This window comes from Lygodium microphyllum, chromosome 27 (genome assembly GCF_053477565.2).
Source record: "Lygodium microphyllum isolate KBCC chromosome 27, Lygodium_microphyllum_v1.1.10, whole genome shotgun sequence".
In the NCBI taxonomy this organism is placed as follows: domain Eukaryota; kingdom Viridiplantae; phylum Streptophyta; class Polypodiopsida; order Schizaeales; family Lygodiaceae; genus Lygodium; species Lygodium microphyllum.
The window spans coordinates 78,793,658-79,082,015 of NC_141161.1; the positions used below are offsets into that span (position 1 = coordinate 78,793,658).

At 42.1% G+C, this 288,358-nt stretch overlaps 2 protein-coding genes and 2 pseudogenes across 2 annotated transcripts; 2 read left to right on the top strand and 2 right to left on the bottom strand.

Annotated features, from left to right (window-relative positions):
• The first annotated feature begins 43,256 nt into the window (after positions 1-43,256).
• LOC148012499 (coiled-coil protein) lies at positions 43,257-227,635 on the top strand. The gene is made up of 27 exons (XM_087669604.1): positions 43,257-43,517; positions 43,834-44,509; positions 44,732-44,899; positions 82,318-82,392; positions 83,667-83,745; positions 103,888-103,952; positions 121,987-122,076; positions 154,472-154,561; positions 154,683-154,769; positions 154,952-155,035; positions 156,027-156,143; positions 168,474-168,508; positions 170,283-170,415; positions 170,815-171,447; positions 172,444-172,717; positions 172,805-173,003; positions 173,849-173,912; positions 174,420-174,522; positions 188,281-188,483; positions 193,037-193,162; positions 193,458-193,528; positions 193,770-193,832; positions 210,322-210,394; positions 226,594-226,713; positions 226,797-226,874; positions 227,220-227,270; positions 227,355-227,635. The coding sequence occupies exons 2-27, from the start codon at positions 44,417-44,419 to the stop codon at positions 227,466-227,468; spliced, it is 3,288 nt and encodes a 1,095-aa protein (XP_087525730.1). The 5' UTR covers positions 43,257-43,517; positions 43,834-44,416; the 3' UTR covers positions 227,469-227,635.
• Positions 92,055-94,243, top strand: LOC148012500 (uncharacterized; annotated as a pseudogene).
• On the bottom strand, positions 219,455-221,318 carry LOC148012501 (uncharacterized; annotated as a pseudogene).
• Positions 227,636-284,524: 56,889 nt separating the features above from the next.
• LOC148012502 (uncharacterized) lies at positions 284,525-286,901 on the bottom strand. The gene is made up of 3 exons (XM_087669441.1): positions 286,233-286,901; positions 285,762-285,846; positions 284,525-285,605 (listed from the first exon to the last, which is right to left on the bottom strand). The coding sequence occupies exons 1-3, from the start codon at positions 286,557-286,559 to the stop codon at positions 285,034-285,036; spliced, it is 984 nt and encodes a 327-aa protein (XP_087525567.1). The 5' UTR covers positions 286,560-286,901; the 3' UTR covers positions 284,525-285,033.
• Positions 286,902-288,358: the final 1,457 nt, after the last annotated feature.

The window sequence follows — 288,358 nt, forward strand, 5'->3', positions numbered from 1 at the left end:
GCTTATTGTCTCCTAAATTTATGTTCTCAACCCTGTTCTCATCCGTGATCAATGCCCAATTATACATTAGGTTCGAGTCATGCACTTTGGTCCACAGCTACTTTAGCTCATCCATGAGATCCTTGAGGGGTTTGAGATTGGCAATTGGGTTACCTACTTGCTCTCTTGTCAAGTATTCAAGGATCCCTTGGAGCTCGAGTTTGTTAGACAAAATGTGGAAATGAACAGGTGTTGGCTATCTACTAGAGCTCCTAACCATCATGCAAAGTGGTACTGATGGGGCTGGGTCTTACCCTTTTGGTAGCTAAGATATTGTGGCTTTATGGGACGCATTGGTATCCTTGCAATCTGCTTATAATCCTCTTTCTCATCTGAGAATGGCAGGTTGATGGTGGCTTGCACATGCATCCAATCCCACTCATCCTCAAGGCAAGGGATATACTTTGTTAATGGCCCATAAGAATTCCTAACCTATGAGTCTCCTTTCAAGATAGCGGAGATGGCATCTAGGTCAATTGGCATGGTCTTCCAGGTATCCATCTCAACTCTTACAGCCTCTGATCTATTGCATGAGAATATGAGACTGTAGCGTTGCCCCAATTTTTTATCAATCGTGTGTTTCGCATCTAGGGTCGGCCTAGCAAGATGTGATACTCCACTCCCTTCATGACTACAAAGTTCATTGAGAAATCAACTCCCGCTATCTTCAAGGGATAGTCTTTCAGTACCCCAAATGGCCTAACTTTCATTCCATTGGCCAGCATGACATTAAACCTTGTAGTCTCCACAAGTGGGTTACCCCAAGCCTGTAGGGCTGCATGGATAAGTATATTGATTCCTACTCATGTGTCCACAATGCCTTTTCTTGTGATGTCCCCTAATGATGTGACAGGTAGAAGTGCATGCACTTCCATGCCTTCCTAGAAAGCATTCATGTGTAAGTACTCCAACATTGAGTTGAGGGTCAAGCTAGGTATCTGAATGGCTATATCATCATGGTTGGGCAAGTCGGTCCCTCCTAGCTCATTTGATCTTTCTACCCACTACTTTAGCACTTGCCATAAGGTTGGATTCTGCCTAAGCATCTCTCCCAAATGCAGAGTCACACGGGCCGATATCAACATCATGAGCAAGTTGCCAACCCCCTACTTTTCATTAAACTCTACACTCTTTTGCCAATGATCTTGGGAAGTCTACCTACCTGTGGCATCTAGGCTCTGTCTATGCGGTGCTATGTGGGGTGCAAATACATCTCTTGATCTTAATCGAGTAGGCAAGACTCATGTACTCACGCTAGTGACATTCAATGGAATTGGTGTGGCTTCATCATCAAGTGTCTCAACTTCGAACAGCCCCAATGGTGTGGATGGTACAATAATTGAACTAGTGGAAGGTTTTCGCATAGGGCACTTGGTGTACAAGTAGGTGATCCCACACTCTAGGCATCTCAGGTCAGTCTTGTCCCGATTGGCTTGCTTTCTTTCTGGGCATCGAGATGAGATATGCCCTGGATGACCGCAAGTCCAGGGTTCTTGGTCCTGTCCTCCTAGACCTCTACCTCTTCCCCTGCCAACGCCATCACTTGCACTGGTTTGAAATCCATCAAGATGAGATTACTCTCTTTGTCATATGAGACGTAAGGGTTCACGTATGCTTCCTCCTCGTTTCGCTCCTCTATGTAATGTTTCGAAGCATTGCTTGGTGGATGGGTCATGATGGGTCCGGGTGGTCTAGGTATCCTTGTGGGGTTGATATCCATCCTAGGGACAACTAGTATTGAATTGTTGGGTGGTGGGAGAGCTAGTGGAGCTCCCCTTTCAAAATGTAGCAGTCTATTCCCTACGCAGTAAGGTTGATTGTATGGCTATGAGTATGGGAATCGCCTCAGTAATCAACAATGCATTGCATCATGGCCAAACCAACCATGATTGGCACAGGGTCTGGATCAAGGATCCATGTGCTCGACCAAGAGCTGGTTTCCTTTGCAATGCACACATTCCATGTGAGGTCATGCGGGCCTTCTCGTCATCTCTTGAAGCCTAGTCAACTCTAGTTTTACATTCGCAAACTCTTGCACTCTTTCCCTTGTCTTGGGTGCTCTCGCTAGATCTTCCACTAATGGTCATAGCTCTTTCTAAGTGACATAGTCTCAGATATCCTCCTTGTCTTTTTGACTAACATTCATTAGCATGATGATGAGGTTGTCAGAGTATCCCACCTTAGAGAATCTCTTCATAAAGAGACTCTTGAGGTTATTGAAGTTATTGCATTTGGCATTGTCTAGACTAGCATACCACGTCCATTCTTTGACTCCTAGGCAAAGTCCGAAAGCTTGCCCGCATTGAGCATTGTCCGTGAGGCATTTCACCTCACATACTTGCCCAAATTTCTCCACAAAGCTGTATGGGTCATTATTGGGCTAATACTTGTCGAGTTGCTTAGTAACCATAGGTATCTTGATCTGGCTCTTAGAATTTAAGGTAATTCCTAATCAAGTAGCAATGAAGTTGCCAGGGCTGCTCAACTTTGCTCTACAATCACTCTGCCATAGAGTCGCTTCATGAGCGGCTCGCTCAGCACAAGATTAGCCTCTAGTGCTCTCTCCCTCTTAACATTTAGTCCTGTCATATTTTGGTTGCCGAGCACTAAGACGCATTGGACTTTGTGCATTTCTATGTCTTACCTCAGTTTTTGAGCTCACTCCTCTTAGTTGTAGGTAGCTATACCTTGCAACGCTTTCCTTCCCAACCTCCGTGCTTCCTTGAGATTGACTATGATGTCCTTGGCTAGTCTACTAGGATGCTCCATTTTAGTTTGCACGTCATATAGGTTATCATTTGCTAGATGTCAACTGGTAATTCTTCCAAGTCAAGCTCCTCATTTTAAAGGTTGGTGTTGGCTCCTAACATGTTGTTGGTCTCTTGAACAACTAGGGTGTTGATCAGATTGATCAAGTTGGGTAGAGATACATCCCTAATCATGCCAATCATTGTTGCTCTCTAAGCAACTCGATGATTCAAGTCTCTGAGTATTCGATGATTGGTGTACTTGGCCACTATTCGATGTCTGGGGGTCTCCTCCTACTAGTGGGTTTGTTTAGTTTATATTATCTTGTGTGAATTCCTTGTTATTTGAAACAATCCTCAATGTTATGGGCACTCAAATGCTAATGGGATGCTCCTCAAAGTGAGTTGTGTGAAATCAGGCTTTTAGCCTTTCTGGTGCACATTAAATGTTTAATTGATGTAGTGTCCAAATTCAATAAAAACAATACAGTGCAACACACACTTTCCTAATCCTTTCGTGTAGGTGATGGCTACTCTAGCTACTTCATTCTGGTTTCTACGGCATTCTAGACATGTCATTTGAGGGGTAGCAAGTTCAGTTGGTTAGTCAGGGTCTCTATTGGAACACACAGTTGAGAGTCAGTGACTGCAATCATTTTCTGAACCATTAGTCGCGATTCGTGAATCTAGTGGTCCTATAGCCTGTTCTACATTTTTGGAGGTCTACGAGGGTATCTCTAGTTTGGGCTTAGGCTTTGCCTCCCTTGGGTGGGTCAAATTTGCCAAAGTCTGGTTGCTAGAGGCTGGATTCTACACAATTTGTATGAGTGATAGTGTCCGAATGTCTGACTCGCACCAACGATCCGAGTGAATGGGCGGTCAGCCATTCAAGGCCAAATGTTTGCATGTCCGAGTGGACTGTTTTCGGAGTTTGAATTTTAGTCGTCTGCCGAGGCCAATGTCAAGTGTCCAAGGCTGAGTATCTTGTCTGAGTCCGAGCCTATGACTTGGATTGGTATGGTTTGTCTGAGTGGATTGGGCACTCAAATTGTCCAAGAGCATTAGTCAGACTCGGACAATTGTGACTCTGTTCAAGTGCAGTGCCAAAAGTTCTAGAATGGTCAAAATTGTGCCAAATCCCACACACGCCTTGATCAACCTCTCAACTATAGTCATGGGAGCAATCATTCAAGATGAAGGCACACTCAGAGCTTACCTGCGGGGCTTGAAGGCACGGTGGTGAAGATTGCCAAGCACGAAATGGTTTCCAATCCTCTCTCTCTCTCTCTCTCTCTCTCTCTCTCTCTCTCTCTCTCTCTCTCTCTCTCTCTCTCTCTCTCTCTCTCTCTCTCTCTCTCTCTCTCTCTCTCTCTCTCTCTCTCTCTCTCTCTCTCTCTCTCTCTCTCTCTCTCTCAACTTAGAAATGGCAAATGAGTTCTCCCCCTGCCCTCTTGGCTTCTTAAACCCTCTTTGCTTAGTCTTTTACCTCTCCCTTCTCTCTCTTTGTTGCCTTAATTCCTTGAAGCTCTCTTTTCCCTCTTTTTTCTCTATTTTGGACCTGTTGTTAAAGAGAAACCTTATTGTGTGTTTCTTTGTTTCCCTTGGTTTTTCCTTACCTAAATGTATCCAAATCACAAGCAACCACTTACACTAATCCAACCTAGTTACCTAAATCCAAATAACCAAAAAACTTACTTGCAAAGAATATCAAATACCTCTCCAAGTCCCTTGCTTCCTATCTATCTCAAGCACAGGTTCGGGGCAAACCCTACTTCAATGCTCGATTTGGAGCACACAAGCACTCAAAGCTTGAATCCATTGGACTTGCTCAACTGCCAAGTCCTACGGACCGCTTATTACTTCAAGAGTTTCAAGCCAAGTGCAATGGCTATCTCTCACATAGCCATGTGCACTCTTAGACCCAGAAGTGTAGTGAGCCTACCTCCATGCTCGATTGAGTTGCCTTCTCCCTCAAGCATTCTGGTAGCTCCACAATCCAAGGTGCAAGCCCAAGCAAGCTCGATCCTCGAGCTCCAAGTTCCATTGCTGCCGCTCGTGAGACAAAGGAAGAGAAGAGAAGAGAAGGAGAAGAAGATGGAGAGCTTCTCGACCACAGTCCCTCACCCTCACACACTCACTCCTTCACTCTCCCTCTCTCAAGCACAAGCATAAGCAAGAAAAGGGACAAGAAGAGATAAGAGAGCTACTTTTGGTCACACACAAGAATCAGCTTCTTCATTTACTTTTTGCCTTTTATACAAGCCCTAATTCCGTATGGGCACCCATCCCCTTTTTTATATGACCGGCCATTTTAGCCTAGATCCTCTTTTCCTATTCTGTTCCTATTTACATTGTGCCTTCACCCATGCCCATCTACATTTACAAATTTCATAAGATGGAGCCTAGCACTCTCTTACAAAAATTTAGGGTGTGCCTTTGTATTCAAAATACGCCTTTCCTCTTTTGCACTTGCCTTAAACTTTTAAGGTTGTCCTTGCACTTTTGGCCTTTTTTCCTCCAATTTCTTCAATCAGGCTGCCTTTTTCCACTTTCCTTTGCATCTTTTTAATTTTCTTTACTCTAGGTTTAACACATCTCCATGCATCACCCACACACTCCTTTATGTCCATTTTTTATGTTAGTAATATACATGTGTACACACCCTTTTAAAAATATTAACCTCCCACTCTCTTTTCATAATCTACCAACTTGACGTCGAGACCATTGGACACACTCTTATTGTTTCAAGAGTTTTAACACATGAATCTCATGTGACTAGCTTAAGGAGACAAAGAGAGGAAGGAGGCTTCTCATTTCATGTCATGCACCCTTTTGCACTTTCAACTCACGCTCTCACTCTTGAAGTCACTCACAATAGAGTAAGGATGGGCAAGAGGAAGATTAGATGCAATGAGCTAAACATGGCCTTGTCCCTCACTCCACACATTCTCTCACACTCACTCCCAAGGCACAAAGTTTGCACCCAAGAAATCAAAAGAGCAAATTTAGCACACACATGAATAGCTAGTATATTGTACGTAAGGAAAGTTACCTTTTGAAATTTCTTTCTTCATTAACTGTAAAATCAAATGCTACTATAGGACTAGATTCATGATTCTCTTGGTATCTTTGCATAGTCTCCTCTTGACTCTGTTCCTCTTCCTACAGTAGGAGCTCAAGGGAAATTTGATAGCTTTTATGACTTCCCTATGTCAAATTCTAGTAGCTCTGGCATGTCACTAGGAGGCATCGTGATTGTGGGTGGCTCTAAAGTGATAGGAGAGGTTGAAAATGGTGTGTCAAGTTATAGGAAACCTATAGCCTTCAATTCATGCTCCTTATATTCCTTCTTCCTTATATGGTGGGGAGTAGGTCTTCCTTAGTTAGTTCCTCATTTTTTAGATTGATCTCATTCATCTACTTCATGCTCTTGAAGGTACTTGAGATCAATCCTAGTTGAGCTTTGAATTCCTCAAGATCATTTGTATGTGCGGTATGTGGCAACAATACCGCTTCTCTAAATAGCTCCTAGTGCTTGGCCATTATGCAAATGCACCTTATGTTGGTTCTCACTATACAATGCTTCATCTATGTCATTGGATAGCTTCATCAAGGCTATTTCACATAATCTTTGTGTTTCACTTTCCACTTGGCCAATAGCTCCTCTCGAGCTAGTAGTGATGCTTTCTTGAAATCTTGCGTATGTAGCTTTCCACATGCATTGAACCAACTAGGTGATTATCTCTTGTTTGATTTTCATTTAAGGTTGTTTTGGCTTTTTCTTGAGATAACTTTAAGGAAATCTCTATCAACTTTTGGTTCATATCAAGCAACTACTTGCACAACCTTTTCGCATCTTCCTTCTTGACCTTGAATACTTCATCTTTCTCTTGGAATGCAAAGCCTTTTTCCTCAAGCTTTGAGTTCTTTCCCTTAATCTTAGTTTGAAGTTCCTATACGTAAGCTTCAGACACAACCAAAAACCTAATGTATGCTTTTTAAGTTTCATCCAATCTTCTCTGAAGATCATTCCTTATGATTATGGCTTCAACTTTATCTCTCCTAAGATCCTCACATAACCACTCTAGAGCTCCTACTCTACTTGTTGCACTCTAGCCTCCTATAGGTCGTTTATGGGTGCTCTTGAATGATTCTTTGAGATGTGGCCTTTTTTCCTAACTCACTATTGTAGTTTCTCTTTCTGGGAGCTCTCGCTCAACCGCCAAGACCCACAGACCGCTTATTGTTTCAAGCGTTTCAAGCGAGCTCTAATGGCTACCTCTCACATAGCCGACGCACCATCCATGTCTACGGGTTTAATGAGCTTACCTCCATGCCGTTTGAGTTACCTCCTCTCCCGCGCACTCCAGTAGCTCCACGATCTAAGTGCAGCTTCAAGAGAGCTCCATCCTCAAGCTCCACACTCCAAGCTCCATCACCGTGAGCAAGAGAAGAGAAGAGAGGAGAAGAGAAGAAGAGAGGAGAAGAGAACAGAGGAGAAGAGAGGAAGAGAGGAGAAGATGGAGAGCTTCTCCACCCCACGGTCCCTCGCCCTCACACACTCACTCCCTCACACTCTCACACTCCCTCTCTCACACACGAAAATGAGCTTCTCATTCACTTTTCAACTTTATATACAAAAACCCTAAATCCCTTTTGGGTGGTCATCCCCTTTTCCCTTTTCTTACATGCCGGCCGTAGCCTAGGCCCTTTTTCCCATTGTCCTTCTCTCTCCCTAGCTTCCTTTCCACTGCCCGTCTACATTTACAAATTGCACGGGTGAGAGCCCGGTGCTCCTTGAATTAAACCATGATGCGCTTGCGCTATTTTACAATAGTTTTGACTTGTGCTTTTCCTTGTGCGCCTTTGTCTTCCGTTTCTCTTTGCCTTGGCCTTTGTCTTTGTCTTCTATTTTAGCTTTCCAGATTTTCCACTGCTTGGCACTCTTTTACAAGATTTCAGGATGTGCCTTTGTATTTTAAAATGCACCTTTCCCCTTTTGCATTTGCCTTGGACTTTTTAAGGTTGCCCTTGCGCTTTTGACCTTTTTTCCTCTTCTTTCTTTAGTCGGCTACCTTTTTTCCACCTTTGCCCTGCGTCTTTTTTATTTCCTTTTGCTTTCTTCATGTTGGGGTTAACGTTACCCCCCTCTTAGACAAGTGCCAGTCCCATGGCGCTCATCATCGTAGGTAGCAGGCATTAGCATGCACCGAAGACGTGGGTGGCAAGGACGTTGGTTGTTGCCATGGTGGAGTGTTGGTAGTGATGGGGAGGTAGGTTGTTGGGGGCATGTTGGTGGGTTAAGTGGTGGTAGGTGGTAGGGCAACGGGAGTTGGTGGTAGGGCTGTTCTTTGGAGGGGTTGTACTGATGGAGTACAAGTGGCGGTTTGGTGAGGATTCTGTACATGATGATTCGTGGCAGACTTACCGAGTGATAAGGATAGGAATTCAGAGTTGAGTGTGGATGAAGAGCGAACGACACCTTCATTGGATCTTCAATACCTCCAATTGAAAAACCTCTCATGTGGTCTCTCCCTAAGGGGTAGTGCTAGTCTTCTTTATCGTGCACAAGACATATTTTGATTAGTTTGGGAGACATGTCGAACTCTAAGAACTCTAAGCAATCCTGGAGTATTGTCCTACACTTGAGGACCCAAACTGTGTGTATACTTAGGTGTAGAGATTAGGTGAGTGCCCCTACATACTTAGATATTACGTAGGTAGAAGACCACAGGCGGGTTTCTCGAATGACATGTGGAGTAAGCAAGGTCATTTTGGATGGAAAGAAGTACATGTGGAGACGTATGCGACATTTTGTACATTGTGATTGCACGATTACAATTGATTGCACTGAAATTAAGGCAGAGTGCCAGGGGGAATTGTGGGAGTGGGTCAAGGTGACAGGTCTAGCCATAGGTGAGACAGGCTCCCTAGGTATGTCCTGCCCTTGAGGTGCCCTGAACGATTGTGGGGGGTGCTAGGGGGCTAGGGAACTAGGGGCGGAGCCAGCCGACCAAGGGCACTGGACACACCTGATTTGAGGGCCCCTAGGTGCGGTGTTGTGATCGAGGTTTTTTTTTTCTTGCCACAATACAACTTTTGCAACCTGCGGAGGCTATGAGCCTTTCAATGTGTCGGGACATGTCTAGCCTCGGAGGCTCAGGAAATGGATATGACCGTGATGATTTTACCCTAGCCTCATTGTTTAAGGGAGCCATTGTTGCGATATTGGTGTGATTGCAGTGACACCCATCGTGAGCATAGAGTGTGACCCAAGAAAGCCCCTAACTACGTGTGGGTTCATGCGATGTGTGCACTTGCGAGGGTGATAGTTCGCGTTCAGCCGCATGACTTTGTTGTGGTTTTGCAGTGATCCTAGCGCTGAACATGTTTGCACGAAGACCTGTGTTATCCTGCATTCACTTGTCACGTTGTGAGAGCACATGCTTGATTCCGTTAAGTAATTCAACAAATGCAGTTGAGTTAAAACATGACTTTTCGAACTACTATAATGTTAATTGCATCGCATGGGTGATCGCTTGTTAAAGGTTTGGCATACATTAGCTATGGGCAGCAGAAGTGGTATGAGTGGGGAGTTTCCCTTTCACCCATCAAAAAGACAAAACATGTCAAGCTGCTCCTACATCGCAAGGCTTAGTCAATTTCTATTAGGCGGGGCAAGTCCGATTGATTGGGCGACTGGGTTGGTGCTGGTGCGGGATTGTCGTGAGGTCAAGTGGGGCACATGTCGGCCGGGACGTGGATGGTATAGTCCCGAGCCACTGCCAGCTCTAGAATGCTTTTAACCAACTCGGTGAATTCTTCCCTGTCCCTGGCTACCTTTTCTACTCTCGGGCATCTGGTGCCTAAGTGCTTGTGGGGGATTTGTGCAATCGGTGTTGCCACGGGTTGTACGCTTAGACGAGCTTTGACTTTCCTGGCCCGAGGATCTTTAGGCCTTTGTCCGAGGCAGTGCCGTTTAGGTCCGCGCTTCTTTGCGTATCTCTTGAGTGTGGGCAAATAGCACTCCGGTGGAGGGGCAAGTGCCGCATGCTCCCGGTGTGTGCGAAGAGCGTCCTTGCATGCCAGCTGACTGTGGTTCTCCATGTTTTTCTTCTGGAAACCTGCAAAATGCAATCCAAGAGTTAGGCTTTGATACGGGATAAGAGCGTTCCCATAGGAGGGACTTGGTGTGGGTTCTCAAACGTATGCGATTAGAAGAGGAGGTGCGGAACATGCTGGACTCTTGTAATGGTGTCCCTCTGGCCGCTAACTATGAGCAAGTCTTGACTCACGCCGAGTTGGATCGGTTGGTGATTCTGCGTTTGGAAGGCTCCTCCTTGGAAGGATAGGTCGGGGAGGGGATTGTGGACAGAGAGAGAGAGACTGCGCCCTGCTTACGTCCTTTGGACAGAGTTACCATGGTGGTAATGCGGAGCACATGCTCTTTGCCCGAAGGCAGGCATGATCTGGTGAACGTGGAACTGGCCTAGCATAGCTTGGCAACCCCGATCACTTGACTTGTTATGGCTTGTGTGTGTTGATAATGTCCATACACGATGATGCGAAAATCATTGTATATATATGTGTGCATACATTTTTCCAAACCGCTTCACTAGGATAGAAACCAATGGTAGAACTCCGAATTGTACTGAAGCGTGGCACACGCATCTAGCACACATGGTAGCTTACTCAATACTGATAAATATTTCACCACATCGAGTAGCATGGAACCTTGTCCGAGTCTACTGGCGACATGTAACTCCTCAACAAGAACTTTATCAAACAGAGGGTTTTCTTGGCTTGGTTCGGCCAAGTCCTTGCCCCGAATGGCAGTCAGCACACTCGAAAGGAAGTTGGTGCCACATAGGTTGGGTCTCTTTGGGATCGCCATTTGGCCAATCGCTCCTCAGAGACTCTCATGATCTGAGCCCCTAGTTCGGCCATTGCAACGCGGCCTTCACACCAACGCTGCTCAAATCGACTCTGGCCTGCTGACAGTCGCTTTAGTTGCTCTACGTCTACGAGATTCGGTTGGCAGAGCACTTCATTGAACGTGACGGTTAAGAACAATTCGTCAGCTTCCTCGCCCGAGATGAATCACAAGTGTTTGTATAGGAGCCTGCTATAGTGCTCATCAAGGTGTTCCTGCTCTTCCCAAGATAAAGGGAAGGGCAAGTAATCTCCAAGCTGCTCCTTGGGGAATGTGCCCATGTCTGCAAGGACGTAAACTCGTGTGAACACCTTGAGCTTAGCATCCAACTCAATTAAGCATTCTGCGACACTTCTATGTTCAACGAGGGCTTGCTCGGTTGCTATCTCATGCAAAGTTCTAGGAGTTGGCCTAGGTATTAGCATAGCTGGGGTTCAGGCCTAGATGAGCAAGATTGGTCAATGCTAGGATTGCTCGTGCTCTTGGGGTTTCCATGTTTCCCTTGAGGCTTCGTTGTTGCGTCATGGTTTTCCTTGGACGTGACTGGTATTGTATCCACTCTTGATTTGTCAATGCGAGTTCTATTGTCAAGGGATAGAGTGTTACAGGCAGCCATTGATGGTAACGACTGCTTTGATTTGTCAGAGTACGCGAATATGTTTGAGGTTTCACCGCTACTAGAAGAGGCGTCAGTGGGCTCATTGGTGGATCGACTCGGTGCTTTATTCATAAGCTCGCCAACCCTCTTCGTCCCAATGCTCTTGGGGTTCACAACCACCTGCAATTGTTGTTGTTTTCGTTGTTTTCTCCTCGCTTTCTTGGCCAGTGCAGGTGCATCTAACGTCTCAAGACCCTAGGCTATATCGACCATTGATGTGCTTGGTTGGGCCTCAGCATTTCCCTTCTCTAGTGGGTCCTCATGGGACCTAGTCGTGGCCTGCGGAGTAGCCTTCCCAGGTTGCATGGGCACAACTGTCTCCCTTTTGGGAGAGTCTAGCTCTTCAACCCATTTCCCTGTGCTTAACTCTTCCAACTCAGGTCGTAGGCTCTTTGGAAGTGCTGGAATTGTTAAGGAGCTCCTTTACAAATAAACCACTACGGACACGTTCCGCAAGGGGCATTGTCACGGCCAAGGGCTGTGATGGCTGTGAACCCTGATTTGAAGTACTAGCAGCTAGTTCGGTGGACTTGTTACTATTGGTGGATTGCAGTATCCGGTCCTTAGGGCGATCGGAGGTGGTCACGTCTTTTGTTGCCCTTTGAGCATTCATCTGTGCAGATCGAGCATGAGTTGATCTGGTCACATTGGGTTGCATAGGCATATCCTTGGGCCGAGAGATACGGCTAGTATCTTATCCCCCTTCTTGGATATTTGGAGGCTTTGATGGAGATGGAGATTGGGAGCGAGCAGCCGCCATTGACGACTACTATTGTGCTTCCTGTGTCTATTTGGGAAGAGAGGACGAAGGGGGCCCAGGACTCCTAGGCAGACCTGGCCCTGGCTGTGGATCTAGTATTTGATGGGTCATTGTTGGCTTCTTGATTTCACCCGTGAGGGGCGCTGTCAGTCCAATTTTTTGGTCCGAGGCTCGGGTTCTCATTTAGAGATCTTCCCATGCCTTGTTTCTGTTGACCTAAATTGGGCTCCTGGTCGAAATGGTTTAGCAGGGGGTTTCAGCACCCAAACCCATCGGTTGCCTGCATAATACCCTTGAGCACGAAGCAGTGCCTTGGGTATCCATCATGGCGTCGTGTGTGCTCTCCCTGGATGCCTTCGTCTATAAGGCTTGGGTTTCTTTCGTGGTCTTCTACGATATTTGTAAGTCCAAGCCCTATCCTTGGTCTTGTCTCCTGACCTTCTTGTTTCAGGCATGGCCTCACTCACTGGTTCTCGTCATTTGACCTGTGCTTGTATTAATTCTTCCAACAAGTCCTTGCCCTCGTTAGCAGGCTTGATTGTTATGTCAACACCTTGCTTGCCTTTCCCTCAAGGTTCGATGAGGTCACCCTTGCTAAAGGTCATGACTATCCTTATACCCGGTAGTGTCAGGTGTATCCTCTGTGCTACATAGTCGGCCTCACACTTGGTTGCCTTCTTGAAGGGCCTTCCTAGGAGGATTTCCTTTCCATACTTCCCGCTATTTGAAGGAACATAGAACAGGACTGGCAAGCTCTTTGTTTCAATGGTAACCAGGATTCTGCACTTCCCTAGAAGTGCCAGTGGGCTTTCCCTGTGAGGCTTAAGAGTTGCATCAGTCGATTGGAGCTCTGGTTGACCTAGTAGGGTCCATGCTCCGTGAGTCAAGATATTGAAATCTGCTCCTTCATCAATGAGAGCATCAACTCTATGCTCTCTTTTTGCAGTGAGTTTGACCCTAAGATAAGCAGGTGGTACTATGCCTTCATCGTCCGGGTCTTGATTTACAGCTTCAAGCCTTCTGATACATGCCCTTGAGTCCTTAGCTGCACAATCAGGCACGGATGCTCCACGAAAATCTTGGGTGGTCAGTGCAACGCTGCTCAGGGTACATCTATCGTTAGGACTGTCATGTCTAGTCACCTCTGCATTGGTAGCTTGACGATGTTGCATTCCGCTTTGACTAAACGTAGTTTGAACACAATGCACATGTGTCCTTGTAGTGTGGCCTTTTTGCCCTTGATGGCTAGATCGGCCCGTTAAGGTTCTAGGGTCTCTGTTTGCCTCTATTCGAGTGCAGGCTTCTGGTTGCTCCTTTGCAAGGGAGCCTCCATGCTCGCATAGGGCCATTACTGCCCGAGGGTCTAAGTTGGAGGGCCTGTCACAACGCGCGTTCTCTCTCCAACCTACTTGGGGTGGAAAAGGAGGGGATAGGGCCCCCTTTGCGGGGGTCCTGGAGGCGGTCCCCTCCTCGAACCGTAGGGTCGTTATGCTAGGCACCATGCATAGCTTGGAGGATCATTCTGCCAAATCTTGAACCACTTACTTGAGGGTTTGGCCAGTGCGCCTTTTGTTCTATGTAGCCTGTGGGGTCAATTTCGGGGCTCGGCGCTCTTTTTCCATGTCGTTGCCTTGTTCGTTTTTGGGTCTAATTAGGCTTTCCCCCTCGGCGGATTGCGCCTAAGTCCCTAGCCTTGTAACTGCTTGCCTCTAGCTCCTAGGCAATTGCACCCTACGATTTTGCCTATTCCGTGAGCCAGAATAGCGTTCTGAGTATCCTCCGGGCTTCCGACAGTTCGCGCTGCTACGTTTCAGCCAGGTCAGGTCAAATTTCTGAAAATTTGATAAAAAATTTCACTCAAACCAATTGGTCCGAATTACAGGGTCCGAGTAGGTCACTCGGACGGGCCGAGGCACAGGGCCAAGGCCCGAATTTCAGGGTTTGACTTGGACAGTTTTGATTCGGATGGCCGAATGGCAAATTTGGACAAGGTGATTCAGACGGGCCAAGGCACTTGGGACGAGGGCCGAATGTGGGACATGGCCGAGGGCCGAATTTGAGGCTCGGAAGGGTCATTTGGACGGGTCGAGGCCGAATGTGCCACATGGCAAAAAGTTTTGACTCGGACGGCCGAATGGGTTGACTCGGACGGTTTGCCTCGGATGGGGTCCGAGGACCGACTAGGGTTTTGGCCGAGTGGGCCGAGTGGTCCGAGGGCCGAGTCTAGGCCTCGAACCAGAGTCGACGTGACTCAAACGCGCCGAACGCCGCGTGTGTTTTTGCCAAAGCTCGCAAAATTCATCGTGCAGGGCGCTAGAGGCCTTCCCCCTTGTCGAGCACCTCCAGATTGGTCTTGCTACTGTAGGGGAAGGTGTAGAATTACCTACGCTAGCCGAAGATCTCTCTGATGCCAAGATTGAAGCATATTTCCTCACCAAGCTTTCCTCTTCTCTCCTGCTCTCCTGAAACCCTGCAATGCGCAATGTGGCCTTTCTTGCCACTTTTGGCCCTTATACCCTCTTTCGGGTATAGTATTGGCACCCCCAATAACTCACTTACCGACCTTAGGCATCACAATTAAGTTTTTTACCACTTTTGCACGATTCTTGCCATGTTTCTGCCATGTTTTGCAACAGTAACCCTAATGCTTATTTTCTTTGTTTTCTCCTACTCTAATGCATACAATTCACAAAGTAAATACCTACTCTGCTCCATCTCACTACATAACTCTCAAAAAGCAAAAAACCTACTTCCCAAGGAGATCGAATACCATCTTCAACCCCCTCACTACCTACCTATCTCAAGCATCGGTTCAGGGAAACCCTTACTTTGATGCTCCATTCGAAGCGCGCAAGCACTCAAGGCTTGAATCCATTGGTCCTGGCAAACGGAACCAAAATGTGGGAGCTCTCGCTCAACTGCCAAGACCCACAGACCACTTATTGTTTCAAGCATTTCAAGCGAGCTCTAATGGCTACCTCTCACATAGCCGACACGCCATCCATGTCTATGGGTGTAGTGAGCTTACCTCCATGCCATTCGAGTTACCTCCTCTCCTGCGCACTCCAGTAGCTCTACGATCCAAGTGCAAGCTTCAAGCAAGCTCCATCCTCAAGCTCCACACTCCAAGCTCCATCACCGTGAGCAAGAGAAGAGAAGAGAGGAGAAGATGGAGAGCTTCTCCACCCCACGGTCCCTCACCCTCACACACTCACTCCCTCACACTCTCACACTCCCTCTCTCAAGCACAAGCTCAAGCAAGCAACAAGAAGAAGAAGAAGAAGAAGAAGATGAGAGCTACTTTTTGCCACACACGAGAATGAGCTTCTCAGTCACTTTTCAACTTTATATACAAAAGCCCTAAATCCCTTTTGGGCGGTCATCCCCTTTTCCCTTTTCTTACATGGCCGGCCGTAGCCTAGGCCCTTTTTTCCATTGTCCTACTCTCTCCCTAGCTTCCTTTCCACCGCCCGTCTACATTTACAAATTGCACGGGTGAGAACCCAGCACTCCTTGAATTAAACCATGATGCGCTTGCGCTATTTTACAATAGTTTTGACTTGTGCTTTTCCTTGTGTGCCTTTGTCTTCCGTTTCTCTTTGCCTTGGCCTTTGTCTTTGTCTTCTGTTTTAGCTTTCCGTATTTTCCACCGCCTGGCACTCTTTTACAAGATTTCAGGGTGTGCCTTTGTATTTTAAAATGCACGTTTTCCCTTTTACATTTGCCTTGGACTTTTTAAGGTTGCCCTTGTGCTTTTGACCTTTTCTCCTCTTCTTTCTTCAGTCGGCTACCTTTTTTCCGCCTTTGCCCTGCATCTTTTTTATTTCCTTTTGCTTTCTTCGTGTTGGGGTTAACACTCTTACCTTTGTGAGATCATTGATTTATGCCTTTACACTTCCTAATATTCATTAACTCACAAAGGGTTGTTTATGTAAGACTTGTTGGGAGATTGACTAATTCTTTTTATGTAAGACCTCCTTAATGGAAGCCCTAATTGCTTTCTCATGTTCTTCTTGACTCTACTTCATTCGAGCATCTAGTTTTTCTTCACTCTCTTTTTAGTAGCTCTGATGATCATATGTTGCTCTCCATCTTGCCTCATCAAACTCTTCTAATGATGATGAGCTTACCTCAACCTCTTCTATTTGCTTCTCTTTTCACTTTTTTGGCTCTACAATAGGGTTCGGGTTTTCAGCTTCTTCCCTTCACCTCTTCTCCTTCTCTAGGGTGCTATGTTTTTTTGTATGCTCCTTTAGAGGCTATTGTTGGGCTACAAGCATTGATGGCATGATGTCTTGCAAAGGCATACCGATACTAATTGTTACGACTTGGGTCAATGCATTTCCATAATTGACAATGTTGTTGCATGCCTCTAGGAAATTTAACTTTGAATTTGGGTCCTTCAAGAGAGCTATTGATAAATATTTTGTCACATCTTCTAGCCAAAGGGCATTCAAATCCTAATTGATGATGTTCCCTATTATGATATCTTTGAATAGCCATTTTGGAACTTTGGTTGGGATGGTGGTGGCCTTATGACTTAAAGCTCTTTATCAATAATGGCTATAAGTAGTATTCCTTTATTGTTTATCACATGTCACCCCATCTTTGTGCAACCTTAGGTGTTTTATGTGCTCTGTTGTATTTACATGTTCAAGCTTTTATTCCAATGGTTTCTCCTATCAGCTATGGTTTGATCACCATCCTCTAAACAAACCAATCAAGCTATTTTATGGCATAGGAGAATTTGTTGAAACTGGTGCTTGGGTGGTAATTTTTCATGAAAGTTGAATATGCCATGAAGTGAACATTAATCATTGTGCTTGGACATGGTTAGCTAAGCCACATTTGGCTATCAACTCTCTCATGGTCTAATATGTATTTCACCAAGCCTTTTAGATTGTTTAGGAGCTAGAATTTTAGCAGTCCTACTCCCCACATGCTTGCATGCAAATCAAAATCTAGCCTTTGTTACATAGTGAATATGAGGTTGTCCTCATTGAGGGGCTCTCTAATTAGTGTCAAGTGCGGGGAATGGGTAACTTAGAAGAGATGGGGCTACCATTTACAAAGAAGAATTAGTGCTCATTAGAATTATTTGTATAGGAAAGAATAAAGTCTAATTCATGTACTATTTTTACCACAAAAAGAGATCGTGGGTAAGTTAAGGTCTCCTTAATGATAAGTCCCTTGCAAGGAGTTGAACACAAGAGAATAACTTGAAGCTCTCCCCCCTTGTAGAAAATAATACAAGATTTTCAATATGTGAATTTGAGTTCAGTGTGTGTAGAATTTTTTAGTTGTTTTAAGCAAAGGCCACCATTTTATTACTATTTACATCAAGAATGATTTTATTTATTTATGATAGGAGTTTTATGGATCCACCTATCTTGTAAAAATTTAGGTTATATGCAAGCTTGATCAGGGTGTTCAAGTTAGTCTATTGAACCATAACAATACACAAATAGGACATAATGTCATTGAGCAAGCAGGGTCCATTAAAGCAATTGGCAATGTGATGCTCCTCTTTGGTTAAGGTCTTGTCCACTAGTGGGTGATGGAGCAACTCATTGGGCGTGTCAAGTTTGCGGGCCTCAACGACAAATAATAAGGATTCTGAATCACAATATGTGGGGTCATTACTCAGTAAATAGGTTGTCAATGTTTCTCAATCAAGGTGAAAAGATAGCTACCTTTAGTGGTCATTTCAAGGTGCTATTGGTACCAACTTATGCAAAGCAACTAGGGGAGCTACATGATCATTTAAGGTCTTCTACCATGGTGGGGTTTCAAAGCCTTCTAGTCATCCCTTGGATGGGAAGAATGCAAAACCGTTGGAGTTGGTGTTCAGGTAGTTCATGAGAGAGTTGCTCTTAGACAATGACGCTCTTACGATATAAGTGCTCCTGCTTTTCCCATGTGGGGTGCCATTGGGTTCTGAGCATGGTGATATCAGCATCAACTAGACCGAGATCTATCATGGCAAAAAGCTTTGTGAAGGTATCAAAGGTAGACTCTAGCTATAAGAAGCATTTGGTGGGGTGCATTTGATTTTCTAGACCAATATTCTCACCATTTCATAGATGCAGTGACAGTGCCAACACTTTAGATGGCACGGGGGAAGTGGTTACTGATTGTAAAGGGAGGCATTTTGTGCATGGCAGGTAGAATAGTTGGGGGCGGTGAGTTAGTCCAATGTACTTTATGAGTCATTCAGTTGTAGTCTAGACTTATGGTTCCTAATTCTTAGTTATCAATAGTGGTGGATGGTTTATGGTGCAATGGGCTATACAACCTGGATGATAAGATGGGTTTGGTGGGATCAATCTGTAACCCTTCATGAGGTGGAGTAGTGGCATGAGGCTACTACTACTATGGCTACTAACTCTTCTGAGTGATTGTGCCAGTCATTGTAGGGAAAGGAAATGGCTCTTGATAATACATGTGCATTAGCATGGTTCACTTAGAAAGCCTAAGGTATACATGGAGTAGTGGCATGGGGCTACTACTACTATGGCTACTAACTCTTCTAAGTGATTGTGCCAATCATTGTAGGGAAAGGAAATGGCTCTTGATAATATATGTGCATTAGCATGGTTCACTTAGGAAGCCTAAGGTATACAGTCTTGATAATACCCTTGACTGTGTTGAAGGGTCTTAGGAACCCATCAAGGTGTCATTGGTGGCTTGCAATGGTTAAGATGGCACTTACTATGTGACTGTCTAGAACTAGCAGTGGTCTTGGAAGATTTGGGTCATCATGAGAAGTGGATCGAGGCATTTGGTGCATGCGAGGTTGCTGAGCATTGGTGCTCACAAGTCATTGGTTTTGAGTTTGCATGGTTAGCAGCTACAAAAGAAGGGATGTGTCGATCATGGGAGTAGTTTGTTGGGGCAATGTGGTAGAAAAACTAATTTGAATGGACCATAGAGTTAGAGCCCCAAGGCTAAAGGCTAAGATGACCCTTATGCTAGGGAATTTTAAATGAATGTTTTTGTCAACGTAATTGACATAGTAGGTTGTGGGAGCTTCTCGCTCAACCGCCAAGACCGACGGATCACTTATTGCTTCAAGCATTTCAAGCCAAGTGTAATGGCTACCTCTCACAAAGCTGTATGCGCTCTCACACCTACAAGTGTAGTGAGCTTACCTCCATGCTTGATCAAGTCACCTCCTCCATCAAGCACTTTGGTAGCTCCACGATCCAATGTGCAAGCTCAAGCAAGCTCGATCCTCAAGCTCCAAGCTCAATGCTCCATTTCCACGTGCGAGACAATAGAAGAGAAGAGAAGAAGAAGAAGAGAGGAGAAGATGGAGAGCTTCTCTGCCACACTTCCTCACCCTCACACACTCACTCCGTCACACTCCCTCTCTCAAGCACAAGCTCAAGCAAGCAAGAACAAGAACGAGAAGAGAAGAAGAGAGCTAGTTTTGGGCACACACAAGAATGAACTTCTTCATTTACTTTTTGCCTTTTATACAAAACCTTGATCCTCTTTGGGCACCTATCCCCTTTTTACATGCATGGCCATTTTAGCCTAGATCCTTCTTTCCTATTCCCTTCCTATTTGCATTTTGCCTTCACATATGCCCATCTACATTTACAAATTGCACAAGACGGAACCTAGCACTTTTTTACAAGGATTTAGAGAGTGCATTTATATTTAAAATGTGCATTTCCTCTTTTTTGCTTGCCCTAAACTTCTAAGGTTGTCCTTGCGCTTTTGGCATTTTTTCCTCCTATTTCTTCAATAGGGCCACCTTTTTCTGCTTTGCCCTGCGCCTTTTTAATTTTCTTTTTACTTTCTTTGCACTGGGGTTAACATAGGCTTTGGTGAATTTCAACAAGTTTGGTTTTACCTTACCTTTCGCTGTGTAGCCCAATAGAATTTTGATTCCAACCCCTTCTCTACTTGTTGAATTTACCTTACCTTCTTATACTTAGCCCAACAGGAGTTTGATTCTAGCCCCTTCTCTGCTTGTTAGAACATAGACGAGATTGGGATGGTTTCAATTTCTCTTATCAATTGTACTTTATACTTGCCTGGCAATATATAAGGTTGGCCTCCATAGGATTGTAGTTTTGGATCAATGAGCTACAGTATTGATTGACCTAATTCCTACCAATAATAGCAATGAAAGGAATTGTAGTCAATACATTCATTGATAAGAGCATCAATGGTGACATTCTTGGTGGCAAACAACTAGATGTGGAGGTAATCAGGTGAAATTATAATGTCATCCTCTGATCCTAAGTTATTGATAGTGGCAGCATTAGTGTTGAAGTTCCTTGGGAGAAGACTAAGTGAGGATTGATGAGCAAGTTCTGTGCATTGCTCCATTTATTCACCAAGTTTGCTCAGTTCACCATGATAGATCGCACAAGAATATTGGGATCCTTCATGGGTGACACATGTAACTAGTGCCTTGGAGGATAGTAGTGTTTAATACAAGTCCCCATTAAAGTGAACAATAATTTCTCATCCAAGGTTTCTAACTCTATGTTTCATACCTTGTTGATGACATGGACATGACAGGGTCTGAGCCCTCAAAACTTAAGTTTTTTTGTGGCCTTTGATTGAGTATAGTAGCACAAGAATACCTTTCTCAAAGGATTACTACATAATGTGTTTCTCAAACCAAACCTTTCATCGAGCTTTCTCGACAAGCAAGGCATGAGTTGTGAGTATCCATATTTTAGTCAAGCATTCAAGTTCTATAAGGCATTCGGTCCAAGCTCTTGTACCTTCCTAGCATTCTTGTATTGTGATATGGAGGGTCCCAATAAGGAACTCAACATGCATAACCATGACGATCCCATAATTTAGTGTGAAGGGTGAATTGAGATAGTTTTTGTTAGGAAATTGACTAGGATTTTATTAGATGCTTCCGATTGGCCATTTGCTTATGGGACAGTAGGAACTAGACTAGTAGTGTAAGACCAAGAATCTAGACAAAAGGTGTTTAATAATGTCAAAAGCATGAGATGACCTACTCCCAAAAGCATTTAGTCATTATTATTGCATCATTCTTTCTTATGGCCCTAGTCTCTACCCACTTGATCATGTAATTGGATACAATAATATAGCCTGCTTATGAGTACTGGGTAGTAGGGTTGATGGGTCCCATAAAGCGTATCCTCACTTTTGGAAGGGTTGGCATGTGCTAATAGGGAAAACCTCCATTTTTTCCTTTCTAAGATTCTCCTTTTGAATGGATCTTTTTAGCAATCCATTTTTCAATATATGAATGATGTCATCTTTTATTGTTGAATGCAAAACAAATGGGTATCGTGAAGATTGTCATCATCGTCAACCCAATTGCTTCTTTTTTGCTAGTATTATGAGACATGTGATTGACAATAAAATGCTGCTTTTCTTTATGTACAACCATGAAAAAATCAAACGTTAGTAGAAGTAGAGGCCATGTAGCAATGCGACTCTAGCATAGGGCTTGTTGACTAAGTAGACAAATGTCTGATGGTCTACAAAAAACATAAATGGGGTGGCCAACAAGTAGTAACAAACCTTCTTGATGGTGTATACCATTGCTAACCTTCCCACTTTGTCATAGAGAGTAGTTCATTTCTGCTTTGGTGAGTTGTCTACTAGCAAAGCTCACTAGGAAGTCCATATCATGCTCAACAATTTGGCACAACATAACTTCAATTGGGATTTTCAATGCATCAATATACACATGGAATGTGACGAACCAATTCTATATTCCCAAGCAAGTAGCATCTTATAAAATGAATGTTATGGAAGTGTAGCTCAACACAAAGGGGCAGTAGTAGCTGGTATATTTGAGGAAACATTGGATATATTTGTGTGGTTGGTGGTAATGCAAGATCCATTATCACTTTGGTCTTAGCTATGTTCCTTGCAATGCCATTTTGAGATACCATATGGCCCAATATGATGCCGTATTTAACCTTGAATTGGCACTTCAAGGGATTCAAAGACAGGTGGTACTACTGACATTTCTTGAAGCTTGTTGAGATTATGTTCCTTCTAGCTAAAATGGACATAGAGGTCATCCACAGGTACCTCAAGTCATCATCTCACCATATCCTTGAAAATAGTATACATAAGTATTCAAAAAGTAGTAGATGCATTCATCAAACCAAAAGGCATGGTAATGTGGGTAAACACCCCTCTTTCAATGGTGAAGGTAACCATGGTCGGTCATTTGGATGCCTTTGCACCAGGTTATAGCCTAAAAACCATCCAAGAAGCTGTAACCTTCCTTTTTTGCAATGGCTTCAATCATATAATCTGTGTATGATAGTGGATAATGGTTACATTGAGGTGCAATATTTAATTTCTTGTAATTAATGCATACTCAAATCTTTCCATTTTTCTCAAGTACAATGACAATAGGTGATGCTTGGTTTATATGCTCAATCTTGCAAATAAATCCCACTTTGTTTAGTCTCTCTAGCTCTTCTCACATGTAGCAAGGATTCATAGGGCATGGTCATTGCTTAATAGGCTTGGTGTTTGATTTCAAAGGAATAGTATTTGTCAGCAATTGAGGTGGAATTCCCTTGAGGTTCAAATAATTCCAAGCAAGTACATCATGATACTCCTTGAGTAGATCGACAAATCGTCATTCATCTTCCACATTGAGATGACCTTTAAACTCGCTACTCAAGTATAACACCTAAAGTACATAGATTGGCTTAGGGGTTTCCCCTAGTTTAGCTTAGCTGAAGGGGGAAGAGGTAGAGGTGGGACATTAATACTTGTGAAGGAGGGTGTGCAACCTCAACTACTATGGAAAGAGATAGATGGATCAATGATTGGGATTAAAATCAATGCTAGGGGGGGCACAATCCATGTATAGTCTGTCTATGCCAAATGCATCAAACAATAGAGCAAGGCTATGGGAAGCACTATGCCTAGAGCTAAGGCAGGAAGCAACAACCATGATGTTGTGTTTATGAAGGTGGATGAGGCATTATGGGATACATGTGGCAAGGATGTGACTAGGTTTGCAAATGCATGCATGCTGAAAGAAGTCATTCCAAAAATTTTCGATCAAGGGAGATTCAAGCTATTACCCAAGGGGTTGACAAGGATTAAGCCCGCACAATGAAAGCCACTAACTATCATGAACATTATATACAAGATTATGCCCAAAGAAATGGTTTTGAGGATTAAGTCTGGATAAAATCCTTCATAAATGCCAATATGGATTTGTCTTTGGTATGAAGATACAAGATGCCATGTTGAACCTAGACATAGCTACAAAACATGCAATTGCAAAGGTCAGTGAGGCAGGGATGTCGTGTTGCCCACTCCTATTTGCAGTAGCAAACAGATCCCCTACTCAACATAGTCCAGTAGAGGGTGGAAAAAGTTGTTCTAAAGGGAATACCCCTCCCTAATGGGGCATAAATGTGCACACAGCTCTTTGTTGATAACATTTTCAGTATAGTGCAAGACGATGAGCATAATTTCCAAAGATTACTTGACATGCATGATGAATACACTCAAATTTGAAGATCAATGAAATAAATGGAAAATAGAGATGTTATTTCTAGGTCCCATTGAGATGGGTGTGACCATAAGCAAAAGATGGATTGGCTCCTTTAGAGAATTGAGCAAAATATTTGAAATATTTAAATATGACTGTATCCTTTGCTGGCAAACTACTAGTGTGATAGACAAGATGCTAGTCCCAACCATCATGTGGTTGTGGTTATGCCTTTAGCTAAGGCATAACCACAACCACATGATGGAAAGCACCCAAAATGGAGGATTGGGTGCTTTCCATCATGTGATAGTGGAAAGCATCCAAAATGGAGGATTGAGACTTAAAAGGCTAGGGGAGAAAATCAGGAGATATTCCTTCAGATTGCTATGGAGGATAAAAAGTGATGAACCATGGGTAGTTATTGCAAGAGCTACTCTAAATAATGGTATGAGGAAGGGAGGTAGATAGGACATCATGGCATGGAAAAACAAACTATGGGCATCATACGCTAAGGTGGTGATGAAGGGATGTGAGACAATGCATAGGCTTGTTAACAACTGGAAAGCAATGATAAAGGAGTTAAAGTGGAGGGAAGATAAACCGAGGAGAGGAGATGGGGCATTGCTACAATGCATACAGACATTCCCTCAAGCTTGCTCCAATAATGCTATACCAAGTAGCAAGGAATTGAAGATTGCAAGAAAAATAGCTAGCAAGGGTATCATGAGGGAAGAAGGCATATGGGATAATGCCAAGGGCAAAGTACATCGGAACTTTCGTAAGCTTGACTATCATACTTGATAGAACACTTATTGTTTCAAGCACTTCATTTTATTTGGAAATGACTACCTCTCACATTACCTATGCATCCTTTGAACTTGTCTAAATATTCATTCTTCTATCAAATCATGTAAAAGCAAGAACAAACAAATTAACAAGGGTGTAGTGAACTCATCGTTTTATTTTCTCCTCAAGGCCATGAAGCAAAGGCTTGATGGCTTCGTGAGCCATGTGATTATACTTGAGATCCACAACCTCTACTCCATAGCTCCCAATCCAATCCCCGAGCACCCAATCCATGAGAGAAAATGCGAAGAAGAAGAAAGACCACCCAATCCCTTCTCCAATCTAACTCTCACCCAAGAAGGGAAAGAGGAGAAGAGCACACACAAAGAAGGAGCTTCACCTCTCAAGTCCCTCACTCTCACATTCTCACTCTCCCTCACTCATATGATGGAGCATAAATAAGTTGCATGCAAAGGAGAGAGCTAATGTAATCCAATAAGACATTTAACTATTGATTTTCTCCAACAACTAGTTAAGCATCTGATTGTCTGTATTATCACTAATAAATTCACAAAGAGCAAGAATAAAATAGATGAAATGACCCAACCTCCCCAATGACAGAAGCCATGGTTTGCCATCCTATATTATGGAATGTTGATTACATAGCTATTTACATTCATGACATATGTCTAACTACAACGAAAATACAAATATCAATCAAACTACAAAGTGTTATGAATTAAGAGTTTTCTTTAGCTTGCTATAGTTGATGTAGGAAATTCTGTGCACCGAATCATGACATTTTGATATCACCATTGTTTCGAGAACATGCCAAAATCCCTTAAATGACTTCAACAACTTTGAATTCTAACTCTAGACGAGGGAAAAACAACAAAACTAAATTTTTACTTTGTTCTCCTATTTTATGTACAATCCTATTGCTTTTGCAAAGTAAGCTAGGAAAGCTTGAACTATATAAGGAAAATAATGAAGCATTCCATAAAGAAAACTTATTTTAATAAAAGTATATCTTAAATATATTATTTTAATATTATATACGAAAGATGTTAAAATAAATAATTTAATAATAAATACCAATGATTCATTTGAATTTATGATTAAAGACGCTTAAACTTGTAATTTATAAATAAAGTAATAACATTAATATTATATAATATCATGTGAATATTTTTTATAATATATGATACTTACTACATAGATTCATCTAAAGTTTATTTATATAATTATCTACTCATCATATCCCATTAGTATCCTTCCATCTATCTACCAAGCATAATGCGACCAATATTGCACGTGCGTCTTGTACCATAAATCATAGATCATGTGGCAAAGAAATGAATTCTACAACAAATAAAATCAACTTATTTTCATGGCGAGTTCTAGTAAATAACGTGATAAATATAATTCTATCATACTTTTTGGGGATTAAAAAGCATCCATAGTTGATAACACAAAGAAAAATGTAAGGACCATCAACCTCATGCTAGTGCTACCTCATGTGGCAAATCTGCACCCTCCTATGGAATAAGGTTTCATGGATTTTACACAAAATACTACCTCCTCCAGTGAATCTGTGCACGTGGGATGTTTAATGTGGTAGATAGTATTAGTTAATAATATTAATGGGGTTCAATTTTTAATGAAGCTAAGATCAAACTTGAACATATTGAACTAAATAATAGACACATAATATAGATGAAATATAGAGAGATTAAATAAATAATAGTTACTTAATATACATGTATAAATCTTAATTTATTTTGGCTAGTGAAGTAAAAATTGACTTATGTGAAAGGTGAAGCGGAAGTGGAAGCACAAGGAGAAGCAACAAAAGAGAAAGAGCTACGGAGGTTCAAGCAAGAAGAGATAGACTAGTGTGTGGAAACTCCAATTATCACAATACATGACATGTCTTTGCTTATTCTATTGCCACTAAAAGAATAAAAGAAAAGTGATAGTGATGGGCAGCCACCACCTGTAGTGTATAGGTGTGCAAGCACTATATAAAAGTGAATATAGACGACTAGGCATAGGTAGCCTGCAACCCCCAACATCATCACACTTAAAGGAAAATGTGCCTGATTGTGGAGAAAACAAGAAAAATTTGATAAAGTACAAAGTGTACATAGAAGTAAAATAGGATGAGGAAAGATGTCATCTCATCCTATGCCCATCATCTTCCTAAGGAATGTGTATCGTTCCACTGGGAGACTCTTGATAAGCATATCTACAAGATTCGTAATCATGGGAATCTTGACAAGCTCAATGGACTTGTCCTCTATTACCTATCCGATGAAGTGATAATGCACCTCAATGTGCTTTGTCTTTGCATGGAAGACTAGATTGGGAGCCAAATGAATGGCACTCATCAAATCCAATGCAGCGTAGAAGTCAATAGTCATACCAAGATTTGCAAACAAACATCCCAATCATAGGGCCTCCTTGTAAGCCTTAGTGGCTGCAGTGTACTTAGCCTCGGTAATAGATAAGGTTGTGTATTTTTACACCCTAGACTTCCAATAAATAGCACCTCCAACAAAGATAAATACATACCCATAGGTGGACTTCCTACTATGTGCATGTCTTACATAATTTGAGTAAGTGTAACTCAAGACTCTTGCATCCTAACTACCATAGCAAATGCATATATCTACAGTGCCTTTAAGGTATCTCACAATACCCCTCATGGTGTCCCAATGTCACCTGCCAAGTGTAGCCATATAATGTGCCAAAACTTCCAATGCAAAACGTATATTAGGTCGAGTGGCTATAATGGCATACATCAAACTATCCACTATAGATGCACTCTAGATGCATATGAAACTCTAGCCATCTCGACCCTCTCATCATTTGATTGGGCACAATTACCTAACTAACCTTTACATAAGAAGATAGTGGATAGACAATAGGCTTACCATCCTATATATGGAATCACTCAAGTACTCTATGAATGTACTCCTTCTGGGATAAGTAGAGAAGACCCTTAGAGTGATTGCACGTAATGTGCATACCAAGTATATGTGAGGTCTACCCCATGTCCTTCATATAAGAGCCCTTCTTGAGCAGAGTCTTTACAGCATCTAGCTCAACATGAGCACTCTTAGAAATAAGCATATGATCAACATAAAGCACCAATATATTAAGGCTATCATCACATGCTTTCTTCCTATATAAACATGGACCCATATCACTATAAGAATGTCCCTGTGAATGCAGAGAAAGCATCAAACTTATGGTACCATTCTCTAGGTACCTACTTAAGCCCATAAAGACTATTCTTTAATTTGCACAATAGGTGGTCCCTGCCTTTTTCCACAAAGCCCTTTAGTTGCTGCATATAAATATCCTAATGCAAGTTGCCATATAAGAAAGATATCTTAATATCCATCTGATAAAGATCCAAATCCAACTGAGCAACTAAGGCCAAGACAAAGTGTAGGGTAGTCATCTTGACCATAAGAGAGAATATCTCATAAAAATTAACTCCCTTTTCCTACTTAAATCCCTTAGCAACAACCAATCTAGTCTTATATGCTAGCTTAGGGTGACTAGGGGTACTCTTCAACTTATACAACCACTTACATGGTAATGCACACTTTCCACATCAAGCAAGGAAACAAAGTCTTGTCTATGGTTCTTCAATAGAAAATAAAACGTAGATTGTATAGCCCTCTCCCAAGAATGAGAATCACCTCTATACATAGCCTCCTCATAGGTAATTGGCTCAACTGAGTCTGTCACCATGGCATAATCCATAGAGGGCTCATAGTGATCGAGAGGACATGAAACTCTAGCAAAGCATTTCAAAACTCGTTGTGGGGCTTGTATGACATCCTCTCTGTCTCCAACATCATGATATTGTACAACTTTGGATTTGATGAACTTTCGAATTAACTTATTGCGCCTATCTTTGGGAACATGGTAGAAAGCCTCACATCCAAAGACTTCCAAGTGTATATACTAGGGAGGTTTACCAAACCTTATATAACTCCTTTGTAACTCTACCACCAAGAGTAGTGAATGGGGATCTATTAATGAGATGCACAGTAGTAGTAACTAACTTAGCCCAAAAATATTGTGGTAAGCTTGCCTAACTAAGCATATTACGGGCTCTTTCCGAAATAGTCCTATTCATGCACTCAGCAACATCATTTTGAGGTGGGGTATATGGGGTAGTCAATCATTGTAATGTGCCCGCTCCTCAATTCGCGGGACACGTCTTAGTAGTCCATCAAGAGATATATCTAGAAGACGCCGCCCGGCACTCCCAAGGAATGACATGGGGTTTGCCAACTAAGGTCTCTCGAGTCTGCCCCGCAACGGAACTTATCCACTCGTTCCCACTAGGATTGACCTGAAGTCCAACTTTTCCTAACGTTTCTCGTTAACATTTCCTTTGAGAAAAGCTTTCGGCTAACCGAGACCACCCTTCCGTAGGATAGGCCCATTGGTCACGTCCACCAAGCTTCCCTCGAGGGTTGTTTTAGTTATCTAATTACCTACCACATTATGTTGACACATAAAAGCAGCTTCCTTAATTATCCCGTTAATCACAGGTTCCTTCACGTAATTTAGGGCACTGACACGAAGACAAGATAAAATAAGATCAAACACTTCCTTAACTTATCTTCAAAATAATGTTTGTCTCCTGCCCATACATGAGAATTAAGTGTTCCTTGCTGCCTCCGCAGAAAAATCATTTCGTCTCCCAGCAATAAAACCCGAAGGTTTATCCTACCAAGATTCCGCCTTGTAACTAGTATCAAGGCCTCGAGATCCCATCTCGAGTCACGTAGAACACTTGTGTAGGGCTCGGAGGCATTAGGATTTACGGCCAAAGCCCCACTTGCACCCGTGTCCTCCTACCCCAAGTGATTTCCATGGAGAGACCTCTCACGGCGGGTTCGGTCCACATTCCCGGCACGGATTCATAACCCCCTTGGTTAGGGTTTGGCGGCTCGCGGGGGGTAGCTAGCGCCATCCTTCCTTAATTATTCCTTTAGGAAATCAACCATAGCTGAAGCAACTAGCTTAATAATAATCACTAGGGAAAACATCCCTTTCGTTTCCATGGCAATCAGTCATCTCAGACCCGGCCATGAAATCATCAAACACTCCCCACTTGTGTTAACATACAAAACCACATTAACAAACAGTTGAATGCACAACTTCTTGCTTCAAGGCATCGCAATCCCATTGCATGCACAATCAGAATTTTAACTCGATGTATCAAAACACTTGCTTAAGGGATTTACAACCTTTTCAAACCGCCAAGCATAACTTGGGTCAACAATCCATTTAGGGTTAGGTCACCAGTTTCAATTAAGCTAGGAGCGTATCCATTTGTGATAGTCTATGGCAAGACCGATAAAACAATTCGCATGCAATTATACTTATTCCTAATGCACCGGATCTCATGAAGGTCTAGGTCTCTATCCATCGGAAACTATCATTTCATGTGTTTTTTTAAATCATGTTTGCAAAACATGAATTCTAAATGACTATTCATGCACTGAACTCGGTTAAAAGCTATTATTTTGTGTGAAATAATACAAAGGCCTTATCATTTTATGTGTGTAAAAGCTATCATTTCATGCATATAATCTTATGCGAATTCCATACTCTACCGTTTCACACATGCAACTTAGTGCTTAGAGTAAACAAAAACCCTAAAACTCGTTCTTGTTCCATGCACATCACCAACCCTTTCATCTCTTCCACGAGAAATAATACCTAATTAATTTTAAAACTTAGAACCTGGGTATGATTCATATTTGTTGCATTGGTCGCTCCGCTCGCCTCCCCAGCATTACCGGTAGCTCTGGCACCTATGCTTCTCGCGACTTTCTTCTTGGGAGCCATATTTGCCTTGCATAGATTGGATAGTCCGGACCTTAACGGTTTTCGGGATGACAGGTTCGGATAGGAAAGATTGCTGGATGGGGTCCTTCGCCGAGGGGGGGGTAGTTTGGGTGTGGCTCCTTGAAGTTACCCACCAACTCTCACTCCCTCTCCTTCTCTCTCTCTCTCTCTCTCTCTCTCTCTCTCTCTCTCTCTCTCTCTCTCTCTCCCTCTTCTTTTCTCTTATCCTCCTACTCTTTCTCTCTCTCCTCCACTTCTTATTCTTTACTCTTATTCTCCTACTCTCTCTCTCTCCCTCCCTCTCTTCTTCTTCTTTTCTCCCCCTCCCACTTCTTTTCTCCTTCTTCTCCTTCCCTCTCTCCTCTTTTCCTTCTCTCTCTCCTTCCCTCTTTCTCTCCCTCTTCTCTTCCCCGTCTACCTATTTTTCTCCTCTTCTCCTTCTTCTCTTCCTCTCCTCTTCCTCTTCTTCTTCTTTTCTCTTATTCTCCTACTCTCTCTCTCTCTCTCTCTCTCTCTCTCTCTCTCTCTCTCTCTCTCTCTCTCTCTCCTTCTTCTTTTCTCCCTCTCCCACTTCTTTTCCCCTTCTTCTCCTTCCCTCTCTTTCTCTTATTCTTCTCTTCTTCTCTCCTTCTACCTCTTCTTCTTCTTCTTCTTCTTCTACTTATCTCCTCTCTCCTTCTACCTCTTCTTCTTCTTCTACCTCTCTCCTTCTCCTTCTTCTTCACCTCTCCTCTCTTCTACCCCTCTTTTTTCCCCTTCTTCTACCTCTCTCCTTCTCCTTCTTCTTCACCTCTCCTCTCTTCTACCCCTCTTTTTTCCCCTTCTTCCACTTCTCTCTCTCCTTCTCTTCCCTCCTCCTTATACCCCTTCTTCCTCTTCTACTTCTCTCTCTCCTTCCCTCTCTCTCCCTCTTTCTTCCCTTCTCTCTTTCACTCCTTCTCTTCTTCCCTCTCTCTCCCTCCTTCCCCTTCTCTCCTTCTCCTTCTCTCCCTCTCTCTCCCTCCTTCCCCTTCTCTCCTTCTCCTTCTCTCCCTCTTCTTCACTTATTCTCTTCTCCTTCTTCCTTCTTCACATTGTTCACAAGGGGAAAGGGCACAGCTGTCAACGAATTGGGGGGGGGGGGGGGGGGGGACTGTGCCTTACAGCCAACAGGGGGAGGGGCTTTATAATGTGTGGGAGGGGGGGAGAAAGTGGCTGTTCGCCGCCAACTGGGGGGCTACATGCCCCCCATCTCCAGCTCACTCACTCACTCACTCACACACACTCTCTCTCTCTCTCCCCACCATGCTCACAGCAGGGGGAGAGAGAGGGAGGGAATTTTTTTTTAATAAAAATTTAGAAAAATCAAAAAGGGGGGGGTGAGTTCCTATGGGGGAAGGCACGGGGTCATGAGGGGGGCGGGGGGATGCTACATCCTCTCCCCCTTAGAGGAATCGAGATGTCCTCTCGAGAGAGAAACTGGGGGAGACGAGCACAATTGGGGCTTACCTAGGCCCACCACGCTTCCGCTGCGCTACTTTGATTACTCAAATTCTCAACTTAAAATAACAACTTTCCACAACTCATGGGATTCAATAGGATTTATTCCAAGTACAAGACTTATTACCTCAAGAAGATCTTCCTAGGATATCTAGTCATCCTCAAAGGTTACAACAGGCTCCAGGCCTTCATCATCATGTGATTCATAATATGAGCCAAAAGTACAGTTTAGACGGCTTCGTTTGACCGCACGTTTCTGATTCTCAGGGTCCAACTCAGGACAATCTATTTGAATGTGTCCTAGTTCATTGCAGCGGAAACATCGGCGGTTGGGGCATCTCTTACGGATGTGTCCTATCTCTCCGCACTTGTGGCACCTCTTGTCTTGATCTCGTGAGTCATCTTCATCATAGTTGCGTGATTTAAGTTCTTGGATGATTGGATTCGCTCGGAGTAATGCATCTTGCAAGTCCGTTGGGCGCATTGATTCCAATCGAGTGTTTATGGGTGGATTCAACCCACCACAGAACTTTGACACCTGTTGTGTCATATCCATTGGGGGCTCATACTTTAGGAGTGAAACGAACTTTGAATAATATGCTTCAAGGGATAATCCTAGCGGCTTCAAGCCATAGAATTCATTCATCTTTTGTGTGAGGTAGGCAAGTAAAGATACCTCCCTCACACAGCTTCCTTAAGCTTATTCTAAGTGACTGTCCCCTCCGAGATCGCTTGGTCTCTGCACCATTGTTTCCACCAAAGTCTCGCTTCGCCTGTAAGCTTAAGTTTGGCAAGCATGGATTGGTTAGCAGCAGTTCCTGCTGCTTGAAAATAGTCCTCCATGGACTCAATCCAGATCTCGGCGTCAAATTGAATAGTCCTTCCCTTGCCATTAAACTCAGATGGCTTAAATTGCTTGATAATGAACTTCTTCTCTTGCATGTTAGCATTCATGGGTGTAGAAGGTGCCTGACAATCAAGCCATACCACTTAGATTATTTATGTTTAGGATATGTCTATGAACCGAACATTAATCAATCATGTATTATTAATAAGTTTTTTGCTCTGATACCAACTGTAACGTGCCCGCTCCTCAATTCATGAGACACGTCTTAGCAGTCTATCGAGAGATATATTTAGAAGACACCGCCCGACACTCCCAAGGAATGACACGGGGTTTGCCAACTAGGGTCTCTCGATTCTGCCCTGCAAGGGAACTTATCCGACCGTTCCCACTAGGATCGGACCTGAAGTTCGACTTTTCCTAACGTTTCTCATTAAAATTTCCTTTTAGGAAAGCTCTCAGCTAATCGAGACTACCTTTCCGTAGGATAGACCCGTTGGTCACATCCACCACGCTTCCCTCGGGGGTTGTTTTAGTTATCTAATTATCTACCACATTATGTTGACACATAAAAGTAACTTCCTTAATTATCGCGTTAATCAGAGGTTCCTTTACGTAATTTAGAGCACTGACACGAAGACAATATAAAACAAGATCAAACACATCCTTAACTTATCTTCAGAATAATATTTGTCTCTTGCCCATACATGAGAATTAAGTATTCGTTTCTACCTCCGCAGAAAAATCCTTCTGTCTCCCGGCAATAAAACCCGAAGGTTTATCCTACCAAGATTTCGCCTTGTAACTAGTATCAAGGCCTCGAGATCCCATCTTGAGTCACGTAGAATACTTATGTAGGGCCCGAAGGCATTGGGATTTACGGCCAGAGCCCCCACTGGCATCCAAGTGTCCTCCTACGCCAAGTGATTTCCACGGAGAGACCTCTTGCGACGGGTTTGGTCCACATTCACCGCGTGGATTCATAACCCCCTTGGTTAGGGTTTGGCAGCACGCGGGGGGTAGCTAGCGCCATCCTTCCTTAATTATCCCTTTAGGAAATCAACCATAGCTGAATCAACCAGCTTAATAACAATCGCTAGGGAAAACATCCCTTGCGTTTCCATGGCAATCAGTCATCTCAGAGTCGGCCATGAAATCATCAAATACTCCCCACTTGGGTTAACATCCAAAACCACATTAACGAACAGTTGAATGCACAACCTCTTGCTTCAAGGCATCACAATCCCATTGCATGCACAATCAGAATTTTAACTCGATGTATCAAAACACTTGCTTAAGGGATTTACAACCTTTTCAAACCGCCAAGCATAACTTGGATCAACAATCCATTTAGGGTTAGGTCACCAGCTTCAATTAAGCTAGGAGCATATCCATTTATGATAGTCTATGGCAAGACTAATAAAACAATTCGCATGTAATTATACTTATTCCTAATGCACCAGATCTCATGAAGGTCTTGGTCTCTATCCATCGGAAACTATCATTTCATGTGTTTCTTTAAATCATGTTTACGAAACATGAATTCTAAATGACTATTCATGCACTGAACTGGGTTAAAAGCTATTATTTTATGTGAAATAATGGGAAGGCCTTATCATTTTATGTGCGTAAAAGCTATCATTTCATGCATATAATCTTATGCGAATTCCATACTCTACCGTTTCACGCATGCAGCTTAGTGCTTAGAGTAAACAAAAACCCTAAGACTCGTTCTTGTTCCATGCACGTCATCAACCCTTTCATCTCTTCCACGAGAAATAATACCTAATTAATTTTAAAACTTAGAACTTGGGTATGATTCGTGTTTGTTACGTTGGTCGCTCCGCTCACCTCCCCAGCATTACCAGTAGCTCTGGCACCTACGCTTCTCGTGACTTTCTTCTTGGGAGCCATTCGCCTCGCGGAGATTGGACAGTCCGGACATTTATGGTTTTCGGGACGACATGTTCGGGTAGGAAAGATCGTTGGATGGGGTCCTTCACTGAGGGGGGTTTTTTGGGTGTGGCTCCTTGAAGTTACTCACCAACTCTCGCTCTCTCTCTCTCTCTCTCTCTCTCTCTCTCTCTCTTCCTCTTCTTTTCTCTTATCCTCCTACTCTTTCTCTCTCCTCCACTTCTTCTTCTTTACTCTTATTCTCCTACTCTCTCTCTCTCTCTCTCCCTCTCTTCTTCTTCTTTTCTCCCCCTCCCACTTCTTTTCTCCTTCTTCTCCTTCCCTCTCTCCTCTTTCCCTTCTCTCTCTCCTTCCCTTTTTCTCTCCCTCTTCTCTTCCCCGTCTACCTATTTTTCTCCTCTCCTCCTTCTTCTCTTCCTCTCCTCTTCCTCTTCTTCTTCTTTTCTCTTATTCTCCTACTCTCTCTCTCTCCTTCTCTTATTCTTCTTTTCTCCCTCTCCCACTTCTTTTCCCCTTCTTCTCCTTCCCTCTCTTTCTCTTCTTCTTCTCTTCTTCTCTCCTTCTACCTCTTCTTCTTCTTCTTCTACTACTACTTCTCTCCTCTCTCCTTCTACCTCTTCTTCTTCTTCTACTACTACTACTACTTCTCTCCTCTCTCCTTCTACCTCTTCTTCTTCTTCTTCTACCTCTCTCCTTCTCCTTCTTCTTCACCTCTCCTCTCTTCTACCCCTCTTTTTTCCCCTTCTTCCACTTCTCTCTCTCCTTCTCTTCCCTCCTTCTCCTTCTCCCGCTCTTCTTCTCTTCTCTCTCCCACTCCTTTTCTTCTCTTCTTCTCCCACTCTCTCTCCTCATCTTCTTCTTCCTCTCTTCCTCTTCACCTACTCTCTCTCTCTCTCCTCTTCTTTTCTCCCTCTCCTCTTCCTCTTCTTCTTTTCTCTTTTTCTCCTACTCTCTCTCTCTCTCTTCTTCTCTTCTCCTCCTCTTACAACCTCTTCTTCTTCTTCTTCTTCCACTACTTCTCTCTTCTCTCCTTCTACCCCTTCTTCTTCCTCTTCTACTTCTCTCTCTCCTTCCCTCTCTCTCCCTCTTTCTTCCCTTCTCTCTTTCTCCTTCTCTCTCTCATTCCCTCTCTCTCCCTCTTTCTCTCGTTCTCTTCTTCCCTCTCTCTCCCTCCTTCCCCTTCTCTCCTTCTCCTTCTCTCCATCTTTTTCACTTCTTCTCTTCTCCTTCTTCCTTCTCCACACTGTCCATGGGGGGAAAGGGTGCAGTTGTCAACGAATGGAGGGGGGGGACTCTTTCCGATGGAAGCCCAAGGGGACCATGATCACCAGGGCGGATGGAGGGCGCCTGTCTCTGACCGGGGGGGGGGGGGGGGGGGGGGCGCTGTGCCAGCAGGGGGAGGGGCTTTATAATGTGTGGGAGGGGGGGAGGAAGCGGCTGTTCACCGCCAACTGGGGGGCTGCATGCCCCCCATCTCCAGCTCACTCCCTCCCTCTCTCTCTCTCTCTCTCTCTCTCTCTCTCCCCGCCATGCTTACGGCAGGGGGAGAGGGGGAGGGAATTTTTTTTTTGAAATTTTTAGAAAAATCAAAAAGGGGGGGTGAGTTCCTATGGGGGAAGGCACAAGGTCACCGGGGGGGGATGTTACAATCATCATGAGAATTGACTCTCATAGCACTATGAAATGTATCCCATGACTCCAATAGTGTGATAACTAAGAACAAAGACTTTATGCTATCCTCAAACTCGATGAACTCATTCAAATGAGTAGACATAGGGGTGCCCTCCTTCATGCAAAGGTCGATAAGCTTATTTAACCAATATAACAAACATACATGACTCTGCTTATCATAAAGGTAAATCTTTTTCCATAAATCATATGCACCACCACTAGTAGAGATAACATTGAAATACACCTGGTTAGATAAAGAAAATATGATAGTATACTTGTGTACCTCATCCAATTCATCCCAATCTTCTCTATCCCAATTTTTTGGCTTTATACCCTTGGTCCTCAATGGCCTAATTAGCTTCAATTGCACCAATACATGAAATATTTGTATCTTCCAATATGGGAAGTTATTACTATCAATCTCTTAAAGTTGTTACCATATTTGCATCTTTGAATATCGAAAGTTGTTATTATCAAGCTTTATTGACTGATGCATTGGAAGTATCTACCATCATGTCTACAAGTGACTACAAAGTACAAGAGTATGGGCCATTGTAATTATAGCAAAACAACCCCAAAATTAGGGCAGAAGGATGGGCAAGAGACGGGGAACAAAAGGATATATAACTATCTACAAATAATAGATAGTAGAGTGCTCAAATAAAGCATCAACACTTAAAGAAATTGCTTATAAATAGTATTCAACATTGTTATCCATAAAATTGTAGTAAATGATTATACATCAATAGACAAATGACAAACAAAGCAAGCTCCCACTACTAAGAATATCTAACTAGCAATCCGAGATATATAGGATGCAACTATTAGTATAGCAACCAAGTACCAAGAATTATTAGCACATACATAGTGGATACATAGATGCATACAACCAATGCATATCAAGCATCCACCATTGACAACCCATTGACAATGATAGGTGCAAGGTATCTAAATGCTTAGAAGCAAGTTGATCTACAAGACTTAGTATTTGCAAGAATAGTGTGTGCATTTATCAATTGAGCACGTAGATAAGCAAGAGACTCCCACTGTCTCTAAAGAACCAAACTTTGCAAAGTAAATATAAGTGTCTCCCACCACCACTAGAAGCAAAGGTGTCATGATGCTCCAAAACTTCCAGTGTAAGCTCTCGTATGTTCAATGACAAAGTTCAGCCTATAATTTTAGATCTGTAAAGTATTCTAGAAGTTAATTCTTAGCCCCTTTTAATCATGCCAATTGCACAAAGTCCAAGGCATATACATTGTCAAACATATCACGTACTTGTTTGTGCCCAACACAAGCATTTCTAGGCTAAATACTCCCCACAATTCTAGCCGTGTACAAGCACAATTTCAGCCTGTTTACAATGGTTTCCAGGTTCAAATCGGGGCTGCTCCTACTGTGATTAGTGTTGTCAATAATGCTTGCTTTGATTAGCTTCTAACTATTGCAAAGCAAACCACATGGTAAGTCTAGCATCCCAAATATTAAATAAAGACAACATTATGAAACTTAAAAGAATTGAATAAGTTAACAAACTCATAAAGAGCAAGCGAAAAGCATATGATAGGACCCACCCTCCCCCATGATAAAAGCCATGGTTTGCTATCTTGTATTATGGAACGTTCATTATATAGCTATTCATATCCATATCATATGTCTAAGTATAACGAAAATACAAATATCAATCAAACTATAAAGTGTTATGAATTAGGAAGTTTCCTGTACTTATTATAGTTAATGAAAAAAAATTTGTGTGCCGAATCATTACATTTTAACATCACCAGCACATAATCCCCCAACAAAACTAAGTTTTTACCTTGTTCCCTTATTTTGCACATAATCTTGTTGCTATTGCAAAGAAAGCTATGAGAGATTGAAGCATATCAAGAAAATAGGAAAGCATTCCATAATAAAATTGTATTTTAATGAAAGCATATTTTAAATTTACTATTCTTATATTATTTATATTAAAATATTAAATCAAATAATTTAGTGGTAAAGATCATTTGTTCATTTAAAATTATCCCTAAAGAAGCTTAAACTTGTAATTTATAAATAAAGTAATAATTTTAATAATATGCTTGCCACATTATAAAGCACATTAGTATCCTTCCATCTATCGTGTAGGTATAATATGAACAGTATCATATGCGCACGTGGTAAGTTACAGATCATGCAATAAATAAATAAATTACATAATAAATAAAATAAACTTATTTCCATAGTAAATATCACGATTAATATAATTCCATAAAACAGAGGAGAAGTGGGACAAGATCAACCCATCGAGCATGGATAACAAGTTAAAGAATGAGAAAGAGAATACCCCCCTTGAATGCAAAAGCTAATGGTGGTAAGAAGAAAAAAATGTCACTTAAGAAATTGGCCAAGAAAGCAATAGTGGATAGGAATGTCTTCGCAGTTCTTTGACGAGGATCAAGAACTTGAGGAGGAGGAAGTCCTCTATGAATATAGCCATGAAAAGACTCATGATGCTAACATGGAATGTCCAAGGGCTAGGCAATGCAACCAATATAGATGCTTGTTAGTTCCTATTGAAGACAAGGAAACTTGATGTTTTGGCTCTCTATGAGATTAAGTTGGGGTGTGAGGAAGTATGGGTGATTAGTGAGAGGAATGATGCTACTCATTAAGTAGTCTCTTAACCCCACTTAGTGCTAGACTGCAAGGAAAGGGGGGGGGGTATAAAGATGAGAGAGAGATAGGGGCAATAGAGAGCAGATAGCTCTCAATGTTCTTCTTCATTATTCATCACACTTTTTCTAACTGAGTATCACAAGGTACAATAATGTACTACAACCTAAGTCAATAGTGTAAAGAGACTTAGTCTAACTATACTAATTAAGTCTGACCGACTTTATTACACACACATATCATCCAACTAATCTACTGTTGATGGATAGAGTCGGCATGTAGGAGTAGGTAGATTGAGCTTGCTTTGATTAGCTTCTAACAGAGTTCTTTAAGCTTGATGACCTCAAGCATATAGTTCATGAATACTCAAGTCAAACATGGTTGCATTCTCTCAAAGTGTGATAGCCCAAAAATAGACACATTTTACCCTGTTCACGTTTTTTGACCTGTTCCCCTTTCTGATGTCGGTGCTCATCAACACGAGCTCATTTATATGGCAAGAAACCCCTGGGAAAGCCTCAATAGGGTCTGGTCGACTCAAACACAAGATACATACCAATGAACAAAGCTATGGTTGACATTTCTGCAGGACATTCTAGGACAACTCTCTTTTTTCATGTAGACCACTTCAGATCTCTTCATTCTAGCTCTTGACTTCAAGCTCCAGCCCACGCAATGCCGATGCTGAGCTCCCAGGCTTCTCAGGCTTCACGGAGTCATGGGGGTTCATGGCTCTGATACCATGTTAGAAAGATATGAGAGAGATAGGGGTAATAGAGAGCAAACATCTCTCAATGTTCTTCTTCTTCATTATTCATCACACTTCCTCTAATTGAGCAACACAAAGTACAATGTACTACAATCTAAACCAAGAACTGTAAAGAGACTTAGTCTAATTGTACTAGCTGAGTATGATTGACTTTATTACACACACATGTCATCTATCTAACTTACTGCTGCATAGAGTCAGCAAGTAGTAGGTAGATTGAGCTTGCATATCTCAACACCTTATTGTCTCTTTTGTTGTATATGGGTCCAACTCGTCACAACAAACAATGTTGAATTACGGAATTACTTGATTGGAGTCTCTTTAGGTGACATCATAGCATTTCTCGGGACCAAAACATGACATTGCTTAGTAAGGATGGCTCACATGAGATAGAAAGGATATTGGTGATTAAACAAAAGACTAGGCATTATTTAAAAACCCCACATAAACTACTAATAGATCTAGATGTAACGTTTGGGTGCAATATGGCTTCTTTCTACATGTGGCATAACAAGGAGTGTGGTTCTTCATGGAGAGTGGCTATATTTGACATAATCTACCCTAATAATGGTGCTTGGTGGTGTGGGTAGTACTAAGTGTTAGATTAAGGATGCTCATTGAGCTTGTAGTATCATACCATATGCCTCTTGTTTGTATAATTAGGGTGGTTATGGAATGATATGATCAACAAGCCCTCCCCCCCATTTAGTTTCAATACATTCTTTTTAAGTTAGGAGGCCTTCTCTTAGTAGCTCAGAGACACTTGGAAGGCTTATAGTAATGCACAAATCCATCCTACTAAATTTTGGCTAAATTGCATAGTAGCTAATATGTAACAATTTGTTGCCTACTTAGTAGTCCAAATATTATTTTATTGGAGTGGCTGACTAATTATCATCCAAAGCTTGAGTCCCCTCTACAAGTTGGAGGGGGACTCATTAGACTTGAAGAAGTTACTTTATTGAGATGGTCATTTTGTGTAGATGAACTCAAAATTGTGATGGGCACAATAAGAGAAAGGCCAAGTAATGACAGCTTGCCAATGGGGTTGTTTCAAGCCCTATGGTCAGAATGTTCGCAATGGCTTTGCAGAATACTCAATAGAATTAGGATTGATGGTGCTATCCCAAAATAAATTATAATAAAGGCTTAATTGAGCTTATCCCCAAGTCCCTAGATTGGATCAAGCTAGGGGTTTGGAGATCCCTCACAATGCTCAATGTGGGGTAAATATCATACACAAAGCTATGCCTTACTGTAGTAAATTCTTATGAAGCATTTGTAACAGCATGTTTTTGTCTAAGGGAGGAGAATTCATGATCCTATTGTCAACTTGATATTCTCCATGTATTATAGTTTTTCCTTGGCCTTGGATTTTGTCATGATTAACATGGACTTTGATAAGGCTTTTGACAAGGTAAGCTAGGCTTTCATTGTGAATGTGATGTAGATGATGGAGTTATGACAAGGTAAGTTGAGCTTTCATTCTAAATGTGATCCAAATGATGGGCCTATGACAAAGATAAGCCTAGCTTTCATTCTGAATTGATGCAAGTGATGGGGTTTGGTGATGGCTTCTCGAGGATGGTATAGGCATTATTTGTCAATGCCACAGTTGTTCTTTAGGTGAAGGGATTACCTCTTTGTTGTTTGAGATTAAAAGGTCAATGAAGCAAGGTTGCCCCATTGCTTTTTCTTGTCAAAATGGATCATCTGTTATGCATTTTGGAGCTTAAGGTGCAAAAAGAACCTTGAGGGGTCTCCATTGCTTGGATTTTATGATTTTGTGGCTAAAATTTTTTTAGGGTGATAATCCTATTGTGGTCTATGTTGGGCAAAACTTAGTTAATGCTTATGATAGGTTTTTGAGCTATTGGGATCAATGTCAATGTGTGTAAAATTAAGCTAATTTATTTGGGCTTTGGAGGGGTGGAATAGAAAGTCAAGCTAAAAGTGAACACATGGAAAAATAGACCATTGATCTTTCAAAGGTGGCTAGTGGTGAGAGATGATATTAACCTTTGTGACTTTTCTATTAATGGTTCTTATTTGCAACAAGCTAGTATGGAGGAGAATAGAGAAACTCTTCTCTAGTTTCTTATCGCATTAGGCCGAAGTTAAGCATGGATGGAGATCCATCTCATGGGCCCTTATAACATGGCTCGAGATTGAGGGAAGGCTTGGCATCCCTAACCTTTCTCAAAAGGCATATGCACAATTATTTAATATATTTAAAAGAAAGGATGTTTGTCAAGCTCAGACTATTATTATGAAGCATTATCTTCAAGAGGCTAATCTCAAGGCACTTAGAGTGCCGAAACATAGACCCATAACACATGGCTTTAGGCAAAAAATTGAGTCTTTATAGGTTGCACATGGTCTAGTGGATGTATGGCATGATGTGCCAGACAAAGCAAAGTGGGTTGGTGCTTAGGACATATGTGATGCCCCTACTTTAAAATAGGTAATTTGGACCTTTAAACTAGCTTATGACCTCCCATGTAGACTAGGTTGGGAGGAGCCACAATTTGCAAGGTCACTATTTGGAAAAGGAGTTAACAATGGCTTGGAGGATGCATGTGATCGGTGGAGCTTATGTCTTTGAATTTGATTGCAAAACGATTTCAGCTTTTCGAGTCAAAGACAATATTTATGCAAAGGATATTTGGGGAAGATTGACCCCAACTAGCCCACCTCTAGGGAAACTTGAGCATATTTCTAACAACACCAAGGGGTATGTTGCTTTAGAGGTGTAAAAGGGCTAAGGGCTAAAAGGGTGAAACATCCATTATGTCATTCATGTGGCTAAGTATCTTAGGAGATGGCATGCTTGAGCCAAGAAGAGAACTTGGCATAAAAGGATCAGAAAAGATTGGTTTGCCACTTCATCTAAGAAGCTTAATTTCTTCCTTTGGAAAGTAATAATGAATAAGTTATCCACTAAGGAGAGTATGGACCGCATGTAGAGGATCAAAAATGAAGTATTGGTGGCTTTAAAGGGATTTAGGTCAGTTTATAATGCCTATAGAGTTTTCTATTAAGGTCTGGCTAAGGCTTAAGGTTTCAAACTTGAAAATTGCCTATATGACATTGTAAATATTTTATTGTTTCTTTGATAGTATTAAGAAACTGCATTATTCAAGATAAACACGCTCCATGATAGTTAAACATTTGCATGTGTGCATACACACTTCTTTTGTTCCTTGAACTATTCATGCACACACCTACATAACTACTAGATGTAGACACTTGAACATTACATGAACCCTTTGTGCGGACACACTAATAGTCACACATCAACAAAATTACCTACACAGAAAGGCATTTGCATCTAAATCATACCATTGTGTATTTATATGTAACACATGTATGTAGATCCTTAGACACACACATAGCAAGGTTGCACTCGAGTATTTTAAACCAAAGGGTGGAATGCACCCATAGAGTTGTTGTAAGTTACACACATGTAGCGCACATATGTAGATCCTCAAACACGCACATAGCAAGGTTACACTCACGAGAATTTCAAACTAGAGGTGATATTCACCCATAGAGTTGTTGTAAGTTAGCGTGTGACTCCAACGGCTGCCCGATTCAAGAGGCACACAAGTTATTCTTTTGAGCTCCAAGGAATTGAAGGGGAAATCCTTTTTCCCATTGATGAGCCTTGCACAGAAAAACAAAACCATCAACCATGCACTACGATAGGCGACACGCAAAATGCTCTTCATGTTCAACAGCATTACTCCGTCATTTCGCCTCGTTTCTTTTGCAGCATTGTGATCTCGTACTAGGATAAAAGAACAGGAGAAGAAAGAAAGGAGGAACGAACACAGGTAGAGGCAAGACGCTGGCGAGAGATCGGACGTGCTTAGGGTTTGATCCACTGCATCACAGGTATGGCCTTTGATCTTCCTGATAGAATCTTCTGCATAATTCTCTCTGTCACTTCTTCTTCATCCTTCTCCTGCTCCTCCACCCGGTCTGCCTCTTCCTTCGCCTCTTCGTTACCTTATTCGTTTCGTCTCCTTGGTCTTCATCTCACATGTCTGGAAACGCGCGACATGTGAAAACCCGCGTAAATCCTCGCGCATTGCTCTCAAGAAGCACCATATAAACATTAACATGACTTCTTTCCACTTCTTTTGATGCCAAAGGCACATAAAAAAACCAGGCAGCTATGTTTCTCGTCCCTCATTCTTCGTTCCTGCAGATCCAGTGGACAAAGTCACAGTATTGCTGCGGCGAGTGCGGATTGCTTTATAGATACCCGTCTTTACAGCAACAGTTGTTGATTCACTCTTGTAACAACTGGCCGATTAGACCAAAGCAACACGATAAATAAAGTCAGTCCTTATTCTTGGAGTGTCCTTCAATCGAGATTGGTTAATATATACATCAGCAGCTGCAAACAGTCTTTAACATCTGGGTATTCTCGACGTCACAATATTGTTTAGAATGAACCGGCAGTTGGAATGTACTTTTTGAGACTGGATCATTTCTTGTTCAGTTTGATTTTGGAGCTGTTTACCACCTCAATCTTGAGCTGAAATCGAAGAATCTGAATTGTGATAAATTGATCAGATGATATCTATTTCAGCGCACAGTGCCAGTAGTTATCTGTATTCGAGCGGGCAGTGCAACGTCTATGTACATTTTCAAACATCAAGCTGGTTGATGTGCATTTGTAGATGCTGCATTATTCAAAGCATACATGTTATGGAAGAATAATGGCATCTTTTGTAGTATATTTTCTCTCTGTGGAAGTCTTTGAAAGTCCAGGCTGACAACTAGACATGGATCTCGTTAACCTTGGTGGGAAATTTTTGCAATCTGTGAGATCAGGAAGGGCTCTCAGCATTACTGCATCTCCATCAGACAAACCCGAGGTTGGTTTGTTTACCTAAGGCTGCAAGTTGCTGTGCATTTTGGGTCTTAGGTTGAATCATCATGTGATGTTTTGGAACAATTTTAACATCAGACGTAACTTCATATTCCTGCAACTTTTCATCCATCTGTTAGTAGAGAATTCTTCTGTTGGTTATTGCTGTATTTGTTTGCATGTTGTTGAATAAAGGTTTATTTTCGCTGAATACTCCCAAATCTTTTAGGTGCCAGCTCGTGCCGCAGCAGCAGCAGCTGTAGCTCGAACTATTGCAGGGCTTCCACCTCATCAACGTCTGAAGCTGCCATCAACTTTGGGAGGTGCTGCATCTTTTTATGGAAGTTCCTCTCATGGAGAAAAGCCTGAGGAACTGGATAGCCAATTTCATGAGCAGGTTGAACAACTTTGATCTTTTGGGTTTGGATAGCCAGTTTTAATGATGCTCATTATGAACAACCCGTCTCCCTTTCTTTTGCTTCTTGTCACAATGTGAACTTGTAGAGATGAAGTTAAATGATTTATGGAACATTTCTTTGTCCCCCTTAAGTGCATCAAAGGTTGTGTTGGAGTTCATTCTTTATCTTTCTTTATACTAAACATTCTTCCCTTTCTTTTACCTATTAAGAAGACCAAGATGTGGAAGGGTTCATCTTTTGCGGAGAAAGGGAAGGGTATGGTTGCACCTCTCTCTATTGCTTTCTAGTGCTGGTGATGCGATCATCCCTCATGACTCTCCAGTGCTAGAGGGGAGTGTGAGAGGGTGGTGAAGTGGGATAGTTGGGCCTCATCTATACATGTATACAGGTGCAACGGACCAAAGAGGGGCTTCCCTTTTTCATCGACCGAAGTTTGATAGGTTTTAAAATTCTAGACTTGGGATTGATATCTAGGTTCATGATGGGCTGTTTCTTGATAGAGAGTGGGCTTTTGGAAGGGTTCATCTTTTGCAGAGAAGGGGAAGGACATGGCCGCATCGCTCTGTGTTGCTTTCTAGTGTTGGTGATGCGGTCATCCCTCATGACTCTCTAGTGTCAAAGGGGAGTGTGAAAGGGTGGTGAGGTGGAATAGTTGGGCTTCATCTAAACATGTATATAGGTGCAAAGGACGCAAAGAAGAGCTTCCCTTTTACATCAACTGAAGTTTGGTAGGTTTTAAAATCCTGGAGTTGGGATTGATATCTAGGTTCATGATGGGTTGTTTCTTGATAGAGAGTGGGCTTTGCTTCTAGTTCAAGGTCACACGAGGAACACTTTGGAAAATTTGGCCGAAGTTGGGGAATCCATGGCCATGTATGCTAGAGAGATATTGTTTACAAACATAGAGGGTTTCTATGGATCCTTTTTGTTTTCAAGAGAGTTGGTATGATTGACATCAACATCAAGTTCTTTTTGAGATACCTTGGTGGTGGCTTGCACACCCATTGCTTGCATATCCATGGTCCTATCTCAGTGTCATTGTTGTATGTACCATGATGAGTCGTAATCATTGTCTCTTGTAATGTACTAGATCACCCATGATTTGAGAGAGGGTGTTAGCAAATTAAACAGTTCATGTGCGAGTCTATGCATGAATTGTGGGTTGGGCACATGTTTCTACGAGTTGAGATTTAATAGTGCTTGATTTTTGGGCTTGGGCTAATTGGGCACTTATTTTGTTGATCAACTTCATTTATGGTATGCTCTTGATATTGGCCAGCTTTTTTAGACCGATGGCCTATTTATAGGTTGGACTTTCTTCTTCTTAGTTGTAATCGTCAATATACTTAAGACATGTGTGAGCCTTACTGGAGAGAGAAAGAGCCAATGCCAGTACTTATACAACCGGTGATTTTCTATTATCTTGTACAGTTTTTTTTCTTGGTTTATGGATTTCATTTCTTCAACGTTCTTTTGAGTCTTCTACGGACTCGAGGATACACTAGGTCAAAGGCAAAAGTTGTGATAAGTTATGCCAGCTGGGCTTTGGGGGTCAGTTGGTGTTAGTTTTGACCCTAGGACAATTGTTGGGCCAAGAAATATCAATGGTGACACTAGGGATCATCATTAATTAAATAATTAATGCCAGTCTAAGGTTGCTTAGCCAATTTAATTATGGATGGGCACATTTAATTTTGGGTAGGGTTAGAAGGGCAAAAATTAATTTTCAGGGTTAAACTAACTAAATGGCTGGATAATCTGGAAAAATGGGTTTAGAAGGTTGCCACTTGGCAAAAATGCCCACGCAAATTGAGAAAACGTTTTTGGGGGCTGGATCTCAACCATTTAGTTAGTTTACAACTTGGAGAAGAGAGAGAGAGAGAGAGAGAGAGAGAGAGAGAGAGAGAGAGCTATTGGTCTATTTTCTAATCAGAGATCAGCAATTTGTTGCAGAAGACAGCCATTTGGGGATCTTAGCAGGCAGGGGATAGTGAGGAGATACCTTCTAGGGGTTGGCAACAGCATTGCTGATTAGGTGACAACATTTTGGAGGTGCCTAGTAGTAGGTGATTGCATTAAATGCAGGCTGGATCAGCTAGCATGCAGATTAAGGGTTTTTTCATGAAGAAAATCAGATTTCTTTCTCATCTTGATTTTCTCTTACCTTCTTCAGTAATTTCTTAAAAGATCTCAGCATTTCTCAGCCATTTGGAGTAGATCTCAGCTATATTTGGTGGATAGCAAGAGGATTTCTGTTGTAAATCTTAAATTTCTATAGAAATTAGGATTTGACAGCCACCTTGGGATTCGTGCCAATAGGAGAAGGCATCATACATTGAATTCAGCACCTGAAATTTGTGTAATTATCGGGGAATTCAAAAGCTAGTCCATTTATTATAAATTGGGGCAGCATTCAACCAGTTTGTGATTCCAATTGTGCAATTCTTGGATAAAAAGACAAGAGACAAATAACCTGAACTGCTTGCTAATTGTTTTTATAGTAAGGGACTTTTGGAATAGCAAAGAAGATTGTGGAATTTTAGCTTGTACTCATTCCACTAGCAATCAAAGTTAAAGAAATACCGAAAGGGGTGCCAATTTTGGGGCTAACAGGGTGTTCAATGTCTAAGATTATTAAGATAAATTGTGCATTTCAATTTATGTTTATTTGTTGATTGTTGTAATTGCATACTTAATTAGGGAATTACCAACCTCTTCAAGAAGGAAGGTTGGTTTCATAATGCCTCAAGAGAGCCTCTGTAGGAGTAGCTTGAGAAAGCACCAAAGGATCCTATGAAGGAGTTGTTTGAGCCATCATGAATTAGCATGTGATAGTATGTATAATCAAGAACAAACCAATCAATAAATGATAGCCTCAGGTAACCCTTTAGAAGAGCCTCGGCTTTGATACTATGTAGAGATATAGTAGGGTTTGCTAGAGATAACATAGAGTATATAACCATAACTGAAACACAATGAATCCAAATACAAACACAAAAATGCAAAAATGCAAAATGGCGATAACTGAATAATGAATGAATAAATGAGCGAAAAGTACTTATAATGAATGAATGTGTACAGAATGCCCAAGGATAGAGCTATCCAATAGTTGTCGGTTTTCGTGAGAGCGGTTTGAGGGAGGTGTCGATGTTTGTCTTTCATCGAAGATGGATTGCAAGTGTAGTAACTACTAGTGGGAGGAGAGATTGATGAAAAAAAGTGTTGAGAACACAAAAACAATCTACTACAAATGATGATGACATGAGCAAACTTGGGCAAAACATAGCTCATAGGAGTTTCCAAGCTGAAGGGTGATAGAGCTGGAGATGACCATGTCAATAAGCTGAATGGAGAGGACATGAACCGGGGAAAAACATAGCCTCAAGAAGTCACTAGGATGAAGATGATAGATGTGGATGGCCATTGCAGGAGTTGGAGATGGTGGCAGTAGCAAACTAAGATGAAATGCAAGCTGGAAGAGTCGGTAGGCCGATGGGCAGTGACTGAGAATCACCTAGCAATAACTGGATGACGTGTGTGATGGATGGAGGTAGGGAATATATGGGGTAACTTGTAAACAAGGAATGAGGCAAGTGGCTAGGTAGTCTCCTATTTATAGATGTGGATCCTCCCAAAGTTTGGGTGTTTGTGACGGGACTCAAAAACTTTGGTAATTTTTGAGTTTTTGGGCCGTATTAATAGCAAACTAAGATGAAATGCAAGCTAGAAGAGTTGGTAGGCCGATGGGCAGTGACTGAGAATCACCTAGCACAGCTGGATGACGTGTGTGATGGATGGAGGTAGGGAATATCTAGGGTAACTTGTAAACAAGGAATGAGGCAAGTGGCTAGGTAGTCTCCTATTTATAGATGTGGATTCTCCCAAAGTTTGGGTGTTTGTTGACGGGACTCAAAAAAACTTTGGTAATTTTTGAGTTTTGGGGCTGTATTAATAAGCTAGGTAAGGTTTAATGAGAAATGCTCCCTTAGCTTAATGATTTGTGTGGTAGGAGCAAAAGTGTCATCAAATTCTACACTTGGCCTTTGAGAAAAACATTCCAAGTGAGCCTTGTGTCTGTCGAATGAGGTGTTATTGAGATACTTAGTCTTAAAGACCTAGTTTACTCCGATCACTTTGTGATGAGCAGGCCTAGGCACAAAATGCGACATGCTTTTCCACTCTATAGCCTCCATTTTCTACTCCATGGTCTTCCACCAATGATCATACTTCAATGCCTCTCAAATTGATGTAGGGTCTTGATTCTACATGGCACGTGCCATCAACTTGTAATTGGTGTATAATAGCTCCCTTATAAATGCTGGTTTCATCAAGACCGTTGTAGTCTATCTTGTGGCCCCAACTCCTCGAGAGGACCCTATATCCCTGCATCATGGAGTGTCTCTCGAATAAAGCGGGAGGAGGCTAATACTCTTGCCGCTTTGCATTTGCTGAAGTCTAAGGAATATCCATCGGAGGGGATTTTTCAATGAGAGAGTCTCCTCCTTTGGAACCTTAGACTATATTGGCTCCACATGAATTGGCTCTGATGACCGACTGTCACCCAGATCTCCAAGAATGGGGTGCTCGAGTCCTCACCCACTTTTGCAGTTGGAAGCTTGATGAATCTAACATCAGACTATATTGGCTCCACATGAATTGGCTCCGATGACCAACTGTCACCCAGATCTCCAAGAATGGGGTGCTCGAGTCCTCACCCACTTTTGTAGTTGGAAGCTTGATGAATCTAACATCATGGTTGGTGTAGATATCTCGGGAAGCAAGATCATAAAGTTGATATTCCACTTAGATTGAGAGTTATAGCTAACAAACACTTGCTTTTTGCGGCTCAAACATATCATGCTTCTTGCATGAGATGAAGACACGTGCATCATATTTGAACACCTTGAAGTAAGAAACATCAAGCTTCTAACCAAAGCACACCTCCTTTGGAGTCATGTGCGGAATAGTGGATATGGGCGATTTGTTAAGGATATGGATAGCTGTGGCTATTGCTTTTGCCCATAAGAATTGGGGTACTTCTCGATGCTCCAGCATACTCCTTGCCATCTCAATCATAGTCTTGTTCTTTCGTTTCAAGTCACTGTTGTCCTACAGAGTGTTGGATTTCTAAACACCTTGTCGTTTAGTTATTGCATTTTCGTCAGTTCGTGAACTCCTGATGATTCCCTTACTTTGCATAGAACTGAGGCATTTTGTTGGAGGTGAATTGCCCACCTTTATCAGCTCTAATCGTCTTTAACTTTCTTTCATATTGATTTTTCTCGAAGATGAGCTAGTCTCTAAATGCAACTTGTGGTTTTTCTTGCATATCATTTAGCTAAAATCATCAACAATCAGGATGAAATAAATACTTCCCTTGAGGGTCTTTGTTCACATTGGTCCATACAAATTTATAGATGCAAGCTCAACGGGGCCCGTGGCTTGATGACAAGCTTTGTTCGGAATAACATCACATTGTTGTTTACCTGGGATGTAGGATATACACAAGGGTATGGTTGTTAGCAAGTTTGTCAGCTTATGTGAGTCTGTGCATGCGTATTAGGGCTAGGCACATTGCCTTTTATTTAGGCGTTATTTTAGTGATTTTTGTGTGGCATTTGTGCCATTTTATGCCATTTGGTTAGCATTAAATGTTGGCCGACCAACTGCCATCTTAGGCCTATTTTATGCCTATTTATTCCATTGCTCCTCCCATTTATTCATCATCATTCTTCAGGTGATCTTGTTGGAGAGAGGAGCCAATGCCGGTGCCCACGCCCACGTAGCCAATGACTCAGCGTTGTATGTGTCATTCTCGTGTTTGGTATATGGATTCCATTTCCCGAGCACATCTCTGAGTTCTTCTCTTTTGCAGTGTTCTTTTGTTTTCTTTCTCTTTTGTCTTGTGTTCAGCAGTTTATTTCAGCACTTGTTTATGCTTCCATTGCTGCACCACTTCTGACATGATATCAGATTGTAGGATCTAGGTTTCTGCTGTAAATTTTTTGGTGATTATAGGTCTTTCTTCCCTTTGTTGATCAGGCGACCTACTGCTGGTGGTTTTCAGCTTGTGTGTACTCAGCTATTGTGTGCATTTTCAGATCAGCAACCTGCATTTTCAGCCTGCACCTGGATTCCAGCTTGCAATTGTTAGTTTGCTGCATTAAATGCTCAACCAGCTTGTGTTTTTTTGGTTTTCTGCCCCTAATTGTGGCTGGGCGATTGTTTGTACAGGCCGTTTTTGCTGTTTCTGGCAGTTATTGTCTGGATTTTCTCCATTTGCAGCCGTTATTTTTACTTCTGATCATATTTTTGGTTCCACTGCATGTGAACTCTCATTTTGTGAAGTTTTTGCTGTTGGTTTTTGGCTCTATTTTCTCTCCATATACCCTCTATCCTCTATCTTCTTCTCCTCTCTCGATGGCTCCTCTATGCGCTTCTACAGATGATAAGTTACATGGACTTGACTATCTTACATGGAGTGCTATGATGAAAGCTTCTTCTACAGATGAAAAGTTACATGGACTTGACTATCTTACATGGAGTGCTGTGATGAAAGCTTGGTTTGTGCAGAAGCAGATTTGGTACATTGTATGTGGAGCTATTCCTTGGCCTCATTGTCCTTTTCCTCTTCCCAAAGATTTTGATGAGGATAGCCGTGAGGAAGTTGTGCTTGCATGGCATTTGGATGATGCATGTGCGTATTCTGCCCTGCTTCGGTGCATTTCTGAAGAAGTCCTACTGGCAGTTACCTCTGCAGGGCATCTCACGAAGTATGGTTGGAGCTTTAGATGTCATATGAGGCACCTTCCATCATGTGTGTCATGATCCTTTATGGCCAATTTTAACAGATGAAGTTTGAGCTGAAGGACACCATTCGGTTCTTTTTGCTCCGTGTTACACATGTACAAGACCAACTTCGACACATGCAGTTTGCCCTTCCAGAGGCACATCTAGTGGGAATGGTGCTCTACAAGCTCCCTCGAAGTTTGATGGAGTGGCCAATGTTTTGTGGGTGCAAACATCGTCTTCACCTGTGAGCTTTACACGTCCTCGATATTGCTTGAGTATGCGGCATCTTTGCATTTACAAGGGAGGCTTTTGCCTTGGTATGAAGATTCTAGTGAGGCATTTATAGCTTTAGAGAGGGGTGATAGGAAGAAGAAGTCGAAAGCCCAGTGATAATGAGGTTCTAGTGAGGCCTTTACAACTTGAGAGAGGGTTGATAGGAAGAAGTCGAAGGCCCAAAGTTATCACTGCGGTAAGAAGGGAGACTTGCGGAAGGACTACAAGGAGTTAGCAACCTCATGGTAGAAGGAGAAGAGGGATGTGGACTCCTCTGACACGTCATTCTCTTCCTCAGATTCCAATTCTGATCCTTTGGCGAAGGAGAAGTCCAAGGCACGAAAAGGATCTGCTTCCTTAGATTGAGAAAAGGGCTTGACCGCCCCTTCCTCTGTTGCTTTCTAGTCTAGGTGATGCGGTCATCCCTCACGACTCTCCAGTGCCAAAGAGGGAGTGTGAGAGGGTGGTGAGATGGGGAAGCTGCACCTCATTTGTACAAGTATACAAGTGCACAGGTTCTACATAGGGACGTCCCTAACACATCAACCGAAGTTTGGCAAGTTTAAATCTTGGTGCTGGGATTGACATCAAGGTTCATGATGGGTTGTTATTTGACAAAGAGCGGGATTGGCTCCTAGTCCGAGCTCACATGAGGGGACACTTTGGCAGTCTTGGCCAAAGGATCCATGATGACACATGTTCAGAGGCATTTTTGGCAGGATTCTCTTGTATGCTTCTACAAGACATTGTTGATGGACATAGAGATTTGTTATGACTCTTCTTTATTTTCGGGAGTTGGTATGATCGAGGAAGGCACTAGGTTCTCTCCAAGACACCTTGGTGGTGGCTTGATCACCTACTACTTGTGTATCCATGGTTCTACTCTGGTGATTTTTTGTTGTATGGACTATGATTAGTCTTTATCATTGTATTGTCTCAGCTCCCCCATGATCTAAGATATTAGGGCTGGGTACATTGGCTTTTATTTAGGCAGTATTTTAGTGGCTTTTGTGTGGCATTTTTGCCAGTCTATTGGCCAGTTAGTTGCATCTTAGGCCTATTTTATGCCTATTTATTTTGTGGCTCCTCCTCCCATTCAGTCATCATCATTCTTCAGATGCTTTTCTTGTTGGAGAGAGGAGCTAGTGGCGATGCCCATGCAGCTAGTGACCTACTGTAATATGTGTCATTCTCGTATTTGGTATATGGATTTCATTTTCCGAGCACATCGTTGAGTTCTCTTCGTTTACAGTGTCCTGTTTTATGCTTCCATTGCTACACCACTTTTGACAATGGTCTACCTTACCATTTGGTAAGCCACAAACCGATCACTCACGAGTAGCCTTTTGAAGGTACTTGTAGTTAAGGTGATAGAATTGAGCATACCATAGCTTGTTTTGTGACTAAAAAGAAAGGAGACAGGAAGTAAGAGCTTTTGCACTCCGAAGCTTGTAGACACCATTGTCCTTCTTCCCTTGACACACCACCTATCAAGTTCATCCATCTAGAATATTGAAGAATGAAGCATGAAATTCCACAAGAAGGCCAAGTTTACATATCTTGCACATCAAGAGTATGTGGTAACCAAGATTGGGAACATATAAAACCTCCAATGAATGAACACCACCTTGGCCATTTGGAATAATGTGCATCTCACCAATGCCTTGTATCAGGAGAGAAGAACGGTCTTCAATAAGAAAATACGCTTGCATGGGATGCAAGTGGACAATAGCTTCCTTGGATGGAGTCGTGTGGCGGAAAGCACAACTATCAATGATCCATTCATGAGCTAGTGGGGCCATCTATGTTATTAGAGATGTAGAAGGTGTATTGATCACTTCTCGATGAGCAAATGTTGATGAAGATGGAGCAGTGGCTTCTCCTAATGACTCGGAGTCCTTGTTCTTTCCCCTCTTGCTTTCCTTCTTGTCCTTCAATTCCCTCCTCCAATGCTCAGACTTGCCTCATATATGGCAAAAAGTGTCTTTCTCCTTCTTGGATTATGTGGCAAGCAATGTCTTTCTCCTTCTTAAACTTACTGTTGTTGTTGTTGCTTTTCTTTTGTATTTGGAACTTTGATATTTAAGAGTCTCTAATTTTTGAGGATGGTGGGACTTGAATGCTCCTTGTGGTCCAAAACCATAGGAATTGTATAGATTGAAGAGATTAATGTCATATAGACTGATTCTGATGATGATTTCATACTTGTAGCTTCTTCTCTTGATACTTTATAGCTGACTGATGCCTTGTCAGAATATACTCAGTGTTGGTTGGTAGATTTAGGGGCTTCCTTTCATGTGAGCCCTCATAGAGAGTGGTTTCACTCCTACTGCAATATGACTATATCTGTGTGTTTGTGTAATGACTTAGCATTAGAGATAGTTGCTATTGGTGATGTCCACAGATGTAGTTTGGTTCAAGTAGCGCATTCACTCTTTATCATGTATATCATATACTAGCTCTCACGAAGAGCCTTATCTCTACTGGCACTTTGGATGATATAGGTTATGTTGTCTCTTTTGGTGATTTCTCATGGAAGTTTACCCATGGGAATCTTGTTATCAACCATGAAACTACGTCCTTGGACATCCAGATGGGTACTAGAAGCATTGGCCATAGTGGTCATGAAGTGACGCAGTATGAACGCACTAAGGACACTTTGGGGTTAGGGCAGCGGAGTCCTATTTATAGGACTGTAAGGCCCTATTGTGCACATTCATTGTGCGATCACCACTCTTGGACTCTTGGCCCGTTGGCCGATGCATTTGTACACCGGGATGGTGTGGGCTGGTGGTATGGGATCATGGATGCGAACCCTTGGGATGTGGTTGTGACCTGGAGTGCTACCATCTCCCAGGCTCGAGGGTGAGATGTTTGGCTCTCCAACTGGGAGGTGAGTTTGATGTCCAATCCCTTTGTGAGTTTGGCTTGCGTCGAGTCTCGTGTATGTGAGAGTGCGCAAAGGAAGAAGAAACACGGAGAGAGAGAGAGAGAGAGAGAGAGAGAGAGAGAGAGAGAGAGAGCAGAAAATGAAGGAAGAAATACTGCATTGACTGAAATTAATGATGAATACAAAGCTGTGGACTAATCAGTCCCGGCACGCAGTTGGAGCATCAGTGAGGGCACCCGATCAGGCTGATGATGTCGGCAACACTGAAGACGAAGGAAGATGATGGTGTCGGAGTGTGCACCTGCCAAGGAAGGAGGGAAGATGATAATACAACTGATTGTCAAGTGAGAAATGGCTATAAATAGCCAAAAAACCCAAAAATTGGCCGACCTGAAATTTGAGGCAAAAAATATGTCCGAACAGCATTTAATGCTAGTAAAGATGCCAGGAATGCTCAGAAAAATCCCGGCAAGGGTGGACAATGTCCGGTTGGTGAGGCAGGCTGAAGAATGCATAAATTGCCCTAGGAAATGCACATTAAATCCCAACTAGAGGAGAAAATGCACTGAAATGCGATAAACTGAGTGCTCTAGAATGAGCTACCTTCTCCATCAAAACAAGTGATAGACAAGTCAAAGCTCCTAAAGTCCTAGTCTGACTCAGACTGAGGCTCACATGTAGGAGATGACAAGGTATGACAAACATGACTGCTAATACCGCCTTTCAGATCCTGGATGTGGTGGAAGGCCAAGGGAGAAACGGATCCTGGGGTGGCAAGAGGAATGCCAATGTTGATGAAGTCCGTCGATGAAGATTACCAATGAAGAAGCACCTCACGATCCTGGAAAACCCCTCTGAAGCACTAGGAGCCAGGAAATCCACAGCCGCATCACCGAGATCCTCCCCCTCTGAAAGGGATGGGGGGTATGAGAAAACCATCGAAGGAGAGAGTGGGGGATGGGAAGGAACCTGTGGAAAAGAGGGTGCACAAGTGGGAATGGGTGCAGCAATAGACAATTGCCTCTAAGGACCATGCATAAGAGAAGGGGAATGGAGCTTGGACAGCCCGCTCTCTTGCCAACCTGTCGCTATAACAGCCCCTATAGAAGAATCCTCAATACAAATGGCCTGCTCGATGAATACAACTCGGGTATGAAGCCTAGTAAGGCCATAGACTGAGAGGAGTGGAAAGTCCAAGTTTGAAACATAAAGAGCTTGGGAAAGGGAGCTCGACGTGCGGTTGGGAAATAAAGGCAAAGTGCCAATACCACAAATAGGCACCGCTCCAACGTTGAGAAAGGCTGACTATTCACATGGAAAGCCTATTATTATTACTGTTGATACAAGCCCAATCGGGATTGGATGGGCAATAGGGCAAGATGATGAGGAAGGGCAAAGATATGCAATACGCTTTGGTGCAAAAGTATTGACTGAACGACAGAGAAGATATCCACAGGTAAAAAGAGAATGATGGGGAATTGTGACAGCTCTTAAATGTGATAAGGAGTATTTTATGGGTGCTCATGTAGTCATTGAGACTGATTGTTTGTGGGTATTGGGTATGATTACTAGTTGTGAAGAAGGCTCCTCCAAGTCAACAATATGAAGGAACATTGACTCATGGGTAACCGTTGGAGTAGAGGTAGAAGGCTCGGATGTTTTAGCTCCATCCTTGGCTCTCGGACAAAGGTGAGGATACTTCTTCCAACATTTGTCCTCTGGATGTATCTCCTTCCCACAGTATGGGCATTTAGGCTTCTTTGACTCGGAGTTAGAACCTAAAGAACTCTCCTGTCTTTTAGCCTGTGACTTCCCTTTCTTCTGTGTCTCCCCTCTCGAACTTGCAACAAAAGCTTTGATGGAGGTGGATCCATTGGCTACCTCTTTGGTGCTTTCATCATACTCCAAAACAAGCGGGGCAAGCTCTTCCCATAGAAGCTTCTCACGGGTCCTCGATGTAAGAAGGCTGGTGTAGAAGACATCAAAACGGGGAGATAGCAGCTGAGTCAAAAGAATCATGGCCATATCCTTAGAAGAGATCATCCTGCCAAGGGACATAGCTCATCCCTCATGTCCTCTAACGTGTTGATATGATCCTTCATGGAAGAAGAATCATCAACAGCGAGCATCTATAATTTCTTCTCAGGAGTAATAAGATGGGCAAATGTCTTCTGATGGTACAAAGAAGCAAGCTTTGTCCACACTTCCACTACTTTCTGCAACTTGCGCACATGCACTAGGACAGAATCCTGTAAGCTCATAAAGAGGAAAGATCGAGCTCTTGAGTTGAGCCGATCCCACAAGGCTGCACGATCCATCAATGATCCAACGGTGGGATCCTCCATTGGATGGGGAATAGGGTGGGTATCAAACTCCCAAAGATTGAAGGTATCAAGGATACACTCCACCTTACACGACCAAAGTGAGTGGTTGGAACCATCAAGCCGATCTTCTTTGGGCAAAGAAGGGAGTACGGACACTTGTATAGAGGGTGCCATGGAAGGCATATGAAGGCCAACACAACAAGCCTTTTGTGAAACATGAAGAGAATGGGGAATACAGGCATCTCATACAAATGGGCTAGGTGACCTCCGGTCGTCGCGTGAACTAGCACGAAAGTCTCTCCGTCTCTCAGAAGAAGGAATAGAGACATTCTCCTCTGAATCAACAAAGAATTGGTGATAAGACATCTTCATATATATTTGCAATCATCAAACAATCTGCAACCAACAAAGAGTCAAGATGGAGTCGCCTATGTTAGAAAAGACCCAGAAGATGCTGTTGCCTGCAAGAGGAGAGAGAAAATGCTGCCGCCTGGAGAGAAAAACTGCTGCCTATCCTCCAGATGATGATGCCTCCTCCTTTGCTAATGTGGATAACCTCTTGTTGGCTGCGTTTGATGCAAACATAGGCTCCAAAAACCTAGAAAACTGTCGTCTACTCCTCTTGATGCTGCAAAACAGCAAAAGGCAGGTATGGAAGGCTGCGTTTCAGCCTAGACAGCAACGCCAGGGGCTGGAAAGGAAGGAAGAAGGGCTGCACTTGATGGTGTCCTCTTGTGCAATGGAAGCTCTCCTTCGTGCTCTCAGGTAGGCTCTCATACCATGTGAGAGTGTGCAACGGAAGGAGCACGAACATATATATATATATATATATATATATAGAGAGAGAGAGAGAGAGAGAGAGAGAGAGAGAGAGAGAGAGAGAGAGAGAGAGAGAGAGAGAGAGAGATGACGCCACCTGCGTGCCCTGCCTTGCCGTCGACTGGTTGACCGTCGCGGCCCTGTTCGCCATCGCCTTCGCCAGCGGGACCTGCTCGTCGCGGCCCTGTTCGCCATCGCCATCGCCATCGCCAGCGGGACCTGGTCGTCGCGGCCCTGTTCGCCATCGCCAGTCCGCCACTTGATGCCTGACGCCTGTTCGTCAGCATACCCGTCACCGTTGCCAGCATCTGGCGCCCGTTGGCTGCGTGCCCCGCCCTGCCGTCGTCCGTCTGACCTGCGAGCTCTGCTCCTGGTCAACGTGCGGCTGCGCTGCGTGTCAGAGCTCCTCCTGTCGCCATCGGACCTGGGCCCGCTGGACTGTCGCCTGACCCCTGCTTCGCAGCAAGTCTGCTGCTGACGGTTCAGCCCTGCCGTCGCCTGCCAGCCTTCCTCCTCAGCGTTCTGGCCTTTGTCACTGCCCGTTGGCCCTGTGTTTCGCCCTCTTGCATCGGCTCCGTTAGGGTTGCGCCCTAACCCACGCGCTATCTACACCCCCTCGGGATAGGCCACGGCTGAGGCCGACAAGTCTGCGGGACTTGCAGAGAGAGAGAGAGAGAGAGAGAGAGAGAGAGAGAGAGAGAGAGAGAGAGAGAGAGAGAGAGAGAGAGAGAGAGAGAGAGAGAGAGAGAGAGAGAGAGAGAGAGAGAGGTCGCGAGTGCGAAGACAGCAGTATGGCTGGCCTGGATATGGATTTTCTTGACCGGACGGTGGCAGCCCTTGGCCCTGATTCCGATGCAGGGGAGCCGGAAGATATGGTGCTATGCACGGAGGAGTTGCCGCCGGGTTCTGAACTGCCGCCTGCCGGCAAACGCTCCAAGCATACTTCTGATGAGCCAATGAGTCCTCCGGAACGCTCCTATGCGCAAGTGGCCTCTGATCCTGTGGATTCGCAGGAAATTGACTGGGAGCATTTGCTGGACTTTGCCAATACTCTGCTTGGCGATTATGTCCAGCATAATAATGAATCTTTTTCTGATGCGGGAACGGATGATGTGCTGGAAGCTACGGTGGACCCCAAATCAGTCTTGCGATCCTTCTCGGTGTTTTATGACCGTGCAGTTATACTTTTCTTCACTGGCAGGATCCCAGTGCTTCCGCATATTCGCCAGTGGTTGCACCATTTATTGCAAGGGGAGTCTGTTGAGGAGATCTTCCTTGGACCTCGCGGCTTTTATGAGGTGCTGTTGAAATCGGAAATGCATCGAGCTGAGCTCCTGTCCAAGTTGCCACTATTCTTTGATTGCCGCTTGGTCCATGTTGTGCCATGGCGCCCCATGGCCGACTTCCAGCGTCTGCTTCAACGAGAATGCCCGGTGTGGGTGGAGGTGGAAAATTGTCCGGCGGTCTATTGGCCCATGTTGAAGGATGCGATGGCGGTTGTGGGAACAGTGCTGGTTCCCCCAAGCCTCAGGGCGATGAACCGAAACCATTTATGCATGCTATGGGACACGGCCAGGAAAAGGCCCGCGTGGCTTCGCCTCAATTGTTCAGGCATGCATCCTTTGTATTTTCGCTTGAAATGGGGCAACTTTGCGGGACACTGCTTTTCATGTGGTAAATTGGGGCATTTCATGGCCGAATGCCCTGAAAGGCAACCGTCTTCGGAGGATGCGCAGGCTGTGCTGCCCAAGGATGACATGGTGCTTGATGCCACGCCCCAGGAAGCCCTTCAGTCTCCTTATGTCATGGATAAAGGCAAACAACAGGTCCTGAGTGTGGATTCCCGTCGCATTGACTGGATTGAGGCACGTCCCAAAAAAGGTAAAAAGTTGGATGCAGGCCTGGCGGATCTTGGGCCTACTGCTTCCCAGGATTCCGTGCGCATGTATACGCGCAGGAAAGAAATGGCCACTTCACAGCAGGCTGCGCGTCCTATGGCCCTGTCTGCCCCCCGTAATCAGTCTCCAAGGAGAGTCTATACCGACGGCCCCAAAGGCCCACCTGCTAAGCTGGCGTTTGATGCCAAAGGTAATGTTATTACACCCTGGGATCGGCGTTATCCCCGCCCCTCTCCCAAGGCAGTGGATTTCCCTTCTACCTCTAAAGCAGGTCGCCAGAATTCGTTTGCAGTATTGGCTGATTTTTTGGATGAGGGTGTCCTGGATGCTCTCGCGGAAAAGGTGAAATCGAGGCAGCAGGCGCTTCGTTCCTGACTTCCTTCTTTAAGGATACATGAAGATAGCCACCTGGAATGTGCGAGGCATTTGCTCTCGCCACAAGCAACATGCCATGTGGACCGTCTTGCATGAGAACCAGTGGGATGTATTGTGTGCAGTTGAGCACAAAAGTCACGGAGAAGCAGGAAAAGTGATGGATTGTCATGGATTCCGTCTGTTTTATGCAGGGACCCATGCTACGCACTATTCGGGCGTGCTGATGATTGTCCATGAGAAATATCAGCCTGTCCTTGTTAAAAATGATATACTGGGCCGCTTTCTGGTGATCGAAGTCTTATTTGAAGGAGAGATTTTATGGCTGTTGGGCCTCTATGCTCCGAATGATCCCGCATCCCGACGGGATCTTTGGTCCACTTTGCAGGGCTCCATGTCACTCGGCCGAAGGGGGTTTTTGATGGGAGATTTCAATATGTGTGTTGACTCTTCTCAGTCCACTTCAGGGTATTCGGTAATGGATACGCCGGAAAGCCGGGTGTGGAGTTCCTTTGCTTTGCACGTACTCAAGCAAGATCTTTGGTCGTGGCTTCACCCTTCTTTTTCAGGGTTTACTTTTCATTCCGCACAATATGCAACCACCTGGTCGCGATTGGACAGAATGTATATCATGCAGGGGGATGATTTTCTTCCCAAGATGCTGGAAATGAAGGTCTTGCAGCAATATGCGTTGTCGGACCATTTCCCCCTCCAGCTTGAGATGCGGGCACAATCTATTGCGCTTTTTGTGCAATTGCTGGATAGGCTCCCTTTACGTTTCAACTCCTCTTATTTGAAGCATTCAATTTTCCAGGGCTATATGCACAGTTGATTGAGAGGTTCTTATTGGACTTCGCCTCTGAGGGCCTGCCTTCATTTGCACGGCTGCTCTCTAATGTGCAGCGGGTTGCTCGGCAGTATGGGATCCATCATGCCTTGCTTTGTCGCCGACATCGACATGCAGCAGAAGACTTACTGGCTTTGGTCCGTTCCTTGCTTCTGGATTCCCTAGATGATGATTTTCTGCTGTCACTGGAGAGGCGTTTGGCCCATCTTATTCAAGTGTTTCAGTTGAAATCTTATCAACAGGCCAAGCTGCACAACTTGACTGACACATTGCAAGATAGTGCCTGCCTGTCTCATAAGTTCTTTCGCGCCTTGCATGCGTCTCCGGCTCGCGAAAATATGACCAGACTCCAGGATTCGGAAGGTCGCATGGTCACTGATCCGCAGACCATTGTCACTATGTGCAGAAATTATTTTATGGAACTTCTTGGTTCTTCTTCCTCGCCTTCTAGCCAGGTTACACATGCCCGCTCGGTCTTCTATCATTTGGTCCGCCAGCAGGTTCCAGTTGATATGCAAGCCACTTTGGAGGCGGATATTTGCGAGGAGGAGGTTATGGATGTTTTGTTGCACCTGCCGAAGGATAAAAGTCCTGGCTGGGATGGTCTCGCTAATGAATTCTTTCAGACCTCGGCCACGCAGTTGGTGAAGCCATTGGTGGTCATGGTTTAGCAGGTTTGGGAAACAGGGGTCATGCCCTCCTCATGGAAAGAAGGCCTTATCAAACTAATTCCAAAGGTCCCTTCGCCGTCAAAGCTGCACCACTGGCGACCAATCTCTTTGATGGGCTCCATGTATAAAATCTACTCCAAAGTGCTGGCAAATCGGCTTCACAAGCACCTTCCAGCTATTGTGCATCCTCTCCAATATGGTTTCATTAAGGGCCGCAACATTCTGCATAATATCTTAAATGTGCAAATGGCTATTGACTATGCGCGGCACTCCGGTCAGGAAGTGGTATTGATTCAATTGGACTTGGAAAAGGCGTTTGATTATGTGGACTGGTCTTTCATTGCAGATCTCATGTCTGCTATGGGCTTTGGTACCCGGATGTCCCGATTGATCTACACCATTAGTGCTGCGGCTTCCTCCAGAGTTATGCTCAATGGTGGGGTTACAGAGCCATTTCTCCTTGCACGCTCGGTCAGATAGGGTTGTCCTTTGAGCCCTCTCTTCTTTGCCCTGGCGACTCACCCGGTCCTTTCAATGTTATCCTCCATGGCAGCCTCTGCTCAGCTGGCCGGGCTGTCTCTTCCGTTGGGTCAGCACTTCGTTAGCCAATCTTTGGCTGATGACACCTTTATGATTTTGCAGGCGGACAGGGACAACATTCGAAGGGCATTAGATGTTTGGACACTCTTTGGTCAGGCCTCTGGGCTTCGCATCAATGCCTTTAAGTCAGCCATTCTCAGTTGTACGGAGCCTGATTTACAGTCATTAGGCTGGCAAGGCCAGGTGGTTTCCCGTGGCTCCATTGTCAGGCGTCTGGGATACCCATTGGGGGTGGATGTACGGCCAAAAGACCTGCTAGAGTGGATTTCACAAAAACTGGCGGCGAAGTTTATGTATTGGAAGTCGCAAGCGTGGCCATTCCATGTCCTCCTCAAAGTGGCCCAGACAATCATGCTACCAATGCTAACGTATTTCCTGCCTTTGTTGCCATGGACGCCTACTACTTTGAAGGCTCTCACTCATCCCATCCGTTTCATGCTATGGAAGAAGAATTCACTGCAGGCAGGCATTTCGTGGATTTCATGGTCACATGCATGTACCCCTAAGCGCATGGGTGGTGGAGCTATTTTGGATGCAGAAACTCATATGCTAGCTCTCCGTTGGTCCCTTTTTCATGCCATGTGTGTGGATCATCACCCGTGGACCATCATAGCCCGTTATTTTCTTGAGGACAGCGGGCTCCGCCATGGTAACACACGGCTTCGGGCCTCCTGGTGGCATGTCCTTAATGCTGACTCTCGTTTTTCCAGTCCCTCTTCCTCTTTGTTACTGCACTTGGTCGGCTCTTGGAAAGTGGTGCTCCAAAAGGCCCGTTGGTACCCAGCAGGGGACCGCTTGCAGACTAACTGCTTTCAGCTGGAATTGTTGGCAGTATTGAGACTCCTTTCATGGGAAGATAACATCAGCTCAAACCAAGATTTAACCGCATGGCCCGTTTAGGTGTGACGTCGGTTGCGGATGCTACCCTTGCCACTCGCAATGTCCTCGTATCATTTCGGACTGCTAGGCGACTCTTCAAGATCCCGCGTGGATACCGTGATTTATGGGAAAAGCTTTCGTCGGAGCTTCAGGGTAGGCAACCCTTTCCTGCCCTGGCTGTGGATCGCCCTTGGCAGGACTGGGACCTTGCAGGTCGGCTGAGTCTGGAAAAGGCCTCTACTAATCAGGTGTATCATCTTCTCATTCAAGATCACCAATGGCTGGGTGAGAAAGCTAATACTGTTTGGGGACTGCGGAAATCGCTGTCATGGTGGCAGACAACACTGATGGAGGGCTGGCTGAATAAGACACCTTTCAAATGCAAGGTCTTTCTTTGGGGGGTGATGATTGGTGGTCTTCCTCTGGCCTTGGCCCTTGCCAAGCGTCGCATCTCGAATGGCAACTGTTTCTTCTGTACCACACCGGCGGAATCGGCCCGACATCGTTTTCTCTCTTGCCCGCTCGCCAAGAATATCTGGTCACTCTTGTCGCACATTTGGCGCGCGGTGGTGGGGTCCTCGCTAACTCCTTTCGACTGGGTTTTTGTGCGCCCGAAGTATCCCACACCGCCACAGTTGCATGTGAAGATCTTATTTCACTTTTTCAGATACTGGGGATGCTGGCACATTTGGACCACGCGCAATGCTTTTCTCTTTGATTCGGCCTCTAATGTACCGCGACATATTGCCAGGCTTAAAGGGCTCTTGCATTGGCAGCTAGATCTCATCCGACACTCCGACTTGCTCCCTCGGGAGGATTTGCATCCGTGGCATATGGCAATTGCCTCTGGGTCGTTGCCATGATTGGTGTAACCTTTTTGGTGCATTACTACGGGGATTCCCCACACGTTGGCCTAGGGCCCTCGTGTCTCTTGTAATCAGAAAAAAAAGAGAGAGAAAGAGAGAGAGAACCGCTTCACATGATGGCTTTGTGTCATCATGTATCTTGTAATCAAGTAATCTTGTATTTTTTTCGTAATTAATACAATTACCTTTTACGAAAAAAGAGAGAGAGAGAGAGAGAGAGAGAGAGAGAGAGAGAGGAAGTAGAAAATGAAGGAAGAAATACTGCACTGATTGAAATGAATGCTGAATACAAAGCCGTGGACTGATCAATCCCTGCTTGGAGCGTCAGTGAGGGCACCAGATCAGGCTGATGATGTCAGCAACACCAAAGATGGAGGAAGGTGATGGAGTCGGAGTGTGCACCTGCCAAGGAAGGAGGGAAGATGATAATACAATTGATTGCCAAGTGGGAAATGTTGAAAAAACCCAAAAACTGGCCGACCTGAAATTTGAGGCAAGAAATTTGAGGCTCAGAAAAATCCCGGAAAGGGTGGACAACTTCCGACAAGGCAGGTTGAAGAATGCAGAAACTACCTGGGAAATGCACATAAAATCCCGACTAGAGGAGAAAATGCACTGAAATGCAATAAATTGAGTGCTCTAGAATGAGCTACCTCCTCTGTCAAAACAAGTGATAGACAAGTCAGAGCTCCTAATGTCCTCATCTGACTTAGATTGAGGCTCATAGGCAGGAGATGACAATGCATGACAAACATGATTGCTAACAGTGTACAAGTTGGATCCTCGGTTGACCTTAAACTTTTCACAAAGTTTTTGGGAGGTTTGGTTTGTTTTTAACCCTCTAGGCTCTAATGCTCCATGGCATCATGCTATGTATAACAGTTCTGAAATCCATCATGCTGTGCACATAAATTCATGAGCTGCATTTCTCAATAGAAAATCTCCATATATCAGATGTTAGACTAATTTAGAAGATATAAGATAGTAAATATAAGAGTTGCATTTGAAAGTCTATTTTGAAAAATAGCTGTGTGTGTGTGTGTGTGTTTCACATTTCAACTTTGCATATGTTTTGTTCTCATGAATGCTATTTATATGTGTGTGTGTGTACCCTCTTCAACATTTAGAACAAAGATGATTATGCCTTTGGAGGAGAGTGACTGCGCGATATGCCTTTCGGCAACTGCTGAGTGACTCCAAAGAGAGGGAGAAACTAAATAGCAGTCCAGCGTGGACTTTGGGCAGATGTGAGGAGAGTGGCTGCACGATATGCCTTTTGGCAACTGCTGAGTGACTCCAAAGAGAGGGAGAAACTAAATAGCAGTCCAGCGTGGACTTTGGGCAGAAGGTCTGTTTGGTAGACAGGACATCTCTGGCAAACAGGATCAACGCCTCATAGTACCTAGCATGATGGGATGGAGGGCTGTCGTCAAGATGGGAAGGCTGACTTATTGCCTTGTGGGCTGGGGACATCGACTCCAACATTAAATGTGGAAGGTAGAGCGTTTTAGAGTCAGAATGTGGAAAGCAGAATGTGAAAGAAAAGAAAAGAAAGACTGAACAGATTTGCATCAAGTGCAAACTGTTTATAGTCCTGCATTCTATTCTGCCCTATCTCTCAATCAAAATTGATCAGCATACGTTCTTGCATAGTCTCTCCATTTTCTTAATTCCTCTGTCTTATCATCATTACCTCCCATGGTGTATCTCCTTTTGATGCGTATGTTCCCATAAAACCTTAACACAAGGACGATGCGTGTCTGACTTCTCTTGAGCCCGAACACATGCGCGGTTGACTTCTCTTGAACCCGAACACATGCACGGGTAGCATCCCGAAGCCTCCTCTTCTTTCAAATTTGATGGAGATTTGTCTCTCCTAGCAATTCTCCAAGCTCGAGTCAAAGAAATATGGCGGGAGTTGGCTGGGTTGTGCACTCCCCATTTTCCATTAGTGCCCGTAGCCATGAGGACGTTGTATAGCAAAACACAACTCAATCCAAGTGTTAAGGACCCATGTCAACAACCCAATCAACTGCATGTAGTGGGTAACATCCGCCATTAGTGAATTTGCATCCACCGTAGCCTTCCTGTTCGTATCCATAAGAGTAAAAATAGCCTTATACCACTCCATTTCAAACATAGTCAAGAGCTCTTGCACATACCATTGTTGGGAGATGAAAATCCCCTGGGGAGTGTGCCAAATCCCATGACCTGGGAAGAAGTGGATGATGACCGGGAAATCAGTGCAAATAAAGGCACAAAAATGTGCTCAACATAGAAACATCCTTTGCAAATTAACACTTTGCTTTTGTACTCTCTTGTGAAAAATCAAATATGAAGCAATGTAAAATGTGTAGTCCAAAAGAGACACACTATAAAATATTCCTAGGAAAAGGAAAGGTCAAAATCCTTTTGTCTCATGCTAAAAATTGAAGGGTTTTTTAGACCTTAGCCAATGTATGCAAATTTGAATTTTATAATTCAAGAAAGGAAAAGGAGGTGGTTGCAGTCGTGGGATTTGGGGAGGTGGGAGGTTGAGGTGGTTATACCCTCTCTCTTCCTTTATCTTCTTCTCTCACGGTTCATTTCTCCCTCTCTCATTTTGGCACAACTCTCATCTTTCTTGTTCTTGCTTTCCTCTCTTGTGCTTCATGCTCATTTCTAATGGAGAGTGAGGAAGAGGAAGAGGGTGAGGATGGAAGAATTGTCCACTTTCTTGTGTGCCTTCCTCTTGTGTGTTTGGAGAGCATGGTTCTTGGTGAGAAGGAGAGTTTTCTTGCAGGTTTTTGTGGCCAGCAAATGTATTTGCAGCCTCTCTTGGCCGGTTCGTGGTTCTCATGGTGCCGTGGCAGGGTGCTCTTCAGTGGAGAAGGTCCATATCTGTCATTTTGAACATGTCGTTTAGTGCCTTATTTGTCTGCTTGACCTTCTAAGCATGGTCAATTGTCAATATGAGATTATCCACATAAAACATGAACAATGCGCGCCCTCCAACTGAGGTGTGGACATACAATTGAGGATCGAAAGAGGAATGCCTATATCCTAACTTCCCTTGGAGAAACAAGTCTATCTTCTTGTTAGAAGCACATGGAGCTTGTTTGAGACTGTAAAGGGCCTTCTTCAACTTGTACACCTTGCCATTGGGGATGAGGAAAAGCTAGGAGGTTGTTAAGCTTAGATCTCCTTGTTTAAATCTCCATTAAGGAAAGCAAACTTGACATCAAGTTGATAAACGAGCCATCTTCTATTGTTAGGTAAGGCAAGAACAATTCTAATGGTAGCCATTTGAGTTGTAGGTCCAAAAGTGTCATGGAAATCCACCCCTAGCCGTTATGTGAATCCCTTGGCAACAAGCTGCGCCTTGTGATCAGAAAATGGATCAGGAGCTCTCTCTTTCTCATTCTTCCAAGCTGTAAACTAACTGAATGGCTGAGACCCAGCCCGCAAAAACGTTTTCTCGGTTTGCATGGGTATCTTTGCCAAATGGCAGCCTTCTGAACCCATGTTTCAGCATTATCTAGCTGTTTAATTAATTTTAGCCCTTGTGACCCTACCTAAATTTAAATATACCCATCCGTAATTAAATTGGCTAGGCTATTTGCAACCTGGAGTGGTCCCCAATCTGTGTTTACCTTTGGGCTAGTATTAATTAATTAATACTAGTCCCTAGTGTCACCACTGACACTTATTGGCCAAATAACTATCCTAGGGTCAAAATTGACACCAATTGATTCACACACTCCAAACAACACACGAAAAGTGAAAACTCAGACTTGAAACTGTGGAAAACAGCAGCAACAACAATGAGCCTGCAATCTGATACCATGTCAGAAGTGGATGCAGTGATGGAAGCGTGGAAAACTATTGTAATAGATTGCTGCAAACACAAGAGATAAAATAAAAGAGAAACACTACAAAAGAAAATAATATTGCACAAAGAACTCAAAAGCAAAGAGATGCTCGGGAAATGAAATCCACATACCAAGATATGAGATAATACAAAATCAATGTGAGTCACTGGTGGCATTGTATATTTGCCAATGTGGAGGTAATTTCAGCCGATCTACCACATGGCTTATCTTCTTCAACACTTGAAAGGGCCCATAGTATCTTATTCTCAACTTCGGATACAATCTTTCTCTTCCTTTCATTTTTTTTCAGCCTTGTCTTTTCAAAATGCAGCAATACATAAACGCCCTTTGTAAACTGCAAAGCACGTCTATGATGATCAGCTACCCTCTTTTGCTTTTCTTGTGATCTCTAAAGTGCATACTTTATCTTTGCACAGGATGCATCCAAATTTTCCACATAATGGTCAGCCTCAAAGATGTTATCCTTAGTTTGCAAAATAGGTGGTACTTTCTTGCCACTCTCAAGCACCTCAAATGGAGCTTTGCTCGTGGAACTATGCATTGTTTTGTTGTAAGAAAATTCAACCCAAGGGCAAATACTTCTCCTACTGTGTCTTGTGGTCTGAAACATATCACTTCAAAAGATCTAACATTGTGGAATTTGCTTCCTCAGACTGACCATTTGTTTGCAGATGAAAGAATGATGAGAATTTCAGTGTGGTACCTATATTCTCAAAGAATCCCTTCTGAAATAAACTAGTAATCTGAGGGTCTCGATCACTAACGATCGACTCTGGCATACCATGATACTTGAAGGTGTGTTGCAAAAATAATCGTGCCATATGATTAGTCTTTATTTTCTTCCTCACCGAAATGAAATGGGCTTGTTTGCTAAACTTGCAAATTATCGTCCATATTGCATCATTCCTTGTAGGTGTCCTAGGAAGCTAAAAAATAAAGTCCATAGAAATGCTTTGCCAAGGCCTATTTGGAATAGGCAAGGGTTGCAATAAACTCAATATCTTTTGTCTATCATGCTTTACCTTCTGTCATACGATATATGTCCAGACAAGCTGTTCGATATCATGCCTCAAAGTTGGCCAATAAAAGAAATCCTCTACTACCTTGATCGTGGCATCAATACCTTTGTGCCTTGCATATGGAGGAGTATGACTTTTAGTGATAACTCTGGGACTTAATTGCTTTGTGACACAACCGTCCATGCATAATTAGAAATCCATCTCTTAGCACGAAGCGTTCATGCCTCTAGCCATTGCAAAGTTGATCATAAACATTCGCAAAGTCCGAATCAACAACATATTGCTCTTTCATGGTATCCAACTCAATATGATAAATCATGGTGACGGCTGAAATTTGTGGCTTATGTGTCAAGTGCATCAGTCACAACATTCTTTTTACCATCCATATGTACAATCTGAAAATGAAACACAGAGAGAAAATTTGCCCATCTCATATACTTCTTTGACAACTTTGTTTGAATCAGAAAGTACCTCAAAGTTTGATGGTTTGTCTACATTGTAAAATCAGTCCCCAACAAATAGTGTTTCCATGTAGAGAGTGCATGAATTACAGCCAAGAGCTCTTTCTCATAGATTTGCAAAATTTTTTTTGCACTGTGGAGAGTTCGGCTCTCATAAGCCGCAACTCGGCCATCTTGTGTAAGAACGATGCCAATGCTATTACCACATGCATCACAATGAACTGGAATGACTTTTTTAGATTAGGCAATACAAGCACAAGATCTGAAGTCATCGTTTTCTTCAACTTTTCCAATGTTGAAATTTTCACTACTGTCCATCCAAATGGCACATCCTTCTTGTGTAAAGCATGCAATGGAGATGTAATTTCAGTAAACCCACGTATATACTTTATGTAGTGAGAACATAAACACAAGAAGTTGTGGATCTCATGCACATTTCTCAAAGGTGGCTATGATTGTATTGTCTCAATCTTTGTAGGGTCCATACGAATACCATCGACTGATACAATATGCCCCAAAAGGTGGATTTCATGCAAGAAGAATTCACTTTTCTTATCATTGATAACCAGCCTATGCTCAGACAGTTCATTGAATACAATGTCCAAGTGCCTTCTATGCTCTGCCTTGTTCTTTGAATAGATAATCATGTCATCAAAGAAAGTATCCACAAATCCTCTATGTGGCTTAACGATGCAATCCATCATCTGATTAAAAGTGGCAGGAGCATTCATAAGTCCAACAGGCATAACAAAAAATTCATACAACCCAAAAGATGTCTTAAAAGCTGTCTTAGGACATCTTGCAGTATAATGCATATTTGATGATACCCACTTTTTAAATCTACACGGTTGAATATGACTGCCCCTTGTAATCTATCCATAACATCATTGATTTGAGGAATTGGAAAGCGATTCTTTATGGTGATCTTGCTCAGAGCATGGTAATCAATGCACATATGCTATGAACCATCCTTTTTTTGCTCCAAAAGCATTGGAAAACAAAAAGAAGATGAGTTGGAATGAATCAACTCTTTTTCTAACAGCTCATTCGCTTGACTTATAATCTCCTCCTATTGGCCTGCACTGACTCTGTAGAGTGGCTTATTAGGTGGGCTACTACTAGGGATACGATCTATGCTTATGATCTTTTGGCTTGTCAGGCGTTAGCTGTCCTAGAAGTGATTGAGAGAAGTAATTAGCATGTTACGGGGATGTGAAATTTTGAGATGCTTTAATCTTGCTGATAACATTTGATTAGATTATTTGTCAAATGTGCAAGGTTGCTTAGCACATGTAATGTACATGGCAGTTATTTCATGGTAACATGCCAAGGACCTGGAGGATGCAGTGGGTACCAAAGACAAAAGTTGTAATAACTTATGTCTGATAGGTACTAGGTGATACCTAGTGTCAGATTTGGACCTAGACTAATTTATTGGCCACTAATGTGAGTGGTGATATTAGAGACTAGCCAATTAAATTATTTATTGGTGAAATTAATTTTTCGAGCTCTAGAATAATTATCAAATTAATTTTTGGAATTAATATTCTAAAAATTAATTTAATAAGTTGGATAATGTTGAAAAATGGGATTAGAAGACTACCACTTGGCAAAACTTGCCCATGCAAGTGGAAAAAACGTTTTTAGGGACACTTGGGCTGTTAAAGAGTAAGGAGAGGTGGTTGATGTGATTTGCAGCCACCAGGGATTAGTCCTATAGTATGTGACAATAGTTGAAGCTCGTCACAATCAAATGACAACAGCCCAAGGTCCCTTTGGTGCGGATAACAACATACAAGATGGGGTAGTAGTCTTTCTGGTGATTCTAAGTTGACGATGACAGCTTCAAGCATGGCTGTTTGAGCAGGGCATTGCTCGCGATGAAACTCCAAAATTTTTATCTCTACATCATTTTCTCTCATCCCCCAACCTTCTCTCAAGTAATCTCAAAATTTTCCAGAGCCATTACAAGAAGAGATATGAGTCAATCTTTGATGTAAATCCTAGTTTGTAGCAAAAATTAGGGTTTTGATAGCTACCTTGGGATGTGTGCTTAGAATTGAGGTTTAGGACTTGAATCCCATGAGTTGAAATCGAGGAATTTCATGGAGATTCAAGAGGCCAGCTAGTCAATTTTAGATTTGGGGTTAAATTTGTCTTTCAAGGAGCAGGGTGAAGGCCAATTCCCAAGCAAACCAAGGGGCAAATTAGTTTGGAAGCTTGTTGGTTAGTTTTGATAGTAAGTGACAATTGGATTGGTGGAGGAGATCAGAGGATCTTAGTTATACTCCTTCCATTTGCAATATAAGATAAAGAAATATGGCAAGGGGCGCCAAATTTGGGGCCAATAAGATGTCCAATGTCCAAGATTAAAGTGGTTTACAAGTGGATTTTCAGTTTATGCGAATTTTATGCTTATTGTAGTTAATGCTAAACTAGGCTATTTATAACCCTATCGGAGGAGCAAGGCTAGTTTCATAGCATACATTTTCAGAAATGACATGGGACCCTTCTCTAACTTTAGACACGTTTTCAACATTCTTACTATCATCTTTATCCTTAGTAAAAACCAAGTACGTTGAAAGATGACTTTTCATTATTTTAGAAATGACAGTTGTAGATGCAATAAGGACAGATTAACCTTTTAACTTTACATGGAGTGTGAGTGCCTTTCCCTTATCTTGAATAATGACATTTTTTCCACGAGAATCAATCATTGCATGCATATGCTGACACCATGCTATACCAAGCAATATATCACAATTCTCAAGTGGAGCAATGAAGAACTCTTCACTATCCACATATCCCTGTATATGCAACCGAAGCTTTCCAATGAGCCATGTGATGGGCTCTGCATGGCCTTTACATGCCATTCCAACTTCCCCCATGGGTTCGATCTCATCCTCTTTGATGCTTAGACGAGTTGCCATGTCTATAAAGATGAAGTTGGCTCCTGCACCATTATCTAAGAAAATCAATGTATGCTGATCCCTAAATTTGCCCTATGTGCTGTACAACTCAGTATGATCATCATTGGATTGATCATTAACAATACCGGGCACCAATCCCACTGATGTTTTGGGCTTATTTCCTTTAGAATCTCCTCGATTTACTGATTCTTCAGCTTGTTGCCGATTGGGATAGTCCCTTGCAATGTGACCCTTTTGTTCACAAATAAAACATTTATTTGCAGCCATCAATTCCTACGTTGTGCCAATGTTCTCGAGCCCTTTCTTTACTTATTTTTTCTATTTTCAAGTTGATTTTCAGATTTGCCTCTATTCTTAGCCTTAAACAACTTTTATTTGGCTTCTCCCCACTCTCTAAGAAGTCGGAATCCTTCCCACGCAGCAAAGTATCAGTTGTAGCAGCAATCTCTATGAGCTGAGATATACTAGACATGGTGGATTTAATGCAAAAATCCTCGATTCCTTTGGGTTGCCCACAAATATATTTTTCCACTTGCTCATGAAAGGGTATGATGCGATGAGAAGTAATAGGCAGCAATGCATCCCAAAACTTCTTATTATATTACTCCAAGTTCTTGCATTCCTTAGCATCCAGCTTATTCCAAGTTGTTATAATGTCCACCTCAAAGGTACTTGTCAACCAATTCCATGCAAACATTTGCTTGAGTTGTATCCATGTTGACGGTGCTCTACCTTGCATTAAAAGCGTGAAACACCACTGCAATGCATTCCTTTTCAAGAAAGTGGTTGCCTTTCGAATCTTTGAGGACTCCGTTAAGTTTCCCCTTTAATAGGCTGCATGAAAGCGCTGAATGAAAGTCAAAGCTTTCAACCTATCTTGTACAGCGTTGAAGGACTCAAACCTCAATGCTTTTCCATCCTCATCATAGTCTTTTGCTGCCCCTTTGAGTGTCAAGTTGTCATACACTGGCTGCTGTAAAAAGGGTGCGTTCGCTGAATTTACATAAAAAACAATGCCAAACGGAGCATTTGCATGATTAGTACTCATTCCTTGAGCCCTATAAGCATTCGGAGATGGAGATGCATTGCCAAATATACTACTTTGTGCCCCAAGCATCAAACCAATGCTGCCATATATACGTTTTTGCACATTTCCAACCATACCTAAATAGATTGGGCCTTGCAGACCATGCATTGGTTGTTGCATACTATAGGGATTTGTGCCATACATTCCCATATGCCGTCCTTGTTTAACCATAGTATGTAAAATTGTGCTTTCAGCAAAATATCCTGGTTGCGCCATCATCGCATGCATGGCCGGCTATCTAAAATCCATTGGATTGGCACTTTCGTGATGGCCTTGGATTTGCATTGCTTGCCCCGTAGATACTAACCGTTTTGCTTCATTGATATTTTTGAAAGCTTCAAATGAAGGCTTTGGCATGATCTTCGGTGCACCTTGCTCTCCCGAGGGTGTAGAAGACGTCTTTTTCTTCTTGCCTTTGATATTCTTCCTCTGAGCATTCAAAAATCGGGTGAACTAAGGATTATTTGCCAATTCAACAAAGAGATTTGCTGTTGTTCTCATTTGATTCTTGAATTGATCATCAAATTTCTCTTCACTTTGTTGGTCGTCAGCCTCATTATGCGTCGAGGGCCTTGCATCTTGCCCAATAGCAACATTTTCCGCTTGTTGTACATGGTCTCTGACCCTTGTCCAAGATTAGGCATTGCATTTCCTTCATTCCCATGTGAATGTTCAGACTGAGAGACATCATCACTACTTGATTGCATCTTATTGTATGAAGTTAGATTGTTGTAATTTCTTAGTTGAGAGTAAAAATCAGCACTAGCATAAAGCTTTGGCTTCCAATCAGGTGTCTTAGGTCCACCAAATCAAGGGATTGAGTGGTATCCTGACAATGAAATCATAAAACCAATCTTCCTTCTTGGAAAGGGTGGTAATTCCTTGATCGAGCACTTAGTTACAACAATCAACAAATTAACATAACTTAAATTGCACAAGCGAGCTTAATAATCTCAGACATTCGACACCCTATTGGTCCCAAAACTGGCAGCCCTTTTGGTATTTCTGTAACTCGATTACTAATGGAATGAGTACAAGTTGAGATTCACAATCTTCTTTGCTGTTCCAAAAGTCCTTTTTGCTGTAGTAAAATTCAGCAATCAATTTGGACTAATTGCCCCTTGTTTTTTCACCGAGGACTTACACGAATGGAACCTCAAACTGGCCAAATGCTACCCCCAATTACAATGAATGGACTGGCATTTGGATTCCTTGACGATTATACAAAATTTAGGTGCTGAATTCAGTATACAATGCCTTTACTTATTGGCATGGGTCTCAAGGTGACTATAAAACCCTAATTTTTACAGAAATTAGGTTTATAGTAGAGCTCTTTGAGATGTCCACCAAATTTGGCGAGATTTGCTCAAAATGACTGAGAAATGTTGAGATCTCCTAAGAAAGCAAGTTGTAAACTGATTGAATGGTTGAGGCCCAGCCCCCAAAAACGTTTTCTCAGTTTATATCGCCATTTTTGCCAAGTGGCAACCTTCTAAATTCATTTTTTAGCATTATTCAACCATTTAATTATTTTTTAAAATTAAATAATGTTGAAAATTAAATTTAGTTGTCATGAGGATATGTATTTTTGAAACCTCACTTAACATGTGGATTAATTTTTAATTACATGATTAAGTAAATGTTGCACATGTGAGGTGCAATTGGGGTTAGAGTAAATTTACGAGCCCAGGACTTGGGAAAATCATGGGATGTTAAAGGCAAAAGTTGCTATAATTTATGTTGCACAGGTACTTGGTGGTATCTAGTGTCAATTGTTGGCCTAGGTCATTCATTTGGCCATAAGTGTTTGTTGGTGACACTAGAGACATTGCGTTTAATGGTATCTAACACTGATCTAATGGTCAAAGATGGCACAGCGAGACTTGAGAGTGGAAGATGCCTAGCCAATTTAATTATTGGCTAGTCATATTATTTTTCTGTGTATCAAAATAATTATTAGATTAATTTTCAGTAATTCAAGGCTGAAAATTAATATTGAATGATGGATAATGTTGGAAAAACCACTTGGGAAGATTGCCACTTGGCAAACCTGCCCATACAGGCTGGTAAAAGGTTGAAGAAGAGGAAAAAGGAGATCATTCGTGCTGTAGCAAATGTGGGAGAGCTGTGAGTAGCCATGGGCAGCCTATTTTCAGCCATTGCAGCCAGCCACGAGTGAGTTTTGAGGAGACGATTGCAGATTCGAACCCTCCACAGCTGGGCGATTGCATCCAAGTACAAGGTGATAGCTGATTTGGATGTCTCAGTTGTAGGCGATAGCATTTAATGTTGTTATGGCAGGGCAGCAATGGCAATTGACTGATTTTCAGTCATTCTTTGCGACAAAACTTTGAATTTTCTCTCTCTATAGCTTTCTCTCTGATCTTCCAGCCATTTCACAGCCTTGCTTTGAAAATCTCAGCATTTGGACCCTTGGAGGTTGAGAAATTGCAAATTTCTATGTTGTAAATCCTAATTTACAGCAAAAATTAGGGTTTAGCAACAATCTCGTGAAGCATACCAGAAATTGGAAGCTTTAAGACTTGGATTTTTCAGGGTTAAAGGTAAATTTCAGCTAAATTTAGGTGGAGGACTAGCCAACCATTGAATTTGGGGCATCTCCTTTATCTACGAAGTGGGTGAAGGACAATTAAGTGACTGAATCAAGGGGCAAAACAGATTGAAGACTTGCTTGTCACTTTGGACAGTAAGAGGAGTTTGGATTGCGAAGGTGATCGGGAGATTCCCATTGTAAATCAACTTCTTATTCAATAAAGCTAAAGAAATACCGAAAAGGGCGCCAATTTTGGGGCTAATTGGGTATGCATTGTCTAAGATCAGTAGGCAAATTTGTATTTTCAGACTTGCATTTATTGTTTACTGTTGTAATTAAGTTGTAATGAAGGATTTACCACCCATCCACGGAAGGAAGGCTGGTTTCATTAGCCCTCCTAACCTTGCTCAAAATTAAATGTGCATATCCATAATTAAATTGGCTAGGCCATTTGCAACCTAAAGTGGTCCCCCAACTTTTGTTGACCCTTAGACTAGCATTAATTAATTGTTTACCAAAGCCAAGCTGGCATAACTTATCACAAATTTTGTCTTTGACACCTATTGCATCCTCGGGCTCCTTGGCCTGTAACTATAAAATAATTGCCATGTGCATCACATATGCTAAAAGAACCTTGCACATTTGATTAATAACTTCATCAAATATTATTAGCAAGATTAAAGCATCTCAAAATTTCACATCCCCGTGATATATAAAGCACGCTTGGTAGCAAAAGGCTATGCCTGAAAGAAAGTTATAGATTGTTCAGAGACATTTGCTCCTACATCTCGCATGAGTACAATGAGGTGTGTTATTGCTGTGGTTACACATAATGGTTGGAAAGTGCATCGCTTAGACATAAAGATAACATTGTTGAATGGTGATCTTCATGAGGATGTCTATGTTTTTCACAACCCCCAGGGCTTGTAGTGAAAAGCAAAGAAGACGGTTTGCAAGTTGCATAAGGTTTGCTATGGTTTAAAAGAGGCTCCTTGTGCATGGTACTAAAAATTGATGCTTATTTGGCCAGCATTGGGTCCAAAAATAGTCCAAATGCTTCCACTCTCCACATTAAGAATGAAGGGGGGGGGGGGACTTGCTGGTTATCGTTCTCCGTGTAGATAATATGCTACTCATTGGACCTAAAGAGGATAAAGTTGTAGATTTTAAAGCTGATTTGAAAAATTCTCTTATTATGTCAAGTATGGGCTGTTGATACTATTATTTGGAGATTCAACTCACTAGAATTAGCATGGTATCATCATGTCATAGTCATAATATGTGGACAAGCTTTTGCATAGGTTCAACATGCAAGAATGTAAGCCTATGAACATTCCAATGGAGCTAGGGGTTGAAGCTGTCCATGCATGATGATAATGAGATTCTTGATGTTGCAATTTACAACCAGCTGTTGGTTGTTTTATTTATCTTTGCAACACATGCCTTGACATACAATTTGCAATATCTTCAGTGAGCAGATTTATGGATAGCCCATGGACAGTGCATTGGCAAGGTGTTAAGTAGATCCTTTGTTGTTTGCAATGTACTTAGACAAATGCCTTATTTTTTTCTTTGGGGTGGAGAAAGACTTGCAACTACAGGCTTACAATGATTTGGATTGGGCTGGTGACTTAGACATTTCGTAGTCAACCAATGGACATTGTTTCTTTTTGGGCCATTCATGCATTTCATGACTTAGCAAGAAACAAAATTTTGTGGCTACCTCGACTTTTGAGGTTGAGTATGGGGTAGCTTTCATAGCGAGTGTTGAATATGTATGTATGGCTGTGCAGATTGTTGGTTGATCTACATATCTCATTGGAGGGTCCTACAACCACTTTTTTGACAATCAGAGTGCTATTGAAATAGCATGAAATCTTGTGTTTCATGCTTGTACGAAACACATTGAGGTTTACTATCATTATGTCAGAGAAATATGGTATGTAGGAGAGATTAGTTAGGCATATGTTGTTACATAGAAAAATTTTGTAGACATTTTCACCAAAGCATTATCATGTGAGAAGTGGAGGTGACCTTGGGTCCACCTCTCTGCGAAGTGCTTGGCCTTGACCCACAAGGATTGACCTGAAGGCTCCTACAAGACTTAACAATCTCTAATAGCATTCTAGCTCTTAGTTGAGGCAATTACATTATGACCCAACAAGATTGAGAGCAGATTAATTGCTATACTTGGTTCATAGTGAGTGAGAGATAAGGGGGATCCAAACTTTACCTCTTTGCCCATAAGGCAAAATCTCATATTCGTTTCCCTAAAATGGCATGTGATCGGAATCTAAGACCTAATCCTAAGTAAAGTCAACGTTTAGCTCTTGCCCTATATTTTTGCATAAGTGAAAGTTCACCCAACCATTGGTCGGGGAAAGATGATCGCCCACTTTCCATTTAAACATGGTTTTCTTTAGTTTTCTGAACAAATAATGCTATTCGATATTTAAAAGTAGCTTTCTTTATTAATCCTTAATACTAGATTTTTTTCATGTCTTTATTAAGCACAACACAAAAGCAATGAAGATAGTCATTTCAAAATATTTGCATCGTTAATCTCTTCAAAAATTCGTTTTTATCTTTGAATCAATAACCAGTCCATGATTTCTGGTCTTTCGATGCTCACTGTGTTGTACTTGTACGGTTTTGTTCTTCCTCTTAGAACTAACTACGTAACTACCCTTTTGCGACTAAGGCCCCTGGTTACATGTTGCCGTAGGAGGAAACCTTCTGTACAGAACCTTTTTCACCCTATACTCTTTCTTTATCTCGGGGTATATCTAGTGGATTGGTTTAAGTATTATTACCAGGGGCCCTTTGGTTCTCAACTGCCTTAAGGGATGAACCTTTCTCGCATGTTTGACCTCTCATCTAGGTGGTAGTCCACACTCTAGATAGATATAAGCCGGCTGGGTGTAAGCCGTGATGGCAAGACCTTGGGAAAAGTATATGCTGGCTATGGTGCTGCCTCTTGCGGCGAATCTATACGGAGCATAGTGTTGTCTCTTGCGGCGAACTTACAGTATATTATCACATAAATCATAGTGTTGCCTCTTGTGATAAATTTGCACTACATCATCACATCTTGTCTGCTTAATGTTTTCAAACACATCCACATCCATCTATAATAAACGATGACTTTAACTAGGCTAAAACATCTTTATAAAGCAACAAATTTACCACTAGCCTTCATTCTAGCTAATACACTTTCATTAATCAAATAATACTTTTTATGTATACACGAACACATTTAATATTATTGTAATATCTCTGTCCTTATGGCCGTGTGTGAAGAAATGCTCTAAACGCAAAAAGCACAAACCATTCGTATGACAAAGCATAGACTAGTAAACACAGAACATAGTTAGGATTAGGGTTGCTAATGTGATTTGTAGCCAACAAGGACGAGCCTTACATCAAGTGACAACAATTTGAAGCTCTCCAAGAGCAGGTGGCTGCAGCCCAAGGTTCTTCTAGTGCAGGTGATAGCATGATCTTCTAGAGGGCAGTAGTCTTTTTAGTGGTCCTAAGCTGTAGACGATAGCTTCCATGGCTGTTTAAGCAAGGCAGTAGCAGTTTTTCAGCATTTCTCGTGATGAAACTTTGAAATTACTTTCTCTATAGCATTCTCTCTCATCCGCCAACTATCTGTCAAGTTATCTCAACATTTTCTAGTAGTTTGAGCTATTAGAGGAAGAGATTTCAGTCAATCTCTGCTTTAAACGGTAATTTATAGTGGAAACTAGGGTTTTCACAACTCCCTTGAGATGCATGCTTAGAGTTAAGGGCCTAGGACTTGAATTCTAGGAGCTGAAATGGAGGAATTTCAATGAGATTCTAGAGGCTAGTCAACCAATATTAGATTTGTGGCTGAATTTGTCTTTGTAAGAGCAGGATGAAGGCCAATTCCTAAGCAAACCGAGGAGCAAATTGGTTTGGAGGCTTGCTGGTCAGTTTTGACAGCAAGAGGCAGTTGGATTCGGGGGAGGAGATCAGAGGATCTCAATTGTGCTTCTTTCATTTGCAATATAAGATAAAGAAATACTGCAAGGGGCGTCAATTTTAGGGTCAATTGTGTGTTCAATGTCTGTGATTAAAGTAGTAAAGTGGGTATTTTCAGTTTACGTGAATTTTATGCTTGCTATAAGTAGTGCTTAATCAGGTTATTTACTACCTTATCCAAGGAGAAAAGTTGGTTTCAAGGTTTCATTGTTGGGATACCATCAATTCTCTTGACTTGGTGGGCGTGAGGTACATGATTGAAGGTTAGAAGCTTTGCTCTAGTGCTGAAATTGTATTTAGCTGAGCATTACAGCAAGAATGTCTTCAGATAATGAGATGGGATCAAGCAAGAATGATGCCTTATAATTTGAAAATTTACAAATTGTTGGAAAAAATGCAATGCTCGATCTTAGACAAAGCACGCGACATGGACAGAAAACTGATAATGTTGGTTTAGACCAAAATGTGGGTGCTTCTAGGCCTTTAAAAGTTGCTGATCAGCACGAGGAAGAGGAATTTGATGACCATTTTAAAGATCGGCTGATGACAACAGTTAAAATGTTTGTGTAATTGGCAAATTATCCTCAGTTCATGCACTTTTGAATCCTTTAAGGGAGGGCAGCAAAGGCAAGAAGAGGAAATTGTCTTCAAGAGCTTTGGGACAACAAGATGCACCAAAGGAAGAGCCAATACAGCCTGATGTTCTAAATGTAGGTAGTGAGCATAAGCAAATGATACTAGTGGGGCAATTGATACCTATGCAAGGTCAACTTGGAAGTGCCAATCCAATGCTTTTTGGACATCAGGACATGCATGCAATGATGGGACAGCTAGGTTAGTTTGGTGGTGGCACTAGCTTCCATGCTATGGTGGGTCAAGGACCGTAGATGTGGATGTATGATATAACTCCTCATTATATGCAGCAACCAATGCGTGGTGTGCAAGGCCCAATGTATTCGGTTATGGCTGTAATATGCATAACCTCATGTATAACAATGTTGGCATGATGTTGGGGCACAAAGTGGCAAGTTTGCCGATGTATATATTCAGTTCATTGTGTTTGGGACTCATGATATTAATGTTAGTCATGCAAATGCTCCGTATAGTGTTGGTCATGAGGAAAAATACAACTAGTAATGCATGCAATGTATGGGAAAATGTATCTTGGTATGGCTAGTAGTATGGAAATTCCCATGCACAGTCACATTGCAATGGTCCAAAGTATGCAAACAAGAATGTTTCCTAATGCATTTGATGCTCCTAGTATATCAAGTACACATGAGGAGCTAGTCAATTGGATGTAATGTTACATATTGGTTAAGTTGGAATTGCAAGAATGTGAAAGTATAAAGCATTGCAATGCTTAAGGGGAAAAAAGGCTTACAACCTAGTGGAGTTGTTGAGGCAAGTAAAGCTAGAGGTAAAGTTTCCATATGCTTCTTGGTGAAGCTTGAGCATTGTTTCACTAATAGATGCAAAGTGGATGGAAGAGGATGACTTGGCAGATATCCTCAATTGTTGCAACTTTACCAAGATGCCTTTCAATTAGAGCCAACTTTGGTTTGGGGTTAGTCAGGTTCAACGGGGCAAGGGTTTGGAGCATTGCCTGATTCTCAAGGGGGAGGTAGTACTTCCACTTCACTAGTCTTGGAGAGCTTTCATATGTAGTGGATCTTGGATGTATCAGCATGCATCCAAGGTACTGTGCTGATAGTATGTCTATGAGGAGGTCACTACTTAGTGTACTAGTCATTGTGAGATGTATGCATATAAGTTTGAGTTTCACCCAGACGCTGAAACTATACTTTTGCATCAGTTTATGGTCAGTTTGGCATGAGTTTTTGCCTCAGTTTTGAGACAAAAATTCTGATGAGTTTCAGCTCAAATTTTGATCAGTTGGAGAACCATTTAATGGATAGGTGTGTGGGGGGTGGGGGAGGAAGGAGCAGAAAACAGGGTGTGGGGGGTGGTGACTGATCCATTTTTTCCCTCCTTGAGGGAGGAGGGGGTTCACATGGGGAAGGCATCCCTCTTGAATCTTGCTTATTACAGACTTGTATTAAAGATATATCAAAGTATTTTGGGCAAAATTTGTAATTGATAATCTGTATGATTTCAAAGTAAATAGATTGTGTTGGAGTGTTGCAATGGTGTGGTATAACAATTTTGACCAGTTTTCAAAAGTTGTCACATTTGTGAGTGTTGGCTAAAGTAGCTGTGGGTTCTCATTTCAGGATTTTGATCCAGTAAGACACATGTTGGAAAATTTGCCTGCTGAAGATGTGGATCAAAAGTATTTTGAAAGCAAGGTACATTTGCCTCTCTCAGTAGTTGTAGAAATAGCTATGTTCTTTTTTATGTTCTCCTCTTGGGTTTTGAGGTGTGGTAAGATGCTGTTTCCAAACAAATATTCTATGAGGCATGCAAATATATTGTGTTGTTGATTAGGTGAGTGACTTCTCAAAACTTGTATATTTTCTGGAAATAGCTTGGTATATGTTCTCTTAAAATTCAGAACAATACTTTCAATTACACAGTATTTAATTCAATCAAGAGGATAGCTCAGTATCAACACGTTCAATTGGTATGCTTCAATTTTCTGGAGATTGAAAGCAGATTTGCCATTCTGATCTGACCAATGAAGGGCAGTAGCTGTAATCATTATTCCCTGTGACACATCATGCTAAGGCCTTTAAGGTGAATTGTAGTATAGACTTATAGAATGGTCATGGGACATACGTAAACAATTAGTGGGTCTTATTACAATGTGTTATTAATTGGTTCAATCGAACAGTTTTAGTTGCGTTGAATTGTTCTCTCTGCATGACTCATCCAGATCTTTCACACATGGAAAATTCTCTCTCTTAAGACTCCCGGTCTTATTAAATGCCTGGTTTTTACTGGACCAGCTGTGTGCCTTGAAGTGATGATTGTCTTAGCTGTGCTGCATTGTTATTTGGGTGAATTTGTGAGCCTTTTGATCAGCCATTGATATCTAGCTCATCGTCTTTCACTCATTGACTCTTAAAAAGTGTCCTCCCAACCAGAAAAAAAGCACTACCATTAGAGATTGAGTTTAGTAAATACTAGGTAAATGCTGCATTCAGAGTCAACACAGCTTGGAACACTGTCGCAAACTGCACATTACCTTCAGTCCATCTGGATGACCAGCATGCTCTTAGCGTTCTTCAAGAGTGGATGTGCTTTATAAACCTTGAGTTTATCTATGAACCTGTATTATTAAAGTGACATCTCTGATGATATGTGTAATGAATCTTGTGAAACTTGTACTATTCTTATACTTGCTCACAAAATGGAGTCCACTCTCATATATGTACATCATGCAAGGTGAGATTGGTGACTGTTTTGGTTCTTGAATTAATGAAGGTTTTCATGAGAATAATGATTGATATAAGAATAAACTGGATGTGGGTGCTTGATAAGACTTCTTTAAAATTTTGATATTGACAGTTGTGCTACCCTAAATGCTTCTTGGCAAGTGTCAATTTTATTATTTGTTTTCATTTTGGTGTGATTATTTAGTTTGTGCTCTTTTGACAATTATGCTACTTGGTTTATCAAGGTTGCACAGAGACTTTTGCAACTCGATTTTAACACTGAGAAGCTGTCACAAAAAGTCATGGAACATCATGAGGAGATGGGTGCGTTGCCTAAACTTTATGGATAGTGAGTTCTTCTATTTTGAACCCACTTTTTATTGATCACTATTTTTGGGTTTTATGGTCAATATATACATCAAAAACTTGTCACTAATTATGGTGTGCTCAAGAAATGCTGGAGGAAAGAGGGAGTGTTTTAGTGTGTATGTGTGTTTACATTGTTGCAACATCATGTACTTAGTTTGTAAAGACAAAGCAAAGCGCAGGCAAGCAATGAGGACATAATGTTGACACAAGTGTTACTGGAAAGTGAGCTACCAATGTAACTCGGAGTAGGAGGGAGCCAAGAATGTAGGAGAAATGGAGGGTGAGTGAAAGTAAGTGAATCAGTGTGTGTTTGGGTACCAAATAGGATGGATGCCTTCGTTTAGTCTACAAATACATGAGAGTCAAGAGGGAGGGCTTATATAAGAGTTTAAAGGATTCTCTATGTCTCCATAGAGAATTCTAAAAGTTCGTTTAATGGCAATATACATATTTTTAATGTTCCCTCTTGATACTCAAGAATACTGAGGGGATACAGATTTACAAAAAGATCTATGGATGCCCGTGAAACTGGATGTGCCTTGGAGATAGCACAAAGAAGCCTGTTTAAGGGTGAAGCACGGGATAAAGGAACAACTCCCTACAAAGTATTACTAATTCTGCATCAATTTTCTTGGCTGTAAACTCTTGTGCAACAGTTGAAGCTAGCCTACAATCAGCCCCATCTATCTACATCTTTATTCTTTACTCCACCATCAAATACCTCCATATTTTCTCTTCTTTTGCTATTGTTTTATAAAACAACAAATCTGTGAATTTATTACAATGCTTTTCCTCAAGTTCTTCTTCCATTCCAAGAACAATAATGAAGCTATATTAATGTATTGCTGATCAATGATGGAGAAAGGTCGATTTTTTCTCTTTCTACTCACATCTTGTAAATCTCTTGTTTTTATTGCATACTAAGTGATGCATGTCTGTATATACATCTTTTTATGATCTTGTGAGAGTGAACTACTTATCACTCTCTTCTTGATTGTAATTAAGCTCTTTCCTAAAGGTCTTAGGTTGAGTAGAAAAAAATTTCTTTGGGGGAAGGAGAAGGGTGTTACCCATATTTAACCCTAAATCTTGTGTCCATTACTTTTACATTTTCATGGTTGTAAATTGTTAGGTTCAACTTTAAGTATTTGTTTTTTCCATTTCTTTAAATATTAAGTCTTGAAAACAAACAAATATTATAATTGTTGAGTATTTTATGTTGTCTGCGGCGTTTAGATATAAATAGATGGTGTGCATAGTCCCTTGAGGAAATTTTAGAGAAGGATAAGGGATTAACTTCCGGAATTTGACTAAGGGCATCGACAACTGTATTGGTTGCAATCTTTCGGTAATGAATCTTGAAGTCAAATTCGTGCATAAGCTTTACTTATCTTGCCTTAGGGCCACAAAGATTAGACTGATCACAAAGGTTTTTCAGTGAATGGTGAGTAGTCCAAACAATGAACCAAGTGCCGTACTAATAATGATGCTAGATCTTAAGCGCATGGATGACTGCCAACGATTTCTCCTGTTGAGTGGTGTAACGTTTTTAGCTTACTCTCAAGTGCGACAAGTTAACCATCATATCGTGCAGCACAAAGTCGATTATAAGGTCATTGATGCAAGGTAACGGATATTTATTCTTGAGGGGGTCACCTTATTGAGATCTTTGTAATCTATAGAGAAGTGCATTGTGTCATGTTTCTTTTCAACGAGAATAACATGTACGTTGCATAGAGACTTACTAGATTTAATAAACCTTTTGCCAATAAATCGTGAAGTTACCTAGCGATTCTCCTCCACTTTTAAGCTAAAATGATATGGTTGCTGAGAGATGGGATGGCTATCCAGCAATGTCTTAATTCTATGGTATAATATATCATGAGACGACATGAGTTTGTCAAGTAATTTGGATGGAAAGACATTAGCTTAATCATGTAGAATTGGATCTAAATATTTAATCATGTTTGTATTAGAATTAACATTATTATTAGAAAAAATTGATTTATGTGCATCATAAATGATGGAACATTTTTAATAGAACAATCATAAATAATAGCATTTGGATCACAAAAATATCTACCAAATTTCAAATTTGATTTATATGTACATTAGATTTGGTGATGTCAGAGGGTGAAGAACCTTCGAACACATGAAAGTGATCATTAAGCTCAAAAGGAAGTACATGAGTTTTTTAGTTAATGTATAAAGAGAAAAATCTATCATATAACCATGGCATGCGAATAATAACATTGACGTCTACAGAAGAAGGCTCATGATGGCATTCTTGGTATCTTGGTACTTTATGTGGATGATACGTTGATTGTTGGAAGAGCTCATGATGAATCGAATGCCTTGAAAATTTAGCTCAAGAAGAGCTTTGAGATGTAGGACATGGGACATGCCTCACATATTCTTGGCATGCACATTACACACAATCGTTCTAAGGGGCTCCTTTACTTGTCATAAAAGGGCTACATATAGAAGGTCCTCAAGCACTTTCACATGTAGGATGTTAAGCCTATCGGTTGTCCTTTACTACCTTCCCATGTGAAGGTCACTCAGGCAAATTGTCCCCATTCAAATGAACAAAAGACTGAGATGGCCAAGATCCCTTACGCATATGTAGTGGGGTCAAAGCTCATCAATCCGAAGTCTAGGAACTCATGGTACTACTGAATTGAAAGATCCAACCTTTGTACCATGTGATCCTAGTGATCCACAATGCGGCCCTTTGTATAAGGATACAATATGCTTGGTTAGAAGGTATCATGTGGAGGTGGAGTTTTTGCACTAATCAAGAAGAAAGAAAATTGTGAATAGAGCCATTGTTAAACAAAATTGTAACTATTTGGCCGTTGATATGACTAGTGACCTTTAAAAGGTCATGTGAACCAAACACAATGATGAAACAACCCATTACAACTACTTGTATTAACTGAACAATCTTATGTAAAAATTTCAGAAGAAATACTTAGAGCTTTTATGATATTTACCAAAGCCTTTGGAGTAGACATCGCCTTCTCCTTATGAGGTCAGTCTTCATGCTTAGGAAAGTGCCCTGTCTGATGGCATGCAAGATGACCTTTATAGTGAGCCTCCTTGCGTAACTCCGAAGGCAACTAATAAGTTGGTGTCAGGAGAGAGATTTTCTTCGGCTTGAAAGTGGAAGTGACTCGATGGGATCCACCTGTCAACTTGCTACCCCTACTTTTGGCCAAAGTATTATCAGAGTTTTTGGGGTATTTGTAGATGTCCTCTAGAAAGTACAAAGAGTTGTGGAGCATCTCATTGTAGTATTCTGGTGGCAAGCATTGCATTGTGATCATTCACAAGAACCATGCAATTGGGTATACCTTGTTGTAACGCTCCTGCCGTCGCGTATGCTACTGTTGCTCCGCCCGCCATCGTTCCTGCCCTCCCCTTCTCCTCGCCTACTGCTCGTGGTCCCCCAACTCTGCCCCGTCTACTCCCCTGCTCTCTCCCCGTACTGACTGGCCGTTGTGTTTCCCCTTGCCTCTGCTCCGTCTACTCCTCCGCCTCTCCCCCGTCTACTCTCCCACTTCCTCCCCCGCACTGATTGTCTCCCGTCTCTACTGCGCCTCCTCCCCCGTCTCTACTCTATCTACTCCCCCCGGCCTCTACTCCGTCTACTTCCCCCACCGACTCCCTGGCGTGGCCCCCTCTCCCCTAGCGTTGTCTCTACCTCGCCCACACCCGCTTGCTTTCCCATCTTCCGCCAGCTCCCCCCCCACCCCCCTGCGGCCTGAACCCACCCCTCTTCTTCCGCCTGTTGGCTGTTGGCCTGATCTCCCTGCCTTCTTGTCATAGGCTGAAAAGGGAAAAACTGAGTGGTGCTTAACTAAAACTACACATCATCAGGATGGACAAATAGACGTGAGTTGGACTACGGCGGTATCCAACAGTCCCCCCCATCATGTAAACAAGCATCCCTCCCCCCCTCCTCCTCGCCATCGGCCCTCCTCCCCTCCTGTTGCTCCCTTCCCCTACAGCAATATTCCCCCTACGTCCGACAACGCAGTAGAGTGAGTGGTAGGTTCTCAGCAGGGACGCGCGATGGAAACCTTTGGTCAGATGCCGGCTCACTCCACGAGTGCCTCCCAGTCAAATATCTTGTGCATCATCCTTTTTGAGGAACAACTCTCGGCTGTCCGGGCCACAGAGTTGGAGTTGAAAGAAACAACGATCTTTGGTCAAGTCATTGGACACTCCCCATCGAGGGCCTAGTTGCGAGATTGACTCCACGCCACATTGCACATTGGCACAACGTAGATCAGGGAGGCAGTTTTCATGGGCCGAGGAATCTTCATGGTTCGACTCACCTTTGCAGACGCAGCCCGTGAGTTAGTGAAGAGCTCGCCCTATGCCTTCGCGAAGGGGGTTATCTATATGGTTCCTTGGTATAGCGGGTTCACAGTGGAGTCTTTTGCGCTTCACAACAGTTTTCTTAGACACTCAGTCATCCTACTTTTCCCCGGACTGGCAGTAGAGTACCGCCAGTTAGTGGAGGACTTTGGTCGGCTCTTTGGCACAGTTCTTCCTGCTTTCTTCACGGATGTAGTGACAGTTGTAGGAGTTTCAAAGGTATGAGTGGCCGTGAAAGACAAAAAAAGCATACTAAAGTTTCTGCAGATTAAGGCTGGAGGTTACTCCTTTAGGCAATAGGTCATTGTGATTGGGCAACCAGGGCAGTGCTTGCGGTGCCACGACTTTGGACATCAGGCAGTAGATTGTACGCGTTTCGGGGCCAAGGCAGCTCTGTCGATAGGCCCACAGGTGGACGCTTACGGCTTCATACGGGTCCAGAGACGACAGAGAGGAAGACCAGAGGGGGGGCCGTAGACAACCCCTTAGACACAGCCTCGACAGCAGGGGGTAGGAGTGCGAGTGATGCCTCCCCCCCCCCCTCCCCCCCTCTCACACACACACACACACACACACACACACACACACACACAACCCCCCCCCCCCCCCCCCCCCCCCCCAACACATACCTCCGACCATCCCTCGACCCCCCTCTTCCCTCCCACCACCCCCCTTGTTGAGCATCCCCCTTGATTTGTACCCGTTTCAGGAGATCCCCCCAGACCCACCTCCCCTCCTCCCACAGGTGGCGATGAGTGACACATGCCTACATTCACCTCGCACCAGCAGTGTTCCGCCTTCCACACAGCCACTTGCTCATCTGCCCTTGGCGCCTATCACACTTTTCCGAGACAGCACAGTTGTTGCCACAGGAGTTCTTCCGCAGTTGCCCATGGTCCTACTTGAGAGTTGCGGAGCGCGGAGAGTTCCTTCTATCTCTAGAGGTGGGGATCTTCGTGGTTGGTAAGTCAAGGAGAGGCAAGGTCCATCTACTAGCACCACTGGATGGACCTAACTACACTTTTTTCCTTGAGTCCTCTCACTCAGGGGATTAGACGATAACACAGATTGAGGAGGATTTGAAGAGTCAGGTGATAGACCACATCTCCCAGTGGATGGAAGATGAAGAACTAGCACTGTTTGCACAACAGTGACTTGGCTGCATGATACATTAATTGGTGGGTTGGAGCCAAGGTACCACACTTGAGCATGATTTTTCAAGCCCCCCCCACAGTGGAGAGCTTCGAGGGATGTGATCGAGTGGCCCCTAACACAGGCGGCCTGTTTCTACCAGTGTACAGAGTCACGACTCTCAGCTTGGCTGATAGATGCATTGATAGTACCACCTGGAGAATCTATCACCTCTCTGGTTCAGCTGAGGGCCACTATGGGGGATTGGAGTTCTCCATCCAGACTCGCGGCAAAGCGCACTTGTGTGCCCCATAGTTTTTACTCCTCATCAGCAGCCTCCACACCGAGTAGATGTCTATTTGGTCAGTCACAGGTTTCCCCATGAGCTTACACCTTGCATCTTGGAATGTGAATAGTCTCCACTACAGTGGGGCACAGGGTTCCAAGAAGTTGATTGCTCGGTAGGAGCTGCAGCTTGCCCTTGCCGGACGGATTGACATCTTACTTCTACAGGAGCAGAAGCTCACTCCTACCCAGGCCCAACGGGTAGGGAAGGTACTCCCGGGCAGCTTGCACACCTACTGGGAGCACGCCATGGGTGTCCACGGCAAGAGTGGAGGCGTAAGCACCTCTATTGGCCTGAGTCTCACCGCCTGTGTATGAGACCACAGGATGATAGTAGCAGGGAGGGTTCTATGGATCAAATTGGATATTGGGGACTCTTGCCTTGGAGTCCTCAATGTTTATGCCTCTATGGAGGTTAGGGCACGCAACAAGTTTTGGGTGGAGATCGCAGATGGACTCCTAGAGGTGGACTTCTGGATCGTTGGAGGAGTCTTCAACAACGTGGAAGCTTTGGAGGACCAACAAGCCAGAGGCAAAAACTACCACGGCATGGCCGGGGAGGAGTAGGAGGCATGGGAGGTATTTCTACTGGCAGTAGGAGCACACAATGCTTGCGTGGAGAGACCCTTCCCTCCACAGGAGGGAGAGATCGCTAGGCTTCTCTTGGGGATACATGCGGCTAGGTAGAGTCCTGCTGGAGCGGTTGAACATGTTTTATATGGGAGAATGGGGTGGCTCTTGTGGAGGCCAGATTGGGCAGTTGCCAGGCACCAAGTTGTTGGATCCGTGACTCGATCTATAGGAGGGAGGAGGTGACGAGACAGATAAAGCGGGTTTGGGCCAAGGAATGGGACAGGAGGGGCCGGATCGCAGAGGAGGTTGTAGAGACCCTAGCCGAGTTGAGCAGAATTTGCTAACAGGCAGTCATACAGGCCAGGCAGCAGAGCTGGGAGGAGGAGAGCACTCCAGTGGGACCTTGCAGCCATGTAGAGATTATTACAGGAGGCACCAGGGGCTCCCACCCTCCACGCACAAGAGGTGTGCGTGCGAGTAGCCGTTGTTGACCTAGAGGATAAGCGCTCAGAGTTCTCTTTCCGTACCTCAGTAGCTTTTTGGGCGCGGAAGGGAGATACGATGTACAGGGAGTTTTTCCAAGTGCACCAGTCTCGCTCCTCAGGAGAGCAGATACACAACCTTCGAGATCAGTATGGGAGGACTTGTTCTAGCCCAGATGAGGTAACGGAGATTGCCACCGACTACTACAATCACCTGTTCCAATAGGAGACAGCCTCAACTAGAGGGCAATGATGTAGACAGCGGGTTTGGGATCACATCCCGTCCCTCATCTTAGAGGAGATGGGATGCTGCTTCCTAGCCCCCTTCACAGAGAAGGAACTAGAGGAGACTTTCCATACATAGGACGGGCAGAAATGCTCGGGAGAGGATATCTCTCTAAGGCCTTCTTCACTACCTACTGGGAAGTGGTGAAGGACCCCCTACTGATGGCTTTCTAGGAGATCTTCACTTCAGGACAAATGCCAGGGAGTCTTTCGGTAGGCCTTATCAGTCTTCTCCCCAAAGGGGAAGACCGGTTGGAGCTTTCCTAGTGGAGATTGATCATACTTTTGTCAATGGCCTATAAGGCACTGGCAAAGATGATTGGTACGCGACTATGCTGCGTGCTTCCAGACATCATCGATGACACACACAGAGGCTTTGTCCAGGATAGAAGCATCCTAGACAATGTATTCACCTTTTTTGAGGTGACAGAGTGGGCTTAGCACAGTGGGTAGAGACTGGCCGTACTACTATTGGATTTTGAGAAAGCTTATGACAGGGTGGACTGGGACTTTCTAGAGGACACCATGGTGAGGTTGGGTTTTCCTCAGGCTTGGATTTGCGGCAGTGTACCCCGAAACTGCGTTTTGGAGAGTCCGAAACGGACCGGCCGTTTCGGACCGGGATGGAAACGGGAGCACACCGTTTCGAGATCCTGTGGCCCGCTGGCCGCGTTTCGCATGGTTGTCCAACGGCGTGATTCTCCTTCTCCACTTCGTCTCGACTCTCGCTCGCGTAGCTCTTCTTCTTCCCCACCTCAGACTTGTAGCAACAATTTTCCTTCTCCACCTCGGATCTGCAGCAGCCACCTCCCGCCTCCTCTTCCTCTTCCTCTTCCTCTTCTCCTTCTTCTTCCTCTTTCTCTAAGCCCTTCTTCTTCTCCTTCTCCTTCGGACTTCTCCTTCTCCTTCTTCTTCATCTTCTTCTTCTTCTCCTTCTGCTTCTTTTTCTCCTTCTCCTTCTCCTTATTCTTTTTCTTCTTCTTCTTTTTCTTCTTCTTTTTTTTCTTCTCCTTCTCCTTTAATCCATTACCTAGGTCCTGACTCCTGAAGGCTAATCATATCATGGCGCCGGACCCATATTGGAGGCACGTCACTCCGATCAAGGGATACGAGGGCTCCGGCGGATCAAAGAAGTGGCGGTGCAACTATTGTGGATTGGAGAAATCGGGGAGTATAACGCACGTGAAAGACCACTTGGCTTGCATTCCTAACAAAGACATCGGGCCTTGCGCAAATGTGCCGGCAGAAGTAACAGTAAGTCTCCATCTTTGGCGCCGAAAGTGTATGGGTATTGAGCTAGAAGAGGATGAATCAACACCACATGGGGCTAATGAAGCACAAGTGGGGCAAAGAGGGACTAGTGGGCCTAGTGGCGCTAGCTAAATTGCAAGTGCCAGTGGCTCATTAAAAAAAAATGCATCCATATCCGTATCGGGCCCAAGTGCAAAAAGGATCCCCTTTCCATCTTCTAGTGGTGGTGGGCAAAAGGGCTTCTTGCATGGTGCAAGTGTCCATGCAGGACTTCAGAGGCAGGCAATTGTAGAGGCAACTAGGGAACTCACACGCTTATTTATTCGGTGTGCTATCCCTTTTAATGTGGCCACTACACATCAATGGAAGAAGACAATCAGGGCAGTAAGACGCATAGGGTGTGAGTGGGAAGGTCCATTCGCAGATGCATTACGCACACGGGAGCTTTGAAAGGAGAAAGCATTCATAGAGGCTCAATTGGAGCCCTTGAAGGAGACATGGGTAAAATATGAATGCACAATATTATGCGATGGATGGTCAGATATGGCGAAGGAATGTTTACAATGTTTTGGTGTCTTCATGTAAAGGCACCATGTTCATTAAGGCTATCGATGCCTTTGCCTCAGGTCTTACCATCACAGGAGCTTTTATTTCGGAGTACATACGACAAGTCATCATGGACATATGAGTCCAAAATGTAGTGCAGGTGGTGACAGATAATGGAAACAATTGTGTGTCTATGGGACGCATGCTTGAGGAGGAGTTTCCTAGCATAGTATGGACTCCATGTGTATCTCATTGCCTTGACTTGCTTATTGAAGATGTTGGGCAAATATCTTGGGTGGATGACATTTTCAAGACGGCAACAAGCATGATAAGATTTGTGAAGAAGAGGCCATCGTCACAAGCATGTTTCGAGCCAATAGCACATTTGAGCTATTAAAGCCCTCCACTACTCGATTTGCTTATATATTTATTGTATTGGAGAGGTTGATACGATTCGTCCAAAATTGATACGGACCATTGCATGCCAAGAATGGCTCACATGGAGTGAGAGAGAGTCTTCAAAGGCTCTTGCTTTTAGACACAATATTTTAAATGAGAGTTGGTGGGTTGAGGTAGAGGCATTGGTGAAAAGTCTCACTCCTATTTACACTATATTGCGCATCACTGATATGGAGGGGAGTACTTTGGGGCTTCTATATGAGTATATGGATAAAATTGGCGAGGCCTTGCTTCGCAATAGCTTTTTGCCCCAAGACAAGTAAGTTTTTGTTTAACTTTTACACGTGTAATTATTTGGTATTAACGACTCCTTGATGATTGATCCTTATTCTAATATCTAAGTTTTTAACATATTTTATCTATAGGGTTGATAAGATTCGTACAGTGTGGAATGCACGATGGGATTGGTTCCATAAACCAATCCATGCTGTCGTACATATCTTGCATCCCCTTTGGCGTAGCGAGGAGCAGTACACTAGCGAGAAGCTAGAGGAAGGCTTCATGGAGTACATGAGGCGCCTCACAGGGGATGATATAGATATGATGAGAAGAGTAGAGGATGATTTGCTAGCATTCCGTACCATTCTCTTCATTTTGACTGATCCACAGCTAGGCTTCGAGAGACACAGCTTCAGCCTGTCTCTTGGTGGGAGAAATATGGCAATTGTGCTCCTACTTTGGTATGTGACTGGTGACTTTTATATTTTGAATCTTGATTATCTAATGCATTATGCAACCTAGGTAACAAGTTTTGTAATCTATTGCCCACTCAAATGTTAATTTTGTGGCATGCATATTAGTAATTGCCAATTACTTAACCTCAATCTTTTAAATTTGAATAGAAACGCATTGTCATTCGGGTCCTCTCACAAGATTGTAGTTCAGGGCCTGCTGAGAGGAACTGGAGCACACGGGCTCTCTTCCACATCAAAAAGAAAAACAAGCTCACAACTGCCCAGTTGAAGCGTTTAGTGTTTTGCCATTGTAATCTCTAGCTTTTTGAGAGGACCGCTCTGTCCCTTGAGCCTTTACAAGTAAATTGGTAATGATTAGTATTATGTGTAATTAACTTTTTAACCTTGAGTTCTTGACACTTGACATTGCTAATTTGCTTGGAAGTTGGATTGTAAATTGTGATATGTATGAAGTTTGAACATTGAACATATTGAATCTCCTCTCATATGATATATCTTTGTCTCACCTTTACAGGTGAATGTTGACAAGATTGATATAGAGAAGGTGATTGCTGTTTAGATTGACCATAGAGTGGAGAGAAAACAGTCTTCCTTTAATGCATATTTGAAGGCTTAAATTTTTCAAAAAATAAGTGTGAATAGGGGGCTTGCTTTGGAAGAAGAAAAGATAAAGGTCACAAATATTTAAAAATGTCAGCTTTGCCCTTAGTAGACTTATTGTGTCATCTCAAGATTTACATGTAGAGTATCCCTAACAGGTCACTTTGAGTAGACGACCAAGTTGTCCTGCACATGGTTGAAGGAAGCCCCCAAAAGAGTCGTGAGTAGAGGTCACCTTAATGACAACGCCCCTTCCATGTGCCATTTGGCATATGGTTGCCTTTCCAAGCGCAGCCCTCCTGTCCAAGTGCAAGTGCTCCTGTGGTCTAGTCATAGGGTAGATACAATCGCCCATGCCGGGAGCACATTCGAGGCTCAATTGCTCAGGCTAGACGTACCTCTTTCTTCTCTCTTCCTCTTTTTCTCTCACTCCATGCTAGAGTTGATAATAGCGAAGCCTCGTTTCTCTCTCCATGATCGTAGCCTTCATTACATTCTTTCTCTCTCACCATTAGACTAAAATTAATGGTAATGAGAAGATTGACATTAAAAGTCCATGTGATCATAATATCAAAGAAATTAAATGTTATGCCAACATTAAAACTTAATTGTCACATTCACATTAAATATTAATATTAAAAGCAAACTCTGATGCAATCTTGAGTAACAAGATCCTGGCTACTACCTATAGTTTGCCATGCCCTTAGAGAGAGAGCTCTCCAAATGCGAGTCGTCAATATTACCAAAGATACTTGTGTAAATGCATTGCCTTAACACAAAATGTGAATACGAGTACTAAACAAGAAGCTTACCTTCTTGTATCCACCACCTACAACACATCCCCCATGTATATCTCTCTCGCTAGCATTGTCTAATAGTGTCCTAAACGAGATAAAGTGTACCTATTGAGCGTGAACCATTATGATTTCGTGAGTAAAAGTGGATTTGTGCATGCCATCATATCCTATGCTAGTACTAGATTGACGCTTTGATACCAATGAAATGCCCACCCAGGATCCAACTTGCACACAAGACAAGACACAAACTATCTCCATGAATATAAAGGGATTGGGGCATTAGACTCACCTCCCAGCCATAGAGCCAAATAAACTCACCCTTGAGTCTGGGAGTGAGCAGCACTCAGGGTCATGACCACTTCTCAAGAGCTGGCATCACAAGCCTCGTGGCTTTTCCTCATTTGATGGACATGTATATAGGTTTAAGAAGGCCCTTTGCGGCTTCCAATATGCTCCACATGCTCAGAACGAGAAGATAGACTTGTTCTTCCAAGGGAAGTTGGGGTATCGCTACTTGTCTTCCGATTCCCAGTTGTATTTGGAGGGTACGTCTTGTTGGTGATTTATGTGGAAGATCTTATTTTGACAGGTGATTATGCCCAAAAGGTCAAGGAGACTGAGGTGGCACTACTTAAGGTGTTCAAGTTGACAGATATAGGCTCTTCTCCATTTCTTTTTGGGCCATGTGATTTGCTAGACTTGGAAGGGGATTCTCATCTCCCAACTGTGGTATGTGTATGAAACCAGCCTTCCTTTTGTGAATGGGTGGTAATTCCCTAATTACAACTTAGTTACATCAATAACATTTATTACAAAACTGAGATATGCAAATTAAAGTACAATCTTTATTACAAAACTGAGATATGCAAATTAAAGTACAATCTTGGACAACGAACACCCTGTTGGCCCAAAAACTGGTGCCCCTTTCGGTAATTATTTCACTTAGTTAAAGAAGAAGTTGATGTCCAATGGGATTCTCCCAATCCCTTTCGGTATTCCAAATCCCCTTGCCGTCCAAAATGACCAGCAAGTCTTCAATCTGATTTGTCCCTTGGTTCGGGTAGTCAATTGGCCTTCACGCGCTTTGATGGAGATGGAAAATGCTTCAAATTCATTGATTTGCTGGTCCCTCCACTTGAATTTAACTAAAAACAACTTCAACCCTGTTGAATTCAAGTCTTCGAGCTTCCAATTTTTGGCACGCTTCTGGAGGTTGCTGCTAAACCCTAATTTCTGATGTGCTAATTAGGGTTTACAGCAGAGAAATCTGAAATTTCTCAGCCTCTGGTAATCTCAATGTTGTAATCTTCGGAGCAAGGATGGGAGTTGAGAGAATGCTGAGGAGAGAGAAAATTCAAACTTTCTTTGCAAGGAACTGAAGAAAATCTATCATTTACTAGTGCTGCCTTGTCTTAACAGCTTGTAGATGCAAAGAATTGAAGAAAATCAGTCATTTACAGTTGCTGCCTTGTCTCAACAGCCGGTAGATGCTGTCACCTGCTGTTGATTGGTCTTCTCTTGCCCTTGGCTACCTTAGAAGATCCTCCAATGTCTGTAAATCAGACCAACAATATCTCCTCCCTCTCTCTTGCAGGCTGAATACACTAGAATACCTCTCTCCAGCCTCTAAAGACGTTTTTAAGTCTTGCACGGGCATTTTTGACAAGCGGCAGCCTTCCCAAATGGTTTTTCCAGCATTATCCATAATTAAATATTAATTTTCAGTCTTTGAATACTGAAAATATGAGGCAAATAAAATCTTCTTTAGGTTTACTAGTTTTTTGGAAGTTCATTAAAGACTTTGCAGATATTGTTGAACCCTTGACACATTTGTGTAAGGGTATCCAGAGCAAGAAGAAACACTTTGATCAACTCGAATATACCTTTTGAGGTTCATATGGATGTTAGCAATTATGGTTTAGGGGTTGAACTTTATGAGGATGGTTGACCTATCGCATTTGAGAGCCATAAGCTCGTTGATACCCAAACACGTTATACTACTCAAGAGAGAATTATTGGTGGCCATCCATGCGCTTAAAGTATGACGTCATTATTTGTACAACGCTCAATTTATTATTTGCATAGACCACAATTCATTGAAATATCTATGTGATCAGCGCAATCTTTGTCGCCGCAAGGAAAGATAGGCGGAGCTAATGCAAGAGTTTGACTTTCAAATTCGCTATAGGAAGGGTGCAGCTAATATGGTTGTCGATACTCCTAGTGGAATTCCTGAAGTCAATGCGTTGTCCTTTTCCGAAATTACGATTGATTTCTATCTATCTTTCTCTCAAAGGGCATTGTCAAAATGATCTTCTCTTTAGGAAGATTTTGCAACTAATTCAAGAGGGATCTAGGAGTGCGGGAACCTTGGACGGTTTGAATGCCCAAAGGTTGGGTACAGAGAGAAAGATGGTAGAAAAATATTCCATTTGTAATGGATTACTTTTTAAACAAGGTAAAGTGTGTGTACCTTGTGATCTGGATATCCACATAAAAATTTATACAAGTGTCATGTTGCGCTAAGCATTGGAGATCCCAACGGACTTTGGTCTTGGTCACCCGTTATTTTTATTGGTCGCATATTAAGACTATGGTGGAGTCTTATATGCTTGAGTGTCCATAGTGTTAGCTTAATGAAGTTATACGACATAGATAAGTGGGAATATTGCATCCTTCACAATTTCCTGATAGGAAACTGAGTGGAATTGCTATGGATTTTGTAGTAGAATTGCCCCGTACGAATCGAGGTGATGACACAATTTGGGTTGTGATTGACTGATTGATGAAAATGGTTTGATTCATTCCTACAAAGATGATCATGAAAGGCCATGAGTTGGCTGATCTCTTTGTGGAATACCTTTGTAGACTTTATGGTTTGCTAGATGAAATAGTTAGTGATTAGGATCCTTAGTTCATTGGTCATTTTTGGCAAAGAGTGTTCCAAAAACTGGAAACTTGATTGTCCATGTGGTTCTTAGAATTCCAGACACCAATAGGCAAACCGGATGGACGAATCAAACTATGGAGGATATGCGTCCTGCATATGTTTTATGTAGACAATTTGATTGGGAGGGTTATCTATCTCAAATTGAGTTTGTTTATAATAGTGCTAAGTATTTGGCTACTAGTTATAGTCCGTTTATGTTTATGTGTAGTTATGAGCCGGAACCACCAATTGCCACTGAGCTTAGAGGGGGCGAAAATGCGGTTCATAGCCGATTTCTTGCACGATATGTCGGAGATGTTGATGATTGTGAGGGAAAGCATTAAATGCTCCAAGATCGTACCATATTTTATGCTAACCAACATCGTACTCCTAGGGAGCTCCCAAAGGACTCTGATTCAATGACTAGTGGCAAATGCTATAAATTGTCTTTGATGTGTTGTGGTCCTTTCTAGATTACTAAGAAGATATGTAGTGTATCCTATGAGTTGGACTTACCTTTGGAAATTTGAGTTTACCTTGTGTTCCATGTGAGTCGTTTAAAAGAATGACTGGGACAAGGTGAACAGATTGTCACAATTAAGGAAGTGCCGTGGCTCAAGGATACTACTCATTGTGTTTCGCTCAAACTTAAATTGGTTCTTGATCTTAAGAACAGGCGATCCTATCTGGATCGTTTATCTTGAGTATTTGGTGAAGTGAAAAAACTGCTTGAGGCGGAGGTTGGTACGTTCATAGAAGAGTCGTTTTCTTCACATTGTTCTTGAGGAGATCCTAAGGACAACAATCATTTATAAGGGGGGAAGTGTTATGTTCTTGGACATCTGGATGGGTGCTAGTAGCATTGGTCAGAGTGGTCATGAAGTGACTTAGTGTGAATGCACTAAGGATACTTCAGGGTTAGGGCAATTGAGTCTTATTTATAGGACTCAAGGCCCTAATGTGCATATTCCTTGTGTGATCACCACTTTTGGACTCTTGGCCCATTGGTCCATGCATCCGTACACCGAGAGGGTGTGGGCTGGTAGTATAGGACGCCAACCCTTGGGGTGTGGTCATGACCGGAGTGCTGCCAGCTCACAGGCTATGGGGTGAGCTGGTTTGGCTCTATGACTCAGAGGTGAGTCTGATGTCCCGTCCCTTTTATGATGAGTTCACTTGCGTTGTGTCTCATGTGTAGGTTGGATCCTAGGGGGATGTTTGAGGATCCGTCTCCTGTGGATGACACACACTGACCCCTCCTTCAACGTGCTTCCATGAGAGCCGTCTGCTGTAGGACAGCTCTGCCCTTGAGCAAAAGCATTTTGTGTTTTTCTTTGTGTTATTGTGTTTTAGTTGTGTTTGTACTCTTTGTGTTTTGTTAGTGCAAACCCTAACCTATTTCCACAAGTGGACCAGAGTGATGGTGTGCTTCACCACTCTCAAAAGTGCCTTCTAATGTTTCCTTCACTCCAATGAGAATAAGGCTAGGGACTTCTTGTCCTCATATTCCAGAATCCATAGAAGCAGATGGAAACCCTCACAAAAGAGACAATGGTATCTCCCCTTGACAAAATAGAAATCTGGGCATCAGCAGTTGTAGCATGCTTTGTCTGTGGTTCTAACCTGCACATCTAGTGAATGCTGTCTTCTGCTGCAATGTCTACCAGTCCTTGTCCTTAGCTTTCAGATGGAGTGCAGATTTGGCCTATGGCATATCTGAGGCCATATGACGGGTGTAAATCCATGTATACTGGGTGTGTATTAAATCCATCCTGTGAGATTTTAAAATCATGTCCTGTAGTGTGCCATCTTTGTGCATTCAAGGTCTGGAGAGTCTAGACTATCAAATAGGGGGATCTTGTCAATACTCATCCTATGCAGGCTCAGCCATGTGCACATCTGAGCATACCAGCAATGTTTGTTTGCTTTTGATGCAAATTGTTTGGAAGACTTGAGTGTAGGCATGATATCTATGTTGCGGAAGCTTCCATAATCTTTGGATAAAGCTTAATTTAAGGTTTTGACAGTCAAGACTGTAGTCCAAATGGGGGCAGCTTGTGAATACTCATCCCATGCAGCCTCAGCCATGTGCACATCAGACCATACCAGCAGTGTTTGTGTCCTGATGATGCTAGTTGTTGGGAAGGCTTGAGTGCTAGGCACAGGTATTTGTGCTGTGGAAGCCCCCATCTAATCTCTTATTAAAAGTCACCATGTCAAAGAGGGCCTCTGTAACCAGTTATGCAGTTTCTATCTCAGCTTGGATGGTAGGATGTAGTGTGGGGGACTTGCTGTGAGTCAAATGTGCTGCCATAATTTGGTGTGCGGTTCCTATAATTGTATGTGTGCACATTATCTTTCCAGTGTGTCCAGTGTTGCAAAGCTTGAAGGTCACACCTAGATATGCATTTGATCTGCCCATCTTTGTGAGGATACCGGTAAAAGTAAATTGCTGTTTTGAGCTGGTTACCCTGGGGTGGGTGGTGTTAAACATCACAACCTAAGTACACCAAGTACTGCATGTGCAAACTTGGCCTTATTAACTTCTCGCATGGAAAATTGTGGCCCTTTGAGGGTCAAACCTAGATATGCATATGATCTGACTATCTCTATTGGGATCTTGTTAAAGGTAAATTGCTGTTCTGACCTGGTTACCCAAGTCTGGATGGTGTTAAACACCTTGACCTTAGTTTTACCAAGGTTTACTGATAGATCTCTATCTGTTGAAAGGACATGGAAAGCACTGGTGCGAATTGTCTGGTGAATGTGGGATGAGAATAATGTCATCAGCATTCAATAGGATACATATTAACATTCTGGCCAAGGGTCCAGCATGCCTCCCAATTTGTCTATATAGTTTGTTACTTTGTTGATATATAGGCCAAATACTGTAGGTGATAATTGGCAACCTTGTTTTACCCTAATGGTGCCATTTGTCTCTTTTCAGAGGCCTTTTGGTGTCCCTACTCCTCCAGTTGTTGACTCATACAAGGCATGTATGCGCCATTGTATATCATGGGGTACTCTTATAATTTTCTGTGAGCTTGACTGTGGTAAATGTCACAGGCTGGAGAAAGTCTGCAAAACAACATTAAATCCTCTTACCTTGTGCCCTTCCGTTTCTATGAGAGCTCTCAGTGCGAGTATATGGTCTGAAGTGGTGAGCCTCTTCTCAAACCAGCTTGTCTTTGAACTCTCTGATTATGTTTCCATGTAAAGACTCAATACATGTTTGGAAGGGAGTTGGAGTAATGTAAGGTGTAATATAAAATGAGATGCATGAATGCAGCAGTTGTGACTTGAGTAGTACCCTCAGATGTAAGTACTGAGAGAAGAGGTTGCCACCTCTCATCGTCAGAAGGTGGAAGGAGAAGTAAACACCGCTTTTCAACACTTCAACCAAGGAAAAAGCTGCCATAGGAGCACCGAACTATCCAAGTTGTTAACCTATCGGAAGCTGGTATGTCCCTCCAGTGTTAGTCCCTGATTGAAATGCAAGCCATAATCAGAAGTATTGGCAAGAGAGTCAGGATATGCATACAGTGACTTGAACGAAGATCCTTTTGGTCCTTTAGTGAAGGGTTCAAGAGAGATCCCACTACAGAAAGGTAGGCAGGCTTAAGAGGTTAAGTGTCTTGTGCGAGCCACAAAAAGAATGAATTGGACATGTTTTGAATGACATTGCAGGACCACGTAGGAGAGTTTTTAGTAGTTAGACCTTTCACATGGTAAGAATTTTTGGGTTCCCCCCATGACTAGTAAGGTTTTACATGAAGCCATAGATATCTAATAGTGTGCTTTAGGGTTTTTGAGTGTGATGCAAACTTCAAAGCCTAGGGTTAGTTTTGATGTTTGGGAAGCCATAACTTTGAATGGAGGTAGTGGTATCATGACGGACTTGCCTTTCATAGCATAAAGAGTCAATTGACATGACTATGGGTTTGTTTAGTTTAGTATGGTAGGATAAGGTCATGGACTCCTAGTGTATGGCCAAAATGCCCAACATGAAGACAGATCCAGTAAGAGTGGGCATGAAGATGGCTTTGTGATTGTGATGGCCTATGCCTATTAGTATTACTTGAATCCTATGATGTGGCATGAATAATAGTGAACAAAATGTGGCTTCTATGATTGGAAGGTGGCATTGATTAAAACTGTGCATGTTGCATGAGTGTGCACTGTGGCACATATTCTCTACATGAATGGTTAGCAAGAATGTGACATGGCAATGTGAACACCAATGGGTTTGGTGATTGCTTGATGGTGGGATGTAGTTTGTATGGTGATTTTATGCTTATATGGCCTTAGGAAACATGGATTGCTACAGATGTAGGATCATGTGCTTTATGCTTATATGGTGTTTGGAGCTCATAGCCAAGCTGGCTTTGGAATTCTACAAGGATTGTTGTGTAGTTTGACATATTGGGCTTGTGCAGATTTTTGAATATTCTAGTGACATGGCACAATGGCCTTGAAGCTATGAATTCATTAAGCTGATGTAGCTTGCATCAAGGCAAGTCATGAATGGTAATGTATTAACGTGGCTTGATTGCTTAGCTAATCAGGTGCTGAGGTGATGTGGCATTTGGGGGTTTCTCTCACCTTGGATAGTTGTGTTCTTGAGGTGTGTGTGTAAGATGAGAGTTTCACTTTTTTTTTCCGCCGGGGGTGGGGTGGGGGGGGAGACCTTGCACCCACTTGATACCGGGGGATTTATCTCTTATTCTTCACATCTTTTGGTGCCCCCATAGAGGATCTTTCCATAAAGACCTTCAGTTTTATGTGACTATGAGCTAGTTGTTTAGAATGTTGTCGCGGTGGCAAAGATGAATAGGTGGGGCAATTTCTAGAAGAAACATGGTTGATCTGCTCTTTGGATTTGCCTTACCTGCTTATGCTGCACCCCCACACCTACACACAACAGACCCCACACACCACGTCACAAGAAAAAGGGCATAGATGTCTTATAACAGGATGATTTCCTTTTGGATCATACTTTTAACTAGATTGCTTTGTCTGTTGCTGTTTTGAGATATTTATATGCTTGTCATGTAGTACTTTTGGTTTTTCCCTTTCATGAATGGTACATGGCCCCTTTTTACTACTATTCATTGACCACATAGGTTCTCTTTTTTACAAGGAATAGGCCCAAGTATGTACTGGTCAGTACTAGAATGCTTATGTTTGATGTCCTTCATGTTGTTAGTAGACTCTTGCTCGGGTACTTAGTGCAATCTTAGCTAATAGTCCACAAGTTAAATTCTTCTCATATTTAGGGTGTACCTTTGCTGTGGCTGTTTATTCCTTGATGAGGAGTGCTGATAATTAGATGCTTAGCTTCTTTTAGTTTTGGATGGTGTTCATAGGGATGACTTCCTGTACAAAATATTGTGTTATTTCTTTGCAGGCTGATTTTATGTCTTGCTTTGGTTTAGAAAGATCAGACAAATATGGTTTTTCAAACATTTGTCTTCAAGATATTTGTTATTTTTTGTTAATATTCTCTTTTAAAGCGGTTTTTTTGAAAGTAGTGCAAGTTATCTGTTTAATATTCTCACTACTGCTGATGCTATATTTTCTGTGTGTACATTCTTATTTCATCTATTTCTGTATTCTAGTGAAGGGAATGCAGTTGGTTATGGAGCTTGAGCGGGATTTGCAAGTGACAAATATTATTTGTAAGGTAGACAATGTCCAATCATGTCAGTGTGGCTTTGCATAATTGTAGGTTCTGCTTTACTCAAGGGAAAATGCCTTGTAATCTCATATCTTTGGTTGAATCAGGTTGAGAGAGTCAGATTATACAATTAAAAAAAGCAATTTCGACTGAGTTTAAGTTGTCTGTAATGCAAAGATAGGTAAAGTGAGAGTAGTTCTATGGTTGGACCATTATCATAGCACTTGCCCCCTGTCTAATTATGTTACAGACAAATTGCTTCTAAGGTTCAAACATATGGCATGGAAAAGAAAATTGGCATGTGGCCAAACTATAGCCTATATGTAATTGTACTTATGTACCGGCAAACATTTGCATGTTTGGCTAAGGCATACATAAGTGTACATCTATACAGGTAAAGGCACATGCATTTTCATGTTGATCGGGATAGCTTAGTGTAGGAGTGTTTTAGAATGTAAACCTATAAACATAGTTATGCTTGAAGTGACAGTAGATCAGATGTCCCTCCCATTGACATGGAAACAGGCATTTCATTTATTTGGGAATTTTCACCAAAACAAACAATTACCAGTCATTTCTAAATGCATGAGGGCAATCATGTTACATCTTGTGTACCAGCTATGCCACCCAATGCCTTTGGTGTATTCTGAAAATGTGTGCACGACTTACTATCTGGAGATGGGAGATGAGCAGCAGCATAGCATCACACATTTGAGAAGGTGAGATAGAGTTACTCTGTTGAGCAGTGGAGTTGTGATATCTTGATGCTGTAGGGTCGGGGATCAGTGGTGGTGCCAAATTAAAGAGGTTAAGACCAAGTTGTCTTTCACCTGACACATGTATCCTGTTCAGCGACTTCCTTAATCTCCTTATGTTAACCTTTTGAGCTTATACCCCTTTGTGGTGGGTTAAGCTTGCTTAATTGAGGTTGGACATTGAGTGATGCTAGTAAGTGGGTAACTATTGGACAGGTTATTATCATTGGGCAATGCCCAAAGTTTGAGGACATCAAGGAAGGAAGCCTATAAGATGTACATTGGGGTTGGTTGTGCAGATGACCCATGACTATTTGGATTTTAGCCTTGTTATCCAAAATAACAAGCCTATAAGTGCAACAATAATAAGATGCACTTGACTTCCAAAAGAGCATCTTATAGGCTTGTTATTTGGATCCTCATTTGTCATAGTTGTAGGCTTGACTTCCAAAAGAGCATCATTTCAATGTTTTAGAAACAAAATGCCTTGCATCCTGTCCTTCCACAAGTCAAAACGAGTGGCATCAAATCTCTTGATTTCAAGAAGGGATTTAGTGTCATTGCTGCTTGAAGCATTTGCAGCCATTGTTCAGCAATGTACCCAAGAAAAATACTGCAATCAGCAAACAGTGAGCTGGATGTTTGGTCAATATCAGCCCAAATTTTCAGGCAATGAGAGCAAGGTTTCGTCCAAGTACATGTACATCAGTGGGGCTGATGACATTCAGCAATATAACTGAAATTTCAGCATATACTCAAAGCATACATGACTCCCAGGTGACTCCCACTTCAGCAGTATCGCCAAAAGTACATTTGCAATAATCTCAGATCTGCAAATGATCACTAAGACTGCTGCGAAACGAATGCTTAGCAATAATCAACTCAATAGAAGCTGCCCTACATATGTACTACTGCGTGTGTGACCAAGTACTTCTGATACACAAAAGAAACCAAGATTCTTTGCAATTTCTATAATGTTTTGTAAGTAGGGAATGAATCTCACTGCTTATAGCACCAAGATTGCATCAACAATGTTTTCAATGTGCATTTCTGACATTATTTTTTGCCAAAATTTTCAAATTTCAGCAAAACCCCCAAAATTCTATTGACAAATTTGAACCAATTGCATCAGTACATCATCCCAAGCATCAAGTGCGGGAAAATATTGCAGAAATTTCATGAATTTTGTAAAAGCCCTAAATTTTGGGGTCCAGGGGTGCACAAATTTCCAATAAATTGTCTCAATCAAGCAAAAATTTCACTTGCATATGAAAATTCCCAAAATTTCTAAGACCCGTGGACTCAATGTCTGCAATTTGTGGATTAGGAATCATTGAAACTTGTGTCCAGCACCAAATTTGGGAAAAGCCCTAAATTTTAAGGAGCAGATGTGCATAGATTCGTATTCTGTGCTTGCTCCACGGATACCCGGAAGAGGGGAAATAAAATGAACCGAAGTTTTTGATTTTTTCAAGAAAATAGGGGTTGTTGACTTGCCCGTGTGATGGACGATAGTCCATGCGGCCCTGCGATGTGTGACCTGAAACTGTCACCCATTGGTCTCGCTGGTCCCCGGTGGACCCCGTTGACCACCTGCCTCATGTTGTGAGCAGTCCGCCACGCGCAGCCTCCATCTCCTGTCGCCGCATGTGTGCTCTCCTGCTTCTCATTCGCCTGTCTGTGGCTCTTGTGTACACTCTTACACTTGACAAACACTTCTTTCCCCCTTCATAACTTGTACTGCCAGTACCATATATCCCCATCACAGTGCTCCTAAGAAATGCATGACATGCGAGAACTATTTAGGTTTGAATATTTTTAAGTCCCATACGTCATAAGAGCTATTCGATTTAAAATCTGAACATTGGCCCTAGGCTCAAGTTGTAAAGCTCCATGGCAATGTTGAAAGGTCTAAATCAAATTAGAACATGATGATCTATAATGGTTGGAAGGCCAAATAGATAAGCCAAAAGGTGGCAGAACTGGCTGACTAGGAGGCAGGTTGGCAGTAGGGGCGGCACCTTTTAAAAGCTGGTTGGCAGCTTTGAGGGCTGAGGTAGAAGGCTTATGATGAAGGTAATGATCAGGGCAACAATGATCAAGGTGATAGCACAAAATATGAATAAGGGGATGAAAACTTTGTGCACAATAAGTCCCTAATTATATATGATAATTAGGAGATAGGTTTAGTTAGCTCAACACACCCTTGTAGGCCTAGAAAGGGTAATTGAAGAGAGTGAGGAGATGGCTTAGTCCGCACCACAAAGGTCCCATCCCAAAGAGATCAAGGCATTGGGCCAAGAGTGCTATTGTGGATTAGTCAAGGACCTACTAAGATTGTAGAGACAATGGATATCTTCTTTTGGGTTGCCCAAGAGTAACGTTACCCTAGTGAAATTGTGATGGTGGACCAAAGGTACTCGCATGGACTGCCAATGGGTGTGCAATGATTGCAAAGGTGATGTACACCCCTATGGGAATTAGTTTTTTCCCATTTTTTTGGAGGGAGGTTGTTTAAGTTGGCTTAATGGTTCATATGAAAGTAAGATCCAAATATACACAAGCACAATCAAGGGTGCTAATGTAGAGATGAGAGGAAAAGAATAGATCAATGCAAGTGTTGCATGGAGTTTGGTGGTTCCTCAACATCCTTTGGGTGAGTGATGGAGTGCTGATGAATGCTTTGCATGATGAGGTAAAGGGAAACATGCTATGCAATGTATCATCATGCGCACACAAACTTTTGACTTAATGCTCTTTGGACAATTAAGTTGGGATACTAAGTTGTGCACATGTGAGGTGCAGATGTGAGATTAAGTTGAATGTGTGTCACAGTGGCAAATTTGAGTAGTGGGAGGTGTTGGTGGTGGATTGCTGCCCATGGATTACGTAGGTCAGATTTTGGTCAAGGACATTGAATATTCCCTTGGAAATGCCTTTGGTGTCATGGGGGTTAGGACTTGAAATCATTTAATGTCTCTAATGCAGGCTTGTGGAAAGGTTCAACATTTCTTTTTTTTGCAAGTAAAATTTGGCTAATTATATTACTCAGAAGGCTAGATACAACGAAGTGCACATGTTCAATAGACTAGCTAGAGCTGATGCATATCACAAATCTATCATGTATACAAGTCTCTCAAGGTGGTCTAGGGGGGATGGGGGCAAGAAGCCATGGAGGGGGCGGGGGGTGTATCGCCATCTAGGGCTCCCCATCTGCATCATGAAGAATGGGTCATGGCCATCGGGTGCCAAAAGCCAAAGGAAATACGACACCTTCCTCGGCCTCCAGCTGTCCCACAAGCGACACCAGAATGTCTAATGGAAGGGATGTGTGATGCTATACTTCGCCTAGTATCTGTTGTGCATCAGTACATATCTTCTAATCCTGGCTATGTACTCCAAGAACCTCAAAGGCTTCTTGGCGACCGCAGTGGGCCATTGCCACTCTCAAGGATCCCACTCCAACTCATCAAGTGACATGCTCTCCCATATCCAAAGGAGCCACTCTCGAAACTCCTCCACAGGCACATAAGGGTCCAGTCACCAGGTCTTTCCTTGGAGTTCAACCACACGAATCCGCCTCCAGGAAAGGACATCAATCACCTCATCCTCTACACCTCCCTCCACGTCTTGATAGTACGAGTAGGGCGAGTCTCCCAGGCAGCCCACTGGATGTGGGACCGCTCACCTATTTGTATCCTGTCTCGATCTCTGACCTGGGGGTTCTAGACCATTGGCTGGCGGTCTATCTTCTCCTAGCATCCTGGGGACCTCTGAACTAGGGCCTTGCGAAGGCCCTTCCAGACTCGAAGTAAACTGCGGAGCAAGGAAGATCTGGGTGGCGTGATTTGGGCAGTCTTGAAGATCCATCTCAAGGATGGCCTCCAACCCCCGCCAAGCCTCGGTCTGCACTCCTAGAGACCCTCCTTCAAAAGGACCTTCCAGGTCTGCCTGCCGTGGTGTGAGACCACGGACCACTAGCTTGCCCAAAAGGGCCAGGCTTGTAACTCTGGTTCAATGATCCCAAGCCCTCCCTCAAGCCGATGCTGGGTTATGGTCACCCACTCCACCTTGGCCCGGGAGTCCTTGGAACCGTCAGGGCCAGCCCAGAGAAAATTCTCCACTAGGCGGCAAAGCTGAACCACACATGACAAGGAGAAGTACCAACAAGAGGCGATGCACCAAGCCGTCGCTAGGAGGACCTGGTTGACCACTAGGGTTTGGCTCGCTAAAGAAAGGCGGACAGTGCTCTAGTAGGTCAGCTTCCACCTAATAGAGTCGAGAACTGGAGAAACTATTGGGTGGGAGATTCCATAGCCGCATCACGGAGATTGTACCCCTTTGAAAGGGATGGTGACTAGGAAAGAACCTGTGGAATAGATGGTGCACAAGTGGGGGCACGTATAGCAATAGCTAACTGCCTTGGAGAACCTTGTATGAGAGAAGGGGAATGGAGCCTGTAGAGCCCATGCTCTTGCCAACTTAGCACTAAAATAGGTTTTGAAGAAGAATCCTCAATAAACAAGTCCTGCTCGGTGATGATAAAGCTGGGTATGAAGTCTAATCGGGCTATAAAGAGAGAGGACTAGGAAGCCCAATTTCGGAACATGTAGTACTTCTGAAACGGAGCGAGAGGAATGGTGTGGCTATAATGGCCCAAGTGCCAACAACACTAATAGACACTGAACAAATGTCACTAATAATGACGAAACCCTCACATAGATCCAGATGCTATAGGATATTGACCTTGGGGAGTCATATGATTGGCAGCCATGGAAGTGGGAAATGCCTTGAAATACCCCATTATAGGACTAGAAGCGTGGAAATTTGTGGAGAAGGGCCCAAAACAAGTTTCTCTATTTGAAACATTTTCGCTTTTGGGGAAATGGTTGTCATATGGCGTTTTCCCTTGGGGAAATGTTTCGGTTTCCCAACAAGACCGAAACATTTTTAGCAAAACATAGTATATGGTTTTCGTTTCAAAGGTAGAGTTGTTAATTGTCATGTTCTTTACGCTTGTTAATTGTAGCCTTATTAATCGTCATGTTTTTTGCCTTTTATACGTAGCATTAAAGCGTTATTATTCTCATGCTATTTACACTTTTTTTGGTCATGTTCTTCAAGCATTATGAAATGTATAATGTTTTAATGTTGTGTTTTCTTTAAAACTCATAACGTTAAATAGTCATTTAATATTCAATGTTGTAAATGTTTCATAAATTAAGCTTAAATCGTTAAATATTTTACATTTAATCATTTAAAATGATTAAGCTTAAAGTCGTTTATATCCATTTCAACTTTCTTTGCTAGTAAGGAGAATAATAATCAAGAGGATTTGCCTACAACAAAATTGAGGACTACAACATGGATGAGGAAGAGGGAGATAAAGAGGAAGAGGAACTAAGAGATGATAATTAGTTATCACTCACTCTCTTTGTATGGTTTTGCACTTATTTAGAGGTTATGCATATGTTGTATGGATCAGTAGAACACAGAAAATCTGCATTTGCAGCAAGGGGCAGATGGCTGAAAATCTGTGTTTTCAGTCCGAGGGGTCTCCTCTGGAAGGGGTAACTCCATGTACTCACTTCGGTGACGATACTATCTCGGAGTGCACAATAAAAGAGAACTACAAATTCGGAGAGAAAGAGAAAGCCAGAGAAGAAGAAAAGAAATCTGCAGTGATTGAAGAGGAATACTGAATACGAAAAAGAGAACCAATGACTTCTTGCCCGTAGCCCAAGGCGTCAGCAAGGGCATTGGATCACACTGAAATGATGACAGCAGCATTGACAATGATGGAGACAGTGAGGTTGATGGTGATGGTGATGGTGATGGAGGTGGTGATAGAGATGAAGAATATCCAGCTTGTTATCGACCCGGGAGATGGAGGAGATTGCAGCAACTAGTGGAGTACCTGCTAACGAAGAGAGAATAATTATTTGCGAACTAGTTGGGGCGGGGGGCTATAAGTAGCATTAACCCCCAAATTTGGCCAACCAGCATTAGAGGCTGCCAAAAAATCAGGCCGACTGCTTTAAATGCAGTCAGCAGTAGTTGATCATGCTGAAAATGTTAACATGGCAGCCTGGAGCACGTTTAATGTGGTAAAGGTAGTAAAATGACTAGAAACTGACTACCAAACACTCCTGAACAGACTAAAAGAAGAAATGTAGACTCTAGAATGAGCTGCCTTCTCCTTCAAAGCACATGACAGACATGTCAATGCTCCTTTATGTCCATGCTCAGGCTGAGGCTTGTAGCTAGTGGATGAGAGTGTGTGACAAACATGACTGCTAACAGGAGTAAAGGTTCATGATGACAATCTTCAGTGATATGAACGTTTTTACCGTAGGAGGAGCACCCAGTGGTTTGTCCTTGTAGCTGTGAAAAGCCAGTTATGCAACACGGAGATTTTATACGAAATTTGAGAAATTAGAGTAGGTTTGAGAAGGATTGCTCATCTATAGCTAGGGTGACTCGCATGCAAGTGTAGAACACTCGATTTGTGCTTGTATGTGCTTCGATTCAAGGGACAAATTTGGAAAATGCTGGTCACTGTTTTGGGATTGTTCTCTCTCTTGCCTCTTCTTTCTCATGTGGTCTCGATGCATGTACCTCTTGGTGAAGGAAATTGGAGAATTGAGCCTCTAATTCGAATTGATTATGCCATGGATTACTGAGTTGCTGTTCTTAGTGTGTAACTAGCAAGGATTAGAGTTTGCATGGTGGCATTGGAATGCATGCATGTGTGCCTTTGTGATTGCAAATTTGTTCAATGGATAATAGAACAGGTGAGATTTGGGTCCATAGGTAGCCTGATTTGCACACAACAGGAAGGTGCAATTCGGGGCTTGATGCTATTGATTCTTTGGGATGCGCATGCAAGTGTTCAAGATCCACTTTGCATCTACATGTGCTTGTAATCCAAAGGCAATTTGGGGCTTGTGGCTGGTCATTGGAGCCATATGTGCAAGTGTTCATGTGCAGATTTGTGCTTGGGTGCACATGAGATCAAGGGGAAAATTGAACTTGGTGGTTGTTGGTTAGAGAGAATTACTTATTATTCCAAAGGTTCTTGGAGAATTGGCTTGGCCGATTCCTTGTTGTACAATAGATGTTTGAAATTCATATGAGAAGAAAGAACACAAGGGGCACCCACATTTTTTGGTTTGTTTCAATTTCTTGAGGGCAATCTAGCCCAAAGTGGTGAATTGTTAAATTTTTCCTTAACATTTACTGTAGGAATTTAGTGCTTGTCGCAAATTGCTGTAAATCAATGCATTTTAGGTTCCATCACCTTTTTGTATAAAGGAAGGTTGGTTTCATGGCTTGATCAACAATGCTTTCTAGGGATGGAATAGTTGGGTGATATAATCTACTGCATTTTTTGGGGCTAGAAATATAGGGTGACTTTTGTGAAGTTGTTCTCTTGTGCGAAAGTTGAAAATTTTTCTTAAATTTGGTGCCCCTCTTCCCCCATCTAAATTTTCTCACCTTAATTTGCTATAAGAGATCTGCTTTTAGTAAAAATTAGGGTTTACTAGATGACTAGGGATGCGAGCCAGCAAATTGTAGCCATGTATGATACATCGTTGATATAAATCATAGCCATGTATGATACATTGTTGATATAAATCTAAAGATTAACGTCATATTGGAACATATTTAGCCATCTAAAATCATAGTTGTCAAGTAAGAAAGGTATGATACAGTATATAACGATAAAATATGGTACTAAATGGTACCTTATGATTTTATAAGGTGTGGTATGATATTAGTACGAAAAAAAATTTAAGATGATTTTTTAAATAACAAGAACCATAAATCATTAAATGATAGAATACATGTTTAAAGTGGAAATAGCCATTTCATTACAAAATAAGATAAATACATGAGGGTGACCATCGCAGTCGCATGGGTTGTGCAAAGCATGCGATACAACTACAATCTAGTATATTTGATACAAAAAAGAGAGAGATCTATAAATCTATGATGAGGCATCACTATCATCATCATCATCAAAACCATTTGAGTGCTCATCAAGAGAGTTTAAAGATGACTCCTCGGCATTGGATGATGAGACACACACACTCATACTCATCCTCATCGATGAGATTACCATCATCCTCATTGATGAGATTACCATCATCATCAAATGATGCCTCCATAGGTAGCGGCTGTGTAGGCAAGGGGAGGATGTCATCATGAGGCACAGGATGTGAGCTACTAGAGCCCTGCCTTATATATGTCTGCAAGCCACTTGAACCACCCCTCCTCGATGTTAGAGGGCGTCGAATGACCATGCTACTGCTACCATCTACTCGAACTCCTTGCCCATGAGCACGTTGATTGCGAGTGTCACGAATATCTGTTGCTATAAGCTCTCTATAGAGCTGTGCAAAAAACATCTTCTCCTCCTCGTCCACCTCTTGATGTACACTCGGAAGAGTCTCGTCCGTCAACTTGAATGTAGCAACATTCACCGACACAATGCAGTGATGCACGTAAGATTGTAAATGATAGAGTCTAAATTGTAAAGTATAAACTTTAAAGTTCAAAGTTTAAAACAACGAATTTTAGATTTTATGATTAAGTGTTTAAACTTTACTTGCTTCGGACAATCCATGGTCATCATAGTAATAGACTAGCTGCTCTACTTATCGTGTGCTAAGCCAATTGTGAATCTTTGTGTGAATGAGAGAATAGACACTCCAGTTTCTCTCATATTTACCCGAAGAGCAATCTTGGGTAAGGACCCTCATGGCTAAGGGCTGAAGGGTCTTTAATGCATATTCAAATTTTTGCCACCAAAATAAAGGCTTCATAAGTGACTCTCTCCTCCAACAAGTGGGAGAAGCAAAGGCCACATGCCCTCTTCGATCTGCATAGCATCCTAGCTCCTTCAGTAGCGCATTATGGTCATCCACAGGGATCACACGAGTCAAATAAGCAAGCTGGTTCAAATGGATTTCTCGATCATACATGACCGCCGGTGACTTGTAGATTGGATGTACCAATGTGGCAAAACCATGGATAGGCTTATGCATCCATGCCCATTTGCTCTCTGTTATCTCTAAAATATGTGCAGATTGTGTCTTTGTGATCACTGTAGAAGCACGTACCTCCACCAATGGTGTTCTAGAGAAGTGAACGAGAAGGCCCATGGTGGAACCCTTGCAATCACTCATATGTAACACTCTATAAAAGGGAGATATGACAATGATAACGTCATGGACTTTTTGCCAAAATTGCTCATTAGGGCACAAGCACTGTATGGCTTTGGTCTCCTCTGTCTCATGGTGATCCCAGTCATTCCGTAGAGTGGACACCATTATCTTACGCTAAGGTGGACACCCCACCTCATAAAGGCGCTCCAGCAATAACCACATGTAAGCAAAGCGAGTTGAAGAAGGCTTCTTTAACTTGAGTGTGCTATGCTTACGATACATCACAAGCAACTTTACCTTTACTGTGAAGAAGGTGACAATTGATGTAGCTTTGCAGACCACCCTTTTCACCCAGTTGAGCTTCCCAATGTCCTCCATGAGCAAGTCCAAACAATGACTTGCACATGGAGTCTACACAATCATGGGAAACTCGGCCTCAAGCAAATGGCCCAGGTGTCCCCAATTCGATGCATTGTTGGTAACAACTTGCACCACATTCGAGGGGCCCACCTACAACCACAATTTACAAATTACAAGTATACTAAGAAATTAACAATACTTGGAGGCTAGAGAGAGAAAGAGAGAGTTGAGCCTTTTAAGTTTCAGCTTTCAAGATTCAATAATGGAGAGAGATGGGGGTTGGGGGCCTTGGGGCATGGGGGAAAGAGAATCGAGATAGATATTAGAGAGAAATTAGAATAGGGAGATAGATAGTTATGCATAAATCAATCATTGTAATGAAAGAAAGTGAAAAATTTAAAAGGCAATGTATACCTCAATGATAGCTTGTTGAATGTGGCGGTAGATGAATGTGGGCATTGTTTTCTTCCCGCTCTTGCTGGTAGCTTCGGCCCGCAAAAAGTAGGTGCCGATTGGACGAGTATGTTGATGATGCCGCGTTTCTTACGATCAATCCATCCGTCGGTGAGAATGGAGCAACCATATTTGATCCATGTGGCCCGAATAGGATCAAGGGTTCTATTAATCCTCTCATTCTCTTCATCAATCTTTTTCGTACTTATGTTGTTGTATGTGACACCGATCCATCCTTCACATGGACCCACATTGGCAATGGCTTTTACTATCTTCCATTGCTCTTGCTTTAGGACATTGAATGGAAGATTGCACTCAATTACCGTGTACGCAATTTCAATGTCCGCAAGTCGTTGCCTTTCTCTAAGAAAGGCAACCGATCCACACACATGACCGGGAGTTTCATAGCGAGAGGATTGTCTCTCTGGCACCGCATGAGCATCCACTCTTTGTCTTTTATTGGAGCCGAATGTGGATGTGGAGCCCCCACCGCCAACAGTAGAGGCCTCTTTGGCATTGGTTGAAGATACGCCCACATTTGATGCTTTCTTGTTAGTAGGTATAGGAGTTGATTCCGATAAGCCATTCCTCCTCTTCTTGTGGATCCCCCTTTGATCTTGGCGAGAATCTCCTTCGCGATGTTTTCAGGGATCTCCTTGCATGGAGCAACTTGCCCCCCCGTCTTGGAAAGATGTTGGAGAAGCCGAGTTGCACCACTTGTATAGCGCTTCCTGCAATACTTGCATGTCCAATGGTGGGAGTATTAGAGAGTCATTTCCTAGACAGCAGTGTGCCGAGCAGTATGGCCAGAGTACCATGTCAGCAGCGCAGGATGCCACGTTAGCAGGCAGTACGGACAGATCAATCGGACATGTGCCACATTAGCATAGTCGGTCAGGGACATCAGCAGTCGGACTGTTTTATGTAGCCAGCCTGTTTTTTGGTCATTTTTGTGGCATTTTTCCATTGCTATTTATAGCAGTTCTAGTCCAACACTTTGATCATCTTGGATCTTGAGATCTGATAGAGACAACCTGGTGTGACTAACGGCACGTGGGCTGACGGAGATTGAGGTCCTCAAGCTGGAGACATACGCACATATTTTCTCTGCACCCATGTATATTTCTGCACTCTTGTACAACATATTACATTGCACGTTTTCTGCGTTTCACACACACACACACTCTCTCTCTCTCCTCTCTGTGTTTACTCTCTCTTAGTCTTGGTCCTACGCTTCCATATCGCTGCACTCTGACATGGTATTAGAGCGGTGAAATCAGACTGACTGATTGAGGAACCTACCTGAAGGGGAGATTTCGTCGCTACACAAGGCTCCGTTTTCAGCATTCGAGGGCGAGTGGGAGGGCTGTGCATCAGAACAAGGCTGAAGCGAGTGTGGGGATGTGGGAAAGAAGTCCAACTGGTAAATTTGCTCCAGGTTATTGCTGTTCGAAGGGGAGGAAGACTGTGTTTTAGGCCTTCCACTGCAGATTTTACATTTTCATCGCCTTCGGCAGTTGAAGAAGGTTTAGGAAGCGGTGGAAAGAGCCCTAGCAAGCTGTGTTTACACAGTCAGAGGGGGCTGATTTTGCGTTTGTGTAGGCATTGCAGGTAAACATGTGTACAAAGATTGATTTGGAGTTCGAGGAGATCATGGATAGGAAGGTGCCTGTCCTATCGATTCTTCCATCAAATCAGAAGCTTGATGGTGACAATTACTGCATTTGGCGGGTGATGATGTTGGCCATTCTGGAGTCTTATGATTTGGCAGAGCTTGTGATGGAGGAGATTAATAGACCCCTGGTAAGAGATGAGTCCAAACTCTCTTCCATTGCTCGTCCCAAGTTGACCAAGGCCCGGCCTTATTGGGACAAACTGAATGCTAGGCTTCGTTTCACTGCTTGTGCGGAGTTGACTAAGGTCCAGTCTCATTGGGACAAAAGGGATGCCAGGATTCGTTCTTTTCTTTTTGTCTTGTACCATAGCCATGATAGCTCACATCGAGCACTTGATGGTGGCTTGAGAGATATGGTTGGAGCTTGACTAGATGTATAACCAGATGACCCTGATGAAGAGGGTTTCTTTGGAGGTGTAGATGCAGACTTTGTCTTTGAATAAGTCTTCTTTGCTTCGGGAACATATCACCAAGCTTCGACAGCTTCAGATGTAGGTTCAAAATGAGGGGAAGCCGATTTCCTCCAAAGACATGGCTATCACTTTATTGCTCCAATTGCCACCACGATTTGCTATCTTTTATTCCATTGTTATTGCATCAGGGCAGGAGTCGACTCTTTGGTGGGAAGAGCTAGTTCCTATGGTCTTGGACCAAGAGGAACAGTTAAAGGGACATAATGCTTTCAAATCGGAGTCTTTGGTTGGTCAAGCCTCTCAGAAGAAGGGGAAGGACCAAAATAAGAAGAAGGAGGATAACAAATCCAAGGACAAAGAGAAGGAATCGATGTGCCATATTTGTGGTAAGACCAGTCATTGAAAGAAGGATTGCCCCGACAAGGACAAGAAGGACACCAAGAAGAAGGACCCGAAGGATTCTGGAGCGTTGGTTGCATCCTTATCAGCCGCTTTTCTACACTTAGCGGTCATCGAGGACTCCACACCGAAGACTTCTCATTGCTGCGATGACAACTTCCTAGGCTCGAGAGTGGATCGTGGACAGTGGTGCCTCGTAGCACATGACTGCTTCTCCCGTTGGTGTTTCCCATTTGCGACCTTGGCGTGGGCAGATTCTCATTGGAGACAGCTCTTCTGTGTCTATTGATGTGGGGGGTGCGATGCAATTGATTCCCGATGGTCCTGGTGGTATCCACATTTCCGAGGTGTTGCATGTGCCAAGCTTGGGATATCATCTGCTTTCGGTTTATAAGATTTGTTCTCTTGGTCTCTTGGTGGAGTTTGATAGTGCTTCCAAATCAGAGTCTTTGGTTGGTCAAGCCTCTCAGAAGAAGGGAAGGACCAAAATAAGAAGAAGGAGGACAACAAATCCAAGGACAAGGAGAAGGAATCGACGTGCCATATTTGTGGTAAGACCGGTCATTGGAAGAAGGATTGCCCCGACAAGGACAAGAAGGACACCAAGAAGAAGGATCCGAAGGATTCTGGAGCGGTAGCTGCATCCTTATCAGCTGCTTTTCTACACTTAGCAGTCATTGAGGACTCCACACCGAAGACTTCTCATTGCTGTGATGACAACTTCCTAGGCTTGAGAGTGGATTGTGGACAGTGGTGCCTCGTAGCACATGACTCCTTCTCCCGTTGGTGTTGCCCATTTGCGACCTTCGCGTGGGCAGATTCTCATTGGAGACAGCTCTTTTGTGTCTATTGATGCAGGGGGTGCGATGCAATTAATTCTTGATGGTCCTGGTGGTATCCACACTTCCGAGGTGTTGCATGTGCCAGGCTTGGGATATCATCTGCTTTCGGTTTATAAGATTTGTTCTCTTGGCCTCTTGGTGGAGTTTGATAGTGATGTTGTTCGAGTCCTTGATCGTGGATCGAGGAAGGTTCTCTCTGCAGGGTATGAGGAGAATGGCATCTACAAATTGTAGTCTTCTACAACTCTTATCTCTCTTCTTCTTACCTCTCACACACAGTCCGAGCTATGGCATGTTCGGTTTGGCCACCTAAACTATGAGTACCTTCCAAAGGCAGTGCAAGGATCGTTTGTCCGAGGTTTGTCGGACATAGTGGTGAGCCAACAACCATGTGTCTTCTGCATTCGTGGAAAATTGCATTGGGATGCAATTGCCAACAAAGCTTCGCGATGGTCTACTTCACCTATGGAGCTTGTATCTATGGATCTTCGTGGCCTAATGAGGACCGAGTCCGTGAAGGGGAGCTTGTACTTCATGGTGATTGTAGATGACTACAACAGGATGACTTGGGTCTATTTCTTGACTTTGAAGTCAGAGGCTTTCTTTCATTTCAAGGATTGGCTTCTCTTTGAAGAGAACCGTTCTGGCCAGCGATTGAAGACCTTGCGTTCAGACAAGGGAGGTGAATTTATGTCTAATGAGTTTGCACGTTTTTGTGCACATAGGGGCATTCATGAGGAGTCGCCAACACCAACACTCCCCAAGAGAATGGCATTTTGGAGTGAAAGAACCGAAGTGTGATCGAGATGGCGCGCACCATGATGGAGCACCGACAGACACCTCAATTTCTATGGGCCGAGGCAGTGGTTACCGCAATTCACATTCTCAATCGATCTCCCACTTCCGCTGTTGACAGGATGACACCTTTTGAGGATTACTTTGGAACTAAGCCTGATGTTTCTTATTTCAGGATCTTTTATTATATTAATTAATTATTATATTAATTTTATAATTAATGTTTTGACAACTTAATTTAATAAGTTGGATAATGTCAAAAAATGAAATTAGAAGATTGCCACTTGGCATAACTTGCCCGTGCAAGTGGGAAAAACGTTTTTAGGGTTGCTGGAAGTCTATTTCAACCATTGTTAGGGGGAAGAAGGGTGTTAGAGAGCAAGGATGTGATTTGCAGTCACCAAGGATTAGTCCTACAACATGTGACAACAATTTGGAGCCCTCCAAGAGCAGGTGGTAGTAGCCCAAGGTCCTTTTGGTATAGCTGACAGGAGACAAGAGGGGGCAAGAGTTTTTTTGGTGGTCCTTAGCTGTAGGAGACGGCTTCCATGACTGTTTGAGCAGGGCAGTAGTAGCTTTTGAGCATTTCTTATGATGAACTACTGATGCTTTTCGAGTCCTTGATCGTGGATCGAGCAAGGTTCTCTCTGCAGCGTATGAGGAGAATGGCATCTACAAATTGCAGTCTTCTACAGCTCTTATCTCTCTTCTTCTTACCTCTCACACACAGTCCGAGCTATGGCATGTTCGGTTTGGCCACCTAAACTATGAGTACCTTCGGAAGGCGTTGCGAGGATCGTTTATCCGAGGTTTGTCAGACATAGTGGTGAGCCAACAGCCATATGTCTCTTGCATTCGTGGGAAATTGCATTGGGATGCGATTCCCAACAAAGCTTCGCGATGGTCTACTTCACCTATGGAGCTTGTATCTATGGATCTTTGTGGCTCAATGAGGACCGAGTCCGTGAAGGGGAGCTTGTACTTCATGTTGATCGTAGATGACTACAGCAGGATGACTTGGGTCTATTTCTTAAATTTGAAGTCAGAGGCTTTCTTTCACTTCAAGGATTGGCTTCTCTTTGAAGAGAACCGTTCTGGCCAGCGATTGAAGACCTTGCGTTCAGACAAGGGAGGTGAATTTATGTCTAATGAGTTTTCTCGTTTTTGTGCAGATAGGGGCATTCACCAGGAGCTTACTAACACCAACACTTTTGAAGAGAATGGCATTTTGGAGCGGAAGAACCGAAGCATGACTGAGATGGCATGCACTATGATGGAGCACTGATAGACACCCCAGTTTTTGTGGGCCGAGGCAGTGGCTATTGCCGTTGACATCCTCAATCGATCTCCCACTTTGGCCATCGATAGGATGACACCTTTTGAGGCTTACTTTGGGACTAAGCCTGATGTCTCTTATTTTAGGATCTTTGGGTGTGATGCCTATGTGCACATTCCGAAGACGCAGCGTGACAATTTTGAGGCGACTTTCCTGGTGACAGGTTTTTGTTGGCTACAACTTTGATTCCCAAGGTTATCGTCTGTTTGATCTCGTCAAGAGGGATGTCTACACGAGCCAAGATGTACGGTTCGTCAAAATTCTGGCCACAGAGGGGGATGAGGAGCACCCTGTACTTGGAGATCCAGGGGAGAGTTGGGCTCCCAAGATCACCGGCCACCCTAGTGGAGCTTCCGCCAATGGATGTACTCGAGTCTTCAGAAGATGGAGCACGATGGGGAGAAGTGCGGGGAGCAGTCCGGCCTCCTCCTTGTTGGGCCTGTGACACACTCCGAGATTTAGGGATCGAGGATGTCCTTGAGGAGTTGGAACCGTAGGATGGATTGCGGCGGTCATGAAGGAATCATGCACATTCTATGGATGTTGTTTGCTCTAACTATTGTTTGAGCCATCAAAGGAAGAGATTTCAGTTTATCTTTGAGATCAACCCTAATTTACAACAGAAATTAAGGTTTGATAGCCGCCTTGGGATGCGCACTCAGAATTGAGGGCCTAGAACTTGAATTCCAATAGCCGAAATTGAGGAATTTCAGGGAGATTGTAGAGGCTAGCCAGCCAATATCAAATTTGGGACTAAGTTTGTCTTTGAAGGAGCAAGGTGAAGGCCAATCTCCAAGCAAACCAAGGGGCAAAATGGTTTGGAGGCTTGTTGGTCAATTTTAACAGCATGAGGCACTCGACTAGCGGAGGAGATTAGAGGATATTAGTTGTACTCCATGCATTTTCAATAAAAGTGAAAGAAATATTGCAAGGGGCATGAGTTTTGGGGCCAAGAGGCTGTCCAATGTCCAAGATTGTATGTTAAAGTGTGGTTTTCAGTTTTGTGAAATTGTTAATTGCTTTAATTAAGTGTTTGATTAGGTTATTTACCACCCTATTGGAGAAGGAAGGCTGGTTTCAGTAGGACCTATTTAGAGATTGACTGCTTAATATCTCTAGTGTGGTTGCAAAAGAAATTTGAATTAGAACCCTGGGCTTCAAATGTCAACATGTCTCCTTGTTGTTCTCTTGCATATGCTCATGTTTTGAGAGCTGGCCCAAGCTCTTTTTACGTGACATTTTCGGCAACACCTTTGCAGCTACAAAGCAAAGAGATCTTTCATCGTTTCTTTATGTCATGTAATGCACCTTGTGGATTGATTCTTGTTTACCATGTTTTTTCTTTTTGCCCTCTCAAGAGGGTGAAACAAAAATCTGATGAAAGAAGAACTTTTACTGGATGAGTGGCTCTCATTTTTAGATAGACTAGATCTGTAGCTGCAGTCCTTGCATTGATTTAGTCCAGCAAGTGCACCACCATATTGGAAAAGATGACGAAATCTAACCTATATGAAGTAAAGAGAATGTCACTTTAAGGCACTAAGTCATATGCAATATTTTCAGGTATGGCTCTCATTTTTAGATAGACTAGATCTGTAGCTGCAGTCCTTGCATTGATTTAGTCCAGCAAGTGCACCACCATATTGGAAAAGATGACGAAATCTAACCTATATCAAGTAAAGAGAATGTCACTTTAAGGCACTAAGTCATATGCAATATTTTCAGGTATGGCACTTGCATATGTTGAATGAAGGGATTAGCAGTCAGTGTATGAAGCTCTGTTTGATTCCAATATTTAGACTAAGGTACATCATAGTCTAAACGCTCTGATTTTTGGAACAGAATGGACGAAGGCACTTGTCTTCAGCTGTGTCCGAAGTTTCACGGGATCTTCTGGTGACATCCAATGTGAGAAAGAAGCGACTGTTACTGGTATGCAATGCTGCATGTGCCAAATCGTAAACTTAAGTGGCATAATTTATCGGCATGATGAACACTTCTTTAAGTTATCAGTTGATCGAATGGGTTCCTCTGCTTTCAAAATAAATTTCAGTCACTTTTCTGGAGTTATGAATTTTTTTGGTTATCGTCACAGTTCTTTATGAATGCCTATGTTGAAACTTGACACTCACATTACATAGTGATGGCTCTTTCCTGAGAATCTTGTTGGTTTTGTTTTTCTTTTTGTTTTTTTGTGTTTTGTGTGTGTGCTTATAAAAAACTTTAATTTATAAATTCAGGTTGGTGGTTCGTTTTTTTTTTTTTTTTTTTTTTGGGTTGGGGGGGGGGGGGGGGGGGGGGGGGGGTTGTATAGGTGGGGAAGGACTTTACAGTTTTGTGATGAGAAGGTTCCAGCAGGTCGTTCAACTCAATCTATTGTTCATTCACTATCTTTGACCACCCATACTGTGGAAGCCATGATCTACCCTTCTTGTTTTGATGCATCACTTTCTTCTATTGCAACCTTTAGTACACAGATGTCACTCTCCCACTTGCTATGTGGAGATAATATGGAACTACTTGTTATCCAAGGTCCATCACCTGATATTTGGTGACTGGGAACTCTATGGGGACAAGACAGCAGAGTATTTGTGTCTCAAGGCATAGTGATGCCAAAGTATTAGACTATAGCTGCCTTTGAACAAGATGTGTTAGCTTTTGTGAATGTTACAACCTGTAAGAAAACACAGGCACAAATGTCTTGAAAGCCAAGAAAAGTTACTTGAAGTGTCTTTGAGTGATCACTTTTAAATTTGAAATTTCATCCAGAGAGTTGAGCGACATGTGCGGGAATGCCATGGACATAGACATTTTCATTTGTCATTTGGAAGATCCGGGAAGTCTAGAATAATCAGAGGGTGCTGGCCCTCCAAACTTTGAAGGTCTTACATATTGTATTTGACATGATTTTTTGATAGACTGGAAAAGTTGTTCTAAGTATATTTCAATGACTTATGTCAAATGCGGTGAAAGGGATGGCAGTGCCCACTTGTTTGAATTTTCAAGAAACTTAATTGGGTTTTCTGCACTGGTGTGTGAAGATACCACAGCAGACCTTCCTGCTCTGCATTTCTTTTGGTTCTCTTGTAGTGTCACTTGGCTGACTAAGATGGGTTACCCCTCACAGTGTCAACTTCATCTAAGCTAAGACCACACCATTACCTGTAGGATTGTCTTGCAGCTCTGCAGATTTGGCTCTGCATCATCCACTTGTTATAGGTACTATTCATGCTCGTGCACCTTATCATGTGGAGCTATTGTTTCACTTGTGGATCAAGGCAATGCCTTGGATTATGATGACATTTTATCCTTTCATGCCATCGAGGTCTAAATGCATGCTATCAGTTGTCTTCTAACTAAAGTTTCTGACGACAGATCTCTGTATGAGTCGTCCAGAGATAAGATCCCAATGAGTGGGTACATGAAGATTTTCCCCAGTTTTGGGGTTGAACACACTTCATTAAATTTTTTTTCTTACTACTTTAATGTTGATCTTCCTCATGACAAATTATAGACACAAGAAACATTAGAAGCTTGTAAGTGAGACTCAAGAGACAAAGCTCCTGCTTGACCTGCCTCTACTGTCTTCTTGATGAATCCCTGCAGGGATCATCTTTACCTGGTGTTAATCATATACAAGAAACATTAGAAGCTTGTAAGTGATACTCGAAAGACAAGGCTCCTGCTTGACCTGCCTCTACCCTGTCTTCTTGATGACTCCCTGCAGGGATCATCTTTACCTGGTGTTGATCATTTTCTTTTTTACTACTGTAGTCTTCATGCTGTTCATCTCTGTGGACATGATGCAAATGGATGTTCCTCTTACCTTCTACCTACCTTTGCCATCAACTGTGTCATCAAATCTGCCATCACATGTATCAGTTAAAGGTTGGATTGTGAGTTGTGACTTTGTACAAGATATTCATTGTAAGACCTTGTACTTCGGCCCAAAATTGTAGACAGCGTTCCAGATTGCAACATTCCCACTCTCTTGATTGTACCCAGGTCGACCCCATAGTATGCGTTGTTCATTTCCATATGTTAGATATATGCAAGTATAAGCCACGATTGTGAGTGTGATTTGAATCTCAAGCTTGGTTAGTGGCTTTCTCAAGGTGAGAGGTGTGTAAGGAAAAGGCTTCGTGAAGACCTTGACGCATGGCGATAATAGATAGAGGTGGTAAGAGAGGTGGAGGTGGAGGTAGTAGATAGGGAAGGCGATAAGAGAGGTGGAGAAAAAGGAAGAGGAAGAGGTGGAGAAAAAGGAAGAGGAAGATTCAAGACGTAGAGGAAGAGTAGGTGATAAGAGAGGAAGAGGAAGAGGAAGAGAAAGAAGAAGAAGTGGAACAGGAAGAGTTTGAAGGTCGAGGGTGGAGTGTGAAGTTGCAGAGGGCTGTTTTAAAACAGTCTCAGCCCTGAAAACCAGCTGCAAACAAGTGCCAATGGTCATCCAAATGGGCAGGAAAATGACTAGTCAGGTGCTAATGGTCATGTTGACCAATCTAGTTTGGACTGGATGGAAACTAGACGGATCGTATGGATCTGACCAGGCTGTATAGATATCCGAATCCCTTCCGTCTGTGGATGGAAAGGAACTATGGATAGGACAATGGAGCCCATACATATTGCTTGTAGTGGGAGTAGTAAAACTCTAGGCCGATTGAGTCCTTGTCGTTTTGGCTTTTGTTATTTCATCCATGTGGTAACAATCTTTCCTCTTGCTTTTTGTAGAAGACGTTAATAATGATAGTTGTCAAGCTAATCTACCCAAAGTAGAAAAGGAATTGATAGTGAGTTTAAGGATTGCCTTTGAGGGACATTGAGAGGGGAACTTTCACTAGAAAGGCTTGAGTGTCATGCCATTGGCCCAATCACATTTCTACGTTTCTAGGAATGTTGGCACAACTAGGTCACTTGGAATGCCTCTATGTTTGTCTCTGATTCACGCATTCAAAGTCATATTACTGGATTGAAAGGCCTTCTTTACTGGCAGCTTGATATGGTGTAGCATGCTAGACTTCTCCCATAGGAGGATATGGTCTCATGGCATACGACAGTTTCCTGTGTTACTCCACTCTCCTTTTAGGTCATTTGTATCTCCTATACTTTTCTAGTAATTAATATAATTTCCCTTTATGCAACATGAGCCCTGTATAGTGACGTGCAGAGAGAGAAGCGTGATGGCGACTTGCCGTGTACAGCGGGCGCGCTTCCCTGCCCTGTGCACAGCCTGACATCTTCCCTTAGAGCGCAGCACGTTATATTCGGCCTTGCGTGTAGTAGGGAGAGAGAGAGAGAGAGAGAGAGAGAGAGAGAGAGAGAGAGAGAGAGAGAGAGAGAGAGAGAGAGAGAGAGAGAGAGAGAGAGAGAGAGAGAGAGAGAGAGAGAGAGAGAGAGAGAGAGAGACGGTACTCGGATTTGCTCCCTCGGGAGGACTTACTTCCCTGGCATATGGCAATTTCCTCTGCGTCTTTGCCATGACTTGTGTAACTCTTTCGTGGTTTCATACTGGGATTTTACACATGTTGGCTTAGAGCCCTCGTGTATCTTGTAATCATGTAAACTTGTACCTTTTTTTCGTAATTAATACAATTACCTTTTACAAAAAAAAAAGAGAGAGGGTGAGAACCGTGGGCTGCTGCATGGTAATACACAAATTCGAAGCTCCTGGTGGCATGTTCTTAATGCAGACTCTCGGTTTTTGAGTCCTTCCTCATCCCTGCTTCTTCATTTGGTTGGCTCCTGGCAATTGGTTCTCCAGAAGGTGCGTTGGCATCCAGCGGAGGAACGCTTACATACTAACTCTTTTCAATTGGAATTGTTGGCAGCCTCGAGATTACTTTCATGGGACGGCAAACATGAGCTCAGACCAAAATTTAACCGTTTGGCCTGTTTGGGTTTGACTTCAGTTGCAGATGCCACCCTTGCCAGTCGCAATGTCTTCATATTGTTTCGTACGGCCAGGAGGCTTTTCAGAATCCCTCGTGGATACCGTGATTTGTGGGACCAACTTTTGTTAGTGCTCCAAAGCAGGCAACCCTTTCCTGCCCTTGCTGTGGATCGTCCTTGGCAGGACTGGGTCCTTGCAGGTCGGTTGAATTTGGAAAAGGCCTCAGCTACCCAGGTGTACCATCTTCTGAATAAAGATCATCAATGGCTGGTTACTAAAGCTAATACTGTATGGGGGTTGCGGAAATCTCAATCATGGTGGAAGGCAACTGTGATGGAGGGCTGGTTGAACAAGACACCTTTCAAATGCAAGGTCTTTCTTTGGAGGGTAATGATTAGTGGTCTTCCTCTTGCCTCGGCCCTTTCCAAGCGTTGAATCTCTAACGGCAATTGTTTCTTCTGCACCACTACTGTGGAATCGGCCCGTCATCGATTTATTTCTTGTCCTCTTGCAAAGAAGATCTGGTCGCTTTTGTTAGCGGTTTGGCGAGTTGTGGTGGGTTTCTCACTAAGCCCTTTTGATTGGGTTTTTGCACGCCCAAAATACCCCACACCGGCTCAGTTGCATATGAAGATCTTGTTCCACTTTCTTAGATATTGGGGATGCTGGCACAATTGGACCACTCGGAATGCCTTTCTTTTTGATTCGGCCTCTAATGTTCCGGGTCACATTGCTAGGCTTAAAGGCCTCTTGCTTTGGCAGATAGATCTCATTCGGCACTCTGACTTGCTCGCTCAGGAAGACTTACTTCCCTGGCATATGGCAATTTCCTCTGCGTCTTTGCCATGATTTTTGTAACTCTTTCCTGGTTTTGTACTGACAGTTTACACATGTTGTCTTAGAGCCATCGTGTATCTTGTACTCATGTAAACTTGTACCTTTTTTCGTAATTAATACAATTACCCTTTACGAAAAAAAAGAGAGAGAGGGGGTCTGGCACGCCTTCGATTCTCCCACCTTGTTCCAGCGTGTAGGGCAAAGGCAGGCTCTGGGCGAGCGGGAGCAAGAGGCGCCAGTCTCTGGTCGTCTGTCTCTGACACGGAGAAGGTTTACGTGTTGCTTTCGTTTTTTCGTTTTTCTTTTTAGTTTAGGGCAGGGTCATGCCTGATCTGCCTACATACCCTGTCCTTTCCCTTGCGGCTGCAGTATTAATTGATGACCTGTCTTTCCATCTCACGCTTGTTCCTCCTATCCCTCTGCAGGGTCTTACTGAAAGACATCAATAGACTGTCCACTGTTTCTGCATCTATGCAGACAGTTTCCATGCAATGTGCTTGAAAGAGGCAGTTCGAGCTCAGTTCTGACTTCACCAGTCAGGGTTTTAGAAAGGCATTTGTGATCGGAATCTGGTTCTGCTATGGCAAATTTGCAAGAATCTAATGGTATCGATATGACCTTTCTTGATCAACAGATTGGGCAAGGGAATGACATAGACTCTGTAGCCTCGGATGGTGATTCGTTGGTTGAAGAACTCGGGCCATTGCTGGACGGTGATGAGATGGGCAAACGCCGTAGGATGTCGGTTGAAGAACTGGTCTTAGGCTGGAATTTGCCTTAGCTGGAGGTTCATGTTTTGTGTTCACAACCTGATGGGTCTCTTTAGTTCATGCTGGCCACTGCCAATCATCTTATGTACTCGGGCCGTTCCTGGACAGTGATGAGATGGGCAAACGTTGTAGGATGTCGGTTGAAGAACCGGTCTTAGGCCGGAATTGGCCTTAGCTAGAGGTTGATGTTTCGTGCTCACAACCTGGTGGGTCTCTTCAGTTCATGCCGGCCACTGCGAATCATCTTATGTCGGATTATGTCCATTGTAGTGAGGGCGAAGCTAACTCGTTACCGGATGGGGATCAAGTAGTTGCAGTCATGGGAACCGACCTGGTCTTACAGCAGATTGCTGCTTTCCATGAGAGGGCAGCCATCTTTTATTTAACTGGAAGGACTCCTTTGATCACTAGAATTCGTGCTCTGCTGCAGTCCATGCTTGTTAGTTTTGAACAATGCTCAGATGATGCTTCAGGGCGTATGCAGGTCCCCCTGGTTGATGAGATTTATGATGGTCCGAAGGGGTTCTTTGAAGTTCTTTTTCGTTCTGCGGAAGTATAGGCTCTTATTATGCAACCCATTCCTTTGTTTATGGATGGGCAGCTAGTTCATGTGGTTCCCTGGAGGCTCATGGCTGAGTTTCAGGAGGTGCTAAGACAGACATGCCCAATTTGGGTAGAGGTGGTTGATTTCTCTGCACATCTTTGGAGACTTCTCCCTCTGGTTTTGAGAACCCTTGGGGAGGCTTTGGTGGAACCTAGGCTGGCTTCCCACAATTGGAATAGGGCATGTATGCTTTGGGAAACAGGGAAACCTCGCCCGACAAAAATTCGTTTTGAGGTTCCAAGGTTACAAATGTTGGTGTATGAGTTAAAATGGGGTACTTTTGTAGGAAACTGTTTCAGATGTGGCCAGTTGGGCCATTTCATTTTCGAATGCGACAAAAATATGGAGGTAGTGCAATGCCAGATGGATCCAAACATGAAAATGCAAGACCACCTCACTCAATAGACGATTTAGAAGCCAGTGGCTGATCCAGAGCCGCTCTCCCAACATGGTCGTGATGAAGGCAAGAAGGATGTTTCCCATGTTGATCACTGTGGTTCATCGTAATGCCAGACAGGATTCTTGCTCGACTCCTACCTGTATCCTCCGCCGCCCCCAATCACTCAGACGTTTCAACGGAGAGGTAGGGGGTTTCATATGAAATCGCAATCTTCGTGTGCTTTGGCAGTGGAATATAAAATGACTTTTGATTTTGCTTTGTGCTTCGATTCGCATGGGAGGCTTGTGCCTCCTCAGGATGTTTTCCGTTCCTCGCAACTGTAGTTTCCTTCTCGTCCTTCGATTGCAAGTTTGTTGAGGGCAGATCTTGTACATGTTATCCGAAGTGAAGTGGAGAGATTCTAGGTTGACAAGGCTATTGATGTAAAAGGGAAAGGGAAAGCGGTTGTTTAATAGTTTTTTTCATTTGTGTTTGATCATGAAAATTGCTATGTGAAATTTGAAAGGTATTTCTTCGGGGAGCAAGCAGTATCGGTTGTGGAAAGTTGTGTTAGCTGGAAATTGGGATGTTTTTTGTGATGTGGAGCATAAACATCACGCTTTAGCTAGATCTTCTTATGTATACAAGGATTATGCGGTTTTTTAAGTGGTCGAGCTCCGCATAAATTGGGAGTTATGTTGGTTGTCAAATCCTCCCTGCAGCCATTGTTGGTTTCTCAGGACTCTCGTGGCTGATTTGTGGTTCTGGAATAATTTATGAGGGAGAGATTTTGTGGTTTGTAGGCGTGTATGCTCCTTCTATTGCAAGGGAACGTCGTTAGCTCTAGGATGACCTGCATTGCCTTGCCATGGCTCATCAAGGCTTTGTTATGGGTGATTTTAATTTGTGTGTTTCTAGAGATCAGGCGACTTCTCCGCATTCATGGATGGTCCTGAGGGACAAGCTTGGGATGCTCTTGCAGCGGTATCTTTGAAACATGACATGTGGTTCTGAATGTATCCAACCATCACAAGCCGGATATACTTATTGTTCTTTTCGGGCATTGAAATACCTGGGCCAGATTGGATAGGATCTACATTTGCCAAAGTGACTCTTCTTCTTGCAGTCATTGATATGGGGCGTCATTGATATGGGGGTGGAAAGACAACATGCTTTGTCAGATCATTACCCTTTGGTCTTGGAAATGAGCTCTCTCACAGAGCGTAAGGTCTGTCTATCTCGATCTCCGTGCCTAATCGATTCCTTCAAATTGGTATCAGAGCGTAAGGTGGTGCAGGTGCTGCAGACGATTGTCAGGCTGAGGCAGTCGACGAGTAGCAGTTGTAGGCAGGCTTGTGTGTTGCAGGAGTCCGATGAGGACAACAGTCGTCAGGTTCAGCGGGTGTTGACGGCTTCAGCGCGTGACGGCTTCAGCAAGCGATTGCTACGCGACACGTAATAGGCGACAGCTGCACGCAACGGGACTGCATCGGGCGCCGACGAGCGCGACTAGCCGGCGGGCATGACAGTTAGGCGATGCCTGGCGGGTCAACCGACCTGTCCCCGTCAGATGTTTCCAAAATTCAATCTTTTTTTTTTGAAAATAGCTTCACCCACTGACAGGATTTCGCGTGCGTAAGCATGAGACTTCAGATCTGTGCAAAATCGGCTTAGAAATTTGGGGCTTTTCTCGAATCTGGGAATCTCAACACAGAATTGGACAATCTGACTCAGAAATTGCAAAGTCGGTGCACATTCACCGAGGAATTTTGGGGCTTTTCACATTTTTAGTGAAATTCTTTCAATTTCACTGAAATTAGTGCACGCAAGACATGGAAAATTTGGGGATTTGTCCAGACTTCATGCGCGCAAGTTGCAACAGTGATATTTGTCTCAGAAATTGCAAGAATTTGTGACATTTTGTCCCCGACATTTGGGGCTTTTCGTGTACATGCACAAATTGGGCTGAAAGTGACCCAATTTCTCGACATTGCTGCCTTGGACTACTTTTGCATTGACTGCTTTTATGCAATATATTCGTTTCATGTTATGGAAGAAGGATTCCTTGCATGCAGGCATTTCATGGATTTCTTGGTCGCATGCATGTATCCCGAAACGCATGGGTGGTGGAGCTATCTTAGATGCCAAAACTCATATGCTGGCACTCCGTTGGTCTCTTTTTCACGCCATGTGCTTGGATCATCACCTGTGGGTTGTTATAGCTCGTTATTTTCTTGAGGATCACGGGCTGCGGCATGGTAATACCCAAATTCGGGGTTCTTGGTGGCATGTTCTTAATGCAGACGCTCCGTTCTCTAGTCCTTCATCATCTCTGCTTGCCCATTTGGTATGTTCTTGGAGAGTGGTCCTCCAGAAGGCTCAGTGGCATCCAGCGGAGGACCGTTTGGTCACTAACTCCTTCCAATTGGAATTGTTGGTAGTCTCGCGGTTACTTTCTTGGGAAGGGAAACATGAGCTTAGACCAAAATTTAACCGCATGGCACGTTTGGGCTTGACTTCAGTAGCAGATGCCAACCTGGCTAGTCGGAAGGTGTTGATAGCATTTCGTACAGCCAGGAGACTTTTCAAGATCCCTTGTGGATACAGGGATTTGTGGGGACAGCTTTTGATGATGCTACAGCATAGACAACCCTTTCCTTCCCTTGCTTCGGATCGTCCCTGGCAGGACTGGGACCTTGCAGGCCGGCTGAATTTGGAAAAGGCTTCAGCTAACCAGGTGTATCATCTTCTGATTAAAGATTATGAATGGCTGGTCACTAAAGCTAATACTCTATGGGGATTGCGTAAATCTCGGTCCTGGTGGAGGGTAACGGTGATGGAAGCCTGGCTGAACAAGACCCCTTGGTGGAGGGTAATGATTGGTAATCTTCCGCTGGCTTCAGCCCTTTCCAAGCGTCGCATCTCCAATGGCAACTGTTTCTTTTGCACCACCAGTGTGGAATCAGCTCGCCATCGATTTATTTCTTGCCCTTTGGCTAAGAAAATATGGTCCTTCTTGTCGGCAGTCTGGCGCGCGGTGGTCGGGTTCTTGCTACGCCCGTTTGATTGGGTTTTCGGGCAGCCCAAATACCCCACACCGACACAGCCACATATGAAGATATTGTTTCACTTTCTTAGATATTGGGGCTGTTGGCATAACTGGACCATTCGGAATGCTTTTATTTTTAATTCCGCCTCTAATGTTCAGGGACACATGGCCAGGCTTAAAGGTCTCTTACTCTGGCAGATAGATCTTATTTGGCTCTCTGACTTGCTCCCTTGGGAGGACTTACTTCCCTGGCATATGGCAATTTCTGCTGCGTCTTCGCCATGACTTTATGTAACTCTTGAGTTGTCTACTTCTTGTAGTGAGAGAGAGAGTTCTTGCACGCAATGGTGTAGAGCCATCGTGTATCTTGTAATCATGTAAACTTGTACTTTTTTTGTAATTAATACAATTACCTTTTACGAGAGAGAGAGAGAGAGAGAGAGAGAGAGAGAGAGAGAGAGAGAGAGAGAGAGAGAGAGAGAGAGTGTGTGTGTGTGTGTGTGTGTGTGGATTATGGGAAAGATGATTTCCTCATCTTCTTTGCATGTAGATTATTCTTGCCTTTTCCATTTTCTTAGATGGACAGCCCTGTGGCATATTTGGCATACTCGGAATGCCTTCATTTTTGATTCAGTATCGGGTATCTATGGTCATGTGGCCCGTGTTCGTGGTTTAGTATTATGGCAGATCTCCTCCATTGTCTCAGCTGATCTGGTTCTTCCTGACATTGCTGCTCCCTCGCTGGATATTGTTCGCTCCACTACAATTGTCCTTTCTAAGTGACATTTCCGAGCTACAGTTGTGATAGACTCATAGTTGTCAAGTACGAAAAGTACGGTATGGTACGGTACGATAAAATACGGTACTAAATGGTACCTTAAGATTTTATAAGGTACGGTACGATATTAGTACGAAAATAAAATTAACTTCATTATTTTGAACTATAGATGATAGAACAGATGTTTAAAGTCTAAATAGCAATGCTATTGGAGCATATAAGATGAATACTTGAGGGTAACACGCCAAAACCTCTATGGCATATGCGCAACATGCGCTACAACTTACAAGTACATACATAGGAGTGGATACATCATACATGAATGATCATACAAATAAGAGGCATGTATGCTTGAGAGAGAGAAGGCGCACAGACACAGAGAGAGAGAGAGAGAGAGAGAGAGAGAAGAGTCGCGATGACGCCGCCTGCGTGTCTCGCCCTGCCGTCGACCGGATGACTGTCGACCCTGCCCGCCATCGTTCTTGCTCGCTGTCGAGTGTCACACCAACGGCTCCTGCTCGTCGCGGTCCTGTTCGCCGTCAGACGCCTGTCGCTTGTCAGACGACTGCCTGCCCTGTCGCCTGTCAGACGCCTGTCCTGTCAGACGACTGCCTGCGCTTGTCGCCTGTCCTCTCGCCAGCCCCTGACGACTGCCTGCCCTGTCCTGTCAGACGACTGCCTGCTCTGTCGCCTGTCCTCTCGCCCGCCCCTGACGACTGCCTGCCCTGTCGCCTGTCAGACGCCATCGCCTGACAGCCACGTGCGCCTGCCAGACCTGTTCGCCCTCACCTATCGGACGCCACCCTCGCCTGTTGGACGCTGCCCTCGCCAGTCAGCCGCCGTGGTGGTCGCCCCAGGTAACACATCGTTTGTGGCAGCGTCTCGCAAGGCGCACTGATCTTTTCTTCCTCTCAGCGAGAGGCAATATCCTCTATTCGTGCCTGAGCCTGCGCCTCTGGGTTCTGCGACCTGCACACGGAGACAGTGCAGCCTTGCCTTTCCACAGACACAGAGAGAGAGAGAGAGAGAGAGAGAGAGAGAGAGAGAGAGAGAGAGAGAGAGAGAGAGAGAGAGAGAGAGAGAGAGAGAGAGAGAGAGAGAGACTTAGAACTAGAACTGTTTCACATAATGGCTTAGTGCCATCATGTATGTTGTAATCAAGTAAACTTGTACTTTTTTCGTAATTAATACAATTACCCTTTACGAAAGAGAGAGAGAGAGAGAGAGAGAGAGAGAGAGAGAGAGAGAGAGAGAGAGAGAGAGAGAGAGAGAGAGAGAGAGAGAGAGAGAGACTTAGAACTAGAACTGTTTCACATAATGGCTTAGTGCCATCATGTATGTTGTAATCAAGTAAACTTGTACTTTTTTCGTAATTAATACAATTACCCTTTACGAAAGAGAGAGAGAGAGAGAGAGAGAGAGAGAGAGAGAGAGAGAGAGAGAGAGAGAGAGAGAGAGAGAGAGAGAGTGAGATTTACGAAGAGAGAGAGAGAGAGAGAGAGAGAGAGAGAGAGAGAGAGAGAGTGTGGCGCAGCAACCTGAGACCTTCCCTCAGGGCTGCGCGAGTCCTGTTCGGCCCAGCGTGCAGAAGGAACGAGAGCGCGAGAGAGAGAGAGAGAGAGAGAGAGAGAGAGAGAGAGAGAGAGAGAGAGAGAGAGAGAGAGAGAGAGAGAGAGAGAGAGAGAGAGAGAGCAGACCTGCTTGCGCGCCGCCTGACGACCTGCGCGCCGCCTGACGACCTGACGACCTGCGCGCCGCCTGAGGACCTGCCTGAAGACCCACCCGCCGACGACACCCGCACTTCACAGCTGCTCGCCTGCCTTCACACGCCCTATTCGTCAGGGGTTCACCGGCGCGCGTCTGTCCTGTTCTGCACAGGTGCCCCGTTGCAGTCCTGTTGCTGCAGCCAGGTGGTTCCCTGATTGTGATGGTCCGCGGGACTTGCGGAGCGAGCAAGAGAGAGAGACAGAGAGCGAGAGAGAGAGAGAGAGAGAGGAAGGGACAGGCAGATAGACATTTTACAAGGACAGATCTGTGCCGAGGAGGCAGCAGATTATTGAAGAGCAGAGACTGTAGACAGTGCATCCTGCTGCTGCAGTGAGGGAGCGAGCGAAAGAGAGAAGACAGCGGTATGGCTGGCCTGGATATGGATTTTCTCGACCGGACGGTGGCAGCCCTTGGCCCTGATTCGGATACCGAGGAGCCGGAGGATATGGTGCCATGCATGGAGGAGCCGCCTCCGGGTTCTGAACTGCCGCCGGCAGGCAAACGCTGTAAGCACACTTCAGACGAGCCAATGGGTCCTCAGGACCGTTCCTATGCGCAGGTTGCCTCCGAACCTGTGGATTCGCAGGAAATAGACTGGGAGCATTTGCTGGACTTTGCCAATACTCTGCTTGGCGATTATGTCCAGCATAATAATGAAACTTTCTCTGCTGCGGCTGCGGATGATGTGCTGGAAGCGACAGTGGACCCAAAATCAGTCTTGCGGTCCTTCTCGGTCTTCTATGACCGTGCAGTTATACTTTTTTTCACCGGCAGGATCCCAGTGCTCTCACATATTCGCCAGTGGATGCACCACTTATTGCAAGGGGAGTATGTTGAGGAGATCTTCCTTGGCCCTCGCGGCTTTTATGAGGTGCTGTTGAAATCTGAATCGCATCGAGCTGAGCTACTGTCCAAGTTGCCACTATTCTTTGACCGCCGCTTGGTCCATGTGGTACCATGGCGCCCTATGGCTGACTTCCAGCGTCTGCTTCAACGCGAATGCCCGGTGTGGGTGGAAGTGGAAAATTGTCCAGCGGTTTATTGGCCATTGTTGAAAGACGCGATGGCGGTTGTGGGCACAGTGCTGGTTCCCCCCAGCCTTAGGGCTATGAACCGAAACCGTCTATGCATGTTATGGGATACGGCCAGGAAAAGGCCTGCGTGGCTTCGCCTCAATTGCGCTGGCATGCATCCTTTGCATTTTCGCCTGAAATGGGGCAATTTTGCCGGACACTGCTTTTCATGTGGTAAATTAGGGCATTTTGTAGCTGAATGCCCGGAACGGCAACTGTCTTCTGAGGAGGCGCAGGTTGTGCAGCCCAAGGATGACATGGTGCTTGATGCCCAGACACAGGAGACCCTTCAGCCCCCTACTGTCATGGAAAAAGGTAAACAACAGGTCCGAGCTTCGGATTCTCCTAGCTCTGATTGGATTGAGGCACGACAAAAAAAAGGTAAAAAGTTGGACGCAGGCCTGGCAGATCCTGGGCCTCATGTTTCCCCGGATTCCGTGCGCACGTACACGCGCAAGAAAGACATGGTCACCCCACAGCAGGTTGTGCGTACCATGGCCCCGTCAGCCCCCCGCAATCCGTCTTCAAGGAAAGTCTATTCCGAGGGCCCCAAGGGCCCACCTGCTAAGCTGGCGTTTGATGCGAAAGGCAATGTGATTACTCCTTGGGATAGGCGTTATCCCCGCCCTGCTCCCAAGGTAGTGGATTTCCCTTCTACCTCTAAAGCAGGTCGCCCGAATTCATTTGCAGTATTGGCGGATTTTCTGGATGAGGGTGTCCTGGATGCCCTCGCGGAAAAGATGCAATCGAGGCAACAGGCGCCTCGTTCCTGACTTCCTTTGTTTGAAAATATATGAAGATTGCCACGTGGAACGTGCGAGGCATTTGCTCTCGCCATAAGCAGCATACCATGTGGTCTGTCTTGCATGAAAATCAGTGGGATGTATTATGTGCAGTGGAGCACATAAGTCATGGTGAGGCAGGAAAGGTTGTGGATTGTCGTGGATTTCGTATGTTTTATGCAGGGACACATGCTAAGCATTATTCGGGCGTGCTGATGATTGTTCATGAGAAATACCAGCCTGTTCTTGTTAAAAATGATGTGCACGGCCGCTTTCTGGTAATCGAAGTCCTATTTGAAGGTGAGATTTTATGGCTGCTGGGACTTTATGCTCCCAATGATCCCACATCCCGACGGGATCTATGGTTGACTTTGCAGGGCTCCATGGCACTTGGCCGCAGAGGGTTTTTGATGGGAGATTTCAATATGTGTGTTGACTCTTCGCAGTCCACCTCAGGGCATTCGGTAATGGATACGCCAGAAAGCCGTGTGTGGAACTCCTTTGCTTTGCACATACTTAAGCAAGATCTTTGGTCGTGGCTTCACCCTTCTGTTTCAGGTTTTACTTTTCATTCTGCGCAATATGCAACCACTTGGTCGCGATTGGACAGAATGTATATCATGCAGGGGGATGATTTTCTTCCCGAGATGCTGGAGATGAAGGTCTTGCAGCAATATGCGTTGTCGGATCATTTTCCCCTCCAGCTTGAGATGCGGGCACAATCTGTTGCACCTTTTATGCAGTTCCTGGATAAGCTCCCTTTACGCTTCAACTCCTCTTATTTGAAGCATCCAATTTTTCAGGATTATATGCAGCAACTGATTGAGGGGTTCTTATTGGACTTCGCCTCTGAGGGCTTGGCTTCGTTTGCACGCCTGCTCTCTAATGTGCAGCGGGTTGCTCGGCAGTATGGGATTCACACTGCCTCTCTTTGTCGCCGCCGTCGACTTGCAGCAGAGGACTTATTGGCCTTGGTCCGTTCCTTGCTCCTGGATTCCCCAGATGATGATTTTCTGCTGTCACTGGAGCGGCGTTTGGCCCATCTTATTCAAGTCTTTAGCTTGAAATCTTATCAGCAGGCCAAGCTGCATAACTTGACTGACACATTGCAAGATAATGCCTGCCAGTCTCATAAGTTCTTTCGCGCCTTGCATGCTTCTCCGGCTCGCGAAAATATGACTCGACTTCAAGACTCGGAAGGTCGCATGGTCACTGATCCGCAGACCATTATCAATATGTGCAGAAATTATTTTATGGATCTTTTTGGTTCTTCATCCTTGCCGTCTAGCCAGGTTACGCATGCCCGCTCGGTCTTCTATCAGCTGGTCCACCAGCAGGTTCCGTTTGATATGCAAGCCTCTTTGGAGGCGGATATTTGCGAAGAGGAGGTTATGGATGTGTTGTTGCACCTGCCTAAGGATAAAAGTCCTGGTTGGGATGGTCTCACTAATGAATTTTTTGAGCACTCAGCCACGCAGTTGGTAAAGCCTTTGGTGGTCATGTTCCAGCAGGTTTGGGAAACAGGGGTCATGCCTTCTTCATGGAAAGAAGGCCTCATCAAACTGATCCCCAAGGTCCCTTCGCCGTCAAAGCTGCAACACTGGAGACCAATTTCGTTGATGGGCGTGATGTATAAAATCTTTTCCAAAGTGCTGGCAAATCGGCTTCACAAGCACCTTCCAGCTCTTGTGCATCCCCTCCAATATGGTTTCATTAAGGGACGCAACATTTTGCACAATATCTTGAATGTGCAAATGGCTATTGATTATGCGAGGCACTCCAATCAGCAAGTGGTCTTGATTCAACTGGACCTGGAAAAGGCGTTTGACTGTGTGGACTGGTCCTTCCTTGCAGAGCTTATGTCGGCTATGGGCTTTGGGATCCGCATGTCCCGATTGATCTACACCATTAGTACTGAGGCTTCTTCAAGAGTTATGCTTAATGGTGGGGTCACAGAGCCATTTCTCCTTGCACGCTCGCTCAGACAAGGCTGCCCTTTGAGTCCTCTCTTCTTTGCCTTGGCGACTCACTCGGTCCTTTCAATGTTATCCTCCATGGCGGCTTCTGCCCAGCTGGCAGGGTTATCTCTTCCTTTGGGGCAGCACTTCATTAGCCAATCCTTGGCTGATGACTCCTTTATGATTTTGCAGGCGGACAGGGATAACATTCGCAAGGCATTAGATGTTTGGACGCTCTTTGGTCAAGCTTCTGGTCTTCGCATCAATGCCTTCAAGTCAGCCATTCTCAGTTGCACGGAGCCTGATTTAGAGTCATTAGGCTGGCAGGGCCAGGTGGTTTCTCGTGGCGCGATTGTCAGGCATCTTGGATACCCATTGGGGGTGGATGTACGGCCAAAGGCCCTGCTGGAGTGGATTTCACACAAACTGGCCGTGAAGTTTATGTATTGGAAGTCGCAAGCCTGGCCGTTCCATGTCCGCCTCAAGGTGGCTCAGACAATTATGCTACCAATGCTGACGTATTTCCTGCCATTACTGCCATGGACGCCCAGTACTTTGAAGGCTCTTACTCATCCCATTCGTTTCATGCTATGGAAGAAAGATTCACTGCAGGCAGGCATTTCCTGGATTTCATGGTCACATGCATGTACCCCTAAGCGCATGGGTGGTGGAGCTATTTTGGATGCAGAAACTCATATGCTGGCTCTTCGTTGGTCTCTGTTTCGTGCCATGTGTGTGGATCATCACCCGTGGACCATCATAGCCCGTTATTTTCTTGAGGACAGCGGCCTCCGCCAGGGTAACACACAGCTTCGAGCCTCATGGTGGCATGTCCTTAATGCTGACGCTCGTTTCTCCAGTCCCTCTTCCTCTTTGTTAGTGCATTTGGTCGGCTCTTGGAAAGTGGTGCTCCAAAAGGCCCGTTGGCATCCTGTAGGGGACCGCGTGCAGACAAATTCTTTTCAGCTGGAATTGTTGGCGGTATCCACATTGCTTTCATGGGAAGATAAACATCAGCTCAGACCAAGATTTAACCGCATGGCCCGTTTGGGTGTGACTTCGATTGCGGATGCTACCCTTGCCACTCGCAATGTCCTTGCATCATTTCGGACTGCTAGGAGACTTTTCAGGATCCCGCGCGGATACTGTGATTTGTGGGGGAAGCTTTCCTCGGAACTTCGGGGTAGGCAACCCTTTCCTGCCCTGGCTATGGATCGCCCTTGGCAGGACTGGGACCTTGCAGGCCGGTTGAGTCTGGAAAATGCCTCTACTAATCAGGTATATCATCTTCTCATTAAAGATCACCAATGGTTGGGCGTGAAAGTTAATGCTGTTTGGGGCCTGCGGAAATCACTGTCATGGTGGCAGGCAACGCTGATGGAGGGATGGCAGAACAAGACACCTTTCAAATGCAAGGTCTTTCTGTGGCGGGTAATGATTGGTGGTCTTCCTCTTGCCTCGGCCCTTTCCAAGCGTCGAATCTCGAATGGCACTTGCTTCTTCTGCACCACTTCGGCAGAATCGGCCCGACATCGTTTTCTTTCTTGCCCGCTCGCCAAGAATATCTGGTCACTCTTGTCACGAATCTGGCACGCGGTGGTGGGGTCTTCACTGACTCCCTTCGATTGGATTTTTGTGCGCCCGAAGTATCCCACACCACCACCGTTACATATGAAGATCTTATTCCATTTTTTCAGATACTGGGGATGCTGGCACATTTGGACCACCCGAAATGCTTTTCTCTTTGATTCGGCTTCTAATGTACCGTGACATATTGCAAGGCTTAAAGGGCTCTTGCATTGGCAGCTAGATCTCATCAGGCACTCTGACTTGCTCCCTCCGGAGGATTTGTATTCCTGGCATTTGGCAATTGCCTCTGGGTCCTTGCCATGATTGGTGTAACTTTTTAGTACCCTAGTCCGGGGATTTCCCGCACGTTGGCCTATGGCCCTCGTGCCTCTTGTACTCGTGTAATCATGTAATCTTGTACTTTCTTCGTAATTAATACAATTACCTTTTACGAAAAAAAAAAAGAGAGATTTACGAAAAGAAAAAGAGAGAGAGAGAGAGTGTGAGAGAGAGAGAGTGTGAGAGAGAGAGAGAGAGAGAGAGAGAGAGAGAGAGAGAGAGAGAGAGAGAGAGAGAGAGAGAGAGAGAGAGAGAGAGAGAGAGAGAGAGAGAGAGAGAGAGAGAGAGAGAGAGAGAGAGAGAGAGGAGATGGTGCCCCTGCTTCGTGCCTCCCTGCCCTCGCCTGGTCTGACGCGCCCTGCTGTCGCCTCGATCTGCCTCGTCGCAGTCTGAAGATCTGCTTGTCGTCACCCTCCGTTCGCGTCAGCACCGTCGTCGCCTCTGCTCGCCTGTCCTTCGCGTTTTCTCAACATCGTCGACGCCTGCATCTCCGCCTGGGTTTTGACACTGCGCCTGCTCCCTGCGCCGCCAGCGGAATCCCTAGCGCCCTCTTTCTGCCGCCCTGCTCTTGGAGCCATCAGGAGCAGACGCCCTGCTCCTGGAGCCGCCGGCGCGTCCTGCTCCTGGCGCCCTATCCACGGCCAGCCGCCCTGTCTCTGACGCCCTGTCCACGGTCGCTTGCCACTGACGCCCTGTCCCCGGACGCTGCTGATGGATCCCTGGCCGGCACCCCAGCCTGTCCCATCCTGCCGTGGAGACCGCCAGGCCTTTGTTTCGCCCTTCTGCCCTTGCACGGTGACAGGTAAAGCTCCGTTTTCATTCGCTGTCCTTGCAGAGTACACCCCTGGACAGCGCCTCTGTACAGAAAAGAGGGAGAGCGAGAGAGCCGGCAAGAGACAGGACCTGTCCTCCGTCGAGTTCAAATCATCATATACGATGGCTGGTTTGGATCTGGATTTCATAGACTCTTTATGTGGACCAACAAACAAAAGGGAAGGAACCTAAGAGATTCCAGTGCCACTAATTGGGTTGAAGTACGTGCAAAAAAAGCCAACAGGTTGTTGCTGGCATGGAGAACACTGTGCCTACTACCTCACAAGATTCCATGCGTACATATATGCGCAGGAAGGAAATGTTTCTTCCGGGCGCTCTGCTCCTGCTATGGTTTCCTCTGCCCCCCTTCATCAGCCCGCCAGGAAAATGTATTCGGATCGTCCAAAGGGTCCCCCTGCTAAGCTGGCATTTGATACCAGAGGTAATGTCATTACCCCGTGGGACCGTCGTTATCCCCGTTCCACCCCCAAGCCAGCAGATATGCCGTCTACTTCCAAATCTGGTCCTCAGAACTCTTTTGCAGTTTTGGCGGATTTCTTGGACGAGGGCGTCCTGGACATTCTCGCTGACAAAGTGAAATCGAGGCAAGCTGTGCCTCGTACTTGATTTTGTTTTGAATACACATGAAAATATTCACGTGGAATGTGCGAGGAATTTGTTCTCGACACAAGCAACATGCCATGTGGACTGTATTGCATGAAAATCAGTGGGATGTCCTGTGCGCTGTTGAGCACAAGAGTCATGGTGAAGCCGAAAAAGTGGTAGATTGCCATGGCTTTCGATTGTTTTATGCAGGGACACAGGCCATGCATTATTCGGGTGTGCTCATGATTGTCCATAACAAATATCAGCCGGTTCTTATTAAAAATGATGTTCATGGCCGTTTTTTGGTGATTGAAATTTTATTCGAAGGGTATTGTCCACCTTCAGACCAAATCACTCTGGCCCGTTCGGGTTTTTTTGACGTGGTCCGCAATCAGCTTCCGCAGGACATGCAAGCTACTATGGAGTCCGATATTTGTGAGGCAGAGGTTATGGACGTCTTGTTACACTTGCCCAAGGATAAAAGTCCGGGTTGGGATGGTCTCACCAATGAGTTCTTTGAAGCTTTTGCTACCCAACTGGCGAAGCCATTGCAGGCGTTGTTTCAGCAGGTGTGGCAAACGGGGATTATGCCTTCCTCATGGAAAGAAGGCCTTATTAAACTGCTTCCCAAAGTTCCTTCGCCATCTAAGTTGACACAGTGGCGCCCCATTTCTTTGATGGGTTCAATGTACAAAATCTTTTCCAAAGTAATGGCGAATCGGCTTCATAAGCATCTCCCGGCCATTGTGCACCCTCTACAGTATGGTTTCATCAAGGGCCGCAATATTCTGCACAATGTATTGAATGCTCAACTGGCTATTGATTATGCAAGGCATTCTAATCAGGAGGTAGTACTGATTCAACTGGACCTGGAAAAGGCTTTTGACTATCTGGATTGGTCTTTCGTGGCTGAACTTATGTGTGCTATGGGCTTTGGTCCCCGGATGTCGCGTCTAATCTACACCATCAGCGCTGCAGCGTCTTCGCGAGTCATGCTGAACGGAGGTGTTACTGAGCCATTTGTACTTGCCCGCTCTGTCAGACAAGGATGCCCTTTGAGCCCTCTATTCTTTGCCCTTGCGACACATCCAGTTATTTCAATGTTATCCCATATGGTAGCCTCTTCTCAGTTGGCCGGTCTGTCGCTTCCTACAAGACAGCACTTCATTAGCCAATCCCTGGCGGATGATACTTTTATGATTTTGCGTGCGGACAAGGACAACCTTCGATGAGCATTGGATGTTTGGGGCATCTTTGGTCAGGCGTCCGGCCTTCGTATCAATGCGCTCAAATCAGCCATTCTCAGCTGCACGGAGTCGGACTTGCAGTCCTTGGACTGGCAGGGTCTGGTTGTTCCTCGTGGCTCCATTGTCAGGCACCTTGGGTACCCTTTGGGTGTTGACGTTCGACCAAAGCAGCTTCTGCAGTGGATTTCCCAGAAAATGGTGGCTAAGTTTATGTATTGGAAATTTCAAGCTTGGCCCTTCCATATTTGCCTCAAAGTGGCCCAGACAATTATGTTGCCAATGCTCACATATTTCTTGCCATTGTTGCCCTGGACTACTACGACTCTGAATGCTCTTACTTAGTCTATTCGCTTCATGCTATGGAAGGAGGACTCATTGCATGCAGGTATTTCCTGAATCTCTTGGTCGCATGCGTGCACCCCCAAACGCATGGGTGGCGGAGCTATTTTGGATGCCCAAACTCACATGCAGGCACTCCGTTGGTCTCTTTTCCGCGCCATGTGCTCGGATCATCATCCATGGGTCGATATAGCCCGTTATTTCCTTGAGAGCCATGGGCTTCTACATGGCAATACCCAAATCAGGAGTTCTTGGTGGCATGTTCTTAATGCTGATTCGCGGTTCTCCAGTTCTTCTTCGTCGCTGCTTACTCATTTGGTATGCTCCTGGAAACGGGTCCTCCAGAAGGCCCAGTGGCATCCAGCGGAGGATCGCTTGGCTACTAACTCTTTTCAATTGGAATTGCTGGCAGTCTCGCGTTTACTTGCATGGGAAGGTAAACATGAGCTTAGACCACAATTCAACCGGATGGCCCGTTTGGGCTTGTCTTCAGTTGCGGATGCCACCCTTGCCAGTTGCAATGTGCTTATATCTTTTCGTACAGCTAGGAGGCTTTTCAGGATCCCTCGGGGATATAGGCCTTGATGGGAACAGCTTTTGCGGATGCTCCAGAGCAGACAACCCTTTCCTGCCCTTGCTTCAGATCATCCCTGGCAGGATTGGGACCTACAAGACCGGCTAACTTTAAGCAAAGCTTCTGCTAACCAAGTTTATCATATTCTGATTAAAGATCATCAATGGCTAGTTACCAAAGCGAATGCTTTATGGGGATTACGTAAATCCGGGTCATGGTGGAGGGCAACAGTGATGGAGGGCTGGTTGAACAAGACACCCTTCAAATGTAAAGTCTTTCTTTGGAGAGTGATGATTGGTGGTCTTCCGCTTGCGTCGGCTCTTTCCAAGCGACGAATCTCCAATGGCAAATGTTTCTTTTGCACCACTGCTGTGGAATCAGCCCGCCACCGATTTATTTCTTGCCCCATCGCAAAGAAAGTCTGGTTATTTTTGTCGGCTGTTTGGCAAGGAGTGGTTGGATTCACCCTGCGCCCCTTTGATTGGGTTTTCGGGCAGCCCAAATACCCCACTCCTGCACAGCCACATATGAAGCTCATGTATCATTTTCTTCGATATTGGGGCTGTTGGCATAACTGGACCATTAGGAATGCTTTTCTTTTTGACTCCGCCTATAATGTTCAGCGGCATATTGCGAGGCTTAAGGGCCTCTTGTATTGGCAGTTGGATCTTCTCCAGCATTCTGATTTGCTCTCTAGGGAGGACTTACGTCCTTGGCATATGGCAATTTCATCTGCATCCTTGCCATAACATTGTAACTTGTAGTACTTAGAACCTTTTCACATGATGGCTTAGATTGTCGTCATGTATCTTGTAATCAAGTCATCTTGTACTTTTTTTCGTAATTAATACAATTACCTTTTACGAAAAGAAAGAGAGAGAGAGAGAGAGAGAGAGAGAGAGAGAGAGAGAGAGAGAGAGAGAGAAGAGACGAGGCTGAGGACGCGTGATGGCGAGGAGCGATGGCGGAATTGCCTGCGACGGGACGTTCCTGCTGCAACGCCTTTCCCTGCTCATTCTGCTCGTCTAGGGCAGCGCGTCAACCAGGATTCGGCTCCTGCCCCTCCACGCTGTGTTTTTCGTGTGCTTCTGCGGCCTGTGAATCGCGCCCCCTGCCGTCGCCCTAACCGGCGCTAGATCCGCTGCTGGCCGCTGGTTCTGCGCCAGCGAGCAGCGCCCTTCCAAGCTGCCCCCTCGACGCCTGGCCTGTGCCTGACCCTTGACGCCTGCCCCGTCGACGTTTGCCTGGTGCAGAGCACTCCGTTTGTGGTCGGCTGCCCTGCGTCAACGTGGAAGACTGTTGCAGCCGCGTTGAAGCCTCGCTGGTGTCTGCCCCGTTCCCGTGCGCCCCGGTTCATCTGCGTGTGTCCGTCCTGCTCTCCACAGGAGCCCCGTTGCAGTCCTGTTGCTGCAGCCGGGTGGTTCCCTGATTTTGCAGGTCTGCGGGACTTGCACAGAGAGAGAAAGAGAGAGAGTGAGGGAGCGAGCGAAAGCGAGAAGACAGCAGTATGGCTGGCCTGGATATGGATTTTCTAGATCGGACGGCGGCAGCCCTTGGCCCTGATTCCGATACAGAGGAGCCGGAGGATATGGTGCCATGCAGGGAGGAGCCGCCTCCGGGTTTTGAACTGCCACCTGCTGGCAAACGCTCCAAGCATACTTCTGACGAGCCAATGGGTCCTCAGGAACGTTCCTATGCGCAGGTTGCCTCTGAACCTGTGGATTCGCAGGAAATTGACTGGGAGCATTTGCTGGACTTTGCCAATACTCTTCTTGGCGATTATGTCCAGCATAATAATGAAACTTTCTCTGATGCGGTTACGGATGATGTGCTGGAAGCCATGGTGGACCCAAAATCAGTCTTGCGGTCCTTCTCGGTGTTTTATGACCGTGCAGTTATACTTTTCTTCACTGGCAGGATCCCAGTGCTCTCACATATTCGCCAGTGGATGCACCATTTATTGCAAGGGGAGTGTGTTGAGGAGATCTTCCTTGGACCTCGCGGCTTTTATGAGGTGCTGTTGAAATCGGAAACGCATCGAGCTGAGCTCCTGTCCAGGTTGCCACTATTCTTTGATCGCCGCTTGGTCCATGTTGTACCATGGCGCCCTATGGCTGACTTCCAGCGTCTGCTTCAACGAGAATGCCCGGTGTGGGTGGAAGTGGAAAATTGTCCAGCGGTCTATTGGCCATTGTTGAAGGATGCGATGGCGGTTGTGGGAACAGTGCTGGTTCCCCCAAGCCTCAGGGCTATGAACTGAAACCGTTTATGCATGCTATGGGACACGGCCAGGAAAAGGCGTGCGTGGCTTCGCCTCAATTGTTCTGGCATGCATCCTTTGCATTTTCGCTTGAAATGGGGCAACTTTGCCGGACACTGCTTTTCATGTGGTAAATTAGGGCATTTTATGGCCGAATGCCCGGAACGGCAACTGTCTTCTGAGGATGCGCAAGTTGTGCTGCCCAAAGATGACATGGTGCTTGATGCCCCGACACAGGAGACCCTTCAGCCACCTAATGTCATGGATAAAGGCAAACAACAGGTCCGGGGTTTGGATTCCCCTAGCACTGATTGGATTGAGGCACGACAAAAAAAAGGTAAAAAGTTGGATGCAGACTTGGCGGATCCTGGGCCTAATGCTTCCCAGGATTCCGTGCGCACGTATACGCGCAGGAAAGACATGGTCACTTCACAGCAGGCTGCGTGTACTATGGCCCCGTCTGCCCCCCGTAATCCGTCTTCAAGGAAAGTCTATTCAGATGGCCCCAAGGGCCCACCTGCTAAGCTGGCGTTTGATGCAAAAGGGAATGTGATTACACCTTGGGATCGGCGTTATCCCCGCCCCACTCCCAAGGCAGTGGATTTTCCTTCTACCTCTAAAGCAGGTCGCCCGAATTCGTTTGCAATATTGTCTGATTTTCTGGATGAGGGTGTCCTGGATGCTCTCGCGGAAAAGGTGAAATCGAGGCAACAGGCGCCTCGTTCCTGACTTCCTTCTTTGAAGATATATGAAGATAGCCACGTGAAATGTGCGAGGCATTTGCTCTCGCCATAAGCAACATACCATGTGGACTGTCTTGCATGAGAACCAGTGGGATGTATTGTGTGCAGTTGAGCACAAAAGTCACGGTGAAGAAGGAAAAGTTGTGGATTGTCATGGATTCCGTCTGTTTTATGCAGGGACACATGCTACGCACTATTCGGGCGTGCTGATGATTGTCCATGAGAAATACCAGCCTGTTCTTGTTAAAAATGATGTGCAGGGCCGCTTTCTGGTAATCGAAGTCTTATTTGAAGGAGAGATTTTATGGTTGCTGGGCCTCTATGCTCCGAATGATTCCGCATCCCGACGGGATCTATGGTCGACTTTGCAGGGCTCCATGTCACTTGGCCGTAGGGGGTTTTTGATGGGAGATTTCAATATGTGTGTTGACTCTTCTCAGTCCACTTCAGGGCATTCGGTAATGGATACGCCGGAAAGCCGGGTGTGGAACTCTTTTGCTTTGCACGTACTCAAGCAAGATCTTTGGTTGTGGCTTCACCCTTCTGTTTCAGGGTTTACTTTTCATTCCGCACAATATGCAACCACTTGGTCGCGGTTGGACAGAATGTATATCATGCAGGGGGATGATTTTCTTCCCGAGATGCTGGAGATGAAGGTCTTGCAGCAATATGCGTTGTCGGACCATTTCCCCCTCCAGCTTGAGATGCGGGCACAATCTATTGCACCTTTTATGCAGTTGCTGGATAGGTTCTCTTTACGCTTCAACTCCTGTTATTTGAAGCATCCAATTTTTCAGGGCTATATGCAGCAATTGATTGAGAGGTTCTTATTGGACTTCGCCTCTGACGGCTTGGCTTCATTTGCACGTCTGCTCTCTAATGTGCAGCGGGTTGCTCGGCAGTATGGGATTTATTATGCCTCTCTTTGTCGCCGACGTCGACATGCAGCAGAGGACTTATTAGCCTTGGTCCGTTCCTTGCTCTTGGACTCCCCAGATGATGATTTTCTGCTGTCACTGGAGCGGCGTTTGGCCCATCTTATTCAAGTGTTTCGCTTGAAATCTTATCAGCAGGCCAAGCTGCATAACTTGACTGACACATTGCAAGATAGTGCCTGCCAGTCTCATAAGTTCTTTCGCGCCTTGCATGCTTCTCTGGCTCGCGAAAATATGACTCGACTCCAGGATTCGGTAGGTCTTATGGTCACTGATCCGCAGACCATTATCAATATGTGCAGAAATTATTTTATGGACCTTCTTGGTTCTTCTCCCTTGCCTTCTAGCCAGGTTACGCATGCCCGCTCGGTCTTCTATCATCTTGTCCGCCAGCAGGTTCCATTTGATATGCAAGCCACTTTGGAGGCGGATATTTGCGAAGAGGAGGTTATGGATGTTTTGTTGCACCTGCCTAAGGACAAAAGTCCTGGTTGGGATGGTCTCACTAATGAATTTTCTGAGCACTCGGCCACGCAGTTGGTAAAGCCATTGGTGGTCATGTTTCAGCAAGTTTGGGAAACAGGGGTCATGCCTTCTTCATGGAAAGAACGCCTTATCAAACTGATTCCAAAGGTCCCTTCGCCGTCAAAGCTGCAACACTAGAGACCAATTTCTTTGATGGGTCCGATGTATAAAATCTTCTCCAAAGTGCTGGCAAATCGGCTTCACAAGCACCTTCCAGCTATTGTGCATCCTCTCCAATATGGTTTCATTAAGGGCCGCAACATTCTGCATAATATCTTAAATGTGCAAATGGCTATTGACTATGCGCGGCACTCCAGTCAGCAAGTGGTATTGATTCAATTGGACTTGAAAAAGGCGTTTGACTGTGTGGACTGGTCTTTCATTGCAGATCTCATGTCTGCTATGGGCTTTGGTATCCGGATGTCCCGATTGATCTACACCATTAGTACTGCGGCTTCTTCAAGAGTTATGCTCAATGGTGGGTTTACAGAGCCATTTGTCCTTGCACGCTCGGTCTGACAGGGTTGCCCTTTAAGTCCTCTCTTCTTTGCCCTGGCGACTCACCCGGTCCTTTCAATGTTATCCTCCATGGCGCCTTCTGCTCAGCTGGCAGGGTTGTCTCTTCCTTTGAGGCAGCACTTCATTAGCCAATCTTTGGCTGATGACTCCTTTATGATTTTGCAGGCGGACAGGGACAACATTCGAAAGGCATTAGATGTTTGGACGCTCTTTGGTCAAGCCTCTGGTCTTTGCATCAATGCCTTTAAGTCAGCCATTCTCTGTTGCACGGAGCCTGATTTACAGTCATTAGGCTGGCAGGGCCAGGTGGTTTCCCGTGGCTCCATTGTCAGGGATCTTGGATACCCATTGGGGGTGGATGTACGGCCAAAGGACCTACTGGAGTGGATTTCACAAAAACTGGCGGCAAAGTTTATGTATTGGAAGTCGCAAGCCTGGCCATTCCATGTCCGCCTCAAAGTGGCTCAGACAATTATGCTACCAATGCTAACGTATTTCCTGCCATTACTGCCATGGACGCCTACTACTTTGAAGGCTCTCACTCATCCCATTCGTTTCATGCTATGGAAGAAAGATTCACTGCAGGCAGGCATTTCGTGGATTTCATGGTCACATGCATGTAGCCCTAAGCGCATGGGTGGTGGAGCTATTTTGGATGCAGAAACTCATATGCTGGCTCTTCATTGGTCTCTTTTTCGTGCCATGTGTGTGGATCATCACCCATGGACCATCATAGCCCGTTATTTTCTTGAGGACAGCGGGCCCCGCCAAGGTAACACACGGCTTCGGGCCTCCTGGTGGCATGTCCTTAATGCTGACTCTCAATTTTTCAGTCCCTCTTCCTCTTTGTTACTGCACTTGGTCGGCTCTTGGAAAGTGGTGCTTCAAAAGGCCCGTTGGCATCCTGTAGGGGACCGCTTGCAGACTAACTGCTTTCAGCTGGAATTTTTGGCAGTATCCAGATTACTTTCATGGGAAGATAAACATCAGCTCAGACCAAGATTTAACTGCATGGCCCGTTTGGGTGTGACTTCGATTGCGGATGCTACCCTTGCTACACGCAATGTCCTCGCATCGTTTCGGACTGCTAGGAGACTTTTCAGGATTCCGCGCGGATACCGTGATTTATGGGGGAAGCTTTCGTCGGAACTTGCCCTGGCTGTGGATCGCCCTTGGCAGGACTGGGACCTTGCAGGCCGGTTGAGTCTGGAAAAGGCCTCTACTAATTAGGTGTATCATCTTCTCATTAAAGATCACCAATGGCTGGGTGTGAAAGCTAATACTGTTTGGGGCCTGCGGAAATCACTGTCATGGTGGCAGGCAACGCTGATGGAGGGCTGGCAGAATAAGGCACCTTTCAAATGCAAGGTCTTTCTTTGGCGGGTAATGATTGGTGGTCTTCCTCTTGCCTCGGCCCTTTCCAAGCGTCGAATCTCGAATGGCAATTGTTTCTTTTGTACCACTACGGCGGAATCGGCCCGACATCGTTTTCTTTCTTGCCTGCTCGCCAAGAATATCTGGTCACTCTTGTCGCAAATTTGGCGCGCAGTGGTGGGGTCCTCACTGACTCCTTTCGATTGGGTTTTTGTGCGCCCAATGTATCCCACACCGCCACCGTTACATATGAAGATCTTATTTCACTTTTTCAGATACTGGGGATACTGGCACATTTGGACCACCCGCAATGCTTTTCTCTTTGATTCGGCCTCTAATGTACCGAGACATATTGCAAGGCTTAAAGGGCTCTTGCATTGGCAGCTAGATCTTATCCGACACTCTGACTTGCTCCCTCGGGAGGATTTGCATCCTTGGCATATGGCAATTGCCTCTGGGTCGTTGCCATGATTGGTGTAACCTTTTTAGTGCATTAGTACGGGGATTTTCCACACGTTGGCCTAGGGCCCTCGTGTCTCTTGTAATCATGTAATCATGTAATCTTGTACCTTTTTTTCGTAATTAATACAATTACCTTTTACAAAAGAGAGAGAGAGAGAGAGAGAGAGAGAGAGAGAGAGAGAGAGAGAGAGGGTCGGTGTAACTTTTTAGTACCCTAGTCCGGGGATTTCCCGCACGTTGGCCTATGGCCCTCGTGCCTCTTGTACTCGTGTAATCATGTAATCTTGTACTTTCTTCGTAATTAATACAATTACCTTTTACGAAAAAAGAGAGAGAGGGTCGCCGCCTGCGTGAGAGATGACATGAGATTACGAAAAAAAAAAGAGAGATGACATGAGATGCTTTATTAACGTCTACAAGAGGCCAAAATGACGTGTGAGACTAACAGTTACTAAACAAACCACCAAAGGTTTTGGAAAAAGATTTATGAATTTTGTTATGGTTTTGTATGGCATTGCTAAGGGTAAAGTAGCTACTGATGGTACATTCACTAATTTGTGTACTCTCAGAAGGTACGTTAGGCCAACTGTCCTCTAGCCTAGTTTGATTAGCAATGTGTACTAATGCTTTGGGTTGGGCGGTGCAAAATGAGCTGTGAACAAAGGTAAAATCAATAGGATTAAGCTACTTGATGATTCTCAAATGGTGCTGAATTTATTTATTGATGACACTAACATATTGTGAAAAATGATGGGACATCAATTAGAAACGTTTGGAACTGCTTGAATACCTTATGTATGGCCTTTGGCTCTAGGATAAATCATAATAAAACATGTATGAGGAGTCTAATCAAGCTTCCACCCCCTTTCTTGGTTGATCGATCAAGGCTACAAAATCACCACCACCACCACCACAACAACAACAGTCAACAACCCAAACCATCACCACCAACAACAACCATGCCCAAAAAAAAACCAAAAAAAAGTGTGCTTGTTTTTTTGTACAAATTCGTTCGGGATGGTACTGTATGAACCCTATAGTACGAACCAGTTCTTACTACGTAGGAGTGCAACTATGGATAGACTTTTTAGTTGTATTTGTGTTTTTTTTTTTTTTTGCTGACGTGATGGTCTGATGTAAAAATGTGAGTCTTGTATCCTTTCTGTTTGGTTGGCCTGAAGGCCGGATGTAAATATTCTAATATTAATATATACTCATTCACGAGAGAGATGGGGAGAGAGAGAGAGATGGCGAGTGGATGTCTGATGCCTCTATGGAATCATCCTGCTGGGCCCAAAAGGTACTGAAGATCAGCCGGTTCATGAAGCTGCAGGCCGGTAGGATTCTCTACTGCACCAGACAGGTTAGGGTTGAAAGGTAAAGCTTGGTTACACGCAGTAGTTTAAAGTGTACAGTGCAGGGCAGTGCTGTGATCATGAGGAGCAGGCAGGGAGGGTGGATTTCAGTCAGCATGCCACAGTTAGGCACTTCAGGCAAGGCAGGTGCAGCTTCAGACAGGTTGGGTGTTGCCTTTTAGCAGAGTGGGGCAGTCTGATTTGGGTTTCACCAGCTGTGAAAGAGTTGGAGGTATGTGTTCTCCTGCAGGTGGGCACATGGTGAAGGAGTCAGCTTGAGGGATGCATCCAAATGTGCTGAGGTTGGGGTCTTGAGCCAGCAGCAGGCAGGGCTGCAAGGGCAACTTATTATGTAGGTAGAGAGGGGGCTCTATTTCGGGCAAGATGTAGGCATCTTGTGGTATAGATGTGGATTTCTAGATCAACACATTCATGATAGAGAAGAACGAGATTCAGTAGACTCTGATGTTAACACTTCTGTTGGGGATTCTCATGACCCGTGGAAGGAGATGGGATAGGCAAATGTCGTAAGTTGACGTCTGGTCCACAAATTTCTGATACTTTGGAGATGCCTCAATTGGTTGTGTGCACACCTGTTGGCAGACCATCAAGCCTTTTCACTATATGCTTGCCAATGCGAATAATCTGATGACTGACTATGCGCCTGCCAATGAAGGAAAAGTAAGCTGTTTATGGGACGGTGATCCTGTGGTGGCTGTCACCATGAACAGAAATAGTGTTACAGCAGATTGCTGCCTTCCATGAGTGGCAGCCAGCTTTTTTTTAATGGGAAGGACTCCTTTGATTCCCTGCATTAGAGCATGATTAGAATCAATGTTATTGAATGATAATGTTATTGAATGGTGATACACATCAAACCAATGATTTAGGGCAAGTGTAGGCCCTTCTTGTAGAAGAGATCTATGATGGTCCTAAGGGGCCTTTTGAGATTCTCTTTTGTTCTTTGGATGCTTGGGCATGGTTAATGCAACATATCTCTGTGCTTTTGGATGGTTAGTTGGTTCATGCGGTTCCATGGAGGCCCATGGACGAATTTCAGGATTTGCTGAGGCAAGCATGGCCAATTTGGATGGAAGTGATTAATTTTGCCTTGCACCTTTGGTAGCTTCTTCCTCTTGTATTGAGATCTGTTGGCCAAGTTTTGGTGGAGCGTCATTTGGGCTCTTGGAACACGAACATAGGCTGCATGCTTTGGGACATTGGGAAACCTAGGTCCAACAAAATTCGTTTTGAGACTCTAGGGTTGCATGCATTGTTATTTGAGCTAAAATGGGGAACTCTTGCAGGACATTTTTTTTAGATGTGGCTAGTTGGGTCATTTTGTCTCGGAATGTGCTCATGCTCCAGAGATCTTGCAGAGTGGTTTGGATTGTGAGGTGGATATGTGGGAGTGTGACCCCCAAGATGTATCGTAGCAACATGTTCCTCCTCGCATGCCTCTTAAATTGCGTGGAAATACTAATACTGATTCACTTCAATCTAAGTTTGCTCCATGGGTTTCGGTGGTTGAATGCCATGCTCTATAGGAGTCTTGTTCAATTCTTGCGCAATGAGTTGCTGATGATATTATGCAGACTTTTCAACGTAGGGGTAAAAGAATCTACTCTAAACTCAACCTCAATGATTTAGTGTGCCGGTAGACGGTGTGGGAGATAAATGTTCTTCTGATTTTGCTTTGAGGTTTGATGTTCATGGGAGATTGTTGACCTCTCAAGATGCATTCCATAATTAGCAGCATCAGTTCCCTCCACATGCATCGGTTGCTGGATTGCAGTGGACGGATCTTGTGGATGTGATTCACAGTGAAATGGAGAGATTTGAGGCAGCTAAATCAGTGGATGCAAAAGGGAGAGCGGTCATCCAGTAATTCTTTTTCTCTTTGTTCATCATGAGGCTTGCTTTATGGAATGTTAAAGGGGTTTTGTTGGCTAGCAAGCAGCATATGTTGTGGAGGACTGTCTTTGCAAGTGATTGGGATGTCTTTTTTGCAGTTGAGCCAAGCAGCAGTCTTTGGCTGGTTCCACCTATGTTAAGGACTTTACCATGTTCTTTAGTGGTCGAGCTCCTCAGAAGTTTGGAGTTATGTTGGCTGTTTGGTCTTCATTACAGCCTTCATTGGGTCGTTAGGATGCTCATGGTAGATTCTTGGCCATGGAGATTATCTATAATGGGGAGGTCCCGTGGGTTGTTGGAGTGTATATTCCAATGAGTGTAGTATTAAACATTATTTTGAATATGTTATTTTGGTGTTTCATGTGGCATTTCACTTGGGATGAATCTAGGGGTGAAACGTTTCAGGCTAAAACACAATATTTCTGGAGTGAAACACTGTAGGGGCGAAATATTTTGGGATTATGGAAACTAGGTTCTAGTGCTGTTAACAAAGCCAATGCTGCCAAGCTATTTCGGAGCTTACATCATGGTTGTAGTTAAAGGAAGTGAGGATACCTTGTCATTTGTCCACCAGGCAATTGGCAGGCTCATAAGCACAGCAGATCGTTAGATACAAGTGAGATATGTTATGCAAATTTTTTAGCAGAGTAGGAAAGTTTGAAGCTGTGTAACTGGACCACAATGCTTTTGCAGACTCCAAGATGGTGAACTTTGGCAGATTTCTCATGAGCACTAGAGAGTGTCAGTCAACACCATCAGCAGCCATAGCATATGTGTTTTGTTTAGAGTACACCATGTAGAGCAAGCATAGTGACATTTTCTTGTTTTTTCAACCTTACAAGTTTAAAGCCAGGCAATTTTTGCAGGACATTTTGCCAATCTTGGTGAAAATTCAGCATGCTATGGACATAAAATCTCGTTTGGAGAGTATAGTAGAGGAGGGTGACTATGCCAAAGTAAGTGGCTTGAGGTTACAGAAAGTCACATATGATTTAAGTCTTGTGTTTGCAGTAGAGAAGAGTGCTGATGTATGGTTTCACGTTCTCAGTCTATTTTTGGGCTTTCGAAAATTTGCAGGCCTTGCGTATGTGCTCAGCATGCATGCAGTTAATGGATGAGTGCTCTGGCATCATCGCAATTACAGATATGAATCATAGTATTGAGGTATAACATCTGTCATGTAGAGCCTTGTAAGGGATTAAACAGTTTAATGAATTGAGTGCAATGAGTGAGCCTGTTGAACTAGCCTGTTTATTCCTCTTTTCAAGCAATTAACAAAAAATTCTGGTTTTAGTCTGTTACAATTGAAAGCTCCACATTCAACAAAGCTGTATGTCGGTCTACAGGACTGGCTTCAGAGGACATTGGAGAAGGTTGATCATTTGCTGCTTGAAGTGTGCCATAATTTTGAGGCAGATAAATACAAGATGGTTAGTCACATGTGGCTTGCCCTCTTTCTCAGTAAAATTGTTGTTGGCTTATTTTCAGTTTTCTTGTCATGATGTTGCTTTGGTGTTTTTGTTCATCATGACCACCAAATCATTGCCTCATGACCACTAAAGAAAGTTACAGGGTTGTACTTGTGTAGCTGGCCTACATGGCAGTTCTTAGTTCTGTTTGATTTAAGAATTAGCCCTAGTTTAGGTCATGTCATTTTTATTCATGACTATCCTCTATTTGAATACTTTTTACATCAACCGATATAACAGATTCTTTTATGCTAGATACACAATATGTCCTTACCCTTGTTTATCTCTTATGCTCTTATAGGTCATGTGCATGAGAGTTTTTCTGGGTTATGTAAAGGCAGTGTATCTCACACGCTCTTGTAGGTTGTTAAGCATCTACATTTTGGTGGGCTATGCAAAGGCCAGCTTATGCATATGGTCTTGCATGAAGCTTATGCATAAGTTCTTGCTATGCAAATAATCTTTTTGAAGCAGCTTATGCATATAGAGTGTCATTTAAGCGTATAAACTATGGAAGCAGAGTGATGAAGTGAAAACAGCGTCTACAACCAATGGTGGCCCTAACGATTTTGGGTTGAAAATTATGCTTGCAACCTCCCAAATTAAAATGAATGAGATAGTGCAGTTGTAGGTCTTCAAGTTTGTGTTGCAAATACATACTGATACATATAAACATAAGCATAAATTTAATAGTTAGATATTAATTTAAATAATGTAAGACTGTTATTCTGAATGAATGCTTTGGATCACATTTCAAACATCTTGGCTCTGAAGGTTCACATGAAGTCATTTGGAGCAATCTTGCGATGTGTTTTTAGTCTACCCCTCTGTCAGTAGCCCAAGATACACATCTAGTGCTTGTTTAATTAATAAACACATACCTTAATAGAAGTTTTGTCTACTGTTATGTTCACTTTGTCATTGTTTTTGTTGGCGTATATCATGATTGCAGGTTATTGATGCTTATGCTATGATAGATGATGGTGGCTTGGGTGAAAAAATTCAGAACTGCTTTGTACAGATTGTGGTGTTGGAAACACATTCTGTTTTGAAGAATCTTCTGAATGAGGTGTGTGTCCAGATATGGTGTACCTAACCTCTACTAGCCTTTGGTAAATTGCTTTTGATTATGACTTTTCATGTGAAGGAACGAGCAATAGTTGAAGTTTCATGTTAAATATTGTCTCCGGCATGGTTATGTTTGGAGAGGTTTAAGCAGTGCTGCAATGTCAGTATGATGGCATGTTATGCTTCCAGCCTATTCATAGTTGAAGGGAAGAGGACGCAATGGGAGTGTGAGTCAGAAGTGGAGCAGCAGTGTTGAGAGTGAATGCCAAGATGAGTGTTCTAGATTGTGGTGGTACACAAAGAATAAAGCATGGATTCATATGCTAGGGTATAAATAAGGGTGTGTTCACACTTGTATAACTTTAACACACACCCGTATAACTTTACATGGGCACGAAGGGACTTTACACCCAACAACCTCCCACTTAAAAGGCCCGAAGTGGTACTTTAAGTTGACCGACTCCCACTAATTGAATGCAAATCTCATGTTGAGCCTTGGCAAGACTCTTAGTGAGAACATCTACAGGGTTATCTTGGATTTCGATCTTAGTTAGTGTGACAAGACAATTATCCAAGACCTGTCAAATAAAGTGGTACCGAACATCTATGTGTTTGGTGCATAGTTGCACTCGTACGTAGTATGAACTGGTTCGTACTATACGGTTCGCACCGTACCGTACCGTATGAATTGGGCGTGGTTGTTGTTGTTGGTGGTGGTTTGGGTTATTGATTGTTGTTGTTGTGGTGGTGATTTTGTAGCCTTGATCGATCAACCAAGAAAGGGGGTGGAAGCTTGATTAGACTCCTCATACATGTTTTGTTATGATTTATCCTAGAGCCAAAGGCCATACATAAGGTATTCAAGTAGTTCCAAACGTTTCTAATTGATGTCACAATATGTTAGTGTCATCAATAAATAAATTCAGCACCATTTGAGAATCATCAAGTAGCTTAATCCTATTGATTTTACCTTTGTTCACAGCTCATTTTGCACCACCCAACCCAAAGCATTAGTACACATTGCTAATAAAACTAGGCTAGAGGATAGCTTGGCCTAATGTACCTTCTGAGAGTACACGAATTAGTAAATGTACCATCAGTAGCTACTTTAGCCTTAGCAATATCAAACAAAACCATAACAAAATTCATAAATCTTTTACCAAAACCTTTGGTGGTTTGTTTGGTAACTGTTGTTCTCATAGGTCATTTTGGCCTCTTATAGACGTTAATAAAAATCTCTATCTCTCTCTCTCTCTCTCTCTCTCTCTCAACCTTCTCTCTCTCAAGCATACATGCCTCTTATTTGTATGATCATTCGTGTATGATGTATCCACTCCTATGTATGTACTTGTAAGTTGTAGTGCATGTTGTGTATGCGGCATATGTCATAGAGGTTTTGGCGTGTTACCCTCAAGTATTCATCTTATATACTCCAATAGCATTGCTATTTAGACTTTAAACATCTGTTCTATCATCTATAGTTCAAAATAATGAAGTTAATTTTTTTTTTGTAGTAATATCTTACCGTACCTTATAAAATCTCAAGGTACCATTTAGTACCGTATTTTATCGTAGCGTACCGTACCGTACTTTTCGTACCTGACAACTATGGTTTGGTGTATGCATGGAACATGGCATTCTTGGCCAGACATACTGCACTCTAGCTATCACATCCAAGCACTCTAGTACGTGAAGAAAGACCAAAATCCTTGACGAGACGGCCAAGCCAAATATCTTCCTTAGAAGCTTCTGTGGCTGAAATAAATTCAACCTCTATAGTATCCAGTGCCTCAATTTTTTGCAACCTTGAACACCAAGAGATAGCTCCGCAAGCCAAAGTAAAGACATACCCCCCGCTAGGTATCCTAGTGTCATGTCTCAATTACAGAATCCTTGCAACTCTAGTGTACCCTCTGCATAGCATATACACTTCTCTTATGTACATTTTAAGTATCTGAAAATACATTTCACTGCTTCCCAATGTGGGTTGCTCGGGTTAGACATGAATCTACGAACAACTCCCATTGCATGAGCAATGCCAAGGTGACTCACAACCATAGCATACATTAAAGATTGACAAGTTGATGCATAAGGTATGCCCTTTATAGCACTAGTAGTTGCATTATCCTTTGGGCAATAAGCTTTGCTAAGCTTTGTATGTGGCATTAAAGGCAAACTAAGGAACTTAGCACTAGCCATAGTAAACTGGTAAAGTACTTTGCTAATGTACTTCTCTTGTGAGAGAAACAAGTGCTGCCCTCTATCTCCTAAAATGTACATGTCCAAAATGTGTTCGGTTGCCCCCAAATCTTTCATAGAGAAGGCTGAACTTAGCTGCCTTTTAAGAGAATTCAAAGTACTCTTATGCTTTCCTACAATCAGCATGTCATCCACATATAAGACCGGCACAACAAGACTTCCATCATTTGCCTTTTGAGTGTATAAGTAATGATCTGTATAATTGCAGTTAAATCCATGGCTGAGCATGAAGGTAAAAAACTTTTGTACCATTGTTTACGAGCTTGTTTTAGCCCATATAAGCTAGGTTTTAGCTTACGAACCAAATGCTCTTTCCCTGGAATGGCAAAAGCTTTTGGCTATTTCATTTATAGCTCTTCATCCAGGTCACCGTGAAGAAAAGCACTCTTCACATCCGTTTGATCCAACTCCAAATCCAAGGATGCAATGAGAGCAAACAAAACATGGATTTTAGTCATCTTCACCATTGGTGTAAAAACCTCCAAGAAGTCTATTCCTTCCTTTTGTGTATAGCCCTTAGCAACCAACTATGCCTTGTATTTGGGTTTCCCATCAATACATTTCACTTTGTTAATCCATTTATTAGGGATAGCTTTCCTATCCTTGGGCAAAGATGCAAGCTCCCAAGTGTTATTTGCATAAAGAGACTTGATCTCTTTCTGCATAGCATGCTCCCATTTCTCTTGTTTTCACATGATTGTGCCTCTCTAAATGTCAGAGGCTCACCCTCATTAGACAACAAAATGCAATCCAAAGATGGCTGAAACCTTTGTGGCTGCCTTTTGACATGTGTAGACCTTTTTATCCAATGACCTGTATTGTCAGATAATGGGTCTACATCCTCAAGTACGTGCACATCATCACCAGGTTGCGGATATTGAGCATTTTCATGCTGTTGTATCCTGTTTTCAGCATGTTTTTCTTCCTGTCCTATTCCATTCTATGCATCTATTTGGTGTCCATTATTTGCTGGTTGTAGTACAATGGGTTGCTGCTCATTTTCAGCATCAAAAGGGACAAAATCTTCTGGTAACGGTTGCTGAATGGCTGGCTCTTCATGCTGAAGGTATACCTTCTTTTTGTCAAGGTCACCTTCTGTAGCATGTTTCAGAAACTTTGCCTCATTAAATACTGTCTTAGTTGTGTATTATCTGTTGCCCTGAGGAAGCCAAACTCTATAATTCATCTGTCTCTCATCTCTATATCCCATGAAGATGCCCTTAATGGATTTCATGTCTAGTTTGATTCTTTGATCTACATATACATGCACAAGGCATCACAACCAAAGATACACAAATGGTCATATGAAGCAGATTTGCCAGACCAAACCTCTTCAGGAATACTATTTTTCAATGCATGATTTGGAGAGCGATTGCATATATAAACTGTATTTTTAAGAGACTGTTCTCAGAACTGTTATAGGAGATTAGCTGTGGAGAGCATGCATCTAACTCTCTCACATAGTGTGCGATTATAACTTTCTGTCACAGCATTTGATGTAGGATTATAAGGGGATGTCAACTTCCTCTTAATGCCACGCGTCCCACAAAAAATTTTGAACTCGTTAGAAACATACTCACCCCCATTATTTGTTCTTATAGCTTTTAACTCATGTCCTTTTTGTGTGGTAACAAAAGCATGAAACCTTTCAAAAGTATCTAACACATCCTTTTTGCTCTTTAATACAGATCCATGATTTTCTACTGAAGTCATCAATAAAAGTGACAAAGTACCGTGCACCCCCATATGAAATAACAGACATAGTGTATAGATTAGAGTGTACTAAATCAAGAGCATTGGACTTCTTAACGACACTTAGAGTAATAAGGAGACTTCACATGCTTTCCATATATGCAATCAGTACAAAATTCGAGACCAGATCCTTTTACATCAAATCTCCCTAGAGGAGAGAGTCCGAAGGCCGTTTTGGCTGATATGGCAAAGTGTTTTGTACCAAAGTTCCATCTATCGATGAAGTTCAGCCACAACTACGAACTTGCCAGCTAATGCTTTACAATGCAAAAAATACAAAGTCGCATTTTTGCTGCTTTTAACTTTCAGCATAGAGCCTTTGTGGACCTTCCAAGATCCACCACCAAAGGTAATAAAATACCCTCTTGCATCGAGCTGCCCAACTGATGGTAGACTTTTCTTTATGCCAGGTACATACATCTTTTAAAATCAACTCTTGGCTGTTTCCAAGAACCAAATGTGCAATATATTTAGAAAATGACTCCAAAGAGGAAGTAACATGAAAAGAGGCACCGTTGTCGACTATCCATGATTGGGATTGCCCCTCATCAGCTGAAAGTAAGGTGTCAATTACATCCACAATCCATGATTGGGACAGCCCCTCATATCTACATTGCATGAGGCTGCAACAAGCATCTCTTGAGTGTCAGAGAGCTCTTCAATGACCACACTAGGTGCAACATTTGCCTTTGCAACTTCTTTTGAGGAAGAGCTATCATCATCTTGCTTGTTATCCTTCTTTTTCTTTCCCTGTTGTTTCTTTCTTTCTTGTTTTTTCTTGTAATATCGGCAATAGGGCTTTTAATGCCCTTTATGCCCGCATTGATAGCAAACATTTGCCTTTGCAACTTCTTTTGAGTAAGAGCTATCATCATCTTTCTTGTCATCCTTCTTTTTCTTTCTTTGTTGTTCCTTTCCTTCTCGCTTTTTCTTGTAATACCGGCAATAGGGTTTTTTATGGCCTTTACACACACACTAATAGCAAGTGACATCATGGTGTTTGCCCTTGCTTTTACTTTTACTTTTGCCTTTATTTGCTGTTTTACCCCTCTTCTCTGTCCTACCTCCAAGATGATAGGTTGAACCATTGCTTTATTCATTGGACTTTCTTCTTATTGCCTCATTGAGAATAGAGCCTCTAACGCCATCAAAGGTCAAAGCAGTGCTATTGCTAAGTGAAACAACCAAAGCCTCCGAGCTATTAGGTAAAGTTATCAGCAAGAAAATAGCCTTCAGTTTATCATTGAAGGGCTGCAAACTAGAGTCCTGCAACTGACTCAAAATCCCTGTGAAAGCACTCAAATGCTCAGATGTTGGCTTAGACTCATCCAACTCCATGTTCACTAGCTTGCACATGAGATAAACTTGATTTATTGGAGTGTTATTTTCATAAGTATCCATTAACTTTTTCCATACAGCATAAGCTGTATCAACACGGTTAATGTCTGTTGTAATCATTAGATACAACCATTTTTATGTATGCAATGGCCTTAATGTTGAGTCTAGCCCGATCCTCATTTGCTATACTTGCATGCTTAGTTTCCAGGAGAGTATCATCATAGATTTTGAGGAACAAAATGCCTTGTATCCAATCCTTTCCATAGATCAAAGCGAGGCATACATCACATGCATACATCACTGCCAGGAGAGTTCCACTTCAGCAATGTCACCAAAAATTACATCTACAACAATCCCAAATCTGTAAATGATTTCTAAGACTATTGCACCATGAATATTCAGGAATACATCAACCCAATAGGAGCTGCTTGACATGTATACTGTATACATATGTGTCCAAATCAACTTTTGATAGACAAAAATTTCAAAAATTCTCTGCAGTTTGTCCAAAATCTCACAAGCGGGAGACAAAAGACTCACAAATCTATGATTTGTGCCTATGCATGGGAACCCCCATCAGTAAGGAAGGGGGCTGGTTGCAAAGGATTCTAGAAAAAAAATGACGAACTGTTAAAAGAAATGACGAATTGTCATGGGAATGTGACACTCACCCCTATTGACTTATTGTCCAAGTTGTCTGCTGAATTCTGCGTGTGATCGACAACGGTAAGTTGTCGATCTCACGTGTCGCTCACCTGTCGCTCAGCCCTGCAATAGTCGCTGAACTTGTCACTTGCTAGAAAGGGGTTGCTTGACCGATTTGCTGCCTACCCTTCACTTGTTGACTGCACTCACACTGGTCTGATCTGACGCTTCTTCGTGAGGACTAACTGAAGCTGACATGCACAGACTTCAAAAAGCGCAGATACATGAGCTGCAGCTTTGATATTAGTTTGAAGGGAAGAGCATGCAATAGGAGTGAGTCAGAAGGGGAGAAACAATGTTGAGAGTGAGAAAGAGTGAATGCCAAGATGAGTGTTCCAAATTGTGATTGTACACAAAGAATAAAGAATGTATTTATATGTTAGGGTACAAATAAGGGTGTGTTCACACTCGTATAATCGTAACACACACCCTTATAACTTTTCACGGAGGCGCAGGGACTTGCACCCAACAATGGTGTTTTAAGACTGCTGCTGTTTTGCCTCTATGGTGATTATCAAAGACCTCAACTGTGAGGTTAGACTTATGGTTATAGTAAGTACTCGAAACTACATTTTACTTTCCAAAACCCTTGTGGTGAGGTTTGGAATCAAGTAGTAGGTTTTGCAATGTTTGGCTAGAGTTGCAGTCTCTTGGAAAGTGAAGTCAGAGGCATGGAAAAGGTCATGTCTGAGCCATGTTCGTGCAGCTCACAAGCCCTTGCCTTGGGTATGGTTCTTCCTCCTCATTTAAGGGGTGTGAAGACTGCTGTTCTTGAACCAAGTTGCAGGATGGACTTAGTATACATATCTTCAATGGAAATGCTTCATGAGGAATAGATTGTCTCTTTGGCCGACAACCAATTTGCTTTAGTTTGTCAGCTTTCATTTCTGACATGCAAATTCTACTTTTATTGGGAATGTTTTCACCCTTTTTCTCTTCATTACAGCCATCTACAATGGGAAGATGCATGGAGTGCATAGAGGTCTGTGTAACGTTGGAAGAAGTAGTAACTACTAACTTTTGTTGGCAGCTAATGGCTACTAAATAGTTAATGCTATTGTGTAAGCTTGGCAATGTTAGCATCTAATTATTTTAGCTTGTGGAACACACACACACACACACACACACACACGCACACACACACACACACACACACACACATACACACACACACACAGTCTTTCTTAGTTGCCCATAGGGAAGTTCAATATGCAAAGGGTTGAGCACTAGAAATATGTAGCCAGCAAGTTTGAGAAGCCTTCAATTAGAAACAAAGTAGCTGAAGTTAGTCTAATCCTTTAATGGAAATACTATCAAAGAGTGACTGCTGCAAAGATATTCAAACATATAGGCAGCCAACTATAGTGACAAACTCAAAGTGTCAGGAATTTGGAGAGTTTCTGAATGGTCCATAAAGTGCATAATCAAACCCAAAATGGAGAAGTAGAAATGCACCAGAGAGCCAAAAAATTCTGCCAAATTTAAAATTCAGGAAACAAATTCTAAGAGAATCTGACACTCTGAATAAAGTCCTGAGAATGAGGACAATACTATTAAATATGGAGAGAGGACGACTCTCAGGGCATTCATATATTTTTGGAGAAAAGGAGGCTCTTTAAGAGGCAATTTGTTATTCCTTAGTTTTGATAGGTGATGGTGCGATTGGACAAAAGAATCTATAATACTCCAAAGTGCATTTGCGTGTTGTGAAACCAAGGGTGGATGCTGCAACAGCAAATACATCTGCTCAGCATTCATTCGATGAATAGAGTAATCTTTATGATTGTATGGAATGTTCCAATAGCCGGGGTTTTACAATTCAACTTAGGGACAGTCAAAGAAGACTAAAGCATAACACAAATAGGAGCTCATAAAGAGTGATAATGAGGTCCCAAATGATACATAGGTTGAGTTTGATGAAATGTCATAACATTGCCACCATGGTTAACTACATTTGCTACCCTGGATATCCCTTTACTGGCAAAGAGGTATGTCTTTTGTAGTTCAATGATAGCCAATGGAGGGTTGAAAACTCTAGTGTAGTTTGTGCTTTCTTGATGAAGGGAAAATTTCGTTGCATTTTAGAGGCAATCAATGCATTTTGGAGATGGAGATGTTGGTAGGGACCCTTGAAAACAGCCTAAAATCCAATCCTTTGCTATAATAATCTAATTTCCAAACAGATTTGTACGAAACATGTACAAAGCAGCAGTCATTTTAGTCTGTGGTGGTTGTACGTTAGCAAATTTTCAGAATAAGGCGAATTTAGGAGCCAACGTATGAAAATGGATGTTCAAAACCATAAACGAAATTTTTGGCAGTACACCTTCTGCATGGCCTATAATCTGACTTTTTTTTTGTGCCTTTGATTTTCCCATAAGAATTCCATGGACATGGACATGAAAGAATCATTTTCAGATTCAAATCACATCCAAAGCGGAAATAAGAAAATAGGCCATAGTGATAGGTTGCACAGTTTTGCAATGGAATATGGAGTGGCCTTGTCCACACATTTGTTTAAGTGTGAAGCTCCAACAAATGGTATATTGGCCACACGAAAGCATGCCAATATTTCTCGGTAAGACATAGGAAGATTGACATCTAAACTTGACTCTCAGGCTTGTAGTTAGTGCAAATATGTTCAATGTGCCCATTATGCAAGAGAGATCCACTTGAGTATTTTGCTAGCAAAAAGTAAAGAATAGTCTTCATATGCTTAAGCAACAATTTGAGACCCTTCATAAAGCTCCAAGCCATGCAATTGATGCGAGGCTACAAGATGCTCATGATAACAGACACGTAGATGAGCTGCTATAGCATATAGGATAGAGCTAAGTGGACATCCATGTTTGAAAGCATTGCTGCCGTGATAAAGCCAATAGAATCATAGATGAATCATGACACACTACAATTTCAGTCTAGAACCTTATTCAACCATTATTTGGAGAGTGAAGTCCTAACATACAGAGTCAGAAGCTTTGTGAACATCAATTTGCTGCGACAAGCCATCTTGATATGTGTATTTTGATAGGGCATGCAAAATATACAATTGGTATATTATCCTTTACATCCATGTCTATTATCATCTCATCAGTAAAGTGATGATAATAGTAAAAGTAGCAATAAACTAAGTGGCTTATGGAACAATGCTGAAAATGAATGTACAATGAGACAATGCTACAGTAATAGGCATGTCCAGTGTCTTCTCAGCCATAGAATGAAAGAAGTCCTAATTTGACATCTGGTACCACAATCATGCTAGAGACTATAGGCTGTAATGAATCTCAAGATTTGCGCATGATGTTAGCTATGGTGTGGTCCTTAGGTGCGTGACTGATGTGCCTAGTGGTGAGCCTCTAGTGTCTCGTGGTGATGGCTTTATCCAACTGTGGTTGGGCCTTCTTGGTCATGGTCTTGAAAGATAGGATTGTCATGCTCAGAAAGTGAAATGGCTCTGTCTTTTGTGACTATGGCATGGAATGAAAGATGTCTGGAACAGTGGCTCTGTCTGCCAGGCTAGGAGTACTTGTAGGTCCAAATTGCTTTGTTTATGGGTCTTTGTGGGTGAGGTGCCTCCTGTATCGTTGTAGTGCTGTGTGGTGCCTTTGGAGCTATAGGAGGAACATACCTAGGCATCTTTGGTCCTCGTACTCTATAACACGACAAAGAGATTTAAAACCATTGTGAAAGAGGTAGTGGTATTACCCTTGTGATGGTTCGGCCGTTGGAATCCTTTGCGCGGTATGCCTTTGACCCCTTGGAGGCATCTCACAAAACTGCGACACGTCGCATCTCAACACCGTTCCCAACTCAACATGCACCCGTCAGGCACTTAACACGAAGACCTCTACATGATAGGACACCAAAGTTCACAGAATGGCCCATCTTGAGGGAAAATCTCATATTCATGAAGGGGGACTTTGTACATGATAAGCGAAAGGCACAGAGTATCATGGTTCGTAGGTGAGGGCTGGTGCTATTAACACGCTTCCAAGCACGACTCGATGCTACGGAGTGAGGGAGCCAAGAGGTACTCCCTCATACCCACCTCGGATTGACCGTTGCCCCCGTGGCGCCATGGTGCAAGATGGTTGGAAGTGGATCCTTGTGAGCCGGGAACTCTTCCGTGGCATGATCCAGCGACTCCAAGCACCAAGTTACCCAAGTGCAAGTTAGACAAACGCGTTATGCGTACTGTGAATGAGCCATGACGTAGGAGGGATATCAAGGGCGTGATGGCCTGTGATGCGTCCATAGTTGCACTCGTATGTAGTACGAACTAGTTTGTACTATACGGTTCGTACTGTACCGTACCGTACCGTGCCGTACAAAATCATACAAAAAAGCACTTTTTTTTGCATGGTTGTTGTTGTTGGTGGTGGTTTGGGTTGTTGACTGTTGTTGTTGTGGTGGTGGTGGGGATTTTGTAGCCTTGATCAATCAACCAAGAAAGGGGGTGGAAGCTTGATTAGACTCCTCATACATGTTTTGTTATGATTTATCCTAGAGCCAAAGGCCATACATAAGGTATTCAAGCAATTCCAAACGTTTCTAATTGATGTCACAATATGTTAGTGTCATCAATAAATAAATTCAGCACCATTTGAGAATCATCAAGTAGCTTAATTATATTGATTTTACCTTTGTTCACAGCTCATTTTGCACCACCCAACCCAAAGCTTTAGTACACATTGCTAATAAAACTAGGCCTGGCCTAATGTACCTTCTGAGAGTACATGAATTAGTGAATGTAGCATCGGTAGCTGCTTTAGCCTTAGCAATGCCAAACAAAACCATAACAAAATTCATAAATCTTTTACCAAAACCTTTGGTGGTTTGTTTGGTAATTGTTGGTCTCACAAGTCATTTTGGCCTCTCTCTCTCTCTCTCTCTCTCTCTCTCAAGCATACATGCCTCTTATTTGTATGATCATTCATGTATGATGTATCCACTCCTCTGTATGTACTTGTAAGTTGTAGCGCATGTTGCGCATGCGGCATATGCCATAGAGGTTTTGGCGTGTTACCCTCAAGTATTCATCTTATATAATCCAATAGCATTGCTATTTAGACTCTTAACATCTGTTCTATCATCTATAGTTCAAAATAATGAAGTTAATTTTTTTTTTCCTAGTAATATCGTACCGTACCTTATAAAAGCTTAAGGTACCATTTAGTACCGTACTTTTCGTACCTGACAACTATGGATGCGGCATGATGCAGAGGGTGGGTGTTGTGATGCGATGGTGTCTTCTTGGCATATGTTGCGAGTTGGCTTCTGTTGCGTGTTGAAGACGCGATGCAGTGCTGCGTGCCCGTGAACCATGTTACTTGTGCGGGACTAGGATAGCATTGTCATAGTCCCTTATGTCATCGTAGTAGTTCATCTGCATATGTAGTGCTTGTCTGTCTCAGATTCTTGGTCACAACATTGGGAAATTCTATCCTTCGCTTGGTCTCGTAGGTCCTTTTGGCCTTTGGAAGACGTTACTATATCATTTCATGTTCTGTTGGGTGCATGCAAGACAGAGGAGGCAGTACCAGAGACAAAGTAAGCATAAGCAGGATGGACACAGAGACTAAGGAGTTCTAGAGTGGGGGCAGAAGCAGACCGAGGGCCGGAGGAGAGTAGTGAGAGGTCTTAGACATGGTGCTCAGGTAGCAGCTGAGGTAACTGTAGGAGGCCTTAATTCACCCGATGTCAATCGCCCCGCCCACTGGCATCTCAGGAGCCAGAGATGCTACAGTCACGCGAACAGAAATGGCAAACAGAATATTGGCCAATAGGATTGTTAAAACATCCAAGAGTGTGTGGTTTAGGCTTCTCTGTTTCATGAAGTTTCTCTTTTTCTAGACGCCCTAGATACTATTCAGGTTTTTCAAGTCGTCGTCAAACATCTAGCTTTACTGGCAGCTTTAATGTTTACAAGACAATTTGATTGTTCTACCTTTATCTAATGTGCACAGTTGCAAATGATTGAAAAACTACACAAGCCAATTTGATTGTTCTACCTTTATCTGATGTGCACCCTTGCAAATGATGGAAAAAGTACACAAGCCATGACTTTGGCACCATGTCGATGTTAGGGCAACTTGATTACTGGTTTATAGACTTTCAGGCTGAAACTCACTGCTGCTTAGGTGCTTCGTAATTGATATGCTATGGTTGTTCTGGGAATGTTTCTGCAAATGGTTGCTTTGATAATTGCACTTATATGCCTTGTTACTAAAAATTAATGTCATGGTTCTCTGCCTTTTTTTTCTGGTTGGAATGTCAGGGAGAAGGTCCATCAGTGTCCGAAAAGAAATGCAGGTATTGCTCAAGAGAATTGATAGGAATAACAACACATCTGTTAAGATGTATTTAGGGTAATCAGTTGTGTGGCTTCTTTATTATTCTACTCATCTGTGAAAGCACAAAAATAGTAATTAGTGAGGGCCTTATAACCATACGTTAAATGCTTATTTTAGGTGCAATCAGAATTTGTGCTGCATATCTCTTATTCTACTCAATAGTGAAAGTACAAGCATAGTGACTAGTGAGGAAACTTGTAACTATTTTAGAAGCTGTGCAACTTTGGTTTAATATCTACAAGTAGACATAAGAGACAACTTCAGTTACCATAGATGGGCATGATGCATCATCTAAAACAGGGAGACTAGTTACTAGATGATTTTGTGAGACTTAATGATTTCAATTGCTTGCTTATAGACACTTAAGATATGATGTCTTATTGATGACTCTATTACAAGCAACCTTACACACGTTTCTTTTGGTGAAAACTGCTTGTCTTTTGGGTAGAGACAAGAACAGTCTAGCTCAACCACATAGATATATCTTCCTCATAGATCCCTGGGGATGTTTACATGATATCTGGAATTGAATTGAAAACAAATTTCTGGAGGTTTTGTACACTACATCTGTGATGGAATTGAATTGAGTCAAGTGAAACCCACATGAGCTGGAGAAGTGTACATGAAATACTCTGAGGGCCAGTATTGTAAGTAATCAGTGAAGAAAGCTGGTGGCCTCATTACAACACCGCAGATGCTGCAGAATTTTGCTACTCTGCACAGTGTGATTATAGACTGATGAATTTCCTTTTAGCCAAGGTTTCTGCAATAGAGAGTAGAATCTAATCATACCCTTTGCAGTACTTTATGTCCACCACGTTGATGTTTTATTGAGACTACAAACTTTGTTTGCATGCAATGATGTTAAAAGTTCGTGAATGGTTCAGCCTGTGGTTGTGAACACTGGATTCCTGACCTGCATTGCCGTATTCAAAAGGCCTGTAAATATATAACTCAATCAAAGCATGTCAGGACTCAGAGCAACCATTGTGAGAACTATGTATAGGTTTTCCTAACCTAGATTGCTTGGTCTGAGAGGCTCAGTGGCGTAGCCCATTATAGGTGGTGTATAATGGTGACTAAAGTCAAGTTCACCTGATGAAAAGTTTTGCCTATATGAATGGACAACCTCCTGACATTTAATCTCGGATAGGGATTGGTTGCTGAAGCAACTGCAGGTAGTACATCTAGATGGATTGACAGAGGCTGGAGGAGGAAGGAAACGAGTAGTGGAGCTCATCTCCGGAAGGATGAGTGTTTGTTGTCCCACAGCAGGGGCTATGGAAGGTTAACACATGCATTTTGGTCCAATATTATTGCCATATAGAGGATGTTACTGGCTTTATGGCTGGCACACATGCACTGCTTGCTGTAATCACATCATTGATTGGCCAATGCATCTTAGCAGATGCTATTCGGTACCTTGGGGTGGATATCTTGCTTTGCAAGAGATGGGTGGAGTGTAGGCAAGCTAGGGACACGGTGCAATGAAAAGGCATTACAGTGGTTCTTACACTGATTTCTATTATATAGGTTGATGACCTGACAAAGTAGCTTCATAGAGGTTGTCAGAAGTTAATTTGTGCTATATATGTTGTAGATGGTTGGCTAAGAATTGTAGAAGAATTCTTTGATGGGTATGATGTAGTGCAAGAAACAATCTGCAATTTCAAGACATTAACACGTATGCAGTGGCAAAAATGGCATTGACTGTTTTGCTTCTGGTTTCACAGGCTTCCGTATAATGATCTTTGTGTGCAGCTACCTGAATCAAAGTTTCGCCAATGTCTTCATAAGACTCTGGAGGTTTTGTTTGATCTCATGAGGTCTTATTTTTCAATGATGTCTTGGCAGCCACCTTCAAAGGTCAGTCAATAATCAATATTGACTTTTCAGACTGGGTGTGTTGGCTCAACATTTTTAATTTCAGGATTCCTCTTTATATGTTCGGTGGTCTTCTGTGAAGGATACTTTGGAGTTTTGCATTTTCCCATCTTAGAAGTATGGTGTTAGAAAGTGGAATGTTTAAATAGGACTAGTTGAGTTCTACTTGTCATTTCAGTATTGGTATGACTTTGCATTTTGCCAACAAAAAGAACAGGAATGCTTCGACTTTGTGGAAATGAATATTAATCAGATCTTGCTTTGTTCTTTGGCGACCTGTTGCAAAGCTTTACCTTTGTTGCAAATATCTTACAACGTTAACTATCTTGTATGCTCATAGTAAGGCCTTACAATTTGATACTGCTTGGATGCTCATTTCAGGAAAATTGTTTATCAGCTGCAAATGGTCAGCGTGGCTTTCTCCAAAATGACTGTAAATATGGACATGCCATTGAGAACAGTATGCATGAATCTAACCACAAAACTGAAGCATCTAACACATTTGTGACAATCACAGAACAGATGGATCAACCAATAATTGGACCAAATGCAAAAAACTCAGAAGCTGGAGCCACTGATTCAAAGCTGCTTATGCTTAATGATTCGAACTTAAAGTTTGCGGACTTATCTACTATGATTTCAAATGAGAAGCAGGATCTTCTTTCAGAAGAAAGGAAAAACTTTGGACAAGTTTTAGATGAAGCAGTTGGTGGAGGTTCTCTCAACGATATTACTGTGAATTTGAGAAGAGAGACAATTCTTAATGTGAGCAAATCTTTAGACAGAGGCCGGAAACATGTATGGGAACTTGCTGCTCGTCGAGTGTCAGCACTCCTTTCTTGCGATGCCTTGTGCACAACAAGCCCACATCATTTCTTGCAAAGTCTAGATTGGGTAAACAGGTTTGTTCTGGCGGGAGAGGCATTCAGTGGGGCAGAAGCTATATCACTCAGAGCAAAACTAGTCAAGTTATGTGAGAAGTACTTTGGGACTTTTCACCGGCAAAATCTAGAGGTGAGCATAGCAACGCTGGGCTTTTTTGATTTAAGAATGCTGTGTGATATTGTGAGCACCCGAAAGATGTATGTATCAACACTTCATAGATTCTCTCATGGCGCTTGTTGGGGCCTTGGTATTAAGGGACTACCCAGGAAGCTGTCTAAGTTTTCTGTCTCCTCTCCCTTTTTTAACTTATCAACGTGTTCGCTGGTTGTGCTTTTACTTTGATCTGACTTAGGTTAATGAATTGGTCAATAGAACGTCTCAGCTTGCACTTTCTCATGGTTGCAATTCTTTACCTTAATCGTTTTACATCTCAAGCAGTCTGTGTTGGTATTTTGAGTAGAGAAATCAGAATTGTTGCCTCTTTTCTCTCATGTTAGATTTCTTAAACAAGGTGTAAGTGTTATCTGAAATTTTTTAAAGAAAGAAAGACAATCTACAGATTATACAGCTAGCTGTGCCCTAGTGAAGGTGTGTGGGTTAGGCCCTTAGAAGTGTGTTTCATATTATACTCCCTTTTCCTGCTGCAACCTTTCAACAGTATTGGCAGAGTGCAATACTGAAATGTATGCCAACCCTGTTTTATTACAAGGGGTTTCCAAATTGGGTTAGTTGCTCCTTGCAGCAGAAAAGCAGGAAAGAGAGAGAGAGCTACAGTCCAGTACCTTGAGACATGTTGATCATTCTAAAATTTTCTCGAGGTCATGTGTGACCAGTTTAGTCATGTACACTGTCTCTGCCTGCTACAAAATATGTAGTGTACTGATTGATGTTACCTTCTCCAGGATCTATGATACTCTTAAGTGTTTGTCAGTGATTTAGAAACTGAGTCAACTCAGAAATCTTTCAGTGAGACGATTTGGAGAGACTTCTGTGAAATGACTTAGCAGGCAGATTTTGCCAAAGAAACGGCATGTGTACAATCTTTTTGAGAAATTTTTGAATTCTAAATATGACTTTATTATCATCAGTGGGCGTTTGTTTAATGATGGATTACTTGAACATCAGGTTTTGAGGATGATGTTGGAAAAAGAGATGTGGCAGCAGCTTTCACCAGCAGCTACAAAAGCAATCAATTTTGCTGGACTTTTGGGTGATGGTGCACCTGTTTTAGTTGCATGTCCTGGAGGTTTGTCCCGAGGAGCTCGAGGAGCCGTGGTAATCGGAAAAGAGCAACAGCAGGCTGGGTTTGCCTTTTGGCTTGAGAGTGGCAATCCCTTCTGTGAAAAAAAGAACCACAGCCTGATGACGGGAACTGAAGATTCAAGGCTTATGTCAGAAGGTATGTTTAAACCTGGCAATAAGGTGTCGAAAACAGCTGTGGAGCTATATTTTGCGTGTAGTGAATGATTTATTCTTTGTATTGCAGGGGAGCAGCATAGTGCTCAGAGTGATGATCTTGAAGAAGATGAGAATGAGGACCTCCTTGCAGATTTTATTGACGAGGATAGTCAGCTGCCTAGCAGAGTGTATAAAAATTTCAAAAATACCAGCGTTAAAGACAGTCCTACACATGTTGTGGATGAAGAGAATCTTATCTTGACTGGATCTTCAGTTGGTATTTTAAGGCAATCTCAAGATTTCTGTGCTTTCTTACTGCAATGTCCTTTGATAAATGGAGATGGGTTTTGGATTGCTCTGCATTTTTGTAGCCACTAAATTATCGAGTCTGTACAAGAGTTGTGAATTTAAAACGACTTTTATCTGTCTAATCAGAAGGATTCTTAGTAAATGCTGTACATTCCAGTTATACAGGAGGCTCTTTTGTCACATTAGACGATCTATTGAGCTAATCCGAGCTTCAGGATTTAGTGTGGGCTTGGAATATATATTGTCTCATGCCTGATTGTTACATTAGAGACGAGGTGGGGAGACCTATAATTTCATGCTATACAGTAAAATATTACCTGCACGGTTTCATCTCTAAAATAGTGCTTCAGCCATTGACAAGGGTTTTTGATGGATCTGCATTTTTTTGCACCCTTAAGCTGTTAAATCAAAATGAGTCATTATGAAGTCTCCACATTTGTAACTTGAGAGCATCTGTTAAAGTGTTGTTCTGGTTTATTCTGTATTCCTGTTAATGTGTTGAGTTAATGTGAGGTCTAGGATTTAGTGTCGGTTTGGATTATATTTTTGTGTCATATCTGATGGTCACTTCAGAGATGAGGTGGGAGATATCTCTATTTCAGGTTATACAGTAAATGCTGAATGGTTGTTACAAATTTCTTGACCATTTACAAATTGTGTGAAAAACTTGTTTTTCTTATGTTTTGTGTCTTTTTCCCTGGTGAAAAACATGTTTTCCTGTGGTTTACATTTTTACACAATTCACTGCATTGTGGCTATAAGGTAAATGGAGGCAAAGGGAACATGCCAACCAGGCTCTTAATCGTATGGCATTGTGGTTCAGGTACATGGACAAATATGCAAGGCTTATGCAAATATTGCAGCCGATTGCAGTTGAAGTATTTAGAGTACGCTCTTTTCCAGTTTTGTCTTCCTTTTCTGTGGGTCATTTTCTGTTCCGTTTTTTTATTATTGGTTTTTCTTGGGGGTGTGGGGGCGGGGGGACCATAAGCTTCTTTGTCCAAGTGGTGTCATATCACTTTTTTCAGTAGTGAAAATCCATGCATGCTTGTCCATTGCCTGCACATCTGTTAATTTTTACAGCACTGTTCAGGAAGGTACATCTGTGCAAATCACTCTGGTTATGCACAAAGTGTGACTGATTGTACCTATTGTCTTGTAGAAAGAGCCATGTATGTTTAGGCATCTAGATGAACACCTGCTTGATTGTCCTCGACATTAAAAGCCTACATTTTTAGTCCACAGAAATTGCAAGGATATCGGATGATAGCTTATTAGCTTCATTATTGAAATACATAGTGGTTTTCACACATAGTACACTGATAATGTCCTTCAGGAATTGAAAAACCTTGATAAAACTGAAAGTTCGGTGTGTTTCTACTGTGCTGCTGCAGGGATTTAGCCAATTGTTTGAACTGTATTTCCATTGGATTTTCAAGCTCTTTGGTCAGCGTGACGCATTCTCTGGTGCTCGAGGACAACCAGAAAATCCCAACTGTATGACATCTGTTTACCTTTCGAAGAGTACTTTGTGGTTTGAAACTCACTGGTATATGAATCATTAGCTTCTATTCTTGGCCTTTTCATATTGCTGATTGAAATTGTCACTCAAACTTTTTACTTGGGCATTTCTTATTTCATGTATTAAGAATGCTCCTTGTTTTGCTTCCAAGTAGAGGCTGCATGATTTATTCATTAAAAAAACCAAGCAATCATCACTCAGGAATTTCCTTGGCAAGAACACAAATATGAATGACCTTGATTTAACCGAAGCCCTTTTTTCGAACCAGTGGAGTTCTCTAACAGGGGTGAATATTGAGACTATGAAGAAACCTTTAGTCCACTAACCAAGCTTCAAAGCAAGTGAGTACCATGGCAAAGGACGATGTAGACAGCCTAACTATCCATGAACTAATTTCATGGTTGCATAATTCCTTGGCAAATGAACAAATAAAAGCTCAGAGTACAGTACTCCCATACCATGGTTAAATTTTTCCATTGCATGAGGTGTCATCGTTGTTTTAGGATTCATAAAAGATCAAATACTGCCGTCTTGGATATGCTTTGAGAGTTGTTGTTTGTATGTCTCATTTAGTGTCAAAGATGTTCTGTTAGGACTAGAGATAAACAAAGAATATGTAAATTCCCAAACACTTGGAAGAGTTTTGCACTAACTATTGTTTCTTGCAAATGGTGAGATGCTGATCAAGACATGTTGGGCCTTAAATCTAGACAGAATGTTGGCAGGAGAAAATGTTAGGCACTGCTATTTTTCAAAGAAACATCTCAGCCTATGAAACATGTTCCGCTTTTGAAAGAGGCATTTTTGTGGTTGGGGTCATCACAGGAAGCATTTCACTATGGTTTCACTTTTGTGCCATAAAATATAACATACAATTTAGAGGGGGTTCCAAAGAAGCCTTAGTGTGCTTTACAGTATTGGGCTTTACTAAATTTTTTATGTTAGACGGTCTCATATCTCTGCTTTTAGAGTACCATCTTTTAGCACTGTAGATTTTTATCTTCCAGGTGAGATGATACAATTCTTAATTTATTGTAGAGTTTGATAGATCTTCAGTGTTTGCTTAATTTACTAGGAGAGATGGGGCAATAGGAGCAAGGTTCTTGTCCATGATTAACAGATTCTACGACTGTGTCTAGCACAGTCCTTTTCGTCATTTGCAAGCCCAACTAATTTTTCTAGAGAGGGTTAGAGTGTTCCCTTCAAAGGTTAGGATCGGTTTTCACCTTTATCCTGATGATGATCTTTGGGGTCTATTGCTCAGATATGGGTAGCTAGGCTGTTTTTGGAGTTAGTCCAGCTAGAAGCTGGGATGCGACATGCTCGTCTCCACATGAGCTGCGCCGCCTCATACGACCAAAGGCAGTACTTTGGAGTTTCCAGAAGCTATTGTGTGCAGCTTTTACAACCTCCATCCCTCTGCATCTAGGCTAACCAATTCCCCACCGTCAGGCCTCCATGTGCCACCAGCCATAAGAAATACGATACCCTCCTTGGCCTCCAGCTATCCCATAGGCGGTGCTAAAAGGTCTGTCGGAAAGCATCTGTGATGTTGTGCTCCGCCCAGTACCTGCTACATGACGGCACCCAGTTTATGTGCTCGTGCCTCAATACGTGTCTGCCAATCTTGGCTGTGTACTCTGGGAACCTCGGTGGCTTATTGGCGACCGTAGTGGCTGGCCATAGCCACTCTTCCAGATCCCACTCCAGCTCATCAAGTGGCCTGCCCTTCCAAATCCAGAGGCGGCACTCTGATAGCTCCTCCTAGAAAACATAAGGGTCCAGCCGCCATGTCTTTCTGTGAAGGCCAACCTCCCGAATCCTCCTCTATGAAAGGTTAACTATCCCCTCATCCTATTGCCCTCTATCAAGGGCTAGATGTCCCCCCTCCTGCACAGTGAAGAGAGTCCCATGTGGGGTGCCACCCACTCTACTTGCCACTTGTAGGGGGATATCCGTTGGTGCAAACCTAGTGGCCCATACCTCGCCTGGCTCTATTGGCTCTCGTATCATCAAGATTTATATAACTTGAGTGAATAGCTACAGTTTAGTGTATCATAGTGGCATCACACATGTGGAAACATTGATAGTAGATATTTGATACAAAAGAGAGAGAGACCTATGAATCTATGATAAGGCATCACTATCATCATTATCATCATAATCATGAGAACGATGTGAGTACTCATGAAGAGAGTCTGAAGATGACTTCTCAACATCAGACGATGAGACACACTCATACTCATCCTCACTAAAGAGGTTACCATCATTATCATCAAATGATGGGTCACTAGGTGGCGGCTGTGTAGGCAAGGGGGGGATGTCATCATGAGGATTTGGATGTGAGCTACTAGAGCCTCGCCTTATATATGTCTCCAAACCACTCGAACCAGCCCTTCTCGATGTTGGAGGGCGTCGAATGACCATGGCGTTGCTGCCACCTACTCGAACTCCTCGCCCACGAGCACGCTGACTACGAGTGTCACGAGTATCTGTTGCTATAAGCTCTCTATAGAGCTGTGCAGAAATCATCTCCTTGTCCTTGTCCACCTCCTGACGTATGCTTAAAAGAGTGTCACCCATCAACTTGAATGTATCGACATTCACATACACAATGCAGTGATGCACGTAAGGTTGTAAATGCTGAAGTCTAAATTCTAAAGTAAAAACTTTAAAGTTCAAAGTTTAAAACAACAAATTTTAAATTTTATGGTTAAGTGTTTAAACTTTACTTGCTTTGAACTATCCATGCTCATCATAGCTCTCATCATGCATAAGTTAGTGTGGTAATAGACTAGCCGCTCTAACTGTCGTATGCTAAGCTGATTGCGAATCTTTTTGTGAGTGAGAGAATAGGTACTTCAGTTTCTCTCACATGCACCCGAAGAGCAATTCTGGGCAAGGACCCTCATGGGTAAGAGCTGAAGGGTCTCCAATGCGTATCCAAAGTTTTGCCACCCAAATAAAAGCTTCACAAGTTACTCTCTCCTCCAACAAGTGGGAGAAGCAAAAGCCACATGTCCTCTTTGATCTGCATAGCATCCTAGCTCCTCTAGGAGTTCATTGTGGTCATCCACAGGGACCACATAAGTCAAATAAGCAAGCTGGTCCAAATGGAACACTCTTTTATCCATGACCGTCGATGACTTGTAGGCCGGATGTACCAATGCGACTAAACCATGGATGGGCTTATGTATCCCTACCCATCTCCTCTTTGCTATCTCTAAAACATGTGCACACTGTGTCTTTGTGATCACTATACAAGCACTTGTCTCCACCAATGGTGCTCCAAAGAAGTGAATGAGAACACCCATGGTGGACCCCTTGCAGTCACTGATACGTAACACCCTATAAAAGGGAGACACGGCAATGATAACGGCACAAACTTTTTGGTAAAATTGCTCATTAAGGCACAAGCGTTGCATGGCTTTGGCCTCCTCTATGTCATGCTCATCCTAGTCATTCCATAGAGTGGACATCACTGTCTAACGCAAAGGCGGACCCCACCTCATAAAGGCGCTCGATCAATAACCACATGCAAGCAAAGCGAGTTGAGGAAGGCTTCTTCAACTTGAGTGTGCTATGCTCACGATACATGGCAAGTAACTTTACCTTTACTATGAAGAAGGGGACAATTGATGTAGCTTTGTGGACCGCCCTCTTCACCCACTTGAGCTTCCCAATGTCCTCCATGAGCAAGTCCAGACCATGACTTGCACATGGAGTCCACAAAGTTGAGGGAAACTCAGCCTCAAGCAAATGGCCTATGCATTGACAATTCAATGCATTGTTAATAACAACTTGCACCATATTCGAAAGGCCCACCTACAACCACAATTTTACAAATTACAAGTATACTAATGATACTTGGTGGCTAGAGAGAGAAAGAGAGAGTTCACAAATCAGAAGTCCATTCAAGATCCAAGAGAGGAAAATGAGAATGGTAAATGCTTGCTGAATTGGTGTGGAAGCATGGAGGAGAGGAGCACCTTTTGTAGATGAGAGAAGGCTGAAAGTTCGAATAGTCAAAGAGGGCTCCTAGTTGGATGGAATCCAAGGGGGGAGGGGTGGGGAGTGCATAGCTGGAAAAGGCGGTAGGATGAGGTATTGAAGGCTACTCCCCCCCCCCCCCCCGCCTCCAACCTCCTCCTTTTGTGCCCCCCCAAAAGAATAAAGTGCCACGCACGCAGGTGTAACACGTTGTATTGAAGGCATGCGAAATGCGGGAATTGGGACGTAGGGTGGGGGACACGTAGACGAGGTTGCCAAAAAGGGCTTGTTTCAATGTTCGAAACTATACGGATACATACCGTACCAATTGTACAGTACGAATAGTACCGTATGATATACGAAGACAACCATGCTCATAGTCTCTGAATTGCTATGTATTCTCTCCCATTTTGCACGAAGAGGATGCACAATCTCGTTCTTGATCGTGGAGAAAGTCACGGTCGTAGATATGTCCAAAAGTTCAATAGCATGCTAGCTACATGTGCGGGTCTATGTGTACTAAGCAATAATGCTAGCTATGAGCTCCCATTTGTGGGAATTTCCCTAAATCCATACTATATGTCAGAAATCTTGCATGAGGGTCCTAGTCGCAAGCTACCCTGATGTGAGATAAGTGTGATACCCTTGTGCATCCTCATACCCACAAGCTTGGCCTTTGCTAGTGACCCATGGAGTTGTTCCCCATGTAGCAATCATAGATCTTGTAGTGCCATGAAACATCTAAAGGCTCTCCTCGTGACCTCTTGAGTCCGTGGGCAATCCTATATGCAATGCCTCTCAATCTCCTCATGGTCTCCACATCTAGCGCAAGGAATAAGGTCCCTACCATAACCACGCCATGTACCAATTGCTAAACTCCTGTGTGCTAGTAACCAAAGAAAGAGAGTGAAATCTATCTTGGAATAAAGCTATCCTTCAATCTCCTCCAGGGGTTTGCAAGGAAAGGTGGTGATAAATAAGTTGCAGTTGGCACCATTGTGTACTTGCTCATCTATATTCTCCTCCCCAACATATAGCAAAAGAAGGGCACATCCTAAGGCGTCTCTGCAAGTGGATCTATCCATACCTACTCTCAAGGATCCCGCTAAAGTCTCTGTAGCTGTCTCCTCCTATATCTCCAATGTGTCCATCTATCTTGCTTACAAGTTAGACATAGTCACAAGTGATGGCTAATGTAGTGGTTATAGCCAAAGAAAGGCATATCCTAAGGCGTCTCTGCAAGTGGATCTCTCCATACCTACTGTCAAGGGTCCTACTCAAGTTTTTGTAGCAGCCTCCTCCTATATCCCCAATGTCTCCATCCATCTTCCATACAAGTCTCACATAGTCACAAGTGATGGCTATTTTTGGAGTTAAAGATTGGAGGGATGGTATCCTCCTTCCATCCCACGTCCCATTCCATGTGACTATATAGTCACAAGTGATGGACGTTCCTCCCCGTCCCCCGTTTCCCATCCCCGCCCCATTTTACGTCACTTGCGATGATGAGGTTAGCGGGTTTGGGTCTAAGTATCAAGTCCTCCACAATGAGCGACAACTCTAATCCTTTGTTGAGAGCATCATGTGAATTATAATTGATCTACATCCTCTCATGTAAGTTTTCCATCCATCTTTATTGGAAAAGTAAACATACTCTCTCCACTGGGGCTACAACTACAAGAAGGATATCTCCTCTAGTAAAGGGCCCTATCCATGCTTGATTTGTCACAATGTCATTCTTGCATTCAAGGGGTTCCATCTCCATGATGCTCTCCATCATGACTCTTCCTCCCTTGATACCTTAAAGTTTTTGTTTTCTTATAATTGCTGGCAGCTCCAGAAAGGCAAACCAGTTCCACACTATAGAAGCTCCTTTTCAGAGAACCTCCCCCAAGATAGTTTGAGGGTTCTTTCTTTCTTCTCGTGTGTGTGGACGATAGGATCCCTTGATATCTCATGTTGTAATCTCTGAGTGGCTCTAGGTCACGCCAGAGTGCTCTCTTCTCCTCCCAGCTTTGCTGCGTGGGATGTAGGGCTGCTTCCTGACCGATATTACTTGAGTCGGCTAAGACGTCTGCAACTCCCTTTGCGATCCGGTCCCTCCTGCCACACTCCCTAGTTCAAATCTACTCAATTTCTCTCTTCACCTCCTCGCTCCTGTAGATTGAGTCAGGGATTTGACAGGATCGTGTACCTAGGGAAGATGCTAGGGGATCAAGTGTTAGGAGGACCGGGCAGTGATTAGAGAGTGTGGTGCAAGCCAATTGCCCTATGTGGCCTCCGCGAGAGCATCCCGACTCTCCCACATAGAACCTGCCCAACCGTTTCAGCAAGACACCGCCTAGCCACCTATATCCCCATGAGAAGTCCAACGACCTTTCCCTTCTGTGGAAAGCTGGATCTCTCCAACTATCGCGAGCTTCTACTACCGGAAGACCTCCTATGGCTCCTAATCCTCCCTTGCCATACCCTGGTAGTTTCTGCCCTCTACCTTGTTGGTCCTCTAAGGCCTCCAGGTTGTTGAAGTCTCGTCCAACAATCCAGGAGCCCACCTATGGGAGTGCTATTGCAATCTCCACCTCGAACTTGCTGCGTGTCCTACCCTCAGTGGGGGCATAGACATTGAGGACTCCGAGGCACGAGTCCCCAATATCCAATCTGATCCATAGAACCCTCCCTGCCTCAATTGTCCCATGGTCCTGTACACAGGCATTGAGGCTTGGGCCAATCAAGGTGCATACCTCTCCACTCCTGTCGTGGGCACCGATAGAGTGCTCCTAGTAAATGTGTGACTTACCGAGGAATACCTTCCCTACTTGGTGGGCCTGGGTAGGAGTGAGCTTGTGTTGTTGTAATAGTAAGATGTCGATTCGTCCAACTAGGGTAGGTGCAGTTCCTGCCGAATGATCAACTTCGTGGAACCACGTGCTCCACTATAGTGGAGGCTGTTCACATTCCAGGATGCAAGTTGTAAGCTCCTAGGGAAACCTGCGACTGACCGAACAAGTATCTGTTTGGTGTGGAGGCTGCTAACAAAGAAGAGGAGCTATGAGGCATGTGCATACGCTTTGCTGCCGGCCTGGACGGTGAACTCCATTCCTGAATGGTAGCCCTTGGCTGAACCATGGGAGTGATGGATGTGCCTGGTGGTACCACCAGGGCATCTATCAACTAGATTGAGAGATGGGACTCTGTGCATTGGTATAACGGGGCCACCTATGCTAGGGACCACTCAATCACATCCATCGGAGGTCTCCACTGTGGGGGGGCTTGAAAGATAATGTTCAGATGTGGGACCTCGACCCTAGCCCACTAGTTGATGTCCATCATGCAACCTGGCCACTGTTGGGAGAAAAGTGTCAGTCCTCCTTCTCCCATCCAGTGGGAGATGTGATCTGCTACCTAGCTCTTCACCTCGTCCTCTATCTGAGGCATCGTCGAGTCTTCTGTGTGAGAGGTCTGAAGGAAGAAAGCATAGTTTGGTCGATTTGGTGGTGCTAGAAGATGGACCTTGCCGCTTCTTGACTTGCGTACCACAAAGATTCCCACTTCTAGGAGTAGTGGGAACTCTTTGCGCTCCGCAACTCTCAGGTAGGACCATGGCTCACTGCGAAAAAACTATTGTGGTAGTAGTTGTGCCTGTCTTGGGAAGGTGCATCTGGCGGCATGGCCAGACGAATTGGTGGCTGTGTGGGGAGGGAGGGGGGACTAGACTGTCTGTAAGTGGAGGATGTTAGCATATAGGGCTCCTCACCTCCTGTTGGGGGGGGGGGGGGGGGGGGGCGGTGGGTCGCCTGTACTGGGTGGGGATCAAGGGGGGGTGGTCGGCGGGGATGATGGTGGGGAGGGGGAGGATCGAGGGATAGAGGGGTGGTTAGGTGCACAGGGCGGGTTGTGGACTAGGGTCGGGGGGGCACCATGGGGAGGAGGGGGGGGTGTGTGAGTCCTTTGGTGAGATGGCCTGTGATGCCTTCGTTGGTGATGGGTGTGTAGGCCTGTGGCCTTGCTGGGTGGGGCGGGGGGCACATGGCGTTTTGCCGGGGGAGCGACGCTCGCGCTCCTGCACCTTGTTTCTGTGGCTGTCTGAGGGGTTGGCTGCCCCCCTTGCCATCTCCCTCTCCGTCGTCTCTGGACCCGTGTAAAGCCGTCCGCATCCACCTGTGGGTCTATGGGCCTGTCGGCGAGGTTACCTTGGATCCAAAGCGCATGCACTCTGCTCCCCCATGCCCAAAGCCATGGCAACGCAGGCATTGCCCTGGCTACCCAGTTAGAATAACCTGCTGCGTGAAAGAGTGTTCTCCTGCCTTGATCTCTAGAAACTGTGGTATATTCTTTGTGTCTTTCACTGGCATCTGTACCTTTGGGACTCCTGCGGGTGTCACTGTGTTCGTGAAAGAGGCGGGAAGGACTGTGCTGGATACTCTATCGGTAGTCTAAGGATGAGTAGGGTGACCAGGTGACTAAGGAACCTGTTGTGGAGCGCAAAAGCCTCCAATGCGAAACCACTGTATTAGGGGACCATGTAGATGACCCCCTTCGTGGAAGTGTAGGGTGAATTGGCCAGTAGCTCACGAGTTGCGTTTTCTAAGGTGAGTCATACCATGAAGATCGCTTGACCCATCAGAATCGCCTCCACAATCTGCACTGTGCCAATGCGCAGCGTGGAATGAAGCCAATCTCGAAGCTGTGCCCTGGATGGAGAGTGTCCTACTATCTGACCGAAGATTGTTGTTTCTTTAAGCTCTAGCTCTGTGGCATGGATGGCCAAGAGCTGTTCCTCAAAGAGGACTACACCCAAGGTGTTTGACTGGGGGGGCACTTGTAGAATGCACCGGCGTCTGACCACAGGTTTCCATTGCGCATCCCTGCTGAGAACCTACCAATCACGGTACTGTGCTGCCGGAGGGGGGGGGGTGTGTTGCTGCAAATGGAGGGAGCAACGGGAGGGGGGGGTGGGTCTATGGCAAGGAGGGGGGCGGATGCTCCTTTCTGGCAGTGGGGGAGGCACGGGTCTCGACGGATGGCCAGGGATCCCGACGGAACACGTGAGTGCAGGCTGCCAGACGGGGACCGCATTGCTATGGAGGCGGTGCACTGCGCGGTTTTTTGGGGGGGGGGGGGGGGCGCAGCTACAGGTTTGGGCTGCACAGGAATTCTGGTGGTCAGCATGCGGGGGAGGGGGGTAGTGCAGCACGCTAGGGTGGAGGGGAGGTGCAGCATAGCCGGGGGGAGGGGGCGACAGAGGATGAGCTGGTGGGAGAGGGGGGCGCAGTGCATCAGGCTGTAGGGGGAGCGCAGTGTGACTGGATGGAGGGGAGGGAAGGCTGGGCAGCGGGAGGAGGGGGAGGCGTAATGCTGTGTGAGGGGGAGAAAGCGCAGGGTGGGCGCAACGGTGGTGCGCGATGGTGGCAGAAGCGTGACGGGTTAGGGAGCCGTGAGAAACATGTTATTTACATGTTCATTCCTTTTAAAAAAACTGCATCAAGAAGTTATGTACCACATGGTGGCTAATAGAACCCGATTCGCAACTACCACCATGCCTGCTAGTGATAGTCTTGCGGTGCTCGAATATAGTAGCTTTTGTCCTATGCTAACTAATAAGAGTGCTAGCTGTTGCTCTGAAGGAATATCAATGCCTACATGGCAGGTCAAGTATCTCATAGAAGTGCCATGGGGGACCCAAGTGAAATTCTCATGTGGTTTCTAGTCTATGTGCGGAGTATCACAAAGCCAAGGTTGTGGTACTCTCCTTATATGTGGCTTCTATATTTCTTCTGTATATAGTTTAAGGGTTTCGTCTTTCTTCTTCTAAAATAAAATAGGACATACTAGGGAGAGTTGCTGGGACGATTAAATGCTTGACCAAGCAATTGTTTTAACTGCACCTTCAACTTGATTGCTTGGGGAATATACATTTTATAGGGTCCTCTTGATATTGATTTGGCCCAGGGACAAGTTTGATGTCATGATCCACATCCCTTTCAGGAAGTAACTTTGTTAGCTTCTTGGGAAAGACATTGGAGAACTCACTTAACCATGAATGCTCCACTTTATCCCTTGGTATCCTCGACGTTGTTGATGCTGAAATAGCTAGTGTTTGCTAGGCTGCCACAATTTTCCATGAGTAGGAGCATAGGTCTCTAATATCCATAATAGTAGCTTGTTCCATGGCTCGCCACCCAAAAGAAGGGCCCTCGGAATGAGCTTTACCATCAGTGCTCTACTCTGACTGCCTAATTCAATAAGCCCCAAACCACCCTTGGATCTAGGCTGGATGATAACATCCCAAGCTACCTTAGGCCTTGCATGGCTACAATCTGTACCTGACCATATGAAATTCCTGATGAGTGGCTTCAGTTGGTGAATGCATGACTTAGAGAAGGCCCAATAAGAAGTTATGTACCACATGGTGGCTAACAGAAACTGATTTGTAACTACCACCGTGCTTGCTAGTGATAGTCTTGCTGTGCTTCAATATAGTAACTTTTGTCCTATGCTAAGTAATTAGAATGCTAGTTGCTGCTCTTAAGAAATATCAATGCCTATATGGCAGCCCAGGTATCTCTATAGAAGTGCCACGAGGGACCGAAGTGAAATTCTCATGTGGTTTCCAGCTTATTTACTGAGTATCACAAACCCAAGGTTGCAGTATTCTCCTTATCTGTGGCTTCTATATTTGTCCTACCTAGAGCAGCACCTCCCCCCGCAGACATATAGCAAGGGGCTGTGTTGAGAGGCTCTGTCTAGTTGGTTGAGCACACGTACTTCGTTTTAAAATATTTTGAGTAACATAACTTCGGAAAAAATAGTTTCTGACTTTGGATGTTTGAGAGTACTTACGTGAAGTTTTGTGTCCAACCTCTTAAAGCAAGAATTTGGTTAGCCCTCACAATTTTTCCTTCCAACTTTGGATGTTTCGCAGTACTCATTTGAATTGCTGCATAGGAGTATGGTGGTAAGGAGAACTCCAATGGCTTTTCTGAGCTGTGCAGAGTGAGAGGGAAAGGCTTAGGAGGGTGGAAGCATAGCTTTAGTTGTGGCTACACATGGAGAGATGATAGTGCCTTTGGGAGCACTAGATAGAGGACATGCTTGTGGGTACATGGACTTCTGAAGGAGCACTGCCTTTCATATTTCAATCAAACATTGAGAACCATCCCCACTCTTGATTTCCAAGCAACGTTGGTATTTGGACATAACCATTGATGGGGTATCGTGATAGTGACCAATAACATTTTGTCTTAGTTCTTGTTCCATTTCACTCTTGATTTTGAGGGAGAGTGGACTTTCGAACACAACCCTCAATGGTATCTGAAGTGAAAACGCGTCCCCATGAGGTTTTCACTCATGAACCTTAGTTTTAACTTTTTACTTCTATGTTGTAGCCTATATGTTTTGACCTGTATGTCATGATTGCTAATATCTAAAGAAGTAGGTGAAATGGATCTTTTGGTTTGAGTCTTTTGACTTTTGGCTCTGGGATCTAGGTGGAATGAACATTTTCGTTTTATGGATCTATTTTCCTCTAATAATATTACATATTGATCTATATTTCTTCCTCTAATATTACTAATATTTAGGAATTTTAATTATCATAATAATACTTTTGGAAACCTCAAGGTAGCTAAGGAAACAAAATGTAAAATGAAACCACAAAACATAAAACAGGATGAAAGGTTTTTGGTGACTATGGGTAGAGGAGAAGGTAATACAGGAGTGTGTGGAAGAGGTGGAGGAAGAGGAGGGGGAGGAAGAGATGAGATTGAGGTGGAGGAAGAGGCGGAGCAGGAAGAGATGGAGGAGGAGGAGGAGACACATAGGGAGAAGGAGGTGATGGGTCATACGAGGAGGGGCAAACACAAGTTATAAAAGTGAAACAGTGCACATATTCTTTTTTAGTTAAAGAAACCCATAAATATTGTTTTCTGGTTTTGCAGATTTTTCCTTTTTTTTTTTTTTGGGGTTTTGTGAGTCTATTTTGCAAAATGAAATGAAACGTTTCATGTGTTTTGAGGGTTCATGTTGCGCCATGAAGAAAGACGTTTTTTTGGTTAGTATGGATCATAGTTGAGGGAAACAGGGAACGGAAACGGAAATTGAAACGTCAAATTTTGAGGAGGGGAAAATGGGAACGGCACATCATCTTTTTTGTTTTTTTTTTTGGGGGGGGGGGGGTGGGCTTAGAGTCATGTGCTTAGAAGCTAAAACTTTGAATACAAGTTTCATACTCAAAATCAAAGCTTTCTAATTTTCAAGTTTTAAAAGAGTTCTACAAAAGTTGTACGCTCAAAGGATTTTTTTGATGCATATAAGGACATTGGCACATAATTAATATGCTGATTGCAATGAAAGAACAATTGCAAATAAGTGAAAAGCATATAAGAGAGTGAGTGATAACTAATTATCATCTGTTAGTTCCTCTTCCTCTTTGTCTCCCTCTTCCTCATCCATGTCATAGTCTTCAGTTTGCTGTAGGCAAATCCTCTTCATTATTATCCTCCGTGTTAACGAAGAAAGTAGAAACGGATAGAAACAACTTTAAGCTTAATCATTTTAAACAATTAAATATTAGATATTCGATGATTTAAGCTTAATTAATGAAAGACTTAACATTTAAACATTCAAAATTAAATGACTATTTAGGATTAAGAGTTTTAAAGAAATGCTACATTAAAAAATTTATTTAACAATAAAACATTAATAGTGCTTGAAGAACATGACCATTTAAAGCGTAGAGAACATGAGATTAATAAGACACTTTAAACACTATGTTTAAAGGGTAAAGAACATGGCGATTAACAACACTACTCTTAACAAGCTTAAGAACATGATGATTAATAACACTATGTTTAAAGCGTGAAGAATACACTATGTTTTGCTAAAAACATTTCTGTCTGGTTGGGAAATGGGGTGAACCAAAAGGTTTCCCCAACTCCACATGGTAGCTGTTTTCCAAAGGGAAAGTGTTTTTGGACAGGGAAACACATTTCCAGTCCTCCTCCACACATGTTGGTATTTTGGGTCCTGTAAAGGGCACCTTTTGGGGGGGTTTCCGGCTTCTATGCTATGCATAACATTGGCAGCACTACCACTTAGTACAGCCGGATAATGAGATGCAACGAGGCTATAAATAATTATCATACGTCTACAATCAAGGCTTGCATGTGTTTTGACATAGACTTTTCACAACCCCTCCAAGGCAAATGGAAGAGATTATAGGTGTGTCAGAGAGCATGAGCGGGAGGCGTGACGCCTTCTGTTACACTTTGGAGTGTGATGCTTATTCCCACTTAGGGGCATGCCATATGTCTGGCATAACAAGGCACTGAATTGGTTATTTTATTAGCCTTGTATTCTATACCTTTATTGAGCAGATAGTCAAAGAGTTGTTGATTCATGGTTCTCTCTCTTTTCATACTCTGGCATTTTGTGTTCTGTACTTACCTTAGTGATTATTTTCACTGAGGTGTTTTGAGTTTTTTTTTTGCTTGGAGTCAAAAGTAGCTGCTTATTTTGGTGCAGAAATGTTTGTAGCAAAAGAAGGAAAAAGTGTTTCCAGGTAGCTAATCTGTGTCTCAGTATAAACCATAGCTTGGTTCTTATGGTTTTATCTTGGGTTAAACTGTCATGATCATATTCAGATCATCTAACGAGAAAAGTTATATTGTGTATTTCTTATTGATGGTTTGGATACACAAGCATGATAGAAATGTGATATGTTTGATGTTCTTACTAAAATACAGTGCTGACGGCTCGGTTAAGAGCAACCTTGGTTCGCATATCACAAGGATTGGAAGACCAACGTGCAAAAAATACTCTGGTCACAAACAGTCAACCAATGCATGTCAATCCTGGCAGTCAGCTTAACATTGATTCTAACCAGGCTGGTGGGAATCAGGGAGGTTCAGGTGCTTTCCTAGCTGCTGTCAACATGTATGGTCTGAAGGTGAGTAAGCTATTAATGATTTTATATGTAATGGTGCAGTTAGAATAATGGAATTATTTAAACAAGTTTGCAGGACATTAACCACTCAAAGAAGCAAATGGTATTGTGATGCTGCCATTTTTTAGTGTGTGGGCACCGGAAATAATTAGGAATGTACACAAGCTTAAAACTCAAAGTCTATATATGTAGAAATATATTGGAAGTTATACTGAGTACTAAACACTCAACTGATGATCAGACGGCAGGAGTCTGAGGACAGGAAATGGACTACAGAACAAGAACATATATGTCTTCTGTTTCAGAGATGAGAAAAATTTGTTAAATAACACCTTAGGAAAAACTTGTAAGGTAAAGTTACAGAATGAGCCCTGTATAACAGTTAAGTGATATAACACTTTTATGAAAATGAAAAGGAGAATTATAATACAAAGATTGTATCGATAGACAATCAGCTAGTCCAATAATGCTAAACCATTTGGGATTCCAAGTTGAACAAGAGGCTGGAGTACAAAGACATATTTTTTTGCTGGTCTTTTGAGCTGGGTGCCTGATCAGCCTCAAAGGAGGAACCCTTTTTCTACTAGTTTATATGTGAGAGCCTTCCTAGTCCACTCTCTTGCACTTTCACTACTTCTTTAGGAGAAGCTTCCAGAAGACTCTGACTGAATCCACTTCATGACATAGCACAGAAGGGATGTAGGATGATGCAGGGGTCCAGGTAGTCCCAGACTCTCATCAGCTGAAATTGCCTATGCTAGTGGGCTCCTGTAGGGGGGAACCATACGTCAAGGCTGGCTGCTAGTTCAAAACAGAGAAAGTTGTCTTTCCTCCTCATGTGCTTAGAGTCTTCCTGTTATCTCTCCAATGTCTTGTACAGTTAGTGAACAAACTATCTAAATTTGAGAGGGAGTCTTTACAATATGCATGTTTTATAGGTGGATAGCATGGCTGCATATTGCAGTCCAGATAAACTAGACAATCATGCAAGCAATCAGGTCCCATGTCTGACAATGCCACTTAATTTGCTTTGTTTGTGAGAAGTTTGGAGTGGTAATCAAGCTCAAGTAGTGACCAGAGATGCCAGGCCCTTGTCCGTGGCGAAGCTACTGTCCCCAAGTCAGGCTAACTGCAAAAGATTTCAGCCCTAAAAGGTTTCAGTTCAGCATGAAATGCTTCACCCTTGGGCAAGTCTTCTATGAAATTCCACATAAAACAGTTGAGTAGCATATTCAAAACACATATTTAACAGTTTTATAAGATTGTTACTTTTTTCTCCTTTGAAGTGAAATGGCCAAACATGTCACCCGCAAACTAAAATGTTTCAACTTTCAATAGGGAAATGTGTTTCACGTTTCACCCTTTGGAATGTGTGTTATGCTGAACATGTCTTTAGTGTACCATTAAAAACTATGTCAAGGCCTTGACTCCACACCTCCTAGGCCTTGGCCCTGTTCCACAAACCATGTCTTTGTGTTGCCTTTGGCTCTGTGCTTCTGGCATAAGCTGCCATAGTCCACTGCCATAGCCCAACTATATGCTAATTGCCAAGCTTCTCTGTCCTACTTACCACAGGAAAGGAGTGAAAATTGGATTCGCTTCCCTATCCTGGTAGGAGATCCAAAAGAGGAAATGTTGCAAAATCTGTTAGCAAGCTCTCTCCATAGAGCCTGGTAGTAGATCCAAAAGATGAAATGTTGCAACGTCTGTTAGCAAGCGCTCTCCATACCCACTTCCCTAGATCCTACTGTATGCTTTGTTTTAGGTTCCTCTAACTTGCAGTCCAGCAAATGCCTACATCCAATTGTATTCATCCATTTTGTGAGTAATTTGGTCAAGCTCAATGGACTATCTTGTATCAGAGTGATCCAGCACTATGATCCTTTGACGAGTGTTGCCTTTGAAGTTTGATAAAATTAAACCCTCTCTCATTAGTCCACTTCTTTGATCCTTTGACGAGGGAAACTTTTGAACTTTGATTATCTTAATTCTAAGACTGCCATGATTCTTGAGTGATTGCACTGGTTGCAATCACTCGAAGAAAATATCTCTTCTGAAGAAGAGACCATTCTGAGCTTGTGAGATATCTAGATTCTATAACTATTGTCATGGATATGTGATTTATCTTTGGAACTCCATTTTGGGGGGTCTAGTATATTGCATGGGTTGTGCTGGACATGGGTAGGTGCACTAGTTCTAAGATTATGAGAATTACCAATGAGTAAATTGATGTGTACATGTTTGAAACGAAACGTCAGAAACATGTTTCGTATGTTTCTTTCAAGAGGGGGTAAAATTAGAAACGCGGGTTTTTTATATAGGGATTTTTAATAGTTTTGACTGGGGAAAGAGGTTCTAAATCTCTATGGAACTCTCTCTTAAACAAAGAATGGCTAATTGAGCTTGAGTAATAATAGAGTCAATTGAGAATAATACATTATACGTTACATATCCATGATCCATTATTGACTTGTCACTTAAGTCAAAGTTAGTCTAAGCTATACTATGGTTTAGAACTCAAAACATTATGATTCATACATATCATACAAAGAAAATTGAAATTAACATGTAAATAGCCTATCTATAATATGGACTGAGTCAAGTTGCAACATCATGATTCTCATTTCAAAAAAAACTGACAAAATATCAAAATTGAGAATGAATCGTAATATATCATAAATAACTCATAAATGAGGCTAAAGTTGTATAATATTCAAATTTCTTGACAAGAATAGATACTAGATTGACAAAGTCCGATAACTAAACAAAATAACAAAAAAATCAGTCTCTTATTCAAAATCTTGAGCTCTCATGAGTCATTACACATCATCATCATCATGTTTAACATTGGCCAATAGTTTTTGTCAAAAAAACCATGTTTTGAGTTCCAACTCACCAAAAAAATTAAAAAAAATAAAAACACCCACGTTTTTTACTCTCAGAAACATTTCGTACTTTAAGAAACGTTTCGTAAGTTTCAAACTCAAAGAAACACGTTTCTTAGCTGCTATGGTTTGTGCACACTTAGTTAAGTTGAATGAACCTTGCTGGAAAGTTTTGTTTGATTTATAAAATTGTGGCATGGGCCAAACTTTTGGGATGGGAGTAACTTGCAACATTGAAATTTAATAAATTAATGACTGAGCAAATAAATTGTAATGCTACTTTCACTTATTTAATTGAAAAGTTGACAAAAGGCAGGGCAAGCAGGAATAACACACAGTGAAAGGCGTGAGAGGATAGCTTTTCCACATCAAGGCTTTATCTGGGCAGATGATGGCTGTCACCTGCTGATCATGCAGCTCCGGAAGTTGGTCGTGCTGTCTGCCATGCTAGCAATGATGTTGTTCATACCGGTGAAGTGGTTGAGGTTGTTGGCAATCTTTTTGATGCCGTCAGAAAAGCTGTCGATGGCTGGTGGTGACAGATTTGAGCTGGCGAAGGGCAGTTTCCACGCAGGTCGATGATGAATTTGATGTAGTGATACTTTCCTAGGCAACAAAATGGAATTCAGAGCTGTCTGAATGTCTTTTGGTCAGTTCTAGGATTTCCAATAGATATCCCCTGTGAAATATTTTCTCAAAGGGAGTACCTGGCAAAATCAAGTACCGAGCAGGTTGAAATTCTTGTACCTTTGAGGATTCATAGCAATTTTTCTTAGATACAGTGTTACTGGTCTTGGTTGGCAGGAGCAACTGGAGAGTGGTACTGAAGCATTGCACATCTATGATTCTGAGGGCTTGAGTTTGAAGAGCTACTGATCAAGGCTTTCTGAGTAGCAACAATTGTATTGGCAATCCAGTAATGATAAAGAATTACAAAGGGATGCCAAGATTTGGGGCCAATTGCAGTTACTAGACATCTAGGATATCCCGTTGGAATGATTTGGGATCCTAGAAGTATACTAGATTGGATGTGCTTTTGCATCTGAAGTAGGTTCATGTATCCCTAATCACGTTCATCTGACAGTAAGACACGTTTGTGTACCCATGTTTAGACATTCAAGATGTTCAAGGTATCAGGGAAATGTATCATAAGCTCGAATGTAATGTTTTTGCACAGGTTTTCTATGCTTGTGTTTACACAAATGTCTACTTAGTCTCTTATTGTGTTGGATCTCCCACCTTGTATTGCAATGGCTAAGCATGATTCCTAGTCTCTTATTGTGTTGGATCTCCCACCTTGTATTGCAATGGCTTAGCATGATTCTTAGGCAAGGACTTGGATTGACATGCTCAAGACCTATTTTGAAAATCAGTGACGTATGTGGCATGGTAATGGTTAGGATCATACATTTCTTTAAGAAGATATGGGCTACTAAGTATGCCAAATTTTGTAGGCTTCTTAGGAATCTTGCCTTGATGGCTATAGGAGCTTTTGTTCCAAAGCAACGGTATAAAGTGAAGATTTTAGGATCTTGTTGACATGGCATGTGGAATGCTTTGTAGGTGTGATGCTAAAGTGTTTTGTCAAATGATTTTAGGTCAAGTTTTATGTATTTTTAAATATTCAAAATCTACTCATTAACATTGACAATGAGGAATTTTATTCTGTAGGAAAGATACGTGGCTGTTGAATCCTTGATGTGCGTTGCTCAGATGTTGAAGAGATCACGGTCACACCTTCAAAGCGTATTAACACAAGATGCTCTAGCTTCCTTGGATAATTTTTACACTCGAACAGTAAGTTCCTATTTTTCTTAAACATGGTAGTTTTAAGGACTCATTTTGTAATAATGAATAGCTGACATAAATATGTTTCTCATTTGCACTTTTATGTTGATTCTTAGCTGAAGTATACTCTCTTATTGTCATTAACTGTATGAAAAGTTTATGGAAAAATGCTTTGGTCCTTTGACAAAGCATATTGGATGCAGAGCTGTAATGTAGAATTAAAGGTCTCAAATATATATCATGCAAATCCTTGCTAGTGTTGGGAAGTGATGAGTAATAACTGTTTGAATTGCAAAATCTGTAGGTAGATGTGGTTGTTGACTTGAGGGAGCATGTGTATCGAGCTGTTGCAAGATTACTGCTAAATGTTGGTGGGTAAGTAAAAATTTTAGGGAAAAATCCCTTTTTTGGAGTCCTTGATGATGCATTGGTACTTTATTGACATGTTAGGTAGCTTAAATCCAAAAAAACTTGACTTGGCTTTCTTCTTTAACGTGCCTCACTATATGGCTGATGTAACTCTTTTAGATGAATAGGTATTGGATTGAACAAAGAGGTTAATGGGGGGAATTTGTGGTCTTTTGTTTTCTTGATTCTCTGTATGATATCTTGTTAGGTATGTTGATCGTGTCTCAAATGTAAGGTGGGAACTCAAAGAGCTTGGCACAGAGCACAATGGGTAATTTCTTTTATTACATGGACTCTCTAAGTTGCTTTAAGTTGTTTGTAGGGTGAATTTCTGTATGGTTACGATTTTGAAGTTAACTTGGATAGGCAGTACAATCTTTCAGAAATTTAGTGGCTGCATAGAGATGATGATGTTTTGATGCTACTGAAAAGTCTCTTAATGTGGATTATCTATAAAGAAATGTCTTTGTCTGCTAACTTTGATTTCATGGGAGGGTCTTTTAGTAAGTTCACAAGAAAACTATGACGTCACATATAGACCTATAGCATTTCCTTTCAAAATGTAACCCTTGGAGTCAAGACTCCAAAAGCGTTTTGCAAATTTTCACCTTTCTACTTTGTGGTGGGTTTTCAGTCCATTTCATGTAGCCCAAACAGTAATATTTTCAGAAAAATGAAAAGTGGGGGTGTAGACCTTGGTATTATCTGTTTCATGAGTTGTTTTCAACTTTGTTGGAGGGTCTTTTAGTAAGTACACAAGAAAACTATGACGTCACATATAGACCTATAGCATTTGGTTTCAAAATGTAACCCTTGGAGTCAAGACTCCAAAAGCGTTTTGCAAATTTTCACCTTTCTACTTTGTGGTGGGTTTTCAGTCCATTTCATGTAGCCCAAACAGTAATATTTTCAGAAAAATGAAAAGTGGGGGTGTAGACCTTGGTATTATCTGTTTCATGAGTTGTTTTCAACTTTGTTGGACTGCATTCACATGTAGTGTTCGGCCACTATTTACATTTGGAGAGTCAAAAATAAAGTTGGCCACTAGAGACCATCTCTCTGTTGTGCTGATTTCATACTTGCATCATGGACTAAGGGTTTAGTTGCACTATTTCCCAAAAAGTGGCTTTGTGGACCACTTTCTGATGGAGGGGTAATGATGTTAGTCAGTGAATCATGGTAGGACAACTAAGTCAGAAATTTCTATGTAGGAAAGCCTAAGGGGGATTATTGTTCACTGCCACGTTCATCTCTCATTCTTCCAACTTCAGGGCCAGCCATCCTACCTCTCCATGCAGTCCCAGACATTGCAATGCACTCCGGAACCACCTTTGGATTAGGAGCAGTAGTGATATTGATTATAGGAGTTGTAGGATAGGGTTAGCATTATGGCACATGATGCTGAAGTACAATACATGTGAGTTAGGATGGAGGTCTCATAAGATCAGCTGCTATGCATTGCTCTTTGCTACTTCCCCTCAAGGGGATTGAGATATAACATTGGGGAGTCTAGATGACAGGAGATGGAGGGAGATGGAGGATGTGGTGATGTTGTCTCTCCTGCTCTCAAGTATGTGGGAGAGACTGGTGGGCTCATGGTTGAGAGTTCATTGATCTCGTCCTCAATGATAGGCTTAGCATCTTGCAAGTGAGCTTATGCTTTTTTTATCCATTCTTTCACCTTATCCATAGCGTCGAGTCTTTGTGTTTTAGTCTTGGTTGTACAACCAATGTTTCCTTAGTGTAAATCCTAGCATATCTTCACATGTTATCAGAGTTGGTGCTCTTCTAAAGAGTATCATCCAATGATTGTGGAGGCTAGTCTTTGTGCAAGACTCACACTTGAGTCAATTCTGACTCATAGTGTCTCGGCCGCCTTCTTTTAAGGATCCTATGATACCCTGTCAGGGTTCTCCATCATTGGAGGCTTTGAGAAGGCATTATGGCCTCAAGGAGGAGGTAGACACACCTTCACCTTTACGATCTCCTTGTTTACGTTTTGTCATCTTAGAGAGGAAGAGTTTGAGGAGTACTTGTAGAGAGTCTCCCTTCACAGATCTTTAAGAGAAGATCTTGCATTACTCTAAGCTAGGTGAGACACTCTTGATAGGGCATTTGAACACCAAGACAGAGCATGCAATGTGACACATATGACCTTGAGGATGCAAGATAACTATAGATGACGGATGCAGAGGACGCCGGCATTTATTGACTATTAGTTGACATTTGAGGAGAGAGCACTCCATATGGTGAGTAGCTACTAGAGCTAGGAGCACAACATCATCTTGTTATCTATGATGTGATGCAGAAGTGGCCCTTATCTGAGGCACTTACTTGCTTCTGACCCACGTGTTGTAGGACATTGGAGTAGGTGCTCGGTTCCATGAAGATGGGAGGGTTAGATCCTCCGCCATCCCCCTACCTAATTGGAGTGGACCACACAAACTTGTCCTTCACTGTAACTTCTTGTCCATTTCCACAGGCCTCGAACATTGCCTACATTGAGCCCACTACGTTCTGCTTTATGCATGAGCCATTTGATATATATAATCAGCATATATGTTCTAGGCTTTCACAACTTGAGAACACTGTTCTGCTAGAGATCATAGTTGTCAGGTACGAAAGGTACGGTACGATAAAATACGGTACTTAATGGTACCTTATGATTTTATAATGTATGGTACGATATGAGTACGGGAAGAAAAAAAGATAGATCATAGAATACATGTTGAAAGTGGAAATAGCCATTTCATCATAGAATAAGATGAATACATGGACAGACCATTGCGGTCGCATGGGCTGTGCAAAATATGAACTACAGTCTAGTATATTGGATACAAAAAAAAGAAGAGACCTATGTCATATGAATCTATGATGAGGCATCACTATCATTATCATCATCATGATCAAAACCATGTAAGTGCTCATCAAGAGAGTCTGAAGATGACTCCTCGGCATCCGATGATGAGACACACTCGTACTCATTCTCACTGATGAGCTTACCATCATCATCAAATGATGGCTCCCTAGGTGGTAGCTATGTAGGCAAGGGGGGGATGTCATCATGAGACATAGAATGTAAGCTACTAGAGCCCCGCCTTACATATGTATGCAAGCCACTTGAACCACCCCTCCTCGATGATGGAGGGCATCGAATGACCATGCCCTTGCTAGCACCTACTTGAACTCCTCACCCACGAGCAGGTTGACTGCGATTGTCACGAGTATCTGCTGCTATAAGCTCTCTATAGAGCTTTGCAAAAATTATCTCCTCCTCGTTCACCTCCTTATGTATACTCGGAAGATTATTGCCTGTCAACTTGAATGTATCAACATTCACCTACACAATTCAGTGATGCACGTAAGATTGATCATTGTAAATGCTAAAGTCTAAATTGTAAAGTATAAACTTCAAAGTTCAAAGTTCAAAAGTTAAAACAACAAATTTTAAAATTTAAATGTTATGGTTAAGTGTTTGAACTTTACCTACTTCGGACTACCTATGCTCGTCATAGCTCTCATCGTGTCTTAAGTTAGTGCAGCAATAGACTAGCTGCTCTAACTGTCGTGTGCTAGGCCGATTGGGAATCTTTGTGTGAATGAGAGAATAGGCACTCCAGTTTCTCTCATATGCACCCGAAGAGCAATCATGGGCAAGGATCCTCATGGCTAAGGGTTGAAGGGTCTCCAGTGCGTATCCAAAGTTTTGCCACCAAAATAAAGGCCTCATAGGTGACTCTCTTCTCCAACAAGTGGGAGAAGAAAAAGCTATATACCCTCTCTGATCTTCGTAGCATCCTAGGTCCTCCAGCACTGCATTGTGATCATCCACAGGGACCACACGAGTGAAATAAGCAAGCTGGTCCGAACGGAACCCTCTATCATCCATGACCGTCGATCACTTGTAGGCCGAATGTACCAATGTGGGAAAGCCATGGATGGGCTTATGCATCCATGCCCATCTCCTCTTTGCTATCTCTAAAACGTGTCCATGCTGTGTCTCTGTGATCACTGTACAAGCACGTGCCTCCACCGATGCCACCCTAAAGAAGTGAACGAGAAGGCCAGGGTTGCACTCGTACGTCGAACGGACAGGGTACTATATACTCATTAATTTAGTATTATATGCATTGTGTAGGTGAATGTTGATACATTCAAGTTGACGGGCGACACTCTTGCGAGTGCACATCAAGAGGTCGATGAGGAGGAGGAGCTGATCTTTGCAGAGCTCTATAGAGAGCTCATAGCAGACACCCGTGACACTCGTAGTCAGCGTGCTTGTGGGCGAGGAGTTCGAGTTGCCAGCAGGGGCATGGTCATTCGGCGCCCTCCGAGATCGACGAGAGGTGGTTCAGGTGGTTTGCAGACATATATGAGGCGGGGCTCTAATAGCTCTCGTCCAGTCCTTGATGATAATATTTCCCCCTTGCCTACAATTAGACCGTCATTGACTAGGGAGCCATCATTTGATGATGATGGTAACCTTATCAGTGAGGATGAGTATGAGAGTGCCTCATCATTCGATGACGAGGAGTCATCTTCAAACTCTCTTGATGAGCACTCAGATGATGATGATGATGATGATGGTGATGATAGTGATGCCTCATGAGTCATCCTAGCCTCTAGGCCTTAGCTCTCTCGAGTCTCACCTTTTTGTATCTACTTAGTACTATCACTGATGATTGTATCCAGTTTCACTCATTGATAATTGTATGATGTATTCAGTACATTGTGCCGTTGCCCGCATGTTTGCTACTCGCATGTGATTGCGAGGGCTTTTTACCTCATGTATTCAACATATTTTGTAATGGCACTGCTAGTTTCACTTTAAATATGTGTTCTATTATTTATAGTTTTTTTAAAAAAATGAATATATATTTTTTTCGTACTAATATCGTACTGTACCTTATAAAATCTTGAGGTACCATTTAGTATTGTATTTTATCGTACCGTACCGTATCGTACTTTTCCTACCTAACAACTATCGAGAAGGCCCATGGTGGACCCCTTGCAATCACTCATACGTAATACCCTATAAAAGTGAGTCATGACAATGACAACGGTATGGAATTTTTGCCAAAACTGCTCGTTAAGGCACAAACGTTGCGTGGCTTTGGCCTCCTTTGTGTCATACTCATCCCACTCATTTCATAGAGTGGACATCACTGTCTGGCGCAAGGCGCGTACCGAACCTTATAAAGGCGCTCCAACAATAACTAGATGTAAGCAAAGCAAGTTGAAGAAGGCTTCTTTATTTCCAGTGTGCTATGCTTACGATACATTGCAAGCACCTTTACCTTACCGTGAAGAATGTGACAATTGATGTAGCTTTGAAGACCACCCTCTTCACCCACTTGAGCTTCCCAATGTGCTCCATGAGCAAGTCCAAACAATGACTTGCATATGGAGTCCACACAATGGTAGGGAACTCGGACTCAAGCCAACGGCCCATGCTGGACAATTCAATGCATTGACGGTAAGAACTTAGACGACATTTCATGGGCCCACCTGCAACCACGATTTACAAATTACAAGTATACTTATTACTAACAATACTTGGAAATTGGAGGTTAGAGAGAGAAAGAGTCTAGAGAGAGTTGAAACTTGAGCCTTTCAAAGTATCAAGTTTCAACTTTAAACTTTCAAGATTCAAGAATGAAGAGAGATGGGGCCTGGGGGTGGGGGGGCTTTGCGGCTTGGGGGGAAAGAGAGAATCGAGATAGATCATAGATACTAGAGAGAAATTAAGGGAGATAGATAGTTAATTTTGCTATAAATCAAATTTCAATTATGAATCATGATATTACCATAATGAAAGAAAGTGAATTAAATTTAAAAGGCAAATTGCAATGCGTACCTCAATAATAGCTTGTCGAATATGGTGGTAGATGAATGCGCGCGTGGTTTTTCTGCCCCTCTTGCGGGTTTCTACGGCCCACAAAAAGTAAGTGCCGAGTGGACATGAGACGAGTATGTTTATAATGCCATGTTTCTGACGATCACTCCATCCGTTGGTGAGAATGGAGTAACCATATTTTATCCATGCGGCCCGAATAGGATCAAGGGCTCTATGAATCCTCTCCTTCTCTTCATCAATCTTTTTCATTCTCATGTCATTGTATGTAACACCGATCCATCCTTCACCTAAACCCAAATTGGGAATGGCTTTCACCATCTTCTTTCATTGCTCTTGCTTTAGGACATTGAAAGCAAGATTGCACTCAATCACCGTGCGTGCAATTTCAATGTCCGCAAGTCATTGCCTTTCTCTAAGGAAGGCAACCAATCCACGCACATGATCGGGAGCTTGAGAGAGAGAGGATTGTCTCTCCAGCACTGCATGAGCTTCTACTCTGTCTTTTACCGAAGTTGGATGCGGATGTGGAGCCCCCACTACCTATGGTAGAGGCCTCTCCCGCATGGGTTGAAGATACACCCACATTCGATGCTTCCTCGTTAGTAGGCATAGGAGTTCGTGCCGATAAGCCACTCCTCCTCTTGTGGATCCCCCTTTCATCTTGGCGTGAATCTCCTCCGCAATGTTTTGAGGGATCTCCTTGCATGGAGCAACTTTCTCCCTCGTCTTGGAAAGATGTTGGAGAAGCCAAGTTGGAGCACTTGTATAGCGCTTCTTGCAATACTTGCATATCCAATGGTGGGAGTGGGACTTCTTTGTGTCCCTCTCCACATGGATCGCATGCAAATCGAAGGTCTCGTGCTTCTCAGGAGTCGTGGTGCTGATGACAGATAAGGAGGAGAGAGAGAGAGAAAGAAAGAAGAAGAAAGTTATATTAACGTCTACAACAGGCCAAGTTGGCCTACGAGACCAAAATGTTACATACAAAATGTCTGGGAGATTTCAAAAGTCCCAGTGAAGCTAACATTTATGCTATGTTGAACTAAATTGAGTAGGTACAAAATGATATTTAGACTAGATACAACCTAGAGGTACTCCGATTGCGGTGTGGAACTGCTCCTGGAGTGTTCATCCTAGGATGTCCCGCATGGGTCGGTCTAACATGGAGAGACTAAAGCGGCGGGGCAGGGCCCTCCGATGGCGGCGTAGTATCCCTTGTATCTTCGACATGTGTCTTCTGCGGGGACGGGGGTGGGCAGGGTGTGGGCGCCGGGCTTTGCCTCTCGCTGTGGCTATTTGTAAGGTGGTCCCCTGGGGTCGGGAGGCCGGTTGGGCTGGTGGGGGCTCGGTGGTGGGGGGGGGGGGGGGGGGGGTAGCTGGTATTTGGTAGAATTCGTTGAGTGTGCGTTGGTTGGTGGCTCCTTGTCTTTGCTCCGTGGTTCGTAGGAGGTGGTCTATGTGGCGTCGTATTTCCAATAGAAAGAGCCCCAGGCGTCTCTGGTCTTTGAATTCCATCACCTTGGAGAGTGGTCCGAATCCTTCGCTGAATAGGCAGTGGAAGTGTCCCCGGATTTCGTAGTACACTGGGCATCTACAGATATAGTGTTCCTCTGTATCTGGCTTGAGATGGCAGAGCTGACAGGTTCGGTCTTCTGGGGGGAGGGGGTTGGCCCCGTATTTGCCCGTTTCGACCTCTAGTTGGTGTGAGGACGTGCGGATCTATCCGATGGCACTTCTGACCCCGTGACACAAGTGTGTGTCCATGTGGCTTGGGCGGGTGATGAAGCCATCCAGGGAGATGTGTAAGAAGTGCTCTCGGTAGAAAGCCTTCTTGGTTCCTAGTTCCAACGTGGGGGTCACCCATGTCTTGGCTGTGTCTGTCTGGATGATATCCATTCTGATGATGCGATTCACCTCCTCTCGGCTGAGCTCCAGGTGTGGGCAGTCTAGGCTGTATTGTAGTGGGGGGAGGTGGTCCATGTGAGAGAGAGAGAGAGAGAGAGAGAGAGAGAGAGAGAGAGAGAGAGAGAGAGAGATGCTTGAGTCTTGAGTCTTGAAACTTGAAAGTTGAGTCTTGAAAGTTGAAAGGGAGGGAGACTTGAGAGGCTTGAGGGTGGGAAAGTTGAAAGAGTAAGAGTGAGAGAGAAGGGATGGGAGATGAGAATGGCAAATACTTTGATAGGTGCGGAATAAAGGGGATGGAAGATGAGATTTGAGAATGGCAAATGGTTCGATAGGGTGCGGGAAAGAGGGGATGGGAGGTGAGATTCGAGAATGACAAATCACAAGTCCTTTCAAGAATCAAGATCCAAGAGAGGAAGATGAGAATGGTAAGTGCTTGCGGAATCGGTGTGGAAGCATGGAGGAGAGGAGCACCTTTTGTAGATGGGAGAAGGGTCAAAGTTCAAATAGTCAAAGAGGGGTCAACAGTCAAAGAGAGGGCTGCTAGCTAGAAGGAATCCAAAGAGGGCTGGGGAGGGGAGTGCATGGCTGGAAAAGAGAGTGAGATGAGGTATCCAAGGCTTCGCATTCCCCAAAAAGTGCCACGCAGGCGGACGGAGTAAAAGCGGAGTGCAGGAAACATGTGACGTGGGATGCGCATGCGAGTGGCGAAATAGGCCTGTTGTAACGTATGAATTCGTACAGATATGTACTGTACCGTATGAATCATACTGTACGGACAGATCCGTACGACGTACGGAGGCAACTATGCTAGAGATAGTCATCTCCTAGCTGATTTCCATCCTACATTCCATTACTCTTCGGAGTTTTGCACAATCCAGATGCACTAGTAGCTTTGCACAGCATGAAATCATGCTCCATAACCAATGCTATGATGGTGAGTGGACGGCGCTATACAGACATCTTCAGTTCCAAAGGGTATTGGGATCTATCACTAAGCAGGCAGCTCATAGGCAGATAAGGACTTTGAGTTGCTGTAATTAGTAAGTATATGAGGCACAATATTGGGACCTTTACCACATCTTCATGAGTTGAGATGTAGCCACAACACTTGACACAAACTATGGGGGCCACGTTGCTCTACATCTATTAGTGACCCATAGATATGACACTTGTATGTAGAGAGGCTGTATAATGTACCATGCCAATTGCCAATTTCTCATCTATTGGAGGCTTGCCCTAGGATGTCCACCTTCACACATGATATGGTTAGTAGAACCATAGTGTCAGGAGCATGGATGATTGATCGATAAGATAGGTATAAAGGGTGAGTATTTTATTTATGTTGTAGATACCATGGCTCCTCTCCTTGCCTTTATGTTTAATAGGGCCTTGGTGCAAGGGTTTTTGGATGAGTGGACAATGCACATTATTGTGCTTTTCCAGAAATTTTGAGATCTCCTAGATTTAGGCAACTACGGAACCATCATGGCAGGCCATACACTTGCCAAGATTTACGGAGTAGTGCTAGACGTAAAGCTTAATGCAGATGCAGTGAGAGGGGGTTTGAGAGTGGCAAAACAGGGTTGGATTCATACATGGTTTTCTTTACTTGAATTGTATTTTTACCTTGAAGACCATGGTGGAGTAGAGGAAGAAGAAGAAGAAGCTCTATTGTTGCTTTCTAGATTTCCATGAATCTTTGGATATGGTCCCACGTGAAAGATTGCTTAAAACGTTGTAGACATAGAAACAGGGAACGGCCGTTCCGGCCTATAAGAACGGCCTAACGCGTTCCAAACCCTCCAAGGAGGTGAAACGGCCAGGGAATGTTCCCTGCCGTTCTCTGTTTGGAACGGCCGTTCCAGGCCTGTTGACTGAAAATTGATGTTTTTTTCCTTTTTTTTTTTGCTTTGGTGACAGTCCTACCACATATTCACCCATCTCCATTGCCTAATGTGCACACACTAATCTCTCTCTCTCTCTCTCTCTCTCTCGGGTTGAAGATTCAAAGTGTCAAGACAACCCACAAGCTAATTAGGAGTCCATGCAAAGTTCAAATTTGATGCATTATCAACTCTTGCAAATCAGAATCAAATTTCAGCCGATCCTCAATTCCAAGGTATTCATCCATTTATATTGTCTAATTTCAAGGGAAATTGGGATAATTGGGGCAATTCAGGGCAATTTGGAGCTATGGGGGTAATTGAGTCAATTTCGGGACATTTGGGTCAATTTCATGCATTGACGGGTATTGGGGCAATTAGAGGGACATTCTTTGGGGCAATTTGGGTCATGCAGGGCATATTTGGGGCACTTAAGACATGTGCCGTTCCCCCTGTTCTCGTTCCCCGACCTTGGACGTTCCCCCCATTGCAGGGGGTTTCTCATTCCCATTCCCCGTTCTAGGTAACTATGGTTGCAGATATTTGAGATCCCATTAGACATGATTTGTTGTATGTAGCACTGTATGAGAGGGTGACAGGTTGATTGAGATATGCATGACTATTGGATGTGGTCTCTAGTACCATAGGAGTGAAGTGGGGATGTCCCCTCCTTTCCACACTCTTTGGACTTTACATTTATTAGATAGATGATTACATCACATTAGGAGGAGAAGATGGAGTGGATATAGTAGATACAATGGTCTTTGAGTCATAGGAGGGTCTGCAATGACATCTACAAGGCAATCTTTCATATGTCGATCCTTGGTGAAGAGGAGGTCAGTCTTCAAACTAGGAGTTGGGTAGATGGAGATAGTAGACTCACATGAGGTTATGCCACATCGGCCATGCTGGAGTGAGTGTTATCGGACACACTTCCAAGAGCCTCACACACAAAATTGAAAAATCCGTCATACCAGCCATGATGTATGGTGCATTGGTTTGGACCTTTGGCCTAGCTACATATTCATCATACTAGCCATGATGTATGGTGCATTGGAGAGACCACAAATCATCAGAAGAGGGCATTCCACACTGCCCATGATGCTAGAGGTCCTTTTCTTGACCATGAGTTTTATCGACAAAGTGTGTGCCCCGCATCTAGAAAGACTAACTAGAAGAGCATTTGAGGTCTCGCACCAATGACCGAGGTAGGACACAAAGCCTCATGATATGCACAGGTTGTGTAGTGCCTCACGAGGTATGGGATTGACATGGACCACTTGCCCCCTTTCAAGTGTGACCTTAACTATCCCTCCATACGCCCGTCCCATGCAGAGAGAAACTTGGATCTCACATGGATCTCACCTCGACAACCTCTTTCCGAAAAGATGTCCAACTACAAAAACCACTTTATAAGGACCGCATTAGATGCTTTTATTGTGAGGCCTAGATACTTGGATGTTTATGTTCCACTTGAGATTTGGGTAGCCGTTGGCCAATTCAGGGTTTCATCTTATCAGCCTCAGATTGAAGTAGAGAGGGTAGCTTATATTCCCCATTTTGAGTGGATCTATAGATTGTGTTGAGAGGAGATAGAGAGCAAGGAGCACTATGTATGAAAATGAATTTAGAGGCTTCATACATCTTTACTACAAGATGAAACTACACAGAGGGGAGGTAGATTTTCATAACTTAGACTTCTTTTAGGCAGTGGCTACAGACACAATATGTGCTTAGAGAGGGGTGAGAGTCCAAAGGGCTAAGGAGATTAGAGCAGCATGCCGACCACAAAGATAGAGATACCAGACATAGAGATTACATTAGAGAGAGATTCGGGAGATTCGTCGATGTCATGACCAGTACTTGACACAATTTGGAAATCAAACTAGATATTACCCCTATACTATCTACTTAGGGATGCTTGACATACCCTACCCATTGATTTCCATTTGGTGGAGCTAGGGATTATTATATTTTTGTACCCAACTACACAGCTAGATATTGGCCCATTATCCCTCTATTGTATCCCCAATATCCTCTCTTATTTGCCAGTTTTTCTCTCTCTACATTGTATATCATAGTCATTCCTCATAATTTATTACGTCACACTTTTATACTTAGTGACGATCATCATTGTACATAGTTATGTGTCATAGGCAGACTTTGGCCTCAATAGATGTCTCTCTTTCCCCACCCCCCCCCCCCCCCCCCCTTTCTCTCTCTCCCATGTGCCAAGAGAAGTACTCGCCTAAAAGTTTTAAACAAGTTCTCTCTCTCTCTCTCTCTCTCTCTCTCTCTCTCTCTCTGTGTGTGAAGGACTTAAAATGAAGTTGAAGTTTAAGAAGTGTCAAAGATAAATGCAGAGCACGGCATTTTGTGTATCTTGCAACAATCCGATGTTCTGAACATCATTCTACTTTTTTCCTTTTTTTGATTGCATATCTTGCTAGTGATGCATACCATTAATGGGAGGTGAAAGAAATTTCCTGCCACGCTGGGCATCGCAAGCATCCCAAAGGATATCTGTAGTGTCCAATAACATTGCCATGGGGCACCACCACCGTCGTCATCGCAAGGATTGGATGTCAGATTTATTGCTCACCATATGGGATAACATGATGAGCATCGAATGCGTTGCTATGGCAAAAAATACTGGGCTCAGTGGATAGCCCTGTTGGATTGAGCGTTCAAGGGACAATGGGTGAGCCGAACGACCATTTAACATAACCCTCGAAGAAGCATCAGCACTGATGCTATAGATCAAGTGGGACATACACGGTCCAAAACCCATAGTATGCATTAGTTTTGCAAGAAAGGACCAGCCCAAATAAGCAAAAGCATTCTCCAATTTCAACTGCACTAATACAAGTCATATGTCAGCCAACAAGTTGCATAAGTCCACGCAGGGGTGCCTGACAGTCCAATTTTGAATCACCAGGTTTGAAACTGTAATTGGACACAGCAGAACATTTGATAGTCGAAACCCTAATGAGCAGGTCCATACACGGCCCAATACCCATAGTATGCATTAGTTTTGCAAGAAAGGACCAGCCCAAATAAGCAAAAGTATTCTCCAATTTCAACTGCAATAATACAAGTCATACATCAGCCAACAAGTTGCATAAGTCCACACAGGGGTGCCTGACAGTCCAATTTCGAATCAGCAGGTTTGAAACCCTAATTGGACACAACAGAACATTTGATAGTGGAAACCCTAATCAGCAGGTCCTCTGTTTCTCTCTCTCTCTCTCTCTCTCAATAGGTAGTTGTATTAATTAGGAAAAAAGTACAAGATTACATGATTACAAGGTATAGGATGGCTGTAGGCCGCTGTTGTGCATTTAGTCGCTTTATAGAAAATCAAATAACTAAAAGAGTACAAGAGTCAGAGCATAGAAGCAAGAGAAGTTGCCATATACGAAGGAGCGGAATCCTTCCTAGGTTGCCCAAGTTCTTGTAGCCAAGAGGTAGGAAATAAATCTATGATTTGAGGATTCCATGCTCTTGTACAAGAGAAGTTACCATTTGAGATTTGGCGCTTAGAAAAAGCAACGAAGCAATGGGAAGCCCACAAATGATTACTCTCCAAAGAATGACCTTGCATTTGAATAGGGTCTTCTTCAACCATCCTTCAATCACTGTCTTTTTCTACTAAGCATTTGATATATGCACACCCAAAATTGGATTGGCTGTGGTAACCAGCCAATGCTTATCCTTAATCAAGAGATGATACACTTGGTTAGGTGAATTTGAAGACAAACAGGACTAGCAAGATCGCAATCTTGCCAAGGACAATTTGAGTCTAGTGTTCCAAAAGGTTGCATAGTCTGCATCAACATTTCAATCTGCCCCATAAGTTGCGGTTATCCATGAAGAATCCAAAAAAGTCTCCTTGTCGCACGGAAAGATATCAGCCCTCCAAGGATCATCAAAGTGGCATCCGCAACATAAGACAAACCCATATGTGCCATATGATTGAACTTTGGCATGTCCTCTTGTTTCTCCTCCCAAGAGAGCAACCATGATATCACCAGCAATTTCAATTGAGAGGAATTTATCCTTTGTACGATTCTAGCGGGATTTCTGAAGTACGAGCCCTAGGAGAAAACCAAATGATTTAGCAAAATGGAGGAGAGTGTGGAAAAGTGAGGATTTGAATTAAGAACATTCTACCATGATGCGTGTATGTTGTTGTTACCATGTACAATATCTCGGTTTTTGAGAACAAAGTGGACCTTAAGGGTCCAAGGATGACGATTGGTACACATTGCTCTGAAGAGTGACCAACGAAGTGCTACCATATGGATTTGAACATTCAAAATTGCCCCACCACCCATGCTTGCCAACTACCGAGTGCTCAGAATATGGCATAACATGATGAGCATCATTTAACATAACCATGGAAGAGGCACTAGGGGTAAGGGTATTTATCTTACCATCACTAGATCTAATCTCAGTTATTCACTTGGGTTAATTAGTTAGTTCATGAAAAAAGGCCAATGCACTGACAATTCTATGCATTGTCGGTAACAACTTGCACCACATTTGAGGGGGTGGGATGAGCTATCCAAGGCTTCCCACCCCACAAAAAAGTGCAGGCCAGGTGGCCCAAATAGGCTCGTTTTAAAACATATGAATTCCTACGGTACGGATTGCCCTGTACATCGTAAGAAGGCAACTATGGGTCTAATGAACCCATCATTCAAGCCTTGGGGGGTGAAGGGTATCGGATGAGGGGGTGTTCCATATCTCACATTTCTAGTGTGGGTGTGGGCACACTAGAAAATTGATCATTACTCCCTCTAGAGCACGGAGAGGAAGCGTTGCCACCTAAGGGTGGACTTGATGTTTGAGAAGTAGAATCATGGACTTGACCATCAAGATGTGCACCTTCAGGTTTTTTTTTTCCAAGTAAAATGTGGCCAGTTATATTACTAAAAAAAACTTATTACAACGGAGTGCTCATGCTCAACAGACTAGCTGGAGGAGATGAAAGTCACAACTACATCATGTATACAAGTCTCTCAAGGCAGTTTGTGGGGGATAGGAGCGAGAGGCAGAGTCGCCCAACTGATGTCCAATCAGCCTTACTGAGAAGGGTGCAAAATGTTGGGACAAGTTTGTTGATGAAGACAATGTATACTTGATGAAGAAATGGAGGAGTATTCTGCCTAGGTGTTAGTGAGCCGAAAGAGGTCTAGGCCACCATGGGAGCAGTAAGAAGCTAGCCTAGTTAGTTGGTGGATCTGTGTATTGTCATCTCAAATGATTGAGACAAACATTGTGGGTGAGTACCAAGAAGATGCATGATAAGTTGCCTATTAGCGTTGCAATAATATGCTTTTTGGTCCTTTAAAGTAAGAAAATGTCAATTTAGCATCAGTAATGAATGTTCCCATTGTTGCATAGTAGGCATGTTTTTAAATAAACAGAGCATTGAGCCAAGAGAGAAGGTGTAGGACACCATGGGCCACTGAGAATCTAGTCTAGTTAGAGTTGGTGGATTTGTGTAATGTCATCTTAGATGATTGAGACAAACATTGTAGGGAAGTACCAAGAAGATACATGATAACCTACCCGCTAGTGTTGCAATAAGACACTTAGAAAACGTTAATTTAGCATGAGTAGTGAATGTTCCCATTGTTGCACAATAGGCAGGCTTGTGATGTGGTACAAGAAAGGAATCAAGGTCAAGATTGGGCAGCAAAAAGTGAAGGATGTCCCTTCCATCAATAAACAGTGCAATGAGTCAAGGCCTTAGTTGTTTGAGGGCATTCTTTCATAGTTTTAGGCTTCAATGGGCCTTGTTAGCTTAGAATGAGGACAGCACATAAGATTAGAGGGAGCTTGAGTAACCAAAGAGGAAACTCAATGAAACAATGGCTCAAGCTACAATAGGCGAGTGTTTTCCTCAAGGATTTCAACTGTGTGGTTTCTAAAGAAGTCAACTTGACTAAAGAAGTGTTTTTCTCAAGGATTTTAACTGTGTGCTTTTGAAAGAAGTCAACTCAACTAAATTATTAAAGCTAGTAGGTTGGAAAAAAATCAGGATTAGATTGTGAAACAAGTAACCCATTGCTTACCTTAGTGAGATTCAAGCCTTGGTCACTATCGAAAAGAATCAAGCCTACACTCCATGAATCTTGGCCATTGCATTCTTGCCCTAGTAGGCATTGCCACTTGAAGGCTTTACAAAAACATGTCACAGTGTGAGGTCATGTGATGACTGGTATCACTATGCATTACCCATGTGACCAAGGACTTATCAATAGAATGCACTACAGAGAAATGAGAATGTTCAATAGAGGCAAGGTGGGCTTGAGACCCGATGTCCATGGGGGGTGGAGTAAACCCATCAATCAAGTCCTTGGGGGGTCAACGTCTTGGATGAGGGAGTTGTCCATATGTTCCAATACTAGCAAGGCTCCATTAATGGAAGTGGACAAAGGACTTATCACAAGAATGTGCTATAAATCCATGAGAATGCTTGATATAGGCAAGATTGTCCCTAGGATGAAAGTTGTTTGGGGGGTTAAGACATTGGATGAAGGGGTGCCCATATATCACATTACCAGTCTGGCCCCAGTTATTGTGACGTTTTTAGTAGAATCATTGAATGTGAGGTGTTTGGGAAGTGCTTCTCTCCCCTTCAAGGAAGGTATACTTTGTTGGTGCACTGAATTCCAAAGCTTACAGACATCTAACAAAATTGGCAATAGCAATGACTAGATTTATTGCTTCTCTCTTTTTCAAGGAAACTATTTTGTTGATGCACTGAATTCTAGAGCTTAGAGACATCTAACAAAATGCGCAATAGCAATGGCTAGATGTTTTGCTTCTCGCTTTTTCAAGGAAACTATAATTTCTTGATGCATCTAATGAAGCTTAGGTGCATCTAAATAATTGCCAATTTTTGTGTAACATGCTTGGAAACAATCCTAGAAACTTGTAACTTTCAACATAGTGCTTTGAAGCTACTGAGTAGGGAATATCATGGTTAAGATTTACCAAAATGTCAGGCCCTTGTTGGTATTGTTAAGGATATGTGTTACTTTATGCTATGTATGAAAGATTGTCAAAGGCTGATGAGCTGTGTCTCTGTGAATTCCATGCAGGTATGTCGATCTTCTTCTTGGAGAGTTTAAGCACTTTGCAAATAAGTTGGCTCATGCAGATGTATCCAAAGAGGTGTGTTCTTTTTTTCTACTGCAGCATAAGAATATATGAAAGAGTGGAAAGTGTAATACACTCAACTGAAAAGGCATCAAATTAGGAATTCAGTGCTTCTATTCATTGCTGGATTTGCCTTTTGGTTTTTGGGTCTGTATTGTTAACGAGGTCTGCCATAACAAAGTGGGCTATAGAGAAACATAATAAAATGTGGTCATGCTAAGTGGCGGGAGAGATTGCATTGTTAAAGATTCCTTATTTGAGGAGATTTTTGTTTATAGGGCTCTTTTAGGTGGTCCCCAATGGCCATCATATTCGTTGTACCACATGTGACAAGACCTTGGATCATTTTGTTCCAATATCCAGTAGACAGTGGACACATTAGCTAGACAGATATTAGTCAGTCTCAGCCTTCATTTACACGGGAATTAGGATCTATAATATGTGCAGGCATCTTCCTTGAAGAGATGGCTGCATTAGTGGATGGAGATTCCACTAGCAGTTATGGTATAATTGCTGTGGTCCGCCCTGGTTGCATTGACACTTCACTCTTCAGGTTGAGTTTCACAACACATTCTGCCACCATTCATGTGTTACTGTGCTTGACACTTCAGTGTTTAGGATGGGCCAATCTCATAAGTAGATGGCTTTCCACAGAAAAGTAAAAACTCTATTAACACACCTCAGAGCAAGGCATCCCAAAGCAAAAACCAATTACAAAGCAGCCCTGTAACAGACTTCCATGTCAAGAATTATATAACAGGGGGAAGTCTATTACAAAGGTTGAATGAACAGGGTTGTCCATGTCCGACAGATGAGTCAACTTGTCTGACCCATCCCTCCCGTCCCCACCTGTCCGATCTGTTCGTCGCCCTTCTGCGCTCGTGGCTCCGTACACCAACGGTCACAAAAGTGACCATTTTTCCTTCTTTTTTTCTGCACTTTCTTTTCTTCCTTTTCTTTCTCCTTTCTTTTTCTTCTTCTTTCTCTCTTCTCTATTATTTTCTCTCTCTCTCTTACCTTTCTTTTCTTTCTCTCACACAAAGACTCTCTCCCCTTCCCTCTCCCTCTCTCATGATTCATCCATCTCTCTCTCTCTCACATGCATACAATCGCACAATGCAACCATCCTTTCCCTTGGGCTACCATTCAAATTTCAAATTTCAAAATTTGAGAGCTCTCTCTCTCTCTCCTAAACCCTAAATGACTCTTCCTTTGTATAAAATCTCCCCCTCTCCATCTCATTCATCCTTTTAAGTTCTCCATCCCTTCTACTCCTTTCAAGCTCTCCATCTCTCCTACACTCTTAAGCTTTCTCCTCACTTAACTTCTCAACCCTTCCAACTTTCTCCTCCATCAAGCTCTAGCCTCTCTCTACTTCCTCAAGCTCTCTACTCCTTCAACGTCTCTACCCTTTCCACTCCTTTCTTCAATCATCGCACCCTCCACCCATGACCCTCTCTCTGGACATCATCAATCGCACCCCCTCTTCATGAGGCCTTTCGCTTGCATTGTGCCTACTTTGAGTGAGTAGCAATGCAAGTATTACCCAAAGGTCCAAATCTCATCCATCACTTACCTTCTCATCCACCTTTGCAAATTAAGAGGGGAGGTCACGCCATGTCCTAGTACTCTCGATGAGGTCACAGATTAGGGTAAGTCAGGAGGTAGTCTCTCTCGATCATGAGGTCTCAGATGCGGAAGAAGATCCCTCTTTAAGTGTCTTGGTTTCCTCCGTTGGAGGGCTTTTTCTATCCCGTCTAGAAAAAGTAACGAGGCAAGTTTTAGGTTCTCTCTCCTTTCTCAAGGAGAGGCAAAGGCCAATGAAAATAGAGATTGCATGTACCATAATTGAGTGCAACCTCTCCTTCCATATTCTGGAACTAGATCGATGGAAGCGGATGGTAAAAGCCGTTGCTACCGTCAATCCATGCAAGCAATGGTATGGTGTCTCATACAATCACATACGTACCAATAAACTCGACGAGGAGACAGAGGATTGACAAGCCCTTCAAGTTGTGGATGTCGGTTGAGCGAAGTATGGATGCTCTATTGTATCTTATGGATAAAGTGATCGCAAAAAAGGAAGGATCATCAACATGCTCATCTCTTGCACGCTTGATGCATACCTCCTACGAGCAGTAGATATGGACATAAGGAGAAGGAGACCCACGAGCTCGTCCATATATTGGCATATATGGCAAGCCATCATTAAGGTAATACATTATTTTGTTTGCAATCTCTCTTTTCTTTGAACCTCCCAAATTTATTCTAACTTTATTGTGTATAATCTTGTAAGTTGGCCATAAAATGTGGTGCATTTTGTCATAGAAAATGCCTCAAATCGTGCATCTACGGGGTAGAAACTCGAGGCCAAGTTTCCTTCATAGTATAGATACCATATACTACACATTTTCTAGATCTTCGTATGAAAGATATAGGCCATAGAAGCAAGAAATGCCAAAATGTGTGGAGGGCACAAAACGTGTTTTCTAGTTGCCATGTGGGAAAATCGTTTCAGTTTACTCGATTTCCCAACAAGACTGAAACTTTTTTGGCAAAACATAGTATATTGTGTTCGATTCAATTGTAGCATTGTTAATCATCATATTCTTTTTACTTGTTAAGCATAGCCTTATTAATCTTCATGTTCTTTTGCCTTTTATACGCAGCATTAAAGCGTTATTATTCTCATGTTCTTTATGTTTTTTTTTTTTTCTCAAGCATTATTAATGTTTCATTGTTAAATGTTCATTGTTATAGTGTTGTGTTTTCTTTAAAACTCATAAAGTTAAAATAGTCGTTTAATATTTAATGTTTTAAATGTTTCATGAATTAAGCTTGCATCGTTAACTATTTTACATTTAATCATTTAAAATGATTAAGCTTGGAGTTATTTATATCCATTTGAACTTTCTTCACATAATTAAAGACTATAACATGGATGAGGAAGAGGAGACAAAGAGAAAGAGGAACTAAGAGATGATAATTAGTTATCACTCACTTTCTTGTATGGTTTTACACTTATTTACAATTGTTCTTTCTTTACAACTGTCCCCCATGTAGCAATCATAGAATCATAGATTTTTTCATACTTCTATGTTTTATGGACCAAACACATGCAAAGGATTGAAAAAAAGGATGTGTTAGAAAGCTGACATACTTGTTCGTAGAAAAATAAACTTTCGATATTGAATGTTTTGGGATCTGACATTGTATATATAATTTGTCCTTGTGAATAAGCCACTTATTCTTGTAAAATACCTATGCATTATTCCAAGAGTATTTTGCGTAGGAAATGAGGCAAAATTTGTATGGATGAAGCACAAAATTCTAGAATTTGCCATGAATCTAAATCAACTAGTCATCACGAAGATTGTTCAATTTTGTGGAAGTGTGGGAAAGAACATGAGAATGACAATACTTTGAACTTAATCAACTCAAATTTTTATCCCTCTTCATAGGAATTCTGAAAATTAGGGTTTTGAAATCTTAATTTTTGCATGCTCCGGGCAGCAACCTAATTTTCTTCTTTAATGCTTGGATTAGATCTAAGTAGAAAGTGGTTCTTGGACGAGAGATAGATAGGAGCGTACAATGCACGTGGCTGAATTTTCAGCATAAGAGCTTATTGGAAATGACGACAGAGATGTCCAATATATAGATGTGGGGCTTGGGTTCTTAAAAGTGAAAAATGGAAGGTACAAATGAGAGGTGTTTGTTGATAACGACAAGTGTAGAGACACTTGTCTCTTAAAAAGGACACATGTAAATGCTATACGTCACTTTTCTAGAGAATGAAGCTTCTAAATCTTCTACTCAAAAAAGCTCTCAAATAGTTAAGAATTCTAAATAGCTGCTCAAGGCAAAATTGTTGCTTGCAAAATTCTGAAACCTTTTACGTGAATAGAATTCTATAAGCATGTAGTCCTTTATATAGGCTTAGGGGTCCATGGTTTGTTTCTTTGATCATGAGCATGTGGTTTCATTTATTGAAACCACTTATTGTACGTTAGTCATTTGAGCTTTTTGGTGAATCTGATGGCTTGACCAAGCTTTTAATTTCTCTTGGGCATCTCAACGACGATCCAACTATAATTATAGGATGTTCTAGCCATTGGTCATCCTTAAGTAGAAAAATGAATATTTAATGATGTTCTAAAACACTTACATAATAGAAATTGTATTTCAAAGTGTACAATTTCTTGCTATAGGCTTGTTAGAGCTTCCTAGATGAGCTTTGTCAAATTTCAGGCACACCTAATTTTCTTCTTGTAAAATTTGTGTCTTAGATGCTTATTTGTTGCTTTCTTTTGTTTTCCTTGAGATCTTTAGATAGCTCGTCCAACTTGGTGAGAAATTATATCTATATTATGCAGAAACTTATGTGCATGAAATATCTCCTCGTTTTTTTTTAGAATAGATAATAAGAGTGTGTTTTCATATATGATCTTAAATTGTGTTTTGCCTGTAGAAGTATGAACTATGTCATCATAGGTATATTCTACTAAATGTAAATAGTTTTTGCATTGTTAATTGGCTTTATGACATTAGCACTTCAGCATATCCAATGTTGTAAGATTGGCTATCTCACTTTTGATCATCTGTTTAAGGATGATAAAAAGAAGAAAAAGTAAGCTTTGTATCAAACTTTTCAAAAAGAGCTCATCAAAAGACACTAGTGATTCGTGCATATCAATAATAGTCCTTATGCTATCATTGCTTACTAAAATCAATAATAGTCTACTTACTAAACCTATCAGTAATAGTGCATATGCTATCATTGGCGTTTGTTAATTTTGGCAAGTCAAAAAAAAAATCCATAGCAATGTTTTTTCAAAGTTTGCTTGGAATTGATAATAGTTGCAAAAGGGCTACAGTCTTTTGGCAATCAAACTTAATCTTTTGGCACATAAGACATTTTTTGACAAATTATTGAATGTTTCGTCAAAGACTTGGTTTTAAAAAATACATTTCAAGTGGCTTGGTTGTGGTCAAAATACCACAACAAGCCATGTCAGCATGACATTCTTCCATTTCTTTAGGTCTAACATCTTTAGTAATTCATAACTTATTTTTCATTTTAAAAAAACCACCATCAATAATATAAGAGCGTATTCTTTGACAAAGTTTTAAACTCTTTAAGATGATTTTAAAGTCTTCGTCAATTAGAAGCATAAGAGCTAGATGATTTAACAGTCTTCATCACAAAAGCATACATGTCTCTCATACTAGTGAAATTTGTATGATGAATCATGGATATGCATAAATTTGAGATCTTCTTGATAAGACATTAGCTGCTTTGTTTTGCTTCCAAGCAATATGCAATATTTGAATATTAAATTGAGCTAAATAATTGGTCCATGAAATATGCTTCTAAAAAATCTTTGGTTGATTGAGAGAATGCCTCAGATTGTCATAGTCGATCTTGATGAGAAATTCTCCACCAAAAGATAGTATCTCCAATCTTTTAAAGCTTGAATAATAGCCATTAACTCCTTTTCATAGTTAATAGTCCTTACTAGTTTAAGATTGTACCGATATAGCCTCTTAAAGTATCACATTTCACAAAGAAGAGTTTTAATAAATCAAGTATAATAAAATTAAGCCCTTTGCTAATATAGAACTTGGAGCTTAAAAAGCTTCTTTCTCTAATTTTATCCATTGGAATGCCACTGCTTTCTTGGTCAAGTCGTGCAACGGTCCAACAACCAATACAAACCATTTAATTAATCTATTGTAATGAGAGCATAATCCTAAGAAACTTTGAACTTCATGAACATTAGTCAATTTTAGCCATTCTACAATAGCCTTGACTTTTTTTGAATCCATCCGAATTCTATCTTTGGATACAATATGGTCTAAGTATTGAATCTCTTCTAGGAGAAATTCACTCTTTTTGCCATTTTCATAAAGTTTGTTTTCAAAGTTCATGAAACACTATTTTCAAGTATTACTTATGCTCTTCTTTATCTTTTGAATAAACCAAAACATCATCAAAGAAAGTACTTATAAACCGTCAATGTGCTCTAAATATTCTTTCCATTACTCTATTAAAGGTTGTAGAAAAATTGGTCCTAAATGTTGTTTTATGTATATCTTAACAAGCAATCCTTATAAAATGGTAGCGGCACTTCAAGTGAATCCAGTTGAATACTTTGGATCTATTCAATCTATCGATATCATAAATTCAAGTCCACACACTTATACATAAATCCATCTTTCTTCTGCACTAAGAGGGCTGGAGTCTAAAGAGCAGAAAGCTGAGAACCTAGGTTTTATTAGACCCTTTTCCAAGAGCTCATCCATTTACTTCATAATTTCCTATTGTTGTGTTGGACTCATACAATAGGGTAGCCTATGTCGAGAGGAGCTGCCAAAGTGATGATCTTTTGGCCTCTTTGGTGTAATCTTCAAGTAAAGTGTCTGCAAAATAAACTTCATACTCCTTTAAGAGAGTCATTCGTCCTCCTTCATATTTGAGATGGACTCTTCAATTTTAGACTCTTTGTTGGAATATTTGACAAAAATCAAGTATAAGGAAATAGACTTTTTCAATACTTTACAAATTTGTACATGGGATAAGATGGAAATAGATTTTCCTTCCACTCTCGTATCAAAAGATACATTTTTATCCTTAAATAAAAGAGAATCTAAACTTTTGTAATTCCAATCAATGGTTGAATCAATTTTTCTATACCAATATATTCCTAATATAACATCACAATGACCAAGATTTTCCATGACAAAACTCTCATGATCTACATGATCTCGTAGCTCAATTTGGAGTTTTCCAAGAATGAGTGTAATTTCAAACTCCAGTTTTTGAAAAGCAGTACCTAACATGTATGCTTTTTCTTCACAAGAAAAACATTATCATTCTTTTATATATTCCGTAAATTGTTGATATATTAACTTCTTTTTTTTATTTCCAAGACTTGGATTCCTTTCTCCCTTGGACAACTTTAAGCTTTGTAATCATCCCAATCTTTGATTTTCTTGGATAATCTTCACCACCAAAAGTAGCATCAAATTGTCTAGTAAAAGTCATAGCTTTTTGAAAATCTCTCTTACCATAGAAAACGCTGAGCACATAAGTGCGTCAAAACCATACGTGACTTCACCGTGAGCGGCTTGTATCCATTGTGCAAAAGCAGGTCGTTTTGACCCCTATTTGATTTTTGGGCTAAATCCCAAAAATGAGATTCTTGTTGAATCTAAGTTTGCTACCTTAACTACTATTAAACTAATCCCTATTCTGTTGAGTGCTTTAGGGGCTTTTATGGCATATCATTCACTTTCTAGGCTTAAAAGGTGGATTGTAGATATTGGCTAGAAGGTTAGGTAGCTTTAGATTTGGAAAGGATGGTTGTGTCCGAACAAGAAAGAAGAATCAAATATGTTGATGCCAATAGAGTTGTATTCTTTGCGAGCCAGGTTACAGATACTTAATTGAGGGTCTATGGATTGTTGATTTGGGTTATATGGGCAGGGCAGGATCTCTTCAAGCTCTCGCCTTCCCCCAGATAGAGCATAGAAAAGTCTTAATATGAAACTATCTTATCAAAACAGGCTATGCTTTGCGTTGATAAGAGAAAACCAAAGGCACTTGGGTTTGAACGCTATTGTTTGTGTGCGGTCATTTCTTTATAGTTGTTACGATGAGCGGCTTCTGTGTGCGTGGCACCTAATGGGTTAGCCCCTATTAGAAATGTTCACATCATAATAGAATTAGGTATTCCATCAAGTAGTATCATTTGCGAATGTAATTCATTCCGCTTTTATGTTGGGATTGGTTTTTACTAGCATATCCCTATTTCATTCTTATACCAAACGCTGATTTTGTAGCTGCCAGAAACAACCAAAACATTCTCTAATAAAGCAATTAGAAACTCAAACTCCGTACTACAAAAATGTTAATCTAAAAATAGCTTTTTTTTTGCTAAACAAATAAACTTTTTTTCATCTGCTTGCCATACTTGACTGAATGGATAGGGTTAAAAAATCAAAAGGCAATGCAATTCAAACTTGTAACCAAAGAAAATAAATTATCGTCTATTTCTATGGAAAGCAAAATTTCATTAGACAACATTTTCAAACCTAAACTTGACGCTCTTCTCTCAAGGCATAAAATCTCTTTTAGGATTGTTTTTCTTTACTAAAAGCATCTTTGGAGATTCAGCTACCACGGAAATAGCCGGTTCTTTGACTTTCTGCTTGCCCTTCTCCACATGGAGAGATTCTTGGCATAAGAAGAGGCAGCTTGTGTATGATGAGACTTTGAAGTCACCCTTGGGTGTCCTCAAATTCTAGGTGATGTGCTACCTTTCATAAACTTGTGTTGCATCAATAATATTGATATCTTTCATGCAAAGATAGGTCTTCGCAGTCGTAATACCATGTGTTTCAAGAGTCTTCTCGGTAAGGAAATCTTTAAAGACCTTTGCTTAAGCCCATGGTTTAGCCCTTCTCATCATGGAAGCTTGCATTTTTGGATCGGATTCTAACTGCTTGTATCTTCGTATCTTCTAATAATCAGAGAAGTACACAAATATAAAGTGTCGAGAGCCTTCTGGTTATTCACCAAAATCCTCCCCTTCACCTCTTGACATGGTGAGAAAGTCAAGCCCAAAGATCTTGTCATCCCAAAAAAGTTTTTGAAAAGAACAAGTCCTTGCTTTGATACCAATATATGTGTGGGAAAAAACCTGAGAATGACAATACTTTGAACTTAACCAACTCAATTAATTTTCACTTTGAAAATTAAGAGAGAGAGAGAGAAAAAAAGAAAGAAAGAAAGATATATTAACATCTACATAAGGCCAATGTGACCTATGAGACAAAATCCAGAGTACATCCATGTCTAGTGTCATCTCATCAGTAAGGTAAAGATAACATTATAAATAAGTGGGTGGCCTATGAAACAATACTGAACATAACTATATGATGGGACTACACTAGAGTTGAACCATGTGTAGTGTTATTCCATCAATAGAAAAGAAAAGGAAAGGAAAGGAGAACCACATCTGATAGAACCATGTACAAAAGTGTGGTGGGGACTATGGGCTGTAGGTGATCTCAAGATCTGCACATGATCTTAGCTATGATGCGGTCCCTATCTGCTTCACTGATATGCCTGGTGGTGAGTCTACGGTGTCTCGTGATAATGGCTCTAATCCGACTGTGGTGTGACCTCCTCGGACGTGGTCCTGGTAGATGCGGTCGTCGTGCTCAACGAAGGAAAGTGGCTCTATCCAAGATGACACCACGGTGTGGCCTGTAAGATGTCTGGCGGGGCGGCTCTGTCTCTGCTAGGTTGGTAGTGAGGGTCGGCTCTGTAGAAAAAGTCTGTTACTACTCTCTGTGTGTGTTCCTTTGGGTGAGCTGGCCTCCTGTCTCGTAATAGTGCAGTTCGGCGCCTCTCGAGCTCCAAGAGGAAAAGACCTAGGCATCTCTGGTCCTCGTACTCCATGACGCGACAAAGAGGTCCAAATCCATCACGGAGGAGGCAGTGGTACCGTCCTCGTATGTCATAGTATACTGTGCATCTGCATATGTAGTGCTCCTCCGTCTTAGGCTCTCAACCATAGAGCTGGCAAGTCCTATTCTCTGCTAGAGTACTTGTCCATCTGCCTGTCTCCATCTGAAGCCTATGTGAGGAGATGCGAATCTGTCCGATAGCAACCCGTACGCTATGGGAGAGATGAGTGTCCATATATGCTGGCCGAATAGTGAAACCATCATCAGAGAGACACAAGAAATGACTCCTGTAGAACTCCATCCTTGATCCTAGAGGAAGTGATGGATGGATCCATGTCCTTGCTGTCTCAATCCTCATGATATCAGCTCTGATCACCTGGTTCAACTCTGATCGGCTAAGTGTAGGGCAATCAAGGCTATAATCCAAAGGTGGAAGACAATCAATATCCAAACCATATAGGCTCATCCAAATAGTCATTTGTGAAAACCAACAGTTCTTCTTGCCTCCAGCTGCCAGTTGTCTAGATGAGATTGGTGCCAATCTAAAGTATCTATGGCGTGGAAGTTCCCATAGTCTGTGCCAAAAGGTCACTGCCTTGAAGAGTGCCTCCGTAACTATAGGTGTTGCCCCTAGCTCTGCTCTGACAATGGGATGTGGAGTGGAGGGCTTACTCCTAATCATGCGTACTATCATCATGATCAGTGGCCTTTCCACGCTATTCCAACCATCATAATAATCCCTCTCTATTCCAATCTGATCAGTGAGTGGGCTAAGATGCTTCTGGTACAAGCTGCAACCCCATACCTCTGCTCCATATAGTAATGTAGGTGTGACTAGGGTGTCAAACAACCAGAGTTTGGTGCGGGGCTCTTGGAACTGTACGTGAGCACATTGACTCTCGAGTGCCCCTAGTGCTACATATCCACGTGCTACACGTGCCTCTGATGCCCCTCTCAACGAAAAACGTGGGCCAGAGAAGGTGACTCCCAAATAGACATATTCCCTCACATGCTCCAATATGTCTCCTCCAAATGTGAACTGGTACATAGATCTAGTCACCCATACTGTTGAAGTATTGAAAACCATGGTTTTGGTCTTCCCAAGGTTCACTGTGATGTCTTTATCTCTACAGAAGATGTGCAAAGCATCTAGATGGCACTACAATCCCTCCGGTGAATCTAAAATGAGAACAATATCATCTGCATAAAGTAATATCCGTATCAGCACCCCTGCCAAGCTGGCTCCAGCTCCTCCTCCTCGGTCTATGTAATCAGACACTTCATCTATGTATAGACCAAACAATGTGGGTGAAAGCAGGCATCCTTGTTTCACTCCTATGGTACTGTCAATTCTCTCTGATAGCCCCCCAGGTGCTCGTACATGACCTATCACTGCTTCATATAATGCATAGACACCCCATCGTATACCCTCTGGTACTCCAATGTCTTGCAATCTCTGCATGATGCGTGTATGAGACACTGTATCAAAAGATTTGCGAAAGTCTACAAAGCAACAATAAATCCTCTATCTCGGGTTTGACCCTCCTCAATAATGGCTCTAAGTGTGAGAATATGGTCCAGCGTGGTATATCCTCGTCTGAAACTTGTCTATCCTTGTGTTCTCTTACCTTGCATTTCAGCCCACTCACTGAGTTCATGCTCCAATATAGATCCATATATCTTGGCCAAAGTATGACCGATCATAATAGTCTTGTAGTTGCTAGGAATTAGGGGATCACCATTTTTAAATAGCGGGATTGTAGTATTGTCTGACCAACCCATAGAGAAACGTTCACATACTGCTCTATTGAACATAGTGCTAATATGGGTGCTAATATGTCACAAGCATGTGAGAAATGTTCTGCTACTAGTCTATCTTCATCCTGTGTCCTCCCATTTTTAATCTATAAATTGCATCCCTAACCATTTTCCATGTGAAGAATGACCATTGTGTTGGCCTACAAGCTTGTGGGGGCTGCATAGGTGGCTGTCCTGGGAGGTTATACAGCTGTCTCCCGTAGTCAAGCCACGCATCTGGTGATGTAATCTGTATGAGGGGCTATCTTTCATGGAACATCTTCCATGTTCTTTTGCTATCCCGCCCCAAAAATAGCTGATATATCTCTGCTTCTGCTTTCGCTAAGTAGTCTCGTTTCTTCTGCACAAGGCGTTTGAAGAACGCCTTTGTTTGGCGATGTGTTTGAGTGCCTAGCTCCACTTGCCTTTGTAGGCAAGCTCGTGAGGCTCTACACTCGTCATCATACCAGCTAGTTTGAGGAGTAGTAGATCGTGTGGGTCTACATCGGGGCAAGGTATGTGGGAATGCATACATGGCTGATCCATGTATGGCCTCTGCTCAATCCCTTGTACATTCTTCCAACGATCTACTCAAGTCCAATGTATGTAAACTAGTCTGCAGAGAACCACTGTAGATGTGTGAGGTGTCTTCTGTAAAGTAGTACTTGGGATGTTTAGGGAGGCATGGTGTTTCATGTTTCGTATGTACACAAGAGAGCACGAGTGTTAAAATAGCATGATCTATTGCTATGCCAATTGGTCTCTTAGATATCTTAAAGTTTTGGATGTTTGGTATCAATGCTGGTAAGCCTATCAAATAGTCCACAGTACTTGCTCCTCCTTTGTGATTCCAACATGTTAAATTGTCAGATCGGGCGATTGTGGCACACCATTAAAGATGGCTAGCCTATGTGCACTTCCCAAGGTCAATAGGTGTGTTCCATAGGTACCTACTTGTGGGCTCTCTTGCGTAGGCCTATTTCATCTATGTCGATCTCTTTGCACATGGCATTGTCATGCATATAAAATTCACTCTGTCTATCTCTAGTGCGTGCATTGAAATCTCCTACTAATAATACATCCCCAATGCTAGCATGTCTCACGATATCCTCATAAAGTACATCAAAGGGTGATCCATCTTGTGTGGCATTGGTAGAATTTGCAGGAGAAAAGTAGCATATTGCGATGAATATATCCCGTGGTCTTCCTGCATGTATCCTAATCCATAAATATCGTGCATCAGCATCTCTTTTCATTACTTGCACTATCCCTTAGAGGTCTTCCCGGTATAGTATGGCCACACCTCCAGAACCCCTAGTGCTTCCTGGTTTTCTCGCTACTGGACGAAATGCACTTTCCCACCTGTATCCTCGCACGTCTAGTAGTCGGCTGCCTTTATATTGGTGTGTTTCTGTATACATTGCTATATCTATGTTTCAGAAGCTATCTTCAAAGTAACCAGCATCCAAGCGTAGGACTCCATTACAATTCCATATTGACATCCGAAGTGTCTCATAGGCCTCATACCGTCATGAAGTCCTTTTGTTAGTGATGATGACTCGTCCATCCCTATAAACAGTCCACTTTCCCTCTTTGCGAGCCTCCAATACCTTGGGCATGTGTTCTATGCGACGCGCTATTTGTGTTGGGGTAAGGTCCTCATCCAAATAAATCTTCTCACCCTTGAGGGCTCTCCTCTTGGAGAGGAAGGCCTTTTTTTTCTCTATATCTCCAAAGCGAAGAATTAGAGCCTTGGACTTAGAGTCCTCTTTCCCCACTCTCCAAGCACTAACGATAGGTATGTGAGAAGCCTCAATTTTGTCAGCAAGTGTCTTAGCATCTTCTTGTGGCCTGCTCCTCTCCTCCCATCCTACTACCGGTACATGTAAAACCCTAGCCCGTCTCCTAGCCTCTTCTTCCAAGGTAGCATCCATTACTTCAGTTTTGTTCACTGATGTTCCCTTATTCTTTTTTACTACCTCAATTCATGGGCTGGCTTCTTCCATCTGCTTCTGTGTTGTCTTTGCCACTTCTATCCATGAGTCAACCTCCCTTTCACATGCCTTCAAAGCCTCTTTCTCTTTTTGTAATTCTTCTTGCACGTTCGTTTCTTTTTTCTTAAATATATTCAATTCTTCCCTCAGTTCTAAGATTTCAGATTTGTAGGCATCTACAACATTCAACATTTGAGTTTTCAGCTTGTGCATCTTGAACATCATTTGTGCCTGTAAGTCATTCTTAATCTTTATGTGCATATCTTGCATTTCTGCCCTCTGATTTACCATCAGTTCGGCTTTGACCTGCTCTCGTATTTCTTTCTCCAATTCTTGTCTCATAGTTCGTAGTTCAGAGCGAAGCATGAGATGAATTTCTTTGTATTTCTTTTCATTCATAGTGCGTGAGGCCTTTCCATGCCTGTCAGATGCTGGGGAGACGGTCCAATCGCAGACCCTACAGCCATACGTCTTGTACCGTGTGTTCTTAGAAGGGGTGTTGAACATTGTTTCCATGGACGGTTGTGTTAGTTCTTAATGAGATTCGTCTCCTAGATATTCATTTTCCAAGGTTTGATGCTTGCATTCGTCTACATTATCCATCTCTCATACACTGTGTGCAAAGCCACTCAACTTATACTTTGTACTGTCAAATCATAGCAATTTCTGTGATTTCTGCAAATTTCCAGGGTTTCCCTAACCCCTCACTAAATTTTTGTAAGCCCAGTAATCTTTTACGAGCCCAAATGCTTTCACATTGTTTACAGTCATTGCAGAAATACAAATTGTAGCCCCCAGTCAGTGCATTATTGCATACGCCAGGACATGATCAAAATCAATGTCAATGCATCATTGCCTGGTCCACAAGCCAGTGCATCAGTACATTCACCTAGGTCTGCATTCATGTCATTCTAAGTATATTCGTGTCATATCAATCTGATTACATTTGCAACCTCAGTACATTGGCATCTGGGTCTGTGTCAGTACCTTGCTGTCAGTACATTATTGCATACGATACACTTGCATCAATGCATTCGGCACATCTCTGCAACACTATATTGCTAATGACAGGTCTGCCTCACACCAAGTACATTCTTGCGCATGACAAGTCTGTCTCACGCCAAAGATGTGTCTGCTTCACGATAGTCCGATGCCACACTAGGTCCGAGAGAGAGAGAGAGAGAGAGAGAGAGAGAGAGAGAGAGAGAGGGGGAGTTTTTACGGAAAAAAAAAGAGAGAGAGTTTTACGGGAAAAAAAAAGAGAGAGAGAGAGAGAGAGTTGACATGACGTTTGAGATCTATCTGCCAATGCAAGAGACCTTTAAGCTTGGCATATGGCAATTTCCTCTGCGTCTTTGCCATGACTTGTGTAACTTTTTCGTGGCTTCGTACTGGGATTTTACACGCGTTGGCTTAGAGCCCTTGTGTATCTTGTAATCATGTAAACTTGTACCTTTTTTCGTAATTAATACAATTACCTTTTACGAAAAAAAAAGTTGACATGACGTTAAGAGGGAAACCAACTCCTTTCTCTTTATTGGAATTTATTGAATCAAACCATGGACACCAAGTGCATGAACCATATACAAAAGGGTTGATTTGCTATAATTTTGAAAATTATGGTTTTGAAAATTACAGCATGAGAGCTTATTCAAAATGAAGAGCAAGACCTCCGATATATAGTTGTGGGCTTAGGTGCTTAAGAGTGGAAAGTAGAGGTTGCAAAGACTAGTGTTTGCTGAAAAATGACAAGTGTAGGGATATTTGTCTCTTCAAAATGACACATGTCCTATTCTAGATGCTACATGTTACTTTTCTAGAGAGAGAAACTTTTAAACCTTCTACTCTAAAAATCTCTCAAATGGTTAAGAATTTGAGATAAGTACTCAAACAAAATTGTTCTTTGCAAAATTTTGAAATTTTTGACACAAACAAAATTTCCATTTGAGCAACTTCTAAAAATAGTAATTTCTTAAATTTTAGGAGTCACCAGATTTAGATTCTAAAGAGCTTCATTATATAGATTGACCGCTCTATGGTTTGTTTCTTTGATCATGAGCATCTAGTTTCACTTTTTGAAGCCACTCATTATATGAGCTCCTACTACATGAGTGTAAAAGTCTTAGCCATCTGAGCTTTTTGGTCAATCTAACCACCCTACTAAACTTCTAATTTCTCTTGGGCATCTCGTCAATGATTATACAAGTATAATTTTAGGGAAATCTAGCCATTGGCCACCCCTATATAGAAGGATGAACAATTTATCATATTTTAAAGCTCTCAAATAATACAAATCGCCTTTCAAAGTATAGGAGCATATAAATAATTTGAATCATTGAGCCAATATGTCTTGGTATAATTGATGTACAAAAGGTTGGTTACATTTGTGTTGCGTGTGTAGTTGTGAAGAAAGGTTTAGGGCACACATTTCCAATGGTTCAGTAGTTTAAAGTTGAGACTTTGAAATTTTCCTATTGGGCTCAAAACTGGCACAAATTTCCACAAACCTACATCAACCAGCCATCTTCAAGTTTGGTCGTTTTTGTGTTGCATATGCACTTGTGAAGACAGGCGTAGAATATAGTTTTGCAATGCTTAAAATAGTTGGACATAAGAAAAATTTCTTCCATACCTGTATGCATTGTCTGTATGGAAACATCTGGAAAAAGCTATGCATGAAGGGATGTGCACAGAAGGACAATGTTGATTTTTGTTGTGCCTCAAATTTCAAGTTAGTTGTTGCTTGACCAGTGATATCTTTTGACATGCTTGTGTGACCCTGGAAATAACAACAATCGGGGTACAAATTAAGGTTTTTAATAGTGGCAGCAGCAGGAAACAGGGAATAATGATAAGGCATAACCTGGAAGACACACAGGAGGAAAAATAAAAAATAAAGATAAATTTAATGTTGCCTACCATTCTTCAACTAATATGTCTTGGCAGGCTCGAGAAATGGTTTTGGAGTATGGAGTGGATACATTGGCTGAGGTTCTACTTGAAGGTTTCTCGCGCGTCAAGAAATGTACTAATGAGGGTCGTGCTCTAATGTCACTAGACCTTCAGGTGCATTCAGATTTACTTGTCTTTCTTCATAGTATGATTGCTGTAAAGTAAGTTTGTGCCATTTATGACTTCCAAACTGGCAGGTTTTGATAAATGGATTGAGGCATCTAGCTCCACACAGGCTTGCCGCAAATCTGCATGTCGTTGAGGCTTATATTAAGGTATTATAGCCCTTCTCTGTTGGCTAATAGGTGCTTTAGTTACTGCACCTGTTGACAAGAAGCTACCTACAACCTCACAATTACGCAACTGTGTAAGCTGTTTGCTTACAGTTGTAGCATGGTTAATTATGCCTACATTACTTCATCTTTCGGAAGTGATAGTATCTATCTGCTAGATATTGACATCTGGGCCTGATCACGAGGGATTCATATTTCAGATACAATTACACTATGCTATGCATGAAGGGGAGTTAGCATTCCTGCAGAAGCAAAGTGTGCACACCTTTTTTTTCAGAGAAAATTTCATATTTTTCTGATGTGCTTGAACTGTTTGCAATGTGACAGGCATTTTATCTTCCTGAGACAGAATACATTCACTGGATTCGTGCTCATCCGGTAAGCTGTATTAAACTGTTCTCAAAAGCCCTTACTTGAGCTAAAAAGCAAGGAAAGGTCTAATTTGTATCCACTCTTATGCAGGAGTACACGAAGACCCAAGTGACAAATCTAATAAACTTAGTTGCTCTTTCAAATAACTGGAAGAGGAAAATGAGGGTTGAGCTGCTGGAGAAGGTTGAGGCAGGAGAATTTTGAAACTCTCTCACCTCAGGAGTGTATGTATATTTGCAATTGCAAAATAGGCTCCGGTGCCTTGCCCCCTCTTGTGTTATCTTAAGTCATGTATATGATCATCCATTTTTCTGAGGAGTTAGTCTGTAAAAACAGAGTTCTTCATAATGTATCCCTTGTCATGTTGAATATTTGCTGCCTCCTTTGTTCAACTTTGCCATAATCAGTAAACTTTTTGAATGCAGTTTTTAAATGAATCTTTTTGGGTTGTTCTCTTTGGAATCGAAAGTTTTACTTCTAATCAAAAGAAATCACAGAAAGCTCTTCTTAATCTTCAGTTTCTACCCTTTACCACACCACCTATTTGGTAGAAACATTACATGGTGCCATGTTTTAAAAGGTTATCTGATATGTCTGCAAGAAAATTAGTATAGCTATGTGCTTCACAGGTTGTGGCATTTCTGATACGGCAGAAACGAGATATCCCACATGCAATAACATACTTCTTTTCGTGTTGATTGATGAATCTACAAAAATAGGAATGTACTTAGGGCCTTCTGGTCAACCTACTGGAGCTAAAGGCACTGCTATAAGAAGCCACAATGATCGTATCAGAAAGAAGGTACTTCATGGAGGAGGTACAGGTGGAGTGAATGGATGATCTCCATTATTGGGCAGCTAACTCAAGGAAAATACCAGCAGGAACCATAACCCAGTTGCCACAACAACAATGTGAAGACCATTGATATTAGTGTTGTGACACTATTTATAGGACAATCACCTATCCAAACACAACCCTCCAGAAAGAAGTTTACCTTGGTAAGTATTCTTCAACTTCCTAGCAATCTATCTCACCATTTTGGTTTAGTATTAAGCTCACTCACACACACACACACACACACACACACACACACTCACTCACTCACTCACTCACTCTCTCTCTCTCTCTCTCTCTCTCTCTCTCTCTCTCTCTCTCTCCATTATGCATTAATGCATAAAAATGTTTACATCAAGCCTGCCCAACAAAGACCACTAGCAAACACGCATGAAGGCAATGGCTATTAAAACACCATTCTACAAGAACAAAAGAATGGGATCATAGAGAAAGCACAATAGGGGTGGAGTGAACAGTATCCAAGCATGAAGTATGTTGCTACAATCATGAGGCTAGGTGAAATCATGGAAGAAATTTGCCATAGAAGCAAGTCTCACATATTACCACAGATACCCGAGGCTAAATCAAAGATCAAAGCAATGTGAGTCTGCCAAATGTACCGAATACTAGTCCATCACATGCACTAGGGAGGCATGTATGATGAGACTACAATTTGGCCATGGGCAACATCTTGCCTACGACCCAAGAATGGGAAGTCATTCTTTGACATGTATAAGAGGTCCGCACTCTAGAGATGAAGTCTCAAACTTGTCTATCAAACAGAGGAAGAAATGAAAAGATAAACAAGGATCTTATCACAAGTTGTACAAAATTTATATTTGGCATGAGATATATTGCTTTGAAAATTTTTGGGGTTTCACAAAGGCCCAATCCAACTATGATGGTGTTTTGAAGTAAAGAATGGAGAATGTTTCTAAAGACCCTCCAATGTCAACCAAATCAACTTGTAACCTTAAGGTATTTTGGAATACTAGCAAATATGACTGAATAAATCCTTGCTTACCTTGGAATAATAACATCTTGAATAGACTTCAAGCCCAATGTTGCCATCCTATTAAATTTATCCCTTTGCACTTGCTTGTTAGGCTAGTCAAGCAACTTCGATGTAGCTCATCAATTGTTGCCAAGTCCTCTAGCTCATCTAAGTCGTCGTTTGTCTATTAAGGCAATTCCATATGCACACTTGGTAGTCTTGGCTCATTCTTCATATGCCTTCAATTGTCACAAATATATCTGATTATTTTTATTTGAAAAATTAAAGCTATTGTAAAGGGTTCAATGAGGTACATTTTTACTTTAGGAAATGCTTTTGGGCACACAAATAGCAAAAATTTCTTGGAATTTGGGTCAAGAAATTTGGGGTTTTTACATTTTTCATGTTGTTGAGCATTGTTTGTCCATTGAACAACATGCTACTTGATGTCATTATTATAATAAATTTAAGATACTCTTGGTGTGATACAATCAAGTGGGTGTTGAGAAGAAAAGACTTTTGAAGTTTGGAATGGTTAATTAGATTTCATAATAATAAGGATTGCAACTCGTAAGTTCGTCATGTGAATTTTGGTATCAAGTAAGACCACCATCCAACCAATTTGGTGTAGTAATATGTTGTTAGAATATCCATACTTGGTCTAGTTGATGCCTTGATGCCTTTATTTCTTTGAGAGCATAAAGTAGATAAGCTCTACTAGTTCTTATAATAACTTTTGCATTTATGGAATCAATGACAGAGAATAGGAAATCACACCAATCATGATTGTTTGAGCAATTTCAATCACACATATGGAGACCAACCTAAGGACTTCTACTAGGATGACAAAGTCTTGTCGTAGCAAATGAGAGGATATGCTAGTTTTGTGGATGGGAGCTAGAGATGGAGGAACACTACATTTGTAGATTTATTGTATTCTATGATATTCAAGGCTGCCTGCCATCGCCTCTTTAAGGAGGGCTTTGGACCATTGAGACGAGTGATAGAGTATGAGGACCAGAGATGGTCTGGGTCTTTTATTATTGGAGCTCCAACGGCACAGATTAGCATTGTTACAAGATCGAAGCCAATCCCATCCATCTCCACCCTCGCAAAGAGTAGTTACAAACCTTTTTAGTATAGGTAACCTTTCGGCCATTGCCACCTTAGACACATCTATTGACAAGTGCCATCAAGGGACATGATCAATTGGCATCACAATAGATAGAGCTACAATGTTATGCAAAGCACAATGCCTTAGGGTACCAGCTCGGCAACATATGCATGCTCATATGCAACATATTCGCTCACTACAAACAAAGACTACCATGCTAACTCAGTCGCAAATAGCTCATAGATTTTTGGTGGCTTCCATAGTCTGAGAGGGAGTTTTGGTGGCTTCCATAGATTGAGAGGGAGATATTCTACTCTTTCCTTATTTTTCTCATTTCAGTTTTTCATATAGAGCTAGACAGTTTTGTTTTCCTTCTCTCATGAGAGATGATGATACGAGTTGTATTGGCAATGGTCTGATAGGCCATCCTAGCCTTCTAGAGACGTTAATAGCTCTCTCTCTCTCTCTCTCTCTCTCTCTCTCTCTCTCTCTCTCTCTCTCTCTCTCTCTCTCTCTCTCTCTCTCTCTCTCTCTCTCTCTCTCTCTCTCTCTCTCTCTCTCTTCGTGGAGCTTAAATTAAATAAAAGTATTTATATCATGCCTTGTCAACCATGAAAATCCTAGCAATCACAAGCCAAAAAGCTACTAAAACATAGCACTCAAATATCATATAGGTAGTGCAATAGAAGTAGAGCAAATAATATCTAGCCAAGGAGCATCCACATGAGGGCGGATCAGGTCCGTTGAAACCATGGAAGAGATTTGTTAAAATAATAATCTGCAAATATTGGACACACGTATCAGGATACTCGAGGTCGAATAAGAAATGAAAGCATTATGGGTGTGCCAAATGTGCCATAAAGCTGTCTATTTGAGAAAATGAAAAAAAGCAAGCATGATTTGATTGCAAAGTGAGCAAAGAAGGTATCTTATCCAAAACCCAATAATGGAAGGGTGTTTGTTACCAAGCCACTGAGATGCACATACGGGAAATAAAGCTTGAAATCTATCTAACTAGAGGGTAGGAGATTAAGAGATGAATTGGTGTCTCATCATAGTTGCAAGATAGATGGACTATCTAAGATTTTGTGGACACATAGCACATCCCCACTTGGAATATCTTCAATAATCAACGTCTATAGAAAATATCTCATTCTAAGAAATCTTGGATCTCCATGATTAAAGAAATCTATCTTGCCACTCCTCTTTGTTATCTTGAGCATACCGAAATTTATTGACTTTCTTAATAATCCATCTCTTATATTCTACTATCTTATGGTAGATTTGATTTGTTGACCTTTTTTTAGAGTCATTAGGTTTCACAAACATCCAATCCTACCAAGGGCAAGTAGGCTAAATAACAAGCAATGGTTTATGTTGCTCAACGAAAGTATTGGTGTATGTGACAAAAAGAATCAAGATGGGACTTGGGAGGGCATTCATTTAAGCAATGCCCAAGGAGGCACATCCTTACCAATGGGATATCCTAAGTGTCAAGTAATATCTCCTTTAGAAACAACAGCTCTATCCCACCCCAATATTTGCAAATCTATCTCTGTATAAGAAATCAATGTAGATTTTTGAGCAGTAATATAAAGGCATGATGATTAACCAAACAAACTACAAATAGCCATTGCACGATTCACATTGATTCGGTCCACCTTAAGAAACATAAAGGAATCCTGTCCAATGATTGACCAAAAGTTGAGGACCACTAGGAAGAGATAAACCAACAATTTTCACATCATCAGCTATCCTATCCACCAAAGAGAGCATCTAGTGAGTGACTAATGTAAACACTAGAGGATTGATAGGGTGTCCTTGATGAAGAGAACAAGATAAGGCAATCTCAATTGTGACTCCACTATTAAGCGTAGTAGGTGCCATTGCATCCCGATTAATAATGTCAATGAGAGAGCTCATGTGGGGACCAAAGCCCATGGTAGACATCACTTGTGATCAAAAGTATTTTCAACATCTAGCTAGATCATAACAACCTATTAGCTAAAGGTTTTGGCATAATCAATCCCCAATTGAACATTCCAAATATTATGCATGATGTTTCATTTTTAAATGAAACCATACTGACATGGATGAATAAACGAATACTTTTTGCAATCTTTTGGCAACAACTTTGGAAAAGATTTTATACAAGAAATCCATAGCATAAATGGGTCTCTACTATTTTAAAGTACATGGGGAAGAAACTTTGGGCAATAAATGGATAATTACAATAGTCCAAACCAAAGGCATTGATTTGGATCTCCACATATGTTGACAAATGCAAGTCATTGGATCCTTAAGTTGTCCCATACTGATTGAGAATACTCATTAGGTAGGCCATCTCAACCTGGCTTTTCTTCATGGTAAATGGGATAGCACTTCTTTCTCAATAATATGTGTTTCCATCACGTCTATCCATTCATGCTTAACCTCATTTTGAACCAACTCGCAAATGTTTCAACATGTAGATTGAATAGCATCATAAAGAACTTCCTATGGACCCAACAAAGATCTATAGTATTCAATATACATTTGAATAATAGATGTAAGCTCAGCAACCATATCGCCCTGCTCATTCATCAATTGCACAATACTCTCTTGGGTATAATTTTTTGTATAGATCGGCAAAAAAAGTGATAAGTCTAAGAGTTATTATCATCTAAGGCTACCAAATGAGACAACAATTTAAATTTAATATATTCCTCCTCTTGAAGATATTGGGCTCTACATTTTAACCATCATCCAATTGCATACTAGTTGAATGTTCCAATAAAGAGTTTAATACTGCAAATAAGCACGTAAGCAAATGCATGTTGAATACCATGTTGTCGGGACAAAGCATGTACATTATCTTTAAAAATAGGCCATGCATCAATATCCGTGGATAGTACTTGCATGCTAAACATAGCAACCAATTCTTGCATGCATCGCAAAATTTGATCATTCAATAGAAAATATTGATTAAAACATAAAGGCAAGCGGGAAAGTGAAGCCTTGAAGGCATGTAATGGTGAGTCAATGAGGGTAATGATCAAAAAGGACATCACGCCTCTCTATCCATATGTCAATCATATAGTGGAAGAAAGAAATCACTCTATCAAGTGTATATCCTATCTAATTCAGCCCAAGTGTCTGAATGTTGATATCAAGTGTATATCCTATCTAATTTAGCCCAAGTGTCTGAATGTTGAAGAGATTGGTATGTAAATCCAAACTCATAAAGGATGGAGCCACAACTACTTGTCATGCTTCAAAGCCAATGCTACCATAGCATCTTACAATGAGGCCAAGTCTCATAATTGATAGATTGATAAACATTAAAGTCACCCATAACAAGCCCTTGAAAGGGCATGGAAAGGTATTGCAAATCTTCCAAAACTGAGGATGGTCTCTAGTTGTAATAGGAGCATATACACCCAGCAATCGTAGAACGTCCCCCTCATACATAAAAATGAGAAACCTAACCACTAAAGAACACCGTAAAGTCTTTATAAACATAGGTGGAACTGGCCAATGAGTATTGCTTATACTTCATTGCACAAAAAACATCCCAATCACTAGCAAAAACTGCCCTCCACAACCTACCCCTTGGGCATTCCATAAAGCAAGTCTCATGATGAGCAAAGAGGTAAAGAACTACTGGTTCATTGCTTCCCTTTAGTGTCCACAAACTTAGTGGCATGAAATCTCTACATTTCACCACGAATCAAAACCGCCCTTTGCAATCATGCAATCAATGCTTGCACGGTAAGGGAACTAATATTGTTGACCATGGAATACATCTCGAGTTGGGAACAACCTCCCATGAGCATTAGACGTCAAAGCTGAATTAGAACCACTTTTTCCAATCACTCCCTGTGCAGACACACGAAATGATTGGGGTTAAGATTTAGAATAAAATCCATTATACCTGCATTGAAAAGTTTATGTGATATTGAGTAGGAATCCAACGAGATTCCTATCTAGCATGGCATTTAACTACACAAACCCAAGGAGCATCCTTAAGCACCCGATCCTGATAGGTAGGATGTGAATCACCAAAAACAAGCCCAATCAAAAGTGAATCTATATTAGCATTCTTGTGTAAATTAGGAGGCGTGGCGGAGGAACATATTGTTGCCACACAACTTGGAGTTCACACTTTCGCATATCCAGCTCAAGATCCAAACCACATTGCAAAACCTCTAGAGCATGATCACATTTAGAGGCAAAATGACCCAACTAGCCACATCTGAGACAATGCTCTATGAAAGTTACCCATTTTGACTCAATATCCAACATATGCAAATATGGTACCTCGAAATGAATTTTGTTGGGCTGAGGTTTTTTGGCATCCCAAAGCATGTATGCTCTATTCCTATTTTGAGAGGCCAAATAGGGCTTCACCAAGACTTGTTGACCAAGGGATGTTAATACATGAGAAAGAAGCCACCAAAGATGAGAATATCCTAAGAATGCCTACCTAAGAATATCAAGCATGCCTACCTAAGAATATCCTAAAACTCCTCCATGGGCCTCCAAGGGGCAGCATGGACCAATTGACCATCTAGAAACAAAGGATATGTTGCAATATCCATCCCCAAGCATCCGAAGAATGAAATAGGATCTCAAAAGACCCTTTAGGGCTATGACACACATCATCACATGATAGCATTGATTGCAACCATGCTCTAATAGGGGGGATCCAAGGAGTCCTTTCTATAAACTAAAAGATGGATGCCCTCTCATTGAAGGCGACAATCTATTGTAACGTTTTTTTCCCCATGATAGCCCCCATAGGACCACCGTCTAGTAAACATCTTGTTTTTTCTTCATTTGCACATGCATAACCACTCATCAGATTGTTCGCACTTGCAAGCATATATAGAAAGGACTCATTGATCTGCGAGCAAGAAGTACATGCAACCTGTTAAGGCATCTCCAGAAAATCAAAAATTGGAGGACCAAATGTCAACTTACGATGTTTGCCCATCTCATCTTCGCATGCTCACGAGAATCCTCAACAAAAGTGTCAACATCAAAGTCCAGTGATTCTCTTTCTTTCCCTTCTCAAATATGCTAATAAAGGAAATCCACATCTATAACATAGGATGCATGCATATTTATCCAAAATAGAGACCCCTCTCTACTTGCAAAATATCCAACATGTGCAGCCCCAGTTAGTGCCCACCTCTACTTGTGGCTGCCTCCACAAATCTATCTACCTCACCCTATAGGTGACAGGGCTTGTCTGTTTGCTTGCTTTTGAACCTTTCACATCCACCTGGAGAATATCGTGCACCTACAGTCTTGTTTACTATGGGCTCCAATTCTCTGCCTATGTATCCCACTGTGGATTGGTCACTTCTATATGCCCAACTACCCCGCCCTTATGGAGGCAATGTCCACCTCATCTAGTGCTGCACCAACCCTGTCTGAAGCACCCATTGCCTAACTATGCAGTGTAGTTGAATTCCACCCTCCCTGCTTTGAAAATTCTATGCATCAAAGGACTGATGCAGCCACCCTACTTCATATGCAAGCCCTACTAGCCGATGGCAGCTATGATTGAGAACCAAGGTAGAAACATGGCATCATCATCTCTCTCTCTCTCTCTCTCTCTCTCTCTCTCTACCGCTGCTTCGCCCTCCCTAATACTCACACCCCAACCCATGCACTTGCCTTTTACACTCCCATCCCACCCCTTGTCCTCTATCGTTGCCTTCTACACACTCCCTACCTTGCCCACTCCCCTAAGACTCCTTGCCCCAAGTTCTGCCCCATCCCCACCATGCGCATTGTTGCCCTTGCCTTCAACCCTCTACTTTGTCCTTTGCTCTCTACCCCACTCCTACCCCAAGCACTCCCCGCCCCACCCCCTGCTCTCTACCTCACTCCCCACACTCCTGCCCCCACCATCAGCACTCCCTCCCTTGCCTTCAGCACTCCCGCCCCCGCCCCGCCTTTTACATTCTCATTCTCTCTATCGCGCCCCCACCCTTTGCACCATCTACCCTATTTGCCTTGCCCTCATCCTTGCCCCCCACTCCTTTTGCCCTAGCTTCACCTTGCCTTAGACCACTTGGAAGCGACCTATCTCCACTAGATGCCCATGTACAAAAAATGTCTCTACATACTTGAGATGGCGAAAAACAAAGGTTAAAATCATTGCAGAAAAATGGCAAGTTGGGTGCTAAGCTCAAAACACTAGAGAAAAGGATGAAAGCTCTCATCACCAATACCAAAAAAAAACTATAGACAATAGAATTAACCGAGTGGAGTGCATCCTACTCGCTAAGATTGCAAAACTCAAAAATGAAGCCAAAGAATGGAGGGTGAGAAGGTGGCCATGTTGAAGGAAATTGAGCAACTAAAAGAGGATATTACCAAGCGAGAGGAGGGGGAGATCTATGAGGATACAGTCACGGCCATTGAGGAGGAAATCTCGAAAGAGAATATTGTAGCACTAGAAAGCATCGTGCGAGAGGAAGGGGAGATCTAAGAGGACATGATCATGATAATAGAGTGGGAAATCTCTAAGGCGGCAAACATTAAGCTTGAAGCCACACAACAAGGGTGGGTAGAGATAGTGGAAAAGAACATAAATAAGGAAGTGGAAAAAAACAATCAAAAGGAGGAGGCGCACATTGTTGATGCCACAACCCAATAACAAATAATGAGACAAGCAAGATTATTGATCGTAAGGGTAAACAACATACCCCACAAAGGGGGCTCATCACCCAAGGAGAATGGTAAGAATTTATGCATACACCTCAAATATAAAGAGAAACATACACTCCCCTTTACCAAAGCCTTGGAGAATTGGAAAAGAACCACAAAAGCACACTCATTTTGAGATTTTGAGAGGAGATGGAGATGATGACCTTCATGAATGAAAAGGTTGTATTGTATGGAGTCCCAAAGAATCCCTTCTACTTGGATGATGACCTTATGTATGTGGAGCATAGTGAGTATGCCCAAAACAATCAAAGCTAGGAAAGAGGAAAAGAAGGCAATGTATGTAGATGGATGAGTCATCATTGATGGCAAGGTAGTTGAATAGGGACATGCAACCTATGAGGTAGTCACCTCAAAGATATGGATGACATTATGGAATTGTAACAGCTCACTATGGACACATTCAAGGAGGATGGAGGTGATGATGGAGAATCATGAGTTGATTCTAGTCTTAGAGACATATTAGAGTGCCAAGAGGGGACTACTTAGAGTACATGGATAGGTTCTGAAGTCAACATATAGGAGCTTCACAAGGCATCAAGATACCACCAGAGGATCATGAAGGGTGGCAGTGTTGATTAGACAAGAGCTCTAGGATAGAGTCTCCATCATGGCACAAGACCCAGATCAAAGTGGAGATCTCTAGTGATTGGATTATACACATTTCCCTTGGCTACTTTCCCTTGTGGGGGTCAAGGTATGCTACTAGGGAGTGCTAATAGTAGGAGAGAGGACAATGGAGGAGGAGATTCCCTTTCATAGACCTCTTAGAAGAGATTGTACACTCCTTCGGACAAGGAGATTCTCTTGGCAGGAGACTTTAATGCCAAGATGCAGAGCAAATAGTGTGAGACATATGATTTTAAGGATCCATGGTGGCGTGGTGGATGTAGAGAAGGCAAGCATAAACGATGTATCATGTGATACTAGGGGGGATAGTACTTGCTATGGCCAGTACATAGTAGAGATAGAGTTACAACACCATCTCATTGTCTACAATGGGATGAAAAAGTGACCCATATCTAGAGCAGTAACTTGCTTCTACCCCATTGGCTCCAACACAATGGATTATGTACTAGGATCCATTGAGACAATGGAACTAATTAGATCCTTCACCATCCCCCCTTGCTTGATCCGAGCAGATCATACTTACATGTCCTTCACCATATTTGTCTCCCCATGCCCCCAGGTACCAACTCCCACCCACATCCAGCCCATCACTTTCTATTTGACACATAAGCTAGGTGACATATACAGCCATCATGTTATGATGGGCTTATATAGATTGAGCATACCATCTCCCTAGGCATGCTCACCTCCATCCTACACTTAGTTGCTCTCTAGAGCTTCCCACATTCCACGCACACTAGCTGACTCACAAAACCTAGGACCATGCACAAAATTGATGGTATGATGATGAGTGTAAGGAGCTATATAGACACCTTTGATCCAAAGAGGACTAGATTTCATTATAAAGTGTAAGGGCACAATATTAGGATCTATACCATTTATTCATGAGTAGAGATGTAGCCATAGCATGGTGTAGATTATGGGAGCCATGCTACCCCACACGCATTAGTGACCTAGAGACTCCTATGTAGAGGGACTATATGATGTACCACACCCACTAAAGCCTCACTCTACCAAATTTACATTCTTCACAAATGATATGGTGAGGAGAGCAATAGTGTGTCTACAACATTAACAATCGATGGATCACATAGGTATATAGGGTGAGCACTTCATTTATGCAATTGACATTTTGGCCTCTCTCCTTGCTTTTATGTTCAACAAGGGTCTAATAAAAAGCTCCCCAAACAACTGGACCATACACACCATTGTGACTATCCATAAGTTTGAATATTCCTCAAATTGCAATAACTACAGGGCCATTATGATGGGCCATGCATTGTCTAAGATATATGGACCAATGATGGAGGTGGAGCTAAATGCATATGTAGAGATAGGGAGATTGATAGCATGACGGGTTGGATTCAAATGCAAATTCTCTACGCTTGATCACATCTTCACCTTGAGGGGTTTAATTCGTATGCAAAAGTGAAGAAAAGACTCTATTGTTGCTTTGTGGGTTTCACCAAGCCTTCAATACAGTCCACAAGATAGACCAAATAGCAAAAAGTAGAGTATGCCCATCCCAACTTCCTACACACTCACATATCAATACATGTATGTTCATTACTACTAAGTCTGAAGTTTGACATTGCCCATCTTGTTGATTTGATAAATATGATATGGTCCTAGGCCACGGAGTTTCAATTTTTTCTTATGGCCTTTAGAGAATACAAGAGCAGTAGATCACTTTTGTCGAGGATTATTGTTGCAATGTCTATCGAACTAAGCTTTATAATAGGCCTTTTCAGTAGCGTGCTTTGTGAATGTTGGACAACTAGAGTGATGGGTAATACAAAGTCAAAACCCCACTTTTCAAAGGTTTTCCTACCAATCACTGGTGATAGGTCTAGCTTGTTGTACAAATTGGAAGTTTAGTACGCTAACACTCATCACACTACTTATTAATAAGACATGCCACATTCTTGAAGAAGGTGGGCCACCACAACTGGGACTATAAAATTTTATGAGTTGTAGCCTAACCATCAGAATGCCCTCCACCAATGCCATCACAGGCTTCTTGAAGCACATGCTCAAGATCATGTTCACACATGCACTGTTGAAGGAGATCCTACCTTAGTCGATAAACTTGACCAACAATCATCTAGCAAGGTCCAGTCTTTATCAACAAGCTAGTGAGACAAGCCTTATTTGTGGGATGTTTAGGAATTCCATTCTCTAGAATACTAACAATATCATCTACCCAATGAGGTGTGAGATCAGCCTAAAAGAATCGGGCCTCCTGTAGAAGTTTAAACAAATGGGCATCATGTAAGTTATCATCTATGCTAGTTGCATTTTCTCCACTTTGCAGTCAAGACATATGATCAGCCATGTAATGCTACTTTCTTTTGTGTGCATGACCACAAAGAAATCAAACTCAAGCAAAAGTAACAACCATCTAGCAATTCTTCATGTAGCACATAGCTTGTTCATAAGATAAAGTAGAGCTTGATGATCAATGCCAAACCTTCTAGTTTAGTGGTGAAATAGTTCATCTCAATTTCCATGAGTTGTCCACTCACAAGGCTCACCAGAAAGTCCATGTAATGTTTGCAAGGTTGGCACAAAACAACTCCAATAACAATTTTAGATGCATCAATTTGAACCTGGAATGGGATTGTCTAATCTAGGGCTCGTAAAATAGGTGCAGTTACAACATCCTTCTTCGAGGCCTCATAGGCATCCTAGTATTCAACATTTCACTCCCATGCAATCAAAATCTAATAAAGTGGCCTGGCAATAGCAGGATAGCTCAGAACAAAGCAGTGATAATAGCCAATATGGCCAAGAAAGCATTGAATATCCTTTTGATTGGTGGGAGGTGGAAGCTCCATAATAACATTGACCTTTGGCATATCAGTGGTGATGTCATTCTTGGACATAACATGTCCTAGAATAACACTATGCTTTACCTAGGATTGACATTTTAGCTAGTTCAGGGAGAATTGATACTACCGACATCTTTCAAAGACATGAAGAAGCTTGGCTAAGTGCTCTTTCCAACAAGTATGGATATAGAGATCATCAACGAAGGCTTCAAGATACTTACACAATATGTCTTTAAAGATGGTGCACATCAAGCATTGAAAGGTCACGGTGCATTGGTCACACCAAATGGCATGCCAATGTAAGTAAATATGCCCCACTCCGTGCCAAAAAGCAAATTTATATTGGTCATTTAGGTGAACCTAAACTTGATTGTAGCTAGAAATTCCATCCAAGGAAGCTATAGGCTTCTTTTCTAGCCACCCTCTCAATCATGTCATTTGTGTATGGCATCGGATAATGGTTATGTTTGGTTGCTACATTGACTTTCTTATAGTTGATGCATACTCTAAAACTGCTATTTTTCTTGAGTATCACAACAATGGCTGATACCTAGTTAGTATCCTCAATCTCATAAATGAATCCTACTTTTTGCAAAATTTTTAGCTCCTCCACATATTGTGCATATCGTGGATTTATGGGGTAGGGCCTCTACTTGACCAGTTTAGCATCTAGCCACAAGGGAAGAGTGTGTGAGTTCCTAAGAGATACTCTTTAGAGGTTTGTGTAATTCTAGGCAAACACATCATGGAACTCGTTGAGTAACCCATGAGCACCTCATCTTCTGCACTCAAATCCTTAGCAAAATAAATATACGTTTTGGTGTTTTCCCCTCCTCAACAATGTCAACTTCTTTTACTTTAGCTAGGCCTTCTATAGGTTTGTGAATTGCACCTTGTTGTTTGGCACCATACATTACAAGAATTCAATCCCCTCTCTTGAACCTAGTAAAGCATTTAGGGAGATCTAGAGGCTTATGTTAAGAGCCCATGTCAAAGTCATAGTTCTTTTAACCTGTTTTGAGACACTTCCATCACAAACAAATGGGCAAGGTCATCTTACAGCGTGGAGCTAGGATAGGCTGAGGTATTTCAGGATCTGAGGTAGTGCTAGTATCTGACTTCTAATTGAAGTCCTTTTATGTTAGTGGAGCATCAAATGGTAGGTTGTCTAAGGGTTTAGCAATGAACATCTAGATTGGGGTTGGAAGCTAGGTCAAAGATGTGAAACTTCAATTGATTATAATCCATGGCTTTTAGCCACTCAACCATCCTAAGTTTGATTTGACATGGACAAGGCCAATATCAATGAGCAATAAGGGGCTCTTTGAGGATTTTTTATCAATGTTGATCTACTCAATTGTTCTTCCATCAAAGTCATAATCCTCATCAAAATCTATCATCGTCAAAGTCACTATACTCTTTGGTGTCACAATCATCAAGGGGCCTAGGGGGTGCACCTTAGAACCATTGGTGATAGTGAGGTTAAAATGGGCTCATTCAATTGAGGGGTTTCCCCATTTGTTGAGCACATCTTGATTCAAAATGCTAACATCAGCTGGCATATCTATAATGCCTCTTCTCATGGAGGCATCGAGGGCTTCCATAGGCAAGAACTACATGTTATTTAGCACCTTCCCAAAATGTGGTATTTTGGAGAGTGCCAAGTATGAGGGTAGGTGGTGGAGCTAGGCATAGGATTTTGTGTATTCTCCTTGATAGGCTGGGTCTCATTACTTCCATCAATCCATGTCTTGAAAGTTGTCCAAATAGCGGGATTGTTCTTAAAGAGCATACTCGATGGTATTGAGACACTTGTAGAAGCTAAGGCAGCTAAGAGCCCTAGGTCTACTTCTTGATACTAGAAATCCCCTAGCTAACCTTGAACATATAGTTGGAATCCTAGTTTTGCAGCAGGTCATCCAAAAGTGTTAAGCTAAATCGTCAAGGCCAAAGTAATTGTACTATTTGCACCATGAGATTGTAGATTGTCTTGGGCTTCATCAGCCCTAATTTTAGCTTGAGGCTCTCCCGCCCAAATCTTGACTTTACTAATCAACTTAAGTTTACGTTTGTGGTTAGGGTATTCACCTACTTTGGCTAAGGCTACCATTTCAGTATATGGAGTAGAGGTAGCTTGGTCAATACTTGAAGCAATTGCGGGAACTGAGGTTGCTCCTTCTCTCTTAAGCTTGAGAGTAGTGTGCTTTGCTTTCTTCTTAGCATTTTCCTTTTTGATGATAGAGCCAATTGCCAAAGATGGCCTAGGGATATAACTCCACCTTGCTTAGTTGAGCTCTGGTAATGACATCATTGAAGGGAGAAGCCCAAGTGGAAGCACAAGCAAGCAGAAGCAAGAGAGGTGTGAGCTATGGTGGATGGAGCAAGAGAGCAAGAGAGAGAATCTCAAGATGTGGGAACTCCAATAGTCACAATGTGTGACAGGCCTTCCCTTTATTTAAATGTCACTAAAAGAATAAAGAATGAAGTGACAATGATGGGCGCCCATCGCCTGTAGTGTGCAAGTGTGGGTACTATCACTGTAATAATACATGGGTAACTAAGCACAGGTGCATTTACCCCCAACAATTAATCAAAACGGGTAACACATTCTCATCTTTCAGCATTTCCACCGCAAAGAGTCTTAAGAGAAACAAGCTACCATAAAGAAAGGAAATAAATGAGAAGAAAAAAATATGAACGCTAGGCTTTTTGGTAATTTGAATTTAGATTCAATTGTCACTATCATACAATCCCAAATGTGTCATTAATGTAAAGTGGCAAAGACTCTATGTCATTAATGTAAAGGATGTCATAATCACAATTATGAGATGTTAAAATTAGATATTCATGCTAAAATTTTGTAGTAATATTATATTCATATCTTTTTATACAATTATCTTTTGCTTTTAAAAAAATAGAAGTTCTATTATGGAGGCTTTGCTCCCATTGGTCTAGAGTACTCTCTCTCTACACCCTAAAAGGCATTTTTGAGTCCTTAAAACTCCCTTAATGAGAAAATCAATTCATAAACTATTAATTTCCAGTAATAAATAGATAGGCATATTTGTACTAGTACATCTTTTAAAAACTTAATCTTATTAAAGCTTGGTCTAAGATTCCTAAAGAAATTAACTTTCTATGAATACATTGATAGTAATTTGCTAATGATAGTTTGTTAAGAGTAGGTGCAATGGACAATCGTGATGGAATAGTCATTGGTTCGCTAGGTCATGCTATTTTTAAAGATAAGAAATGTCACAATTTTTTTATATACCATACACCAATGTTTTTGAAAACATTCATAGTAGTGCTAGTAGATGGGGAAGGTGTTGTGAGTGTCAATGTTTCATCTAACTAGGCCGAATCAAACTATAGTGTCAAACAAGTGAACTTAACTATTGAGTTTTATGATAATGAGTGGATGATGCTACCTTCAATGTTTTTTGACCCAATATGAACTCCTCTGTGTAGTATGGACTTGCAATAAGGTTATGTATTGAGTGGTCTTAATTTGGTAGCACATGGACATAACATGGTGTACTCAAACTTGCATACTTGACTAGTCTCAAGCTGATTAAGGTGGAGATGGAGGTAGAGGGCAAAGACAAAGAGAGGAAAAGAGGAAGAAATCTAAATATACACATTCATTTATTTTAATAAGCTTTGATTATAGTAGCCATTATGAGCTAGCAACACATGACAAATGAGGAGATATTCGCCTTCACGGAGGGTATTGACATAGATTTGGCATAGCAAATTCTTAAGATATCAAAGTAGAGACTATGCTGATTGACATCATAAGTAGAGTCAAAGCATTGAACTCAACAATACAAAGGGGATGCAATCATGGCCATGGTCATTGGTGTGGTTCAAGCAGGTATAGTGATTGCAATCTTATGGAGGCAATGACACTATCACAACCATAACCCTTAGCTCAAGGGAGGACAAGTAACGAAACTTCATTTGGTTTCTCCACTAGAGAATGCTTCTAGGATGGCCTTTGTGCCACTCACTAACCTACACAACAAGGGGTAGACACTAGAAGTATGTGAGCATGGCTTTGCAGGTTTTGGTTCTATCCAGTAGTCTCGATACTACATTAGACAAATTTTTAGATGATTATATATATGCAAACATGCATTATCAAACACCTCTCCCACATTTGCTTAGAGTCATACGATGCATATAACAATAACTTAGTTCTTCGTAGTTGGCTTGATTGGGGCTAGTGAAAGAATATAAATAAAGAAATTGAAGAGTACCTAACAAATGGATGCAGCAAGGGGAAGGTGGCATTCCTGAGTTGTATATGGCTTGACATTGCATCTTGAGAGTGGTGGTTACAAATATTTCGAGGCAAACTTCATAAGTTATCTTTCTCAAATATATTGAATTTTTGTTTTCTAGTTTGTATATTTATTGTGTATATTATTCTTTTTAGTTTGCATTCGCTAGTCATTCAACATCCAAGTTAGAGAGGCAACATGCATGACAACATGAGCTACATCAACTTAGGCAAAAGTTACATGAAAGGGGAGGAGAAGTGATTCCTTATCATAGATTTCCAACTACATTTGCATTTCATACTCAATTGAAGTAAATGTAAATGTGTCTTGCTTCTTATTACATGATTGCTATGATGAGCCATTATGAGAGGGTGAGATCTCTAATTCTATATGTATTTTTCTTCATTGATATTTGTATAAAATTTGTATTACCTCTATTTTATTAATATATTTGTTTCTTGATCAATTTATGATCCATATTATTTATGGTTTCTTGCAATTGCTACAATTAGTGTTTTTTACATATTATCATTAGGTTTTATACAATTCAAATATCATTCCATGTCTAACAAGACAATAAACATGAATAGCATGGATTTGGCTCTATGAGGGGCCAGACCCCTTCAAAATCCTCAACAAGCATTTGTATAAGTGTTGGTATGCTTTATTTGCATCCATCGAGATATCCATGGGTGTAGAAAAATGAATATAATTAGTTACTTTTCAATGCTTATATCAATGCAATTTTTTTATGCATTTACTAGTGTACATAGACTGAAGCAATTATCAGTGATTATTTCGATAGTGGGACCTAACATTTTCACACCTATAATGCCTTTTTTTGTTAGTATTATCACCATTTGTTGTAGTGACATGAATTTTTTTAAAAAAACTATGATTAATGATTTTTTGTGCTATGTGGTTTACTACCACTTGTCTAGTTCCCACTAGATTAAAAGACATCAAAGATGTATTTTAAGAAGCCTAAAACACATTAGAAGTAGATTCTTGCACACTTGGCTTGCAAAGAATCCTTAATACACTACAAGGATATGAGGGTATAGCGACGGCCATTTGGGATGAGAAATAGCGGTGTCGCTATTTGTGTCGCTATTAGCATACCCAGATGAAAAAAACGCAAGTCGAAACCCGAGCACGTCATTTCGCGCATTCACGAAAGAGAGAGTGAAAGGGAGAGCAAGAGGAAGAGCGAACATCTTGCATTTGAGAGGGAGAGAAAGAGAGAAAGAGGGAGAAAGAAGGCTTCTCGCCGCCGCCGTCGTTTGCGAAGAAGAGGAGGAGGTGTACGAAGGGCGAAGAGGAGCCGCCGTCACAAAGAGGAGCCGCCAAACCCTTCTTCGAGCCTTTACAGTGAGTGCATTGTCAATTCTTGCTTTGCTTTTGTGTTTTCTCTCTCTCTTTTACTTATTTTTGGTATAATTCATGTGTATTGAGAGAGTGAGAGGAAATGAGAGAGAAAAAGAGGGAGAGAGAGGAAGAGGGAGAGAGGGAAACATTAAACATAATAGGGAAAGAGAGGGAGAGAGGGAGAGGGAGAGGGAGAGGGAAACATTAAACATAGTAGGGAAAGAGAGAAAGAGAGGGAGAGGGAGAGGGAGAGGGAGGGAGAGAGAAAGAGAGGGGGAGGGAGAGGATTTGAGAGAGGGAGAGGAAGAGAGAAAAAACATTAAACATAATAGGGAAAGGGAGAAAGAGAGGGAGAGGGAGAGGGAGGGAGGGAGAGGAAGAGGGAGAGGGAGGGAGAGGGAGAGGAAGAGAGAAAAAACATTAAACATAATAGGGAAAGAGAGAAAGGGAGGGGGAGGAAATGAGAGAGGGAGAGAAAGGAAAAAACATTAAACATACTAGGGAAAGAGAGAAAGAGAGGGAAAGGGAGAGGAAGAGAGAAAAGGAAATGAGAGAGGGAGAGGAGAGAGAAAAAACATTAAACATAATAGGGAAAGAGAGAAAAAGAGGGAGAGGGTGAGAGAGGGAGAAGAAATGAGGGAGGGAGAGGAAATGAGAGAGGGAGAATAGAGAGAAAAAGAAATGAGAGAGAGGGAGGGGAGGAGAGAAAAAAGAGAGAAACAACATTAAACATAATAGGGAAACAGAGAAAGAGAGGGTAAGGGTGAGGGAGGGAGAGGAAATGAGGGAGGGGGAGGAAGAGAGCAAAAGGAAATGAGAGAGAGAGAGGAGAGAGAAAAAGAGAAAAAGCATTAAACATAATAGGAAAAGAGAGAAAGAGGGTGAGGGAGGGAGAAGAAATGAGAGAGGGAGAGAAAGAGAGCAAAAGGAAATGAGAGAGGGAGAGGAGAGAGAAAAAGAGAGAAAAGACGTTAAACATAATAGGGAAAGAGAGAAAGAGAGGGTGAGGGTGAGGGTGAGGGAGGGTGAGGAAATGAGAGAGGGAGAGGAAGAGAGAAAAAGAGAGAAAAAACATTAAACCTAATAGGGAAAGAGAGAAAGAGAGGGTGAGGGAGGGAGAGGAAATGAGAGAGGGGGAGGAGAGAGAAAAATAGAGAGAGGGAGAGGAGAGAGAAAAATAGAGAAAAAACATTAAACCTAATAGGGAAAGAGAGAAAGAGAGAGAGAGAGAGGGTGAGGCAGGGAGAGGAAATGAGAGAGGGAGAGAAAGAGAGAAAAGGAAATGAGAGAGCAAGAGGAGAGAGAAAAAGCATTAAACATGATAGGAAAAGAGAGAAAGAGAGGGAGAGGGTAAGGGAGGGAGAGGAAATGAGAGAGGGAGAGGAGAGAGAAAAAATGGGAGGGAGGAGAGAAAAAAAGGGAGAAAAAACATTAAACCTGATAGGGAAAGAGAGAAAGAGAGGGAGAGGAAACGAGAGAGGGAGAGAAAGAGAGAAAAGGAAATGAGAGAGGGAGAGGAGAGAGAAAAAGATGAGAGATAGAGAGAGAGAAAAAAACATTAAACCTAATAGGAAAAGAGAGAGAGGAAGAGAGAAAAAAATGAGAGAGGGTGGAGAGAGAAAAAGAGAGAAAAAACATTAAACCTGACAAGGAAAGAGAGGGAGAGGGTGAGGGAGGGAGAGGAAACGAGAGAGGGAGAGAAAGAGAGAAAAGGAAATGAGAGAGGGAGAGGAGAGAGAAAAAAATGAGAGAGAGAGAGAGAGAGGAAAAACATTAAGCCTAATAGGGAAAGAGAGAAAGAGAGGGAGAGGAAGAGAGAAAAAAAGAGAGAAAAAGAGAGAAAAAACATTAAACCTAATAGGGAAAGAGAAAAAGAGAGGGAGAGGGTGAGGCAGGGAGAGGAAATGAGAGAGGGAGAGGAAGAGAGAAAAGGAAAGGAGAGAGGGAGAGGAGAGAGAAAACATAATAGGGAAAGAGAGAAAGAGAGGGAGAGGGTGAAGAAGGGAGAGGAAATGAGAGAGAGAGAGAGAGGAGAGAGGAGAGAGGAGAGAGGAGAGAGAAAAAATGAGAGAGGGGGAGGATAGAAAAAATGAGAGGGAGAGAAAAAAAAGGGAGAGGAGAGAGAAAAAGAGAGAAAAAACATTAAACCTAATAGAGAAAGAGAGAAAGAGAGGGAGAGGGTGAGGCAGGGAGAGGAAATGAGAGAGGGAGAAGAAGAGAGAAAAGGAAATGAGAGAGGGAGAGGAGAGAGAAAAAACATTAAACATAATGGAAAAGAAAGGGAGAGGGTGAGGGAGAGAGAGGAAATGAGAGAGGGAGAGAAAGAGAGAAAAGCAAATGAGAGAGAGAGAGAGAGAGGAGAGAGAAAAAATGAGAGAGGGAGAGGAGAGAGAAAAAAAGAGAAAAAACATTAAACTTGATAGGGAAAGAGAGAAAGAGAGGGTGAGGGTGAGGGAGGGAGAGGAAATGAGAGAGGGAGAGGAAGAGAGAAAATGAAATTAATTGTTGTTGTTTGTAGTACTAGTAGTTTTTTTCTTTCTTTTCTTCTTTATTGTTGTTTAGTTTTTTTGTTTTTTTTTTGTAGTAGTTTTTTCTTCTTTTCTTGTTTATTGTTATTGTAGTAGTAGTAGTTTTTTTTTCTTCTTCTTTTCTTGTTTATTATAGTGGTCGTAGTCGTGATAGTGGTAGTGGTAGTGGTCGTAGTCATGGTCGTAGTCGTGGTAGTGGTAGTCATGGTCGTGGTCGTGGTCGTGGTAGTGGTAGTGGTAGTGGTAGTGGTAGTCGTGGTTGTGGTAGTGGTCATGGTTGTAGTCATAGTCATGGTCGTGGTTGTCATAGTCGTAGTCGTGATCGTGGTCGTGGTCGTAGTCGTGGTCGTGGTCATGGTCGTGGTCGTGGTTATAGTCATAGTCATAGTCGTGGTCGTGGTCATGGTTGTGGTCGTGGTTATAGTCGTAGTCATAGTCGCGGTCGTGGTCTTCGTCGTAGTCGTAGTCGTGATCGTTAAAGAAAATGAGAGAGGGGGAGGAAGAGAAAAAAGAAGAAGGAACGAGAGAGAGGGAATAAACATACATCATAATAAAGAAAAAGAAAAAGAGAGAGAGATGGAAGGAGAGGAGACAATAAATGGATAAAAAACAAAGAGAAAGTGGTGGTGAGGTCCAGTGCAATACCACAAGATGGGAAATACTCCGACATATATATGTTAATCTATTGGTGGGTGGGTGGAGACTTTACATACGTTAATTTTTGCTGAGTTGCAAGAGAAGAAATCCCTTCTCAAACAAATTAAGAAAGAAAAAAAAATGATAACAAAAATAAATTGTTTGTCGTAATGTAGACAAAATGGAAAACGATGAAGGTCTTGTTGTTCAAGATCGCAAGGCATATCTTAATCAACGTGTCCCATGTCCTTACTCTCAATGCAAGCTGGCAATTAGACGAAAACATCGATTGTCTATAGAACACGTACGATGCTTCAGCGAGTTTCAATCTGAGATCATTGATCAGGCGATCTTGGATTTTCAGTAAACGGTAAGACAAGTTAATATCAATAATGCATTGTACTCGCAAGCTAATTAAATACCATATACAAGAAGATTGGGTGTGGCTGGCAAATTTTCTATCCAGGGAGGTGACGTCTCGTCCCAAGGAGGAGTGCACCCTTTGCAACCAATTAGAAGAGTTCGTGGGCGCACGATGGATGGAGTGTCTGAGCCAATCCACCACTTGGAAGGTACTACCCAATCTATACCGTCAATACCAGAGGAGACGGGCAGCCTTCCAGACCTACCTACAATCTTGGAGCCTGAGATGGAGGCAATGATCGATGCATTGATTCCCAGGGATGTCGAGACTTTTGATCTGCTTAGAGAGGAAGCATCCATACCATTATATAATGGGGTCGAGTATCTCGCTTGAAGACACTACTTGCACTCCTAAGTGTGCAAGCAAAATACAGGTGGAGCAATGCGAGTGTGACCGAGTTGTTCAGATACCTTATACATACGCTTTGTTGATTTCTTTTCGGCACTATCATTAAAAACATTTGTGCTTTTTCAAGGTGTTTTGTGATTTTTTTCAGGTTACTAAAATATCATATATTACCACATACAAATACCATGCGTAAGTCTCGTGATGATACATGACATGTTTTACGAAAGCTTAGCAAGGACTACAATAGCATCCATGCATGTATCAACGATTGCATACTATTTCAAGGAGAATACGAGACTATGGAGACATGTCCAAAGTGTGGTGCTCACAGGTATTGACAGGACTTGCAAGGGTAAACCATCCCTCAAAAAGTTCTTAGACACTTTTCGCTTATCTCCCGCATAAACCACATTTTTCGTATGTCCGACATGGCGAGCTTGACAACGTAGCATGCACAAAATAGGTCCACAGATGGAGTTCAACAAATATCAGCAGATTCATGCGCATGGAGCCACATTGACTCTACCTTCCCAGGCTTTGTCTGAGAGCCAAGGAATCTTCGACTCGGTCTTGCAATGGATGGCGTGAACCCATTTGGTCTGCGCTCAACTTCTTACAGTGTGTGGCCTATAGTCCTTGTCAACTACAATATCCCTCCATGGCTTTCTACGAAGAAAGGACATCTCATCCTTAGCTTACTTGTCCCCGGCCCGCTACAAAGTCAAAAATATGGACATGTATCTTCGTCCATTAGTCGATGAGCTTAAGACTTTGTGGGAGGAGGGGGTCACCGTGCAAGATATGAGCAAGCGCGATGGTCGACGGTCTGCCAATATTCGAGCCATTCTCATGTGGACGATGCATGACTTTCCGGGATTCGGAGAGTGCTTAGGTAAATAGACTTCTGTTCTCGTTGGTAATATCTATATTTTATCTCGTTCAAGTTTGTATTCACTGGATAGAGGTGTTGGAACATGTCTGGTTACCTCAAGTTATCATGCATGTCCATTGTGCGGGGCACAGTTAGACTCCCGAAGGTCACGAACCATGAAGAAGAGGGTATATCAAGGACATGCCGCTTTCTTGCCAGAGGGTCATGAACTTAGGGAAGGTTTTCTTGGACAACCTCCAACACGTATGAATGCCACAAGCTGGTATGAGCTGAAAATGGTTCACGAATGGAATGCAACGGTTCTCAGTTTTCTATGAGTTGCCATATTGGACCCACTTACAGATCAACCACTTGTTGGATCCCATGTATATTTTCAAGAATGTGGGCAGCTTGCTATGGGACCACATCACAGGAAAGAGAGACACTATAGGGGCACGAATGGATTTGAAGGAGGTAGGCAAGATGAAGGCACTTTGGCCGCAGTCGAGTGCTAATGGTCGCATGCAGCTACCTCGCGCTCCTTGAGTTTTGTCCACTAAAGAAGAGCGCATTGTGAAGCAAATAGTCAAGTCTATCCACACTCCGATGGGTATGATGCGTTCTCTTAGGTCTGGATTTTCTAAAGACGACCAATTATCAGGGCTAAAATCCCATGACTTGCATAAGATATGTCAGGTTTGTACTACGAATGGATTGTAATTGGTGTGTGCATTTTGCTATTTGGAGTGTAGCTATTGTTCATAATGCTTTCTCATTTGTGGCAGTTTGTACTACCGATCTCGATCACAGGATGCCTTACTCCAAAAATACACGAGGCCATTTACAGGTTGTCGACTTTAGTGTGATGGATCTCACAGAAGGAGATTAAGATGTCCTCTATTGAATCCGCGAGGCAGGGAGCAGTGGAGATGGTCTGTCTCTTTGAGAAATACCTGCCCACCAGCATGCTCACGATACAAATCCACCTTCTTGTGCATCTTGTAGATAAAGTGGAGATTGCTGGACTTGTCCATACGCGATGGATGTTCTTCTTGGAGCACTTCGTAAAAACCCTGAAAGGCTTTGTGCAACAACGAGCTCGGCCAGAAGGTAGCATGGCTAAAGGTTGATTGGTATCTGAGGCGCTAGTGCATATTTCACAATGGCTACCAACGGTGGATCTAGACAACAAAATGCTATGATCGCTGAAGGAAGATGATAGACTGACTGGAGATGTGGTGGTTGGAAATGGGGTAGAAAAAAGAATGGATGCTGCAATGGAGGAGAAGGTGAATCGCTTTTGTATGTTGCACCATGCCTCCATGGAGGCGTGGCTCGCCAGGTACCAAGTCGCTAGGCAAGATCGAGAGGAAGCGCAATATGAATTTCGACGTAGTATGTGCCATCGACCGATTTGATATCCTGAGGGCATGGAGGAGATGCCGCGGTTCATGTCAACGCGATGGTTGCATGGAGCTTTGACCACAGCATCTCGCAAAGGGGCGGAGGTCTCAATTGAAGAGTGGGAATTCTCGAGGGAATGTAGTCCAAAGGTGATGACGTATTTAGGATTTATCGTATCTATATTTTATATGCGACAACTAATTTGAGTGTTTCAATGTACAGTACAAAATATATACTGCAACATGGTCGTGCAGACGGAATTTTCGCGTGGAGCGTATTGACAAAATGCGCTCCACAATGGACTATGGTATCATGGCAAGGTTTGAGCAGGAGAGTTGACGACGAGCAATGAATCCAAACATGATTATAGATGAGATGGAGTATTTTGGAAACTTGCAAAGTATTGTTACGGTGGATTACCGTAGCTTCTTCATGATACTATTCGATGGTGTAGTGGTTCAAAGTGGTACTTGAAGGAGCTGGAGCAACAATTCGATGAGGTCCATCTGGATTTCTCGAAATAGATTCCGAAAAAAAATAGATAGATTTGCGCGACACCTTTGTGTTGCCAGCCCATTGTGAACAGGTGCATTAACTCATTTGTTTGTTAATTGTATTACGATATGGTACGTGTCACAATAGTTTAATCTCTCTTGTACGTATTTGTGAACAAGTAATCTTCTATCAAAACCCTCGACAACGTCAATGGTGGTATGTTATACCTTCAGCTCCCCGAAGTGCGAGAGTATATTATCAAAGCGATGTTCCGAGCATAGATGAGGACAATATGCAAATAGAGGGGTCGATATTGCAAGGGGTGGAGGCCACCGAAAGCTTAGAACATATAGAGGAACGAACATCGGCTAACAATGATGGAAATATAGGAGTCCAAGAATTCTTTGAGAATGAGGTGAACTCATCCTTTTGTGGTGACATGTCTATCGACCTTCCAATGTATGCGGAGTTGTGTCAAGAGATTGACATGGGACCATAGGATACTTCATACTTGAAGCATCCACTTACTCAATTCATTGACTAATCACTTATAAGGGTACATAAGATATGCATTTTAAGTGATATCATTTTTTAAGATTTATATTACCGTGCTTTGTATGATTTAAATTGATTATGCTAACATCATTTTTTGTATATGCATGCGACATTTTTGGATACTTAGATCATGAGGATGAGTCGAGGGATGAGCGATGAAGAGTTGCAAGATATCTTCACGTGCATGTCTCTAGATTAGATGGCGAGATTCAGAGACATGGCGAACCAAGAGCTGTCTCAGACATCGTTAGGCCACTCTATTAGATATACTTCGACGCAATCAGATGCTTCAGCTTCGAGCAAATGAGGTCGACGCTCCAGACTTGGACTAGAGGGAGTGAGTGCTTCAGGGTTAGGGGGATGCTGTAGAGATAGGGAGGCAGTGAGCCCACAGTCGGCATAGGATACAAGTGCTACTCCTCGCTCTCGTGGCGGTTCCAGGGAGCGTGACTCAAGTGGTTGCTGTGGAGGCACGGATGTAGTGTCTCTATCTCATCGTTCTGCTGGAGTTGTGTCACCTCCAGGATTTGTTACACCTGTGGGGACGTCTACTCCAGTTACTTCAGCTTTTGCTCAGTCGTCTGCCAGGTGGCACCCCTATGGGTGCTACATCGATAGATACTACCCCGGTCGGTACACCGAATGTACAGGGGTCTCCTGGATATACCCAAGAGTGTGGTCGCAGGTGGGAGAGGACTCATCTTAGGCATACCCCAGAGGGATATGCCTATCTTGTCGATGATAGGTCAGGAGCCATCATCATGAATGATGAGGGGAGGAGGATGATGGCTCGCATGAGAGAGTTTTGCCAATAAGTTTTTCGGCACAACGTCTTAGATCATTGGAAAAACATACCGGAGGGGAGCAAGGACTACATAGTAGCATCCTTGCATGAGGAGTTTCTGGTTCTAGCCACCACAGCAGATAGATTTTCTACGGGCTGGATGATGGACTGTATGCGTGCATATATGTCACACAGACGTCGGACGCACGCAAGGCACTCAAGAGTGGGCCTGCAAAGCCCGAGTGGCTAGATGCAGACGACTAGCGCCGACTGAGGGAGAATGTTACAGATTCTCCAGGATGTTGGAGTCAACAGCACAAGGCGGCGAGGGCACGACTAGAGGCCGAAGTGGTCCATCATCTTGGGAGTGGCGGCTACACGACATATCTGGAGGACTTTATAAGTTTTTCTTTTGTTTTTCTTGCTTATTTTTTTGCAATATCCTTTGTACTGACAATCATGTTTCTAACAGTTAGTATTTTGTTTTCTTTGCAGCACTCCATTACAAATTGCAATCCGACTGGCCTTGAGACTCGATATGCAGAGAGGCACGATCTCACTGCATTGATTGACTGATTGTATAGACGCAGCGGCCCTGTAAGTCACTCATCTTTCTTGTCCGTAGTTACCATGTTTAATTAGAATGATTATTGTATGTTGGATTGATGTGTAGTTGTTTCTTTTTTTGCAGAGTCCGTTCGATACTCCTTTGCGATGGGATGAGCTTTCGAATGGCGAGGATGTATAGCTAACCCTTGGATCCCTGGAGCTCACACACCCTTTATTTTTGGTCGCCTGATCTGTGTAGACATTTTCTATGTAGTAGTGATATCTTGCCATGATTGTACAAGTCACTTTCATTATATGATCATATATTTATTTCATGTATCAGTGTTATGATTTAAGTACACTTTGTTTTTATTCATACGAGTATTGTACACATTGCTGAAACTATTTTGTATGGCCCAAATAAAGCACACGATGCTATATGTGATAGCCACAATTTTTTTTCTCCCTATTACCGTCGCTATTAGCGTCGCAAAATTACCTACACGCGTCGTTATTAGCGTTGCAGAGCGTCGTTATTTACGTCAGTATCATTTGCGACATTGATAACGATGCTAATACCGACTGTTCTATGGCGTCGCCAATAACGACACTTTTTGCGACGGCGGGGGCAAATTTTGTTATTTACATTTTCGTCGCTTTTAACGTCAGTATAAGGCCTATATCTTGTAGTGATATAATAATGGCACAAGAAAATATATCAAATATTTTGAAAGAGAAGTGGAAAGAATAAATGAGTTTGTGAAGCCATTTGTGCTCATGTTGTGCATAATTGATGAGGAAAACTTTGTCAATTTATTGGCACTTCCATGAGGCATTGAACAAGATAGAGAAGCTCACATCTTTCACATCACGTGAGAAGGCAGCCATCACAAGAATTGCACAATGACATTAGGTAATTACACTTACTCCATTGCATCGTGAAGGTTTTGTCTTAGACTTGTTCTAAGTCTTCCAACAATCACAAAATAAAGAGGCTATGTCAATTTAGGAAGATGTGGGACTAGATTTTTTTAGGCAAAGAATTATTGGTCCCTAGTTTTAGTGGAAGAAGTTTAATTCTATGACTCTCAAACTCCAATACATAGCTATGCATATACTATTTATTTCTGCTTCATCTTGTTGCTATGAACAAAATTGTTATGTATTGGAAAAACCCTTTGTTATTGTATCTTATGGAGTGTCGTGTGTCACCTGTAAGAAAAATATACAATAAATACATGAGTTCATAGGAGAGGGAATCGAAAGTGAGGATGAGGATGAACTAGAAATAGATAATGATCAAGATGACATTAAGTAGACAATTTGGTACCTATACTTGTTGAAGAGTAAATTATTTGCATATTCAAGTAGTGCCTATACTTGTTGAAGAAAAAATAATTTGCATATCCAAGTATCCACTACCTCTTTACTCATAAATATTTAGCTTTAATTTTTTTCTTATGCTTATTATTATTAAGTATTATCATGGACTATAACAATTAAAATGTGATATTGTTTAGTTAACTATTAAGACATTGTGTTATAGATATTGAATTAATTAAGGTATTTTGTATCATGAACATTAACTATTATCATAGACTATAGCAATTGAAATCTTGTCTTGTTTAGTTAGTTAAGACATTGAGTTAATATAATGAGATGTTTTCCATGTTATTTGAACAATAAGAGGGATGAATTATGATATTCTGATAGACCATTGTAACAAAACGAAAAAGAGAGAGATAGAATGAAGAATGAGATGGGACTATTAAAGGAATGATGTTCTCGCATTTGTCTTGATTGGCTATTTCTTCTTAAAGCTAGGATCTTTCTATGGCTGACTCTTCTTCATGTTGTTTATTCTTTCGAGTCATTCCATGAGGTCTTCTCTTGTCTTGGTCCATCTCTATTCAACATGTGAGATTTCTTCATAAGTTTGTGGCTCTTCGGTATTCGCATCACTCTCTATAATCCTATGAATTGTCATGGTGAGGCTTGCTCCACACTCAATGATTATCCCTTTCTCTCCAACATTTGGTTGTATCATGAACCATCTCAAGTCAAAAGCTATTGAAGTTTTGAGTGGGGAGGTTGTTGATGAGGACGTTTTCATGAAATGCTTCTAAACCTTATTATTTGGGTGTTGGGCTTGAACAAGAAAAGTGCAACATGAAGGAATTAGCTTTTAGACTTTAGATTTGCATTGCACAAGTCTCCAAACATGTTGCTAGGCAATAAAAATTTTGGCAATGGATTTAGGGCATTTTTGATGTGATTGGAAGGTATAGACCCATGCAACTAAATGTAAAACCTCTTCTACAATCACATGATTAAGAGCCACTTCAACTATGATAGTAGCTATCCTACTATATGCTTGGAATGTTGCCAAAAATTTGTTGTAATGTTGAAGATGGTAAAGGCACTTCAAAAGAGAGCAATAAGAGGAAGAAGAGGTTAGATTACCCTCAACACAAGATAGGGATCAAGCCAATAGGGATATCATACAAATCAATATAGTGCAACATTAGACATTAGCAAGTGAGATATCTAGTGGAGGTTGTTGGTGAGCACATTTCATAAGCATTACATGACTTGGTACTTTTGCAGCTTGTTTATTTCCAAGTGTAGCAAGGTGTGTCAATAAGTGAGGCTAAAACTCCTTAGCCCTAGAGAGGGAAATTTTCACATTTTCTTAATTTTCAACCCTTTCCATCTAGCAATAACCATTATTAGAATCATCAAGATGATTGTGTAAAGCTAAAAACGTGGAGAGAGTTAACCAAATAAGGGCTCTTTTGGTTTGTTAGTATTGAATCTATTTTTATTAGAAGGAGTTGTTTGAGGCCTTCAAGTTTGGCCAACAATACCTAAGTTCTTTCATGAATACCTAAGGTTATTAGGACCATCTAGTCTTGGGTCGGAACCTAAAGGTCCCCTCCAAAATTTATAGGCTCATTAGATCATATAGTCTCTATTTTGGAGCTCTCATGGTGATTGGCTCAAGCAACAATAACACAAAACAATGGAATTGATAATCAAAAGTAGAAAAGAAGAGGGGAAGGATTTTTTACTCAAGATATGGTGGTGATTTGCTCCAATCTAAATGTGGTTAGATCTAGGAGTGTCTCTATCTCATATTACATTAAATATTGATATTAAACTTTGAAAACCTTGGTTGATATGGCAAATATCCAATTTAAAGCTCTGCCTATTATCAAAAAGCATTGTTGTATAGATTCAATAGCTAGCCAAGAATAATAATATGTGATTTGGGTGCCAGTTTTTATTATTCTCATTGAATTTTATGCATATGGAATAAAAGAAAGAAAACTAAAAAAAAACTTAGCAAACCTAGAAATCGTTAGAAGGATTATATAAGCATGCTTTCATTGCCCCTTTCTTGGAAATTTATTGCTAACATAACTATTATTTTTCTTGTGGGTAAAACTTTAAGATAGACCAATTCAACATTGCAGTGATTGAATTTATAATAGATCCATTCATTATGAGATTGTAGTAAAGGTTAATTTTATAGCTCTAGGGCTTAATGTTACCTACCCTAGCTAAAATTTAATTGTGATATTCTATTTAAGGTGCCAAGTCATGATTCTTATATGTTGGAGAACTGGGGCTAATTGATGCTATTTAATTACAATTTCGGTTAGGGTCTTTGATTTATTTAGGAGAGAGGTAGTTTTCGATGAGAGGGATATTGTGCAATCTTTTAGACTAAACTCTGCATAGTTTCTTGATATTATTCCATCTGAGATCATGTCTTTTGAGTTGGGTCTATTGCATGCTCCTAAGCTTTCCACAAATTGTTGAGCTCTCAATCCCTCTTTGTGAGATCCATTACCTCACTACTAGTACCACTAGACCATGCAGGATTGAGGGATCCTTCCGCTTGATTCCACTCAAGAGGGCCCTAGAAAATTTGCTTGGCTTTACCCTAGGCTTCATTTGCATTGTTGTTTGCAAGAAATTACATAAGCATTCTAAGCTAAATAGAAGCAAGAGGCACTTCAGCACCCCAATGGTGAGAGGCCATGGAGAAGGAAAGGAGAGTATTGACCAAAATGAGACTTGGAACATAGTGGATCATCTGCGTCACAAGAAAGTTTATAGAACAAAATGGATTTTTAGTGCAAGCTAAAAACTAATGGAACTTTAAACAAGTACAAGACTTGACTTGTAGTGCAAGGATTTCCACAAAAGTAAGGCATTGACTATGAAGAGACCTTTGCTCCTACTACATGGTTGACATCATTCAGTTTGTTGGTTACAATAATTGCTTACTAGTTGGCTGATCTATTAGATAGACCCCAAAAAGTACCTTTTTGAATAGTTATTTGGAGGAGGAATTCTATGTGGAGTAGCCAACTGTGTTTTCTTCTGCCACTGACAAGAAAGATAAGGTATTTCACTTGCATAAAGTTCTTTATGGGCTGAAGCAAGCACCATGGTCTTGATTTTAGAGGATGGATGAGTTCCTTCAAACTCATGGATACCATTCTACCCCTTATGACCCAAGCATATATGTTCATGTCACTTCAAAGGGGTTCATCTATATCTTTCTATATGTAGATGGCTTACTTATCTCACTAGCTCAATTTTTATTGCATCAGCAAAAAGTAAGGCTATGCTCTATGCTACATTTGTTGTCTTAGTTCGAGATAGTTCGATCTAAGTGAGGCATTTTTTGTGTCACAACAGAACTATGCTCTTCAGTTAGTGGATCAGTATTGTCAAGATTAGACATAGCCCGTAGCCATGCCTTTTGATCACACAATCCACTTGTCTAAGGATACCCTAGGTCAAATTTATACTAGGCCAAATTTATCATACTTAGTTGGTTTGCTCAATCAGATTTCATTGCACCTAGGATGTCATATTGGATTTCATGGTTTCTTGTTTTGAGTCCTTCAATAAACACACCTATAGATCTGTAGTAGGGAAATCATTCTGGTTAATTCATACTAGGTTAGATTCATCATACTCAATTAGTTTGCTTGGTCATATTTCATTACACCTAGGATGTCATATTAGATTGCATGTTTTCTTGTTTTGAGATATTTGAGATGTACATATTCTTATGGCATGAATTATGTATCTAGTTTATGTTTGCAAGTGTACACCCGATTTTGTTTGGGTAGGGAATCCTAGCACCCAATATTTCCATGGTGGCTACATCTTTACCTTGGATATAGCTCCCATCTCTTGGGCGAGCTGTAAGTAGGAAATGGTGGTGGCTTTCATGATTGAGGCTAAGTATTGAGATCTCTTTGATGGTATCACAAAGGCCATCTACTTAAGGAGCTTACTGGCAGTGCTTTAGTGCCCATGTATTGCACCGATTATGCTCTATTGTGAGAACTAGAGTGTAATTGCACTAGCTAGTTATCTGATCATTACACCTCAAATGCAACATGTTGGAGTGCAATTTCACTTTACCAAAGAGTAGGTTGAGATAGGTGCCATTTTCCTAGAGTTTGTGCCTTCATCAAATAATTTTGTAACATATTGACCAAGGCAATCAATTGGTTGGTGCTACAATATTTACTACCTCTAGGATTGGCTTTGGTGCTTCCTCCCCTGCTTCATTAGATTGATGTGGGGAGAGGGTGCTTCCCTCCACCTTTCCCTTCTAGTTTGAGAGGGGGTGGCTTTCTTCTGCTTCTTTTGCTTTTGACATTCTAAATATTGTACTTTGTATCTTCATTCACGTCATCAGGATGACCGTGATTGTAAATGGTTGCTTTATTTGGACAAGTGAACAATTCCCTTGCAACAAGGGCATTGTCTAAGTGGCAGTGTTGCATCCCATTTTGCATAAGCGTGCCTCCCTCTTGCATAACTCTGGTGCATTAGCATTCTATTTGTGAAAACATGCATCTATGTGCATTTATCCCTTTTCAATCTTTGGAGTGGTTGACTTGGGATCCACCATATTTGTGGCATTGCACATGGTAATCTCCGAGGCAATCTCCCTTGCTTGCTCAACTTGGCTAGCTTTCTTTCCACAACTTCTATTCTAGTTCTGGGCTAAGAGGGGGGTGTTGAGCTAGATTACCATTAGAATTCATTGAACAACCCCAAAACTACACTTAATTAGTTAATTTTAAGTATTTTTTTAAAATTGCTAGTTCAAGAGAGTTTCAGTGTCCGACATGTAAGCCCTAATTTGGGAGGCCTCAAACCTTTTATAAATAGATAGCCTATCCTCCCATTCAACCAATATTGTCTTCATACGTTTTAGGTGCTCTAGCTTTGATGTCTGCACCCTATTATCAGAGAACATCTCAATCAACATTGCCCAATATTATCTACATCCATCTACCACTAGCTTTCAACCTCCACTGCACAGCCTACACCTTTCATTAGTTGCATTATGTTGTTAAAACAGTCAAAAGACCACGTTCCACTGCTCCTTTTGTATCTAGAGCTGTCATCCTATTATCCATGTCATCCAAGAAGCTACTACATCCATCTACCACTAGCTTTCAACCTCCACTGCACAGCCTACACCTTTCATTAGTTGCATTATGTTGTTGAAACAGTCAAAAGACCACGTTCCACTGCTCCTTTTGTATCTAGAGCTGTCATCCTATTATCCATGTCATCCAAGAAGCTACATTTGTTGCTCCCAGCTGTTGCCTAGGCTGTCACCTCTCTCCACAAGTAGTGTTTTATAGTTTCCCATCTCCATTGCCTATCTGATAATACTGATCCAACATGACCCTTACTACATTTCCTGTTGTTTGACATTTTGGAGGTTGCTTTTTTGTATTTTGGGATTCATTAGGAGTACAACATACTTTCCAACTCATTACCTCTCTCTCGATCCTCGAGCCACAAGAGTTAGGGTACAATATTCTTTCACTTGTAACCCTAATTATGTTTGGTTTAGTTAATGCTTCGTCCTACACTTGTATTTGTGCTTCCACATTAGGATATTTCTTTACATCTAGGTCCCATCTTTTTTTAGAAATCATTCCACTAGATTAGGTATTCTTGTAAGGTGTGGTTCCTTAAAAGATTTGTTTATGATCTCCAAAACTCTCTCAAGTTGGACCTCAAGTATTTCTCGAGTTGGCATTACAATTTGTTCATTGTCAAGGATATGCTCAGGGTTGGAGAGAGAAGATTTCAACATGCTTACATGAATACATTATGAATCCTTAGATGACGAGGTAGGGCTAACTTATAGGCATGTATCTAAAGGCATTTTATGATTTTGTATAAACCACAATATCTGAGGATCGAGCCTTTTGAATTTTCTAAAGAGATAATGAATTCTTTGATTGAACCCTCAGAAAGAATATGAGAAAAATATCAAATTATAATAAAATATTATAAATCAAATAGATAAAAATTTGAGTAAATTAATTTTAGTTTGAGCTTATACGAGGGTATACAAATATGTATTAACATGAAAATTCAGTGGCACGCATGCTTAGGTAGTGAAAATAAAATCATCTTGTTTGTCAAATGATTGAGAAAACAATAAGCCTTCACTTTGAAGAAGTAACCTACAAAAATTAGGAGATTAGGTAGGGGAGTGAACTTCCTATTCTTATACACAATGACTTCATTCTGAGAGGGGGAGTTGGTAGAGGTAAGCTAGTCGGGGATGCCATACTCATGTAGAAACTCAGAGAACTTGTAGGACGTAACTCAAAAACTATCACCCCTCATGCATCCTCCACAACACAATCTAGTTGTGAACCAACAATACCTAAGAAAAATAGGTGAATGTGTCACAGTTATGCTAAGAAAATATACCCATATGGATCTGGAATGATCATCCACTATCAAAAAGAAGTACAACGTACTATTCAAGGTGGCAATGATGGATGTCGTCCCATTGAAACAAGGGTCATATGATGAGTAGCTCCCCTATCTGCAATCGAAGGAGTAGTTGAAGCACTCAACTATGATGAGTGGACCTTTACAGTCACCTCATCAGGAGGCAACTCAGAGATATGGACAAGACTCTCATCCTCAAATGTCTCTACAAAGACAATGTGGTCTTTGTAGGCCAATTTGACATGCTCTCTAGCATTGAGAATGATGTAGACTACGACGGCTAACCAATGGTAGCATGGATCTAGCCTCGCCATTGCCCCTATTGAGAGCTTGCCACTACCCTACCTCCCTTACTAGGGAACAAGGGTCTAATTCTTGGATTTTGGTGATGTGCCTCTTACCTTTCATTGAAACTTTTTAGTAAAGTGGCTAGCCTTTTGACAATGATAAGAATACTTATTCTTTTTAGGTACATTTTGCCACCCAAGTTTAGGAGATGACTAGGTATTCCCTCGGGTCTCACTATCTTGGTTTTGCTTTTGATTCTAATTTGAGTTTTGGTTTTTTTTTCCCTTTCCTTGTTGCTACCCCTTCTAAGAAGAAGCAACAAGAGCCATGTTTGTAAAGGTCATACTATGAAACTAATTAAATAGCCAAGCATAGTGCAGTAGCTACCACTCAAATTCATAGAATGTGGGCATGGTGGTCTATGAGATCACATACTATACAAAATGGAAGTATTTTTATGATAGCTTGTTTAGAAATAATGTGACATGATCGTCCAAGGACTTAGGAGCCTCTATGGTAGAGAACTTGGAGAGAAGTCACCAATACTTAGCCAATTTGACTTTAAGTCATCATAATAATTGAATTTAAAGTTTTGGAGCTCATGGTCTAGATTTATGCAACTATTCATATCCCAAGCTGCATAGCAATCAATCAAGTGTGCCCAACCCTTAGACGCTAAATCTGGTGCGTAGATTGGATATTGTATGCTCGCGTAGTGAACGCTGGAAGGTCCCCAAGAACAAAATAACTCTACTTTTTGCACAAAACTCAAGGTAGAAAGCATGTGCGACATGAACAAGAGACCAATTGAGTGCAATCTCCCCCCATGCCTTGTGTGAGCGCTCCACAAAGCATGTATTTTATGTATTAATCATCTTCAAGCTCAAATAATAGTCCAACTTACAAAATAGCACGCTTTTGGCTTTTGAGTTTGCTTTAGCACAAAATAGAAATAAAGCTAATGGGCGAGCGCCCAAAGAGTCAAGCATACCCAATACAATGTTCAAATACAAATATCATAATCGTGCGTCCATGCGCATACAAAATAATAAATAAATATCCAATGCCTTAATAAATAGGTGCGACAAAATATAGGCGCCATGCCTAAGGTGCATGCCCATCAAAATATAAGTGATAACTCGAATACACGCTATCCTCCAATGCTTTCCTCCGCCACTGCTGCTATCTCTACACATCAACTGAAGCATTCACAATCGTTAGTAAAATAATACAATTAAATCGAAAAAAGTGAATACCTAGCAGTCTTCAGCTACATAAATAAATCAACTGGTTAGAAATCAATCCTAACCTTAATTTATCACGAGTGTGCACTCTAAACTCATAAACGTTTATTAATTTAATATGTATTTTGCAGAATCACCCGCTATGGAATCACCCATGTACACACTAAATTAATGAAATGTCCGAAAAGGATAGGCGTCCCCATCAACTTCTCGCACAAAGAATCCACTTTGTGTATGAGCCCCGGTCAACAAAATTTACGGAATCCACCCTAAAACCTCACGGAATCCACCGTGGCATGGAATCCACCGTGAAATATGCCTCCTGGCATCATACCCCCGGGATGGGATAGCAATTGTCCTCAATTGCTATTAGCTCAATGTGGAGCTAATAGAGTGGGGAAAGCATTTAAGTCTCTAGCGTGCATCCATTGGGCTTCTTCAACAGGATGGTTTTTAAACTTGACCAAATATCTAGAATATCTACGGCCAGTTCTAGTGGTCATAAAGTCAGTATCTATGATAGCTTCAAGTTCAAGTATCTCAATCTCTTCATCTAGCAAAGGTGGGTTTTCATAGACAGGGTGTACAGGTAATTGGCCTCTAAAGGGTCGTAATAAACTAATGTAAAATGTGTTGTGAATTTTCCAGTGAGGTGGTAATTCTAACTTGAATGCATTATCATTGATTTTATGAATGATCTTGAATGGTCCATAGAATCTAGGTGCTAATTTCACAACTGGGTGTTTATCTACACTTTGTAATCTACGTTTTTCTATTATTAACCAAACATAGTCATCAACTTTGAAATTCATGGGCTGTCTTTTCTTATTGGCTTGTTTTGTATATGATTGCTGGGCTTTGGCAATCATGTCTTTAACCTTATCAAAAATAGTAGAGTGCATGTTAGCAATATCATCAGCACTCTGAATTCTATTTGATAAAGATGCAACAGGTGTAGACAATTTATAACCATAAATCACTTCAAACAGTGCTTTCTTTGTAGATGTGTGTGGTGTATTGTTATATGCAAACTGCAGTAAATGTAAATGTGTGTCCCATGTCTGTGGTTTAGAAATAGTGTAAGCACGTAAAAGATCTAAAATAGTACTGTTAGTGGCTTCTGTTTGTCCATTAGTTTCAGGATGAAATGTAGATGAGAAATCAATCTTTATTCCTAGGTTAGCAAACAAAGTAATCCAAAAGTTATTACAAAATCTAGAATCACGATCAGAAATAATAACTTTTGGTAATCCATGATTAGTGAAAACAGTTTTCAAAAACAATTGTGCTGCCTGAGATGCTGTTAAAGTTTTCTTACATGGAATGAAATATGCTTGTTTACTAAGCATGTCTACTATAGTCCAAATCATGTCATGGTTAGCTTTAGTATTAGGTAAACCAGTAATAAAATCCATAGAAATCTGTTCCCATGGTCAATGATATAACAAAGATATTATGAATGGTCGGTCTTCTACTTAATGCATCGGCTACTACATTTTCTTTACCTGGTTGATATTGGATAAGGGGATGAAAACTCTGAATAAAAGCTGCCCATTTGATATGTCGGTCAGATATTTGAGGTTGACTAAGTAAATGTCTAATACTTTGTTGATCGGTCTTAATCATAAACTCAAAACCCATTAAGTAATGTTTCCATTGTCTTAAAGCTTGTATAACAGCTAACAATTCTTTATCATATGTGGAATATTTAAGTTTGGAGGGTTTCAATTTACAGCTAGAATAGGCTATGGGATGATTATCTTGCATAAGTACGGCTCCTATTCCAGATCCGCTAGCATCAGTAACTACTAAAAAGAATGGTCTATTAAAATCAGGTAGTTGTAATACAGGAGCATGGGTTAATGCATGTTTCAATAAATCAAAAAAATTCTGTTGATTATCAGACCAATGATAAACAATACCTTTCTTTAAAAGTTTAGTCAAAGGCAAAGCAAGTAATGAAAAATTTCGCTATCTTCTTAGGGTCAACCTTAATACCTTCTGATGACACAATATGACCTAAATATTCAATTTCTGTTTGAAAGAACTCACTCTTTTTCGGATTAGCATACAATTGATTATCTTTCAACAACTTGAAAACCAAAGACAGATGTTCATAATGTTCTTTCTCATTTTTACTAAATACCAAGATATCATCAAAGAATACTATAACACAATGCTAATATTTCAAAAATATGCGATTCATCATTCTACTAAATGTAGCAGGTGCGTCAGTCAATCAAAAAGGCATCACTAAAAATTCATAATGACCAAATTGTGTTCTAAATGCAGTCTTAAATATGTTAGATTTATCTAATCTCACCTGATGATAACCAGATTTAAGATCTATTTTACTAAATATGGCAGAACCTTGTAGTTTATCCATAAGATCATCTACCGTAGGAATTGGATATCTATTCTTTACAATAATCTTATTTAGGGCACGATAATCAATACACATACGATAAGTATTATTATTCTTCTTTACCAACAAAATAGGTGTGCCAAATGGAGAACTACTAGGTCTAATTAATCCTCTCTTTAATAATTTCTCAACTTGATTTTGAATTTCTTTCTACTCTATCTGGTTATGCCTATATGGTGCTTTACAAGATCGTTGTATACCAGGAATTAAATCTATTTTGTGGTCTTCAGGACGTGAAGGAGGTAATCCAGGTGGTAGATCTTCAGTAAAACAATCTTTAAATTGTGCAAGGAATTCTTTATGCCTAGGGTGCATATATTTTTCTTTAGCTTGCAATTCATTCACCCAAATTAGATAAGATTTACTACTTTTGCGTAATGCACGTTTAGCTTGAGTATGAGTAAGCAGTGGAAAAGCATTAGATGCATGCATACCATACAATGTAATGTGTTTTCCTTGAAAATGAATATTAATTGAATGCGTGGAATAATCTATGTCAGGATTATGCTGATGACGCCAAGGCATACCTAAAATAATATCATTGGACTGTAATGGTACAACTAGAAAATTTCTTCTTTCAGTATATTCACCAATTTGAATTTCTAGATCATGCACCTCTTGTGTTCCATTATACCTTGTGCCTAAGAATGTTGCTTTAATGCGATAATGCGTAGGAACAGTTTGTAATTTCAATTCTTTCACTAGCTTTACAGAAATAAAATCATGTGTACTACCATCATCATGCAAAATAATCTTTTCTTTTCCATGTACTAAACATTCCATTGTCAACAAAGAATGTGGAGTTGGTATAGCTTGTAAAGTATCCGAAGGAGTAGTAAGGTCGTCCTTATCTTCCGTAAAGTCAGGCATTTCCTCATGTTCTTCATCTTCCATTGCTCCAAGATAGTTGATATGGACAGGTGGCTTCTTCGATTGGCAATTGGCTGCTAGATGTCCAGGTTGATGGCATTTGTAACATACTATAGGTTTGACTTTAGATACATTGTTTGTAATGGCAGGAAGTCTAAGAATATTAGGATTTGGCTGTGAAGATGGCTTAGGGTTTTGATTGGTATTTGATGATAAAGGAGGTGGTTTTGTCCAAGACTTACGGAAAGATGATGAAGGAAATCGACTTTGATTGAATCTTCTAAAATTTGAATTGAATTGCTTAGAACCATAGTTACCATTTGTTTGAAATTGTTGTGGACGCTTGTCTCTTTCTCGAATCTTGTCTTCAGTGTCATGAGCTAAAGAAATTGCATCTTCAAGAATTGCAGGCTTGAACATATTGACTTCAGCGTAGTAATGCCCAAGTAATCCAAACATATACTTGCACTTGTGAGTCACTTCAGATATGTCTTCAAGCATGCATAGTTGGAGTAAGGCATTCCAAAAGCGTTCGGTGTACTGAGAAATAGGCTCACGATCTCTTTGTTGAAGAAGGTCCCATTGCTTTATGGCTTTTTCATGGAATTGTGGAGGAAGGAAATTCTACATAAACTTCTTCTTGAAACTCTCCCAGGTAGTGGGACAATCTATGCTTTTACGAACCACGGTCCACCAAAGAGATGCTCTATCCACTAAATGATTAGTGACGCACTTGATTTTATCTTTTTCAGCGTATGTCTCTTCATGAAAGTAATCATCAAACTAACTAATGAATGCAAGAACAGTCTTTCCATCTCGAGTGCCATTGAAAGTACGGAATTTGAAATTTCTTTTACTTATCTTTGTTTCTTTGCGGATGGATTGAGCTTCGAGAGTCGCATCGATGGTTCATCGGATAAGATATTCGCGTTGTGGTCCCTCTTTGTCGATAGTCAATCTTTGTAAATTGGCCAATTGAACTTGCAAGGCTTGCCGGGCTCTTCGTTCTTCGTCCAATTGTATCATAATTAAATCCAACTTTTGTTCCATGGTAGGTTCAGGAAGATCATCTTCAGCCATTAAATCATTCATATTTGGTTCCGTCATCCTGCAAAACTTCAAAAGATCTCACACTCTCAAAATCCAATTAGCGGGATGAGCGTAGCTCAAGATCGGGTGTACAAGGCTTATAGATTTATGTTTGGCTTTCACGGTCTTCGTCTTTAGTAATTGTGGGGTTTGAAATCTTCGTAAAATCTGAGTTTGATCTTCTGCATGTGCTGAAACTGGTTCAGCAAGTCTGCGTATGTGAACAGAGTCTTCCAGGGAATAACTTTGCAATTCGGTGCTTCTACGCAGGAACAGTCCTTATGGAAGTTTTTGGCACAAGTTAGTTCTAACTTCTGGTGACTTGACTGATTTGCTGGGTAAGTAAATTTGAACTTGCAGAACTTGTAGACTTTGAAGACTTGCAGAACTTAGGAGTTACTTAGTAGTTTAAGGCTTTATGAAGTCTATGTGATTTTCAAGTAACAAAATATGTTGGCGACGGATTTGAACGCGATGACAGTATACTGACGCCGCCCGATGACGAATTTGTGGAGTTAAGCTTCTTCAAGCTTAACACTAAGCTTTCTAACCTTTAAACTTAAGTTTTTAAGCTTTATGAAAGATATGGAGATTAATGTTTTCTCTGTACAAAGCGACTTGGAGAGAGGGATGTAAGAGTGGTCCTCCGCCGTTATAGGCCGGTCCTTCGCGGATCAGAGGCTGTAAACAGAGGTTCTTGACCGCCAAGAATCCACCCGTATCGACCGTTCGCGATGAGACTGACCGTAGAGCTCGATCGTTCCAGGAGCTCCGCCTTCGCACAAGATGGGTAGCGATTGGAAGCTCTCGATCTCAGCTTCGCTTTGATACCACTAGTGCACAGATCGGATGCTGTATGCTCACGTAGTGAACGCCGAAGGTCCCCAAGAACAAAAGAACTCTACTTTTTGCACAAAACTCAAGGTAGAAAGCATGCACGCCATGAACAAGAGACCAATTAGGTGCAATCTCCCCCCATGCCTTGTGTGAGCGCTCCACAAAGCATGTATTTTATGTATTAATCATCTTCAAGCTCAAATAATAGCCCAAATTACAAAATAGCACGCTTTTGGCTTTTGAGTTTGCTTTAGCACAAAATAGAAATAAAGCTAATGGGGGGGTGCCCAAAGAGTCAAGCATACCCAATACAATGTCCAAATACAAATATCATAATCGTGTGTCTATGCGCATACAAAATAATAAATAAATATCCAACGCCTTAATAAATAGGCGATACAAAATATAGGCGCCATGCCTAAGGTATGCGCCCATCAAAATATAAGTGATAACTCGAATACACGCTATCCTCCAATGCTTTCCTCCGTCACTGCTGCTATCTCTACACATCAACTGAAGCATTCACAATCGTTATTAAAATAATATAATTAAACTGACAAAAGTGAATACCTAGCAGTCTTCAGCTACATAAATAAATCAACTGGTTAGAAATCAATCCTAACCTTAATTTATCACGAGTGCGCACTCTAAACTCATAAATGTTTATTAATTTAATATGCATTTTGCGGAATCACCCATGTACACACTAAATTAATGAAACGCCCGAAAAGGATAGGCGTCCCCATCAACTTCTCGCACAAAGAATCCACTTTTTGTATGAGCCCCGGTCAACAAAGTTTACGGAATCCACCGTAAAACCTCACGGAATCCACCGTGGCACAGAATCCATCGTGAAATATGCCTCCTAGCATCAAAATCAAAATGTTGGAGCCGAGAATGAAACCTAGGCACAATAAGCCTTGCTTGCATCAACTCGACAATAGTGGAGATGTTCCTAGTCTTCCATGGGCAAACAACCTTCTATGGAGCAAGTGCGGGTTAGGTTGAGATTCCTACCCCTACACAATGTACCAAAGGCTTTGGAAGTCAAGAACATGTCACATCATATTAGACCGAGTAGTAAGCTCAACCTATTAAAATGAGTCTTGTCATTAAAGGCATGCTTGGTTGATGAGGACAAAGAAGCATGATGTGTATGATATGTGGAATAAGATGGATAAGAAGGAGGTGGTTGAGGCAAATAAGTAGGAAGAAGAGGAGGTGGGTAGGCAAAAATAGGTTGGAAGTATCCAATCGGTGTCGATTGATGCAATATCCAAATGTTGCCTAGGGTATAACAAAATGGCCAGAAGACCCACTAGCTAATGTCATGGATCGGCTCGAGAGAATGAAGCAATGATGTTATGTTTGAAATCATCTTGCCCTTTTATTATTCTTACTTCTTAGAAAGGGCTTTCAAATCAAAAGCCTAGGTTTCTTTGAAGAGATCCTAGCTCTCATACCATGTAAAGAAATGCCTTAACATAAAAACACAAATGCAAGCATACAACAAAGCACAAATTGAATAGGACACAATTAGGATTAGTGTAAGATAGAGACAATGAGTACATTGAAGATCATAAATGAACGAATTGGTATAATACAATGCTCATGTAGCAAACAAACTATGGAGGAACATTATATCTTGAACTTTTGTGTCTTGAGGACCGAGACAAAGGTAATGAGTTGGAGAGTGTGTCCTACTTCTTACAAATCTTGAAATGCAACAAGGCAACCTCTAAAATGTCAAAACAACAACAAATGTAGCAAGGCTAATGTCAAATAGGTAGTGGAGAGAGAAAAAACTATAAAATGCATCCTGTGGAGGAAGCTAATAACCTAGGCCATAGTTGGGAGCAACATACCTGTAATGTGTCCACTTGTACCTTCAGGACACGTCTTAGCAGTCCATCGGAAAGGATTTCTAGAAAGCTCCACTCGGCACTCCCATGGAATGTTATGGGGTTTGCGATATAGGACTTTCCGCGTCTGCCACGTAGCGGAAGTATTCCGGCTGCTCCCACTTAGGACCGACCTGAATCAGGGTTTTCCCTATTGGTCATTTCCTAACGGCAACTAACGTCGAACCCAAGCGAACTACTTTACACAGAAACGCCAGGTCCGAAGCGGATTCATGCTGCACTTGGTTCAAGGAGAATGGGAAACGAGGGGGATGCGAAGCTCAACCTCTTTGCCATAAGGCATAGTCCCATTCCGTTCCCCTAAAACAGCGTAAATCGAGATCAGTTATAATTCTAGGTCAATGCTCTTGTTGTTCGTGTTCGTTGACGATCTTCTAGCTGTCCATCGTGATTTGAGAAAAGTTCCTGGCCAACCGGGACTACCCATCTGTAGGACGAACCTATGGCCACATCCACCGCACTTTCTTCAAGTTGTTTTAGTTATTTAATTACCTAACACATTTAGTTGGACATGTATCAATCAGCTTCCTTAATTAACCTGTTAGGCACTGGTTCCTTCACGTAATCATATCACTTGACATAGAAAAGCAATGTCAACCAAGTTCCTTTTTAACAAGTTATCATATTTATCTTTGAAATACATAAAGTCTAGCCCGTAGGCTTATTCACAATCCGCCCGAAGGCTATCCAGCAATCCACAGGGATTACTAATCCAAGATTTCGCCCATAGACTAGTATGTGGGCCTTGAGATCCAATCCCGAGTCACGTTAGCCTCTTGTGCAAAGCCTGAAAGGCGAGCGATTTACGGCCAAAGCCCCCCCTGGCACCCAAGCGTCCTCCTGCTCCAAGTAGCGCTCAACGGAGAGACCTCTTGCGGCGAGTTCGGTCCACTTTCTCGGCGTGGTTAACAACCCCCTAGGGTCAAGCAGGCAGTCAGGGGTAACTGAAGCTGCCTCTCCCTTCAAGCCTTTAACCTGAAGCATTAGATATTCATTTATCCTTTAATTCTTTGATCAAACAAAGAAAAATAGTGCTCTTAAATTTGTAACAAGCACAAACATTTCCATTGGTCGTTTATTGTTGGCCAACTGCTAAGGAATGAATCCTTCCTTTCGAAAGCGTCCAGCACTCGATCCGGGATGACTTGCGACTTGGAAAGATACCCTATATCCTGGGTTAGGGCGTACCCTATTAACCCGACTTGGTCAAACCTTAAGTTCATAGATTATTCCAATTTATCGGCTGGTCTTTTGCTTCCAAGCAATTATCTTTACTCAAGAAAGATACTATATTAGGATGATTATTCATCCTCTTGCAACATAACTTGCGTAAGGACCTGCCAACCTCATTGCGAGAATTGGCCATTCCCTTGTGATCCAATCACAAGATCATCCGACTCCGCACTTGTTACACATGTGTCGCATCGAACTATGAGACTATTCTACTCATCAAATGGAGTCACGAAACAATCTGTTTCTGATTACATTAGGCTGACGTTGTCAGTTCCAAGTTCCATCTTTTTAGCGTAAGATTCTTAGGGACAACCCTAGATCACTTCTCAAGTATGTTCCGCTGTCCCTACATCCGGTGAATGTGGGCAAGTATTTAGGGTATAGGAGTTTCGATTTTAGCAATATGTGTGACTAGGTCACGTATTAAATCCTAGTGAGTTCTTTGGAATTGAATTAACTCTTTCTAGAACGAGTACTCTGCGGGGTTGGTGTTTAGGTTTATGCCGATTTAATCTATCTATTTTTTGCGATAATTACGCTATCGTTTCCATAACCATATGACACATTGTCTATGCGTAAGTTGATTTTTCAATCCTAACTTATCGATTTAAGATCAAGCATAGGTTAGGTTATAACCTAATTCCAACTAATTAGCTTGCGAACAAGATTCACGCTAAACAAGCAACCTTTTACTAGTAATTATGCAATTGAAAAACGATAATTGACCAATTTATGCAACCTAATAATCATTTCACGCCTTGCTTTTTTCGCATGGATTATTAGCACTTTCCTTAATAACTCATTGCGAAGAAGATATGTCCTAATAGTGAGATATGCAATTTATATTTCCATGCCTAAATGGAGTGTGTTATCTTAATTCCGTTTTGTAAATGTGGACATTAATCTAAGTTCAGTTCATTGCAATGCATCAAATTACTTGCTAGAAATGCATATCAATATTTTTTGCCCACTTTATTTTATTCATTTTATTAGAAATACTAATGACTGAATTCCTTTGTCGTGAGTTAATTTTTTTCTAAAGCGTTTAAGACGAAAATGCATCCTATTTCCAACAATTATCCTCGCACAATTGAATTATAACAATACCAAATAAAAATTAGGAAGGAAAACCTGGACTTGTGGTGAGATGCCCGCGTGGATGCTAGGGGACGATCCTCCTGCGGCTGCGCCTTGGGCTTTCTTAGGAGGCATTGTGAGTGCAGGCTTTCCGTCGTGGATGCAGCTTTGCAACTCCTTTTTAAAATTCCACCGTAGCTCCCTTTGCGATAACTTGCACCGTCCGTCAGAAGCGATTTTAGAAGGCTTCCTCCTTGAAGTAGGGATTTCATGGAAAAGGGGGTGCTTAAACTTCGGGAGGGTTTAAACGGTCTTTCGAAGGTAAGGCTTCTTTAAGGCCACGGAAAGGAGGCTTTTTCTTGAATCCTGAGGAGGGGGGGGAAGGGGGAAACAAAAGGTATGAAAGGGTCTTAGGAGGAATTATTATATGGGGGGGGGAGGGGGGGAAGAAAGGCTTAAGGACCACATGAAGGCCCTTCAAGGGACAAATTTGGGGGAAATAGGGGCTTTACGGAGTCCATATGAGGCCCTCTTCAAGTTGAATTTCGGGGGGGGGGGAGGGGGAGTAGTCTTAAAGCTATAGGAAAGGGGGCCTAAGGAGGCCCTTAGGGGAATTTAAAACACGGGGATAAAAGGAACTTTAAGGTCAAACCTTTTTGGGGGGGGGGGGGAAGGGGGCTTATAGAGCCTCCCCTTAGAAGCTTGGAAGCTTCTAGAAGCACGTGGGGGAAGGGGGAGGGGAATTTGAATGGCCAGGCGGCAGCGTGGCATACGGGCTTCAGGCAGCGGCTGCTGCAGAGATCCCCTATCGATCCCCGTACCTCTCATGGCTTCAGGCGGCGGCTCCATCTGGCTACATGACAGCCAACGCTTGTCTTCTCCACAACCGATTCCTGGCTCACCACTCCCTCTCCAGCTTTATGGCAGTGGCCACCTTCGATCTCTCCCTCCCTTATGAATTGAGCACAGAGACTCACTCTCTCCCTCTCTGTAGAATGACGATGTCCCCTTAAGGTCTTCACGGCAACGCCTCAGCCTCTCTCCCTCCCCTACACGGCAGCACGCATGGCTCTCCCTCACTCCAAGCTCCACCAAGGAGCTTAATCACTCCTTCTATTCCCCTCCCCCTCCAGCTCGTCAGTCGGCTGGGGGGATAAGGGGAATAAAAAAATTTTTCATTTATCCAATTCCATTATCTTCTATTGAGGCAGTTCACGCGTGCCTTCGGGATGTTACAATACCCAGCTTTTTGGATGATGTGGATAGTAGGGTGGCAGTTGTAAATGTAAAGGTAGAAGTGGATGGTGGTCACCTAGCTATATGAATAACAAACACAATTGTGAAAGGTATAGACTGTGTAGTGGAGGCTAGAAACAAGTGTGTCGGATGGATGTAGACAATGTAAGGTGACCTTAGATGAGATGTTCTCCACAAATAAGATGTGGGCAATGAAGCTAGAGCACGTGAAACTTGCAAAAATGTGATTGATTGAATGGAAGGGTAGGGTATCTATTGATAAAAAGTTTGGGGCCTCCCAAATTAGGGTTTATATATAGAACACTGAAACTTTATCGAACTGATCATGGCTTAGACTAATGGTTAAAGTTCATTAATTAAGTGCAACTTTGGGGCTATTTAATGATTGCTAATGGTAATTTAGCTCAACACTAGATAGAGGAATCCATTCTCTAAAGGGATCACCTTGATTTTCTCATGAGGTGAGGACATATTGATTCCTTCATCAAGGGGGAAGAAAATGTAATATACTTGAAGTTTTCCACCAACCACACAAGATTGTCTCCTATTTTCACCACCTCACATGTGCACCATTGAGTTTTCACATTTATATATGCTTGTGTATGCTCATATATGTTTATATACACTCATATAAGCTCAAAATGATTTACTCAATTTTTTAAGTATTTGATTTATAATATTCTATTATGATTTACTTTTCATTCTTTCCTAATCAACTTGATTTTTTCTTTATTATCATAATTTTTATTAAATTTGATTGAGTTTATTTTGATGGTCTTTCAATTGTAATGATTTATATTAAAATCAAATTAATTTATTATAAAATTTTAAAAATATATTTTTTATTATTATAAATTTTCTCGATTTATTTTAACTTATTATCAAATTTTCAACTTATTTTGATTTAATGTCAATTTTCTTTAGTTAGCAAAAATTATTCATAAATTTTCAAACTTATTTTTTACTTGATTAACCAATTTTATTGATACATTTTACAAATAATCTCGAATTTAAATTTATTTTTATGAATTATTTAGTTGATTTTACAGATTTTTTAATTTTTTTGTACTTGTAAGTTGATTTTTTAGTTTAAAAAGAGAGGTTTTACACACACACATAGAATTTTTTTTAAAAAAAGAATTAAATTGAACCTTTTGAATAAGGGTCAAAGGGAAGGGCTTTGTTGGGGGAGAGAGAGAGAGAGAGAGAGAGAGAGAGAGAGAGAGAGACCTTAGAAGGGCCATCGGCAACATGCCACCCCCTCTCCCCGCATAACTTTTTTGTTTTTTACAAAAAATAAATAATTAAGAAAAGAAAAGTATACCTTAGATCCACACCCATTAAAAAAATAAAAAGTGATACCCTTAAAAAATGGGTTATCAGACTACTCCCCCTCCTAGTTTTGCATGTTAGCCTACCTATGTTAGTTGTATTAGTCTATCATCTCCTAGTTGTGAGCTCGTGTTAGAGTCTAATAGAGACATAGGAGCTCTGGTAGTTTATGTGCATTTTCTTTATGTGTCGACTTCCCGTGTGCATTCCTAGGCTAGTTATTGCTTTACATAGTCTGTCTACACTTGTTGGACATTGTCATTGTCATCATCCCTATTTTTCTAACATTTTTTCTTCAATGACTAGCATTAAATGCTACTCGAGCAGCATTTATGACCCTTATAGAACTAGGTCAACCAACTTTTTAGGGATTTGGCTATTTATAACAAACCCCCCCACTTGGCAAACACACACACTCTTCAATCTTTAGTCTTCATTTTGTAGGTGCACACTCCAACACTTCAACTCTGCATGCTTGGTGCTACCATCGTCATTAGCATAATCTGGTGCCCTCATTGATGCTTTGGGCTGCATACAAGGACTAATTAGTCCATCATCATTGCATTAGCATTCTTCTTCATTCAATGTTGTATTCTTCCTTCATCCTCTGCTTCCTCTCTCTCTCTCTCTCTCTCTCTCTCTCTCTCTCTCTCTCTCTCTCTCTCTCTCTCTCTCTCTCTCTCTCTCTCTCTCTCTCTCTCTCTCTCTCTCTCTCTCTCTCTCTCTCTCTGTTCGAGTTTCTCTTCTATTGCACACTCACATGGTATCATCGCCTAAGTGAGGACACAACTTAGAGATTTCTTGCAGAAGAGTAGGTTTTCATCATTGAGGACAACCCAAACCTTCCAAACAAATTTCCAGCCTGTGTTTATGGCTCATACAAGTGCTCTAGATCCCAATCAACCCTTTTGACAACCAGGCTACATCTTCCAAGACCAAGCGACCTTGTCCAATCATCAAGCAGCCCTAGCATTCTATGTTTTGCAAAAAATGCAAATTTGTGTTTTGTAAGTGACCTCTCCCTGATGTAAGTGAGAGCAGCTTGCTATAGGCAACAACTTCCTGGGCATAGGTGACAAATTTTTGCTAGCAAATGATAGCTTTCTGTGTAAGCGACACCTTCGTGGTGACATGCAACAGTTGTTTCTTTGATAAACACAAATTTTTGAGTGATTGTAGGATCGAAGATGTCTTACTAATTCACGAGCTTTGATGACTCAGAAGAGGAGCTTCTTTACAGACACTCTTCTGAGCGAAGACGCAATTATCACAATTATAGTCGATGAGAGGAGTAATCTCAATATGCCAGGTTTGTCCTGATCTTGATAATAAGTAACCTCAATATTTCGCTATTTAGTGTCTATTTGATGTTCATAATGCTTCAAATTTTTGACGGTTTATACTACCAATCATGATCGCAGGGTGCCTCACTCCAAAAATACATTCGATAATTTATAGGTTGTCAAATTTAGTGCAATAATGGATCTCACATTAGGAGATTAAGACATCCTCTATTGAATCCCTCCTTTGTGTCGAGGCAAGCTTTCAAATGGCAAGGACTTGTAGCACACACTTGGATTCATGGAGCACACATCATTTTCCTTTTTGGTCCTGTGATTCGTACAGGCCTCTTTCATGTAGCATTCCTTAGATATATTTATCATCCTTTGTATAAAATCGCACTTTGCGATATTTACATATAGATTTTCATGTTTGTTTTGGCTTTCCTTTCCATGGTTCCATGTAATTTTATGAGTTGTCATCACTAGTCTTGTACTTATTTTATGAGTTATCAATCTTCTGTTTTTAAGTAGTTTTCGTGCTCGTCTTGATGATGAATACATATCCAATATGTAATTGCTTTGCATAATATTATTCAGCACATGGTGTTGTAGGGGTGGCAGAGAAGCTTACTGCCCTCTACCACCAATTTTTTTTCTCTATAACCGTTGCTATTTGTATCACTAATTTACTACATGCATCGCTATCTTAGTCACTATTCACATCGCAAAGCGATGCTATTTGTGTCGCTGTTAGCATCACAGAAGTGATACTAATAGCAACGTAAATAGCAGTCTATTAGTGATGAATTTGTAGAGATGCCTATATTGACGCTTTTAGCAACGACAGGAGTAATTTTTTTAATGAATATTTGCATCGCTTTGAATGTGAATATGTGGCATGTATCTTGTAGTTGACATTGAAGGGTATATCAAATGTAACAATATCTTGTGTCCACTTTAGGTTGTTTTCCTTTTGAAAGCTTGCCTTTAATCCTTTTGTCATGAAATTTGACCAACATGAGAGGATCTTACACTAGTCCCATATAATGAAGGTTGGCTTTGATGGGAATTCTCCCTAAGATTAACCTGTAGCACTACCATGTTCTTTCAAAAATTCCGAAAAAAAAGGTTTACATTAAATAGTTGATCAGTACAAGCAACCATATCTCTTGATATTTTTAGAAGATGCTCCTTAGCACATCAAGCTCCACCTCTAAAATTGTGCCCACATAAAATGCACTTCATTTGTGAGTTAGTTAAATCATAATGCAAATCCTTCATGTACTTCCATTTAGGTACACACCTCATCATTAGATTTGTTAGGTTTTCAACTTTTTGCTGTTACAACCTAAACTCAACTAACACTCATAAGGTTCGAATGTCTTGTAGAACAAATACTTTCTTCAAAACTTTATTCAACAAACCATACAAATTCTAAGTGCTTGCCTCATTTATCATTATAGTTTCTCAAAATAGAAATGATCTCATGTATTATAAGTGTGTCACCATCTCTCTTAAGTGTAGTTAGATGTTTCTTCTAAGATTCATAACTTACATACCTACTTGAAAATTAAACTCATCAGGTAAAGATGTTAAATCAATTCTCTTTAAAGAATAAGTTCACCAAAATAGAGAAATTAATATCCCATTCACCTTCATTTTTTTAATAAAACTTTTATTTCATCTCTCTATTCTAGTATTTCTCTACTTTTCTATTTATTTATCTTAAGAGTTATTGAATTCTACTTTTTGGCTACTTTATTCTCTCTCTTTTTTTATTTTTTAAGCATAAAATTAATAATTGACCAATTTTTTAATTATATTCATGATTTTAACCACAAATTTAATTTCACAAAATAATCTAAATAAGATTATTGATGTAGTTAAGACACCCTTAAACTAGGGTATAATTAAAATACAAATTAGCTAACCTAAATAATCTATAAAATATTATGTATGATCTTTTTGGTTTTTTTATATTTTTTTCCTTTCAATTCATCATCTCAAAGAATTTCCAAAATTTATAATGAAGCTTCTTTTGTACCAAAGAATCATTCTTTTGAAAGAAAGGATACATTTATCAAGTTTTTATTACAATGTGGTGATCCACATTTTTATTGAAAAGGAACCATATTATATCTTGCATTTTTGAAAGTGAATTTTTCTACAATGATTTAGGTTGCAAAAGCAAAACTATGGACAAAAGAAATTTGACCTCTTCCATCATCTTGCAAGAGAGCATTAAATCATTTGTTCTAGACACCATTTTGCAAGTACACATCAAAGCTTGGCAAGCCTTAGAGTTTGTGCTTTAACTTACATCCATTTGGCTCTTTATATACTTGGCTCATTGCTCATTTTAAGTCAAACATGTTGGGATTTCCTAGGATTCTTCAAGCTCAACTCAATTCATTTTCAAGTATCTATAATGGAGAAAGGAAAGAGGTGGACTGGTGGTCCAAGTATATGTAACTTCTGAAAGGAGTTGTGGAAGATTTTGAGGTTGGTAGATTCATGCATATGGATAGATGAGATTGGCACAAATAAGCTAGCTTCAACTAAAAGGTCAACTTTTTGTAGTTTTTTTCCCATCCACAACCCCCCCCCCCCCCCAAAAGAGAAAAACAGAATCAAGGTTAAATAAGAGAAGTTGGAAGACCTAGAAGTTTGGGAAACTATTGAATCAACCTAGTGTGGTCTTGGGTGCACGAGGAAGCCACAAATATGAAGGCACTCTTTGGACAGTCACATAACCATAAAGTGCTAGCATCTATGAAAGGTTAATAGCAACCTCCCTACTCAATGTGCATTGGCTTGGTCACAACTCACCTTAATGCCTATTCTTAACTATATTGCCTTAATTCCAACCTAAGAATTTGAAAAGGAAATCTTCCTAGAAAATAGGCTACTCCCTCACAAGTAGCCACTAGCCTTACCAACACTACTAGCCCTCTACAACGTAGCCACATGCCTTGCCAACACTACTACCAATGCATTATGCCTTTGCTTCAAATTAGAGCATCATACTACCAACCTAGAGCCTTTCAAATATAACCTACTCCCACAGCAAGTCTGATAAATAACAAACACATGGAAATGTTGGTTGTATGCAGTCCTAGTCATTGCCAAGTGTCCATTAGCCTTGCAAACATTACCAACATACACTATGTTGCTCTAAATTAGAGCATCCCTTATTTGTTTGAGTTTAAGTTGATTATTCAAAATTTGGGAGGAGAGTGTCCTTATAAATATTTGGAATTGACAATCTAGCACCATTGATGTTTTTTCAAATCATAGTTTTTAATTTTAATCCTTTCTCAATCCCAAGGGAACCAAATAATTTTGTAGTGCCATGTATGCTCAACCCTAAAATTGAATCAAACCCATCTATAATTTGAATAAGAGGACATAATTGCATAGAATGGCATAGGAAATGTGTGCCCTTTTTAATCAAACCAAGTCTCATAGACCATTAGGCAAGTGATAACATCCTAAAAGCCTAAGATTAGACACTATTTACACAAATTACAATTGTGACTTACATGCCTATAGAAGCTCTAGCACCCATGCTAGCTTTGCAATGCATCGAACTCTTAGCAGTTTCACGTAGCACTATAGGAGAAGCATCCATCAATGTGATCAAATGGATCTAAGAAAAAAGAAAAGCCTAAATGAAAGCTATCAAGTGCCAAAATCTAAAAATGTGTGAACCAAGAAAATCCAATAAGGGGAAGATTGGGTAGAAAGTAAAGGTAATAGTGTCACAATCCAAATTGGCTCCAATGAGTCCATCACAACCTTATTCATGACTTCCCCTTTTGATCATTGAGCCTAAACAACACCCAACCTTTCAACCAAAACCAATAGACCAAAATTGACAAGGATTGTATAAAATGTTCAAGAAGGAGATATTAAAAGCAAGTGGTTGAAAACCATACATAAATAAGTCAAAGATATATTCAAGGTGTCAATAATTTCCATGAATCAAAAGAAGCAACAACTCTCCCATCTTAGCAAAAGCTTATCCTACTCTTAGAATGTAAGAGAGATGTTAGGTGAGTTACCAATTTCCAAGCTCCAAAAGAGGATATGAGGTAGCCTCACTTGAAAAATGAGTCGATAGAAATTTCCCACTAACCCTAGAATTAATGCTAAGGAAGTAAACATACATTGAAAAATATTAGGAGACTAAGAAAATACTATAAAATTATTATTATGAAACTAAGCAAGGATTGCAAAATTAGAAACATGTTGAGAGACCTAATCACCATGTGATCCATCCTCTGCCTTGAAATCAAAACTCATAGTAATCATTCTAAGGAGTATTCCAACTATTTGGCATGACCTTTATGATTGGTTTGAAAGCTCTTAACTAAAACCGCCCAGTCAATTATATTGAGGCATTTAAAATTAGTACTAAACCAAATTCAAGTAGAGGTTGTTTTGAAGCACTCAAGAGCAATGGCTAACCTCTAATTGCTAAATCCTATTGATGAGCAATCATATTCTATAGAACTAAGGAGCTACCATTAGTTACTAAATCTTACTAAGTAATCATAATCTCAAGAACTAAGGACTCTCAAATTTCTAATTTAGCAAAATTGGATATTAATGAGACCAATCCTAACTCCTATCTATTTTGGCAAGCTCAATGTATTTGGAGTATTGGACAAAGGAATTAAGCACTAAGATTTTCTTCAACAACTAGTCATGCCCCAAGAACCAAAGAACAGAACACCCACAAGTGTAGAAAGCACAACTACAAAGCCAACAATAGTTGAAGAGCCAAAGATAACACTATCTCTTAACACACAAGTTGCAATAGCCAAGCCAAGAAAGATTGTCAAACCTAACCCTCTAGCTAGTCTGAAACCTGTCTTAAACCTAATTATGTTAGGATATCCTTGAACAAAATGGTTGAGATACATAAAGTGGGTTGGTGTGTTTTTAATACCCTAAGAAGTAAGATGAATTGTTCCAATCTTTTAGCACATACCTATGAAACATATGACCTAGGTATGGCCAAACTAGAAATGACAATATCACAAGAGGCCTTGCTAGTGACTTGGGTTCAATATAAGCACATTCGTGCCTATCAGTTTAAAATAATGTATTATCTTCTATCAATGCACAAGATCCAAGTTAATGAGCTTGATCTCATTAGAAGAAATGAGAGTGAGATGGCAACCTTCATGAGGGATTGCTGTGTGTTGGGAGGTAGTGAATATAGGGCACATACTAATTGCAAGTGGATAGAATCATAAAGAGCCACACTATACTAACCACCACATTGTTGATTGCCAAAAGGTGTAATTAAAGAATTCCCAAAGATTTTATTGAACATCTACTAAGTGACAATGGTATTACTAAAGAAGAGATGCACATGGTTAGTCACTTTCTTTCTAGAATATTAATGGCATGCATTTTCAATAGCTACATAGGCTAATAGTTTTAGATAATTGGAAAATTAGCACAATTTGAATATAACCTAGATTTTTATCAGTGGCATCATCCTCGTCCAAACTAAAAACAAATGATGGTCATACGTAAATAAGGGACGGTCACATGTGGTGCTAGAAAACTTCAAGTATGCTACAATAGTATACCTCTTGCTTAATCTATGAAACTTGGAAAATTCATTTGTTGTTGATCTTGTGCAACAAATTGTGTGATAACTAAATGAATATAAGACAACCCTATGATTTCATTGCAAAAGAAATTGAGAGTAAGGATGAGATGTAATAGAAATGGATATTGAATAGGATAATATTGAGGAAGTGAATGATCTAGCCCTTGCACTTGTTGAAGAGATTATTTGAATATTAAAGTGTCCCTTTTGCATACTTTCTCTGCTTTTTCTACTTCCTTGGAATCTTAGTTCTTCTAGCGAAGGTTATTGATATAATGATGAGAAGAGAGCACACAATGGTGGATGTCATGAAATGGTTCTCTCTTTGTGTAGAGGCCCTCATAATTGCCCTCTGTAAGCATGTGCCTACATTGAAAGGCTTGTCATTCTAGTTGACCTTCCTATTAGGATGTCATGTACATGCAATTATTGAGCAATGTACATGGGTAATGATGGTTGTTTGACATTAATTTTTCACCTCTATAAAATGTAATAATACCAAAGTCATCCCAACATGTTGCCAATTGAGGAATTCTAGGAACAAGCTCTTCCTTGAAAAGTTCTTGGGACATAACTCCTTGACCTCCTTTAGAATACAAGGTGGTAGATCTTCTCAAGAGCTATTATTGGGGGCAAAAACAAAGTCAAAGAGCCCCATCCCCTAGTGTCATCAAGGAGTTCTCAGTCACCATTAGTGACTCATGAAGTCAATGAGATTGTCATGGTGCATAACCATATTTCTAAAATCACAAGAACTGTTAGTCAAATCAGTGATAGAGCTCAATAATTTATTGTAATTAATTCTATATATCCTAATTAGTAAACTAAATTCTTAAATACCTTGAACATTTACATTCAATTGCAATGATACCATCCCTTTAAAGATTCTAAAAGTAAAGGATTTGGGGAGAGAAATGCACAACACCCTCTTTATAGAGCCCACACAAGCCTCCAAGAAATTGTTGTAGAAAATCAGGTAAGTACAATTGTAGAAAGGATCCCAATCCCATTTGTACAAGATCAAGTTGTACCTAATAGGCCAAAGACCTAGAATAGAATGCAAGTCTCCCTCAAATTAATGTTAAAGTAGAATTAGAGTAAGAAGATGAATGATCCACTCAAAAGATACATCTAGTAGGAACTCAAGCGAGGCATTTTAGGTCCTTTTAGGAGTTTCCTACTCCTCTTGATGTGTTTTTCCTTTATGCTTTGCCAAACGAGGATGTAGTAAGACATGAAAAGAGTGTTGTTGTAGAATCAAATGAGCCTTGGAATGTTAGAAATTTCTTTGATAGCCTAGATCAAGTAGAAGCATGGACTATATATCCATGAAGAAAGAAGGTGAGACCACACTAGGAACTCCTAAACGGAACCAAATAGCTTGTAGTTGTGCTAAATTGTCATGCTTTGTTAGCATTGCCCTTTAGGGCATATGCTTATATAATGTTGTAGTGACAAGGTGGTGTGGGTCCCAAAAAATTTACCCCTCGTTGCTAACTTCAGTTAAGTGGTCCACTTAGCCTTGAAATGTGTGGATATTTTGCTCTTCAAGAAAGAAGAATTTATTTTAGAAAATTAATTTAGAAAAAGGGTATATTCTCTCTCTCTCTCTCTCTCTCTCTCTCTCTCTCTCTCTCTCTCTCTCTCTCTCTCTCTCTCTCTCTCTCTCTCTCTCTCTCTCTCTCTCTCTCTCTCTCTCGTGTAGAAAAAAGGCAATGCTCTTGTGCACAATAGTGCGCCCTTGTTGTCTATATTGTGATCTATTGAAGTTTTGTGTGAATTATTAACTTATCAATGACAATATTGTAATTCTGTCTTTTTGAAAAAGTTAAAAGGTCTAAGATTTTAGCAGAAGTACAATCGGTTAAACAATTTCAGTTTTGAAAAAGCTAAAAATGTTGTTATCAATGTCAACATCTAAGCTCAAAGTCAAAGGGGTTATCACACAATGTGTGTGTGTGTGTGTGTGTGTGTGTGTGTGTGTGTGTGTGTGTGTGTGTGTGTGTGTGTGTGTGTGTGTGTGTGTGTGTGTGTGTGTGTGTGTGTGTGTGTGAGTGAGATTTGCAATGGTATTAAGTATACATGTTGAGTGTAGTAATAGAAGGCTACATTATGGAACAAGCATTTGGGTTTTCATCACTAAACAACTCGTCTGGTTGATACACAATTCTTGTTTCATCTTCAATCTCATCATAGTATGAATTATATCTAATATGATGTAATATAGGTGCACCGACATGATGATAAGGATGTGAAGAATTATGGATTGAACAGTATGGTGTTGTTGGCAAATGATTATTAACATGGCCATAGTATTGAACATCAAGGTTTTGCTGCCTAAACTCTAAAGTATGTGGGGCACTAGCATCTGGAACTATAGTATCTGTGGGTTGTGTCTGCTCCACTAGGACATTTTGTGGTTGCTCCCTTACGACATCATGTGGTTGCTCCCCTATAGCATTCTGTGTTTCTATTGAAATAGCTTCTTGAGGTTGCACTAACATTTGTTCCATAGTAGGTGCAAGTGGTGTTGTTGGTTTTATGTAGTCTACAAACAATATCTCTGGCCTCTTTCCTGTCTTTTTTTTCAATTTGTTGCATAGGGTCACAACCTCAAGGTTGATTCCCTTCACAATAAATTGCTCATTCGGTACATCAACATTGACATCAAGCACACCTATATGAAGCACACTTGTTAATTGATCATCCAAAAAAAATTGGACTCATAACATACCATCAAGTACTAGACCTATGGCATCTCTATAAGAGGAGAGTGGGAGAAACATAAGGAGAACATAAGCATTGTTGCGCTGCCAAAGTATAGTTGGCCTACCTTCCACATGTTGCAAGCTCCTAGTGACTTCATTGGCACATGCAGGGCAATAGAGCCTTACTCGAAGCACGACAATAGTATTGAACTTTAAGAAGAAAAAACAAAAATGCATCATTAACAAGAAGTTAGCTCATAGCAATGGCCAGATTGTGTGCAAGATCTCTCTTAGATGCAAATGTTAACGCTAGAGTTTCAACATAAGAGAGCCTAAAAACAACTAGTTATACAGAACAATGAAGTCTGAATTTTGAAGCATTAATTAGTGAAATTTGTTTAATGAATAAATTGTTAAAAAATAACAAGAATACGTTTTGTCGCGAAAATATCTACACCTCAAAACCTTACTTACACTGAGATGTTTCGTCAATCAACTGAAAAACCCTACCACAGTACAAAGTTTTTAGTGAATCAAGCACTGAATTAGAAACATGCAGGTAGGCTAAATTTGAGATAATGTAGTAGATCAAGTACCTCAAATTGTGGCGGCGCTTCTTGTTGGTGCTTGTGGAGGAGAAGGGCTGCCTCTTCCTCACTTCTCCCAGGCTGCTTCTTCTTCTTCTTCTTGTTGAGGCGGAGATCGAGCAAGCAACATGTTTTCTTCTCCTTCTCCTTCTTGTTAGTTGAGATTGGAACTGCAGGGTAGTAGCTACTTACTTGCTCACCCGCCCTGCAGATACTTGCTTGGTTATGACAGCAACGGCCATCATGCATGTGGTTATGATGACAACAACTGCCATCTTGACAAGTTTGCGGCGGCGGCGGCGGCGGCGGCGGCGGCAGGTGGTTGTAATACTCCATTATATTCTTCGTCTTCCGTGAATATCGTTTTCTCTTCACCCATCAACCATCTCTCTCTCTCTCTCTCTCTCTAATCATGCAATTGAACCCCCCCGCCCCAATTCTTGGTGTCTTCTGAAACTCCTACAATGAAAAAGATCTCAGGACATACGATGGAACTCTGTACTCTTCGGCTTCTTCTCGATAGAAAGCCCTTGACGTCTCTCAATACTCGGACAATGAAAAGCAATGCGGGAGAGAGAGAGAGAGAATCTCAAGCTTAGCGTTTGCACAACGCAGCATCATCATGCCGGTGCTCTGGAATGAGCATGCGAATCGAATGATTCTCTGGAATTTATTCCCTTCGCCTCTCGAGTCTCAGCTGTCCATGATGTTTGAATGACAGTGTGCTAGTACTGTTACACACATGATCGCACAAAAAGACAACATCCCATCTATCTTTATAAGCCGTCCTTGGGCACATGCATCGTATTTCTCTCCATGGAAAGAGCACCTGCCATCTAAAGTGAAGTTCATCCTTCTCTCAATGGAAAAGACACGTGTCATCTGCACTGAAGCTCACACATTTTAAAAGCACATAGGCTAGGACTTTTAGACTGAAAATTGACAGCTAAGTTGTTGGACTTTTACTCCAAAAGTTCATAGCTAGAAGCTCTTGAAACCAAAAATTGGTGGGTAGAAGCTTTTACAATTGAAAGTGGGTGGCTAGAAGCTTTTAAAGTTGAAAATTGATAGGTTTTTTTATAAAAAAAAACAATGCGATGCCTTGTTCCGAGTCAACTTTTGGGTATCGACCTTTCGGTCAGTTGATACGCACACACACACCCCTACCAGTTGAGCTGCGACTATTTGGCAGAAAATTGATAGTTGAAGCTCTTACTTGGAGTGGAGTTCCTCCAATGAATATTGTATTAAGGTTAAATTCCAGTAATGCATGGGTTCCTAATCTAGCCTTTACCATCCACCTTTTAGAAAATCATCCTTGCTAGTGGTTTTGTATGGTCTCAAGGATTCCCTCTCTCACTTACAATTCACCTATAACCTTTGTTGTCTAGTATGATATCTTAAGCTTAAACCTTGATCCATGTCACACTTTTCCCCTTGGAGATCAAAATTTATGCCTGAAGTTAAACAATGTATTTTCACTTCCATTCTCTCATTAGTTTTTTTATCTTCAAATTCATAAAGCATTCTTTGGGAAACTATTCGTAACAAAAAAGTGCTACTAAAACTTTCAAGTAATCATTCTACAAGATTGTGAGAATCTTTGAGAATGGAAACAATGGATGCCTATTATTAAAGCTTATTGTCTTTTGAAATGCTTATAGAACTCAATATTCTAAAGCATTCAGATTGTTGAGCTTTTGAACTTGTTTAATTGTTTCTCACTACTTTGTGGTGATGGTGAAAATTTTAGATGGAACTCTAAGGCAATTATAGAAATATTTAAAGCATACAAGAACCAAGGTTTGTAAAGGCTTAATGGACCGATTTAGTCCTCTATACATTTTTAGCATGTAAGGTGATGTGATTTGCTTACTCATTTAGTAAACCATGATATAGAAGTAGTAGAATCATGTTAACACAAATTATCATAAAGTTTAGCTTGTTTCAAAAGAATTTCTACCATCCTCAAAATACTTTTGTTTTTTATACAAGAAAGTTGTGGGCATATGCTATTTGTTACACTAAAAATATATGTGCACAATTTTCAAAGAGTTGAGACAAAAATAAAATTTATTTTGTCTATATACTATATATGTTCCTAAAACTTTTAGAAAACACTTTATTGACTTGTT

Bases quoted from the DNA above. Each gene is read 5' to 3' on its own strand.
- LOC148012499 (XM_087669604.1), top strand. From the start codon at position 44,417: ATGGATCTCGTTAACCTTGGTGGGAAATTTTTGCAATCTGTGAGATCA. The intron at 155,036-156,026 runs GTTAGTCACATG...TCATGATTGCAG, and splicing joins AGGCAGATAAATACAAGATG to GTTATTGATGCTTATGCTAT. The intron at 173,913-174,419 runs GTACGCTCTTTT...GTGCTGCTGCAG, and splicing joins TTGCAGTTGAAGTATTTAGA to GGATTTAGCCAATTGTTTGA.
- LOC148012502 (XM_087669441.1), bottom strand. From the start codon at position 286,559: ATGGAGTATTACAACCACCTGCCGCCGCCGCCGCCGCCGCCGCCGCCG. The intron at 285,847-286,232 runs GTACTTGATCTA...TTCTTCTTAAAG, and splicing joins AAGCGCCGCCACAATTTGAG to TTCAATACTATTGTCGTGCT. The intron at 285,606-285,761 runs GTAGGCCAACTA...TGCTTCATATAG, and splicing joins GAGCTTGCAACATGTGGAAG to GTGTGCTTGATGTCAATGTT.